The 288,358-nt window shown below is 41.8% G+C and overlaps 2 long non-coding RNA genes across 3 annotated transcripts; both read left to right on the forward strand.

Annotated features, from left to right (window-relative positions):
- Positions 1 to 8,474: 8,474 nt before the first annotated feature.
- Positions 8,475 to 242,032, forward strand: LOC145541754 (uncharacterized). Of its 2 annotated transcripts, none has more exons than XR_014079257.1 (9): positions 8,475 to 8,643; positions 16,983 to 17,040; positions 27,546 to 27,696; positions 90,131 to 90,218; positions 131,240 to 131,275; positions 232,081 to 232,197; positions 237,471 to 237,639; positions 239,023 to 239,152; positions 241,092 to 242,032. It is a non-coding gene; the product is annotated as an uncharacterized LOC145541754 (long non-coding RNA). The 2 variants fall into 2 exon arrangements; XR_014079256.1 differs by having other exon boundaries at positions 237,471 to 237,635.
- Positions 135,505 to 142,685, forward strand: LOC145541755 (uncharacterized). Its single transcript, XR_014079258.1, has 5 exons — positions 135,505 to 135,636; positions 140,140 to 140,228; positions 141,167 to 141,300; positions 141,740 to 141,930; positions 142,390 to 142,685. It is a non-coding gene; the product is annotated as an uncharacterized LOC145541755 (long non-coding RNA).
- Positions 242,033 to 288,358: the final 46,326 nt, after the last annotated feature.

Genomic DNA, 288,358 nt, shown 5'->3' on the forward strand with positions numbered 1-288,358 from the left:
TTGAAGAACTGTTGCTTTTAAACAGTGGTATTGAAGAAGACTCTTGAGAGCCCCTTGTCTTGCAAGGAGATCAAACCAGTCAATCCTAAAGGAAATATTCATTGGAAACACTGATGCTGAAGCTGAAGGTCCAATACTTTAACCACCTGATGAGAAGAACCAACTCATTAGAAAAGACCCTGATGCTGGGAAATATTGAAGGCAGGAGGAGAAGGGGACAACAGAGACAATTGGATGGCATCACTGACTCAATGGACATGAATCTGAGCAAGCTCCAGGAGATGGTGAAAGACAGGGAAGCCTGGTGTGCTGCAGTCCATGGGTCCGTAAAGAGTCGGACATGACTGAGTGACTGAACAACAACAAAGGCTCCTTCCAGCTGACATTGTCTGATTCCTTGTAAAGTACACTTGGAACACACAAGGTGGCTTTTTCACTAGGTGGAAAGGCTTGCCATTGTGTGGTCAGTCCATGTTAACTAGCCCATGAGCAGCAGGGATCTAGAATTATTTGCTGTGCTTGTTCTCTGGGGCATGCTAATGAGCTCCGGCAAATTGGAGCTGCTGAATCTTTCAGGCAAGCCTTGCTCCCCCAGTGATATGTTCTGAGATAGCACATTACTGAAATGAAGATGTGTTTTCATGGACTTTATGCTATCAAATATTTATGCCCTGCCTTTGGTTATAGAAGTATTTTGCAGTGTAGGTCATCTTCTCAGAAAAATGTTCCACTACAAGAACAGCTTCTAGAGCCCCAGTGGATCCTTAGGGCAGGTGCATAAGATGGCCCTACAGAACCAGGCACTGTCAGGGTGAATGCCTGAATATAAATGGATCATGCATGACTTAACTCTAAAAGAAGATTTGGAGTGAATAGAATTTCCAAGATGTACAATTAACTCTTTTATATTAATGAGAAATATAACCTCCGATGGTGTTATCTGTCTCAGGGTATAGTCTACTAAAATTTAACTCTTTCCTTCCTCCATATGGAGCAATGTTTCATTATTCAAATCTATCAAGGTGCACAGGGGAGAAGGAATGATCAGACCTGCTGCTTCCTTTGTCTTGTCCATCTTCTCCCTTCTTTATGTGCTTTTCTTGATATCATAATTCTTTATTAGGTCTCTACTCCAATATTCCAGCCATGCTGCAGGAGGTCTGCAGAAATGCATAATATGATTTCTGCACCAAAAAGCCCAGTCATTCTTTCTTATCTTAAAGAAGGAAACAAGTTAAAACAGCATACAATGAGATGTGTTACACGCAACCTGATTGGATTCTAATTTATATGATGATGATAGTCAGCATGGCTTTGATTACAAAGAGTAAGAATTAAGGCCAGGCTGGGGAAGTTAAGGAAAACATTTTGGGTGTGTGGAATTTCACCTGGCCTGTGAAAGATGGAAAGGTTTGGGGCAAGTAGGAAAAGGGAGGAAGTCGTGTGACTCATTGGGTGAGACTTACCAGCTGCTAAAGGTAGGAGAAGGGTGTTTGATGGCTATGCTGGCCAGGATAGACTGGGTTATGCTGCAATAACAAACATGCCCAATTCTTGGTGGCTTAATTAGTCAAAGCTTACTCTTTCCTTGAGTTACAAGTCCGTTGTGGATGGACTGAGATCTCCATTCTGAGTTGTCCTTCTTCAGGGATGCAGGCCGACAGAGGCACCACCACCTAGAATGTCTCTGGTCACCTTGGAAGGGAGGAGGGAGGGCAGATCACACACTGGCTCTTACAGGCTTTTGACTGGAAACGACCCGTGGCATGTCTTATATTTCACTGACCAAAGTAAATCATGCATGTGTGTTCAACTTTGAGGAGAAATACATTTCTCCTATGTGTCTGGAAGGAGGAGAACAGGCAATGTCAGAGAGTAGCTCTGAGAATACCAGCTGCATGCTGAGGAGGAGAGAGGCTGTGTAGAGCAGCGAACGGCACAAGGACATCGCAGACACAGGCCTAGATTTGAAAGTTCTCTCAGCGGCCAGCTGAGTGACCTTTGGCAAGACACTGTGTCTACAGAATGAGATGAATTATTACGATATAGCAAGGAGGTTATGGGGACTACATGTGCAGGTAAATATTGATATATTTAGTTATTACCTTTCCCTCTTGACAGCTTTCGATTGGGTTGGTCGAAAAGTTAGTTCAAATTTTTCTAAGAGATGTTATGGAAAAACCCAAATGAACTTTTTGGCCAACCTAATATATATATATATATATATATATATATACATATATATATATATATATGTATGTATGTATGTATATTTGTAATTCCACATGATATCTACTGTACATCTTGCTCTTGAGTCCTAAGAAATAAACTTGCAACCTTGCAATAAATTTCCATTCTTTGCTTAGCTTAGTTGCTAAGTTGTGTCTGACTCTTGCAACCCTATAAACTGTAGCCTGCCAGGCTCCTCTGTCCATGGGATTTTCTTTGCTTAAGCTAGGCCAAACGGATTTCAGCCAAGACCTCTGCTGGTCCATGGGGTGCGTTTGCAAAGTAGAAAAAGATGTCTCCTCTTCAGTGGGACTGCATGGGTTCATGGGCATTCAGTCACTTTAGGTGGTGCTGGTGGTAAAGAACGTGCCTGCCAACGCAGGAGGCACATGTTTAATCCCCAAGAGACTCATGTTTAATCCCCAAGTCTGGAATATCCCCTGGAGGAGGACATGGCAACCCACTCCAATATTCTTGCCTGGAGAATTCCATGGACAGAGAAGCCTGGTGGGCTACAGTCCGTAGGGTCACAAAGTGTCAGACATGGCTGAGGTGACTTAGCATGCACACACAGTCACTTTATGTGAATTAAGAAAAGATCCCTGATTGTTTTGATAGCCCTATGCTAGGATGTATGGTTTGGTAGCAGAACACAGGCCATATTTCAGCCTCAGTTCATTTTGGTGGTTGCCTTTGTGCAGTGAACAACCTGTACAACTGTATGTGGTAGTCTTGGCTTTAGCTCCTTTTAACAGATTCTGAGAAAGACAGTAGTCCTTTTATGGTCCAGCTTCCCTTCACAAGAGAAGACAGGATTTCTAAAAAGGTGTGTCATCCATTCTTGGGAAAGTGTGCTGTAAAAAGATTCCCAATATATGAATTCCCAAGAAAATTACTAAGAAGCATTATGCTCTTACAATCTGAGAATATCCTCACTTATCTGCAATATTTCAAGTCAATATTATCGTTATTTATAAGCAATTCCCACTGATCTTAATGAGTTTAATGAATAAAGAATGAGCATAATAAGTGAGCTTAACTTCACCAAAAAATCATTTCTTATACAAAAGAAGTTTGCTATTAAACTACCACCAAATATAATACAATTAAATCACATTAATTCTCTTAGGTATAATGCAATTGTCTGTGTGGAACATAGATAAGCTGAAGGCAAATTTCTGGTATGCCTTTGAGTAAAATTTGTGTAACTTTAAAAATAATTCAGGGGAAAACAAGGTCAATATTGAAATGGTTTTCTAAGGTAGAGAGTTATTTTCATTTGCATAACTTCCTCAGAGCAATGTCTAATTTGCTGATCATGATTCATAGGAAAAGGTTAGAGAGGTGAGGTTGGGAAAATGTTGACCTCAGCATTCTCCTCGGTCTGTGGGGGAAGCAAAGGAAGGCAAGTGACCCTTTGTGTGGATACAGGTCCACGTGCTGCGTGGTGGCCCCTTCTCTTGGAGGCACTGACTCTGTGAAAGCCTGATAGTGTGGTTGGCTGAATAAAAGCATCCCCCCTGAGCACCGAAGAATTGATGCTTTTGAACTGTGGTGTTGGAGAAGACTCTTGAGAGTCCCTTGGACTGCAAGGAGATCAAACTGGTCAATCCTAAAGGAAGCCAGTCCTGAATATTCACTGGAAGGACTGATGTCGAAGCTGAAACTCCAATACTTGGCCGCCTGATGTGAAGAACTGACTCACTGGAAAAGACCCTGATTCTGGGAAAGAGTGAAGGCAAGAGGAGAAGGGGATGACAGAGGATGAGATGGTTGGATGGTATCACCGACTCGATGGACATGAGTTTGAGCAAGCTCTGGGAGTTGGTAATGAACAGGGAAGCCTGGTGTGCTGCAGTCCATGGGGTCACAAAGAGTCGGACATGACTGAGCGACTGAACTGAACTGACCCCCAAGAAGTTTACATTCAGATCCCAAGAACCTGTGGATATGTTCCTTTACATGGCAAAAGGGACTTTGCAGATGTGATTAAATCATGGCTTTTGGGATGGAGAGATTACTTTGGATTATCCAGTGGGACCCAATGTAGTTATAAAGGTCTTAAGAGGCAGGAGGACTCTTCAGGATCAGAGTAGGAGATGTGGCCATGGAAAAGAAATTGTAGCAATGTGGCCACAGATGCTGCTGCCTCTGGAAGTCAGAAGAAACAAGGAAAGTATACTTCACTGGAGTTTTCAGATAGAGCTGTACCTACTGACACCTTGATTTTAGCCCAGTTAGAGTCAGGTTCCACTTCTGACCTCTGGAACCATAAGAGGATACATTCGTGTTGTTTAAACCACCGTGTGTTTGTGGTGATTTATTACAGCAGCATAGGAAGCTCTTACAGGAGCAAGGATGGGGCTTTTGGAAGATTCACCTGAACAGAGGGTGAGTTAACAGACACGGTGTCCTTGGGTCAGTTCACTAGCCCAGGAGTTGGAAAGAACTATGACCTGTGAGTCAAATCCAGCCTGCCACTTGTTTTTGTGCAGCCCTGAGCTAAGAATTGTTTATGCATTTTTAATGATTGAAAAAAAAGTATATCATCTTTTTGTGACATGAAAATATTACATTCAAAATTCAGTGTCTATAAGTGAACACAGCTGCACTCACTCACGTACATATAGTCCATGGGCACTTTCACTCTGCAGTGGCAGAGCTGAGTAATTATAACAGAGATCGGATAGCTTCTAAAAGTGAAAATATTATCTGGCCTTTTTCAGAAAAGAGTTGCTGATCTCTGTACTAGAGTCAGGGAATCAGCTTTAAACCTCGGGTTCTAATGTTTTTCTGTGTCTTTCATGAGACTGAATTTACCCTCCCCTCTCCTGCCCACCAGGTTCGCTTGGTCAAATCCTCCACTTCACTTAATTTTTCTCTGACCCAGACTCTGGCCTCCTCTATGAGGCCTGCTTGCCACATTCCGTACTCTCTGATACATGTTGGACATACAAAGGTGACTAAGATGTGATTTATTCCCTCAAGGACTGTACACCCACACACCACAATCAACAGCAAGAAACTCTATTGTGTATCAAATGCATTTGATAGCTGTTAACACTCCCAAAAGTCAAGTGAGGTAAACATTACTAGATCAGTTTTCCAGATGACAAAGTGAGGCTCAGAGATGCTAAATAACTACCCATAGTTAGCTGAGCATTTCTATTTAATGCCTAAACCCAGTCTCTTTCTATAGTATCACATGGGGATCCCAGAGTAACCTGGTCCCGCCCCCATTCGTCCCACCTCCTCCCATCAGCTGAAAGCTCTTGTGACTTCTTCTCTCCATCGCTCAAAATCTGTACCTGTTTATGGGACTCACGGTTTCCAGGCACCTAGATGAATTTGGAAAGACCCCTCAGAGTTTTGTTATCAAAAAATCCTAAGAGCCAACAAATTAGGAAGTTGAGAGCAGGTATTAGATTAAAATTTAAAACTGCAGGCACAGTGGTCACTGGCCTTACTGGGCAGTGGGCAGTGGCGTAGATTCATTTTTGCCCATGTGCCTTGAGTCCTGTAAGGCAGGGTTGTGCTTACAGTTTTGACTTTCTTCTTAGATTTCCTTTGGTATTAGACCCTTGACTGACCAGCTGTGTGTCTAGTGTAGAAAGGGCAGAAAACTATATGTTGGTTGTTTTAGTTTCTCTCCAGGCTCAGACAATAAAGAATCCATCTGCAGTGTGGGAGAGCTGGGTTCAGTCCTTGGGTTGGGAAGATCCCCTGGAGGAGGGCATGGCAACCTACTCAAGTATGCTTGCCTGGAGAATCCCCATGGAGAGCAACCTAGGGGGCTGCTGTCCATGGGGTTGTAAAGAGTCAGACACGACTGAATAAATCACCATCGCCACCAGGCATATGTGGTAACATCAAATGTTGGCCACCTTCTTATGCCCAAGTATGGAGCCAGAAAGGACAAAGGACTAAGGATCATTCAGGTGCCGTGAAGAAAATCAGTTTTTTGACTTATTTTTGACCCAAGTGCTTCTCTTACCCTTCCTCATAGGATTGTGGTGATCATCTAATGAAAGTGTGCATGCTGATTTGCTTTAGTCGTGTCTAACTTTTTGTGACCCCATGGGCTATAGCCTGCCACACTTCTCTGTCTATGGGATTCTCCAGGCAAGAATACTAGAGTGGGTTGTCATGCCCTCCTCCAGGGGATCTTCCTGACCCAGGGTTTGAACCTATGTCTCCTGCATTGGCAAGTGGGTTCTTTACCACTAGCGCCACCTGGGAAGCCCAATGAAAGTATACAGGTGAAGTATTTTATATGTCAGAAAATGTTTTCACCAGTGTAAGACTTGATATTAGATTACACCGAACAAGATGTATTCTTATTTTCAACAAAATTTATTTTGTGCTTTCTGTGTTCTTAGTTCTGTTTCATGGATTCCTAGAGGACTATTAAGAAGCATTGGCAGGTACTACAAATTCTTTTTCTTATTATTAGTGTTTTTGTTTTCCTTGTATGGCTGCTAAGTACGGAGAAGGCACGAGAAATCATATTTTATGTCACTTTGACCCTACTTCACTGCTGCCAACTGTGGTTCATACATTTATGAAATGTAATCTAGTAAAGGGTAAAAACAGACATTTTTCTTCCTGGAAAATCTAGTAGGTTTGTCACACTGCTCTGAGCAACAGTGGTAGAATTTCCAAACTCCTATCAGTGAGAGAACAACTTATTCTTGGTGGGAAGAGGGGGCTAGAGGGAGGAAATCTTGGCCAAAAATATATAAAACAAGAGACAAAACACAGAATCCCAGTTCTGAAGGCCTTTTGTTACAACCCTGCTAATTTGTGCTTGAGCAGGGTATTAGAAAGATTGTAGGGGACTGTCATAGTAACCCAGCTTTGAATCCCAGCACATCAGATAATCCTCCCAAAGCAATGGTGTCAGGCTTGACCCAGGAACTGAGGCATATAAAAATAGTTATGGGAAGCTTTAAAGAAGAAAATGGATGTAGTTTTGAAACTGGGATGAGATCTATTTTGCCAATGACTGTTTGTATAGGTGTGGTCAAATCAGACATGCTTTTTATAACTCACCACAACTTATTACAAATGGCAGAATTGCATCAGTAGTGGTATGGCTTTCTTTAAGAAAATTCAATATTTATAACCCCACAGATTTATAAACAGATGAATTAGCGGGTGGGTATTTCCATTGTAAAAGTATACACTTACAGGATTCTCTTCCAGAATATTTAAACTATAACTTGACTTACAAATATGGTTTGCCCATGTGTTTTCAGAAATGCATCTGAGAAAAGTATGAATACACATGCACACACTCTACTGGGTGTAGATGATGGCACCTTATGTCTCAAAGTGACTATACCTTCTACAGGCTTGTTCCTACTGCAAATAGCTTACTTGGCTGTTGAGAACTACTTATTGTTGGGAGATACAATCTGCCATAGGCTTTGAATGTCCCTGTAGTTTTTGCTGGATATGCAAATCTCTGACTATTCTTTACCTGGACCATTTCTCAGGGTTGTGTTGACTGTGAATATACTTGAGGGACATGATAATGTCTCTTGCTTACTGCTTACCAGCAAATATCACAGTCCCTAAGCTCACTGTTCCTCATCTGTGTTGCAAATCTACTGTGTGCACAGCATTGATCTGGGCCCCTAACTTTACTCCAATGGGACTTGAGGGCCAGGGGAACTGACACACGCTGATGTTCAAATTCCTTGCTGGGCCAAGAGTAAAAAGGTCTTTTGTCTCTAATCCAGAAGTCCCATGTCTTCCACCAGTACCCACGAAACAGCAAGCTGCTAACTTATTAGCTTGTATATAAGGTAAAAATCAAATCCTAGACTAGATAGTTATTTCAATTTGATTTGTTGGATCTATACCTGTGGATTTTGCTGTATCTGGGTACATTGTTAACTTTATATAAAAGGCATCTCCTACTTTGTTTTCCCATCTTTTATTTGGTTAGGACTGCATGCTAAAATAGTAGTTCTTATTTTATTGTCATGGGTCTCAGCTACAGCAGCTGGTGTTTGGCTTAGATTTTCATTGTTGTTTCCTTTTATATTTAGAAAGGCAAAATTCTTAGTACTATTGAAATAACTATTGAATTAACATTATATTTTCCAAGTGAAACTTTCGATTATACACGGAAGGGAGAAACTTATGATTATTAAGGAAACTGTAAATTGGGACTGGGTTTGTATGTGGGATTTATGAACTGATTGCACAAGTAGGATGTATACTTTAAAAGTTATTTTTAGGGAGGCGGGGCTAAGATGGCGGAGGAATAGGACGAGGAGACCACTCTCTCCTCCACAATTTTATCGAAAGAACATCTGAACGCTGACCAAACTTCACAAAACTACTTCTGAAGGCTGGCTGAGGACGTCAGGCTTCCACAAAAACTGCGCATTATCTTCAAAAGAGGTAGGAGAAATTATAAAAGATAAAAAGAGAGACAAAAGAGTTAGGGACGGAGACCCGTCCCGGGGAGGGAGTCGTAAAAGAGGAGGAATTTCCAAGCACCAGGAAACCCTCTCACCGGCGGGTGTGGGGGAGGAGTTTTTATCTCGGAGGGCAACGTAACTGGGAGGAAAAAATAAATAAAATCCACAGATTACGTGCCTAAAGCAACTCCCAGCAAAGAACCCCAGACGCTCGCATCATCCGCCACCAGCAAGTGGGGGCTGAACGGAGAGGAGCGGGCGGCATTGCCTAGGGTAAGGACCGGGCCCGAGTGCCCCGAGGGCAATCTGAGGGAGCTAACGTGAGATAGTAACCTAAACTGTGGGACAGCGAGAGAGAGAGAGAACTATCCCGCGAAAAGCCCAACTCTAAGGCACTGCCGGCCTGCTCACAGAACAAAGGACTGAGCGATACCAGAGGAGAGCTAGCCGGCTGCGGACCGCCCCATCCCCCGCCGGACACAGCGGGCAGGCGGGGCCCGCCAGAGCCGGAAAGGGGCAAACTCGGCTCCAGAGAGGGCACCCCCTACCAAACTGCAAACAGGCTCCCAGTTTCTAAGCAAAGACTGCCTGAGATCCCGGAGGGTCGACAGCCGCCGGGAGGGTCGCAGCCAGAGACCAGCTCCCCAGAACCGACACAAAGCACACCGGAGCCGGGCGCGCCGGTAAACCGAGGCGGGGACCAGGGAGGTGATAAGCCGCACCGCCCCAACAGGGGACAGCGCCCTCGCCAAACTCCTGGCCGCCTGGGCAGCTCCGACCGGGAACGGCACAAGCCGCGGGCGAAACCGAGTCTGCGCCTTTGTGGAGTAACCGGGAGCCTGAACCTGAGCGGCTTAGACCTGGGAAGTGCACGCAGCTCAAGGCCCGCTCCCCGGCCGAGTAACCTGAAGCCTGAGCAGGGTAGACGGGGAAAGCACACACGCCGTGAGCGGGGGCGAACCCAGTGCGGCCGAGACACTGCGAGCTTACCACACACACGCCAGATTTGCAGTGTTCCTTCCTCCCCACAGCACGATTGAACAAGCGAACCTAAAGAGATCACCTCCACCGCTTTGTTGCAGGGCGGAAATTAGATACTGAAGAGATCTCCAAACAGAAGCCAGATAAACAGAGGGAAGCGCTTTGGAAGGGACAGGCCAACAGATTAAGATCCCTGTAGTTAATACCGACGGCATTGAAAAGGACCTATAGATCTTGAAAAGTATAAGCAGGAATAAGGATCTATCTAAAACTGAGCAGATCCCACACTGCTCACAACAGCTCCAGAGAAAGTCCGGGATATATATATTTTTTACTATTATTATTATTTTTTTTTTTAATTTTTTTTAATTAAAAAAAAATTTTTTTTTCTCTTCTTTCCTTTTTCTTCAAGTCCTCTATTACACCTTTAACTTTCATTTTCATAACCCACTATTAACTTGCAAAAAAAAAAAAACCCTATTTTTGAAGCAAACTACATACATATATCTTATACCTTTTGTGTTTTCTTTTTTTTAATGTTTTTTCCTGTTCTACATTTTTTTACTGTTTCTTTTTTTACTGTTTTTTTTTCTTTTTACACTGTTTCCTTTTTTTCTTTCTTTTTTTTTTTTTTAGATTGTAAGTTTTATAAGAGTCTAACCTCTACTCTAGATTTTTAATCTTTGTTTTACGTATTTGATATCAACTTTGTACATTTAAGAACCCAATCTTTAGGACCCATTTTTACTCAGGAGTGTGATCACTGGCCTGATCACTCTCTCCCCCTATTGATGCTCTTTCTTCTCCCCCAGGGAACCTCTATCTCCCACCCTCCTCCTTCTCTTCTCAACCCAATTCTGTGAATCTCTGAGGGTGTTCTGGGTACCGGAGAACACTTCAGGAACAGGATACTGCCCAGATCTCTCTCTCCCCTCTTAATTCCTCCCTTTCTACTCATGCTCACCTCTGTTACCTTCCTCCCCCCTCTCTATGTATCTCTGTGAATCACTCTGAGGGTTCCAAACTGTGGAAAGCACAGAGGGAAGTGCTTACTGGCTAGATTGCTCTCCACATTTGAATTCCCCTCTTCCCCTCCTGGTCACCTCAACCCACCCCCCCACCTCATCTCTCCATGTAACTCAGTGAACCTTTCTGGGTATCCCTCACTGTGGAGAATCTTTTCACCATTAACCTAAAAGTTTTATTATTGAGGCTGTATGGAAGGAGAAGTCTTGAGGCTACTGCAAGAATAAGACTGAAAGCCAGGGGAAACATTAATTAATAAGAGACCATCCAATAGCCTCCATAAATTCACTGAAACCAAGCTCCACCCAAGAGACAATAAGTTCCAGAGCAAGACATACCACGCAAATTCTCCAGCAACGCAGGAACATAGACTTGAGCATCAATATACAGGCTGCTCAGAGGCACACCAAATCCATAGACATCTCAAAAATTAATACTGGTCACTCCATTACACTCTAGAGAGCAGAAATCCAGCTCCACCCACCAGAACACCGACACAAGCTCCCCCAACCAGGAAGCCTTGACAAGCCACCTGTCCAACCCCAACCGCAGTGAGGAACCTCCAGAACAAAGAGGAACTTTATACTACCAGAATACAGAAGGGCCACGCCTAACACAGCAATCTAAACAAGATGAAAAGGCAGAGAAATACTCAGCAAGTAAAGGAAAATGAGAAATGCCCACAAAGCCAAACAAAAGAGGAGATAGGGAATCTATCTGAAAAAGAATTTAGAATAAGGATAATAAAAATGATCCAAAATCTTGAAAGCAAAATGGAGTTACAGATAAATAGCCTGGAGACAAAGATTGAGAAGATGCAAGAAATGTTTATCAAGGACTTAGAAGAAATAAAAAGGAATCAATATAGAATGAATAATGAAATAAAGGAGATAAAAGACACTCTGGAGGGAACCAACAGTAGAATAATGGAGGCAGAAGATAGGATAAGTGAGGTAGAAGATAGAATGATGGAAATAAACGAAGCAGAGAGGAAAAAAGAAAAAAGAATCAAAAGAAATGAGGAAAACCTCCGGGACCTCTGGGACAATATGAAACGCCCCAACATTCGAATCATAGGAGTCCCAGAAGAAGAAGATAAAAGGAAAGGCCATGAAAAAATACTCGAGGAGATAATAGTTGAGAATTTCCCTAAATTGAGGAAAGAAATAGTCACAGAAGTCCAAGAAACCCAGAGAGTTCCAAACAGGATAAACCCAAGGCGAAACACCCCAAGACACATATTAATCAAATTAACAAAGATCAAACACAAAGAACAAATATTAAAAGCAGCAAGGGAAAAACAACAAATAACACACAAGGGGATCCCCATAAGGATAACAGCTGATCTTTCAATAGAAACCCTTCAGGCTAGAAGGGAATGGCAGGACATACTTAAAGTAATGAAAGAGAATAATCTACAACCCAGATTACTGTACCCAGCAAGGATCTCATTCAGATATGAAGGAGAATTCAAAAGCTTTACAGACAAGCAAGAGCTGAGGGAATTCAGCACCACCAAACCAGCTCTCCAGCAAATGCTAAAGGATCTTCTCTAAACAGGAAACACAGAAAGGATGTTTCAACACGAACTCAAAACAACAAAGTAAATGGCAACGGGATCATACTTATCAATAATTACCTTAAATGTAAATGGGTTGAATGCCCCAACCAAAAGACAAAGGGTTGCTGAATGGATACAAAAACAAGACCCCTATATATGCTGTCTACAAGAGACCCACCTCAAAACTAGAGACACACACAGGCTGAAAGTGAAAGGATGGAAAAACATATTCCATGCAAACGGAGACCAAAAGAAAGCAGGAGTCGCAATACTCATTTCAGATAAAATAGACTTTAAAATAAAGGATGTGAAAAGGGACAAAGAAGGACACTACGTAAAGATCAAAGGATCAATTCAAGAAGAAGACGTAACAATCATAAATATATATGCACCCAACATAGGAGCACCACAATATATGGAAATACTAACAAGTATGAAAGGGGAAATTAACAATAACACAATAATAGTGGGAGACTTTAATACTCCACTCACGCATATGGATAGATCAACTAAACAGAAAATTAACAAGGAAACACAAACTTTAAATGATACAATAGACAAATTAGATTTAATTGATATTTACAGGAGTTTCCACCCCAAAACAATCAATTTTACCTTTTTCTCAAGTGCACGTGGAACTTTCTCCAGGATAGATCACATCCTGGGCCATAAATCTAGCCTTGGTAAATTCAAAAAAATTGAAATCATCCCAGCCATCTTCTCTGACCACAATGCAGTAAGATTAGACCTCAATTACAGGAAAAAAACTATTAAAAGTTCCAACATATGGAGGCTAAACAACACGCTTCTGAATAACCAACAAATCACAGAAGAAATCAAAAAAGAAATAAAATTATGCATAGAAACGAATGAAAATGAAAACACAACAACCCAAAACCTATGGGACACTGTAAAAGCAATACTAAGGGGAAGGTTCATAGCAATACAGGCGTACCTCAAGAAACAAGAAAAAAATCAAATAAATCAACTAACTCTACACCTAAAGCAACTAGAGAAGGAAGAAATGAAAAACCCCAGGGTCAGCAGAAGGAAAGAAATCTTAAAAATTAGGGCAGAAATAAATGCAAAAGAAACAAAAGAGACCATAGCAAAAATCAACAAAACTAAAAGCTGGTTTTTCGAGAAGATAAACAAAATTGATAAGCCATTAGCCAGACTCATCAAGAAACAAAGGGAGAAGAATCAGATCAACAAAATTAGAAATGAAAATGGAGAGATCACAACAGACTCCACAGAAATACAAAGGATCATAAGAGACTACTACCAACAGCTATATGCCAATAAAATGGACAACTTGGAAGAAATGGACAAATTCTTAGAAAAGTATAACTTTCCAAAACTGAACCAGGAAGAAATAGAAGATCTTAACAGACCCATCACAAGCACGGAAATCGAAACTGTAATCAGAAATCTTCCAGCAAACAAAAGCCCAGGACCAGACGGCTTCACAGCGGAATTCTACCAAAAATTTAGAGAAGAGCTAACACCTATCCTACTCAAACTCTTCCAGAAAATTGCAGAAGATGGTAAACTTCCAAACTCATTCTATGAGGCCACCATCACCCTAATTCCAAAACCAGACAAAGATGTCACAAAAAAGGAAAACTACAGGCCAATATCACTGATGAACATAGATGCAAAAATCCTTAATAAAATTCTAGCAAACAGAATCCAACATCATATTAAAAAGATCATACATCATGACCAAGTGGGCTTTATCCCAGGAATGCAAGGTTTTTTTAACATCCGCAAATCAATCAATGTAATACACCACATTAACAAATTGAAAGAAAAAAACCATATGGTTATCTCAATAGATGCAGAAAAAGCCTTTGACAAAATTCAGCATCCATTTATGATTAAAACCCTCCAGAAAGCAGGAATAGAAGGAACATATCTCAACATAATAAAAGCTATATATGACAAACCCACAGCAAACATTATCCTCAATGGTGAAAAATTGAAAGCATTTCCCCTAAAGTCAGGAACAAGGCAAGGATGCCCACTTTCACCACTACTATTCAACATAGTTTTGGAAGTTTTGGCCACAGCAATCAGAGCAGAAAAAGAAATAAAAGGAATACAGATAGGAAAAGAAGAAGTAAAACTCTCACTGTTTGCAGATGACATGATCCTCTACATAGAAAACCCTAAAGACTCTACTAGAAAATTACTAGAGTTGATCAATGAATATAGTAAAGTTGCAGGATATAAAATTAACACACAGAAATCCCTTGCATTCCTATACTCCAATAATGAGAAAACAGAAAGAGAAATTAAGGAAACAATACCATTCACCATTGCATCAAAAAGAATAAAATACTTAGGAATATATCTACCTAAAGAAACAAAAGACTTATATATAGAAAACTATAAAACACTGATGAAAGAAATCAAAGAGGACACAAACAGATGGAGAAATATACCGTGTTCATGGATTGGAAGAATTAATATAGTGAAAATGAGTATACTACCCAAAGCAATCTGTAGATTCAATGCAATCCCTATCAAGCTACCAATGGTATTTTTCACAGAACTAGAAGAAATCATCTCACAATTTGTATGGAAATATAAGAAACCTCGAATAGCCAAAGCAATCTTGAGGAAGAAGAATGGAACTGGAGGAATCAACCTGCCTGACTTCAGGCTCTACTACAAAGCCACAGTCATCAAGACAGTATGGTACTGGCACAAAGATAGAAATATAGATCAATGGAACAAAATAGAAAGCCCAGAGATAAACCCACGCACATATGGACACCTTATCTTCGACAAAGGAGGCAAGAATATACAATGGAGAAAAGACAATCTCTTTAACAAGTGGTGCTGGGAAAACTGGTCAACCACTTGTAAAAGAATGAAACTAGAACACTTCCTAACACCGTACACAAAAATAAACTCAAAATGGATTAAAGATCTAAACGTAAGACCAGAAACAATAAAACTCCTAGAGGAAAACATAGGCAAAACACTCTCCGACATAAATCACAGCAGGATCCTCCATGACCCACCTCCCAGAATATTGGAAATAAAAGCAAAAATAAACAAATGGGACCTAATTAAAATTAAAAGCTTTTGCACAACAAAGGAAACTATAAACAAGGTGAAAAGACAGCCTTCAGAATGGGAGAAAATAATAGCAAATGAAGCAACAGACAAACAATTAATATCAAAAATATACAAGCAACTTCTGCAACTGAATTCCCGAAAAATAAACGACCCAATCAAAAAATGGGCCAAAGAACTAAACAGACATTTCTCCAAAGAAGACATACAGATGGCTAACAAACACATGAAAAGATGCTCAACATCACTCATTATTAGAGAAATGCAAATCAAAACCACAATGAGGTATCATTTCACACCAGTCAGAATGGCTGCTATCCAAAAGTCTGCAAGCAATAAATGCTGGAGAGGGTGTGGAGAAAAGGGAACCCTCTTACACTGTTGGTGGGAATGCAAACTAGTACAGCCACTATGGAGAACAGTGTGGCGATTCCTTAAAAAACTGGGAATAGAACTGCCATATGACCCAGCAATCCCACTGCTGGGCATATACACCGAGGAAACCAGAATTGAAAGAGATGCGTGTACCCCAATGTTCATCGCAGCACTGTTTACAATAGCCAGGACATGGAAGCAACCTAGATGTCCATCAGCAGACGAATGGATAAGGAAGCGGTGGTACATATACACAATGGAATATTACTCAGCCATTAAAAAAAATACATTTCAATCGGTTCTACTGAGATGGATGAAACTGGAGCCCATTATACAGAGTGAAGTAAGCCAGAAAGAAAAACAACAATACAGTATACTAATGCATATATATGGAATTTGAAAGATGGTAACGATAACCCTATATGCGAGACAGAATAAGAGACACAGATGCATGGAACAATTTTATGGACTCTGAGGGAGAAGGTGAGGGTGGGACGTTCTGGGAGAATAGCATTGAAACATGTATATTATCATATGTGAAACAGAACACCATTCCATGTTCGATGCATGTGACAAGGGCTCAGGGCCGGGGCAATGGGATGATCCAGAAGGATGGGATGGGGAGGGAGGTGGGTGGGGGGTCCAGGAAGGGGAACACATGTAAACCCATGGCTGATTCATGTCAATGTATGGCAAAAACTATTACAATATTGTAAAGTAATTAGCCCCCAACTAAAATAAATAAATTTATTAAAAAAAATAAATAAATAAAAGTTATTTTTAAAATGCTTCATGCGTGGTTACCTGTGCTGTGTGGTTGCTACTAGGGTGTACATATGTATCTGGACCACATGACAAGTGGTACTTTGTGCTCTGAGAATTAAAATTCAGCCCCCAGGTTTCGCTTTTTTTCCTTGAGGTGGGGTCCAGTGCCTCAGCACTTAGATGGATTTCTACCAGATTTTTTGGGAAGTAAAAACCCACTACTTTTGAGGTAGAATATATGTGTGGGTGTACGTGCGGGTTGATCTGTAGATCAGATTTGTTGCATATATTTGTGAATGGACACAGTGATGAGCTGGATTTGTTTTAAGTGAACTCTCAAAATGATCCAAATGAATGTCATCCTCTTCAAATTATCACCTTGGGATATCTATATATTATTCCCAAATTATTGCCAGTATTATGACTCAGACTTTCCTGCAACTTCTTTTATGGGGTGTGTTCAGAGTCTGAGGTCCAGTAGTGATCAATCTTTGTGCTTTCTTCCCCCATCCTCTTACATTTAGTTCCATGGCTGAACCATCTGGCGTGTCAATACCAACGTGACTCTGTGCGGGATACTGGGTGAGTATGTGCTTCAGGGCCAACTGCACACCTGATTAGAATTGGTTCCAAGCAGCTGATCTTTATTATTTAATTCATTGCTGAAAGCTCTGTGAAAAGCCAGGTCCTTTAATACCGATGAGACTATTTTAATGACTGGTGACAAGTTGGTCTCAGAATTCTGCCTTGTCCTTTATTTTCCACTTTTATGATAATAGAGCAGGTGCAGGGATCTTGGACATCACTTGGTTAAGTGTTTCTCAAATTTTCGTTTTTACACATCACGATTTTGCAGTATATATGAGCCAACTACGTAATTATTTACTTACTTTCTTAAAAATAAATCACCTGAAAAAATAATATATTTATTTTGTTTTTTTGATCAAAAGTGTGGAACACTTTTAAAGACTTTATTGAATTTGTTACAATATTGTTTCTGTTTTATGTTTTGGTTTTTGGCCACGAGGCGTGTGGGATCTTAGATCCCTGACTGGGGATCAAAACTGTACCACCTTCATTGAAAGGGAAAGTCTTAACCACTGGACTGCCAGGGAAGACCCATAATATTATTTTAAAAGGAGACCCTCCATTACTACTAGAAATGAAAAGCCACTTGACATGAATATAAGAAAACCATAAAATAAATATGAGGAACATAAAAAATGTTATTAAATTTAAATACTGATTCTTTGAGCCTGAGTTCTAGTTTTTGTTTGCTAACAAGGAGATTAGCAAGTGCTGGATAGATGTTAAAGACATATGAAGCCTGTGATGGATTATTGTGCCTGAATTCCTTTGTGTCTGTTTGTGTCTACACCCTTGGGTAGTCATTCCTACAGTGACTCTGGTTTTGGCCGTGGTTTGTTTTGGCCCTTGAACTCAGTCATTGCTAGCTGTGACTTGAAAAGTGCTTACACACTGGAGCTTTCCCTGTGTTGCTGTTTTGGAACTTTTGACTGGCACATGAACAAGCGTAGACTAGCCTGTTGGATGATGAGAATTACATGTCCCAGTCACCCCACCCCTCAGCCAACAGCCAACCAATGACCAGACGTGTGACAGACTAACCCTGGTCGATCTGGCGCCAGATGCACAGTGAGCCCAGTCAAGATCAGCTGAGCCTGGTCCAGGTCAGCAGGACCAGTAGACCCATAGATGTGAGAGCACTAATAGATCATTGTTGTGCTACCAAAACATGTTGGGGTGGTTTTTTAGTCAACAAAAGTTGACTTAGACCATAGACTGTGGTGCAGCAGAGCAAGTCTCTCAGGCAGGATCTTTCCCAGAGTTCATAAAATATGCAGAAGTTCAGTCTGCATGGGTAGTTAGCGTTCACCAAAGTATTCTATGTAAGTTCACTTTATTTGGGGCGTGATGAACATTTCTATCTCCTGTCAGTGAAACCATCTTCTTAGACTGCAGAGAGATACACCCAGAGTTGGAATTCCCTCTCTTCTTCCTCCTTATTATACTGTGATCCTGGTACTGGTTTTCCTACACAGGAGTTATGTTGACATTCAGTGAATTTCTACCGTCTGCCCTTTCAGCAGTCAGAGCAACACTTTCTTTTCTTGGTCGCAGTCATTATCCATTTACAGTCATTTGCATTTTGAAATACTTATCCTGTCGCATCAAAGTATTAATGAAGGCCGTGGGGCAGATCCACCAAGGCAATTTGCTTGGCTTCTGAAAATTTCCTCCCGATAAGTCCCCCAAATCTGTCACTATGAGGACCCCAATTTGTCTGATCACCTTTTTGCAACAGATGCTAGGGTCATATCCTCAGACTTTTTATTTTTGTTGCTTTCCTTTGGTTAATTCTATGAGTGATTTACTCTGGACATGAAAGTCGTTTGCTATTAAAAACAAATGTCATCTCAAGAAGAAAATCCCGAGGCTGCCTTTCCTTCTGATCTCTACATCAGCAGCAACACTCTGGATGTTCAAATCAAAAGTGCTGCTTTGCATTTATTGTCTTCTCTCCACCCGTACCTCTTCAGTATTTGGGAAATAATGGCTCAGACTGAAGAAAAAAAAGAGGTCATGAATAACTTTGGGGATTGGCTGAATTAGAAGCTGTTCCTTAGACTGTATCTGGATGGCACACTAAACATGATGCCAACCTTGAAAATTTTTGGTGAATTTGTCAATGACTGTCCCCCCCCCCGCCCCAAGCCCCAACATGGAATAACATTTGGAATAACACTTGGAATAACAATGGAATAACATTTCACTCCTCCTTCCTCAAGTGCCAATTTATTGGGGCTACCAATGTGCTCATCTACAAAACCACATTTTCCAGCTTCCCTGCAGCTAGGTGGCCCTATGGCACAGGTCTGGCCAATGGCATATAAGTGGCAATCTGCTGGGGATTTCTGGGAAAATCTTTGCTTTCTTAATATAGGCTTTGTTCTTCCTTTCTTCTAGACCCATTTCCCCTCCCTCTTGTCTGGAATGCCTATGAAATGTCTGGAACTGGAGTATCCATCTTGTGACAATAATGTTAAGAACAAGGGAATTGCAGAAACTTTTCTCTGATGTGCTTAGTGACAAACCAGTGCCAGGAACCTTCTATCTCTGGACTTCTTTCACGAGGAAAATAATTTCCACTTACCCACATCACTGTTAAGTGGCTTCTTATGTGCAGCCAACTTGATCCCTGGGTGATATAGTGTGCTGCTGCATTTTCGGCTAAAGAGTTGTTTGGAGCTGGAAGGAAATATGAGCCAGGGCAGGGAGGGAAGACTAGCACAGCAGAGAGCCCTGTCATTCCTGTGTGTGTGGCAGACTGGGCCTCTCCTCATAGTCTCCCATGGCTTAGCTCTTTATTGGTGTTCTGGATAACTTGTCAGAAGGATTCCCTGCGCTTCCGTGCCCTTTTGGGGAATTGCATTTAATGAACTTCTGCTTTGTTCATTTCCTCTCTAATTTTCCATTTCTTGAGAAAAAAAGGAAGCTCTGACTGAGATGATGATATCCTAGTGCCTATTAGGAGAGAACTGTGTACTTCTAAGTAAGTTGTGGTGGGGGGGGAAGGATACATTTTTGTGAATTGAAAATGTCATTTTGTGCACAAGAAGTCATTCCAAGTGAAGACAGACACACTCACAAAACCTAGAAATGTGGCTGGATGGGATGATATCTTTTCCTGATGTAGTTTTAAAAAAATTGTTTCAGAATGTTCAAGTTATTATTTCCCACTGCACTCTGAAGATTGGAAGTCTACTGTGGTCTCTTGAAATAGTCCTGTCTAGATGAGGGGGTCAGAGTGTCAGTGAATGGGCTACTTGTGCTACTGCAAGCTGGGGAGCCTATGCTTGCTCTTGGCTTTGGGGGAGCCATCTGTGGAATACCCACATGGCTTTGGGTCCAGATGTAGAGAGAGACAGCTGATGTGGACGGGACCTCTGGGGTGCAGAGGGACCAGCTTCCTCGTGAGGAGAGCAGGGGACCCCTCTTTGAATTTGTTTCTAGCATCTCTCTGGCTAGACTCAGGGACTTCTTATTTACTTCCAATTGTTGGCTATTCTCTTCACACAGCTTGACACAAAATGCACCTCCTTAGCGAATGGAAAGTGGGACAGTATAATGATTGAGAACCTGGTCTGGAAGATCTGAGTTCTGCCCTATTTCTGCCATTTATTTGTTAGTTAACCCTCAGGTAAGTTACTTAGCCTCTCTGAACCTTGGTTTCCCCACCTATACAATTAAACATTGATAGTATCTACTACTGATGCATAATAAACACAGTCTCAGTGGCAGGTGACAATAAGCATTTATTTCTTCCTCACATATGGCTCGTTAGCTGGGGCAGTGCTTCTTCAGATTGCTGAAGAATGAGCCTCAAATCCAGGTGGCTCCATGTGGGTTATTCTGGGTCCCAGGCAGGGGAAAGGGGCTACTAGAAGCATGTTCTTCCCATGGTGGAGTCCGGAAGCTCCCACAGTGATGGGCAGGAACTTGTGATCCTCCTTAAGCTTACAGCTCAGGCGTTGTCACTTCTCCTGTTCCATTGGCCAAAGTCAGTTACATGCCAAGCCCAACATCTCTGGAATAAGAAATACATCAGACTGGTTCCAAATAGGAAAAAGGGTACGACGAGGCTGTATATTGTCACCCTGCTTATTTAACTTATATGCAGAGTACGTCATGAGAAATGCTGGACTGGATGAAGCACAAGCTGGAATCAAGATTGCTGGGAGAAACATCAATAACCTCAGATATGCAGATGACACCACCCTTATGGCAGAAAGTGAAGAAGAACTAAAGAGCCTCTTGATGAAAGTGAAAGAGAAGAGTGAAAAAGTTGGCTTAAAACTCAACATTCAGAAAACTAAGATCATGGCATCCGGTCCCATCACTTCATGACAAATAGATGGGGAAACAGTGGCTGACTTTATTTTTTGGGGCTCCCAAATCAGCCATGAAATTAAAAGATGCTTGCTCCTTGGAAGAAAAGTTATGACCAACCTAGACAGCATATTAAAAAACAGAGTCATTACTTTGCCAACAAAAGTCCGTATAGTCAAAGCTATGGTTTTTCTAGTAGTCATGTATGGATGTGAGAGTTGGACTATAAAGAAGGCCGAGCGCCGAAGAATTGATGCTTTTGAACTGTGGTGTTGGAGAAGACTCTTGAGAGTCCCTTGGACTGCAAGGAGATCCAACCAGTCCATCCTAAAGAACATTGGTCCTGAATATTCATTGGAAGGACTGATGCTGAAGCTGAAACTCCAATACTTTGGCCACTTGATGCGAGAAACTGACTCATTTGAAAAGACCCTGATGCTAGGAAAGATTGAAGGCAGGAGAAGAAGGGGATGGCAGAGGATGAGATGGTTGCATGGCATCACTGACTCAATGGACATAAGTTTGAGTAAATTCCAGGAGCTGGTGATGGACAGGGAAGCCTGGCATGCTGCAGTCCATGGGGGTTGCAAAGAGTCGGACATGACTGAGTGATTGAACTGAATAAAGGGAGGTGGGAAATGACTATTTACTGAACAATATTCTAATTACCAGGGCTTCCCAGGTGACACTAGTGGTAAAGAACCCGCCAGCCAATGCAGGAGACAGAAGTGACTTGGGTTCGATCTCTGAGTCAGGAAGATCCCCTGGAGGAGGGCATGGCAACCCACTCCAATATTCTTGCTTGGAGAATCCCATGGACAGAAAGCCTGGTGGGATATTGTCCAGAGGGTCACAGAGAGTCAGAGACAACTGAAGCAACTTAGCACCCACACACACATTCTAGTTACCACTTCCAGCTTAAACAGATGTTTGGAGACTTAGAGAGATGAGGGTGAGAGGCATTTGGCCTGGAGCCATGCACATAGTAAGTACTGATCAAACGATAGTGGCTCTTTCTTCTGCTGCTGTTGTTACCACAATGTCTTGTTACTACTACACTCCTGTCGTCAGCGTGGAGAGTTATATAGACTCTCAAGGAATGCACAGAATAGGCTGTGCACTGTTGAAGACCTTGCTGGCACGAGAATCAAAGCATTATTTCCTCCTCTCCAGCATGTGATGTCCTCCCATTTGACCTCAAATGGGCCTGAGGAAGCTTCTGAAAATTTTTGTGATATTTGAGATTATTGAGATATATTGAGATATTATTTGAGATAAATTGAGATATTTTGAGATAATTGGGATATTTTGAGATCATTGTGATATTCACTTACTATTGTATATCCTACTCCATGTAAAGCACATTCATGTCCATTCTGACTTGAACCCCTCAGTTATCCTGAGGAGTAAATTGAGAAGCCATTGCCACTGCCATTTTGTGGAGAAGGGTGCAGGTTGGGTTGAACCCAAAGTCCCTTGGCCTTTAGACTAGCAATTGGATAACAAAGTGTCATTTTCATGAGAAGGGCATTAGTCAAGGTATATAGGAATCAGCCATAAAGATTTGGAACTTTAGTATTTATTTATTTTTTGGAACTTCAATATTTACTTCTTCATTCATCTATTCACTCATTTAACAAGTTGGCATTTATGGAGCCCCCATTATTTGCTCTATAAACTTTGTGGTGAGTGCCTTACATACATCCTGTAAGGAGAGAAGAGCTCAATAGACCCTGGTAGTTCCAGAGTCCTTCTAGGGTTCAGAGATTGGCAGGGAGCTGGAGATGAGGACCAGAGTCAGGCAGCCTGAGCTTGCTCATGACTCCTGTATCACTCTTTATTCTGTATCTCTATGCACCATAAGAAATCTCCTCCCACATCTCCTTAGAGTGCACATCAGGTCCAATGAAACCACTTCTTCAGGAGCTGCTGGTTCAGCCCAGGGGCCCCAGAGGGGTCCAGACAACTCCTACTCCCCAGGATCACACAGTGACCTGCTCTGAGATGCACACAGCCTGTCACTCTAATAAGCACCCTTAGAGAGTGGGCAGCAAGGTCTGAGGCCTACAGTTGGGAGTCAGGAGTGTGGGTTGTTGTACTGACTCTGGGGCCAACTGGGAGCTTGGGAGGCTATCTAACCACATGCCTTCCCATTTCATTTCCATTTTTCTGGCTCTGAGATGGGACTTGTGGTACACTGGATGGAGAGAGTCTTGATTAATTAATTTCCTATTCTCAAGCCTTAGCTAAAGCTCACAACAATTTATTCCCTTATACAGATGAACATACAGGCTCAGGGTAAGTAAGTGGCTTGTCCACAGTTATGCTAGAATCCCTACTGACCCCACAGATCCTTTCTAGTCTTCAGATTCCATGATGGATTTCAATTCACAAATGCTCACTGTGTGTTGGTCCTTGCAGTGCCCCAAGCTTGTCTGTGCTCCCTGGTCAGTGGTCTTGGGAAGAGGCCTGAGGTAGAGGGGCAGACAGGAATGGGAGTCTTCTGTCTCTCTCTGAGGGAATTCTGATCATCTATTACAACTTCTCTGGCTCCTCACCACTCCTGTAACACTGGATTTTGTAGGGGAAGGAAGGTCCAGTCCAGAACCTGAGCTCATTGGAACCAATCCTGACTGAGGTTGAGCTGGAATCTACAGGCATGGCCACTCTGCTCTGGGTGGGCAGCCTTACTTCTCTGCCAGTGCTGGCCCCTTGGCCTTTGGTCATCTTTGGCCTTAGCCTGCTATGGGCCTGAGATCTTTTGGTTGCTTTGTCAGTCTCCCTCCTACCCTCTTGTTGAAGGTCTTGACTTCAGAACTTTATTTTTGCAAATAATAAAGGTATCACTGCAGTGTGCCCTCTATGCCAATTCTTTACCAAATGCTTTGCATCTGCTGTTTGTATTGAGTGAATTTAATCCCTCCTTCTGTGAGAGAGGTTGTATTCTCTTCATTTTACAGGCAAGGAAACCATGAAGCGCAGAAATGTTATTTGTCTTTCTCAGGATTACACAGCTGGTAAACAAAACTTCCTCTTTCCTTCACATAATTCTACTCTTGGTAACCACTGCTGATAAGGGTTAGGGACTTCTTATATATTGATTTGCAATTCTCATAACAACTGCTTTCTCATCAATTGCATAATTGACTGCTTTCTCATCTCCTTTTTTTGCCAGGTGAGAGAATCGAGGCACAGAGAAGTTAAGTAACTTGCTCTAGTTCACACAGTGAGTAAGTTACAGTTAGGTGGTTCAAGCCTGAGGATCCCAGATTCCCACACTCTTTTTTATTTTCTTTCTTGCTGAGAAAGACCTTAAGGGCTTCCCAATGATCTTGCTGAGCCCTTCTCCCACACCCGTGTGGTAGAGACTAATTAAAATAACATTGAGAAAGAGGTGATGGAGAAAACAGGTCTCATTTAAAGGGGGCACCTGTGTGTGTGGTGTTTGGAGTGAGACAGACGGTGGGAAGAAAAAGCTCATCCTGTTTGTGCTGGTTGGTGGGCCTACTGGAAGACCCTCATACCTTCTTTTTGAGCATCTCCTCTTGGAGCCACCTCCTTTTCTAGCCTTTGACTTTCTGAGTCTCTGTCCAACAGCCATCACTCTAAGGACTGTCTCTCCTCTGGCCGAGCCCCTCTGACCTATGCCCCCAACCTCAAACCATTTGGAGTTTGCATTCGTCTTAGCAAGGTAAGCCAGGCACACACAATAAACCAATAACAACAACACACATGGCTTCTAGCACCAGGAAGTGATTCAGGGTCTTGCCTGGACCCCAGCCCGAGCCCAGAACACACAACAAAAGGAGATCACTTGGAAAGGGTATGAGCTCATGGCAACCTTTAGGAGCTGTGGTTTTGCTCCTGCCCTGGGAAAAACTGCCCATTTTTTCTTACTACTCCCCATTTCTCCCACATAAACCCAGAGGCTCAGGGTCAAAATTTGTCAGGGTGAAGAGCAGGTCACCCTGTGCTATGAGCACCACACGACTCTGCACATCTTCTGATCTGATTACATTTCCAGTCCAAACCATCTTCATTTCTCACCTAGTTGATTTCCCTGCTTCTACTCCTACAATTTATTCTTTACTCAGCAGCTGCCCTGATCCTTCTAAATTGTGAGTCTGGTCATGTCACTCCTCTGCTCCAAGTCCCCTAATGGCTTCTCGTGTTCCTCCGAGAAAAGCCAAGTTCTTGATCATAGTGGCCTCTGTGATTGAGGGCAGGTCCCAGCACGCTTTTTCTGTAAAGGGTCAGATAGTAAATATTTTTGGCTTTTGTGGGTCACCTTCTCTGTGGCAACGAAACTCTGATGTAGCAGGAGAGCAACATGGACAATATGCAAATAAGTGGGCGTGGGCATCCCAGGTAGACTTTATTTACAAAAACAGGCAATAGGTTGGATATGGAGCATGGACTCCAGTCTGCTGAGCTCTGCTCCTGCTGATTTGGCTTCTGGTACCCCTTGGTCCTAATTGCTTTCAGCTCTTGCCCTCTGCTTCAGCTCCAGTGAGCTCTACAAACACTCCAAGCCTTTGCCTGAGCCCTTGCAGTGTCTGTTCTATCCAGAACATTCTTCCCTGATATATAAGAGTGGCTCATTTTTTTAAACTTCTTCCAGGTTTCTGCTTAAATGTAATGACCAGGGAGCCCTCCCTGACCACTCAATCTGAAATAGCTACCCTTCTCATATTCTAAACCCATTTGCTGCTTTATTTTCCTCAATAGCCCTTGCCATCAGCTAGCATATTTATTTATTTATTGAATGATTTAATGATTTCTTCAGCAATTATTACTGAGTGCCTCTTTAATGCCAGGCAGGTGCCAGAATTCCATCAAGAACAAAACAAAGGCCTTACTATCACTGGACTTGAGGTCTACCTGGGAAAGACAGACAATAAAAGTAGTGAAAATAAGTATAAATGTGGCAAGTGGAGATAAGCACCATGGAGGAAATGAGGCTGGGCCAGGGGACAAGTTGTGGGGGCTGCCTCTCTGCTCCTCTGTCGCTGTTTGCTACCAGGCATCACCGCTAAGGTTTTCCAAGTTACAGCTGCGGTGACATTCACTCCCTTAGCTCGGCTTAGAGCCTGTAGCCGAGCTGGCTTATCTGACATAATCCTGGAGCCAATAGGGGGCGCCCCAGACTGTGCAGAACTGGCTGTGCAAAGAGGTGTGATGGAGACAGGGGCAGCCAAGCTTCTGCAGAGGAAGGGACGGGAGGTGAAGGCTGCAGCGGAGGGATGGGGAGGTTGGAAGCTGTGGTCTGTAACAGGATCTGAACACAACAGCTTGCACCACAAGTATTTTTCATGGAGCGCTGCCTAAACTCCGAGGCATTACGGAACAATGCACTTCTGAGTCGGATGCTTAATAAATCAGCCAGGCGTGCATTATTATGCCGCAGTGGAGCTCTTGTTGTGTCTTAATGCTCAATTATACAGCGCAGAATCTGGGTCGGGCTTCCTATCATCTTGGATAGCAATGGCCTAGCTCTAATTGCTCTACATGGGGATGGATTCGTTTGTGTCTTGGAAGAGTGACTCACTCTGATTGACGTTTAGATCGATGGAGCCTTCCGTAGAAACACGGGCTCAGAGAACTCTACAGACCTTAGAGGTGATCTTAGTCCAGTCTGCTCACTATACAGATGGGAAAATCAAGGCTCATGGAGAGGAAGTTACTTGCCCAAGGTCATAAGATAAGTAGCAATTGAGGTTTCAAGTGAGGCTACTGATTCTGAGTGAAATACACACTTTACCACCCCAGGGGCTTCTATTGGTGGCTCAGGCAGTAAAGAATCTGCTGGCAGTATAGGAGACCTGGGTTCGATCCCTGGGTTGGGAAGATCCCCTGGAGGAGGAAATGGCACGCCACTCCAGTATTCTTGCCTGGAGAATTTCATGCACAGAGGAGCTTGGTGGTCACAAAGAGTCAGACACGACTGAACAACTAACACTTTCTAACACCTGACCACCCAGACAGAGTGTCAGGACAGCTACTCTGCCCTTCCCATCTTCGTCAATGTTTGCAGTAAATGCCATGGACTGATATTCCTTCTTGCCATCTGATTCTGAAGTTAAACATCGACCAGAAGAAGCTGTGCCTCATTTATGTGAATAAAAATGGACAACCAGTTAAAAAACCACAGACTTCCATATTTTTTGGATCCCTAGGGACTCATGAACTCATGCTCCCAGATTAAAGGAAGGAGGAAAAACATCCCCTACTTGCTGAACTAGGCTGCCTGCTGGTTCCCCAGAGCCCCAGTGGTCTTCAGGATGGAGACAGTCATATATGACAGCTGGAGAGCATTATCACTTGAAGGTTTGCATTCCAGTTTTTATATTTGATTTACATAGATCTGCATGCTGTATGCTCTGGGCATGGTTTTCTGTTTCATTCCATCTTCACAGCCTCCCTTCTCCAAGCTCAGTTGGTATTTTGGCTTCCTCAGCTGGTGAGATGAGCACTTGGCTATCTAGAGAAACATCTGGAAGTTCCATCTCATAATGAGAGGCTCTGGGGAAGAAAGTGTCTGCTGAGTCAGTGATGTGGGTTTTTGGTCATCAGTTCCCTTAAGGTTATACTGTAAAGATCTGTTAATTGCAGTCCTTATCTGTCTCCCATATGTATGTAAATACCCAGAGGGTGGCCCGTGTGATCATAATAACTCTCTGAGTCAGGGAATGCTGAAGAGGATAATCCACAAAGCACTCTGGTATCAAGAGTCTAGCATAGAGGCTTCTTCTAGGCCAAGTGAGGCAAGGTGGCACCTTCTAGATGCCGTGGAGAAATGACCACCTTTTGGGTACCTAGATCAGTCCTAGATGGGAATTAGTCCTAGGTGAGAAATGCATGCTAAAACCACAGTGGGATACCACTACCCACCCACTAGGATGGCTAAATTGACTAAACTGATGATCCTAAGAGTTGACAAGGTTGTGGGTCAAGTAGAACTCTCATGTAGAACTTCTAGGAGAGTAAACTGGGACAATCACATTAAAGCATCACTTGACAGACCTTCTAGAGGTAAACATGTTTCTCCTGTGACCAAACCATTGCATTCCCAGACCTTTCACCAAGAGAAATGAGTGCATACATCCACCAAAACACACATACATAAATGTTCCTAGCAGCTTCATTCTTAACAGCAAAATACTGCAAACTACTCAGATGGATAAGTAAGTTGGATATGCTCATAGAGTGGGAGAGCAGCCAGAAAGATTAGACGACTTATATGCAATAACATGAATGAGTCTCACCCATGCAATGTGCAGCCGAAGAAAACAGACACAAGAGTCCATGCTGTAGGATTCCATTTACACAAAGTTTGAAAACAACAAAGCTAGCTGATGGTGATAGAAGTCAGAATTATGGTTACTTTTGGGGAAGGGAAGTAGATTAGGAAAGGGCATGGAGAAGACTGCTGGGTGTTGGGAATGTTACCTGTGTGAAAATTAATTCACTCCCTTAAGGTTTGTGCACTTTATTGTGTATCTATTATACCTCAGTGAAACCTCAGAGGCAAAAAGGACTCAGGAGAGAAAGCCTCCAGGGACATTTCAGATAATGTCCCAGGGCTCTGACTTCCAGGATTTGGCCTCTATTCTAGACTCTTGATCTCAGTTTGCTTTGTGGATTGTCCTCTTCAGCATTTCCTGATACCAGCTTTACCACCTGCCTAAAGCCTTTATGTTCAAACATGCCCCAGGCCTGCCACCAGCCTCTGTGTTTGTACAGTATATGCACACTTTCAGGTTTGTCCAGCTTCAAATTGAGTGCATGGTGTCAGAGTTTGCCTGCAGCAAGGTAGCTCTTCTGTGGCCTGCCTTCTCCCACGCCCCAGCCTCCTAATCCCACATTCAGTAGTCAGGGTGAGATGGGAACTCCTCACACCATGCCCTCCATTAACTACCCACTGCTGCCAGAATTTCTAAGAGGCATCTGCAGAGAGAACACCCCAGATCACATGTACTGTCTTCCAAACTGTGTAATAAACCCTGGGTAGTCCCAGTGAGCTGGTCTGTGTAGACCTATCCAGACTTCTTTGGGCTGAGCTAATGGCCAGCTAAAGGCTTAGAACAAAAACAGACTCCATCCTCCTTGGGCCCTTTCCTCTGGGACAGGGGTGGCAAATCCTTTATGTATGGGCCAATCCATCCTCCTCCCGATCATTCATACCCCGTGGCAGACATTAATAATCGATTATAGCACTTTTCTAATGAGCCTAGATGGAATGGCAACCCACTCCAGTACTCTCGCCTGGAGAATCCCATGGACAGAGGAGCCTGGTAGGCTGAAGTCCATGAGGTCGCTAAGAGTCAGATAGGACTGAGCGAATTCACTTTCACTTTTCACTTTTCACTTTCATGCATTGGAGAAGGAAATGGCAACCCACTACAGTATTCTTGCTTGGATAATCCCAGGGATGGGGGAGCCTGGTGGGCTGCTGTCTCTGGGGTTGCACAGAATCAGACAAGACTGAAGTGACTTAGCAGCAGCAGCTGGATGGAAAAGCACAAGAGACAAAGTGTGGGCTCAAGTTTCTGGAGAGGAGCTGCCCTTTTAAGTCCTAGCCAGGGCAGCACCTCCTCCCAAACAAAAGGCCACCCTAGGCCCCTCTTACCACACCAGCTGCAGATAAGAGAGATGCAAAGTTCTAGGGTATTTGAGGCATATGCTGAAAGAAGGATTTGCCTGTAAGAGACTTATTAAGGAAGTGCTCCCAGGTTACAGAAAGGGATAAAAGTAAATAAAGGTGCAGTCTCAGGCAGAAGGCCCCCAGAATTGTCTTCACTTTGGTTGGTAGGGGTGTTCTGGATCATCAGTTTCTCCAGGAGTTATCCAAGGGAGCTGGGCTTGCACATTTTCTCACCCTCTGTTGGTCAAGGGCCTCTGGGAAAGGGAGGTTCCTAAACACTCCTGGCCATCTGCATGCAGGGGTGCTCCAGTGGCCCGAGGGCAGTCCTCTGAAGATGAGCCTCAGGGTGGGTGAGTGATGCATCCAAACTGGGGCATGCAGAAAGAGTAAAACACAAACACTCTCTACTACTGTGTTAGTCACTCAGTTGTATCCAACTCTGTATGACCCCATGCACTGTAGCCCGCCAGACTCCTCTGTCCATAGAATTCTCCAGGCAAGAATACTGGAGTGGGTTGCCATTCCCTTCTCCAGGGGATCTTCCTGACCCAAGGATCCAACCTGGGGCTCCTGAATTGAAGGCAGATTCTTTACCATCTGAGTCACCAGGGAAGCTGAGACAAGTCAAAAGGACAAAACCAATGAGAAAGGCTTTGTGATGAGCAGCAGAGTGGTCTTTAATCCTTCCTGACTCCTGGAAGGGGTGAGGCAGGAGGAAGGTGGTTGAGTTCCTTATGGTCAGTCCCATTCTGACCCCCAGCCTAGTTGTCCCTAATGGCTGAAGATGGTTAGAAGGGGCAGGGACAATGCCTCTAGATGCCACTGTTGCAAAGACACAAAGGGATCTTCTTGGGAGAGGCTGCTGGCTCCTAACCCTTGTGTGAAATCCATGTGAATCACGATCACTTCTGTTTTTACAGCAACATACGGTTTCAGAGCTTTCATGTGCAGGGCTGTATTTTCATGCTCTGCGAGGTGGCAGGGGCTTTGATTTCCATCAGTCACATAATATAAAGGGTTGGTGCTCTCTCTCTCCAACATACTTCTGTGTGCTGTTTCTCCAATTAGTTTGTATTTTTGTCTGGAGCTGACCCTAACTGTACATATCTACCGCTGAACTGGGTGGCGGTGCGGGGTCAAGGGCTGGTGTTATATGCTCAGAGGCGGGTGCTGGTGTTACTTGCCCACCTTTAAACAGTCCTCTCCCTACTCTAAATAATAGAATCATTTTTTTTTTTCCTTTTGTGCAAAAAAGATGAGGACTCTGAACATCTGGCCCGAGTGTGGCTCAGCCCACCTGCTGGCTGTTAAAATTCTTTAACCTCTCTGGGCCTCAGTTTCCTTATTTGTAGTATAAAGAGGTTGGCCTAGATTACAGCTGCAGTCCTTGTTCTGAAATGGTGCGCACACATAGCTCCCGGTTATGGGAATTGTGTTTCTTTGTTCATTAGGAACAAAGAGCAGGACTCAGATTTTAAAGGTTGCTACTATTTTTTTTGGCTCCAGTACCTTAAATTTTAGGTAACACGTTTCTTTAAAAGGAGGGAGCTGACGGGTGTAAGGGATCCTGTTTTTTCTTTTCTTTTTTTAAAGACGTTAAAGCCGCTGTCTTCAGGGAAGAAGAGGCTGTTGGATGTGTTTTGAATGTTTCAAATCAAAGCCTGCCAAGGAATGGAGAGCTATAGGTTTCAATAAGCACCTTCTTTCCGTAATTTTAAGAATTTCACTTATGAGGATAATGAAGTCTTCAGAAACCCTAGGAGACATACCAGAAAAAAGTATGATTCGCCGGTGGAATTTTCCTAAATACTCTCTCTCCCTACTCCACGTGCCCATCAGGAGAGGTCTCCTCTGCGAATTCTGATGTTTTCTACATCCTAACTTAGGGATCTTTGGAAGCTTGAGACCTTGAGAGTTTTGACCCTCTACTCCTCTTTCTAGTCCCCTTTCCCCACTCCCCCTGCAGTATCCAGGCCCACGGTTGAGCACCTTTTCCCCGGGGCCCGAGTTGCCATCATGGGTGACTGTGTCTGCCCGTGGCAAATGTTTCCACCAGAAGCCCAGCCTGTTCATAGCAAATGTTTGTTGCTTTGCCTCCTGCCTCTCACAGTGCTGCTTTAATAAAAACAAAGGTGAAAGTGCATTCTTTCTGTGACAAGATGTATAGATTTCTTGTAGATGTAGAATCTGCACCCACCCTGGGGTTTGTGGGCCCCAGCTGAGTGATAAATGCCCCAAGGTCAGTTGGTATGTATAGGTTCTGCCACATAGAGTGTGCCCTGCTCTGAGTTGGGAGAGAAATGGGTATAGAGCTGACTTCTTCCCTTTGATTGCTTTTCTTGAGATTTTGCCGAAGTTTGTTCCTAGCTATTTAAAGATTAAGAAGTACATTTTTGAGAACTTAATTTGATGTAATATCAGGCCCCCAAAAAGGATCCATTTAGAAAAGGCAATGTGAAATCCTTAAAGACCTGGTTGAAAGGACGAGTTGATGTTTAATTAAAAGCAGTGGGCATGGATGGATTCTGTACATTTTTCAAGGATCAAGTTACATGGAAAGAAAGAAAAATTGTGGGATTGGTATAATATAAACAAAAAGCAGAGTTCAAATGAGGACTTTAAGAAATTAAAATCAAAAGAAACCCTTCAAAAAGAGTGTCCATCTTGGGTATTAACCTCCAACATTGAAATGAAAACAATTTTGAAAAGCTTTAAAACAAAAGGCAACCCACATTGGGGCATCCTTCAGATGTCTTGGCCTCCAGCTTTCTGTGGGAAGCTATGGTTTCCCATTGTTTGCTTGCTGGGTCTAGCATTTATTCTCTGCCAGTGCATCTAGAATTTCTTACCAAAGCCATGCTGACTTGAAAGAGGACACTTTATGGCTCTTGTACAGTGTGTGTGAATCCAGTGTAATGGTTGAAACACAGAGCAGAAGCCAGGAGATGTGAGTTCTTGGTCCTGTTTCTGTTTCGCACTTACTGAGTAACTTGGGGGAAATTACTTTCTTCCTCTGAGACTCAGTTCTCTCTCGCTATAAAACCAGACCCTTTTCAGTGCTGCCCAACAGGACTTTCTGTGATAATGGAAATGTTCCATATCCACACCATCCAGTAGAGTAGCTGTAAGACACACATGCTGTGAAGCCCTGGAAATGATGCTAGTGCATCTGAGGAATACACATTGTACTTTTATTTAGTTTTGGCTAATTTAAATTGCCACACATAGCTAGTGGCTAATGTATTGGATGGAGCAATTTTAGGTGGTTGCTGAAATCCCTCCTGGTTGTAAAATTCTGTGTTTCCATCCTCAGTGCTCATTGTTAATCAATCACGAGCAATCCTCAGACCGTTATTTGGGATCTTGCCTGATCCAGGCGCAATTTTAATTCCTAGGAAAACAAAGATGAGTAAGGCAGAGAACTTGTTCTTTAAGAGCTCACAGTCTCGTGGGAGAAAATCATAAACTCTAGAAACCATAGACTGTTAAGGCCTGGGACTCCTGGGAAAATGAAGAGTCAGTGGAGCCAACCTTCGTCAATATCGGTTACACGTGAGTCTATCACGTCCGTGAGCAGGGATGCACTGTAGGCAGTTTGGCCGTCTGAATCTGGCTCACTTTCCCTCAACCTTAGATGCTAAGAGTAAACCTGGACATTTGCCAGCTGCTGAGTCAAAACTTGGTTATTTTTAGTGTCGGGAGCCTTGAAACCTGGTTAGGGTAGAGAACCTAAAAGGATGGACAGAGAGATTCATTCTTTCATTCAATAAATAAGTATGTGTGCGTTTTGAGCATCAGATGATGGGCTGGCATGGGGATGTAGCCACGCAGGAGGCTGAAACCTGCTTTCCTCCTGGGGAGCTGGGTTAGCTTTCTTGGGGAAAAGGTGGGCTCTGCACAAGCAAATAGAGATAATGCTTTTAGATAGTGTTAAGAAAAGAAGGAGATCCAACCAGACCATCCTAAAGGAAATCAGTCCTGAATATTCATTGAAAGGACTGATGATGAAGCTGAAACTCCAATACTTTGGCCACCTGATTCGAAGGACTGATTCATTTAAAAAGACCCTGATACTGGGAAAGATTGAAGGCAGGAGGAGAAAGGGATGACAGAGGATGAGATGATTGGATGGCATCACTGACTCAATGGACATGAGTTTGAGTAAACTCTGGGAGTTGGTGATGGACAGGGAGGCCTGGTGTGCTGCAGTCCATGGGGTCACAGAGTCCGAGATGACTGGTTGACTGAACAGAACTGAAGAAAGGAAGAGGTTGGCAACTAATAAAAAAAAATTATTTAAAAAGTCATTTAGGACAAGCCCACTGAATCTGCTGGCCTCTAGCTTGTGGTCTCTGGGTAGTTGGTGGTGTTGGGATCTTGGTTTTGGAGTAAAACAAAGGAGTTCCAGGCCTGGCTGTGCTGCTCACTTTGGTGGGTATTTGGAGAAGCACAGCTTGTTGTGGGGATGGAATAATGTGTATACTGTGTATGAAAGGGCTTCATAATCAGTTAAGCATTCTACAATGTTAAGGGTCCATTATTGCTGAAGTTCTAAAATCTCCTGTAGATAGTAATTGACTAATTGAGGACCACTCATTCAGCGCACAGGAAGGGGAGACCCAGGAGAGAGATGGAGAACATCATGAGGAGTATCTGAGGGATGCTGCAGGTCAGGGGTCTTCAAATAGTGATCTCCAGAGCTGTTGACTTCTGGCAGAGGGGCTCCTGCTGCTGTACGATGTATAGCCTAAGAGGCCAGTCCAGTAATCTGACCCTACTCTAGCTAGAACTGCCCAATCTTAACTATTTTATATGCTGGATTTATGTGCAAAGTGTTATTAAAAGTAATCTTTTGGCAAAAAAAGTGCTTGGAACTGTTTGGGTGGCTGCTGAGAGTGGATGGGGTCACCAAAGGCTCTGGAGCACTGGAGGAGCTCAGGTCAACTTCCCTCCCTTGGGGACAGAATGGGTATGACCAGTAGGAACCTGGGAGAATCCCTGGGAGATGATGGGAAAGGAGCAGATGGCTTCACCAGGCGTTGAACCATATTTACAGAGCAGCCATGATTTCTACCATTTGTCCACATAGTGTGCAATTCATGTTGTGTCCAGAACAAACTGCTAGTAACGTGAAGTAAGCAGTTGATACAGTATATATTGAACGTGTTCTCCAGACGCTGTTCTATGCTGCCTCATTGAGGTCTTAGTGCTCAGTAATTTCCATTTGTCCCTGCATGTTCGCTCTCTACTTTTCTCCACCCTGCTCGGTGCCCCATGTGGAATATATTAAGGGGCTCCTCTGCCCTCTGATTTCTTTTGGTTTTAGCAATGGAAGGAATGGGGGGAGGAGAGTGAAGTCAATACATTTATTCATGTGGCTCCTTCACTGCGGGGTTGCTACCATCTGGTTGCATCGCTGCCTTGAAGGTCATATCAGGCACCCTCTTCATAGAGATCTTGCTTTCTCTGGGTATAGGTCCCCGTGTTTGTCATCGTGCCCCTTCAGACCTAGGTGGGATGATGACACCCACCGGTGCTGGCCTGGGGTTCCGTACCCTCTATTGCAGTTTTGCTACATTTTTTCACACTCCTGTGTAAATTGGTTTTTCATTAAAACCTCCTTGTATTATCCCATTCTGAGGGTACTGTCTTCTCCTGGGGTTCTAATGGGTGTAGGCACATCAATAAGGTATGTACAGTTATTATACCACCCTGCAGATGAGGAAATGGCGAAACAGAAAGGTTAGGATATGCATCCAAGGTCACACAGTGAATCAGTGAGCCCAGAGGATTAAAAAACCAGGCAGTGTGCCCTTGAGCAATGCATTATAGCACCTCTTCAAGCAATGGGGTGGGTGGGTGGATGAGGGGACAGGCTTTCAGCTTGGTTTCCATTACAGGGAGCTTCCTGCTTGTTGCCCTGAGATCCAGTCTTTCTCATTAGCCCCTCTTATCTAACAGCCCATCCAGCACCATTAAGTGCTTCCAGGTGGGCAGCCTGTAAGAGGTGACAGTGGGGTGAGGCCCGGGAAAGAGCAGACAACAAAGTTGGTTTCCGTGGTTGCAGAAAACACCACCACCCAAAATAGTACAACTCCTAATTAGTTAAAAGAGCAGAAAAGAGCCTCCTAGATGTGGCAGGGGCTGACATCTTCCCCTCCATGATTTCATTTCGGGGTGACAGTTTTGTCAATACAACATACTGCCTGGAACCACACACAGTGTTTGATTCTGTCTGGGAACAATTTTTTTTTCTTCTGACTTGTACAGACTCTGGCTGGGAGTGACAGAAGCCAGCCTGTAACTTCACTGACCTACTTCCTGGCTGCCTCTCCAGCCAGCAGCCCACGCAGCATCCATTTTAACCAGCTTTTCAAGGTCGGGACTCTTCAATGCAGAGGCTGGCTTTTGCTTGACACAAAGCCAGGTACCATCAGTTGTCCTGTTTACTAAATTTCCAGTGTTCCCTTTCTTCAGCTGAGTAAAAAGTATGGATTGGGCTCCTGTTTAGGACAGATAACAAATGCAGCTGCTTTGAGCCGAAATTGGCCACTTGGTCTATACTTTAGGTGCTTTAAAAGGCAGGTTTTCTACTATTATGGAATACCTGGGCCAGACCAAATGCAAACAGTGCGGATTTAGGCTGTCCCAATAGACGGTGAGCTTCCTCTTTTTTTTTGTGACGCAGACCAATGTATGCTCCACATAAACACAATGTCTTATTTTTCACTTTTATGAAAGGATCATATGAAACCAGCTCTTCGCAGATAAAAAGCAAGTGCTTTGTGTATCTATTACTGTACCTTTCATCTCCCAAGGCTTTGTGAGAAACTTCCAGCTGGAGCTACATTCTTTTCTGGTTTGATAAAGATAAATTGTATTCAGTGGGAGAGAAAGGGGAAACCTTTTCTTGATTATTCTCTAAATAAAAAGTCAGGGGAAATGGGATTTTTTTTCTCCAGCCCTCAAAGAAATTAGTCCCCCTTCAAAATGACCCCACATTTTCTGTGCTGCTCAGCATACTAAAACTGTTTGATCTTTAAGAGAAGCTTGTTACATATTGGGTCCTGAGAACTCATTAGAGAATACAGAGGACAGATCTTTTTCTTGACTAGTATCTGTTCATGATCAACACTCAGGTTCAGGCAGTGTGGTGTAGTGGTTTCTGCCATAGGCTCTGGAGTTTAAACCTCAGCTTTTTTACTTGTCAGACTGGTAACTTGCCAGTACCTCAATTTCCTCATTTGGGGCATTAGATATAATATTGTTGTTGTTGACGTTCAGTTGTTAAGCCATGTCCGACTCTTTGTGACCCCAAGGATTGCAGTGTGCCAGGCTCCCCTGTCTTTCACTGTTTCCCGGAGTTTGCTCAGATTCATGTCCATTGAGTTGGTGATGCTATCTAACCATCTCATCCTCTGCTGTTCCCTTCTTCTTCTGCCTTCAATCCTTCCCAGCATCAGGATGTTTTCCAGTGAGTTGGTTCTTTACATCAGGTGGTCAAAGTATTGGAGTTTCAGCTTCAGCATCAGTCCTTCCAATGAATATTTAGGGTTGATTTCCTATTAGGTTTCCCATAAGATATTCTGAGAGGTAAATGGAATATACCATAGAAGGTGTTCTAAATAATGCTTGGCACATTGTTAGATTTTAACAAATGTTCACAATCATTATCCACCATAAGAAAGATAGAAAGGTGGGAAGAAACCCAGTCCAGTGAGTGTGTGTGTAAGTGTGAGTGTGAGTGTTTGTGTGTGTGTGTGTGCGTATGTGTACATAAGCAAGAGCAAGTATGGAATTGAGTTGCTGGGAGAAGGGAACTTGAAGAAGCAGGGAGCAGAGCAAGAGGAAGGTGGTGGGGATTCTAGAAAGACCTAAGTGAGATCCAAGTATCTTCAAGACTGATTCTCATTTTGTGTTTGCTTTCAACACAAGAAGGACGGAGAAGCAGCCAACTGCCTGTCGGGTTGCTGTCCTTGCCCAGGTGGTGCCATGAAGAGCTCTGAGCTTTGCTTTCAGTGGAACTACAAGTGTTGGGGCTTGTAGTCTCCTGAGGCTGGTCAGAAAGGGGCACAGTGGGGTCAACTCTTGATGCTTTGAATGCTGCAGTGACCTTTTGTCTTCCAAGAAGGTCTTCTTTCACCACACCTGGAGCCACTCACAGACCACAGAGCTGCTGGAATGGACCCAGCAGGCTGCAGATGTCTGTGACCTCATGGTTTAGGGATTTGGAATATTTTGACCTTACCATTTTGTTCCAAGGACATTGTGAATATCAGACTTTTAATAGAATTTTGCCAATATTGATTGTTTTATGTTGGAAATGTGTTTTTTTCTTAGGGACTCCCATTAATTCAGTTTCAAATCTTGATTAATATTCTAGCTAGCACAGGAAATACTTTTGGATATTTTTCTATTTTTAATAAGATTATTTTCATTTGGATGTGATTCAAAGAGAAACAGAAAAGAGGGAAGGTTGAAAAAGGGATCAAGAAAGGGAGACAGAGTAGAAGGCAGAGAGAGTGGAAGTAGAGGAACACAGAGGAATACATATACGAGCACATTTACACAAAGACACAAAGGAAAATCCAAAGATGAAGACTTAGAAAAATTGGGGGATTTACAGAGGTTGTCACACAAAGAGAGAGGGAGACAGAAAGACGAGGAGAGAGAGAGCTACATAGGACAAATGTTCAGGTATGCACACATGTGCACACACATGCATGCACAATCACAAAGCAAGAGAATCATAGACAAGACACACACACACACACACACACCCCACAACCAAGGAGGCAGCAGCTGTTCTGGTGCATTGATTGCCAAATTTTGGGGAATAGCAGGATCAGAATACCATTAGGATCAAACGGTGGGGTTGAACTTCATGATTAAAATGGCAGAATTAAGATCAGGTATATAAAGTTCTTCACAGAGTGCTTGATAAATAGAAGTTATTAATTGTAATAGGATCTTAGCCCAGATACTTGCAGCAGAAACCCCTTTCCTGGTTGGAGGACCACTTTCAGGTGATCTTAGAGATTTTTTTCCTTCCATGATTGGGAGCAAGCTGGTTAAGAGCCTCCTCCTCATCCATTGACACATTTCCCACTCCTCTCTTTTACACTCTTGAGATGCATGGTGGGCACAAAATAAAGCTATTATTTGCTCCTCTTTAGTAAGGTGGCAAACCTTGTAAAGACTGGTGGAATGGGGGCTGGTGGGCAATGAAATATGGTAGGAGAACAGACTGAAATAAAATAAAATGTCTGTGACTGGGGGCACCAAATACCGTGAGACTCATTCTAAGCAGTGTTTTTTTATGGCTGTTTCAAGATCTCAAAATCCTTATGGTTTCTTAAATCCCAAGGAAATGGGCCTGAAGACACAGAGAATGTAAACTAGATCTTTGAAATTCCCTCCGGTTATTCTCTGGAAACCTATTTCTGCAGAAGTGCATTCTGATTGACAAAAGCTCACTTTTATATTCACAATCTCACCCTGTCAAGGTCTAGTCTAAAATCACCCTCAGAGAATATTGTGCAGTAACTTCTAAAAAGCCCAAATCCTCTCGATTTATGCATTTAATTTATTGTTTTTCTCTTTCAGAGATTTCCTTTGTACATAACCAAATCCCAATTTTGAGTGTCTATTGCACACCCCTAAACCATGATGTTGGAATTTTAAAATTTGGAACTTGAAATTCCCTTCATTTACTTTCAAGTCCCTTGACCTTTGGAAATTTATATAAAATTTCCCATCCCTCTCAATCTCCTACTTTATGCTCCCTTTGGAAGCAGTTAATTAATTTCATTTCTCAAAGATGCTTTGTTTCCTTAAGTAGTTCAGTCTGGCTAGTCTTCCACTGGGTATCACTTTTCGCCAGCACTTTATGCAGATTCATTCAGAAATGGCTCATTGTGGACCAGTTGTCTGGGTTTGATGGGGCTGTTGCTTATGAGGTCAGGGTCTGTATGCATCACTCCGTTGTTCAACAATCATCCTTGAGTCTCTGATATGGGCCAGGCACTGAGGATACAAAAGCCTGACCTATAGAATCCCTGCCTCCAGGCCCTAAAGCCCCCAGTGACAGAGCTGGGTGGGGTCCTCACAGGTGCTTTGGGGGATTTCATACTGAAAATACAAGATGTAAGAGCTGGTGAGTAAGGCCAGGCCAGTGCCTTTGACGGGGAGTTGAGAAACCAGCAGAGTACACGCATCTGTCAAGCCAGCAGGCCTGTAAATGGGAGATAGAACCAAGAGTCAGTAACCAGACAAACAGCAGATTAGAAGGGGATTAGGGTGAGTCTGTTCCAGGATGACTGCCATAAGCTTAGTGTGGGGTGTTGACAGCTCAGACTGGTGGTCCCAGAGGTACACAGCACATGGGTGTTTCTGCTGGATTAAAGGCACAGGTTCTGGATGGGGTCTATCCACCATCCACCATCACTCAGGCCTTCCATGCAGTGTGGTTTGAAAGAGGGCAACCTCCACTGCACTCAGTCAGAGAGCAGAGGGATGTTCTGGGATGTTCACATGAAAGGCCTGATTAACTTCTCTGAGTCATCTCCTTTGCATGGTTCTAGGTGTTGAAGCTGGAAAAGGTGTCTATGGTAACCTTATGTTTCTTTAATTGCCTTCTCTGGCTTCCTGTCTTGGGCTGGAGGCCAGGATGAGGAAGTGCAGGGAAAGCCCAGGTTCGAACAGGTTAGGCTAGCAGAGGCGGTGGTGGTCGATAAGACGAATATGCAGAGATGGGATAGCTTGGGGCAAAGATCAACATGGTGACTTGCATGACTTAGGGTGAGTCTCAGAAGTGACTGTGAGTTTGGGGGAGGGGCACACGGTAAAGATAGAGATGTAGAAGATGGGTGGACTATAGAGCAGCCAGAGGTCCAGTGTAGAAGTTCAAAATTTTGGTGAGTTTTCCTATTATTGTCAGAAACACACTGTAGCCTTAGAAGCGTGGTAGCTCCATTTATTGTTGCTGTTCAGTCGCTAAGTCATGTCTGACTCTTTGTGACCCCATGGACTGCAGCACGCCAGGCTCCCCTGTCCTTCACTATCTCCTGGAGTTTGCTCAGATTCATGTCCATTGAGTTGGTGATGGTATCTAACCATCTCATCCTTTGTCACCCCCTTCTCCTTTTGGTAGCTCCATTATAAACCTAAAATTATGATTTTTCAAGGAGTTTTCAGGACTGAGAGTGAAGGAGCTATCCCTTGGGAGTGTTACACTGGGGAGAATTGTGCTAGATTTCACATTGCTCATGGACCTCAGAGAACTCGCTACTTCTGCTCACTCCTCCGGCCCCTTGCCTATTCCAAGCCCTGGGACAAAAGTCAGCATGACCACTTGCATGACTTAGGGTGAGTCCAGGCTTCCCACAAGGCCTGGGAAGTAAGACATTTGGGTAGAGCTAGGTCTTTTGGTAGAAGAGACCCACTTACACTCAGTCTATTTAGTCTATCAAATGATGCCAAGACTGTGTCAAGCCATACCAGCCATGATCGGGCATAAGCAATCTCTGTCTTTCACACTAACTGATCCTAATTCTACCAGTGACTGGACTAATTTCTGGGCACAGAAGTTCTTGGAGCAGGATGTGTTACTGTTGTCTTGTAGATTGAGAAATTTGCTTAGCAGTTTGAATCTGAAGCATTAAAAATAATTTCATCTCGTGAAGGTCCAGAAATAAAAAAAAATTGACATTCTGACAATGGCCAACATGGAGCACAAAGAGATGGTCACAGATGATAGATGAGGGGTGAGGAGCCTTACCAGTAGAGTGGGACAGAAATGACAGTGCGGGGCCTAAGCTTTAAAAGACAAATTCATTTCCCCTTGTATTCTGGGGAGTCCTGAATTGCCACATAATAGGAGAAACACAGTAGCTGAGATTTAGACTTTTGTGAGAGCCAGCTGAGCCCAGTTTTCTGGTCAACCCCGGCAAAGTCCCAGATAGGTGAGTGAGCCATCTTGAATGTTCCAGCCCAGCTGATATTACCAGATGCAGCCAGTATCACATAAAGCAGAAGAATCACCAATCTGAGTCCAAGCAATACACAGAAACTTTAGAGATAATAAATTAATTGCTGTTTTAAGCCACTAAGATTTGGAGTGGTGTGTTGTGCAGCCGGAGGTAATCAAAACAAGAGACATATCCTTCATTGTCTTACTTATTGGAGAATTTAGCAGATTATGATCCCTGGACCGAATCTGGCCCACTGTCCATTTTTGTAAATGAAATTTTATTGGAACATAGCTCTGTGTATTTGCCTATGTCTGCTTTGGCAGAGTTGAGTAGTTGCAACAGACAATGTATAGCCTACAAAACTGAAAAAAATTTACTCTCAGATCCTCTATAGACAGTGTTTAATTTACTTGCCCATGATCTATTATAGTAATCTACAAAAAAAGGTAAAAGATAAGCAGAAATGATCTCTTTTAAAACAGTGAGAAAAACCCAGTGTGTAGAAACCGTTGGTATATGGGAAGTGATTTGTCTTTCATGGTCAGAGGTTTTAAATGTGCTTGTGTGGTTTGGCTCAACTTCTTGAGCCAATGCTCTCTGCCATGAGAAAAACATGCTCCAGATAGCTGTAGGTGATTTTACCTAGGTCTCAGAATGAGTGACACATAGAGCAGAACTAAACCTATAGTCTTGTTGGTGAGCTGGTCCAAATACAGCTGAGTCCAGCAGAGTCCAGCAAACCCTGCAGACTTATGAAACATAAATAAATGTTTCTTTCTCCTGCTTCTCCTCTGTAATTGACATTTACAGTCCTACTGTTGTTAGTCACTGAAACTTTTGGAATTGTTTGTTACCTAGCATATTTGCAACTATGCCTAACTAATACAAAGCTCAAGAAGCATAGAAAGAAAGGGAATTTTCTTTACATTGGGATGCTACTAGTTCATACAGTACCACTGAAAATTAGAAAAAGGTGGTCCTCTGTCAAGATACTTTATTTCTCATCTGTCAGAAAGTTTACATATTATGACTATGCTGTAAGAAGACACTTGATTGCTAACATCAGATGTATTATACTGGATAAATGAAGTTATGAGATCTGTGATGTGAAGGTTACCCAATCAGATGTGTTGCCTGTGTGCAGTGAACACATACAAAACCAAAAATGATAAGTCTGTACTGTGAGAGAACTCAGTGAGTTGAGTCCTCCTGAATTAACCCACTATGTAAGAGGCAGATGCAAGGATATCATTGAAGACATTAGCTTGCTGCATAATATTATGTTTCACTGAAAGAAATTGTAAGTTATTTTGCATGTGTCTTTGCATCCTTTCATGGGCGAATTCTATTCTCCCTCCTCACAGATGGTAGCAAAGGTGGGCTAGGACAAAGGTAGTGTACTAAGAGAGATAAAGAAGAAAGCTCATTAAAATGTTAAAATATTACCACAATGACATGTGCCAGTTCCATCTGGGCAAATGTAAAAAAAAAAGTTTCTTCTTTGTCCTCTTTTTCTCCTTTATTTCCCTGTAGGGCAGGGAGGTATAAGTTAAACCTAGTTTACTGACAAGCCAGGACTGAGCTGGGTGTTACTGGATTAATTTTTCCATGTGATTTATCTAAATTAGTTCAGGTTGAGATGTGTAACTTTGCAGACTGCTTCTGTTACTAACTTAAGTTCATGCATCCAGAGCCCTAGGAATCAATCATACCATATGTGCTAATGGAGAAAACCTAGGTTGTTTAGGGGAAAAAAAGTGCTTTGAATTCTGACCCCTCAATTTATTAGTGAGCTGAGTTTCAGTTTTTCATTAATAAAGTGGTGAAAGTACTTCCTGCTTCAAAGGGTTGTTATGAGGATTAAATGAGATATTTCACAGGAATAACTTAGAAAAGTGTGCAACAGAATTGGCATTTATTGTTGATATCCTGTCCATTTCTCTTCAGGCCCAAACAGGGGAAAAAGCAAAGTGGAAATTATGTGTCTTTGGTGACTTCCCATCTCTCTTCTTTCTTATATTTGGTGTCCTTTTATTTATCATTTCTCTATCTCTGACACCCTTGCTTCTATTTTGTGAGCATCCAAGTTTACATTTTTTTCATATAGAGTTGCAGAAGCAAGTACATGATTGTAGCATGTGTGCTCTTGCTCAGTTAGATCCAGGCAAGCGTCAGGCATGTCTGCATCTGTTACTGAACTCAGGTTTGGCTGCTTGCTGCTTGGAAGCCAATCCTCAAGAGACAAGTGCTGGTAGATGGCTTTATTCAGGAGGCTGGCAATCAGAGGAGAAGGTGGACTCATGTCCAAAAACCAACTCTGAAAGTTTTTAAACAGAGTGTCATTCACGGGAGGGTGTCAGAGTCTTTGTTATCTTCCCCAGTGCAGACTTCCTTCTAATTGGATAGAGGTGTAGTAACAGGATGGTGTTCCAGGAATCTTGTTTTCAACCTAAAGTTACCATCCTTCACTTGGGTGGGGACTTTAATTCCTGCAGAAGAACTCAAAGGTATTGTTATCTGTATTGTTATCTATATTCCTTGAGGAGGGTTTTCCAGATGGCTCAGTGGTAAAGAATCCACCTGCCAATGCAGGAGGTGCAGGAGACAGGGGTTCGATCCCTGGGTGGGGAAGATCCCCTGGAGGAAGAAGTGGCAACACACTCCAGTGTTCTTGCCTGGGGAATCCCATGGACAGAGGAACCTGGTGGGCTACACCCATGAGGCCACAAAGAGACAGACATGACTGAAGTGATATCAGTTCAGTTCAGTCACTCAGTCATGTCCAACTCTTTGCGACCCCATGAATTGCAGCATGCCAGGCCTCCCTGTCCATCACCAACTCCCGGAGTCTACCCAAACTCATGTCCATCGAGTCGGTGGTGCCATCCAACCATCTCATCCTCTGTCGTCCCCTTCTCCTCCTGCCCCCAGTCCTACCCAGCATTAGGGTCTTTTCCAATGAGTCAACCCTTCGCATGAGGTGCCCAAAGTATTGGAGTTTCAGCTTCAACATCAGACCTTCCAATGAACACCCAGGATTGATCTCTTTTAGGATGGATTGATTGATCTCCTTGTAGTCCAAGGGACTCTCAAGAGTCTTCTCCAACACCACAGTTCAAAAGCATCAATTCTTCGGCGCTCAGCTTTCTTCACCGTCCAACTCTCACATCCATACATGACCACTGGAAAAACCATAGCCTTGACTAGACGGACTTTTGTTGGCAAAGTAATGTCTCTGCTTTTAAATATGCTATCTAGGTTGGCCAGAGCACACGTGTATTATTTCTTGACCGCTCTTCCTTTGTTTCTGTATTCACTCTTTTCCCTGATGAGCAACTGTTTGAATCTGGCCTGTGGAGCTCAGGGAAGGTCACAGAGGCTGAATGAAGCCTATTTCCTACAGATAAGAAATAAGGGACACAGAAAGGGTTTGTACCTGGGAGGATCCCATAGGGTCCTGTTCCGTTTCTCATCTCTTGAAAGTGAAAGTGAAAGTTGCTCAGTCGTGTCCAACTCTTTGCGACTCCATGGACTATACAGTCCATGGAATCCTCCAGGCCAGAATACTGGAGAGGGTAGCCTTTTCCTTCTCCAGGGGATCTTTCCAACCCAGGGATCGAACACTAGACTGTAAACTCTCTGAAGACAGGGGTTTGTGAATCTTATTCACAGGGTACACACAGGGTCCAGCCAGCACCAAGTACATTGTGAACTAAGCAGTGATGCTTATTGAATTATAATTGTATTGTGAAAATGTGTCTACGTCACATTGTGAAAAATTCTTTCATCTGTCCGTTTAACATTTATTATTTGTTCACTGTTTGTGTGTCTGAATTTTCTGGCTGTGAGTAGAAATGATGATATTGTTGGAGATTTCATTTGGAAAGGAAGAGTTTCTCTAGTGCTCCTTTTTGAGCTTCTGGGTCAGATTAAGACATCCTTGGAAAAAAGATAAATCAAAGTGTAAATTGTATACCAGTGGTGGAATAAGACTACATGACCATGTGAAGCTGCTCAGTCATGTCTGAACGACCCCATGTGTTGTAACCTACCAGGCTCCTCTGTCCATGGGATTTTACAGGCAAGAGTACTGGAGTGGGTTGCCATTTCCTTCTCCAGGGGATCTTCCTGATCCAGGGATTGAACCCGGGTCTCCTGCATTGCAGGCAGACGCTTTACAGTCTGAGCCAGCAAGGAAGCCAATGAGACTACAACTAAGCTCTAAAAACTTCTTACTTTGAAATTTTGTGTTACTCAAAACTAACTTTCAGAAATCATATTGACTGAGTTTCCAATAAGCAAATGTTACATAAGTTTGAATTTCTGAAGTGTAGTTCTAACAGCAGTTGGCTTTTTATCTGTTTTGTATGTATGTTGGGGATCCTGGTAAGATTTAATTTGAGAAAACAACACAACTGCTGAGAAAACTGCTCTGGAGTAGTTGGGCAAACTTTTCCTGCAAAGGGCCAGATATTACATATTTTGGGCTTTGCAGACTCCATGGTCTCTCTTGCAATTACTCAAGTAGGCTGTTATAGCTTAAAAGCAGCCACAGAAGATAAAGGAGGGTACGAGTGTGGCTGTGTTCTAATAATACTTTATTTACAAAAGCAGGCAGGGGGTAAGGTGTAAACTTATAGTTTGCAAACCACTGATCTAGAAGAGAGAGGATGATGGACTTTGTAATTCATAGACTTGTGTGTGTGTGTGTGTGTGTGTCGGGGGGGAGTGTCACTTACTTATTCTCTCTCATCATCAGTGTGTGTGTGTGTGTGTGTGTGTTAGTCACTTAGTCATGTCCAACTCTTTGTGACCCCATGGACTGTAGCTTGCCAGGCTCCTCTGTCCATAGAGTTCTCCAAGCAAGAATACTGGAGTGGGTTGTCATTCCCTTTTCCAGGCATCATCAGTGTCCTCATCTGTAAAAGAGGGTTGATGAAATCTACCTCACTGAGTGTCGAGAAGTTTAAGGAAGATAGGCTACGAAAACACCCAGTATTGCCATCGTTTTCTTTCTTGATTTTCTCTCTTCCCTTTTCTCTTGCCTCAACCAGAACACTTGCATTTCTTTGGTGCAGCTACCTGAGCTAGTCATTGCTTGGGGTTTGATACTCACAATAAAGAGAATTAAGGCCTAAGGGGAATTTGTGTTAGAAACAAGAACTTACCAGCTGAACTGGCACTCCAGAGAGAAGATTCTGAAGCCAAGGCTCTTTTTCTATTCTCCCTTTTAAAATTTTTTCTTTGGTCATGCTGAGCTGCTTGAAGGATCTTAGTTCCCCGACCAGAGGTTGAATTTGTGCACCCTGCAGTGGAAGCGTGGGCCGTCAGGGGAATCCCTCCATACTCGGCTAATATCCTTACTTTGGGGAAGTTATTTCTTCACCTTTGATCACTACCTGCTCACCTCCACTACAATTAGTTCTTCAAATAGTAAAACATGGACTCAGATTTTCTTTGAGCCTGGACAAGTCTAACAGTACTCATTCACTCTCTCCAACAATGCAGGGAGTTTTGTACCACAGAGACTCAGAGAGCATAATTTTGCTGTTCAGTTGAAAAAGAGCTTAGATTGACATAACTAGGCAGTTTTGGAAGTAGACACACCTGGGGTTGAACTGACTCCTGTCCTAAAAAGTGATATGATCTTGGGCAAAAGAATGAACTTCTCTGAGCTTTTGTTCTTTCATAATAATTAAAGGGATGATAATACCTACTTTGAAGGGTTGTTGAAATGAACTATAGGAAATGTGTAGGAAAAAAACGAATGCCTTAGACTTGGACTGGCAAATGGAGAAAGCTAGGATTAAGTTTGATATATAAATACTGTTGAAAAAATAAATGAAAATCAATATCATCATTATGATTTTTATCATGACACATATGGTAACTGAGATGCTGTTGTTCAGTTGCTAAGTCATGTCTGACTCTGTGACCCAGTGGACTGCAGTAAGCCAGGCTCCTCTGTCATCCACTATCTCCCAGAGTTTGCTCAAATTCATGTCCATTGAGTCAGTGATGCATGCTATCTAGACAACTCATATTAATCTCTATCATCACCACCATTTATTATTGTCTTCAATCTCTCCCTTTTTGTATTACCAACAAGTTATACATCATTAAAAACAATGCATCGCCATTTTGAATCTCAGTTACAAATCTCAGGATATTCAGACTGTTTGAAGCTGAGGATTTGGGAAATCACTGAGCCCTGAGCTTAAATGCCTCCTCTTTTCTTTAGCTTCCTTTGTGTAAATTCTTATAGACTAAGTGAAGTGGGGTTAATAGAAATCAACTTACAGGGCAATTGGGAGGATTAAGTACATAGTGCCAATAAGTAAACAGATAGATAGACCGAGGCTTAATAAAAATGAGTAGTCATACTGCTTCATTCTCTTCTAAGCAAAATATACAAACAAGGCTAAGTCTGTTTGGTGCCCCCTGGAAACTCTCTCTCATCTTCCAAACTATGTCTGCTTGGGGTCCTCAGAGTGTAACTCCCATTGTTCATCCACACCAGGTGTGAAGGGCTGTTGACAACTTGAAGTGTGGTCACTCTGGGATGGGGAAGTAAGGTGGATGGGGTGGTGGTGGTCATTGTAGCATGTGTTTAGGCCATTATTGCAAACATAGATGGCTACAGGGACCACAGAGGAAACTCAAACTCGTGGTGCAGCCTGGATGTACATGTCCAGTTTCTTAAAACACATCAGACTGTGATGTCATCTTTTATTTTTCTCTTTTGACTTAGAAACAAGAATAGAGAAATATTTCTCTAGCTGTTCTCCAATGTGATCTGTGGAACTCTGGGATGCCTGAGATAATTTCAGAAGGTCCATGATGTCCAAACTAATTTTATAAAATACAAAGCATTACTTGCCTTTTTCACTGTATTGGTATTTGCTGTGATGGTGCAAAAGCAATAGCGATTCAGCAGGAATAAAGGCAGTGACACCAGACCATTCTAGTAGTTATTGTATTCTCCATGATCATGCATTCAAGTTTAAAAGAGAAATGCCAGCTTCACTTACAGATGTCCTTGGTGAAATAGTAAGCATTATTAATTTTATTAAATCTGTCTCCAGAAAAACATTTGTGCAACTGTTTGAGTTACAAGCTGAACTAGCCATATTCTTTTTTAATTCATGGAACACCATTTTTCAAACTACGGATATTCAGACATGGGTATCTGGCATTCATTCAAAAATGAATGAAATCAGCTTGTTACTTCAAGGTAAATGACTGTCAGAATTTGTTGCCAGTGGTGAAGTTGGAGCTTTCAAGTAATATTAATATTTGGGAAAACCTATATCTGTAAGTGTGAGCTTGATAGCATGCTAATACTTCAAAGACTTTTTCCAACAAGATAACATTAAAAACCAATGTTACTTTTTTGATGCTGTAGAATGGAATGTGTCAACACTTGGAAGCTCTGAACAACTTATTAAACCAATATTTTCCAAATGACTAATACATTGTATTGTAAAATCTTGCATGGGTAGAATATGCTTGCAAAATGTAAGACCAATGGATTTTAATGTAGCAGAGTATGAGTTTGTTGGTATGGTTGCAGATTCCACATTATAACTAACATTTAAGAATATACCACTTGCTGAGTTTTAGTGTAGTATCAAAGAATCATGTTCACAATTATATGAAAAAGCTACAAAAGCATGTTTCCATTTTCCAATTGTGTGAAGCTGGTTTTCTTCATTTGCTTTAGCCAAAATAACATAGCACAGTAGACTAAATGCATAAACTGTTAAGAGAATCCAGTTGATTCTACTGAACCAGACATTAAAGAGATTTTCAAAAATATAAAAACAAAGCCATTCTTTTTGTGATCTTCTTTTGTTTTGGAAAAATAACTTTTCATAAAAATATGTTATTGATGTGAATAGGAAATACCTTTATATTTTATACTTTCTCAGTTTTAATTTTTAATATGGTAAATATTTATAGATCTACACAAAACCCATTTGTAGATTTACACAAAAACAGAACGTCTCTGAGGGCTTAATTATTTTTTTAGAGTGTACGAGGATCCAAAGACAAATATTTGAGCATCTCTACTCTATTATAAGACATATAGGAGCTTAAGAATAGTGATAAAAGCAGCAAAGGCTTGTCTTTGCTGTTGGGAGCTGCAGAATACCTGCTCTGTCTAGTGGGGCTGCAGTTCCTCAGTGCCTACTGATTGTTGCTATGAGGGGAAAGCAAGTCCAGAATTGCCAGAGGTTCTGGTTTTCAAAGAAAAGCCAGAATTCCACACCCTAGTGTCATATCTCTCAGTTTTTATATTGATAGCATATTCAAGAAAATTTTAACACCCTGTGTGGATAGAAGAAAATTCACGTGGGTACAGGACGTTGCCTACGGGACAGCCTCTGGTCCAGGCTTGTATGCTGACAAAGCTCTGTACCAGAGGGGAGGAATGTATGATTGTGATGATGATAATATAGCCAAGATTAAATAATAGTAGGGATTTAAAGAGGAAGGATTTTAGAATTTTGTGTGTATGATAAAAAATTCTTCAAAAAATCACAAATTCCTAGATGATTACCAGATGATTGTGTTCTACATGGTAGACATTGTGTTCAATCCATTGGGGAGCCTGGGAGAAGAAATGAGGGCTTTTCCTTGCATCCTTTTAATTTCTTTTCTGAAAATGAGCGCGTTTGGTCTCTACTCCTCAGTGAACCAACTCCAGACAACATAATAGCTCTCTGTTTTATTATAGTGTGGTTGCGTTCTGTTCTCAACAGTTTGCCTCCTTATAAATTGGCAAAACCCCCCCAAAAAACGAAGCGATGTTGGATTCCTTAAAGTTAAGCAGTTTGTAGCTCTATTTGCAACAGAAGTGAAAAACAACTCAAAAGTAGCACAATTGGGAAATTCATCAGGATTGTGTAAATAAAAATGCTTTTAATTTAGCAGACTAATTTCAAGAGCAAATCAACTCATATAAAATGTGCTTTGATGTTTCTAAATCAAATGATTGTAGATTTGTAAAGGGTATGAAATAACAAGTATTGCATATATTTAAATTTTCTTTAACAATTTTGATTCTGTTTACTTAAATATATAAGCAAACAAATAAACCTTTTCCAACCCAACTATCAATTATTATTTTACTCATGGCAGTTTTTTTTTTTTAAACATCAATATAATCCATCTTTTTCATTTGTGTGAAGTGAGAACAAAATCAATTTTTGAGGTTCGTGGTGTAATGACAAGAAGTAGAATGGAGTCAGATATTCCTGGATTTGAATTTTCCTTCTATCATTCATACTAGCTATGTGATAAGATTTTGTATTAATTTTGAAGCTCTGTTAAACCTGTTTTGTCCTCTTGCAACATGAGAATGGTAAGGCTGGTTATGAGAATTCATTGAGGAGCTAGCAATCAACACAGCTTGGCAGGTAGACAAAACAGCTACAAGAATATAATAAGAGCTAACCTTTACAGAGAGTTTGTCACTATGTACTAGGTATTGATCTAGACATTCTGTATGAATTAACACATTTAATACAGTGGCTTCATGAGAGTGGTGTTATAATTATTCCCAGAGGTTAAGTAAGTTACCCAAGATGACACAGCTAGAAAATTGAGGAGCCAGGACTTGAACCCTGGCAGTAGCAGCTTGCTAAATTCTCCCTTCTTTCTTTTCTTCTACCTCTCGGCTTCAAACATTTCCATGGTAAGACTACTGGGTCTGTGATGCTTATGAGTAACAACAACAACAAAAGAACACAGAGCTGAAGGTGGGTTTGTCTGTGATTCAGGCAGCACCTTGTGGTCCTGCCAAGAGCATCAGGGGTTGGTTGGTACCCCTAGCTCCAGTCACTAAATCAGACTCAAATCCCATTATGATTATCACTCTGCATTTAATAAATCTTTCAAAAATCAATATTCAGGGACTCATTTTAAGAAAGAGAGTACAAAATTTGCTCAAAGCTGAAGAATTATTTAGAATAAGAGAAGTCATCTATTTTTAAAAAGCTGATAAATATCACAAGCACTGCAAAATGCAGAAAAAATCTTGTATTTATTCATATGACAATGATTTTATAAAATCACTTTCCATAATGAAAATATAAAAATAATTCAGTTTGTTGGCATTTTAAAAATACATAAATAGTTTAGAAGAGTTCTTTTGAACTTTGTAATTTGTTCTTGGTAATGTCATTTACATACAGGTTGGCTGTCAGATTTGAGAAAACCTCTAGTGAGTTTCATTTGTAATTGAGCTGTTACAGATGACGCACTCGGTTTGTGGTACTGCTCTGGGTTTTCCCCCAATAGATCCAGGAATTCTGATAAATTTATTTCACATGTTTTCCATCAAAAGGAGAAAAAAACCAATAGTGCATTTATAATTGTATATGCTGCATTATGGAATATACGTCCTCAATAAGAAAGAACTTCTGTTCTTATTAGGCATTAATGAGAACCAAATCTTCTACTTACAGTTTTAAACCTCTGGTGATTGGAAGAATTTTCCTCAGGCTGGCTTCTGTTCCACACATTTCAAATTACATTTCTCATCCAGTACCCACAGACTTCCATGCTGGGTCCCCAGGAGCTGTGAATATCTCCAAATGACCTCTGGCCCTGGTGCTGATGCCAGATGAGTTGGCACAGTATGCAAGAAGTGTGTTCCTAAGAGTGGTCCTACCCTGGGACAGCTAACAATGACTTCACTATCCACAGAAGTGACTGTGAGCCATCGAAATGCCTTCCACTGAACTCAAACTAAATACACTCCAGCTCAACCTACTCTCAGCCAGATCTCTTGAATGCTATGACTCTCTAAAACACCTGGGTTAAGCGGAAAGCTTAATGGAGAGGAAATGAGAACAAAAAGGCATGGTGGTCTTAACACACTGCAGTTAAACTGTCTTACTTTTGCACATTTTCCCCAAATGGTTGACAGTACGAAACATTGCTTGGGCTTCTCAAGTCACCAGGTAATTGGAGAAAGATCAGGTCGCTGTGTGGTAAAGAACAGTTTGAGAAAGACACATTATTATTATTTTTTTAAAAAATAATTTTATTTATTTGTTTAATTTTGCCTTCACTGGGTCTTTGCTGCTTTGCATGGGCTTTCTCTAGTTGCGGTGAAGGGAAACTGCTCTTACGTGTGGTGAGTGGTCTTCTTGTTGCAGTGGCTTTTCTTGCTGTGGAGCACAGGCCCTAGGCATGTGGGTCTCAGCAGTTGTGGGGTGTGGGTTCTAGAAAGTGGGTGTCAGTAGTTGCAGCACATGGGCTCAGTAGTTGTGGCTTATGAGCTTAGCTGTTCTGTGGAACGTGGGATCTTCCCTGATCAGGGATTGAACCCATGTCCACTGCACCACTAGGAAAGTCCCAAGACACATTATCTTGAATTGATCTTCATTAATGCTAGCTAATCATCTGACTCAACAGGTAAACCTTTAAAAAGAGGCAAAATATTGAATACAATTTAGTAATTAATTCTGAATTTTTGGCCTTGTAATTACAAATGTTGGATGTCACTTTAAGCCAGCCTTTTAAAGATTGTTTGAAACAGGTTGTCCAGGCTTCAGATAGCTAATGCGTATGGGGAGGATTCAGAGTCTGTATTTATAATCCTTAAAGAGTGGGTCACTTGATGATTAATACCTGTTATGCAAGCCTTTGAGAAATTACTAATCATTTTACAAAGGAGGAAACATATTTGGAATAATTTTTCTTTATGTTTTGAAATGCCGTACTTGTAAGACATTGCTAATTGGTTCATGAATTTGTCATTAGGTTCATGTATTTTTAAAATTTTTTTTAATTGTGGAAAAATATACATACCATAAAATTTTTATGTGTACCAAAAAAAAAAAATACAATAGGTATGACATTATTGGAATTGCCATGAATGAACAAAACTAAAACAAAAACCAAAAAACGTGTTCTACTATTGCAGGTCTGTGTACTTTTTTATTGGGATGAAATTTTCAGCGCAAAATTGGACAGTTAAGTCCTCACACAACTTAGATGTAAATGAAGATGCTGTATGCTGGAGAACTGTATAGCACTAAGAAGCTGCTGTCCAAGTTACGGAACATTTAATATGATGGTTTTGGGAAGTGTGAGAATGGAAAAACAAAGTGTTCATGTATTATTTTATATAAGTCTCTTAAGTACATGTTCATAACTACATTAATAAATTAAATATTATAACTAGAGCTAATGATTTCAACCATCTGTCCATATAACAAGCAGCCATAAAATCTCAGTGGGATAAGCAACGAGCATGTACTTATCACCCCAGCATGTTGTTCAGGCTGCCTGGGATTGAGCTGAGCTGCTCCCAGCTCTCTGGGCTGAGCTCCAGGCTGTGGGCTCTGTTCAAGTTGGTGCCTGGGGCTTATTCTTCTGAGACCAGCGGGCTGCCCAGGACATGTTTTTCCCTGGCAATGACAGAAGTACAAGTCCAACCTTGCAAGCACATCTCAAGCCTCTGCTTGCATCGTATCTACTAAAATGCCATTGGCCAAAACAAGTCACATGATTGAGTCCAATGTGAACGGGCAGAAATGTACTTTCCATTTACCTAAGAGGTGCCAGGCAGTCTCATGGCCAAGCCCTGCATCAATGGCAGTCACATCTTCCCTTCTCACTGAAGTGAAAGGGAGGAAATGAACAGATGCTGAATTAGTTTCCCATGGCTGTTCTCTTAAATGACCACAAGCTTGGTGGCTTAAAACCACAGAAATTTATACTGTCACAGATACAGAGGCCAGAAGTTCAGGATCACTCATGGGTGGTGATAGGGCTATGCTACCTCCAGAGGCTCTAGTGGAGAATCTTGACTCTTCCAACTGCTGGTGTCTGCCAGCATTCCTTGGCTTGTGGCCACATCATTGTGGTCTTCAAGGCCAGCATCTTCAAATCTCTCTCTACTCCATCATTTTGCCTCCTGCTCTGCATCAAACACCCCTCAGCTTCTCTCTTATATGAACACTCCTGAGGGTATTTAAGGCCCACCTACATAATCCAGATAATCACCCCCATGTTGAGATCCTTAACTTAATCATATCTGTGAAATCTTCACCATGTAATGTAATATTCACAGTTTTTAGGGATTAGAACTTGGCGTCTTTGGTGGCTACTATTCTGCCTGCTACAACCACAGTTCCTGCAAATGTATATACTCATGTTGAATAAGAATTAAAAAAAAATCTTTTTGGAAAAATAGTGGATTACTGTATATTTAGAGTGACTTCAATTGTAATTTAATTGGTTGTATAGGACTAGAAAGACTGGGAATTAGGGCTAACACTTGCACTTAGGTGTTAAAGTCTGAAATTCACATCCTTTAACAGTTCTGCTAAGTCAGAGTCAGAGTCAGGAACCTGCTGTCTTAGTTAGCTCAGGCTGCTACCCATAGACTGGGTAGCTTAAACAGCAGAAATTAATTTTTCACAATTCTGGAGGCTGGAAAGTCCAAGATCAAGATGCCAACCAATTTGATTCCTGGTGAGAGCCCTTTTGCTGGCTTATGGACAGCCACCTTTCTGTTGTGTTCTTACCTGGTGAGTGGGGGGCGGGGGGAGGAGAGAGAGCTCTGGTCTCTCTCTTCTTGCAGTCACTATGTTGTACTTGACTCTTTGCAACCCCATGGACTGTAGCCCTCCAGGCTCCTCTGTCCATGAGATTTTCCAGGCAAGAGTACTGGAGTGGGTTGCCATTTCTTCTTCCAAGGGATCTTCCTGACCCAGTAATTAACTCCTATATCTCCTGCATTGCAGGCAGATTCTTTACCACTGAGCCACCTAGGAAGCCCCTTCCCCTTCTTATAAAGGCACTAATCTCATCATGGGGGAACCCACCTCATGACCTCATCTAAACTCAATTACTTCCCAAAGGTCCCACTTCCTAAAACCATCGCACTGGGGATTAGAACTTCATTGTGAAATTTTAAGGGACACAAATATTCAGTCCATAGCACCTGCACAGCTCAATATCTCCTCCACCCCCAGCTACCTTCAAATCTCTGCTCCCCTTGAACTTTGATATTCTCTTTCTGAAAGGATAGAGGAAAAGGGACGCTGAGAGATTAATTTCAAGATAGCTACTTGGAGCAACAAGATAGAGAGATAATAAAATGTATATTTCATTGATGTCAGGATGGAATCCTGCTTGGCTAGTTCAGCCTTTGGGGAGGAGGCCAAGTGACACATTAGAGGTAATAAATACATAGTGGCTTTCTAAGAGGAGCCCTGAGAACTACAGAAGCCAGGTACCACTGTTCTGACCTCAATGCTGTCTGAATGAAGAAGGCATGGGAATGTCCCAAAAGGTGACAGACTCTTGTGACTGATTTAATAATAATTTTTGGAGGCTTACTTTGGAGGAGAGGAGCTGTGTAACATAAACTTTTCAAGCACCTAGCAGCTGAAAGAGGTGCTGCCTAAGAGGATAACCTATGGTGTTTTTTTTTTTTAATTAAATAAAAAGGAATCTTAAAGGTGGAGAAAATAGGGTAAGTGTAATCTATTAATATTTGCTTAATTTTATAAATGAAGTAACTGAGTTCCAAATTGATTAAGCATTACCAAGTTTATATAATTAGCTCCAGAGCAGGAACTAGGACTAGGTTTTCTGAGACACCAGGTTCAGAGTGTTCTCACTGCAGTAACATAACAGATGCTCTTTAGTTGGGTTTCCAGGCTGCCAGAATTTCTCTTTCTCTGGGGCCAGCTTGGGATATATGGGTATTGTCCTTGTAGACCATGGTCGTATAGCATGGCCCTGTCTCTCTGACCAGGAGAGTGGGTAGGAATGTCTCTCCCATGAACGTGGAATCTAAACAGTAACACATGGAGAGTGGTAATTGATGGTGCTTGGTCACCTGGTGACCATTCTCTAGGAAGAAGGTAGCACGTGGGAGCAGTGTGGAGTCAACTCGGCTACTTATTATCTCTGTGACTTTGGGCAAGTTGCTTCTCTTTACCTATCTTCTTTGTCTTTGAAATCACCTACTTGGTGATACTGTTTTGAGGACTCTATGAGAAAATATCTTTAAAATATATAGAACGGTGCTAGACATATAGCAAATATTCAACATGTATCAGTTACTTATCTCCTGCTGAGGCCAGGAGATGCCCTGGGCAACTTTGCTTTCTGAGTCTTGTTATTTAGTTCTTCTTTTGATTCTAAGTGATAACATGGGATCTTCTCTACAAACATCGTTTCTCTCCTCCTTTATTTAAGCAAGTCAGAGTCAGCTTCTATTTCTTGAAACAAGAATAAATTAAATAATATTGATGTTCATGCATTATGGCTCCTACATTATTAGGAAAATTAAATAAAGTGTTATGACTCTTAAAGCTACTTCTAGATTAATCTGATTAACTTGAGGTACAATTCAATAGGCTTCCAACGTGGCTCAGTGGTAAAGAATCTGCCTGACCAGCAGGAAACACAAGAGACTCGGGTTTGATCTCTGAATCTGGAAGATCCTCTGGAGGAGGAAATGGCAACCCACTCCAGTATTCTTGCCTGGGAAATCTCATGGACAGAGGAGCCTGGTGGGCAACAGTCCTTGGGGTCACAAAGAGTTGGACATGACTGAACATGCACACATGTGATGACTCTCAGCTATAGTGTGCATGTGTGTGTGTGTGTGTGTGTGTGTGTGTGTGTGTACCCTGACAGTACAAAATGAGAGCACATGTTCTGTTTGACAAAAATAATTAAAAATCAATATTTGAGGGAAGCAGTATTAAAAGTAATGTGTACTAATGCTACTTTACATTAGTGAATGAAAGTTGAGCCAGTTAGATCTGTATAAAGAGGGGATAGACAAATTGATCTAGATCATGATGTGTAGTGAAATGGTTCATCATTAATATATTCAAGAGCTGGTTATCAGCTTAAATTACCAAAATATTGACTTTATCTGCCAATACTAGTTGAGAAAATTGTTGCATTCCACCATATTTATTGGATTACATAGATCTTAGTACATATACTATGCAACCGTAAATAAAATACAGCTGATATATTTAGGAGAGAAAGATCATTTTGATAGCCTATATTCCATAACATTAGAGGGAGTGATTCCTAATATTATGCACCAGATACACTTTTGTTTAACGACTTGCTGTCTTTGTACTTTACATAAATTAGATATATAGCAGCAGGTTCAATTAACTCTACAGAATAAAAATAGCAATTTCTAAAAGCAACTTCAGGACATTTCTGTGTGTAATTCTACAGGATGCCTTCATGCCATTCAATGAATGTAATAAAGATGCTGGTAAAAATAGCATTTGCATTGAATTTAGAATGGAAAATAGAATCAGTGGGGATATTAATAAATACTAAATCTCCAAATGAATCTCCAAGTCTATTAAGAGTTTTAATGCTGCATTTGAAGCTCATAACTCCAGGCAATTCCCTATCTAACTTAGCTTTGGCAAATGTTTATTTTGAGAAATGTTCAGTCATCTGTTTTACAAGCTGATTCACTTTATACCTGAAACTTTTCATAAGAAAGTCGGGAAAAAAATTGATTCCATTTTTAGGAAGAGTGGAGCCCATCTGCTTTAGGGTTGGGGACATACACACAAAGGGCTTCCCTAATAGCTCAGTTGGTGAAGAATCTGCCTGCAGGAGACCCTGGTTCAATTCTTAGGTTGGGAAGATCTGCTGGAGAAGGGATAGGCAACCCACTCCAGTATTCTTGGGCTTCCCTTGTGGCTCAGCTGGTAAAGAATCCACCTGCTATGTGGGAGACCTGGGTGCGATCTCTTGGTTGGGAAGATCCCCTGGAGAAGGGAAAGGCTACCCACTCCAGTATTCTGGCCTAGAGAATTCCATGGAATGTATAGACAATGTGGTCGCAAAGAGTCAGACATGACTAAGTGACTTTCACTTCACTTCACACAAAGAATATTGCTTATTTGAACAGGAAGAAACCCAAGAGGCTATCATATCTAATCCTTTATCAATAGATTGTAAATTCCCAGAGTGGTGGAGTACTTGTGTAAGGGTGCACAGGAATTTGGCAGAGCCGGGGTCATGCCCAGTCCCAGTCTAGGACTCCTTCCGCCACATCCATGTTGACTTTCCTTTTACATATGAAGAAATTGAACCCTGAAGAGGTTAAATGACTTACCAAGAAGGTCAAATAGCTAGTTAATGGCTAATGGTGACCAGCAGGCCTCTTGATGCTTTTCTGTGGGTTTTGATCAAAATCTATAAGGATATGATCCAATGGGCCCTGTTCTGTGATTGAGAGGTTATTTCTTTTATGTCCATTCAGGCAGCTGAATACGTTATAAAGAAGAAAGTTATCTCAATAAAGAAGAAACTCCTTTTGTTCTTAATCAGACATTAGAGAGAAAATAAAATTACCCTTGGGAAAAGTATTGGCTCAGATTTATGCCAGAGTACCCTGGATTTGCCCAGGTCTCACCAGCCAGTGAGTACAAATAAAATCCCAATGATACTAGGATCTCTATGTCTGGGGCTCATTCTTCCTCCTAGAAGAGACAGAAGCAGGCTGGGACTCAGTTTAGCCACTAAGGCACCTGTCCACGAAGAGTGTAAATGATGCATAGGAAGGAAGCAAAGGCACTAGAATCAAACTCTGCCTTTCATACTGTGTTCCCTTTAGACAGTCCAACCCACATGAGTTTCAGCAATCTGGCAATTGCTTGATTTATCCCTGTTTCTCGTTAGTATCAATGACTAATTTTTCTTTGTCATTTGAACCTGTCATTTCTCTCCTCCAGTCCATTCATTCAACAAACTTTTATTGACCTCCTACCTACTGGGTTCCAAGAACTGGAAAAAGTGTAATTAATAGACAGATGTGGTTCCTAGCCTCATGGAGCTTATGTTTTAGAGGGAGACACAGGCAATAAATACATAGACAAACATACCAAAGGTTTACAGATTATAATAAGTGCTTTGTTCGTTATTCCCTTGGTTGTGTCCAACTTTGTTACCGCATGGACTGTAGCCCACCAGGCTTCTCTGTCCATGGGATTTCTCAGGCAAGAATCCTGGAGTGGGTTGCCATTTTCTTCTCCAGGGGATCTTCTCGGATCAAACTCAGGTCTTCTGCGTTGTAGGCAGAGTCTTTACCATTTGAGCCAAGGGAAGCTCCATAATAAGTGCTAGGTAGGCAATATTCAAGGTGCTGTAAAAAGAATAATGGTGTGAGAGCAAGCCTATGTTATGTAGGGTGCTCAGGGTGCTATGAAGAAGACTCTACAACGTAGCAGCAATATATTCAGTAGTAATTCCCTCAGTTCTTCTCCCTAAGAACTTTCATCCACTGTGCGTTGGGGAAAAGGAAAATACCAAGCTCTTTCCAGTGCACCATTGTAAGATGGGAGAACACTTGTGAGAAGATTCCTGCAGGACCAGAGGCTACAAGTAAGCTGTAGGAGCAGATGCCGCAGACTCCGAAAGACATAGTCTGTATTGATAATGATACCAGAGATCCAAATTATCACCATAGCCCCATTTTTCAAGTGAAGTTGTGTGGGGCCCTGGTAACAAGGAAAGCCTGGTACAGGCCTGGATCACAGTGGGCCCTCTGGATCCAGACCCACCTGATGGTCATTCTAGTCCTCAAGTGTATAATTGGAACAAACTTACTTGGGACTTGTCAGAATCTTCCTTACCTGAAGGGAAACAGTTATCACTGTGGGGATGTCAAGTAGAAGCCTCTGGCCCTAGGTCTTCCCCAGCCCTAACCCAGATAGTAAATCAAAACCATGACTGCCTGCCAGACGTCCAAGACTTAAAGACAGCAGAGATTGTTGTCCCTTTCATATTCCCACTTTCATTCTTCAGTATAACCTATAAAAACCAGGTGGATCGTGGCTGATGACAGTGGAAGACTACAGACTTTACCAAGTAGCTATCCCAATTGTAGTTCTGAGCCAGAGGTGAGTTTCTTTGCTGGAGCAGATGAGCTCAGCCTTGGGCTATACTATTTGGTTGTTAATCTTGCAAATCTGTTCTTTTCCACCTTTATTAGAAAGGAAGGTCAGAAACAATTTGCTTTCAATGTAATAGAAAAAAGTAACCATTGTTTACTTTGTTCCATGGCCACACTAACTCTGTCCCTGCCCTGTATCATATTCTAGTCTAAAGGGACAAGGGCCATTTGGACATTCCTTAGAACGTTACAATAGTCCACTGTATTGATGATACTGTGTTCATCAGATTAGATTAGCAAGAAATGGCAGCTGTGTTGGAGGTCTTGGTAAGGCACACATGCTCCAGATGGTAGGAAATAAACCCAGTGAAGATTCGGGGCCCTGTCACATTAATGAAGTATATTAGAGTGCAGCGGCCTGAACCATGCTGGGAGATCTATAAGTAAAGGAAAACACCACAAGTTTCATTTCCCATTACCAAGAAAGAGGCACTCTGTGTCAGGTTCTGGAGGAAGCATATTGTACTTTGGAGTGCTGTTCCTGCCCATTAACAGGGCGTCGTGGTAGGCTGCTTTGAAACAGGCCCAAAGAAGGAGAAGGCTCTGCAGCAGGCCCAGGCTGTTATGGAAGCAGCTCTGCTGTTTTGGGTCACATGGCCTGGCAACCTCTATGGCTCTGAAGGCATTGGTGGTAGAAAAAAGCACTGTGTAATGTTTATGGGAAGCAGTGATAGGAAAATCTCATCATAGACTCCTAGGGTTCTAGAACTAGACCATTCCATCTACAGCAGAGAAGTATACATCATTCAAAACAAAGCTTCTGGCACACCTCTGGACCCTGGTAAAGGCTGAGCATCTGACTATGGGACATCAAGTGGCCATGTAGCCAGACGTGGCCATTCTGAGCAGGCTGTGTCCTCAGGCACGGTGGACCCTCCAGCCCTTCATTGTAAGATGGGAGAAGAACACTCATGAAAAGGCTCCCATAGGACCAGAGGCTATAAGTAAGCTGTAGGAGCAGATGCTGCAGAGTCCACAGCACCCATCATTGTTGTACCAGCCCTGGGCTTGCACTTACATCTATGGTCAATTAACCCTCATAACCAACCAGCTGACAAAGAAGGAAGACGCCTTAGTCAGGCTCATGGATTGGTGGATACAAGCCAAAGTCAGAGAGTAGCTGCACTCTAGACCCACTTCAGTGTCTCTGAGAGACACCAGGCAGGGGGAAGTCCTGCAGTGGGTGGATTTCCACGTGGTATAGTAGGTCATCCAGTTCATGTGGAAAGTGAAGTGGTCCTGTGTGGGAATGTATTCAGACTCATGGCCTTGCTGCTTGGTTAGAGGCTTAGAAGGAGAAAGATTAGAAGATCAGGGACAAGGAGGTCAAGATGGATCTATGGGAATAGGCATGAATTTTGTATGGCATGTAAATGATCACAAGAGATTATGAGACTCAAAACATAGTTGTAAAGTGACTCAGCCATGTGACATCAGCCTAGCTGGCATGGACCATCTCAGTGGTGGCACAATGAGTAAAAGGAAAGAATAGCCATGGTGTCAGGATTAGGACAATTCACTAAGGCTGATCTAATTGTATCCACTACCAAATGTCCAACTGGCCAGAAACAGAGACCACTGCTGAGCCTTTAATATGGCACCATCCATTAAGGAAACCAACCAGCCTCTTGGTAGTAAGTTGACTACATTGGATACTTTTTACCTTGAAACAGGCATCAGTTCATCTTGACTGGTGTTGACCCATACTTCCCTTATGAGTTTGCCTATTGCTTGCACACCCTCAGCAAGTACCAGAACTTCAAAACCTACAGAATATTTAATCTACTTACATGAGACTCTGTATAACATTGCTTTGAGCCAAGCGACCCACTGTACAGCAAAAGGACATGTGGCAATGGGCACACAGACATAGGATCCTTTGGTCTTTATTATTTACTATACTACCCAGAAACCACAAGAATGATAGGGTGGTGGAACGGTCTATTAAAGAAGCTGCTCAAAAGCCAGCTTGAAGATGATATATTGCAAAGATGGGACACATCATCTTCCATTTTAGGTATATGCCTTAAATCAATGACCATTCTGTAGTATTCTTTAATAGGTGGAATACATAGGTCTGGAAACCAAAGAGGTAAAGAAGTAGGAATGACCCCTTACCATTTTTTCCAGTGACCTACTTGGAGAATTGCTACTTCCTTTTCCCATAGCTCTGAGTTCTGTGGATCTAAAGATCCTGGTCTCAGAGGAAGAATGCTTCCTCAAGGGGACACAGTAAGTGTCCTATTGACCTGTGGTTGCCACTGAGTTACTTTGACTTTCTTATCTCTAGAGACCAGCAGTTAAGGAAATGAGTTACGTATTGTTATGAGTAATTCACCCTAATTATTAGGCAGATGTGGTAGCACTATTGGTAAAGAACCAGCCTCCCAGTGCAGGAAGCATAAGAGACACGGATTCCATCTTTGGGTGGGGAAGATCTCCTGAAGTAGGAAATGGGAATCTGCTCCAGTATTCTTGCCTGGAGAATCCCATGGACAGAGGAGACTGGCAGGCCTCAGTTCATAGGGTCACAAAGAGTCAGACAGGACTGAAGCGACTTAGCATGCAAGGGCTACTGCTACACAAAGAGAGTGGGAAGAGTTTGACTTTTAGGTGCTGCACTGGGACAACTTACCCAGTTTTAATTGAAAATAGGAAAGTACAACAGCTTCTGCCTGAAACTGACATTGGAATAAGTAGCTCAGAACCCTCAGAAATGAAAGTCTGCTTCATCCTACCAGATATGCTCTTTAGAACAGCAGAGGTTCTAGTCAAGAGTGCAGGGAATCTGGAATACGTGTGGCAGAAGAGCCAAATAATAATTATCAAGTTTCAGCCTTGAGATCAAGTGTAGAAGCCAGATTATTCTTTGTACAAGTCTTTGTCTTATAATTTTATCCCAGAAACAAAGTCAACCATAATCATGCAAAAACTGTTCCTTTCATGGGTAGACTTATTGTAAAAACAAGTGCATAAGAGCTGGGCTATCATGAGCCATAATGTTCCATCTAGATTCCTCTTGAGATCTGATGCATCCCTAGCTGCTGGGGAAACTGGCTGCTCCTGGCTCACAGCATGGTCACTTAGTGGCAATTGCTCTTGACTACGAAGAACTGCTTTCCCCAAGGTATGTAACTGGCTGATAAGGGATTAAAATGCCTGGCCTCTTCTCTCAATTTGGGACAATTCCTACAGGCCCACCCAGTTTTAGGGCTCCCCATCAGATTGCCTGAGTCTCTGTTGCCACCACTTTGTTGGCTGGCTTCTCCCTCTGCCCTGTCCTGTGGTCCTCTCTTCCCTCGATCCTGAGAGCACCCCCCTCCACCCCCCCAGTAAACCATCAGCAGGCAACTTTCCATCTCAGAGTCTGTTTCAAAGATCTCAGTTTCAGACACCATCCGAGTGGAAACATAAACCCAAACCAGTTTTTGATGCTTGTACATGCGGCCAAGGCCTAGAACCATGATTCGATGGAATGTAGCTGGCCCCTTGGGAAAAGGGTATAAAAAGTTTTTGACCATTTTGCTCTGAGCTATTTGCATCTGGAGCACAGGCCTCTGTTGGGGGGTTTAAATTCGTGAGCAATCATAATTATATGCCTAAGGGAAAATGTGATGGTTTGGGGAACAGGGGAGACAGAGCTGGGGAATGGAGGGAGAACTTGAACTGAGCCTTCTTGTAAAGGGGAGTGTGTGTAGTTTGTAACATGGGAGCCATGATGTAAAGATATCAGCATGAAAGACAAGGAGAAAGAGGAAAAGGAGTTCCTTGTCAAAAAATCCTGTCCTGCCTTTATGTTAGGTTTTATTTTTAACAAAGGGTTTCCCCCTATGTATTTATGTAGCTGAGTGGTTGTAGGAGAAATACATCTGGGACAGGACCACTTCCTGAGATTTATAAATCACACTCTCTTCCTTCTGAGCTATAAGGTGTGGTTATTCCGCTCTCCACCAGCTCTGATAGCAGGGTCACCCTTCTCACCTCACTCACAAGACTCTCTGACTGTGGTCAAGTTAGATAAACAGAGGCCTCCGGGGGTGGGGAGCATGAGGGAGTATTCAGGGAAACCTTATTGAACTCGTTTGTGAGCTCTTGGTAGGGGAAGGAGGCTTGTGTGTGAGGCAGGGCCTCAGTGTTGGCTCCATTTCTTGAGAGGCTATGAGTGGTCAGATGTCATGGCCTGGGGCTGGAGCTGCAGCTGGGTCCTCTCATGAGCTTCATTTCAGCCCTCCTGGGTGGTACTCAGCCCCTAAGGCCATGAGGACATGCCACATTGTGCAAGAATGGGTTCCCCTGCTCAGATCTGTAGATGGATTGCCAGGCAGAAAAATGTGGTCTGCAACGGGGTCTGCCAGCTGTAGCTTGTGGGTTGGGGGGAGTGGGGTGGAGGGAGGCCTGCTGGGTAGGCAGGGGGTTGTCATTTTTAGACCATGACTAATAAGAAATCTGGATATTCTCAGTTGTAAAAACTCTTCCTGCTCTTCCCTTTCCCTGTCCACAAGGTAATTGCGAAAGTCTAGAGCTCTGGAGTCATTTTATGTTCTCTTTTGATGGCCTAAAGCGAATTAGAAGCTGGAAAACATTGTACATGGGAAACACTATATGTGTATTGTGTATTACATCTTAAGCTAAATGTTATATGAGAACAAATGGTTTAAGGGAGTTGGAGCACACAAAAGAGGCTGGCAATCATTAAGCCCAACATTTGGCCCAAATTAGCAATTTTCAAATATTCATGTTTATATTTAAATACAAAGATTTCTTATTTCAAACCAATTGCTGCTGATCAGTAGCGTAACTTCAAATTTGTTACAGCCTACAGGAATGGGGAGGAGGGGAGGGCCAGAGTGAAATGGAAAATTTGAACTTGAAGTTAGAAGAACTTTGGGCTCATCTTTTCCATTACAAGCTGTATGACCTTGGGCAACTTACTTAACTTCTCTGTTTAATTGTTAATAAAATTAGAGTAATAATTTTTAACCTTATAGGGATATGGGGAGGATCAAGAGACATTGTGTGTTTAGAGAATAATGTTTTAGAGAAACCATACAATCCACATGGATGCTAGTTCTTATTAGTGGGAATGTGTATGGAGGTGGTGCATCAGCTTAGTAGGATTCACGTGGCTTTGGGGAAAGCATCAGCTATGAGTCACAAATAGAAATACATGTAACTCTAGAAAAGGGGCTTCTCTGGTGGCTCAGATGGTAAAGAATCTGTGTGCAATGCAAGAGACCAGGGTTCAATCCCTGGGGTGGGAAGATCCCCTGGAGAAGAAAGTGGCAACCCATTCCAGTGTTCTTGCCCAGAGAAATCACTGGACAGAGGAGCCTGGTGGGCTACAGTTCATGAAGTCTCAAAGAGTCAGACACGACTGAGTGACTCATACTTTTATAACTCTAGAAAACAAGGCTGTCATTGAATTCAATTCCTCGTTTCAATGAGTGTTTTTCCACGAGTCCTAGACCCCAACAAAATGACATTCTCTTTTCCCCACATTCTATGATTGCTATGTAGTTATTCACCTCTAACCTGCTGACACTGAACAAGAAAGACTTCTGTTCCATGGTCTACTTCCCTTGGAAATCATTACTGTAGCTTCTAGGTTGATCTCTTAGGACTTTTTCAGCCTCTGGGACTTCGATCCATGCCAATTTTTTGCTAAAAAGAAAAAACAGCAAGATTCACCCCTAATTCTACAGCAGGCCAGTTTCATAGAATACTCCACCAAAGACACCAAGCATTGAATATACAGGCATACCTTGTTTTATTATACTTTGCTTTATTGTATTTCACAGATACTGCATTTTTTTACACACTAAAGGTTTGTGGCAACTCTGCAATGAGCAAGTCTAATCAGTGTCATTTTTCCAACAAATTTACTCACTTTGTATCTCTGTGTCACATTTTGGTAATATTCATAATATTTCAAACTTTTTCATCATTATTATATTTGCTCTCATGATCTGTGATCAGTGATCTTTGATGTTGCTATTGCAATTATTTTGGGGTACTGTGAACTGCACCCAGAGGAACCAGAGATCAAATTGCCAATATCCGCTGGATCATCGAAAAAGCAAGAGAGTTCCAGAAAAACATCTATTTCTGCTTTATTGACTACGCCAAAGCCTTTGACTCTGTGGATCACAATAAACTGTGGAAAATTCTGAAAGAGATGGGAATACCAGACCATCTGACCTGTCTCTTGAGAAACCTGTATGCAGGTCAGAAAGCAACAGTTAGAACTGGACATGGAACAACAGACTGGTTCCAAATAGGAAAAGGAGTCTGTCAAGGCTGTATATTGTCACCCTGCTTATTTAACTTATATGCAGAGTGCATCATGAGAAACGCTGGGCTGGAAGAAACACAAGCTGGAATCAAGATTGCTGGAAGAAATATCAATAACCTCAGATATGCGGATGACACCACCCTTATGGCAGAGAGTGAAGAAGAACTAAAGAGCCTCTTGATGAAGGTGAAGGAGGAGAGTGAAAAAGTTGGCTTAAAGCTCAACGTTCAGAAAACTAGGATCATGGCATCTGGTCCCATCACTCCATGGGAAATAGATGGGGAAACAGTGGAAACAGTGTCAGACTTTATTTTTTTGGGCTCCAGAATCACTGCTGATGGTGACTGCAGCCATGAAATTAAAAGACGCTTACTCCTTGGAAGGAAGGTTATGGCCAACCTAGATAGCATATTTAAAAGCAGAGACATTACTTTGCCAACAAAAGTCCGTCTAGTCAAGGCTATGGTTTTTCCAGTGGTCATGTATGGATGTGAGAGTTGGATGGTGAAGAAAGCTGAGCGCCGAAGAATTGATGCTTTTGAACTGTGGTGTTGGAGAAGACTCTTGAGAGTCCCTTGGACTGCAAGGAGATCCAATCAATCCATCCTAAAAGAGATCAATCCTGGGTGTTCATTGGAAGGTCTGATGTTGAAGCTGAAACTCCAATACTTTGGCCACCTCATGTGAAGGGTTGACTCATTGGAAAAGAGCCTGATGCTGGGTAGGATTGGGGGTGGGAGGAGAAGGGGACGACAGAGGATGAGATGGTTGGATGGCATCACCGACTCAATGAACATGGGTTTGGGTAGACTCCGGGAGCTGGTGATGGACAGAGAGGCCTGGCGTGCTGCAATTCATGGGGTCGCAAAGAGTCGGACACGACTGAGCGACTGAACTGAACTGAACTGAACTGAACTGCACCCATATAAGACAGTGAGCTTAATCAATAAATTGTGTGTGCTCTGACTACTCCACTGACAGGCTGTTCTCTCACCTTTCTTTGTCTTTCGAGCCTCTATTTCTTGAGACACAAAAATGTTGAAATTAGGCCAATTAATTACCCTACAATGGTCCTAAGTATTCAAGTGAAAGGAAGAGTCATATATCTCTCACTTTGAATCAAGAGCTAGAAATGATGAAGCTTAGTGAGGAAAGCATGTTGAAAACCAAGTTAGGCTGAAAGTTAGCTCTGTTGTACAAAACAATTAGCTAAGTTGTGAATGCAAACGATGAGTTCTTGAAAGAAATTAAAAGTGTTATTCTAGTGAACAAATGAATAATAAGAAAACAAAACAGCCTTGTTGCTGATATGGAGAGAATTTTAGTGGTCTAGATCAAACCAGCCACAACAACCCCTTGAGCCAAAGTTTAATTCAGAGCAAGGCCTAATTCTCTTCAGTTCTGTGAAGGCTGAGAGGTGAGGAAGCTGCAGAGGAAAAGCCTGAAGTTGGTTCATGGGGTTTAAGGAAAGAAGTCATCTCCATAACAAAACAGTGCAGGGTGAAACAGCAAGTGTTTATCTAGAAGCTACAGCAAATTATCCAGAAGATATAGCTAAGATAATTAATGAACACTAAGCAAGTAGAATTTCAGTATATTAGCCTTATGTTGGAAGAAGAAGCCATGTAGATCTTTCATAGCTAGAGAGGAGAAGTCAATGTCTGGCTTCAAAACTTCCAAGGACAGGCTGACTCTCTTGTTAAGGGCTAGTGCAGCTTGTGTCTTTTAAGTTGAGTCCAGTGTGCTTTTACCATCCCCCAAGTCCTAGGGCCTTAAGACCCATGCTAATAGGTCTCCTGGAATAAATATTGTATTTTTTGTAAATAAACTTATTTTTGTTTGTAAAAAAAAAAAAAAAAAAAAAGAATTATGCTAAATCTACTCTGCCTATGTTCCATCAGTGAGAAAAACAAAGCCCAAATGACAGCACATCTGTTTACAACATAGTTTACTGAATATCTTAAGTCCAATGTTGAGAGCTACTGCTCAGAGAAAAAGATTCCTTTCAAAATACTACTGTTTCTTGACAATGCACCTGGTCACCCAAGAGCTTTGATGGAGATATACAATGAGATTCATGTTGTTTTCATGCCTGCTAACACAACATCCATTCTGTAGCCTATGGATCAAGAAGTAATTTTAGCTTTCAAGTATTATTATCTAAGAAATACATTTTATAAGACTATATATAGTGTGATTTCTGTGATGTATCTGGGCAGAACCAATTGAAAACCTTCTGGAAAGGATTCACCATTCTAGATGCCGTTAAGAATGTTTGCAATTCATAGGAAAAGGTAAAAACACCAGCATCATCAGGAATTTGGAGGAAATTGATTCCCACCCTTGGATGACTTTGAGGGCTTCAGGACTTCAGTGGAGGAAGTAATTGCAGATATGGTGGAAATAGAAAGAGGAGTAGAAAGCTTGGTAGAGACTTATGACATAACTTTCTTGGTTCCTTTTCACTTAAGCTATACAGAAGAAAAGTAGAGCTCTGAGAAAATCTGGTTGCAAGTTGTGAGAAGTTATTTCAAAATTAAGTTGTAAAAGAGGTAAATCACAATTTCCAAGGCTGAAACAACCACATCTGGCAGTTGGGGAAAGCAGTATAAAGTTTTGATTCTAAGTTGGCTTTAAGTCCAAATCAATCTCAAGGAGGCTTTGACTTGCAATAATTGTAAATCTGGGTGATTTGGGAAAGAACTCTAAACAAATTCCAAGAATAAGGCTAAATTTTTAAAAAGCTATAATTGATGAAATGTTATTTACTCTTTTGATATGGACTTAAATGTGGCTTCCATAAAAGCTTGATCCATAAAAATCGCTGACTTTATTGGTTTCTATTGTTTAGGTGGAGAACTAATGTTATACTTTTCAAAAAAACACTTTGGTAAAAGGATCCCAATTGCAGTAGCATCTGAGAGATAGAGACCCTTCTGTCTAGTATTGGCACAGTAATTCTACAGTTGGGAAGTGAGGCAGGCTTCACAGTGGTAGGGTGATGCCACAGGCTTCTCAGTTCCTGTTGGGGTTCCTATCTCTTGATTTGGGTCTCTGATACTTCTGCAGCACAGGTTATCTTAAAAAGGGTCACCTCCTCACCAATACTCCCTGGCTTGATTTCTGTCTGCTTCTGGCTAATCTACTTCACTGACAATGATGTCCATGGAAATTTAAAGCACCTCTTCTTACCTCCAAGCACTGTTACTCCATAAACTGGCCATTTGTTAACTTATTGGGAAAGACTCTAGGATCCCTCTATGGGGATATGTCATTCTAGGCAAGGTCTTTTTCCTACTTAACCTTATTTCGTTTCTGTCTATAAGACAGATTTCTTTCCAGGACCTATTGTTTTGAACTAGTCTCATCACACCTTGTCATCAGGCCTTCTTCATAAAACTTGTCAAGAAAACAAATGAGCCAGTCATATTCGGCCGTGGACTGGCAGAGGAGGGAGCCATTATACGGTGTGTTCTGAGGGTTCCCAAAGGACTTTGTGTCCCCAGAACTATCAGGTGATTCTCAGATTTGAATACTGCAGATAAACTCTAGCAGTCCCTAAGAAGGGTCTCTGTGAAAATTTTAGATATGCCTGCTTTTGTTCTAAGACGCAGAGTCCTGTTTCTAACCAGCTGTTGGTTAAAATAAAGTGCCTTGACAGTGCTGCAGGCTATAGAGTGGAGAGTGCTAGGGAGAGGGTCAAAGTTCAAGACACAGTTGTGGGGATCCATAAGGAGCCTTGGGCCAGCCATTTGACGATGCCACACACAACGGCGTGGAGGAGTCAGATGAGTTTTAATAAGGTGGTACTGAAGGAGAACGTGGCTGAATGTAAGCTTTGCTGGTAGCAACCAGCAGGACTGTGTCTTGTTGTGGGTATTTAGACAGAGTCTCTGGAGGTCTTTAGAGAGGCATACTGATGGAGGCTGCACATTTTTCATCTGTCTCCTAATGATGATATAGGGATTTGTACATTAGTTCATTTTCTTATTCTCAGTGATTCTACAGATTTCACATTAGTTTAATGTGAGATTTTCTTATGGATATTATTTGTACCACAACCCAGCTCTTCCATAAGTTTTGAATATCATTACTCTCTTAGCTGGGTCTTCTTTTACTTCTGATAATAGCAGCAATAGTATCACTAATTGATTTTCTTCTATTTTGGGTGAAGTGTACTTTATACATGCCTATATTTTTTTAACCTGTACAGAAACACTACTTATAATTCCCATTTAATAAGTGAGGAAATTGAGGCTTAGAGACTTGACTAAGGTCACACAGTGAATGGTGAAAGAGGGGGCAGGAACTCAGATCTGTGACTCTCCAAAGCCCCAATGTACCCAAAGCACCTTGCCATTCCTCCTAAACCATGAGGAAAATTGTAGCTTTGCTTCTTTGCAACTCTCCTCCAAGCTGAGTTAAAGGATAGTGGATGGTGATTATGTAAATTGGTCCTTCACAATTTAAGAATTCCCACATAACCTCATAAATGGCTCATGAGTGCTAAGTCACTTCAGTCATGTCCCACTCTGTGTGACTCTATGGACTGTAGCCCTCTAGGTTCCTGTCCATGGAATTCTCCAGGTAAGAATACTGGAGTGGGTTGCCATTTCCTTCTCCAGGGGACCTTCCCAACTCAGGGATCGAACCTGTGTCTCTTACTCTTATGTCTCCTGCATTGGCAGGCGGGTTCTTTACCACTAGTGCCACCTAATAATTTGATTTATTTTCATGGAAGACTATTCTATCACTTTAAGACATTAACATTTCTGTTTGAGAAAAATTATTTCTCTCCAATCTTGTGGCCGAGAGGCAGGCAAATCAATATATCCTAAATTCTATTTTAAAGTTGTGATTAGATCCGACCCTGTATAGAACAAAAGGAAGTGAATTTAGAGTTAGTATTGATGGGTACCATATGGCCTGAAAAGAAATTTTAAAAAAAAGGAACTTTCAACAGGAGAGTTAAACTTGAGTGTCATCCAACCTCATGCAAACCAAAATTTCAGTCTTGACCGCTGCTCTCAGGCAGATTTCTCTCTTCCTCCCATCCTGTAATTAATTAGGGTTTGGGCTAAAAGAATGAGGGGGCAGGGATCAACAGAGTGGAGGCCTTGTTGAGGTTTGAGTGAAAATTTGGCTCATAGTTTCCTTACGTTGTTTGTGTTTTTTTTCAGCCTTCATGGTACTGGAATTAAAAAATCTGTCTGTGTGTGGTGTTAATGTATTTAGCAGCATGATTGATTTAACAGAGCCTCGGTGAGGCGGACCAGAAGAGCACTCTCTCAAAAGGCCAGCCTGGAGGAGCGCGTTCCACTTCTAGTAGCCAGCGGGTGAGTAAAACCACGACTTCCATGGCCTTGCCCCTGCCCCTCCCCCGATCCGCTGATGAGCTGTGTCTGATGCCTGGCAACGGCGCCATCGCCAGAGGGGGTGGCTGGAGAACCGGCAGCACCATTACAACTATTACTCTAAATTGAAGTATTGGAAATATAAATAAAAGATTGTCATGGCTTTCTTGGTTTTGGAAGAAAAAAGCTTTTCAACAGCGATGTTATTCAATTCAGCTCCTGCTTTCTTTGCCAGCAGCTCAGTTGAGGAGAATGGGACCTGAAATGGAGTAGGGTGGCAAGGATGCCGCCAGCGGAGGCTCTTTTGTCAGCAGCTGAAATCATCTGGGGTCAATATGCAGCGTCCACCCTCCATACCCTTCCATATCTCCATTGCAACAGGAACAGATGAGGCCCCCCCAAACATATCGAACCCTCAGACATATCCAGAGGGAGGCCTTGAAGAGCCAACGGTCAGTGCACAGAAAAACCCTTTTCTCTCCTTTGGCGCAAAGATGATGTGTCTTTCATTCAGGAAGACCCATGGGTATAGCTTCCCATATTGGAAGTGAGATTATCAGACTCACACAGCTAAATCTCCTGAAATCAAAATTATATTTCTTGAGGCCTTGGCTGGGGAGTTCAGTCACTCAGTTATGTCTGACTCTTTGCGACCCCATGGACTGCAGCACTCCAGGCTTCCCTGTCCTTTTCCAACTCCTAGAGCTTGCTCAAACTCATGTTCATCGTGTCAGTGATACCATCCAACCATCTCATCCTCTGTTGTCCCCTTCTCCTACTGCCCTCAATCTTTCCCAGCATCAGGGTCTTTTCCAGTGAGTTGTTCTTCACATTAGGTGGCCAAAGTATTGGAGTTTCAGCTTTAGCATCAGTCCTTCCAATGAATATTCAGGACTCATTTCCTTTAGGATGGACTGGTTTGATCTCCTTGTAGTCCAAGGGACTCTCAAGAGTCTTCTCCAACACCACAGTTCAAAAGCATCAATTCTTCGGCGCTCAGCTTTCTCTATAGTCCAACTCTCATATCCATGCTTGACTAGTGGTAAAACCATAGCTTTGACTAGACGGACCTTTGTTGGCAAAGTAATGTCTGCTTTTAAATATGCTGTCTAGGTTTGTCATAGCTTTTCTTCCAGGGGGCAAGCATCTTTTACTTTCATGGCTGCAATCACCATCTGCAGTGATTTTGGAGCCCCCCAAATAGTCTGTCCTGAGAAGGTGATGGCAACCCACTCCAGTACTCTTGCCTGGAGAATCCCAGGGACAGAGGAGCCTGGTGGGCTGCCGTCAATGGGGTCGCACAGAGTCGGACACGACTGAAGCGACTTAGCAGCAAATAGTTTGTCATTGTTTCCATTGTTTCCCCATCTATTTGCCATGAAGTGATGGGATAGGATGCTTTGATCTTAGCTTTCTAAATGTTGAGTTTTGAGCCAACTTTTTCACTCTCCTCTTTCACTTTCATCAAGAGGCTCTTTTGTTCTTCACTTTCTGCCATAAGGGTGGTGTCATCTGCATATCTGAGGTTATTGATATTTCTCCCTGCAATCTTGATTCCTGCTTGTACTTCATGCAGCCTAGCATTTTGCACAATGTACTCTGCATAGAAGTTAAATAAGCAGGGTGACAATATACAGCCTTGATGTACTCCTTTCCCGATTTGGCTGGGGAGGAACAATTTCAATCCTGTAGTACACTTAACTTCCACTTGGCTTCTGCTCCACACCAGTCTGGAGCATCCTCAGCAATGTGGTCAGAAGCTGGGCTGGGACTGAGTGTTTGGCATCAGATTGGACATCATAGAAAGAGCTGATGTCTCCCAGGGGTCTGAGCCAGTCTCAGCATTACCAGCTGGTGGGGAGGCTGGAGTCATCATCCATACTACTGGCAGAGCTGTGCCCACTAGCAAATCCTTGAGATAGGAAAGGTAGAAAGGACTTTGGAGATTATTTGAGATTGTTCATTTCGCCTCGTAGTCAGGGTAGCAGGCCAGAGAAGACGAATGACCAGTCTGAGGCCATAGAGCCCTTGGTACAGAAGTGGGGACTGGCCTCGGCTCTCCTGGTCTCGGTTCCTTGGCTGGCTCACTGCACCACTTCTTCTGGAGTCCGATGGGTCCTTGGGGTTTGCTGAGTCCTGACTGAGCCACATCAGGGCCTGGCTGGGGGTGAGGAGCACTCAAGGAACAGCTGTCTTAGAAGGAGCCCCACCCCCTCTGAACAGGGGACATGCTTGCTTAGCACCTTCTAGGAGGTAAAAGAGAATGAAGCTAATTACCCATCCAGAATGCTGGAACCTTCTTTTTCACACTCGATTCTCTGGTCTCCCATGGTGTATGAGTTGCTTGTTAAATTAATGTTTGCCTGTCTGGAGTGCCAGAGGAATAGACATTATAGACCAATTAGAGATAAAAATCAAACCAACCAGAATTGTCCTTTTAAAAATTAAAGGTCCTTTTTATGTGCTGTGGAGGTGTCGGCATTATCATAAAGACTAATTAGGACATTTTACAACATCCTGGTAACGGGAGGAAACAATCTTGTTGGTAACTTTAAAGATTATTAAGCATCTTTAGCACTTGAGGTCAGATATTTAAGAAGCTTTCTGTGCTCACCTGCTGTTGCTGCAGGAAGTATTTTATTGTCTCATAAGAAGAAAGGAGCATTTGAAAGCATAAATGCCCAGCTGTAATGGACGGTCCTGCACTTTGCAAAGCCCTAAAACAGGGTCTCCAGGAAGAGCTGGCTGTGACTTGAGATGAGATTTGTCATGCTGTGTTCCGTCGGGCTGTGCTGAAGGCAGTTTCCATCTTGGCCTCCTGGAGAAAAGAAAGCATTATGAGAAGGGTGTGTTCTGGCATTGGCAGCAGAAATAAGGAAAGCGAACCGTGCAACTTCCTATTAAAAATGCTGTTTTTCACTTATGGGCAAATGTGTCTCCTATATTCTAGCAAACAGGTACAAAAGCACTGAAGGAAATAAGGGTAGGGGAGGCATGGGGGTCCCCGGAGCATTCTGGGGGGACATTTGCTCTTTCCCTCTAGAAATCACTATGAGTTGGAACACACTCTTTGGAACTTGACTGAAGACAAAAGGTGCCTGGAAGATGTGGGTTGGATGCTTAAATTGTATGTCATTGTTATTTAAAGAACTGCATATTGTCTTGAAATTCAAATGTCCTTTAACAAATAGGGAAATTGTATCAAGGTCAAAGCAGAAGGGTAAATTTAAATGTCACAGAAGTATCGAAAACTCACACAATCTCTGCAGAGATTTCTAGAAAGCTAAGGAAATCTTGAAGAATTCCCAATCGAAGGCTGTGTGTTTAAAGTGTCATTTGTCTGTGAGTCTGTTGGAAAGGCTTTCAGGTTTTCAGTAATTTTAATTGAGACTAAAACCACACAATTAGGCTTCACTTAGTTATCAGTGAGAACACTAGCTATTTACTTTATAGTCTTAATGATATAACAAGTGTAAAGAAAACATAGGGCACAGTTAAAAGTTAATTCTCAGCTTTATGCTCTGGGATTTAGCCACATGAACTATTCACATGAATTGGGGTTTTTAGAGTAAAATCTCAGAATATGGTTCCGAAACTTGACTGTTTCCTGCTGACCCGTCTGCCACGCTGCAGTTTTCAAACAACAATTTCTCTTTTTAAAAGGTCATTTCTCACTGTAAATATAATGCAGTCTTATTAAGCAGAATCTGAAAAAAAGTCACCAACATACACCACCCACACAAACATAGTTCCTGTCTTGGTGGATTTCTTTTAACCTTTTCCCTGTTATTAATCAGTTTATTTAAGATTTATGTCATTGTAACTACAGTATTTACACAATTTTATATCCTGTCCTTTTCACCTAATATATTGTAACCTTTATCCATGTTAGTTTATGGTATTTGTAAACATAATGTTTAATGACCTCATAATCTGTTATTAAGTGAATATATTATAGTTTGCTGAGCCAGTTCTCTTTAAGACCTCTCGGTTGTTTCCAGTGTTTTGGAGAGGTTACACAGTTAGCCATAGGAGAAATCTGGCTTGAAGTCCTTCTCTAAATTTGTGCTTTTCTGCCATTGCAGACTGCAGATATGCAATATATGAGTGTGTTTCATACACTCTGGCCACCATGAGTCTTGCTTCATGTTTGAAAAGTGAAAGTCACTCAGTCGTGTCTGGCTCTTTGTGACCCCATGAACTATATAGTCCATGGAATTCTCCAGGCCAGAATACTGGAATGGGTAGCCTTTCCCTTCTCCAGGGGATCTTCCAACCCAGGGATTGAACCCAGGTCTCCTGCATTGCAGGTGGATTCTTTACCAGCTGAGCCACCAGGGAAGCCCTTAGATAATTTGATAGATCACAAAGGGGATTTTCGATTAACTTGTTTTTTTTTTTTCATATTTTATCAACTATTTGTAATTCCTTAATTATGCAAATTTGTTTCTCAGTTTAATATCTTTATTTCAGTTATTTTATCTTATTGTATACAGAAGGTTGAAATTTGTATGCAGTTTATCTATGTAGTTTCTCTTTTCAGCTTTTCTAAGCTTTTAAGCTTAGAAATTTCTTTTCATTCCAGAAATTTGACCAATATCTATTTTTTTTGTTTCTTTCTATGGCTTTATCCATTTATATTTTACTTTTTAGTGCACCTGCCATATGTTTTGCTGTATGGTGTGAGAAATGGATATGAATTGTTCTTATTTCCAAATTGTGAATCTATTTTGTTGACTGAACTCCTCTTCTTTTCTGATTTGTGATGTCTTCTTTATTATATATAAAAATTTTTAAATTGCATGTTTTCATAAAACTATACCAAAAGCCTTTGGCATTAGTTACTTTTATTTGTGTATTTATTTTTGCATTATGGCAGGTTATCATGACTAGACAATTATATGACTTGCTTTGGAGTAAAATAAATGGAATAACTGTGAATAATAGCTTGGTGTATGTAGGGAGCCCCAGAAAAGTCTAGAAAGAGCAAAAATCTGGAGCACACTGTCTAAATTAGGGGTGCTTATCAGAATCATTTGCAGATGGTGACAGCAGCCATGAAATTAAAAAACACTTGCTCCTTGGAAGAAAAGCTATGACCAACTTAGACAGCATATTAAGAAGCAGAGACATTACTTTACCAACAAAGGTCCGCCTAGTCAAAGCTATGGTTTTTCCGGTAGTCATGTATGGATGTGAGAGTTGGACTATAAAGAAAGCTGAGCACTGAAGAATTGATGCTTTTGAACTGTGGTGTTGGAGAAGACTCTTGAGAGTCCATTGGACTGCAAGGAGATCCAACCAGTCCATCCTAAAGGAGATCAGTCCTGGGTGTTCATTGAAAGGACTGATGCTAAAGCTGAAACTCCAATACTTTGGCCACCTGATGCGAAGAGCTGATTCATTGGAAAAGACCCTGATGCTGGGAAAGATTGAGGGCAGGAGGAGAAGGGGACGACAGAGGATGAGATGGTTGGATGGCATCACCGACTCAATGGACATGAGTTTGAGTAAGCTCCGGGAGTTGGTGATGGACAGGGAAGCCTGGCATGCTGCAGTCCATGGGATTGCAAAGTGTTGGACACAACTGAGCGACTGAACTGAACTGACTGATCAGAATCATCTATGGAACTTAAAATTTATAGTCTTGGATTTTGCCCCCAGAATTTTTCATTCTGTTGGTTTTAAGAGATGTTTGAACATCCTTGTTTTAAAAATGTTGCACAGATGGTTCTGATGTATACCCCAATTGAGAACTATGGTCTAGATCTGGGGTCAGTAAACTGTGGACCACATACCAAATCCAGCCTGCCGTTTACTTTTATATGGCTCATGAACCAACCATTTAAATTTTTAAATGGTTGAAAATACATTTTTAAGAATAGTATTTAATGACATATGAAAATAATATGAAATTCAGACTCCAGTGTCCAGAAGTGAAGTTTTATTGGAATCCACCCATGCTCATGGGTGTATGTATTGTCTATGACTGTTGTTCCCCTACAGCAGCAAGACTGAGCAGTTACAGTAGAGTGTAGGGCCCACAAAGCTAAAAATACTTACCATCTAGCATGTTAGAGGAAAGGTTTGTGACCCTTGGCCTAGGGTAGTGAAATGAGACTCAGAGATCCTTGGTTTTAGCATATTACTGAAGTGCTATCCCAGAATGTTTAGTTGTCCATTTCAGAAGCAAGATTACTATAGTTATATCAAGATTCTAAAGGCAAGAAACAGAGCTGAAAGTGATTATAAATTGTAGCTCTTCCGTTTGTGGCAATAAAGTGAATTCTATATCCTGAAATCCTGCTCCAACATAACCAGAATAGCTGTGTGAAAGATAGATAAACCAGGCTTTAAATGCATAGCTGTATTGGAAGGAAAGTAAGGGTAAATTTCAGATGCATCAAACAAGAAAAACAAACTATATATATGTATAACTGAGTCACTTTGCAGAAGAAATTAACACAACATTGTAAATCAACTATACTTCAATAAAAGTTTTTTGTTTTTTTTTTAAATGAAAAAGAAGAAGAAAAACAAACCCAGGTGGCTGAGAGAGCTCTGAAGCTGGCAGCTGCCCTGAGGGAATCTTCTGGTCTGTGGTCACTGCTGAAGGGATAGGACACAAAGCCTTGGGCCAATGCAAAGTAGAGAGTTAATTGTCCCATTCCCCACACATCTTACGCCTCATAACACTGGAACTCTTGAGGACAACATTGTTACTGAGAGAGTGGCCTAGAAAAACAAGGTACACAAAGGAAGACAACAGAGAAAATTGCTGTTTCAGTCTTTGGTTCAGGGTAAGGAAAAAAATATTCTGCCCTAAAGATTCATAACACAAATCTAACTCCCATGCAGACCTGGGGCCTGGATTCACACATTGTGCAAGATATGAAGATTCCAAGAATTTAGTTTCAAGTAGTTTCAAATTGGTAGTGCCCCAGGTACCTGGCAGCAGCAAATCTATATTTTCTCTGGAAGAAAAAACATGTAACACATGCCTCATATAACTGCTAAGTATAAAGTTCCAAAAGACACAAACTCACAACAGTAGACAAACAAATGACAAAATACATGAGAGACTAAGGCACCATGGGTGAGAGTCAGAACAAACAACAAATAGCAGATGCAGTCCCAGAAGAACTTCAGACAAAGAAACTACTGGGTACAGGATGTAAAGTAGATATGATCGATCAGTTTAAAGAATTAAAAGTTTAAATCAAAAGTATGAGTAAGCAAGAGACCATTCAAAATGACCAACAGATTGGAAGGAGAATGAGGTAGAACATCTAGAAATAAAAAACAAAGCTTAAAATAGTGTGTTGTTGTTCAGTTGCTAAGTTTTATCATACTCTTTGCGACCCCATGGATTGCAGCACGCCAGTCTTTGCTGTCCTTCACTGTCTCCTGAAATTTGCTCAAACTCATATCCATTGAGTCAATGATGCCATCTAACCATCTCATCCTCTGTCATCCCCTGCTCCTCCTGCCTTCAATCTTTCCCAGCATCAGGGTCTTTTCCAATGAGTCAGCTCTTTGCATCAGGTAGTTAAAGTATTGGAGTTTCAGCTTCAGCATCAGTCCTTCCAATGAATGCTGCTACTGCTAAGTCGCTTCAGTCGTGTCCGACTCTATGCGACCTCATAGACGGCAGCCCATCAGGCTCCGCCATCCCTGGGATTCTCCAGGCAAGAACACTAGAGTGGGTTGCCATTTCCTTCTCCAATGCGTGAAAGTGAAGTCGCTCAGTTGTGTCTGACTCTTCGCGACCCCATGGACTGCAGCCTACCACGCTCCTCCGTCCATGGGATTTTCCAGGCAAGAGTACTGGAGTGTGTTGCCATTGCTTTCTTCGTTCCAATGAATATTCAGGGTTAATTTCCTTTAGGATTGGCTTGTTTGTATATACTGTCCATTTAATCCACTGCCCCACCTTTCAGGAGAATAATTGACCACCCCAAATGGGTGGTGGTTGTTCAGTCACCAAGTTGTGTCCAACTCTGTGACCCCACAGACTACTGCACCATGCCAGGCTTCCCTGTCCTTCACTATGTGTGGTGTGGGTGGAGATAAGATAGGTTTGGAAGGAACTGTAGAGAGATCTGAAAGACAGACCGAAGAGTTTGGAACTTATTCTGTGCCTCATGAGGAACTGGTAACATTTTTTGAGCAGGAGTGGTGGCAGTGGTCATGTGGGAATTCAGAGTCCCCTCCTATTTAACCCCAAGCCTATCGTCTTTCAGAGTATGCAGATAAGACCCTTCTTAAGAGACTTAGAAACCTTAAATATTGCAACTAAGTTTCAGAGTGAAAATAAGGGTCCATGTGGGGCAAGTGGTAAGTTGGTGAAAGTGAAAGTCGTTTAGTTGTGTCTCTTTGCGACCCCATGGACTATACAGTCCATGGAATTCTCCAGGCCAGAATACTGGAATGGGGAGCCTTTCCCTTCTCCAGGGGATCTTTCCAACCCAGGTATCAAACCCAAGTCTTCCGCGTTGGAGGTGGATTCTTTACTAGTTGAGCCACAAGGGAAGCCCATGAATACTGGAGTGGGTAGCCTATCCCTTCTCCAGTGGATCTTCCGAACCCAGGAATCGAACCGGGGTCTCCTGCATTGCAGGTGGGTTCTTTACCAACTGAGCTATCAGAGAAGCCCTGGTAAGTTGGTAAGTCTAGCCTGTCTCCAAAGGGCTGGAACAACAAATCGATGTATATAAGCTTGACCATGGAGAAGTAGGGAAAGGAAGAGCAAAAACCCAAGAGAAACATGATTGGCTAAGAGGGTAGAGAAGTTTTATAGGCAAAGGGGGATTGTAGCAGAGTGAACAGGGAGGTTAATAATGTTGATTTTGATTCAAGGTGAAGGTGGGAGGGAAAATAGTTGAGGACACATAGCATCAGCATCAGGAAGTTACCAGTAAAGCAATGCTTTGTGGTTCTGGGAATCTAATTGGCTAGGAGAGGAGACAGTTTCCCATTCTTTCTATTTGTTCAGAAGATCAAAGCCTTGATTTTATGATCATTTCTAAACTTTGTGTTATTTCTCTAGCATTTCTTATTTTTCAATGTTCTTCATGAGCCTCTTTTTGTACATTCATTGCTCTAACGGATGTTGTTACAATTATGACACTGCCACTCCCCTGCCCCTAAGTCTCTGCCCACACCTTCTGAAGGCTAATTTTTTGAAAATTTGCCCAGGCAGCTCCAGAGAGATTCTCTGATTCTGCTTACATCCTATGTTTCCTGTCTGATCTCTGTAGGTTAATTTCGTTGTGAGGCGGCATGCCATTAATGAGACTTATTATGTTAATGAGCACAGAAGTTTATTATTTAATAATTATGTTAGCAATGAAAACAGTTATAGGTTAATTGTTACAATTACTATTAAAATAACAAGCTGAGGGATGAATTTATATCTATAGTTCAATTGAAAAGAAATTTAAACAGAATTGTGAGCAAGTGACTGGTATGTAGGAGACAAAGAATGTGTTTATACATGTAGAAGTTAACAGCTATCAACCTCACCAGTAAATGTGGAACAAGAAAGATTTTGACATAAATAGACTTTGCACAGAGAAATCTTAGGTATTTTTTTTAAGAAAAGTAAAACTGAGAGAAAACCACTCCAGTTTGGAAGGTCAAAAATGGATAAAATATTGGGACCTTATGTAGATTCTAATGTCAAGGTCAAAAAAGTATCAACAGAACAAAAGCCATAACCAGATCAGAAGACTTGCTTTCTTGGTCACTAAATAGCCATTGACTTTCGACAGTTCATTTTACCCTCTTGGTATCTCAATTTCCTCATCTGTCAAAAAAGGCATTAAAATTCTTTGTAAATGAATATTTATGGAGGCATTGACTTCCACACACCAGAGCAACGAAGGCTGTTCCCTAGAGTGGGCCTAAATATCGATGAAGTGTGTGTGTGTGTGTGTGTGTGTATGCATGCTTGCTCATAGACACATGCAGACATGAGACTAGGCAAAATTCTATAATTAGTCTTTTTGCAATGAGAAAGCTTTGTCTGTAAATGATTTGTCTTAAAAATCTCCTTCTTAAGACATTTGCGTTGTACGTTCCAAAACCTATTCGTTGTTACCAGCTACCCAGGATATAAGGGCATGTCTCAGTTCTCAGAGGGAGTGTCATGATCAATAAACCATGTCTGCCCTGGCCAGCCCTTTACAGTAACTTCTGATTTTTTACATTTTCTTTATTAATATTATTTTAAAATTTAGTCTAAAAATTTTTTTGGACACATATCCATTTTATATCCATTTTATTCTCCTTGTTTTGCTTTGACTCATAGACTGTTGATTTGAGAGGGACCCTAGAACTCATCTAATTTAACTGTGTCATTTATAGATGACAAAACTGAGGACCAGAGAGGGGAACATATTTGTTTGAACTTACAGAAAATCCCATGGACAGCAGAGCCTGGTGGGCTGCAGTCCATGGGGTCACAAAGAACAGGATATGACTGGTATGACTTAGCATGCAGCATGCACAGGGTGAGCTGTAGCAGATTTGGAACTAGAACTCCAGTCTTTGACTCCTTGTTAAATATTTGGTATATTCTAACCTTGCCAAGACTCATTATAAGGTATGTCATGATTGTATATCATTTTATATTGGTAAAGCATTTTATAATTTTTAAAACAAATGTATCATTTCATTACTTCCTTATAACATCCGATAAGGAAGATTCAGCAGATTTGTCTATATTTTAGCTGCATGAGAACCCTGAAATTCCCTTGTTCAAGGTCACGTGATAAGTAAGAGTTATCAGGGCTACTAGAAACCAGTCTTTCCAGTTCTTTCTGGCTTATTGCTCTTGCATTGCTCCATGGTATAGAAAAATAGGGGATGAAATGATTAGGATTTATTTCAAAAATTCTAAAGCTGCTTTAAATTTACCTTGTAAATAATTTTTCAAAATATCAATTCATCACATCTAAGAATTTCCCTTTGGCATATTTTGCCTTGACCCTAGGCAATCTCTGCAGTAGCAGAAAGAAACAGACTAACACTTGGGCTATGAATAGCACCACTCTATAAGAACTGTTTTGTGCACTGTTCATGGATCAGGAATCTCAGCCATGTGATACTGTCAATGCTGTCAATGCTGCTAATGAAACCCTAAGGCCTGGCTTCCCAGATGGCTCAGTGGTAAAGAACCTGTGTGCCAATGTAGGAGACGTAGGAGAGGTGGATTCGATTCCTGGGTTGGGAAGATTCCCTGGAGGAGAAAATGGCAACCCACTCTAGTATTCTTGCCTGGAGAATCCCATCGACAGAGGAACCTGGCAGGCTCATGAGGTCACAAAGAGTCAGACACAACTGAGCAACTAAGCATGCAAGGCCTGTAGAGGTGTTAAAGTGAAAGTGAAAGAGAAAGTGAAGTCGCTCAGTCGTGTCCCACTGTTTGCGACCCCATGGATTGTAGCCTACTACGCTCCTCCATCCATGGGATTTTCCAGGCAAGAACACTGGAGTGGGTTGCCATTTCCTTCTCCAGAGGATCTTCCTGACCCAGGAATTGAACCCGGGTCTCCTGCATTGTAGGCAGATGCTTTACCGTCTGAGCCACGGGGAAAAGAATGCAAATAAATGTAAGAATTTGGAAGAATAAGAATGGAGAAAGTGACCTAGGACAAGGAGGTTGAAGAAGAGGACCCCAACGTGGGGATGGGTGTAGTACCACAGTTAGTGCTGCAAGGGCTCAAGGAGCATGGGGGCGGGAGGTGGCTGGTATCAGAGGCTCAGAATTTGAATTTAAAATTGTTCTTTTCCCCAGGTCTTTGGGCTTCCCTGGTGACTCAGTGGTAAAGAATGCACCTGCAAGGCAGGAGATGCGGCTTCCATTCCAGGGAGATCCCTTGGAGAAGGAAATGACAACCCACTCCAGTATTCTTGTCCAGGAAATCCCCTGGACAGAGAAGTCTGATAGGCTGCAGTCCATGGGGTCATACAGAGTTGGACATGACTTAGTGACTAAACCACCACTGCTACACCAGGTCTTTAATTGACCTATTTCTGGCTCCAGTTGATAGGATGCAGGGTAGCAGCCAAAACGGACGAAACTACATTTAGGTTTTCCCAGGTCCTGGTGGACATGGCCAGAATTAATAAAAAGGGCTAGTAGGTATGAAGATAAGCTTATAATGACAAAACTAACATTTATTGAGTTAATAGTTATTAAAATTAGTTTCCAATAATAAATACTACATATTGAATGCCAGCCCTGTTCTAAATACTCTGGGGGTAGGTGCTGAGATGTTGAATTCTCACAACTCTATGAAATAGTTCCCTTTTACAGATGAGAAAATTGATGTTCAAAGAGGTGACATATCTTGCTCATGATCACACAGCTAGTAAGTGGCAGTTAGGATTCAAAGCATAGTCTTTGGGACTAATAACCAGCCTACCCAAGTCAATGTTGAGTAAATAGTGATACCAGAAAGGATTGATTGCTTGGGTCCTCTAATGCCATCACTGCTTGCTAGGCAGGCAGTAAGTTGAGGTGCAAACTGTGGGCTCAAGTGTAAAGTCAGCCACTGAGGATGACTGTGTGCAAACTGTGTGCAGACATTCCACACTCAATGTGTCAGTTTCGTGTGTGACTGTGAAAACCACTTAGCTGAAAGATGTGCAAACCACCGCCTCACCAGTGAGTGGTTCTCTGCCTGAATTAGAATATGCCAGTGTCAACGGAAGTGTGCAGAAAAGTGTGTTGTAGCATTTTCCAGCCCTCCTTCACTGCTAGGTTCTGGGAGTATACAGTATCATGCCCTTTCAAGGGCAGAGGGAGAATCAGTCATGATAGGTGTTAGAATCAGGTCAGGGCTATTGGCAGCTTGCTGTGAAGGAGGAAAAAGGGATTAGGAACAGGAGCAATTCTCTGTCCGCCTTGATTTCAGAGGCTGTTTACCTGCAAGTGTTTCTGCAACTTTCTTTCTCCTTTTGAACAGATTCGCAGTGGAAGGAAAAGATTTGCTCAATGGTGGCTCTGAGAGAGGCCTGCAGAGCTTAGAGCTGCCAAGGTCAGGAAATGGAGCTCATGCTTTTTGCCAAGGCAATTTTTTTTCCTCATCAGATTAGTGGTCATGCAAGGAAAAGGGCCATTGATAGATCCAGAGGCAAGTATAGGGGGAAAGAAATAGCCACAGCCTCCCGTGTGTTAAGAGCTTAGGATCAGAGCAGCTTGAAATTGTCTGTTCAGTTAAAACAGGGACCTGTCTCAGAAGTGTTGGCTTCTGAGTGCTGGTTTGAGGAAGGTCAAATAGAATCTATGCCATTGCTTTTGCTGTAGCTGTTATAAGTCATCAGAGGAATCATGAATTCAGTTAAAGCAGAGCCATAGGATTTAAAATAAGTAGAAATGATCTACTTTCTGAGTGGGGACATGCAAGATTCCGTTTGTTCTCCCAAGATGATTTGGCATTTTGTAGATTACAGTTCTGTGATGACGCTGAGTGTTTTTTGAAATTGTCTAGCTTCCTGGCTCTTTTAGGAGACAACTGAGGAGGAAATACTCTTTTATTTATCCTTGTGAAACATTTCCCAATTAAAAACCTAGCAAGCAAATAACCCTGTAAACCTACATTTAAAGAATCTGAATATCTCTACCAGCAAAATCTTAATTTGTGAGAGCATGAGTTTGGAAATACAGTTCTCCCTCAGTGTCTGCAGGGGGTTGACTCCAGGATCTCCCCCGGCACTCAATGGATACAAATATCTGCAGATGCTAAGTCTCTTAAATAATGTAGTTTAGCATTTGCATATAAACTATGCATATTCTCCCATATACTTTAAAATCTCTAGATTACTTATAATACTGAATACAATGTAAATGCTATGTAAGTAGCTGTAAATACAATGTAAATACTAGCCAGTAAATTCAAGTCTTTGTTTATTGGAACTTTCTGGAATTTCTTTTTTCCTGAATATTTCTGATCCCAGGTTGTTTGAATCTCAGGATATGGAACCCATGGATAGAGGGCTGGGTGTACTTGTTTTCCAAATCCAAAGAGAGTAGATGGTGTGAACATTATCTGGCAAATCCAGGGCATTGCTATTAGCTGTTAATATGAAAAATGTTTAATAAGGTTACTTTCTCCTTTGAGTATAGCTAGGCACACAGCGGGAGAGCACGCTGCCCCCAGGGTGCTATTTACAAGTAACTTCAGCGAAGCAGGGGCTCCTTGCTGCTAAAGCCTAATGGGCTGCTGGGGTGGGGCTTGGCTCTGCTGCTTTCAGGTCAGTGAGGCAGAAGGACATAACACAGCTGGATGGCGGCTCATGGTGGGGCTGGGTCTCCATCCACTCATAGCCCCTGGGTCTTCCTTTGAAGTGTCACCTTTGGGAAGTGCTAATAAGAGCTGTTACAATCACTGTGGTGAGGGTTTGTGTTGTGCATAAAGGGGCTATGTGGCAGCTCCCTGCTTAAAAAGAAATGGAAACACAACTGACCCTGGACAAGGACCAGTCCTTGCTGATGTTGAGACTCCAGAGTGAGATGCATTCCTACTTGAATCAAGTTCTGTGTGCCAGCCTGGAGGTGGCTAGCTCCCTCCACTAGAGGAAGAGCAGGAGTCTGCAGGGTAAACTCTTTGTGATAGATCCAATGGAAGGAGGATTTCTCTAGGAGGATTGTGGAACATAATGTCTTGGAGTTACTGCTATTTGGAGAGCGTCTCCATGGAGAGATTGGCTTTCTGCAACACTGGAGCCTGGAGTCTTGTTCAGGGACAGCTGGGCATCAACATAGCTTTGTCTGCTCTGACAAGGATAAGGCAGAAAGCCTTGACTGACAGTTCATTTGATTTAAGATCTGGAAGGACTTGAGGCATTCTCCAAAGGGAAACTCACAGAATGGTAGAGTCACGGTGATGTGAGCCTGAGCACAAATGGGCTGGAATCTGTGTTCTCTCTAAACTCTGGCGGAGAAAGAAGCTGAGGCAGAGTCTTTGCACCTGCTCCTGGGCCAGGAAACCTCCCTGCTGGCTTCTCTGCATCCCTGGTTACACAGGATGGGAAACTGCATGGATGTGGCCTCACAATTTGTAATAATGCTGCAAATAATTTCTCCATTTTAGCTTTGTTTATTTTAAAGTGTGTGTGTGTGTGCGCGCGAGCAGTAAGGGAAAGTAGGTTTGAGCTAAACCAAATATGAAAATTACGAGTACTAAATTTCTGAAATTTGAGTTTGACCAAGGGGTTACCTAATGGCTAAACTGTAAATAAATCACATTTAAAAGAATCTGATGAATTAATTTGAGCCAGAACTAAAGTCGTACTGTTTTTAACTTTTAATTTTTTTGCATAATTTCAGACCTATAGCAAAACTGCAAGACTAGTACCAATGCCTTTCATGTAGATTCCCCCAATATTAACATTTTACTGTTTTTGTTTTTATCTCTCTCTGCTTCTCTCACTTCTTGACTGTTTAAGATGAAGTTGCAGACATGACGCCTCTTTGCCTATAAACTCTTCAGTGGGTGTGTCATAAAAATAAGGAAATTCCTTTACATAGCCAGAGAACAGTTATCAAAATCAGAAAGTTAATATTAACACAATTCTATAAACCTCACTCAGATTTTGCCAGTTGTTCTAATAATGTCTTTTATAGCAGAATAACCCCCCAAATCATATATTCCTTTAGTTGTTGTGTCCCCTTAGCTCTCTTTGTTTTGGAAAGGTATCCTAGTCTTTCTTCAAAGCAATGCATATTTAAAAGTATCGAGAGTAGATTAAAGGAGGGAATCAAAATATTGTGGAGCCTGCCAATATTCCTTTCATCTTTGTAATAGAATTACCCAGTCTTAGAATTTTAGTTGGATACCTGATCACCTACTTAAAGGCTATCTTTCCCAGGTGACCTCTAGTTGTGACCCTGTGACTAAAATAGGAAGCAAGTAGAAGTAATGTGTATAACTTCTAGATCAAGCCCTTAATGGGAATGATTGTGTCTTATTTACATATTTTTTCAAGGGAGAATAAAGATATGATAGCAAGATAACTCCCTTGGACCATGAGGCTCATCAACAACCGAATAATGTGGAGCAGCCATGCCAGCCCTTGTCTGTCTAGATAATTATCCCTACCTCCTGTTCCTCTAAAAAAATTAAGGACTTGAAACCCACTCCCCCACAGCATTTTATTTTGTATGAGTCATTCTTATTTTGGGTCTTTTCTTAGAGCATTTGTACAAGTATGCAGTTGTCTGAAACACTATTTATGGAATTGTTCAAATCTCTGGAATAGTTCTGCCAAAGGAGAAAAAAAAAAAGCACAAAATTTTACAAACTACTAACCATATAACAATGAGGTGAACTTGTATTGCAATTTTTTATTGGTAATTTTATCAAGACTGGAAAAATGTTGTCCCCTTTATGCTTTTATTAATTCTTTTAGTAATTGCATTTACTCATTTGCATTGGTGCCAGTCAAAGTTGTATTCTTTGTGAAATTACAAAACTGTCTTTGTTCTGCAAATGTAAAGTCTTAGAGGAATTTTGGGTTGAAAGATCTGCACCTGCAATTTCCATATGTTGGCATCAGGTGGCAGTAGAGCTATATATGTTCTGATCAGCCTTGTGTAATGGCTTTCACTGATGACATAAGCATGAGTTTCTGAGCTACAACATTGGATAAAATATGATTTAGTTATTTTAAAAATGCAATACAAAGTAAAGAAAAATTATTTCACAGAAAATACAAACAGAAATCTCATATACATTTTTCATGTGTTCTTTAGCATAACCAAGCTAAAACATGGTCTTAATATTAAACCTGCAAAAGGCTTTATTTCCTATTTCTCCTAGAACCACTATTATGAACACTCCTTTCTCTTTATTGTTTTTTTCAAGAGAGATAGTACTCTCTATCATAATCTAGACAAAAGGGTAGCCTTTCTGGCCAACTAAAAGGGCATAAATTAAACTTTTCTCTTTAGCTTCCTGCTAAAATCCTTTCTTATTTCTACAAATTCAGCAAGAGTGAGGAAATTGTAAATGATTGCTCTTTAAGCATATTAAAATCTTGTGTTCATCACGGGTTAAACTACATGTGGTATTTTACCACTTAGAAGTCTTTCCAAAAATTTCCCTCCCAAGTCAACATAACTTGGGAACCTACTTGACCAAGTATGCCTACATACGTGGGTGTTTACTCAGTTACGTCTGACTCTTCATGGCCCCATGGACTGTAGTCCACCAGGCTCCTCTGTCTATGGAATTTTCCAAACAAGAATACTGGAGTGGGTTGCTATTTCCAATCCTAGGGGAACTTCCCAACCTAGGGATTGAAACCCCTTCTCTTGTGTCTCCTGCAGTGACAGGTGAATTTTTACCACTAGCGCCCCCTAGGAGCCAGGCTTTAAAAAACTTAATAGCCTTGTTTAGTACCTGGATTACCAAATGTAACACCTAGAAGAAAAAAGGGAAGTTGAACCAAAGTGAACAGTATCTGGACTAGTTTAATTATCTCAGGTAATTTCCGCTTTCCCACCAACAGGGGCTCCGGGAGAGAATGGGAGAGGAATCTTCTATGTCTCCAAGCAAAGATGTGAAGAAGAAAGAAGCTGCTTTGGTCATAAGTGATGGTAAGGCTGGTGTAAGGGTGTCACTTGATCTCTGTCCTGGGGCTGTTACAACATTGTACATGGGATTGGGACATCTGCTTCCTGATGCATTTTATTTGGAATTTTCAGTGTCAGTTGGGCTAGAAATAATATAAATGTCAGGCACACAATTCATAAGTTTGGGTTCTGAAATCCTTGCAGGAAGGTAGAAAATAAAATATGCAACTCTTTGTCCTACCCAGGGGCAAAAACATCCCTGGAAAGTTTCTTTTGTAGATGGATTTGGGCCTACAGCTCTGTCCACAGCCTCAATTATGGTCCCTTTTGAGTCTTTTTCTTTCTTTTCATATGGGCTTCCATAAAATGGAGAGAAATTACACACACATACATGCATACACATGCACACACACATGCATGTGTGTATATGTATTAATATAATTCATAGCTTCATTTATTTCAAGGAACAATATAAAATATGTGAGCCAAAACAAAATGAGCTGTTCATTGATGAAATATTTACTGAGTACCTGCTATGTGTCTGATACTGTATGAGGTGATGTGATGTCAAAGATAAAAATATATGGTTTTTACTTCCACAGTGTCCTCCATGCAATACTTCTGTTCTAAAAAAGTGTAAAGAGTAGTCCTATAAGAGACTCACAATATTATTGAGGCTGTCAGTTTTTCTTTAATTCCTATTTTTTAAATATATGAATCACTGACATATAACAAGTGCTTAGTCTTTCTTAGTGTTTCCCTTTAATACATAAAAGTCCAGGGAAAAACTTTAGAAGCATGAAACTCAGAATTAGCTACTATGTGACTCAGACCCCAAAGTGGGCAGTATTCTGGAAATGGTAAATCCACTTATAACAGGGAGAAGTTTTCCTAGGACATTTTCACCCCTGAAAAGGACAAATTGGGCAGAATTCCCTCACTCTCAGTTGTTTTTCTAAATTCTTTTCTATATACCGAATATATTTAGACCTCACAATAATGCTAGGAAGTATTATTTCTGTTCTCATTTTATAGATGAGAAAACTGGTGCAGAGTGTGGATTTGTAACTTGTCCCAAGGTTACATGTTATGTGTTAGCCAGGATCCAAACAAAGATGGCCAGGCTCCAGGATCTGCACTGTTAGTCAATTCTCTGTACATTTGTGGTCTTCAGTGAGGCAGAAGGGGAGTCCATAACAAGAAACACAATTTTGGAATTGTGGAATTTCCCCAAAATCTCCATTTTGGAGTTTTATTTCCATTCAACTACCAGTAATTGAGAAATCAGCATAACCAGTCCATGGTTTAGACACCAGGGACCCAGAATTCTCAAGAACTTACTATGGAGTAAGGGAGATGGACATATCTGCAGATAGCTATGGTGAAGGGCAGAAAGCAACCAGTGCTGTGAGAGGCTAAGAGAATACTCCATCAGTACAAAGGAGGAAGCCCAAGAGGAAGCAACCTGTTCTGATTTTAGTGGTTGGAATATCTCACCAGAAATGACTGTTAGCTCTATGTTAAATAGAATTTTCGTAGCCCATCTTATTGGGAATGGGCCATTCTTGATTCTTTCCTCTTTGGATAGACTTTCTTTTTTGGCTCATTATTTGGGGCTAACTAATGTCTATCAACCATCAGCAGATATTTAGACATGTGCATGGGTGGATGTTTCTGTCCTCAACCTAATGGCCCCCACTTTATTCAGTCATCTTCATTCAACTTTCAGAGTCTCAAGATACTCATCTCATTGTTGGGTAACTATGAACTGATTTCTTTGACTTACCCACTGACCTTGAGCTCTTTTGGGGTAGAGGGAAAGCCTTCTGGCTGGCAGCCTTAGACCTATCCTGGAGTCAGGCACTCACATAATGAAAAATAAATGTATGTGAAATGAATGAAATGCAAACAACTGACCCTAGGAATAGAGGGAAAAAACCCACCATCGGTTTATCATAGTTCAGTTCAGTTCAGTTGCTCAGTCATGCCCAGCTCTTTGTGACCCCATGGACTGTAGCATGCCAGGCTTCCCTGTCCATCACCAACTCCCGGAGCTCCCTCAAACTCATGTCCATCGAGTCGGTGATGCCATCCAACCATCTCATCCTCTGTCGTCACTTCTCTTCCTGCCTTCAATCTTTATCATATTGCCCCATCCAATACACTTTTGACCCTCTTAATGAGGACAGAAGCTGTTCATTAAATAAATTAAGCATTAAGTTGAGAACACGAATGTCAATATAGACACAGGCTGTTAATTTACTGGTCACTGATGCATCCAGTGCTCAGAGGACCTCAGCGACTGTACCTCCATTAAACAGAGGATGATTGAAACATGGCTAAAAGGGACGAGGCCAACATGGAGCTCACACAATTTGACAGAATTATCCAAAATGAGATCCTCTTCCCCTTTGAAAAATGGATGCTCCTTGGCATCAAACTTTGAAACTATCTAAGTGATTAGGCCTATCTGTTCCCTTTTGACTGTTTTATTTCCATTTTAAAATAGATTGTACCATTTCTTACTTGTAATTTGGCCTAATGTTGCCTTGAAATAAGAGGGTGATAAAGAAAGGGAGAAGAAATCTTTGATCATTTGTCATGCTATGGAAAATCTGACAGTGGCTTCAATTAACAGATGGGACCCCAGAGGATTTCTCAGGCTGATCTTCCCCCAGTGCTCTGTCTAATTGAGTAGAGGAAAATAGCCTTAGCAGCGACCTGGATAGCTGCCGAATGAAGCCATCGCCATTTCATTGAGGCTAAAATCTCTGTCACGCTTCGGGCTTTTTTTTTTTTCATGCTGATCTGGCAGGCTACTGAAGCATAGCAGTCAAAGGATGATGGCATTAGTGAGATGCAGTGGAAAAAGTGCTGGAATGGAACCTGAGAGACTCAGCCAGCCTTGAGACCTTAGAGGGAGCGCCGTCCCTCCTTTCCCTATCTGGCCTCAGTTTCCACATTTATAACATCATCGGTTGGAGTAGATGATTTCCTGGGTCTTTCTTAATTCTAACATTTATTAAGTACTTCTCGCCTTTTCTTCAAAAGGATCTTAAAAGGATAGGTTTGGAAAAGGCTTGCTTGGGGCATACACAACTGCTATTCTATAAATGGAATTTTCATAAGTGTGTTTGACATATGGAGGCAGGGTGAGACCAGTGGGGAGGACAGACTATGAGAATATCTTTGCAAAGACATTTGGGAAACTCTTCATCCTCCTTCCCCCTCCCATGCCTATCCATCCCCTGCAACTGCTGCAGGGATCTACCTAAAACACAAAGTCTTAACACCTGTTTTTCTTCTGATTAATGCATGCCACAAGAGTAGGGACCACATTGGTCTTGTCCAATGACGTATCTTGTAGCTCTGTCCTAGCACAATGCCTGGCCTAAAATAGATGCTCTATTAATGTTTGTTGACTGAATAGAATGTATACATGTTTAAAACTTTTCAATGGTTAACCATATGTTTTAGTTTCTGGGTTAAAGCTTAATAATTTAATTCATGAGTTCCTTCATGATTTTCGCCCTAGTTATCTATTCTCCTCTTATACAGCCCTTCTGGATATAGTCTTCTCTCCAAGTATACCATAATCTCTGCAGATCTCTGAGGATGTCACAATGTTGGGCATTTTTGTGCCTTGTAGCTGTTACGTTTCCCACGGGTGCTTTTCTCCTAGTGCTCTGGTAGTTAACTAGTTCATCAAAACTCATATCAAATCCCAATTGTTCTGGAGAGTCTTTTCTGATCTTCCCCCTCCATTATGATTTATGATATCTCTTTCTGGGTTTTCTCATGGCATCCAATGTATCATGCTATAGTTATTACCATCCATAGCACACTCTCTAGAATATGTTAATGCTCATTTAATGGTTTTTAAAAGGAATGATTCAGTGAGTTAAGCTCTATGCCTCCATTTCAGACCCATACCATGTCTGTATTTTCTCCTTTTCAGTCATTCGTGAGGTCTCAAAACCTCAATCTTCTCCCTGGCCTTGGGGTTCTTCCACCCCTCAAAACTTGGCTAAGATGTAGAAGTCCATTTTCTCAGTTCAGTCCTTTATGTTGTCTTAGTGAAAAGTCCACAGGCCCTTTTTGTTTCATGTGTTGATTGCTTCATGGAAATGCGTGATAAAAATAACAAGCTGATTCTAGAAGCTTAGGAAGTTTTTGCAGTCACTTTCTCTTCCTGCCTTCTTCATCCTTTCTGTGATGATACTGGAATCTCAGCTAGACTTCTGCCCTCTGATTTATGCTCAGAGTTGGAGTTCCCTAATCATTTTAATTCCTTTGATTTAATCTTCAGATTTCTTCTTCTTGTCATTGTTCAGTTGCTAAGTTGTGTCTGACTCTTTGTGACCCCTGAACTGCAGCACATCAGGCTCTCCTGTCCTCTACTAGCTCCTGGAGTTTGCTCAAACGCATGTCCATTGAGTTGGTGATGCCATCCAGTCATTTCGTCCTCTGTCTCGCCCTTCTCCTTTTGCCTTCAATCTTTCGTATCATTAGGGTCTTTTCTGATGAGCTGGCCCTTCGAATCAGGTGACCAAAGAATTGGAGCTTCAGCATCAGATATCTTATGAACCCCATTTTTTTATGATTGAACCCCTCTTGGGTCTGAGGATATGGTTAAGGCAATCTATTGCTGCATAGCAAATTAACTGTAAACTTAGCAACTGAAAATAAAAAAAAATATTTATTATCTCACATTAATAATGGCAAATAATAAATATTCATTATTTCTGAAGGCTATTCATTCAGAAGTGGCTTGGTTGTGTGGTTTTGGTTCAGGGTATCTCATAGGCTCTCTAGCTATTGTCTGGGCCATAGTCTCAACTGAAGCCTTGACTGAAGGAGGGTCTTCATTCCCAATGTCATTCCCATGGTTGTTGGAAAGCCTCCTAGGCTTTGGGTCTTGCAGGCTCCTAGGCTGAGGGTCTCACTTCCTCACTGGCTGTTGACTGGAGGCCTCCTCCATCCCCTTCCTTGCGGACCTTTCCATTGGGCAGCTCAAAACATAGCAGCTAGCTTTCTTGGAACTGACAAATCATCACTTCTGCCATATGCTGCTGGTCAAAAAGACCAAGTCCTGGTAGAATGTGGGAGGGGACAGCAGAAGAGTGAATAACAAGAGGTTAGGGCTTTTTGTCTGTAATGGAAAACAGCATTTTTGAGAACTTCCAAGCTGGCTGGGGCTCAGTCCAGATGGCCTCTGGTCTATTTGGGAATGATTTTCTCTATGCATTTCTTTATTGATGTTTTGGGATTTTAATCCAAATACTTTCTACCATTTTAGATACATCATTTCAGCTGATGTAGCTTTTGACTCTTTGGAAGAAATATGAGCATCCCATACAATTAAGAGTGTAGAATGTAGTCTTGGCCTTAAGCCATCATATTTCCTAGGCTCCAAATGGCAAATTAGAATAAAAGTTTCTAATTTTTGCTTTATAAGCATGGCATTATTTTCAGCACATTGACGGTGGGTGTCAGGAGGGCACAGGAGTGCCTAAGGCATGCTGACATGATAGATTTAAAAAATAAAATCACCTGCTTTGTGGTTATTTCCACTGCTTATATATTATACTTCTGTATTATTCACATAAGTGAGTTTCTAATTAGTTAGAAGTCATTAAGAAAAGACAATCAATGCTGTTGTTCTCAGAACTTAGTAGATAAATTGACATGACAGAAACGTTTCCAAGGGAATGTATTTTGAGTTCAAAGGATCAGATTATGTTGTCATGAAGTGAGCATACAAACATGCAAGGTCTCCTGGTCCGTGTAGTCCTGCACATTTCACAGCTCAGCTACTGGACAGTGGTTTTCAAAATAACATGTGTAGAGTTCAGGGGGGTAGATAGGGTAGTGGGGAGAGGTCATGGTTAAGGCCAGCCCTGCACAAGGAAGTTTTCAACCCCTCCTTTCTTCCCTTTCTGCAAGTAGAGTAGCTCTATAATTTTTTTTTAATTGGGTTTCACATAGCAACAATTTCATTTTGAGAAAAGATTTAGCAGCTTGAAAAAGAAAGGAAGCTACAAACTTCCAGCCTGGGAGATAATAATTGTAGCATCTTGGGAGGATATCTTTGAGTAGGTGAGACTTTTGTTGGTAACCAAGAGAGTGATCAGAGAGGGAAAATGGGTGGTTCTTCAAAATTCTCCTTCGAGAAAACTGAATCTTTTTCTTATTATGTTGCTTCTTTCAAAATGCTGGCACAGCAAAGGAAACCATAACCAAAGTGAAAAGACAACCTAAGGAATGGGAGGAAATATTTGCAAATGGTGTGACTGACAAGGACTTAATTTGCAAAATGTACAAAGAGCTTATACCAACAAAAAACAAATAGTTCAATTGAGAAATGAGCAGAAGACCTAAATAGACATTTCTCCAGAGAAGACATACAGATGGCCAATGGGCACATGTAAACATGCTCAACATCACTAATTATAAGGGAAATGTAAACCAAGAGTACAATGAGGTATGACCTCACACCAGTCAGAATGGCCACCATTAAAAAGCCTACAAATAAGAAATGCTGGAGAAGGTGTGAAGAAAAAGGAACCCTGCTACACTGTAGTGGGAATGTAAGTTGGCACTACTAACACAATTTTGCAAATCAACTATGTGTTAGTTTCTTAGTCATGTCCAGCTGTTTGTGATCCCATGGACTGTAGCCTCCCAGGCTCCTCTGCCCATGGAATTCTCCAGGCAAGAATATTGGAATGGGTTGTCATTCCCTTCTCTAGGGGCAGACCCAGGGACAGAATCTAGGTCTGTCCTGACCCAGGGACAGAATCCAGGTCTCTGTCATTGCAGGCAGATTTTTTACCATCTGAGCCATCAGGGAAGCCCAAAAATAAACTATGTTTCAATTTAAAAAATGCTGTTAACTGTTAAAATTACCATCAAAAGGCTCAGGATATTCTTCCAAATAATAAGTCAATTTTCCAAGGGGTCCTTTGGCATTCTGAAGTCACTCAGGGCTTAGTCAGGTGTGGGCTTCTCAATGGCGGTGCTGTTGACGTTCTTGGCTGGATAATTGTTTGCTGGGGGAACCACCCTATGCATTGTGCAGTGTTTAGCAGCATCCCTGGCTCTTAGCCACAGGATGGCAATAGCATCTTCCCTCCCCCAAGTTCAATTCAGTTCAATCGCTCAGTCGTGCCTGACTCTTTGCGAACCCATGGACTGCAGTACTCCAGGCTTCCCTGTTCACCACAAACTCTTGAAGCTTGCTCAAACTCATGTCCATTGAGTCAATGATGCCATCCTACCATCTCATCCTCTGTTGTCCCCTTCTCCTCCCGCCTTCAATCTTTCCCAGCATCAGGGTCTTTTCCAATGAGTTAGTTCTTTGAATCAGGTAGCCAAAGTATTGGAGTTTCAGCTTCAGCATCAGTCTTTCCAATGAATATTGAGGACTAATTTCCTTCAGGATAGAATGGTTGGATCTCCTTGCTGTCCAAGGGATGCTCAAGAGTTTTCTCCGACACCACAATTCAAAAGCCTCAATTCTTTGGTGCTCAACTTTCTTTATAGTCCAACTCTCACATCCATACATGACTACTAGAAAAACCATAACTTTGAGTAGATGGACCTTTGTTGGCAAAGTAATGCCTCTGCTTTTTAATATGCTGTTTAGGTTGGTCATAGCTTTTCCTCCAAGGAGAAAGCATCTTTTAATTTCATGGCTGCAGTCATCATCTGCAGTGATTTTGGAGCCCCCCAAAATGTATCTCACTGTTTCCATTGTTTTCCCATCTATTTGTCATGAAGTGATGGGACCAGATGCCATGATCTTAGTTTTCTGAATGTTGAGTTTTAAGGCAACTTTTTCACTCTCCTCTTTCACTTTCATCAAGAGGCTCTTTAGTTCTTCTTCATTTTCTGCCATAAGGATGGTGTCATCTGTATATCTGAGGTTATTGATGTTTTTCCTGGCAGTCTTGATTCCAGCTTGTGCTTCATCCAGCCTGGCATTTTGCATGATGTACTCTGCATATAAGTTAAAAAAGCAGGGTGACAATATACAGCCTTGACCTATTCCTTTCCCAATTTAGAACAAATCTGTTGTTCCATGTCTGGTTCTAACTGTTACTTCTTGACCTGCATACAGATTTCTCAGGAGGCAGGTAAGGTGGTCTGGTATCCCATCTCTTTAAGAACTTTGCACATTTTGTTGTGATCCACATAGTCAAAGGCTTTGGCATAGTCAATAAAGCAGAAGTAGATGTTTTTCTGGAATTCTCTTGCTTTTTCAATGATCCAATGGATGTTGGCAATTTGATCTCTGGTTCCTCTGCCTTTTCTAAATCCAGCTTGAGGATGTAGAAGTTCTTGGTTCATGTACTGTTGAATCCTGGCTTGAAGAATTTTGAGTATTACTTTGCTAGCAAGTGAGATGAGTGCAATTGTGCAGTAGTTTTAACATTCTTTGGCATTGCCTTTCTTTGGGAATGGAATGAAAACTGACCTTTTCCAGTTCTGTGGCCACTGCTGAGTTTTCCAAATTTGCTGACATATTGAGTGCAGCACTTTCATGGCATCATCTTTTAGGATTTGGAATAGCTTGACTGGAATTCCATCAGCTCCACTAGCTTTGTCCACAGTGATGCTTCCTAAGCCCACTTGACTTCTCATTCTAGGATGTCTGGCTCTAGGTGGGTGATCACACCATCATGGTTATCTGGGTCATGAAGATCTTATTTTGTATAGTTCTTCTGTGTGTTCTTGTCAGCTCTTCTTAATCTCTTCTGCTTCTGTTAGGTCCATACCCTTTCTGTCCTTTTTTGTGCCCATCTTTGCATGAAATGTTCCCTTGGTATCTCCCTGCCCCAAGAGTACAATCAAATCTATCTCCAAACTTTGGCTAATGTCCTTGGGAAAGGGGCAAAGTCACTCCTAGCTGAGAACCACTGATCTGGTGAGTACAGTGAATGACCAAGGTGACAGTTCCATTTTGGGCCCCAGTTGAGGTTGAGTGTGAAGCACTGTCACTGCTTTTCATGTGGACTCTGAAGGTATTCTCCAAAGAGAAGTGCCAAGATATTTGGAATCAAGTTCTGGCATCGAGGGAAGAGGTCTTTCATCTCCCCAAATGATTTCTTTGAAGGTAGCAGGCTCCTTCAATTGTACCAGTTCTGAAATTTTGTTATAAACCAAGCCTGGTTCATTACAGCTTTGTTTTGTTCTCAATCCAGTTGTATCTCTCACTCAAGGAGAAGCCAAAATGAAAAAAGAAAGGTATAGTGGCTTCAGAGTCCTCCTGAAAAGCAGTGACAGGGCTTCACACTTAACCTCAAATGGGGGCCCCAAATGGCATTGTCACCTTGGCCATTCATTGTACTTACCAGATCAGTGGTTCTCAGCTAGGAGTGATTTTTGCTCCCTCCCCAGGACGTTAGCCAAAGTCTGGAGACGTATTTGATCTGCCTGATAGTTCTTTTAGTAAAAGTTGGGAAGGAAGAGTTGTGGAGAAATTCTGTTTTGAAGTCAGGCTTTGGAGGTCTCAGCAAGTATTTGTGGTGGAGTAGAGATTCCTACCTTGAGCTTCCTCCTGGACATTCCTAGATACAATCACTGCATTCTCTTCTTGTCAGTTAATCATAATATGTATTTTGTTTGCTTACCTGACACTTTACAAAATTTGCATTTCCCTCCTGCCTGTCTCCAGGCACGATAAGAGCAGCAAAAAGAATAACAAAACAAAAGCTTTGTTTGAAAAGAATTTGCCCCTAATTGATTGCAGCTGTAGCAGCCAAAGCCACCAAGGAAAAAGCCTGGCCTTTGGCTCTGCCCACGGGAAGCGGCCACGTGCTGACCTGTGATCAGTTACCTCGGGGGCACTGAGGGTCGAGGGGTGTCTGTTTGAAATTTCCTGTCACAACAGTGTCATTTGCAGACATGTCCAGAGAGGAAACAGGGATGGCAAGGGCTTTCTTCATCAGATGCCTCCTCTGATAGTTTTTGCAGAGAGGTTGTAGGAAAGGAGACGATTGCAGGAGTCCAAACAGCATGTGCTTCTGAGGCTGGGCTGTCCTCGGAGGGGAGGCCCCTGTTTCCTCCGTGGGTCCCAAAGGCAAGAGCAGAAACTCCAACAGAAAGATGCAGCCTAAGAGACCTTTTGGAGCCCTCACTTGTACTGAGGTGACAAATAAATAGAAAAGTAGGTTTGTATTGGTTGGATGCTGCCAGAGGAAAGGGTTGTATAAATGTCTAGAAGAATAAACTGAAACGTATTTTCGGGTGATCTTTGTTATGAGTTAATGTCTTCAGAAATAGGGTTGATAATGATGGAAACTGGTATGCCTGATGGGAAATAGAATGAGACAACCTATGGAAGTAAGCAGAACTTGGCACCTAATAAATAGTGGATAAAATGATAAAAGGGCTACCCTGGTGACTCAGTGTTAAGGAATCTGCCTGCCAGTGCAGGAAATGCAGGCTTGATCCCTGGGTTGGGAAGATCCCCTGGAGAAGGAAATGGCAACCCACTCTGGTATTCTTGCCTGGGAAATCCCATGAATAGAGGAGCTTGGCTGGCTACCACGTCCATAGGTCACAAAGAACTGGACATGACTTAGTGACTAAAACAACAAAAAAGATAAAAATAATGGTTTTCATTGCTATTAATTGCAGAGGGGCTATTACTTATCCCTATAACGATCCGAAGAAAAGGAGAGAACTGAGAGAAAGATGGAGATAATTTAGGCTTTCAGGCTAATTGTGGCCTCAGTTACTTGCTTTAGGCAAGCTTTTGATTATCTGGGTAATTCTCTGCCCTTGTATTAGTTTCTTTTGGCGGCTGTAACAAACTACCACAGACTGAGTGGCTTAGAACAACAGAAATTTATTCCCTCAATTCTGGAAGCCAGAAGTAAAAAATCAAGGTGTCAGCAAAGACCATGTTCCCTCTCATTTACCCCCAGAGTAAATCCTGTTGTAATAGAAGTGTCCTCAAGAGCAGAAGAGAAGCCTGTTGGAGGGAGGGAAGGCTGGGATCAGGGTGGTGCTACTGGGCGAGATGTCCTAACAACAGCATTAACTTGCAGTTATGAGACTTAAAAAAATTTATTCCCTGTAGAAGAGACGGCGAGAATTGAGAGACTGTGAGTAGAGATAATGGGGCTTATTCACAGATCATGTACAGGGGCTGAAGGCCAGAGAGGGGCTGGTGATGACTGAGGCTTGAGAGACGGGTGGTGGGACTGACAGCTATGAGGGACCTGGGATGGTAACCATGCTGGGAGGGCAGTTGGTGAATTTGCTTTTAAAGAGTGGATTCTGGTCTCATTCAACTGAAGGAAGCTCCTCCCTCATCTGTAGAATTACCACGACTTACCACCATCAGTGTCAATTTTACATGTGGCTTCACCATTTCATGTGTGTATGTGTGTGTGTGTGTGTAGTTGGCTCATGTGTCAGAGTTTCACGTCTCTAAAATGTCAGTGGTTAGAAAAGAAAAACTCCTTGTAGTCAGTTTTTGGTGGTTCTGTAGAGCAATTTGTACCAATCATTTAGAGTGATGTGTGGAATTCCAAATGATTTATTATTTGCAAAGGTAGGAAAATATACAACTTCGTATGCTTAGTCAATAATTAGTGAATAATCAACTCCACCAAAGAACTTCTGTAAATTTTCAAGCACCAAATGTTTTACTTCTCAAATATCTGTTTTTCTCAGTCATTGACTGCTGTTCAACCATTTAACTGGTTAATATGAGCGCCCAAGATAAATAAATGGAGACCTTTTAACCCTCAGACTTCAAGTGACAGCTTGGACTAAACCATCAGCTTTCCACCCAAAGAAAACACAAATACGACCCTTAATGAAGTTAGACACAGACATGTTTTGAAGGTCAGGTAATTTATTTTTTTGAGGGAGAGGAAGGGTAAAGAATTAAATTTTATTAATTATATGTATATTTTCAGTCCCATTTAGTTTTGCAATACTAAAGAATTGCACAGAGTGACTCAAATTATTATAAATTGCAGAAGAGATCCAGACATGGTGAGTTTTCTAAATTCAAGTTGTTTCTTTCTATGTTTTGGGTCTTTGTGTTCTGTCTCAAAAATGCTTTTCTTTACAATAATTTTGTACAATTTCAGTTTTTCTGATCAGATGTAATTACCTAAACTATGTATATAGTTTTTTCCTTCTCTTACCATAATTTGGAAACACTGTCATATGAATTCATGGTTTGCACAGTCCAGGAAAATGAAATATTGAAATAGCCTCTTGGTGGTTCAGTTTTGCGAACTACAAATACTGTCTCCTGTGCATGTGTGTCTATGCACACACATGCACATCTATGCTATCTGAGAGAGAAAATTTCAGCAGGAAGACGGAAGAGTAGAAATGGAATAAAAACAACAGTCGAGCTGAAGTAAGCTCCCAGAAACAGCTTGCCTCATCAGGGAGATGTGTTCTTGTCATTCCTCAGTTCAATATTGAATTGCTCCATTGTTCTCGTGGGATTGAATTTTAACTGAACAGACACTTTGGTTGGAAATAGTTCTCCCCGAGTCATGCAGATTTGTCTTCTCTCAGCATCATCACTCCTCCTTTCTCCAAGTGAGTCATGAGAATTGTAGGGTACGAGTCCACACTTGGTTGAGTGGAAGAGTCTCTTGGTTGAGTGAAAGCCTCTTCAGCAGAGTCAGTCAGAAAGTGATGTGATGGGCTCTTTATCCCGAAAGGAGAAGCATTTCCAGGTAGGAAAGAGGGGTGATGAGTTAAAATGAGGGAGTGTGCGTGGTTTGTATTTGCTTCCTGGCATTACCTCAAAGAGAATATCACTCTGAAGAGCCCAAAGAGGGGGCAGGCCCACTGGGTGATTGCTCAGGATGTTAAGACATCACCAGACACACTAGAAATAGCGGTCCAGTTAACAGGTCATTATAAAGGGCCAGAGAAACAGACAGCGTCCCCAGTGGAACTTGGAGAATAAAACATCCTACAGTGTTTGCTCTACTCCTCTAAATAGATACAAGACTAAAGAATATCAGCCTGAAGTAACTCCAGACTGTTAGGCTGTCTGGTGTTGCTCACATGACCGGGCGCCACTCTGGCCAGAGCCACTCAGTGTCTTCATGTGCTTCTCTGACCACTGCCCATCACAGGCCACAGCAGCCCAGGTGTTTCCAGAGCAGGAGACGTGGCAGGGAAGCCCATCTTGGTTATGCAGCAAACAAACTCTTGGCCCTAGCCCCCACCTCCGAGATATTAATAATTTAAGATGATTTTCCCATTAAATATCAATGATTAATATGGTATTTTCTCCAAGTCTGTTTCATTTTTTCTGCCTAGAATCACTGACCATCTTTTCCTTCTTTCTATGGTCACATTCTGGGTTCGTGATGGTGCTCTCGTCCCTAGCTTTTCTCTCACCCATTTCTCTTAACTCCATCCTTCTATCCTCCAGCACCACCCTCTCAGCCTTTTCCTCCTCTAGACACCCTACTGCACTGCTGCACCTATGTCCCGCCCATGTGGAGGATAAGCTCGGCTATGGAGTGGAGCTTGGCTGGCAGACTGTAATCAGGGTTACATTTTAAAAGAACTATTTCCACATTTTGATAAGAAGCTGCTAGAGTAAAAGGGTGAGTTGTAACTGTAAAATTTTATCTCTCTGGCTGTTGAGCTCTATGGAATCTTACATAAATTATGAACAAATATTTCCATCGTAACAGCTTAGAAATAGTCTCAAATTGGTCACAGTAAGAAAAGCAAGATGCATATGAGTGATTAGAGAACTTCCACTAAATTCCAGGTAAGTTTGACCTGCTTTGGGACACTGGAAAGGGCCTGCCATCCACTGAGTGAGGTCTCTGTTCCACAGACCTCTGTCTTTCTCAGCTTCAAGTTAGATTTCAAAGCAAGCATCACATTCTAGGTCAGACTGATTTAAAGATGCAGATGATCAGAACCCTCCCCAAAATGTTACATGATGATAAGCTTAAGGGTTTGCTCTGGTCTGTACACTTAAATATTCCTGGAAAACTCTTACAGGTGTGTATCAGACCCATGAATGAAAAGAAATGAACAATTACCGAGTTTTTATGACTTAGGGGTTTTGTACGTGTTATTTTGTGTTGTTGTTTGGTCGCTAAGCTGTGTCCGACTCTTTGGGACTCCATGGACTGGAGCACGCTAGGCTTTCCTGTCCTTCACCATCTCCTGGAGTTTTCTCAAACTCATGTCCACTGAGTCAGTGATGCCATCCAACGATCTCATCCTCTGTTGCCCCCTTCTCCTCTTGCCCTCAATCTTTCCCACCATCAGGGTCTTTACCAAAAGCCTATGTACACGGACAAGTGTTGTTAGTATCGGGATTAAACTGCCATAGCAAATAACTGCTATGCAGATGAAAGGGACGTAAAATAGATTATCCTTTCTTTATAAGAATAGTCCAGTGTGATTCCAGGACGATGGTATAAAAAATGGGGGTGAGTGAAGGGGGTGGGACCTCTGCTCTATGCAGAGACTCAGGACCCAGGCTAATGGAAGCTCCGCCTTTTACAATGTGGGACTTCCAGGTTTCCTTTACTGCCAACACTGGGGGGAGGGAGTAAACAGCATGAAGAATAGTGTGTGCGTGGGGTAAAGGGTTATGATTCTGGCTTAGAAATTCCACCTTATTATTTCTATACCCATTTCAATGACCAAGACCGAGTCTCAGGGACATCCTTGACATTAACGTTGGCTGGCAAATGTAGCCTAGCTGAGTACCCAGGAAGCAGAGGAAATGGAACATCTGATGAATGGCTGGTAATCTTTGTCACAGGCTCTAAGTGGAAGAAATGATTATTCCCCATTTTACAGGTGAAGAAGTTTTAACTTATCCTGGATAACTCAGCTAGTCAGTGGCTGAGAAACAATTTGGGGGTGCAGGGTATCCTAGAACTTCCAAAAATTCCTGTTTAAAGCCCTGTAGTAATTATAGTTGCCACTTGTTGAGCCCTTTCCCTTCACGATGATACTAAGATGTAGATTTATTATCCCACAAGCACCAGTCTAGGTAATTGAGTCTCAGAGCTGTTCTGTAACATGTCTAACTAGAGCAAGGTAGGACTCAGGAGCAGACTCCTTTTTTTCAGACTCCATAGCCTATCTCTGGGCTTCCCCCATGGCTCAGCAGTAAAGAATCTTCCTGCAATGCAGGAGATGTGATCCTTGGGTGGGGGAGATCCCCTGGAGGAGGGCATGGCAACCCACTCCAGTATTCCTGCCTGGGGAATCCCACAGACAGAGAAACCTGGCAAGCTACAGTCCATAGGGTTACAAAGAGTCGGATCCAATTGAATCAACTGAGCACATATAGCCTATCTCTGTCCATAGTTCTATAATACTTCCTATGCCGGCCCCGTAGAGATTCAGCTTTGAACTCATATGGGCAACCTGATGGAGTTTGGAGAGGGTTGGGTCTACTAAGTTAGTAGTAGTTAAACTTTCCTTGAGTGCATTTTGTCCTCTCCTAAGCAGAAGTTTGTTCCACTCCTGCTGTTTTAAAAATCAATTTTTTCCATCTATTCATACAGCTTTGATTGGATGTGTAAATGGCAAAACAGACCTTTACATGGAAAACTATTACAGTACTACTTTCCCTCACATATTCACAGATTTATTCTGCAAAAAATATTGGATGGGAATTATCACATAAACAAGTGTTTCCTGAGCACCTTATTACAGAGGAATGCATGATGCTGGGAAAAGTAGAAATATACTAGTGAGTCCCTGTCCTTCCTAGGCTTACAGATGATTTGGAGAGAGGGAAATGACTGTATAAAAAGATAAATGATAACACACGGTGGAGATTGGTGGGAGCCACAGGACCAGTGCCAATAATAAGTACTACAAGATGGCTACGAGATGGTTTTTGAGCAGTGGCTAATGTGCTGGCCTCAGTCCTGGGTGATTTCATATGTTATCACATTAATCCTATAGGAATTCAATGGTGGGGAGTAATCATTTGGGACTGGGATAGTCAAGAAAGTCTTGAGAGAGGAGGTAAGACTTGAGCTGGGTTGAATTATATGGTGCTATTTCACAACAGTAATGAAAGCTGGCTGAGCTGAAACCCAGAGCATAATTTCTCACTGGCTGGCTGCTCCAGATAGTAATAGCTTCAGTGCCCTTCAGAATGGAATTTTCTGAGTCTGTGAAGATGTGTGACGTGTGCCTGGCGGGTAAGCATTCTTCCGTTTGCCTTCCACCCATTGCTTTAATTAAATATACTGTTCTCTTGGTTACCTCTTCGGATCCTCCAGAAGTTCTGGATCATCACTTGCAGCAGCTGAAGTGGAAATTATGCAGAGAGGGAAAAATGTCTCCCCACTCGCAGTTTTACTGAGAAGTAATTAACATACATCACTGTATAAGTTAAAAGCAAACACTCTGATGGTTTGATTTACATATATTGTAAATTGATGACCACAGTAGGTTCAGCTAACATCCATCTACTTGTGAATAAAAGAAAAGATTTGCACTTCTTCAGTAAAAAGAAAAGACAAAAAAGAAAATATATTTTCCTTGCTATTAGAACTCTTGAAAAGTGAAAATGAGTCACTCAGTCGTGTCCGATTCTTTGCAGTCCCTCAGACTATATAGTCCATGGAATTCTCCAGGCCAGAATACTGGAGTGGGTAGCCTTCTCCAGGGGATCTTCCCAACTCAGGGATTGAACCCAGGTCTCCTGCATTGCAGGCAGATTCTTTACCAGCTGAGCCACAAGGGAAGCCCTTAGAACTCTTTCTTAGGACTCTCTTAACAACTTTCTTGTATATCATACAGCAGTGTTAGCTGTATTCATCGTGTTGTATATTACATCCCTAATACTTATTTATATTGTAACTGGAAGTTTGCACATTTTTATCACCTTGCTCCAATTAGCCTTCCTGCCTCCCTCTGCCTCTGCTGATCATACGACTTGTCTCTTTTTCTATGAGTTTGGGTTTTTTTAAAATTTGTTTGTTACTTTAGATTCCACATATAAGTGAGATCATACAGTATTTGACTTTCTCTGGCTTATTTCATTTAACATAATGCCTTGAATGTCCATCCATATTTTCGCAAATGGTGGGATTTCCTTGCTTTTTATGGCTGAATAATATTCATTTATCCATTCACCCATCTATGGACACTTAGGTTGCTTCCATTTCTTGGCTATTGTAAATGATGCTGCCATGAGCATGGAAGTCCTGGCGTATTTTTGAGTTAATGCTTTCTGTTCCTTTGGTTGTATTTCCAGAAGTGGAATTACTGGGTATATGGTAGTTCTATTTTTAATTTTTTGAGGACCCTCCTTACATTCTTTTCCTTAGTGTCTGCACCAATTTATAAGAGCTCCCTCTACTCCATACCCATGCCGGCATTTCTTATCTCTTGTCTTTTTTGATGACAGCCATTCTAACAGTCATGAGATGATATCTCATTGTGGTTTTAATTCGCATTTCTCTGATAATTGGTGGTATTGAGCATGTTTTCATGTACTTGTTGACCTTTCATATATCTTCTTTGGAGAAATATCTATTCAGTTCCGCTGCCCATTTTTAAACCAGGTTGCTTGTTGTTTTGCTATTGAGTTGTATAAGTTTTTCATATATTATGGATATTAGCCCCTTATCAAGTATATGTGCTGTTCAGTTGTGTCCGACTCTTTGTAACCTCATGGACTGTAGCCCACAAGGCTCCTCTGTCCTTGGGGATTCTCCAGGCAAGAATATGGAGTGGGTTGCCATGCTCTCCTCCAGGGGATCTTCCTGACCCAGGGATTGAACCCAGGTCTCCCACATTGCAGGCATATTCTTTACTGTCTGAGTCACCAGGGAAACCCAAACTATATTTTATACATATAGTTTGAAAATATCTTTTCCAACTCCATAGGTTGTCTTTTAACTTTGTTGGTGAAAAATACCTTTAAATCCTTTTTCACATTGTTGGTGGGGGACTGAAGGCAAGGAGAGAGTGAGTGGAGTCTGGCTGGACTACAGATCTTCCCCAGATGAGTTCATCTCATTTCTGAATCCCTTTTCTGATGCTATGTCTACCACTCCACAAAATTCAGTTGCATTTGTGGCAGGTGGATCCCAAATTTACACTCTTCCTCTAGGAGTGAGGAAATGACAATATATATATATACCTAACATATTGAGAGCTTAAGTCCTCCATACGGATTATTTTATTTAATCCTTATAATAATGCAGGTCCATTTGACAGATGAGGAAACTGAGGCTTAGAGAGGTTAAGCTGCTCAAGACTACACAGCTAGTAAGAGGTATGCAGAGGGATCAGAACACTTGATTTTCTCTCTTTAAACTTTTTAAAAGGCAGCAGTTTTATTGAGGTATAATTCACATACTTTGTAATTCACCCATTTAAAGTGTACAGTCCATTGAGTTTATTCAGATGTGAATAAACTCAAGTTTATTCAGTTTATTCAGATGTGAAACTGTCACTGCAATTGATATTTAGAACATTTTCATCTCTCAACAAAGAAACCCTAATACCCTTTGGCAATCACTTCCTATTTCTCCTCAACCTCTTTCTCCCCCTCAGCCCTAGGCAACTTCTAGTATACTTTCTGTCTTTAAAGACTTATCTGTTTCATAGAAATGGGACCATATACCATGCAGTCATTTGTGACTGGCTTCTTTCACTTAGCAGAGTGTTTTCAGGAGTCATCCACATGTGTTAGCACTTCATTCCTTTTCATGACTGAATAACGTTCCTTTGTATGGATATACCATGTTTTATTGATTGATTCATCAATTGGTGAACATTTGGGTTGTTTCCACTTTTTGGCTATTGTGAATATTGCTTCTGTGAATATTTATGTACAAGTTTCTGTGTTGACATGTGATATACCTATGAGGGGACTTTCTGGGTCATGTGTTAACTATGGTTGACCTTTTGAAGAACTGCTAGACTATTTTCCAAAATGATGTACCATTTACATTTTTATCAGCTTGAAATCTTCAGTGAGAACAACTAACAACATAATTTATACCTTCGTCACTTATTTGCACAAAAAGTATCCATACAATCTAGTAAATCTCTAACAAAACCAATTAGAAACCAAAGAATTTTCTTAATGAGTAACCAAACTGAACTCTAGGATTTGGAAGCTTTGGTGCTTTTTGATTTGAAGACATCAATTGAGGGAAACGCTAAAGAGGTAAATGATGAGAACTGCCGTATTTTTATTTCCCTTTATTCCCTGAGGTATTACGGGGATTTTCTGCTTATTTTCTAAGACTGAGTGATTTCTAGCAATACATGTGCAGGTTCTGTGATAGCTCAGGATTGTCTATTATTCTGAAAAGCCATTGGCGTTCACTGAAAGACAGCAGACGAAAGAAGACATGCTTAATGTCTATGCATATGTCATTCTGGTCTCCTGAAAAGTTGAGTATTATGGGCATCAAGTTCACTGCCACTTGATTGTAAGTGACATAAACCTTAAGACTATTTTTTTTTAATGAAGTAGGAAAAAAAGGGAGAAATACAGAAAGTAATTCTCCCCCTGCCTTTTTCCTTTCACTTGCAGCAGATTTTTGAAAGGGGCCCAAAATGTGATCGGAGAAGGCAATGGCACCCCACTCCAGTATTCTTGCCTGGAGAATCCCGGGACGTGGAGCCTGGTGGGCTGCCGTCTATAGGGTCGCACAGAGTTGGACACGACTGAAGCGACTTGGCAGCGGCAGCAGCAGCAAAAGGTGATTTTCAACAAGGTATATACTTGAAGAAATCTGGAGGTTTTCTCTCTGGGAATGGAAGAGCCTTTGTCAAATTCTTACTCTGAGTGCACTGGGTGGATATGAGAAGAACATAAGCCATAGTCTCTGCCCTCTGGGAGTTTCTATCCTCTGTTATTACAGAATAACTCAATGCTAAACTGTGACAGTGGAAAGGAAGGAGAGATGGTGTGTACTAGAAAGAGACTGGAAAGCTTATGCAGGAAGTGGAAACAGTCTAAAAAGTAGCCAAGCCAGGACTTAGTTAAATTGGAAAAAATGGCATAGCTATTCCAGGTGGGGTTAGCGATACCAACCTGACACAAGCCAGAATGAATTTAGGGGTCAGCAGACAGAGGGTTGGCTGGAGGAGAAGGTGTAAATGAAATTCGGGTGAGAAAAGTTTAGAAAGCAGTAGAGCATCATGGGAGAAGCCTTGGACATGGATTCTGCTTCCCGTTCTGCCACTAATGAGTCTTTGGTGCTGGTTCTGTGATGCAGCAACTTGGGCCTTCTGTTTCTTTCTTTTCCTTTCTCTTTGTTTTGGCCACACAACATGAGGGATCTTAGTTCCCTGACCAGGTGTCAAACCCATGCCCTTTGCATTGGAAGCATGGAGCCCTAACCACTGGATCGCCAGGGAAATCCTGGGCTTCTCTTTCTTAATTTCTGGACTATGGAAGTTGGACTAGTTCCTCAAACTTGGTTTTGCATTACAAGGTCCTGTAAAGTAAAGTAAAGTAAAGTCGCTCAGTCATGTCCGACTCTTCGCGACCCCATGGACTGCAGCCCACCAGGCTCCTCTGTCCATGGGATTTTCCAGGCAAGAGTACTGGACTGGGGTGCCATTGCCTTCTCCAAGGTCCTGTGTGTCTGTTTAAAATACAGATTCCAGGATCCCACCCCTGGAGATCATGTTTCCATGGATACATCTGTGGCCCAGGAGTAGTGATTCTCTTAGCTGAGTCTGAGTTTTAAAACCTAGTAATGCCTTGGTTCCTCCTACAGAGATTCTGATTCAGTGGGTATGGGGGGGAGTGAGGGTAGGCTTTGTGAGTTTTCAGAGTTCCTCGGTTGATCTAATGAGCAGCTAGGCTGAGAACCATGATCTCTGGTTGAGTCTGAAGTTTTACTGGAGGGCTGGCTAGACACTCCATCCGAATGGAAGGACTCTAAATCCTTCCTAACTCCCAAGGACTTTGATTCTGTGAAAAGTATGTTGGGATCAGGCAGTAGAGGGCCTTAAGTGCTGGATCAAGGGATTTGTACTTTGTTTTATAGGTGGCGAGAGACATGTTAGATGTTCTAGCAGAGGAATAATTTAAGACCTCTCACCTGGGACATTTCATTGCTTTGGAGCCTGACAGCCACCATCAGGCAAGGAAGGGAAAGGAGCAAATTGTCCCTTCATTCATACTTTTAGCTGGAAAGGGGTGACCATTGCCAAGTCCACTGTGACAGGGTCTAAGGTCTCTACATAGCACAGACAGAAACAGTCAAGGGGGAGAAGTGGCAAGAGTAGAGAACACAGCCCGGGGCAGCAGAAGAGTGGAGCATGGCCTTCGTCAGAGAACAGGCCCCGCTGGTGGGCTGCAGAGAGGGGTGCATTGAGTGTGTGCTCAGTCGCTTCAGTCATGCCTGACCCTTTGTGACCCCGTGGACTGCAGCCCGTCAGCCTCCTTGGTCCATGGGACTCTTCAGGCAAGAATACTGGAGTGGGTTGCCAAGGCCTCCTCCAGAGACAGTGGTAGATAGGGTGAATTTCAAATTATATTTCAAATTACCACCCCTTCCCACTTCCAGTTTTCCTTTTAATCCTTGGTTGAATCAGATTGCCTCTCAGTTGACCAGGAGTATGGCTGTGACAGTCCTCTGACCCTTGCCAATCTCTCCTTTTGACAAAGAGAGAGCAGGCTCCAGGCTTACAGTCCTGGGAAGGTCTCTAGCTAGAATTTAGAAGCACATCCCTTTTTATTTAAGGGATGGACACTTAGTCCTGGTCCCTGGTCCCTCAGTTTCAGTGAGTTCAGACAAGCAGGAATGGGATCTGCATTTATAGTAGTGACTCAAAGTTTGCTTCTTAAATAACCTTGAGTAAATACATGAGTTGGTTGAAAGAGAAATGTTAATAGTAGCCTGGATAGAAAGGTGAGCCTGAAAGGAGACAAAATTGTGAAGGATTATGCAAATCAATGACCTTCAGGAAACACAGGTGGGTTCTTTGAAGAATGTGGCCTGGTAGGAGGAAGCCTGGGTTCTTAGTACTGGCCAATCTCCTGCTGTCTCTAGTCTGTAACTGTGGAGGACTCCACTGGATAATCGTTGAAGTTCTTTCCAGGTCTGAAACTCTGTGTTTCCATGACAGTAATTTCTAAACACAGTCTCTTCCCAGGAGACAGATCGTGCCTGGAGATTCTCCAGTGGTCATGGCCCCATCCTGTGTCCTGATGGGTGCTGAGAGCTTGTGGACAGCTCCCTGGCTTGAACCCTGACATCATTTCTGTGGGACCACCATCTCCAGATCTCCTTGGAAACTGCAGGGCAATTGTAAGGAATGTTGGTGCTGCTGGCTAAAACATCAAAATCTTTCAAGAAGAAAAAACTAAATCAAAACAAATGAAACAAAACAAAAGACGAATGAAAGCAAATTAAGTAACCTCATAGTTAACAACTGAATTTTCCTCCACTTTCAATTTTTGGGGGGATGGGTGTGTTTCTTTTCTTTTCCTAAAAATATCTTGTTGGGGAACAGATAATGAATCTTATTTCAAATGTGGTTTCTGCCACTATACCTATGCTTCACTGGGGCAACATGAAGAGTATTCCTCCAATTCCCCCTCAACTCCCCCCGCCATTAGTGCCAACAGATATTGTCCCACAGATCATTTGAGAGCAGTTTTGTGGTTCTCTAAGTTAGTGGTTCTTTAATATTAGTGTAAGAAGCACTTAGAGAATGTATTGAAATTGCAGGTTTTGGGGCCCCAGCCTCAGCAATCTGACAGAGCAGGTGTGGATTAGTGCCCAGAAGCAAGAATCTTTAACAAGCTTCCCAGATGATTTTGACACTGATGGTCTGCAGTCTACCCAGCCAGAAGTCTGGCATTAAGGAAAGGTAACCATGTATGTAGGAATCTCCTTAAGCATCATGGTGTGAACCAACAGTTCCTTCCACCCCCCTCCTTTTTACTCAGCCCTTCCTTAAATGAATATCAAGGGTAACCGTGATGTGATCAATATCTCAACAACAGGGGAAGGATAATGTAATGGTAGCAGGGCATAAGTTCAGGCAATTCAAAGTCTGCCTTCAAATCCTTACTTTCTAGCTTTGTGATCTTGGGCAGGTTGCTAACCCTCCAGTCTCAATTTCCTCCTCATTAAAATGGGGGGATCACAACAGGGTTAATTGAGTTAACCCATAGAAAGTCCCTGGCACGAGGTAAGCATTCAGTGAGGGTTAGCTGTTATCAGTATGGTAGGAGCTGGGAGAAAAGAAAAGGAAAAGGGGCAGAAGGGCAGGATATGGGAGGTGCAAAAGAGGAGTTGGATCCCCAGGGCTGACCAGCACCAGGAGAAAGGTGCAGTTCCTTCCAGCGAGGGATGTGCACCTGTCACCTCTCATCCCGACCCAGGTGAGCTTCTGTGTCTCCCTGGGTGGCAGCGACCACCAAGCATAATGTGACGATGGAGTCCAAAGTGCAGAGTCCAGGGCTGGAGAGAGCACGACTGTCTCCAAGATGCCACACGGGGCTCTCAGCTTGGTATTCACACCACAGAGAGGACTCCATGGCCAGTTTCTGAGCAATAGAGGGTATTTAGTGACATCATGGAGCTCACAGCCAAGCACCCCATTAAGCCCAATCTCCCAGGACTGTGTCCTGGGCTGTTCTCAATGTACCATCCCCTGGAAAGCCCCCAGTGCTCTGGGGACATTGGCTCATGCTTCCTAGAAATGACTTTACAGGAGAGACTCAGCAAATAAGAGGCATTTGCCCCTGGAAAGCTGGGTGGAGCACTTGCTCAGGGTATTGACACACACTCTCTGGTTTATTTTTCAGGGGCCTAGCAAAAGTTTGTGTGCAAAATAGCACAGGCATGAGATGTGTGAAACACGCCCCCACCCCCACCCCTTATCATTTTCCAGTATGCCAAAGTATGGTACCTTTGGCAGAGAATGCAAACCTTTCTCCCCAAGGTGTATCTGGAGTCTCAGAGCCTGGACTGAGCCTGTTTGAGCTCTTACAAGGTTTTGTTTGAGCTATAAATCTGCTGACAAGGAAATGTGGATACATTTAAAGGGTAAAATGAGGGGAATTTCATACACAGAGGATAGAAAGTTCAAGGTTGCCAGTCCAGCTGCTGATGCCTCTTGGGGTGTTGGTGATGGCAAGGAGGAAGAATATTGGTTCTCTTGACCTACCTCCCCTCTCTTTCTCGGGATCTTTTCCTTCCTTTTCGCCAACCCTCAGTTTCAGGAAAGGGTAAAGAGAAAGTACCCAAACACAAGAAAAGAGCAAGCAGTTACTGTTTTGTATCTGATTTTTATCCCACTTGGAATTTCTAAAGTCACCTTCCAGTCTTGGCATCCAATTTTTTGAGTATAGCCTAAATAATAAGGAAATGATTATTCTGGCTTCTAGTTGTTGTTTTGTGTAGTCATTAAGTCATCTCTGACTCTTTGCGATCCTATGGACTGTACCCACCAGGCTCCTCTGTCCATGGGATTTTTCTAGGCAAGAATACTGGAGTAGGTGGCTATTTCCTTTTCCAGGGGATCTTCCCCACCCAGGGATCGAACCTGCAGTGTCTCCTGCATTGCAGGCAGATTCTTTACTGCTGAGCCATGGGTGAAGCCCAATATGGGATGTTAATTTAAATACTAAGAATGATGACTTTTGCCGAAGGTACAAGTTCTTTTAAGGGTGGATAAACCAGAAAGTACCACCTTCGGAAGCCCTGAGCCACGCCCTCCTCTCTTTGCAGCGTTCCTATCTGGCCACCAGGATCCACTCTTTCCCTGTCTTGTAGCAGCTCCAGCAGTCTTTTTTTCTCCCACTGTCAGCCTAGTATGAATCCAATCAGGGGCCTCCCTCTGTGTCGCCAAACAAACCCCAACTCCTGATGCGGGGGTGGTGGTGGGGAGATGCAGAGTCCTGACCCCAGCCAATAATAACAATGTTATAACATGTTCTAGATTTGCCTCTTAGGCGCTCAGCTTGCTTTTCCCCACCTGCCTTTAATTTTTACCCTTACCACAAGCCGATAGAGATATACATCAAAGACTTATCAGATGTGTGCGCTCAACAGAACTGAAATGCTCAGTCCATCTAATTTCGAAAATTCTAAATAGCTACCTTCAATGAAGTTCAAAGAATATCATTGTTCATATGTGTCTTAAAAGAAAAAAACAACAAAAACTCCTTTGGCTAACCGAATCGAGACATGTCACTAGGAGAATGTAGCAAGGTATGAAAAAAAAAATAAAGGAAAATACCAGTAAATTGAAAGTTAACAGAACATTTTCAAGCAGTAATTTCAGTTTGTACAAAGGCTCAGGGTTGGTCTGTATTCTGATGTCACTGAAATATCTCCGATTTAAACCTAAGTACTTTAATAACTAGTTAGGGAAAGAAAAACTTTCTTTCCCAGGCAAGGGGCAATAGAAACCTTTCTGTTAGATTCCTTTGATTACAATAGTCCTTTGTTAACAGATTGTAACTTTGCCCCAGGAGTGGTGATAAGCTCCTAAAATCCAGAAGACCTGTCTTTCCCGTGAAGAGACTGGTTCACCTTGAAGATGGATTGAAAAGAAAATAAACGTCTAATGTTTAAGCTTTATTCTTGTCTTCTCACTTCTCTTTGCCTGAGAAGACTGACAAAGTCAACATTAGTGTGGAAAAAATGTAAAGCCAAAGCACACAGAAGGGAAATGATTATTCACATTTGTTGCTTGGAAACCCTTCTCAAATTAGCAAGTATCATCTTTAGGTGTGTCCCTGCTACTTGAAGCAGAAGTTAGGCAGTTATTGGATTTGTTTGATAAGTGCGCTATTGAGAGACAAAAAATACCCACTTTGGAAGGTCGAGATTATCTCAGCTGATTTTACAATGATCATTTGTTAAACAAGAACCGGATGAGTAATTAGATGGAGGAGGGTAGTGAAGAGTCTTTGGGTCTCACCTAAGAGCTACCGCATCAGAGAGTGGACCAATTATTTCGTAACGGGTAAAAGGCCAATAATTATTTTGCAATTGTAAAAAGTCCAATAATAATTTTGGACTTCCCAGGTGGCACAGTGGTAAAGGATCTGCCTGCCAAAGCAGGAGATGCAGGAGACTCAGGTTTGATCTCTGGATTGGGAAGAACCCCTGGAGGAGGAAATGGCAACCCACTCCAGTATTCTTGCCTGAAAAATTCCATGGACAGAGAAGCCTGGTAAACTGTAGTCCGTGGGGTCGCCAAGAGTTGGACACAACTGAGCGACTGAGTGCACACACGCAATAACAATATTAATAATAGTAATATAATTATTACTTTGTAACACTAATTATTTTGTAATACTCTTTCCAAGCTACAGCAATTTGAGGGTTCAAAAATGAGAAGAAACTTGAAAGATGGTTCTGTTGTCTCCTACTTTATAGTCAAAGAAATAGAGGCTCAGGGTCATACACCTACTTGGTCAAGATTAGATTCCTGGGCTACTAATTCCTAGGCCACTGGATTTTCTGTCCGCTCTCAATGCCCTTATTTGATTAGCAGAGTCATTCACTGGAGGAGCAAAGGAATAAGAGGCAGTGTAATCTGACACTGTGCATTTTATGCATTTTATTCTCCCTCCTCTAGGTACCATTCTGTGTGTATCTTGTTCCAATCCATTAATTATGGTGGTCAGAGAGAAAAGAGGATAGGAGAAAGAAGAAAGACAGAGAAGGATGAAAGTTTGGGCCAAAATGTTAGAGAAGGGTCCCAGGGCAATGGCCAAGTCAGATGGGATGGGTCCCACTCCACCCTAAACACGAGAGGAGGGGCTCAGCTCCCCCTTGCTCTTTTGTCCATACCAGCACTGCTTGCTAAGCGTTTCTTCCTCATTTCATCTCCATTTCCCTCTTTGGTAGATGAGTGTTTTCATTCCTGTTATGCCTAAGAAAGTTCCAAAAATACACAGAGAAAGTCTGGTTATATGGTATTTACAATTGGCCCCAGAACAGAAAGTAGTACTTTGAGAAGGAGCTTGTGTGTAGTGTCTGTTTGTTCAGGATCCAGCACCATTGTGTAGGTTTGGAGTTTGAAATAAGCACTCACATATTTGTGTTTCTTTCCAGCCAATCTTAAGCTTTTGAGCTTTTCTCATTGCCTAGGCCTGTCTTAATAATACTGCAAAAAAGTTCCTGAACTTTTCATCAGACAAACAGGAGTTGAATTCTGGCTGGACCTGTATTTAACCATGGGCAAATTTCTTAATCACCATAGGCCTTGGTTTTCTCACCTAACATGGGAATAATAATATATGTACATCTGGATAATGAGGAGTAAAAAGATAATGTTAATAAGGGGATTTCCACAGTGTGTGGCATAGAGTCAAAGCCCAGGAAGTGGTGATTAGCATCGTCATCATTGTCAGTTGCAGACATGGACCAGGGCTTGGCATGTATCTGTACTACATAAAACATTAATGTAAATCAGAGGCTTTCATGGAGTAATCTAGAATATTCTCTCTATTTTGTTGAGAGTGTATATTTAAATATCAGATGAAATTTAATTTCCATTGCATGTGTGGGTGCTGTCACTTCAGTCGTGCCAGACTCTTTGTGTCCCTATGGACTGTAGTAGCCCGCCAGGCTTCTCTGTCCATGGGATTCTCCAGGCAAGAATACTGGAGTGGGGTGCCACGCCCTCCTCCAGGGGATCTTCCCGACCCAGGGATTGAACCCGTATCTCCTGCGACTCCTGTATTGCAGGCAGATTCTTTACTGCTGAGCCACAAGGGAAGCCCCTGATTTCCCTTAGATGTGTATTATGAAGGATTTGGACAGAAACAGGGTGTAGAGGCATGCCAGAACTGTCCCTGCTGGAATGAACAGGCTTCAGATTTAATCCATCTTCTGAGAGGCAGGGTAGTAGGTATGAGAAGAGAGGGGGTCAGTCACTGGCTTCACACTGAGGTTCTGAGATCTGTTTTGGGCAAAGACAGGACCTGGAGGGCTCTATGGAACCTGGTGGCAATTGGAAAGGATGTCCCCATGCCCTGGGACAGGGTGTTCCAAGAGCAAAACTACTTCTGTATGGGGGATCCTTAAAAGCTTTCCTTCTGACAGCCATGCTTGGCAATTGTAAAGTTCATAAATCTTACTGCTGATAATTCTCAACTCTAGTGTGATGTATACAGGAAACATAACTTCCCAAGTGGTGTCATCAGGGATTTCTGGGAATGCTTACTTCACCATGCCTATGATAAGACCTGGAACATACCTGTTTGGGGTTCAAGTCCTGGTGCTACCACTAACTAACTATGGATGTTGGCAAAGTACTTGGTCTTCTTGGGTTCCACTGAACAGGCTTTAGCAAGAGTTGATTTATCAGGTTACTTGCTCATCTGTAGGCTGGCTGAAGAGGTGGGTTGAGAGAGCATAATCAGATACTCCTGATAGGTGTTGATGGTGTTGAGGTTGACACTGGGTAGGCAAGGAATCAAAGGCAGGAGAAGGACACAGCCGGGGGAACTGGTCAGAGTCTCCAATTTTGCAAGCAAGCCAGAGCTAGCCAGGTCTTCTAGTAGCTCTTCAAAAGAGTGACAGGTGGCACCCAATGCAGGCTGGACTATGCATTTGGGCCTGTGAGTCATCAGGACATAGGGCAAATTCCTTGACTCCTCTGACCCTCAGTCTTCTTATGTGTAAAATGGGAATGATGGCTACTTCCCTGCTTGTCCTGCAGTGTGTGTGAGATTCAAGGTCATTGTATAAACACACTTTCTAAAGCTGATAGGCAACCGAGACATGTCCATCATTTTTCTTAGCAAAGGAGATGGCTGAGTAATGATACCCCTATTTCTACTCTCCTTTTCAATGCTCCCCCTTTTACTTTCTTTATCTCCTCTTGCTTGAGGAAGGGGCATTGTATGCCTCAGTGCAAAGTAAGAAAACTGGTCGAAATGGTCTAATCTTTAGAGGACTTATCAGCATGCAAAGAAAAATCGTTATTATTTTAATTATAATATTCAAAGGTTGATAAATGATTGAGTTTTGACATTTGCGATCCAAAGAGGGCTTTATTCTTTCTTAATAACTTTAATACAAAAGACTTGAAAAAATTGCCTGACTTTATAGGTTTATAGAACAGTTTTGAGGGTTAGGGAGTGGAGTGACAATGGAGAGCTGAAAGCTTGAAAAATCAACTAGAGAAATTCATGTCTGGAAAATGCCTAGAGAACCCATTCAGTTCTGCAAAAGAAATTTCCATATCAGAACAGCTCACTTGACCACGTGCATTGTAGCTCTACCTAGCCCTGGTTTTAACTTTTATTAGGTTATTCCATCTGGCTCCTGATCGCCATCAGAAAGTATTATATGTGAGGAATCTCTGCAGCCTGAGGTCTTAGTTCACAGAATTTTGATACTTCCACTTATCTTTATTGGGCAGCTTGTAAAGAGATTGAAGTTCTTTACTCCAACACTGTCTCTAAATCCATATGGAGAGATGATGGGTAAGTGATTAAGTTGTTAAAATGGAGAAAATGCAGGCTCCATTAATGGTCAGAGGGATGACTCCAGGTGGTACACTGAGCTATTTGGCTGCTTGTCTGGGCTACTTAATGAGTGTTGTGATGTGTGTATGCATGTGCGTGCGCATGTGTGTGTGTACCATATTCACCTTGGGTAAAATTGTGATGGAGGCTAAGACAGTTCTTGTCATTCCTCCCTCTTTTGTTTGTGTTTGTTCTTACTGCTTCTCCCTGCTGGCCCAACACCTTATTATTCTCTCCTTCTCTGCTTTAGCTTTTCTTTGCAAAGTCTGCAATAGGGGCTCTGCTCTCCTACATCCCAAGGGTAATTGATCATTAACAGCTTAGAGTGGTATTAAAGGGGATATGGGAGGCAATTGCTTTTTCAAGTTTGTGCTTCAAAGAAACTCTTGGGCTAAAAAGGGTGGAAGTGTTGACCAGGATATGAGGCACAGGGGTCTAGCGCTTAGAAAAATCACTTCATCCGAGGACCGGATGATATTCTGCCTGGGGGAGAGTTTGAGAAGGGACACTAAAAGCTGTTTTAAAAAGGAGTAGCAGGACCAGGGTGGCAGGGGATGGGGGAGACTTTGGCCCTGGTTCACTGCAGGACTGTGGGCAGTGGCAGCCTCTTAGGAGAGGGATTTCATCTCGGCTATTGGGGTGGGAGGCCCTCGATCGGAGAAAGTGAGCTCTGGAGCTCTGGCAGGGCTGGTGGGCATTCTTGTGGTGACTGGGAAGCAGGGAGGTGACACGCTAAGGCCCCATCCAACTTTAAGCACTATGATTCTGCCATCACCTTTGACTGGTTCTGAGGGGAGTTCAGCCCCTGGTCTGCATCAACCTGTGTTTTTGCTGGAAAATGCAGTTTTCACTCTGCTCTTCTGTAGTGGGAAAGCAATATTAGGCTTTTAAGAGAGTTCAGTCCATGTTCCCCTTTCCAGCAAAATGTTAGTCTTTGCTTCTTCCACCGTGCTTAGTTCTGTATTTTTCAAGGGGCGCTCGGGTAGCTCCAGTGTGCTAATTCAGACATTCACAATTTCCTGGAGACTGAATACATTCCTGTCTTGCCATTCTCAAAGCAAGGTCACTCAGATGACACGAGATACAGCAGAAAATGGCGTTGTTCTCGTTTTCAGTAAACATCTCTGATTAGCATTCATTTGAGATATTAACAGTGCTGAGAGTAAACACCAGGGTTTTATCCCCTCATCTAAACGGGCATTTAACTCAAGGTACGTCCCTTCTGTTTTGTCGTGATTCATAAATCACCGGCCTGTAAAAATCAAAGGCTGAGAAGATTTGGTTACCTGTGGCCATGAAGGACTTTCTATCAGTGACATTTGCCTTCCTGCCTTGGGTTCTTCTTAAGTACTGGAGCCTTTCTCCCGCCACCTTTGACCTGGACTTCCTGTCCCAGCATAAACATCTCCTCTCTTTTATTCTGACAGATGTCTGTAGAAGCGCAGTGAAACATTATGAGACGAGGGTTTGTTTGTGTTTGTTTGGTTCCTTCGCAAAGTGGTCTGGCTGGATGTAATCAGCGTGGTCCTTCTGCTCTGTTCAGCGGGCTTCAGTAATGATGTGCAGATGCCAAATGTGACGTGTTTGGACACAAGGTAGTTTAACTCTAGTCTTATTTGCACCTCATGACTTCATGTCACTGGGCGCTTTGTCTCCAATAAGCCAGCCCAGAAAGAGAAGCAGCCGCCATAAATGTGAACACACACTATAAAAAAGGCTAGAGTGCTTACTTTGCTATAGGTTCTGAGGAGGAGCATTTGAAAACTGAGCTAAACCATTGTGGCCTTTCTTTCCTTTGCTTTTTTTTTTGTTTCTTTTCTTCAATGACAGTTATGAGTCTGTCCCTCAGTCACACCATTTGGCGTTGGGAGGTTACAAGGCTGGGTCGTTTAAGAAGTCCATTTCAAAGGGTCTTGAGGTTGGGAGCTTGGACTGAAGTTCGGCCTGTAAATACCTTGTTAAAATTCCTGTGACAGAGTCTGGTGACTGGGAGGTCGATACATTCCTCCCTTGGTGACTTCCTGCATTAACTGCCATTCCTCCAACAAGAGTCTTCTTTTGTCTTCAGATGTTCCACATTGGAAATGAATCCTGATGGCATCAATCATATTATTCAATTTTTAAAAATTGTGGCAAAATATGTTGCTGTTTGGTTGCTTCAGTTGTGTCTGACTCTTTGTGACCCCATGGCTTCTCTGTCCATGGGATTCTCCAGGCAAGAAGACTGGAGACGGTTGCCATTTCCTTCCCCAGGGGATCTTCCCAAACCAGGGATTGAACCCATGTCTCCTGCGTTGCAGGTGGATTCTTTACCACTGAGCTACCAGGGAAGTCTGTGGCAAAATACACATAATATAAAATTTACCATTTTAACTATTTTTAAGTAAACAGTTCTGTGACATTAAGTACACTCTCATTGTTCTGCAACTCTCACCACCATCCATCTCTAGAACTTCTTCGCTGTCCCAGACAGAAACCCTGTGCCCATTAAACATAAACTCCCCTCCCCTCCTCACTGCAGCCCTTAGTAAGCATTATCTACTTTCTGTTTCTATGAATTTGACTCTTCTAGGGACCCCATAGAAGGAAACCATGAACTTGACCATGATTCTTCTAGGAGACCATGAACGCTTGTCTATCACCTCCACGTAATCACCACTTCTCTCCCTAGAGATGTCCTCTGCCAGTGGTGAGATGCTTCCTTCTGTTTCCTTTCTCTGTATTTGCATGCCTGGATACCTCTACATACACGTTTCTTTAAAAATATCAATGGGTACACAGTGTTCTAAGTGTTCTGCAACTTAGTCTTTTCATGTAACAACACTTCTTGTAAATTATTAGGGTTTAATTCTTTGCTTTACTGGCTTCATCCTATTTTGTAATATGATGATGGTTTCATCACTAAGTCGTGTCTGATTCTTGTGACCCCATGGACTGTAGCCTGTCAGGTTCCTCTGTCCATGGGATTCTCCAGGCAAGAATATTGGAGTGGGTCGGCATTTCCTTCTCTAGGGGATCTTCCCGACCCAGGAATTGAACCCAGGTCTCCTGCACTGTGGACAGATTCTTTTACCAACTGAGCTATGAGGGAAGCCTTTTTATGGATCTGTCATAATTTATTTATTGCTCCCCAACCAATGCACATTTGTTTTCAGTTTTCCTTGTCATTCCTGATGAATAGCTGTACATAGCTTTTAACATCCTCCTTTTGTGCATGCGAGCAAGTATTTTTTTAAAGCATGATTCCTGGAAGTAGAATTGCTTAGTTCAAAGACATGTGTACTTACAATGTTTACATGTGCTGCCAAATTGTTTTTCAAAAAAGCATCGCTAAGTTACATACTCTCTGAGTGACTGATGATGTTGCTTTTCCTGGAATCCCCTCCAGCATTTGATAGTATTAGTCTTTTAAACTTCTTCCAAATCTTAAAATTTGCTATTCACATTGATCTACTAAGATAACAGAAGAACTCAAAGAAGGAGTAGGAAAGAGAAGATCAGAGTAGAAAAAGGGAAGGGAAGATGAGAGGATTTGTCCTGGGATGCTAGTACTCCTTTGAAGACTGTGCAGGGCTGAATTAAGGCCATCAAGAACAGATGTTCCTGAAGACATTGGACAGGGTCTCTAATGCTGAGTCCACAATCCATGTGTCCTCTTGTTGTGTGGCTGGGGCTAAGGGATGACCTAGGACTGTCTGCCCCCCAGGAGTTGGCCACAGTTGCCTTTGTTCAAGGGAGAAGCCAACACTTGTGTGGTCTCAGAAGCAGCAAAGCTGTAGGTGACCTGAGATTTATCTTGAATCTGCTTCACCCATGGGGCTCCCTCTGCCTGGAGCACTCTTCACCCAACTCGTCTGCCCAACTTGCTTGTCTTTAAGTCAATTTGAACATCGCTTCCTCAGAAAGACCTTCCTAAGCTCACACTGGTCCAGTCCTTTCCCTTCAAAAGCACTTGTAACAGTTATAGTAAAATGTTTGTGTGGTGATTGCCTCTGACTGTTGATAAAGTCTATCTCTTCCTTTAAAGCCTAACCTTAGTGAAGATCAGAAATGGGTACATTGTAGGCACTCAATAAAGATTGGTGGATGAATCAAGGAAAGCAAGGCACATATAGGGTAGGGCAATTTACTTTTCCTTCACAAATGAAAACACTGAGGTCAGAAGCGGGTCTAAGGGTTACACAATAGACCATCCTTGTGGACCCAACCGATTTCCAGCACTCTGATTAGTGCTCAAAACAGTGTCTAGTGCTTGCTTGAATCATTTCATGTCAAAGCTACCCTATGAGGTAGTTGTTATCTTGACCCCATTTTACAGATGGGAACATTAAGACACAGAGTTCTTCCTGGGAGCTAAGTGAGGCTCATGGTTCACATCATAGCTGAGGTTGGCCCTGACAATTTTGTAAAAGAAGGGAGAGAAGGTTGGTTACTCTTCTGCTCCCTCCTCTGGGAAGGAGTCCCTGAACTTGCTTGTCTTGGTTTACTTTCTTTAAGGATGCTAGGGGATTGCCTCCCAGCTTTTGAGTAAACCAAATAAGCCAAGGTATTGATGACTCAGTTATCCTACAAGAGAGGGTCCTATGCATTTTAAAAGAGGATACCTGGGGTTAACAGCTTGATCACAAGGGATGGCTCTTGTCTAGTGGAGACTGCAGGCTGGGGAAAGATCTGCAGTGTTTCCTCACCCTTCCTAACAGCACATCAGAGAGGGCTCAGTCCCAGCTCTCCTGGGTGGAAAAGTCTAGTCTTGAGTGTGACTGTATTTGTAACACTTCCTGCCGAAGCTAAAAATGCTCTTACAAGGGAAATTCGATTGCTTCATCAGGATGGATGAAAGGCCTTAGGACTTTTCTTTTCTCTCTCCTGAGCTCCAGAAGGCACTTAGGAATCATATTCCCAGTCTCAAAATAGAAACCAAAACCTACTTTAATTTATCTAATTTACTTATTTATACCTCAAATTTTCCACGAAGGGAGTCAGCCAGAACTATTCTTGACAGCTTTGAGGCAGCATGGGAGAATGCGAAGGGAATGGACTCTGAGATCAGGCTGACTGGAGTCTAAACCCCAGCTTTTTCTGCTTATTAATTGTGTGTTAAGTTTCCTGTTCTGAAGTATTCCCTTCTGGGAAAGGGAACGATGATGTCTGCCCTTGTAATGATGGGAGGGTTTGTCAGGCACTTAACAGGGAGCAGATCTTGGGCAAACATCGATTGATTGCTACAACTTTCACATTTAAACGAATTTACAAAGTCAAGTTTTGGGGCCAGTAAAATCCCCTCATGTCTGACTCTTTGCTACCCCATAGACTGTGGCCTGCTAGGCTCCTCTGTCCATGGAATTCTCCAGGCAAGAATACTGGAGTTGGGTAGCTAATCCCTTCTCCAGGGGATCTTCCTGACTCAGGGACTGAACCTGGGTCTCTTGCATTGCAGGTGGATTCTATACCATCTGAGCTACCAGTGAAGCCCTAAATCCTGACCTTATTAAATTTATTAGGTTTTTAGGACTTTCAGAAGCATTGATATGGATATGATATATGTACTTCTACTTCCTTTTAATTCGGTGTGTATTACAATGTTATGAAAAAATGTGTGACTCATCTAATAGTCACATTAGTCCTGGGGAATGATTTTTAAAATTAGTATGTGTCTTTCAATTATTTATATATCTTAAAATTCTTACCTGAAATTTCTCTCTTTAGCTATCCATAAAGACATAAAGAATTTATTGAGAGTCATTTCCCTGGGACCCTAATCAGGATACATCTCTGAAGCCATGACAATTGCCTTTTAAACTTTTAATGATGTAGAATGATTTTTATTTCTAACATTGCAGTTTTCAAATAATGTATGTGCAATGAATGTAAATAGCGATGCTAAGTAAGTATCACATAGTTGGAAAAATCTCAGTGGCTGATCATACTTGGGCCAAAGTAGATTGAAGATTGAATATAATGGGAACAGGGAATATGGTTCAATTAGAAAACTCTGCCTGTGCATGGATTGGTTTAACATCTATCTTATCTTGCCTATCTTATTTATTCTTTGTGTTCTTAGAATCTAACATACAGTATGTTCTGAATAAATGTTTATTGTGTGAACACATGAATAGTTAGGAATTATTTCCATATCTATCAGTTATATTGACCTGTGTGTTTACCATAAATCTTAGAGCCTTTGCTAAATTTTCCATTCATTCTGCAAACTTACCGGTGCCTACTCTGCCAAACACTGAGCAGAAGTAGGCATAATTCTTCCCTGCTCTCTTGGCGCTTACATCCTTAGGATGGCAAGACATCACCTTGATAAAAATAAAATCACAATTGCTGAGACTGGTGCAGTCCAGAAAGGGAGAAAACCAGAGAGAGGGGCTGGAAGGTAGAGGTAAGTGGCATGTGAAGGGTCTGGAGAGGTAAACAGAGAACAGGCTAAGCTGGGCCATTGTTATAGACTAAATTGTGTTCCCTCCAATGCAAACTAGTACAGCCACTATGGAGAACAGTGTGGAGATGCCTTAAAAAACTGGGAATAGAACTGCCATATGACCCAACAATCCCACTGCTGGGCATACACACCGAAGAAACCAGAATTGAAAGAGACGCGTGTACCCCAATGTTCATCGCAGCACTGTTTACAATAGCCAGAACATGGAAGCAACCTTGATGTCCATCAGCAGACGAATGGATAAGGAAGCTGTGGTACATATACACAATGGAATATTACTCAGCCATTAAAAAAAATACATTTGAATCGGTTCTACTGAGATGGATGAAACTGGAGCCCATTATACAGAGTGAAGTAAGCCAGAAAGAAAAACACCAATACAGTATACTAATGCATATATATGGAATTTGAAAGATGGTAATGATAACCCTATATGCGAGACAGAATAAGAGACACAGATGCATAGAACAATTTTATGGACTCTGAGGGAGAAGGTGAGGGTGGGACGTTCTGGGAGAATAGCATTGAAACATGTATATTATCATATGTGAAACAGAACACCATTCCATGTTCGATGCATGAGACAAGGGCTCAGGGCCGGGGCAATGGGATGAGCCGGAGGGATGGGATGGGGAGGGAGGTGGGTGGGGGGTCCAGGAAGGGGAACACATGTAAACCCATGGCTGATTCATGTCAATGTATGGCAAAAACTATTACAATATTGTAAAGTAATTAGCCCCCAACTAAAATAAATAAATTTATTAAAAATAAATAAATAAATAAATTGTGTTCCCTCCAAATTTATATTGGAAGCCCTAACCCCCAGTGTGACAGTACTGGGAGATAGGGCCTTTAGGGAGATAACTAAGATTAAATGAGCCCATAGAGGTGGGGCCCTAATCCAATAGTACTGGTGCCCTTATAAGAAGAGAGAGGCACCAGGGACGTGCTTTCACAGAGGAAAGGCCATGTGAGGACACATGGAGAAGTCAGCTATCTGCAAGCCAAGGTGAAACTGACATTGTTGGTACCTTGATCTTAGACATCCACCCTCCAGAATGATGGGAGAAAAAGTTCTTTTGTTTACAGCACCCAGTTGGTAGTATTTTCTTATGGCATCCCAAGCAGACTAATATAGCCATAGAGGCCATATTAGGGAATCTGGTTGTTACTCCAAGAGTAATGAAAAGCAGTGGAAGGTTTTAAAACAGGGGTCAGCTTTGAATTTTGGAATGATTACTCTGATTGCAATGAGGAAACAGAATGGGGAGAAGTACAGGCAGATGTGGATTCCTTGGGGAAAAAAATCCCTGCAATCATGGTTTAGAACATAATTCTCTTTCCATAATTCTGTTCAAAGTTGTTCTCAAACAGCATTCCATCCAGAGAAGATTCTGCAAAGAGTGATCATAAAGTCGCACAGTTAGGTCACCAAAAATGGCTTGTTACAGTTTCTGGAAACCTCTTCTTTGACTCTCTGAAGCCAGCTGACGAGAAATTGTCCTGTAGGAAGACAGGGGCCATTGACGGGGACCTGATTCATCTGTTGTGCTCTTGTTAGGTATGGCTTCTTTCTCTCTGCTGCTAAGGTTCTTTTTGATTGAATGCACAGGCCAGCGAGAGAAGGGGAGGAAAGTCGATGAACTTCAACCTAGAATGCTATGAGTTACCTTTCCCATCCAGCCCTCCCACCCTCTTCCAGATTATCTCCGTGTTTGTTTCAGCCCTGAACCAGTGAAGAACAACTCTGATGGGGAAAAAGAAAACAGAAAATTCGGGAAACTATTGTAATCACCAGTCAAAATAAGCAGAAAATTAACAAAAATGGTTAGTGTGTTAGTCGCTCAGTTGTGTCTGACTCTTTGAGATCCCATGTGGCTCCTCTGTCTGTGGAATTCTCCAAGCAAGAATATTGGAGTGGGTAACCATTCCCTTCTCCAGGGGATCTTCCTGACTCAGGGATCGAACTCAAGTCTCCTGTGCTGCAGGCAGATTCTTTACTGTCTGAGCCACCAGGGAAGACCAACATTTAAGCGGTAGCTTAAAAACAGCAACCATTTATTTTTCTAGCTCACAATTCTGTATGTTGGCAATTTGAAATCGGGTTCAGTGGGGTGGCTTGGCTGATCTAAGCATGAGGATTGGCCAGCCTTGTCTGGGGATTAAGTCACGGCCTGCCGTCAGCAGCTGGTTAGCTTAGGGGCTGGCTGACCATCAGCTGATGTCCTATTCTACTTCCTGTGGTCTCTCATCTTTCAGCAGAGCAGCCTGGGCAAGAGGGTGAGCCCCTGTGGACATGTACTTCTCAAGCTTCTGCTTGGGGCATACTGGCTAATGTCAAATTGGCCAAAGGAAACCCCAATGCCAGTCAGATCCAAGGGGTAGAGAAACAGACTCTACCTCTTGATGGGAATTGCTGCAAGGATGCACTCTGTAGGGACATGGCAACAGGGAGGGAAAGAATTTGTGGCCAATTTTATAATCACACCCTTCCAACATCAGTCATGTGCTGTACAATGCTTTCAACTTTGCAATGTTCGCCTACTATCCTTCTTAATTTTCTTTAGCTTGGCTTAAACAAAATGCCTGTTTTAGCGTCCTCTTATGCAATCTTATCCTTGAAATCACAGTATGTTGGTTACTGTTATGGGTTGAATTGTGTCTCTCCAAAATTCATATATTAAAGTCCTAACCCCCAGCCCCTCAGAAGATGGGCTTGTTTAGAAATAATGCCACTGTGGATGTCATTAGTTAAGGTGAAGTGATACTGGGGTAGAGTCAGCCACTAATCCAGTATGACTTTTGCCCTTATAAGAAGGTGGCCATGTGAAGATGGGGAGACTAGGAGAACACCAAGGGATGTCAAGGGCAGCTGCAAACCAAGGGATGCTAAAGATTGCCAGCAAACGCCAGAAGGTAGGAAGAAGCAAATGCTTCCCATTGGCCTATGGGGGATCACAGCCCTACTGTTGCCATTTCGAATTTATAGCATCCAGAAGTGTGAGACAATACATTTTGTTATTTTAAGCCAGATAATTTGTGGTATTTTCCTATGGTAGCCTGAGGAAACTAACACAGTTATTTATTTTTTTTTAATAAGATAATAGCTTAAATCATATGAAATTTCAACCTTTGTATTTCTCAGATACAAAATGGTTGAGTAACAGCAATTTCACATTAAATAAATATCTGACTATTGAAAAAACTTGTGGGCTACCTAAAATTATGTGTATTCAATCTTTGGTACATTGCTACACTATGGAAGAAGTCAATTTAAAGTTGTCTATTAAAAAATAAAGCATTTCAATTTAGGTGGAAAGGTCAGGCTCAGTTAATGCTTCTCCCCCACAATATCATCTTTCTTGCTTCTACATCCTTGTAGAGGCATTAGAATAAAAAGCTGTATAATTAATTTGCAAATTTTCCAAAAATATTTTTAGTATTGAACTTGATTTAAAAAAAATCATTAATTAGTCTCTGACCTTGGGATCATAAAAAATCAAGGAGTGGATTTTTTAGGCCAGACAAAATGTGCCTTTTGGCTTCTAAATAAGATATGTGGATTGCATCAAATTTCCTTCATCGAGACAGTCCAGATTAGCTTGTAACTATTTCAGTAGAATTGAATTTCAGTTACGTTTGCATGGAAATCAAATAATAAAAAAGTCATGAAATCTAAAATTACTGAATCTTGCAAATACCAGCTAATTAAGAGACTTTATCTGTCATGATTATTTTGAGCAACTGATTATTTCCATCAATCAACCAAGCAACCCTGATAAGCCAATCATTTTTTAATCGATGTTGAGCCACTGAAAAGTTACCATAGATACCAAATTCTACAGCCATCACAACACAAAGTCAGGTTAGAATTGGAAGTGACAGGTGTATTCATCACATAGTTAACCAGCCTTTGAAGGGAAAGAGAGTTTGTCAGAGTCCTTAGGCTGGGTATAAAAGATTGCAGAGAACACTCAAACAATTCCCAAAGAGCACTTCAAAAGCAGGAGAAAGGATCCGTTTTTCATTAGAAATGCAGGAAGATGTTTGCTTGAAATTCAAGCTCTAAGTAACAAGTTCCTTGAAGTTTTGCTTGCCTGTCATTTACCAGGGGTCACCAGTAAGTTATCTTTAGAGCAAAGTTTCCGTTTTTTCTTTTTTCTGCATCAGAAGTAATAAGGATGATTGAGAGCATGGAGCAATGATTACTGTAAAAAGCAGTCCTGATTGCACTGTTTATACATGTGGAAATGTGAATATATATGTGTTTATATATACGTGTATATATATTTACCTGTGGTCAATGCTGTCAGAATAAAGGCACAGAAACAAAAAAATATATTTTGAGATCCATTGGACATAAGCCAGTGTCTATTACAAGTAAGAATATTGCATGCTCAGAGCTTCAGAGAATAGGTGGGGAGAAAAAGAGGGTTTGGAGTGAAATAAATGGATGCATTTCAAAGGTATAGCATGTATCTTCCAGTTTTTTTTGGGGGTAGCTGAGGCAAACCCAGGTCCATGTCCAACGAGCTGTCCTCCTCATACATACCAGCACTGGACTGGGTGGAGACACAGTGTGGACCTCAGGCCCTGGAATGAGCCCTGGCAAGGGAGTCAGGAGAGCACAGCCCTACCCGGCTCTGTCATTTACGCTGTATGAAAATGAAGCTCTCCAGGCCTCTACGATCCAGGAGGGGAGCTTGGTCTGCCTCGATTGGTATAAGTTTCATCAGGTGCTAATATGCTTTAAGTGTTGGGGGTCATTTGTGTCTACAACCAGCAGTGGCTTCTGGGGGCTTGTCCATCCTGCCTAATTATCAGCTCTCATCTGTCCCCTAATGTGTGTCATGGGGAGCCCTGAGCGCCATTTTGGTTTCATACTCCTAAAATGCTGGGTTTGGGAGTTGTATAAGCACACCGGTTCAAAGAGTTTGATAAGTAGATGAAAGGGGATTTGAGGAAGTTTCTGAGGCATGGAACCAAGGGTGGGAACTCGGGTATGTGTGTCTCTATGCAGAAAGGACTCTACTCATCCGGAAGGAAGGTGGCTTCCCTGGGCACCAGAATCTTGCACCAACTGATCCAAGCTTTTTGTATCTCTCTCCTTTATAGTTTCTGAAGGAGGAGCTTCATCATAACAACCAAAAGGTCAGTAGAGAAGCTCTGAATCCGTATCAGACGATATACAATTTACTAGATGGTAATATGATTTATTTTTAGTTATATTATCTATTTGATGTCAATCTGTACCCATATTTATATCTGTCAATGAAAAATAAAAACCCAGTGTGGGTCTGGTATTAGGTACCTCTAACTTTCCCTTTTTTCCCCATCTCAGTTCATGGTTGTGATTATAATTGGTCCATGGTGGCTTCTTTCTTATTTGCTTATATGAATGAGGTTCCTTTTATTCTAACATCTTGATTCTTTGCCTCCCTCAATATAGTCCAGGATTTTAATGCTGTGCGAAATGTTAATGCCTTGTATGCTTATGTTTCTAATCACAATAGCAACATAAATGGAATTTTGTTATAGATCCCATTCTGTTTCTTGTACTTTTTTCACCAAACATTATACTTTTCAGAACTATTCCTATTGCTCTCTGTCCTCATTGCTTTGATATTCATTCAGCAAAATATTTACTGAGAACATATTATGTGTCAGGACCTGTTAGCCAGAAGCTGTAGTGATGAAGTCTGCAGACAAGACCTTTGCTCTCTTGCTACCTTTGTTCCTTTGCTACATTTTACTGGGTGGCAATAGACAATAAACAAGTAAAGACATAAACAAACAAGATAATTTGGGACAGTGATCAGCACTTTAAAAAGAATAAAATGAGGAGAAGTGATGGTGTCTGGAGGTCAATGGTACATGAGGGGTTGGCCAAAGTCATTCTAAGGGGTCAGATTTAGTTGTGACCTGGAGGGAGATCACTACAGGCAGAGGGGAGAGCAGTGATGCTACCAAAAATTACTTGTTCTGAAGCAGAACTATGTAACCCATTGAGTGACTGGTGAAACCTTTAGGCAGGACTGAGTAAGGACTCTTGGATGCACTTTGAGCTTCTTCAGTTCTCTTTCTCTTTCCTGTGTCTTGTTCCCCTCCCTGATCAGGAGGATGAGTGGACAGAGGCCACCTGCTGTGGGACAGAGTCACTGGGTTCCCGTGTGCTTTTCCTTGATAACAGCAAACTCTTCCTTCATCCCTTCCCCTTCCCTCCCTTCCACCCTCCTTCCCTCCCTCCCAGCGAATATTTGTGGCATACCTACAACATACTAAGCACTAGAGGGTACAGAGGTCATCAGTTAGTCAGTTCAGTCACTCAGTCGTGTCTGACTCTTTGCGACCCCATAAACCGCAGCATGCCAGACCTCCCTGTCCTTCACCAACCACCGTAAGCAGGGTCTTTATGCTCACAGAGCCTATACTCTAAGCATTTTCCTTGTTGAGTTGTATCTTAGGATGCCTTCCTTCCTCCCTATCCAAAAAGTTTAAATCTAATGGGAGAAATGGTTGACTCCCTTCTTCTCTGTGCTTCCCATCAGGGAAACTTCCCACCACTGCCTTCTCTTCTTATGGTCACTTCTCCTGGTTTGCAATCTGTCAAAGGTGATTAGGAAGGGTTTTATTTAGTTTTTTTTTTTTATTAAAACAATCAGAAATAAATCAATTAAAATTACATTTGCTAAAAAACAAAATTGAAAATCCAGCTGTGTTTCATGACATTAAGATGTGCTAATCGTAATGCCAATAAACAAAATTGTTTGTTGGAAGAAATACATGTTTTGTTGCACCAGATGTGTGCAAACAGTACCTTCTCTGAGGATGGGCCAGGTCCAAATGTTCATTTGTAAGGAAATTGTTTAGAAGGCTGTGTACTTTCCCGTGGACACAGGGTTATTACAGAGTTAGGCCTCTAACCCTAACTGCAAAACATTGGTTAACCTGTAATATACTTAATGCATGTATGCGTCTGCATGTTCAGCTGCTCTGTCATGTCTGACTCTTTGCAACCCTGTGGAAGGTAGCCTGCCAGGATCCTCTGTCCCTGGGATTTTCTAAGCAAGAATACTGAAGTGTGTTGGTGTTTCCTTCTCCAGGGATCTTCCTGACCCAGGGATCAATCTCTTGCATCCATTCTGCCTCTTTGGCAGGCAAATTCTTTACCACTGTGCCACCAGGGAAGCCCTATATACTTGGTAAGTTGTCCAAATTGTCTAGCTGCACTATAAAAACTAACCAGTTCTTAACAATGTCAAAGGCATTCTCCCACCTCTGTTCCCCCAGCCATTGTTCTGATTCAGTCTCTTGTCACTCACCTGAATCACCCTGATAACTTCCTCCCTGGTCTGCTTCTCTTGTCCCCATGTTCGTCATCCATATTGCAAGGATGAGATTTCTAAAATGCAAATTTGCTTGCAGCCCTCCCCTGTAACTCAGCAGTGGTTCCACTGCTTGCAGAATAGAGACTGGACTCCTAACCAGAGGGTGAAGGCTCACATGGCCTCTCTTTCTCTTACCTTTGAGCTCATCTTTCAATGCTTCCCTTCTGGATCTCCCCAAGTGCACCTCACTGTATCAGGCCTTTGCTCATTGACTCCTCTGCTTGGATGTCTTCCCTCTCCTTATCTACATGGAAAGTTCCTCCTCCTTTTTCCCGATTTAGATCAGGAGTTCTCTCATCCCTGATCATTCTCTTCCCAGCCCTGGGAGTCATCTATTCCTCTTCTATAACATAATATCACACAGCTTTGTAATTATTTGTTTACACATTTCTCCCGTTGGATGCTGAGCTCCTTGAGGTCAGGAACTATTTCTTGTTCATTTGTATCTAGAACTTGGTGCAAAGGTAGTCAATAAGTATTTACATAGATGAAAGTTTACAGCCACGAGTCTGGGAGAGGAAGTAAGGGCTAGAGAAACAGGGCTTCTCACACTCATCTTGGGGGTAAAGACCTGAGGTTGGTTCTGGGACAAGGAACATGGTGATGACTTAGGGTGGGCTGGACTCTAAGTGGTCAGTCATATATATGTGTCTCTTAGCTTTTATAAGGTTGAACCATAGGGTTTAGGTAGGGCTGTTAAGGGAAATAAGTCTGGAGAGTCAGGTTAAGATCTGGAATGCCAAATGAAGGCATTTCTATTGCTTTCTCCGAAATAGTGGATGCCAAGTGTTATTTGAACTTGCAAACGACATAATCCAAAGGTGCTTTGGAATACTCATTGGGGGGTTGTGGCTGGGCTGATTTGGGAGAGAGTGTAGCTGGAGAGACCAATGTGAGGTTGGCTGGGATAAATGGGATATGAACAGATAGGAATCAGCAGAAATGTCAGCAGGAATGGAAGGTGAGATCTGATGAAATTTGTCCTAATTATGAGGCTATATTTAATATTGACTCTGTAAGATGAACTTTGAACTATTTTGCTCATGACCTTGGCTGCTTTAGAGCTCCTCTGGAGTGAGTCTGTGGCTGCTGGCTCTCCAAGGCCAAGAAGAGTCAAGAGTGTGGAGGATGGAGCTGAAGTCTGCACCAGAGAATACCAAGATCCACCTGAGGAGGGTGACCGTTCCTTCTGATTTGAAGTGGAGAATTGTGTTTCCTTTTGTAGGTAATAACAATTTCAGGATCAGCGATGGTTCTCTCAAATTCAGTTCTCGTTGTTCTTGAAGACAATAGCTACAGTCGGGCTTGACTTATAGGCATCAATTGTTCACATGTGTATGGTGCACCCCATATAAGATTCTGATGTCATATCCCCCCTAACTGGGTGGTTCTTGGGGTTCTACCTCTCAACCTGATGGCTCCAAAATCTTGATGATATGTTGATGTCAAATATACACCCAAAGGTAGAGTAGGGGCAACTTGATGTTGGGAACTCTGAGAGGTCTCCATTACCTGTTAAATACATTCAGGACCCAGTTTCTGATGGTTATATTCACCTCGGTAATTGACAAAAAGGCGAAAATGTTTAGGAGAAGTAACATGATGACTTACATTTCCACTGAGGTGTGCAAACGAGTATTGGGCCCCTCTCCTGCCCTGGGCTCTCATCCTCTCTGCCCACTTGGTATTTCTGCATCATCAAATTCATGCAGATGTGTCCTAATAGGACTGTGCCCAGCTATACAGTGTATTCCTCTCCTGGTTCTCTGATAATGTGGGACACTGAAGGAGCTCACCCAGCACTCAGACTCATATTATCTGGAAGTGCAGCAGGTTATTGTCTGCTGTGGTCTGAATGCTTGTATCCCTTCTGAAATTCATATATTGAAATGCTACCCCTCCAGGTGATGATATTAGGAGGTGGGGCCTTTGAGGGGTGATGAGGTCATAAGGTGGGATCCTCATGAATGGGATTAGTCACACAGACAGGGTGAGCTGGACCTCAAGTGATTAGGAAGTGGACCAGGGCCAATGATTGGGATACTCTTAGTTATTAGTGGAGATAATAACATCAGCCTTGGTAGAAGATAATGCTAGTAATCTTTGGTGGTGGAGATAAGACAGGTATAAAACAATTTTATGGTCAAGTAGGTAGAGATTCCACAAGTAAGGACTCCCAGGCCTCAAGCAACCAAGGCCTCCTCATCTACTGCCCAAGAGCCATGCCTCCAGTGCCAGGATTTCTTCTCATGACTTCTCCTAATGCATAGGCCATTACTTTTGAATATAAGAACTCTAGAATCCATCCTGCTCATTGGCTCAGGTTGAAGACCTTCAGTAATGACACTGGGTGTGGCAAGGGCAGGTGGAAATATTGATTCCCTTTGTCCTTCTATTCCTTTACTAACTCCTTAAGGAATATCCAATGAATTTATGGGTTGTTACTGTTTTCTTTCTTTCTAATTATGCCCTTGATGGGGATATAGGTTAACTAGACCATTTCTCAGATGTCTTTGACTTAGTTTTCATAGACTGAGTGGGCCCACCAGGGTTAACTGTTCTGACTCTACCAGCTAAGGACTTCCTATTTTACCTATTTATTGCATTGTGCAATCTTCATTGAGTATGATATTCTCCAGAGGCAAATCTCTCTCCTTTGGCTCACTCAAAAATGGGGAAAGCACTCAACAGAGCCCAACCCAAAGAGTCTCTTCTCTCCCTAGACACACCTGGATCTTGAATCCTGAAAGTTGCCTGTAGCCATAGGCCTGACTTGGACACAGCTGAATGGTTTGGGAGAAGATCAAGGGTAGAGGAGATGAATTGTGTGAAAAGTGCTCATATTATTATGAACCAAAGAGACAGATTAGAACAGTAGTTCTTAAAGTGTGGGCCCCAAACCATCAGTATCAGCATCACCTGGGAAAGGCCTCACCCCATAGCTACTTAGAAACTCTGGGGATGAGATTCAGCAATCATGTTCTCCCAAGTCCTCCAGGTTGCTCTGATCCATGGTCCAGTTTAAGAACCACTGCATTAAGAGACTAGAGCAATGATTCTCAAAGTTGGCAGCTCTGTTGAAATATCCTGAGAAGGGTTGATTTTAGGGCTCCCAGTGCCCATGTGGCATTCCATAACAATTAGATCAAAATCTCCAAGGATAAGATCCAGGCATCGGTATTATTTTTAGAGCTCCCTGGATGATTCCAATGTGCAGCCCAAGTTGAGCTAGGTCCCTGGGAAAAGGAAGATAAAAACTGAAGTGTCTGTGCTGATCACGTCCTTTCCTCTTTCTCTTCCTCTTCCATCTATCCAAACTCAGGGATTATTAAAAAGAGGGCTTCCCTGGTGGCTCAGACAGTAAAGAAACTGCCTGCAATGCAGGAGACCGAAGTTCAGTCCTTGGGTTTGGAAGATCCCCTGGAAGAGGAAATGGCAACCCACTCCAGTATTCTTGCCTGAAGAATCCCATGGACAGAGGAACCTGGCAGGCTACAGTCCATGGGACACAAATCATCAATATTTGATATTTACAAATATATATATATTTGTAAAGCTCCCTGTGTGATTCTAATGTGCAGACCAAGTTGAACATCACTGAACTAGGTCCTTGGGAAAAGGAAGATAAATCAGCTGAAGTGTCTGTACTGACCACATCCTTTTTTCCTCCTCTTCCTCCTCCATCTCTCCAAACTCAGGGACTGCTGAAAAGAACTTAAAAACTGCCCCTGTTGTTGAGTAATTTATTTCCTGTGTATCTGTTTTTATCACAGTCTAAATATGCATAAGTTAATAGCTTGTTATAACTTCTTTTCTGGAAGTGTATATTTCTGGCTACTAGACACAAGCTGGGAGAAGGCAATGGCACCCCACTCCAGTACTCTTGCCTGGAAAATCCCATGGACGGAGGAGCCTGGTGGGCTGCCATCTATGGGGTCGCACAGAGTAGGACACGACTGAAGTGACTTCGCAGCAGCAGCAGCAGCAGCAGACACAAGCTGACTGGTGTATTTCTCATCTAGCCGTTGTCTGGCTCTTGGAAGCTGATCAGGTACTGCAGGGTCTTTGGGTTCAAGCACCTCCATCCTATGAACTACGGAATTCCCCACATCCTCTGCCAGGGTGCTCGGAAGTTCTCTGAAAATATCTTTGGACTTAATCTGAGATGGTCCTGGGAGTGACTTTATAAAACTGGTTCTGCCAGGAGAATGTGTGTTAGTCGCCCAGTCGTCTCTGGGACCTTGTGGACTGTAGCCCACCAGGCTCCTCTGCCCATGGAATTCTCCAGGCAAGAATATTGGAGATTCTTGCCATTCTGTTCTCCAGGAGATCTTCCCAACCTGGGTCTCCTGCATTGCAGGCAGATTCTTGGCCATCTGAGCCAGTGGGCTAAACGGAGGCCAGGAGAAATATCAACATATTATGTGGCCCTCATTTGAACTCTTCTCAATTCTGTAACTGGGTGTATAGACAAAAAATGGGGAGAAGTTAAAACTGTTTTTGTTTCTAAATTTGAAAATCACTAGTTCATGAGCACGTGTTCTAGAAGGGTCTCCCCTTGAGGAAGCTTTTAGCATCACAGTCTGTCAGTGCAAGCAGGGGTCTTGAGAGCATCCTTTCAAATGCCTTCATTTCAGAGATCTGGCAACCAAAGCCCAAGGAGGGTTAACACTGGCCCCAAATCACACAGCAAATTAGCGACAGAATTAATACCAGAAACCAGATTGCTTCACTCCCACTTGGTTGTCCCCACCCTGCTATATTATGCAGCCTCTTATATTTAATTTTTTTTTTTTTTTTTTTTTTTGGCCAACATGGGCCTCCTTCCATTCCCCCCTTACCTCAAGGATTTTTATTAAGGAAATATCTGTTTTATTTTAAGTGGCTGATAGAACTCATCAGTTAGATCATTGAGATGGTTTTGAGGATGCATTAAGTCATTTTTATATGTGCTGGAAAATGAGTCTGTGAAAGTATGATGCAGGGTAATGAGATGTCAAAAGTCATGGAACTAAGAGGATCTGAGTATAATCATAAAGACTCTGAAATAGGCTTTGGAATTTTCCAGGGTTTTTGGAGCCCTTTCGTTGTTTATGTTTTATTGGTTGTATAGTAATGTGAAAAATCCAAATAGTCACATTTTTCCATTTGGACCCTTGACTCAGAACACTGAAGATCTTTGTCAAGCATTTTAACCATTTGCCACACCTTTAAGGGGGGAAAAAAGGTTCAGAAATTCCTTTATCTACTTTTTCACATGTTTTATATTTTCTGGGTTTCTTAGTGGCAGCTGTAAAAAGGGCTTTTCATGTGATCATTTCATTCAGTAATTTGTCTAAACCAAGGCCTTTTCCCTTTTTTCTAATGCCTGCCCAGCTGTCACTGTTGCCTGCTAAAGTGATTTTTCTCTATTATGTTGTCACTTTACACTCCCACAGGGTCCAATCCTGCAGGCCTTACATGCATGGAACTCACATTAAAGTCACTGGAAGCTTTAACATGTAAGAATGTGGGTTTGAGGCCCAGAGAAAGAGCCTGGTTTGAAACCTCAGGCTTTTGAGTATAGATGCAGGTTGCAGTTAAAATGCAAGGATCCTGCTTTACCTCTGATCCTGCTGGACTGCTGATATGCAGTTGACTGGTATGGTCAATTGCGGGAGGAATTTGGGGACAGAAATTCATCCATCTGAAGATGAGGCTTTCAAGAGTGTAATATTCCAAGGCATTTTGCCTCCACTTCAACCCTACCATTCAAAGTTGGTATAAAAGCAGGAAAATTTTGGGGTGGGGAGGGGTGGGTCCACAAGCGGGAGGAGAATGTATTCCATCAGATTTAGTGTTTTCTCTGGTGCTTTCCTAGAGGAGAGGCCATGCCTGGTCAGAAAATAGAATCAACAAGTGTGAGGAGAAACTGAACTGTACTTACGAAAGGAAAATACCCTGGGCGAGGGGGTAGAAAGCTGGTCAACATGGGCAGCATCCGATAGTTAAGTTTTATTTTGTTTTGTTTTTCTTCTGAGTTGGATGGTTTGGTTCTGCCCTTTCACATATGGGATGGCTTTAGGATATGGGTGTCATTTTCTCCTGTGATCAGGATCAAGTGATTTGGGGGCCTGAGATGTTCTATTTCATCTTTTCGTCTGAATGTTACTTCTTTAGGAATCGAAAGTGCTACCTCTCAACAGATGCACACCACTATACATAAAACAGAAACAACAAGGACCTACTGTGTAGCACAGTAGGGAACTATATTCAATATCTAATAATGACCTATAGTGGAAGGAATATGAAACTGGATCAGTGTTGTACACTTGTGTGTTTATGCATGTGTGTTAGTCTCTCAGTTGTGTCCAACTCTGTACGACCCCATGGACTGTAGCTTGTCAAGCTTCTCAGTTCATGGAATTCTCCAAGCAGGGATACTGGAGTGGGTTTCCTTTCTCTTCTCCAGATCTTCCCAATCCAGGAATCAGACCTGGGTCTCCTGCATTGCAGGCAGATTTTTACTGTCTGAGCCACCAGTGTAAATCAACTATGCTTCAATTAAAAAAAGAAGTTGTACCTCTTCCAGAAAGCCCTCCAGGAGTCCTCCAGACTCACCTATGTTGGTTTTCTCCCACTTCTCAGAGTGTGTGTGAAGGGAAGAGGTGGCTTCACCTGACCCACTTTTGGCTGTAGAATTGGTGTCTCAGAGATGCTTGTGCATGTCCACTAACGTAAGTCATCATTGGTATGGGGTTGGGAGGGGGTGGCATTGGGCTGAAGGGGAAGGAGAAATTTTCTCATCGAGAGAAAGTTCTCTGAGAAAAGAGGACTGACTATCTCTCTACATAGCCTGAATTTCAGGGGAAAGAGTTGGGTTCCTGAGGACTTTGTGAGATCCCAGGCACACACAGGGTCAATTGAGCTCCTAGGTGACAGAGAGACACAGTGCCAGGGACACGACTCCTTTTCTCATCTCCTCACAGGTCTCCATGTGGCTTTGGTACTGAGAGTCCCCCAGTGGGTTCCAGCTGGGCCTCTGGGGAGGTGGCTGAGCCCAGTGGGACTTCACTGAGGGTCCTGGATCACTGGGGGAGGTCTGAGCCTTGCTGAGGGGCTGGAGAACAAGAGACTCCACAGACTTGTCTGGGAGCATGGGGGACACCCCACGGCCTCCCTGAAGTAACCAAGGGAGGTTTTGAGGGGAGGCTGCAGATCTGTGAGGACAGATGTGAGCTCAGAGCTCTACTCATGGCATGGGGATGACTCTGGCATGACATTCCCTTCAGAGAAGGCTCCAGAGAAGGAAATGGCAACTTACTCCAGTATTCTTACCTGGGAAATCCGATGAACAGAGGAGCCTGGCAGGCTACCGTCCATGGGGTCGCAGAAGAGTTGCACGTGACCTAGCGACTAAATCACTAGAGTCACACGGCTTCTCTAGAATAAAGGGTGGGAATACCTGGGAAGGGTGAGGGGCTCAAAAGGAAGCCCCCCCCCCCAACCTTCCCTCACCCTCCAGTCAGATTGCTTCCCAAGGTCCCTCCTGGGCTGGGGCTGAGTCTCTAGCCTTAGACACTCATGCATGTTTCTAACCACCTTGGAAGCTAATTAAGCACCTTCCCACAGGGAAAATTCCTCTGTTGTTTTAAATATTTATCTGTGTTTCCAGAGCTACAGACCCTGAACTTCCTGCTCCCGGGGGATCTATACCAGCCTGGAGTTTGTTTGTATGTGGTTTCGTCGTAGACATTTTGTTGTGGGCTGTCCAGTGATGCCCAGGAACAAGGCTACCCATGCATTGAGGTACCGTGTCTCATTTAGATGAGTCATGGTATAATTTTTTGAGACTTCTGAGTTTATCTTGAGTTAGTACCTGAAAACAGAAAGAATCATGAAGAAGAGAGCACTGGTCGTGAAGTCAGAAAATCAAGTTTAATGGCTTTGCCATTTCTAGCTATATGTCTTGAATGAGTCACTTAGACTCTCTGTTTCATCCATATGCCTCCTAGAGTTTATGTGAAGTTCAAGTATAATACATATATAAACAGTATTTTACTATATAGTATTCATGTATATTATGTAGTATATTATATAATATTTTTATATTATGTACATGTATATAATATTTATGTATATATGTTAAAGTATTATATATATCAATTTGGGAAAAGTACTGAACTGCATGTGTATTTGGGATTCTTATTTTTGAGATAATGTAGTTTTCATATCCCGTTATATTTAGTTCTGTTGGAGCATGTTCCCAATGACGTTTGTATTTTAAACAAGAAGCACTGTGATATAATAGCTCAGTTGTTTTAAATGGACTGTCTCTTCTCCTCTTGGGGAAAATGAAAGTCATACCAGAAAATCATCTAGTATGCTCCTCTTGCTTCCAACTGCAATTTACTGTGGAGGCAAGGAACAAAGAGAGAGGTAAGTCGATCAGCTGTAAAGGGGATGGTGACCTTCATTCACTTCTACTCTCTCTCTTTTTTTGTGTGATCGAGGGACAATAATAATAAATTCTCTTCTCTTGCCTATTTCAAGACAGAGAGATTTTAGGGGTGTTTTATGACTTTGGCTTATCTCAAGCCAATCCGCTCCACTAGTGGTGATGAACAAACCCTTGATGCCCATTAGCATAAATGAATATTACTGTGTTAAATCTGATGGGGTCCTAATCAGCACTGATTCTCTCTTTGGCATGGCCTTTGGGAGTGTGCAGCCAGGTGCTCCCCCAGATGTGAAAAGGAGAGAGCCCTGCCTCCCTCCCTCTCTGCCACCACCCCAGAACCTTCAGCTGCATACTCGTTCATGCCTGACTGAGAATCACTCAAGTGTTTCTTGAGCCATGCTCCCTGCTGCATCTAATAAAACATCTCTCTCCCCTAGTCCTGCTCTAGGAAAACAGACATGACTGGGAGCTGGGAGAGTGGAAGACTCAGGCGATCATATCCCCAGGCCTTTCTGCCAAGAGAGCAGGTCCTGCAGCCTGGGGATCCATCACCATCAACAAAGCTCAGCGGATCCATCCTCTTCTCCTTTCCCTACAGAGGGGCTCCTTGTGCCCTGTAGCTTGGCCCTTTTCCTGGCAGAATGTGGGCTAATGAATGAGTGTGTTTGCCAGCGCGCAGGAGGATGTTGTGTGGGGACAGGGGGAAGGGAGGAATAAAGACCTGAGATACTAAGCTGTGGAGGGAGAAAAACCACCTTAAGTCTCTGGTCCCATCACTTCATGGCAAATACATGGGGAAAAAATGGAAACAGATAGATTTCACTTTCTTGGGCTCCAAAATCACTGCAGATGGTGATTGTAGCCAAGAAATTAAAGATGCTTTCTGTTTGGAAGAAAAGCTATGACAAACCTAGACAGAGTTTTACAAAACAGAGACATCACTTTGCTGACAAAAGTCCATCTAGTCAAAGCCGTGGTTTTTTCCAGTAGTCATGTATGGATGTGGGAGTTGGACAATAAAGAAAGCTGAATGCTGAAGAATTGATGCTTTTGAACTGTGGTGTTGGAGAATGCTCTTGAGCATCCCTTGGACAGCAAGATGAAACCAGTCAATCCTAAAGGAAATCAGTCCTGAATATTCATTGGAAGGACTGATGCTGAAGCTGAAACTCCAATACTTTGACCACCTGATGCGAAGAGCCAACTCATTGGAAAAGACCCTGATGATGGGAAAGACTGAGGGCAGGAGGAGAAGGGGACGACAGAGGATGAGATGGTTGGATAATTACTGACTCAATGGACATGAGATTGAGCAAACTCTGGGAGATGGTGATGGGCAGGGAAGCCTGGCGTGCTGCAGTCCATTGGATCTCAAAGAGTCAGACACAACTGAGCGACTGAACTGAACTGAAGTCTACACTTAGATCTCCAGGGGACCATGTGGAGTGGAAAGTAAGTCCAGGATTTAGAAGACCTGAGATGCAACTCAGCTAGAATGTTCCCCAGACATTATATAGGCTTTCCAGTCTTGATCTGTAGAAAGGAAAATGATTCTTATCTTCCATCTCTTCCAGGATTCTTGGAAACTTTCAGTGGCAGCTAGCCTTTGTATGGAATTAAAAAATGCATTTAGGGACTTCCCTGGCAGTCCCTTCTAATGCAGAGGGCAAGGGTTTGATCCCTGGTCAGGGAAGTAAGATGCCACATGCCATGAGGCATGGCCAAAAAGTGGGGGAAAAAAAAGCATGTATAGGTAGCAAGTGAGCTGTAGTGGTCTTTCAAAGCATGTGCCACTCAATCCCCTGAGTCAGAATTCCCTGTGATGCTCCTCTAGTAGACCCTGAGCTTGGGTACATGACTCAGGCTAAGCCCACAAGACACCACTGGTACATGAGCCATGTGAGGGCAGATTGCAGTGAAAGCCTGGATGTCCCCATGGATCTGCCCCAAAGAGACCATCTCTGAGCTCCTGTTCTTCGTGCAGCCTGGGTCTCCAACTGCCTTCAGTTCTGTTAAATCTCTTGATATTCTTCTAATAAATGTCCTGTTTGGCTTAACACCGCAGATTCCAACTGATAGAACTTCCAAGCTTTTTTAGTAAGAAAGACCCTCTACTGTGAGGACTTGTAACTTGACCTGTGTGGGGGAAGTTTTCCCTGTGATTAGAGTCACATGATTTGGTCTCATGTTGAACTTAAGGAGAATGATGCCTCCCAATTTGAGCAAAGTAGAGGAGTCACATTGGCAGTTTCTTGGAGTGGAGGAGGGGGGTGTCCTTAGTGTCAGGTTGTAACATTTCTGGGATGTTTAGAAAAGAGTCACATAATGATGGAGTCACCATCTTGAAACTTCTTGACTGACAGGACAAAGGTGTGGTTGAAGTGGCAGGTTCTGGAAGCCATTTACCTGGCTTCACATACTGGTTTTGTTGCTTGCTAGCTATGGGACCTCTAGGGCCACTGTAGCTCAGTCTCTCCATCTGTAAAATGGGGACAATTATAGTACTACCTCATAGGCTGTTACAAAGATTGTATGAGTTAAGATTCCTGTAACATACTTGGAATGGTACTTGGCACAAGATAAATATTTGCTGTTGTTGTTATTTTCTTGAGACTGATTGCTACTGCTGCTGCTGCTGCTGCTGCTGCTGCTGCTGCTGCTAAGTCGCTTTAGTCGTGTCCAACTCTGTGCGACCCCATAGACAGCAGCCCACCAGGCTCCGCCGTCCCTGAGTTCTCCAGGCAAGAATACTGGAGTGGATTGCCATTTCCTTCTCCAGTGCATGAAAGGGAAAAGTGAAAGTGAAGTCACTCAGTCGTGTCTGACTCTTAGCGACCCCATGGACTGTAGCCTACCAGGCTCCTCCGTCCATGGGATTTTCCAGGCAAGAGTACTGGAGTGGGGTGCCATTGCCTTCTCCGTGAGACTGATTACTCTTCAGTTATTACCAAAGGAGCCAATCCTTAGGAGAAAACCTAAAGTTGGGTTTACAGAGAAATAAAAGCCTTTTTAATGAACTAAAGGGTGAAAAGAAAAAACTTCTGCTTTCTGGTGTCTAGAGAGATGGAAGGATTTCTTCATAACATTGATCCCTATCTGGACTCTTGCATCCAGTGGAGGAGAAGCTTCTAGCTAAGCTTTCCATCAGCTATCAGGGAAGCAGCTACAGCAGCACAAATATGGCTGGATGCAGAGATTGCAATATGGAATTTTTGCTCACCTGGGGTGTGCAGAGCAGGCTTTGAACACATGGACTCTCCGTTTTGGGAGAGAAATGGGCTAACTAATGCGAATGGCTTTAGGACATCTTGGAGGGCATGGGGATTGATGACAGATGGCGTGTGTGCACTACAACATCTATGTAAAACATGTCTGCGGGCCCAACAATGACAAACTACTCACCTTGGCAAAACAGGCATGATATTCATTTGGAGGCTTTCTTCTAAGAAAGATAAATCCTGCTGTCATTGCACAAAGAGATAAGAAAGACCAGATGACAGTTTTCCATTGATAAAAGATTCTGTCTGTATTTTAAAAGAATTTACTTTCTTCCCCTCTACTGATACCCACATGAGTTAAGGCAGAGATACGCTATCTTTCATGTTTTTGTCAGAATGTGTTATTACTGCGGGTGGCAGTGACTGAATTGCTTCATTTAGTGATTGGAAGCAAGTAGAATGTCGCCTGCACAGGGGCTGTGGGACCCGAAGAGAGTACAACCCCCAGAATTAAGAAGCAAGCTCGTGTGCATTCCTGGCTGGAAGGGAGACTAACAAGAGTTAACCTAACATGAGGGAGGTTAAACATGTGTGAAAATCTCCCTTAAGAGAAGTTTTAAAAATTTGCTGCTGACTAGGGTATTTCTCAGAACCTCATTGAGAAGACACTATTGTACAATACTTACTGTAAGATAAGCAATAAACTGGGGCTCAGATGATGAAGAATCCACCTGCAGTTCAGGAAACCCAGGTTCGATCCCAGGGTCAGGAAGATCCCCTGGAGAAGGAAGTGGCAACCCACTCAAGGAGAGTTCTTTAGACAGAGGAGCCTGGCAGGCTACAGTCTATGGGGTCCCAAAGAGTCCCACACCACTGGGTGAATAATTAATCACCAGTTGAGGCAATGTTGCCAAACATGGTTGAAAGAAAAAAAGGGAAGGAGAGAGTATCCATTTGTCAATGTCCTGGTTGGGGCAAAGATGACAGTCCTGTTTCTCCTGGTTGGTCTAAATCTGGGTGAATAGGCACAGTGCTAAGCAAAGAAATTTCTTATCTTAGTTTGGTTTGCCAGGTAGACTTCTGTCGGGAAGACAATGTACTGACCAGCTGGCATGAATGTTCCAGTCTGCCTATCACTTTCACTTATTAACAATAGTCAGTCTTCACAATAACATAAAGAAGTAGGAGCTTCTATAAATCCCATTTCATTCATTTATTTATTTTTATTGCAGTACAGTTAATTTACAATGTTGTATTAGTTTCAGGTGTACAGCAAGGACATTCAGTTATCCATGTACATGTATATATCTTTTCTTTTTCAGCTGCTTATACCTTGTAGGTTATTACAAAATATTGAGTATAGTTCCTTGTGCCATACAGTAGGTCTTTATTGGTTATCTATTTTATATATAGAATTGTGATAAATATTAAAAAATTAATATTTTAATTTTAACTAAATATTAAAAAAACTAAGATGATGGCCTCTGGTTCCATTACTTCATGGAAAATAGAACGGGAAAAGATAGAAGTAGTGACAGACTTCCTCTTCTTGGGCTCTAAAATCACTGCAGATAGTGATTGCAGGCATGAAATCAGAAGACAATTTCTTCTTGGCAGGAAAGCTCTGACAAACCTAGTCAGTGTGTTGTAAAGCAAAGACATTACTCTTCTGACAAAGGTCTGTATAGTCAAGGCTATGGTCTTCCCAGTGGTCACATATGGTTGTGAGAGCTGGACTGTAAAGAAGGCAGAATGCTGAAGAATTGATGCCTTCAAACTGTGGTGTTGGAGAAGACTCCTGAAAGTCCCTTGGACAGCAAGGAGATCAAACCAGTCAATCTTAAGGGAAATCAACCCTGAATACTCATTGGAAGGACTGACACTGAAGCTGAAGCTCCAGTATTTTGGCCACCTGAGGTGAAGAGTTAACTCATTGGAAAAGTCCCTGATGCTGGGAAAGATTGAGGGGAGAAGGAGAAGAGGACGTCAGAGGATGAGATGGCTGGATGGCATCACCAATGCGATGGACATCAAATTAGGCAAACTTTGGGAGATGGTGAGGGACAGAGAGGCCTGATGTGCTGCAGTCCATGGGGTCGAAAAGAGATGTATACAACTGGGCGACTAAACAACAACAATACAACAATGTGTATATATTAATCCCAGGCTCCTAATTTATTTCTGCCCTCCTACCCCACTTACTCCTTTGGTAATCATACATTTGTTTTCTTTGTGAGTCTATTTCTGTTTTGTATATAAGTTCATTTGTATCGTTTTTTTTTTAAACATTCCACATATAAACCCCATTTTAAAGATTAGGAAACTAAGGCCCCAATATGTTAACTTATCTTTAAAACTAGCTAGAGTAAAAGATTTTATTGTCTCTATTTGGCAGATGAAAACACTGCAGATCGGCATGCAGTGGATAAGAACTGGGCTCCAGAATGAGAATCTGGAATCCAAAGCTCCATCTCTGATAGCATAGGTGGCTGTAGGAAGGTACTGTAGTGGATTGCATTGTCCAATAATAGCAGTGAAGCTATTACGCACGTGATCTTCTAGATCTTGTCGTTACCTGTGAAGGGGTGGAGTCTGGGTAAGACTTTAGGACTCTTCTGTGACTCCAGTGTGGTGGGAGTGATGCTGCATGGCTTCTGATGGTGGATTGGCCCACTCTCCCCAGAGAGAGAGGGCCATATGGAACTGAGGGTCCCAGCTGATGGCCGGCATCAGATGATTCCGGCCCCTAGCCTCCGAGGCTTCCAGTGAGGCACCAGACCTTGTGAGGCACAGGCAAATAGTCCTTGCTGCGTTCTTTCCAAACCTCTGAGCAACAGAATCCTCAGGCTAAAAAAATGGCTTCTTTACATCACAAGTTTAGGGTAGTTTTCTACAAAGCCACAGCATTTGGAGCATCACTTTAACTCTGCAAATGTTAATTTCCCTCATCTGCAAAATGGGAGTAAGAGCAGTACCTATTTCATGGTTGGTTGTGAGGACTTAATGGGTGTGAATTACTCAGCATACTTTCTGGAATAAAATAATAGCTAATGCTTACATGATACTGTGGGCTAGATACTGTCCTAGGAACTTTACATTATATCAATATTAAATCCTTATAACAACCTCATGATGCAGGCATTATTTTAAAAGAAATTTTATTTTTATTGAGTTTAAATTGACATAGTATAAAATGGATCATTTTCAAGGGAACAATTTAATGGCATTTCATATACTCACAATGCTGGGCAACCATCACCTCTATCTAGTTCCAAAACATTTTCATCACCCCAAAAGGAAATATGGGCAAATCTTTAAATCCATTTTGCAGATGAGGGAACTCAGGCAAAGACAGGTTATGTGACTTACCTGTGGTCAGATGGATAGTAGTGGCAGATCTGGGTTTAGGACACACTTGGGCTTCAGGGTCTGTGGTCTTTGCTGCCACTCCACAACACCTGGAACTCACGGATGTGAACTGCTCCAGCGATGTGTCCTGACCAAGGCAGCCTGACTATCAGGTGGCTTAGCCCTGTCTCCCCTGCAATCCAATTGTGTACTTTTTCTGCTGAGGTAAAACTTGCCTTATCAATCAAGTCCCACAAATAGCAGCCATATGGACACATGGTGTCAACATCCACTGCCTGATCACCCTATAAACTCATTGTGCTGAGGGTCAGACCGCAGCCTTCTGACACATCACCCCTTCCCCAACAAGGTGTAGATGCCCTTGAAACGGCCCACTTTGCTAAACGTCTTAATTGCAACATCGATCTATCTGAAGCGGAAAGTATGTGCTACCACTTCAGGAAAACCCTTGTTTGGCAGAGAAAAGAATCACCAGTCCCAGAGTCATAATTCTTTTCTGTGGCCTACCAAAATATTTGGATAATGGCTCGGGCTAGGGCCATCCAATCTGAGGCGACCCGAGCCGCTGTGGTTTTTCTGTAGCTGCCCTCACCCTGTGTGCATAGAGAGAAATTTATGATCCTTGGCCCTGGAAGCGGAGAAGTGTGCTGTCCTCATAAGAATAGAGCTCTCTGCTCTATGGGCTTGGTGTCAGTCTGATTGCCTTTCCTTTCTTTAGCCACATCCACACTCTGGAACATCCCAGAGTTCTATATGCAGTTGCTGTGGAGGTGGGGGTTCAGGTATTGGGTAGAATTGAGGAACCGTGAAATGCTATGGGTGCAGCCAGGGAACCCAGTTAGGAGACAGGAGGCATACCAGTTACAGAACAGAGTTGAGAGCCAATTCTGGCTGGTATGGGTCTGGTGGGTGGAGGCCTGGAAGCTCACTAAAGCCCGCCGAGAAATAAAGGGGCTTTTGCAACTAGGTACTGATGTGACGTGTCAACTAATGGAAGACAATGGACTTTGCTGATGTTGGGGCCTGACGGGGCAGCAGAGTGGAAGCTGTGCCTCTTTGAACCTTGGGCCTTGAACCTGGACTGTCTATACCCCACGTGACAGGGAGAAGGACGCCTGAGGTCCTAAGGGCAGGCACTCTGTGTGCTAAGAATAACCATGATGTATGTTCTGCAGGGAGATGCCACTATTCATCCATCACCAGCAAAGCATGAACTCTGAGTGGGTTTACTTTCTCCAGCAGTTGTGGATTACTCTGCGCCAGCCCACACTTGCTTGGCAAAGGGGAAGGGACAGAGATTTGGGATTCACTCAGCTCCTAGCCCAAGTCCTGACCATGTCACTTATTAGCTGTGTCAGCAGGTCACAGTTTTCAAGTTGGGTCTCAATATCCTTATTGGTATCCTGTGGCTCATGACACTGAGGTTGACTTTTTTGGAAACTGATGCATTGAATGCCTATGAAGTGCACAGTCTGTAGGAAGGATTTAACAGGTGTCAGCATGGTGTTCATGTGCGGGGAAGCGGAGACTCCGAGACCATGAGCTGAGCAGAGTAATTGGGCCACACATTGCAAGCTACTCATGGCCTTTATAGCACTTTACTGTAACCAGCTGAGTCAGGGGTATGCTTACCTGTGGTGCTGGGTTGATACAAACTTTTGGTTCTGAGATATGAATCAACATCAGTGTTTTAGTCTGGTGGCAATTTGCAAGCTTTGTGGTCCTGTTGTAGATCCAGTTTGCATTTGCCGTTTTGAACCAGGCTGGCGTCCTCAGGCTTTATTCTGGCAGGTGACCCTTGTGGTCACCCGGTGGAGTTGCGATTTAGTAATGGAAAAGTGTTTCATTTTAACTATGAAATTTAACACAAATAATACAGCTGCTCAAGCGGGCAGTGACAGTGTATGTTAATTTGATTTATATACATGCGATGTACCATGCCTAATGCTGAATGCTGAAAGACTCCAGTGAGGCTGGTACCAGCATCGTAAATGAGCGCGTACCGCCGTGGGCCCCCTTTACGTGTGTCAGCAGACAGAGCTGTGAGAGCTGGTCTGTGTGAGAAACGGGAGCAAAGGTTCTCCTGCAGGGCCTGGGGGTGGGCCAGGCCTTCCCAAACCCGGAATGTGGCTTTCCTGGAGGCATCCATCAGAACTCTCTCCATGCATGATATCCATTGACAGGTCCAGGGTATTGCTCTCGAGGAAACCAAGAGTCTCTGGTATGGAGGCTGGTTTCCAGCTCTCTATCAGCTCAGGGGGTCTTCTGCCTAGAGAGCAAACTTCAGTTCTGTGAGAGCAAAGAGAGAGCTTTCCTGGTTCCCCAGCTCACCCTAGAATCCCTGAGAGCAAACGCTTCCTGAGACTGACGCCTGTTAAAATGCACATGGAAATAAAAGCACATGAGCTCTCCTTTGTGTGTGTGTGAGATGTGTGGTGTATAGGTGTGGACTGTGTGTGTGTGTTTGGTATATATATGAGTTGTGTGCATAGTATGCATGTGTTGTGTGTATATGGTATATGTTGTATGTTTATTCTATGTGCGTATTGTGTATTGTGTGTGATAGATGTATGTGGTATATACGGTATATGTGTGTGTTGTGTGCATGGTGTGTGTGTTATATGTGTATGGTGTATGTTGTGTGCATGCTATGTGTGTATCATGTAGTGTGTATTGTGTGTGTTGTATGAGAGATGTGTGTAGTGTATATGGTATATGTCTGTGTTGTGTGCATAGTATGTCTGTGTTAAGTGTGTATGGTGTGTGCTGTGTGTGCATGCTATGTGTGTATCATGTAGTGTGTATTGTGTGTGTTGTGTGAGAGATGTGTGTGGTGTATATGGTATATGCATGTGTTGTGTGCATAGTATGTATGTGTTGTGTGTAAGGTGTGTGTTGTGTATGCATGCTATGTATCATGGATTGTGTATTGTGTGTTATGTGTATTGTGTATGTGTGGTGTATATAGTATGCATGTGTGCTGTGGTGTATGTGTTGCGTGTGTATGTGGGGGTCTGGTTCTCACACTCACTTGGACACTGTATAGTCACCCAGGTTCATCCCAGGCACCTCAGGTCACAGCCAGACCACTTTCTTTCCTCACCTTCCTGCATCATGGTAAAACCAGCCTACCAGCTGGTAGAAAATGTAGAAAGTGGAGGGGGAAGAACCCATAATCCCACAACCCCCTCACACTGCCATTTGGAGGTCTTCTCTTCCAGTGTTTATCCACCTGGATAAAAGGCACATTCATGATCACTGGTGATGCTGCACATCATGATAACTTTCCACATTGCTACTTAGTCTTCACGGGCTTCCCTGGTGGCTCCAATGGTAAAGAATCTACCTGCAATGCAGGAGACCCAGTTTGATCCCTGGGTCAGGAAGATCCCCTGGAAAGGAGAACGGCAACCCACTCAAGTCTTCTTGCCTGGAGAATCCCATGGACAGAGGAGCTTGGTGGGCTATGGTCCATGGGGTCGCGAAGAGTCAAACACGACCGAGTGACTAACATACAGTCTTCATAACTATCGTGCTTGATGCATGTATGATATTCTGTCCTGTGATGGACCTGGTTTTCCAGCTTTTGGTCTAAAAAAAGCAGTGGCCTGCATGTTCTCCTTTCCATCGGGCCTGGCCCCCATCGCTGCCTTGAACGCTGACCTTAGCTGTGGCTGGAGGGGCTCACCTCTCAGCACTGACAGTCTCTGCAGGGACCAGAGACTGTCTTCAGCACACCCAGCCCATCTTCATCAGGCCTCTGCTGGGGCCTGAGGTGGACAGCAATGGGACAGGCCCCCAACCACCTTCATGGCCTCCCAGAAAGTGTGCAGCTGTGCCCACCCTGCCATGCCCCACAGTGCACTGGTGCTCCTGCTGGGTCCTTCCAGGCAAGCACTCTGTGTTGCTGTGTTTACCTTTTGTTCTCTTCTCTTTCCATCATCACAGGTTCCCAGAGGCATGTTTCCTTTTCATCCGGAGATGGGCAGGACTTCGAAGAGTTGTGAGAGCATGCTGAAATGATGCGTTTTTCAGGCTGAGCTGCAAGGGTAAACTTTATAAAGGATGGTTGCATGATCTGTGTTTGGGGCCTGGGCCCCTCGTGGACCCCTGGTTCTCAGGAGTTTGTGCAGTTTTCCATGTCACCGGGAGCTTGCTGCCCCAGCCCTCTTGTTGGATCTGCACCTGTGTGCTGCCTTTTCCCCGACACTTCTGAATGCATCCTTTGTACTTTCCAGGAAACCACTCTTCCACGTTGTCACTTTTCCAGCACTAGTCTCTCTGACAATCCTGCAACCTGCCCTGGCCCCGAGCTTGCACCTCATCACTCGCATCCCCTCTGTTCCTTCTCTGCATCCTTATTCCAAGATCGTTGGTCCCTGAAATTATCTAATTGTGGGGATTAAATTATAGTCTGAAGTCACTTGTCACAGCACAGGCTCCTATACTTTAGGAGGAGGGAGATCATGGAACTGACACCTTCCCACCACTTCCAGTGTCTTCCCAGACTCTCAACACCACAGTCAAGAGGTACCTCGACCAGGGAAGCTGCCCTCCCTCCTCTGGTCATCTTCCATGTTTCTTGTTGAGCTAATCTAGTTGATTCCTTGTCATTGGCCCAGGAAGTACAAGACTCTTGAATTTATGCTCTCAAGATCTTTTTCCTTAACCTACTTTCTAACTGGTCTTTTCCTATAACCAGTGCCCATTCCTCTAGAAAAGCCACTCTCAGAAACAAGTGCAGCAGTAGTCCACACCCTTCTGTGAAGTGAAGGGACACTGTTACCTCCCATGGGACAGGCAGTGGTTGTCTGGTCACACAGAGACCTGAGTTCACATCCTTGATGTGCAACACACTAGTTGTCTGGCTTCACTCTGCTGAACCTTACTTTTCTCTTATGTAACATGGAAATAATGCCTACCTCCAATGACACAAGACATGTTTGACTCTTTTGTGACCCCACTGACTGTAACCTGCCAGGCTCCTCTGTCCATGGGATTCTCCAGGCAATAATACTGGAGTGGGTTGCCATTTAATTCTCCAAGAGACTTTCCAGACCCATAGACCGAACCTGTGTCTCCCACATTGACAGGCAGGTTCTTTACTACTGAGCTAGCAGTGAAGCCCCATATGAAATGGATAGGTTGAGATTAACACCAAGAGAAGAAGACTCTCCTTTGTATGAACATTTAGCAAAGTTCTTTACATCTAAGTATACTGTTTATTGATAGGGATCATTTCATTTGGACCTTTGCACTATTGGAGGAAGAAAATATTTAAAGAGATTTTAAGCTTGAGTAGCAGAATCTCAAGTGTGTGTGTGTGTGTGTGTGTGTGTGTGTGTACTTGTATGTCCATGGATGCAGGCATGGGCAGTAATTTGGATGGGGTTGGGGAATCTCTGAAATCATACAAAGGAAAGAATTTCCTTTGCTTGGTATTAATGTCAACCTACCCATATCATGTGGGGCTTCCCTGGTGTGAAGAAACTGCCTGTCAATGCAGGAGATGTCAGTTTGATCCCTGGGTTGGGAAGATTCATTGGAGAAGGGAATGGCAACCCACTCCAGTATTCTTGCCTGGATAATACGCATGGACAGAGGAGCCTGGCAGGCTGTATTTCATAGGGTCACAAAAGAGTCGGGCACAACTTAGTGACTAAACAAAAACAACCCATTTCACATGGATGCCACTTCTCATTGTTTGCCTTTATGTCTCAGTTCAGTTCAGTTGCTCAGTCATGTCTGACTCTTTGCGACCCCATGGACTACACCACACAAGGCCTCCCTGTCCATCACCAACTCCCGGAGCTTACTCAAACTCATGTCCATCGAGTCAGTGATGCTATCCAACCATCTCATCCTCTGTTGTCCCCTTCTCCTTCTGCCTTCAGTCTTTCCCAGCATCAGGGTTTTTTCCAATGAGTCAGCTTGTTGCATCAGGTGGCCAAAGTATTGGAGTTTCAGCTTCAGCATCCGTCCTTCCAATGAATATTGAGGACTAATTTCCTTTAGGATTGACTGGCTGGATCTCCTTGCAGTCCAAGGGACTCTCAAGAGTCTTCTCCAACACCACAGTCCAAAAGCATCAATTCTTCAGTGCTCAGCTTTCTTTATAGTCCAACTCTCACATCCATACATCACTATTGGAAAAACCATAGCTTTGACTAGATGGACCTTTTTTGGTAAAGAAATGTCTCTGTTTTTTAATTTGCTATCTAGGTTGGTCATAGCTATTCTTCCAGGGAGCAAGTGTCTTTTAATTTCATGGCTGCAGTCATCATTTGCAGTGATTTTGGAGCCCCCAAAATAAAGTCTCTCATTATTTCCATTATTTCCCCATTGATTTGCCATGAAGTGATGGGACCAGATGCCATGATCTTAGTTTTCTGAATGTTGAACTTTAAGCCAACTTTTTCACTCTCCTCTTTCACCTTCATCAAGAGGCTCTCCAGTTCCTCTTCGCTTTCTGCCATAAGGGTGGTGTCATCTGCATATCTGAGGTTATTGATATTTCTCCTGGCAATCTTGATTCCAGCTTGTGCTTCACCCAGTCTGGCATGTCACATGATATAATCTGCATATAAGTTAAATAAGCACGGTGACAATATACAGCCTTGACACACTCCTTTACTGATTTGGAACCAGTCTGTTGTTCCATGTCCAATTCTAAGTGTTGCCTCTTGACCTGCATACAGATTTCTCAGGAGGCAGGTCAGGTGGTCTGATTTTCCCATCTGTTTAAGAATTTTCCACAGTTTGTTGTGATCCACACAGTCAAAGGCTTTGGCGTAGTCAATAAAGCAAAAGTAGATGTTTTTCTGGAACTCTCTTGCTTTTTCAATGATCCAGCAGATGTTGGCAATTTGATCTCTGTAACCAGGAGACCTTTTCTATGTAGCCATGAGATCTTTTTGTCTATAAGCAGCTAATTGTATGTTTCTTCTGAGCAAGATGCTCTCCATGCATTTACCTGTGCTTTCTCTATGTCCACGTGTCTGCTTCAAATACCCACTGCCTTCCAGGCAGAGCACTCTAGGCTACGCATCTGCAGGGAATCCATGGTGCCGGGCCCTGCTTAGCAAACAAGGACAAAGCTGCCTGCAGGGCAAGAGCATTCTAGAGAAAGAAGCCTTTTGAAAGGCAATTAGGTCATAACTGTAGAAATTAAAAATATATTCACCTGCTTGTTCCAGCTTTAGAAATCTGCCTGATAGAAGATTTGCATGTTAGGCATAAAGAAGGATATATAAAAATGCCCCTGCAGCATTTTTTGTCACGGTGGAAAACTAGACACAACTTAAATATTTGCCAATATGGGAATACATAAATAAATCTCACATATAGAATTCTATGTAACCGTGAAAAAGAAGGAGGTTAATTTCTATGTGTTGCCCCAGAAATCTCACTGAGATGGTTACATTTAGGGAAAAGGGAGGAAAAAAAGCAGAGATGTGTGTGGTTATGTACCTTTATATAGAAAAGGAATGGAATGATCGTGCACTGTTGACAGCTGTGTCAGACAGTTAATCAGGGAAGCAGAAATAGGAAGAGGCTTTGAATAAGGAATTTATTGTAGGAATGAGTCCTGACATAGCTGTGGGAGGAGCTGAGTAGGAAAGGGTCTGTGAAGGGGAGGTGAAGGATCTGGAAGCCATCTCTTCCAGCTGCTGGAGTGGGATTGCAGAAGGGGCCCTTGGCAGGTGGCTGAATGTGTGTGCTGCCATCTCTGGATTTTCAATGAAGCGTCTAGAGGTTACCTGGTGTTGCTGCTGCTTGACAGGGCAGGCTGATGGTTGGAAGGTGAGCTGTAGATGGAGAAGAAAAGAAGAGTGACAAACTGGACCCACCAGCACCTCTGCCCTTTCTCTCATCACCTTTGACCCACATGACCTTCAGAGCATTGTGGCTGCTCCACTTTCGACTCCAAAATCTCACGCAAGGTTTTGACTGACTCTAACCATGGGGCTTCCCTGGTTACTCAGTGGTAAAGAATCTGCCTGCCAATGTAGGAGATGCAGGTTTGATCCCTGGTTTGGGAAGATCCCCTGGAGTAGGAAGTGGCAACCCACTCCAGTATCCTTGCCTGGGAAATCCCGTGGGCAGAGGAGCCTGGTGGGCTGCATTTCATGGGATTTCAAAGAGTCGAACAAGACTTAGCGACTGAACAACAACGGCAACTTACAACCATACAAGGAAGGGAGATTCTGAGATAAAGGGTTCCCAGAGAAACCAAGTTGACAATAGAATAATCCAGCACAATTGTGTTCCCCTCTGAGGAAGGGAGCAGGAACCAGGAGGTCAGAAGTTATGTGTCTGTCATGCTCTGTTCATAACATACTGTCCTGAATCTTTCACGACAAAAATGTGAGCATGGAGTGCTTGTGTATGAAAACAAAGCAAAACAAACAATAGAGATGAAAAGGGAACCAGAGGCTCTTAACTCTTTGGCAAACCCTTAAAGGGTAATTTTTTTTTCTATAAGTAGCTCCTTTCTGCTGTTCTGATGGTGTAATCTCCCCCACCATGAAATTACCAATGAGTTCTCTTGCTAAAAAGAGAAATCGAAAAGGTGCATGTCTATAAAATGTGTGTGTACCTGTATAAGTGTGCATGTGTATGTAGATCTGGCTGAGCCATGTGTGTGCATGTGCATGTGTGTGTTGGGTGTGTGTGAACCCCTGTCTGATTTACTCCTTTTCCCTTTCCGTTTAATGATGAGCCCCAGATTATGTCAAAGACACTCAGGGTATGGGAGAACCCAGAGGAGGGCTTGGGAAGAGCACGGGGGAGGTGAAAGCTCCCCGGGAGAGGCAGTTCATGCAGCACGCAGGGGGTTTTTGTTCCATTAATTTTTATTGGGAGAGGCACATCCCCTGCTGCTTTAGACTGCCTCTCCCTCGGGCGCAAAGCCAACTGTACATGCTCCTGCAGCAGCCTCTTTGGCAAATAACTTGGGGAGGAAAGAGACAAAGTTGAGATGGCTGCATCCAGCATGGAAGTGACAGCCCGAGATGCTTGACTTGCTCCTGGCAGTCTAGGAGAGTGAGGAGAAATGAGGGGGCCTGGGGCGAGCTTCTGGAACCCCCATTAGTGGGAAGCACAGGCTCTTCAGATCCTGGCTAGGGGTGGGTAGGAGTGAGTGAACTGGCACCAGAAGGTGAACTGGTGTGATGGCCTCTGGTTCTCCTTGAGCCAGACCCTGTGGCTGTGCATCTACCAAAGAATGGGGAAAGTTCGAGATGGACATTCCCTCTTCATACTGGATTCCCGGGGAGTGCCATGTGCAGGAAGATTCAATGTTATCTGATGGTGATGGAGAAGGAGGCTTTGGCACAGTAACTCTGATGCCTGCACAATCCATAGGTGAAAGAAGAACTTGGTCACGGACTGCTGACCCCGTCGTCCCGTCCAAACTAGTCCTGAATAAGGAAGGCCAAGGACTTGGTCAAGCTCTCTGAGAAGAGAAGAGAAGTTGCTCAGTCGTGTTCGACTCCTTGCAACCCCACGGACTGTAGCCTACCAGGCTCCTCTGTCCATGGGATTTTCCAGGCAAGAGTACTGGAGTGGGTTGCCATTTCCTTCTCCAGGGAATCTTCCCAACCCAGGGATCGTTAACACAGAGACAGGGCACTGTGATAACCAGAGCCCTCATAGGTAATAGTAAGCATGTGATTCCTGACCATTGTACAGAGCTCCATAGATGTCCCATGTCTTGTATTTGAGCTTCATGATGATGAATGGAGAAAAGCAAGGCAGATAGCATTACTTTCATTTTGCACTTGAGTAAACAGCCTCAGAAAGCTTAAGTGATGCACTCCAGGTCACACAGCTAGTGAATGATGTAGGTGGAGCTCCAAGCTGGGTATTCTGATCACTAGCCTCTTCTTTTCTCTATTACAAGGCTGATTTCAACATACAGCCTGTTCTTTGCAGCCACTTGGAAAGTTCCAGTCTGTGTGGCTAGAGTGAAGACCAGAGGCAGGAAATTTAAGATTGACATTGTACCATGGGTTCACCCAAGGCTAGGCTATTAGCTGGAACTTTCAATATCTAGATGCAGGATTTCAGAATGCAGCAGGGTGGAGTTGTCTGCAGAGGTCTGGTTAGATTTTAAATTGCTTTGTTGTTATTGTTCAGTCGCTAAGTCGTGTCTGACTCTTTGCGACACCATGGAATGCAGCACATCAGGCTCCTCTGTGCCTCACTGTCTCCCAGAGTGTGCCCAGATTCATGTCCATTGAGTCAGTGATGCTATCCACCTCATCCTCTGCTGTCTCCTCTATTTGCGTTCAGTCTTCCCCAGCATCAGGGTGTTTTCCAAAGAGTCAGTTGTTCTCATCAGATGGCCAAAGTATTGGAGCTTCAGCTTTAGCATTAGTCCTTCCAATGATTATTCAGGACTGATTTCCTTTAGGATGGACTGGTTGGATCTCCTTGCAGTCCAAGGGACTCTCAAGAGTCTTCTCCAGCACCACTGTTCAAAAGCATCAGTTCTTTGGCACTCAGCCTTCTTTATGGTCCATCTGTCACATCCATACATAACTACTCTTTCAAATTGCTTAAATAGTATAATTCATGGTGGAAGTTTTGATTAAAGCATCAGTGCAGAGGGTGGACAGTGTTCCCTACAGCGACCTTTGTGGGCAGACTATTCTTTGAGTGATTTTAAGTGGGAGAAACTTGGGGGATCTTTGGGCATGTATGGAATCATTTTTGATTGTCACACCCCTGCAGGAGGTACCACTGGCATCTTGTGGGGAGAGGCCAGGGATGCTATTAAATATCCCATAGCCCACCAAGCAGCCCCACACAGAGAATTATCCAGCTGCCAGTGTCAATGGTGCCATGGTGGAGAAATTTTGCTTCAGAGTGAGATGGGAATGACTGTCCCTGGTCCCCATCTTGCCCTTGTTTTTCTGACTCTCTAATTCTTTTCCTCCAGAAGGAATGAGATGAGGGCTGGAAACCTCTCTTCAAAATGATGCCTCTTGGGCTGAGTCAAGTAAGTCGTACAGACAAATACCATATGATAGCACTTATATGTGGAATTTTAAAAATGACACAAATGAACTTATTTATGAAGCGGAAACAGACTCACAGACATAGAAAACAAACTTATGCTTCCCAAAAGGGAAAGAGGGTGGGAGAGGGATAAATTAGGAGTTTGGGATTAGCAGATACAAACTACTATATATAAAATAGATTAACAACAAGGTCCTACTGTATAGCAGAGGGAGCTATATTCAATATCCTGTAATAAACCATAATGGTAAAGAATGTGAAAAAGAACATACATATAACTGAATCACTTTGCTGTACACTAGAAACTAACATTTTAAATCAACTATACTTCAATTAAAAAAAAAAAAGACTCCTCCTTGGGAATTAATTGGCCAAGGGAACAAGTAGTTACAACCTCCCACGGCCTCCAGCTTGCCATCTGTTGCAGCATCCATCATATTCTGCCTACACCAAGTTGGAAGGTGAGGAGCTACTGTGTTGGAGGGTTGGTGTGGGTCTGTGGCCTTCAGACGCCCTCCCTGAACCAGGACAAGCTGGTAAACAACTGGCTGGGAGGGTAAAGGCTTTGTGTTGTCAGTCGTCTAGAAGCTCAGGGCATTGCATAACCCAGCTGAGCTCTGAGCTTAATCTGGGGCTCTGACAGTTTTCTGGTACTGCTGGAATGCCTGGGGATGTTTGTTCTAACTTGTCCAATTGGTATTGAAATACTTTCCAAATGAAGGATAACACTGTCAACTACTGCTCTGGAAATTAGCATAAGCCAGACAGTGTTTACTTCCCTTACCAGTAAAGTCAAGTTACAATCTTCTTCCTATACACAGTGAGTCTTCCTTTTCTTGGAGAACAGTATTGGGTAATGGATTGTTACATATACAAAATTGCATATTCACATACATAATTTTTAATAGAATGTTAGTGTTAAAGAAAACTTTAAAAATTACTTATTCTCACACTATTACTTAATGGATGAGGAAACAGAAGCCCTTCAAATGTATTGACAAATTATTTTCTGAGACTCATGGGACTTGAGACTCTCTGCTTTCCTCTTAGCTTTAGGGAACCTGCTCTGTAGTCTGCTTTGCAAGCTCTTCTCCCCTTGGCAGTCCTTAAGTTCTGGAGTTGCTTGGGTTAGTTTGTATCTCCTCCTCTTTCCACTTTACATGTTCTTTGCAGATGATTTCAGCCCTTCCTTGCCATCCGTTGCTGCCCATTTTGTGTCTCTCTGATGATGTCTGATTAAGCTATCTCCAGCCCAAGGCATGTGGGTGGGGTGAGTCCAAGCTCTGTTGCAAAGTTAGGGATGAGGATTTCTGGGTTGGATGTCTCCTTGGGTGAGAGTCTGATCTCCCTCACCAGACCCTGAGCTCTACCAGCCTCTTCATTTCCCCAGAGTCTAGCACAGTGCCAACATCTTTATAAATACTTAATAAGTGAGTAAGTGAATGCAGAAGGAAAATTCAGAGTTGCTGAACTGATCGGAAGAGCTTCCAGAACTAGTAGTATAGCCCAGTATAGTAGACTATATATGTGCTTACCTTCTCTAATTACTTACCAACCAGTGAAGGAGTCCTCAGTCTTGGATATATTATATATCAGAATAATCTAGAAGAATGTATTTGTAGCTGAAGACACTGTCTTTGTCTGTTTGGGCCATTACAACAAAATACCATAGACTGAGTAGCTTATAAACAACAGAAATTTATTTCTCTATTTATCGAAACCTGGGAAGTCCAGGATTAAGGTGCAGGCAGAGTCAGTATCTAGTTAGAGCCTCCCTTTCTATTCACAGATGGCCAGGTTTTCACTGTATCCTCACATGGTGGAAGCGATGAGGGGATTCTCTGGGATTTCTTTAATAAGGGCACTAATCCCATTTATGAAAGCTCCATCTTCACGACCTAATCACCTCCCAAAACCCTGTCTCTGAATACCATCACACTGGGGATTAGGTTTCAGCATACGAGTATTCAGGGGACACAAGTGTGCTGTCTGTAGCAGAAGCCATTAATCGGAGTTTTTAGGTGTGGAATCTGGGCATTTGTTGTTGTAGGATGTCTGCTGATGATTTTGCTGTCTGTCTGGATTAAGAACCAACAACTCACAAATGATCTAGTGGGTAATTTGTTTTTATTTGAGAACACATCTTTAGTATTCAGCAGGAAATTAGGAGCCTCTTTGTGGTCATTATCCTGCAATACATCTGTAGTAGAATCTGCTCTATGACTAAGTGTAATCATCCTTTACCCAAGTGATAGCAATTCTTGCTACCACTGTAAGTTGTGTTGGAATGTTGCATTTTTGCTGATCCACTAATGTATGGGAGCCTTGGATACCCATCTTATTCATTATTAAAAATGAAAGATTAATTTAGTTCACATAGACTAATATCTCTGCCCTCACAGAAAATACATTCATGAGGGGAAGACAGTCAATAAATAAGGTAATAAAATATAGTTAGATGGTGATAAGGGCTGTATTAGCTGTCTATTTCTGTATAACAAATTACCCCAAAACCTAGAGGCTTAAAATAACAAAATTTTTTTCTTCACAGCTTTTGTGGGTCAGAAACCTAGAGCAGCTTCACCGGCTAAAGTTGAAGACCTTCTCACTAAAGGTCTTCCATGAGATTGCAGTCAAAATGTTGGCCAGGGCTGTAGTTAAGTTGAAGGATTGACTAGGGCTGGAGGATCCACTTGCATGATGGTTCAGTTCCAAGGCTGTTGGCAAGAGGCCTTAGTTCCTCTCCATGAAGGCTTCTCAATAGAGTTGCTTGAGTATACTTCCAACATGGCAGCTGCCTTCCAAACCCGATGCAAGTGAACTGAGAGCACACGAAATGGTGTGTAAGGAGAAAGCCACAAGGACTTTACATGACCTGGTCTTGGGAACAGCATCCTGTCACTTCCTTCATGTTCTGTTTGTCAGAAGCGTCATTAAGAAAAGCCCAGACTCAAGAGGAGGGGAATTAGGCTCCACCTTTTGAAGAGATAACTATCATAGAATTTGTGGATATATCTTAAAACCACCACAAAGTCTAAGGGAAAAAAATAAAGAAGAAAGATATGGAGTGCTGGTGAATGGGGGGTTGTCATTTTAGATGGGATGACTGGGGAAGGACTCACTAAGAAGGTGAGACGAGAGTCAGTGTCTGGAAAAGGCCGGGGGATTGGAGCAAGGGGTGCGGGGGTGGGGAGGGTCACAGGAGATAAAACCAGGGAGGTAAAGGGGTGTAATGGGACAGGTGGGGGAGAGCTTTTACATAAAGTTAAGACCTTGGCTTTCACTTTGACTGAAATGAGGAGTTAATGGAGGCTTTTGAGGGTGATGATTTTTCTGTTCTATGGAGACTACGGTGTAGGGAGGCAAAGACAGAAACAAGGAGAACCTTTAGAAGCTCTTGCAGTTATCTGGATGAGAGAAGATACTGGCTTGGCCTTGGAGGAGCTTGGAGCTGAGTGTGAGGGGAACTTGAAGAAGATATGGTGAGGAGTGGCTGTATCCTGGGTACCTTCTGCAGGTAGTGCTTTGAGATTTGCTGTTAGATTGGCTACAGGGTGTGAGTGAAATAAAAAACAAAATTAAGGCTCACTGCAAGGGTTTTGGCTGATGTAACTGATAGAATGGAGTTGGCTGGTGTGAAGATGTTAAGGAATTAACATATGTCTCGACAAGTTTGATGAACAAAACTGATTCAAACATCTTTAATGGAGATGAACATTTTTCCTTAAGCTTTTTAAAACCAGCACAAAGACTCGAAAGCAAACAATAGTCATTGAATCCTCTGGTATCAACTTTCTAAATTAATATCAAAAGAGTTTAGAAAAAACCTTCATTATTGGTAATCCAAAAAAGTAGAAAAGATGATTATTCACACTGTCTACAAATGCTCACAGTCCCTAAGGAGTGTAACTTCAGTGATGGACTAAAAAGTTGTCAAGGTAGATGGGAGAAAGAAATTAACATGAAAGACTGCTCCGAAAGAGACAAAGAAACTAACACAAAAGATATATAACCACCCAGAAAACTCTTACTCATTCAGTTAAACATTCTCACTTTAACTATTTGAAAATTCATTTCATGATTTATCAATCCTCAGAGTGAATATTTGTGGATTGTCTAGGATCCATTAGGTATTAGGTATATGTAATGTATACATATAGGATATATTAGGTATTGTTCAAGGTTCTCACCTAAGACAGAAGTATTAATATTAGGTTGAACCATTTGAGGTAGCTGATATTTGACCACTTTTTGGTCTATAAAAATGACCATTTCATATTGTTCAAGGTAGTATTTTATAAAAAAATTTTGATGTAGAGGCTGATTGCTCTAATCAACCTGTCACTCTCCCATGTATATGTGTGTTGATATTCAATATTGTAATGTCCGTTTCCTTTTTACTCTCTTTCACCACCTAACAATGTTTCCCTTTGCTAACAACTTTAGTTGTCCTCATTTCTGTCTTTTTACACCTGTCACACCTGCCTGTTGTAATTTAAATTTCATTCCCTCTTTCCTGTCCTCTGTGTAAATGGAGCACAGCTGTTTCCTGTCACCTGTTTAGTCCAGTGTCCTTTCATGTACTTGAACCTATCTGTAAGGCCATATTATGAGCTATTAGCAGGCCTGAGGATGTATTTTATAACTAAGCACATCACATCTCAGTTGTTTTTGGCATTAGTTTAGAGTATTAAAGACCAGTCTCAGCCAGTTACAGCCTGACTCTAAGCCCCAGCTGTGTGGACCTTGCACGGTGATGCTGTCTGGCATGTAACATTTGTGACAAGCTCAAGCTGCTGGAAATAGTGTTCCAGCCTTGAGGGTGGGTTTAGCCATGGCTAGTTTATGGTGATGATCATCCTCTGATAATGTTCTTCCATTTCTTATTTCAGAGCTGAATGTCTGTGAACCAAACCAGAACTGTCACTAGGCACACAGGCAATTTTATTTAAGATTGCAATAAGAAGTGGTTGTGTTTCTCAGTTCCCTTGGATTCACCTGCATTTTTTATTCCAATACAACATATGCTCAGCTCTGCACATCGCAGAAACCCATCTTATCACTCTGTTGGGAAGGTCCTCGCTTCCTATTATGTGGCTTCTCTGACGCTCCCACAACTTCATTTTGCATCGTCTCTTACTAGAAAACAACATTCTCCCTGCGTTAAGTAATACAATTACATTGAAATAGCTGCAGGATGTGTCCAGACTGGGATGGGATGATTGTAGTATGTGAAACGGGGAAGCCATTATTTTTGCCTGTCTTCCTTAATTAGTATTACACACAGCATGACTTGAGTCCTATCCATACCCGTTTATTGGAGAGTAACACTATGAGGTGGAAAGAATGTCAGTAGATATTGAGAAAAGGAATTTTTCTGTGGCCCATAAACTGGGGGATGGATGGAGAGCGTGTTACCCAGCACCTGCATTCTCAGAGCCTCATCTGATTGCCTTGAAACTCATTCTACTGTTTTTTTCCCCTTTCTTTATCACATTTGGCTATAGGCACAGTGGCTGTCATTTATCTATTGTTTGATTGCATCCGTTGCCTTTAAGCATCCAGGTCTGTGAGCCCAGTTTTGACTTCAGATGGCATTGGTGCAGAGGGATGGAGAGTGGAGGCAGCAGAGCCTTGCCAGGCATGGAATGATGACTCCATTCCAATCACATTTCCCTTTAATGAGGGTCCTGATGCGGCTCTCATCCCTCTGCGAGTGCCATGCTGCATCCGGTGTAATGGCTGCACTTGATGGATAATTTATGCAAACAGAACACAAACAAGAAGTCATTAAGCCACCCAACGAGGGTCCTTGACTTTTGCAAAACCAAACAGTTATTCTGATCCTGATGAGTTTAATTTTACTTTTGGTTGAGTACCGATGAATACATTATATTTAAAATAAATATTATATTATCAATATTCATGATCAAACTGAATGTCACTTGGTGTTTTATATTCTTTTTTTAAAGAGTGATATACAGAGCTTGATTTTCATCAAGTTGCAAAGTGCTCCTTTAATCCTATCTTAAGTCTGTTTTTAATGGACTCCAACAGAGCTAGAGGTAAAAAGCAGGAGGAGGGGAATCTATTATTTGGGTATTTGTAAACTCTTGTACTTTTCATTTGAATAGTTCTTGTTTTGTATTTGCAACTCTAGACTGTATGTAAATGTGAATTTGAGAATTCGACACAAAGAAACAGTGAACCACTGGACAACATAAGGGAAATTGGTATTGAATATGATTTGGTTACCTAGTGATTAAAATCCACTTACAAGGAAATTAAAATTTTAAAAATAAAGCTTTAGCATGCATCATGCCTTTGTTGTAAGTCAAGGGCCGTGTAGGTGTACAATATTGGGATGTCAGTTTACATAATATATTGTGTTCTCATTGCTTTCCAGATGCCCGGCAGTTTATTTTAGTAATTTTAATTTTATTAGAACAGCATCCTATGACTTGGTTGCTGCATGGTGTTTCTGGGGGCACTCACATGAAGATCATTAAAGCCTAAATGGTCCTGGCAGGTAATCTCACCATCTTTTCATCTTTTATCTCTAGGAAGGTGGCCCCTGTAGATTTAAAGGAAAAGAAGCACCGTTATACCAGGCACAAGTAACAGTGCTGCATCCACATCCCTCCCCTACAGAGGGGAAGAAAGGGAGGCTCTAAATCTCAGAGTGGAATCCTGCAGGCTTTATTACCTGTGGGGGGACCTGGGAGAATATTCACCTTCCAGGAGTAGGTGCAACATGGCACCCACCCTCCAGGCTCTTCATCCACAGTCAAACCCAAAGGGGACGGAGCCCAACCGCATCTGTAATGGGCGGGCCTCCCAGACCCACAGCTGGGGCAGCTGTACCTATGACAGCCACTTGCTCTGCTATTTCAGAGTAAGAAGGCAAACAAGAGGAGCTGGTAGCTTGAGGGCTGCTAGCTTCAGGGGAGGGGCTCTCCAAGGGAGGCATTGTGAGGCCCAAATGAGAAAGAACTGGTGAGAATTGCGGTGGAGAAGAGAAGCAAGATTTTACCCAGGAAAAGGAGAAAAATAAAAGAGAACTAAAAATACACAGTCCAGAGATGGAACAGATCTCAAGAAATCAAGGTCTGGGCAGTGGGTAGACCTTCTTGTGGGTTGCCAGGCAGAGCAAAACACTCTTGGAAGCTACAGAGGACATGGGTCATTAAAACTATCAGTAGCTCATCTGGGAAGGAATACAGAGGGTCACATCTTGAATTTCTTGTTGTTGCCAAGGATTTCTTGTCCAGGAACTCTTATTTCCCAAATATCTTGGAGACTCTACCAAAACGCAATGTTCAAGTTCTGTCTCTAGATTTGCTGCTTCTATGGGTCTGGTGTAATGTCTTGAGTTTAGACCTTTCCCAAGAGTCTCAGAGCAGTTCTGATGTAGATAACCAGGACCATCTTTTGGGAGTCATTGTCTTAGACTTTGAGGTCAGGGATCCTGAGGCTACAGAACTATCTCTAGTCTTTACCTTTGAAGTCCCCTTTTATTTAACTTAGCAGCCTCTGAGGAGAGCTAATTTTCCTGGACCTCCTACTCTGGTAATTTCTCCTTCATCTCAAAGTCTTAAACCTTCATATATGAGTTGGAGTGACCTGGATAGGAGGTTGCTTTTAGTTTGGCTTCAGTGCAAACTTCCATCAAGATTTCTATAAACTAATTTCTGCCCATTGACTATGAGTCTAGAATCAATAGACGAATGTCAGAAAGATTTTTTTTCCTGCCCCATCTGGGAAAGGGGAGATATTTTTGTATATTAATAGGAATAAGTTGGGCTTCCCTTGTGGCTTAGCTGGTAAAGAATCCGCCTGCAATGCAGGAGACCTGGGCTCGATCCCTGGGTTGGGAAGATCCTCTGGAGAAGGAAACGGCTACCCACTCCAGTATTCTGGGCTGGAGAATTCCATGGACTGTATAGTCCATGGGGTCGCAAAGAGTTGGACATGACTGCGTGACTTTCATTTTCACTTTCAGGAATAAGTTAATGGATTAGGTAGAAAAAATTGGGCATTAGGTAGAAAAAATTGGGCATACCCTTAGGATATGGATGTAGCTTTTGGTTTGGCCTTATGTTCTGAAATCAGATCTGTTATCTATTATCTATCTATATATTATTTTATGTGTGCTTGTCATTGCTTACGATTCTGCAACTAGGTTTCTCAGGCTCTCTTGCTGACTGGATTCTGAGTAGGGCTGGTCAGTGGAGACACTTACAGAAGACTAGAGGTGGGGGGATGGGGAGAAGCCAGGGTATTTCTCCCTCTCTCTGCCTTCATGCTTCATCACTGGTTGCATTTCTTCCATGGTTGTGGCTCCCCACAGACTCCACCATAGTTTTTTCCAGGTAGCCTTAGAAAGGGTTCTGGAGACATTATCTCCTCCCTGTGTTCTTTCAGTTCAAGGATTTTCTGTTGTTACTAATCCTTGGGTTGCTTCATCTGTTTTGCTTCTTAGCTCTTTAGTTATCTATGTAACTAATTCCCTGATTAAATTTACTCCATTTACAGTCCTTAGAGAGGAAAGATTTCTACTTCCTGGCTGGATCCTGAATGATTCATTGACCACAGGTAAACACCCCCTTGCATAGAGATTGCTAGAATTTAAGAAAGGTGGTATGGTGTAGTCTAATGGATCTGGACTCAGAATACTGGGATTCAGGTTTTAAACACAGGCAAATAATTTCGTCTCTTTGGACTTCTGTTTCCGTTGCTGTGAAGTCCCAATGTGTGGACTCCAAATGTCTCTTTTGTCCTTACAGTGACTCTCCCACAGAGGGAATAGGATTTAGACTTTTAATAGGCTTATTTGAGAGCCATAGAAATATCATGTATGATCTGCCTCATGTTATAACTTATTATAATTACTCATTTTAAATGCTCACTATATATAAATACTCATTATAAATAAAAGTGCTCTTTTATGCTGAGCCCAGGCATAGCTTTGCTGATGCTTTTCAACATAATGATCCTGGCAAAGGATAAGATTTGGCAAGCAAGTCAAAACCCATTTTCCACCCATGATTCCAAGTCTTTACTTTTTTTTTCAGAGTCAGAGACTGAGGCAGAGAGAGGCTAAATGCATGTCAGATGCAAGGGAAAATTCATTTTTATTTTAAAATTATCTTGACATGTTAACATAGATTATATATATGTATATACACAAATGTACATATACATTTATACATAGACACAAATATATTTTAAATTTATATTGCATACATATATGTATTGTATATTTAAAATCATAGAATTTGTTTGAATGGAGAAACAGCTGGGAGACCACCTAATTCAACACTTATATTTTATGGATGAGGAAAATGAAACTCACTCTCTGGAAGCAGAGAGATATGTATGTAAGTTCTTTGGGGAAACTAAAGGAAAATAATTGGGAACTTCTCTGGTAGCTCAGCTTCCCTGGTAGCTCAGAATCTACCTGCAATGCGGGAGACCCTGGTTTGATTCCTGGATTGGGAAGATCCACTGGAGAAGGGATAGGTTACCCACTCCAGTATTCTTGGGCTTCTCTTGTGACTCAGCTGGTAAAGAATCTGCCCGCAATGTGGGAGACCTGGGTTCGATCCCTAAATTAGGAAGATCCCCTGGAGAAAGGAAAGGCTACCCACTCCAGTATTCTGGCCTGGAGAATTCCATGGACTACAGTCTGTGGGGTCTCAAAGAATCAGGCACCACTGAGTGACTTTCACTTTCACTTCACTTTCAAGGAAAACAATTAAAATGGGATGTTTTTACTTTTCATTTTCGGCAGTCAGTAGATCTTTTTTTTGGTTGGCAAGCAGCCCTCCACCACTAGATGTACAACAACTTTTGTACTTTTATTTTGATGATAAACACACAGAACAACCTCATATTTTTTACTTTCAGAATTTAGGGAATGGAAAAGTTCACCTGCCAGTTGTCACAGAAAATAGAGGGAATGAGAAACCCACCAATGGCTTTTAATTTCTCGTAGCATTGCCATGTCTTGAGTCTGGTGAAGTCAGCTTGTGTTAAGCTCCATCAAAGTTCTATCCTTGTGGTTTGACAGAAGGGTTAGAAAACAAAAGGTGGCAGACAAAAGTGTAAAACTTCTGGGATTTACTTTATCAGCTCATTTTTGGCAGAGATGAGATTGCTGAATATATGAGCCTCTGTTTTATTTTCTATAATCTGTCTACCTGCTGATTTTTTAATCGTAAACGATGTAACAGTGATTGCCAGAGATTTCTCATTCATTGTAAAAAGGAAAAGTGTTTGAAAATAAGGAGCAGAGCGGTTGATTTGTTTGGTTACATTTCCCAGGGACAGTCCTTTCCTGGTGTATGTGCTCCAGATGTTGGTGGGCAATAAGTTGGAGCTTTCCAGAATCCCGAGGTCAAGATTTTTCCTTGCAGTTTCGTCCAGTTCATTATTTGTGTGCCATATGTTCTCTTGAATTTACCCCTCTGCTCTATCAATTAAAGCCTTTTACTTTTGTTGGTATTGTCTTTATCTCAAAGCATTTTCATCTGGATGTTTATCGTTCACAGTGCACAGCTCCTGAGGTAAACCCACCGGAGGGAGGTTGGAGAAACAGGACATCAATCTTACCAGCTGGGTTTACAGCTTCATTGTCTGGTCTGATTTTATGAGGAGAAAGCACATGCTGGTGGAAGAGAGAACTTGCTGGGGGGTGAACGTGTCCTTTGAAATGCCACTCTCGGCTTCCTGACAAGGTAGAAAGAAAGAAAGAAAAAAAAACTGTGGAGGATTTGTTAAAACACAGTGATGAAAAAGAAGCCAGGGCAGACTTTCTGGCCAAGAGCCGAATTCTCCCTTGTCACGTAGAGGTCAGCTTTCACAGAGGACACATCTCACACAGGAGCATTGAGGAGCATCTCTGAGTATCTGCTCAGCCAAACAGAGAATTTGATAAGTAGTGGTGCCACCTCAAAGAGGGTTAACTAGACCACAGGGAAAGCCAGAGCAGCTCAGGGGCTTCTGTAGGGTCTCGTGGACGAAGCAGCTTGATTCATTATTAGCTCTGCCACTTGAGTGTTAGCCCAAATTCAAGTGCCCGGTTGGCCCTCTGTTCATTGAGAATGGCCTCAACTGTCAACCGTATTAGTCCTCACTTGCTCAGGGAGGAGAAAAGGGCATGATCCTGTGGTTAAGGAAGATAAGCTCTGGGTTGAGGTTGCCTGTGCTCGAATATTCTCTGTCACCGATCAGCTCTATGAATTGAGCAGCTTTCTTCATTTCATTAAACCTCAGTTTTTCCCATCTGTAAAATGGGGATTAAAATGGCACTTCAAGAAGATCATTTATCTACAGATAATTGCACATTGTTTGACCTGTATGAAGAATTCAATGAATGTTGACTTTCAGTATTTTTAAAGAGATTTTGCCACACCTTAATGGTATTATCTATGCACAGAAGCCATGACCAGGCAACTCAGGCTATTCCCCCAACTTCCAGGCTTGAGGAAAGTTATACCGTAAAGATGAAGGGGACATCTCTGATGGGCTGCTGGAGGTTTGCTCTACCTGGATACTCTGACTCCTTTATGAAACAGGACGTGTGCACTCTCTATTCACAATGATGAGAGGGGGTCTGGGGTCTTCTGCTTGAGAGGCACATTTGGCTCTGGAAGGCTGAGCAAGCCCAGGCTCTGCACACAGGAGGAGATGCCTCCACGTTTGAGAGATTGAACCATTTGAGTATAGCTGAAGCTCAGAGTACTCGTTAGTTGAGGTGGGTCAAATCTCTCTTAACAGATCTTTTCTCTTCTGCCATCTTCCATCTCTTCTCTCTGTATCCCCAAGAACCCAGCCCTCTGTGCATAGCTTGGGTTGCATACACTTCTCTCCCTGCCTTCTGAGGCAGTGAACCCAGTTCCTAAGCACTTCTGTCTCCCTTGCTTTCCCCAGACTTACCTGTCCTGGGCTTTCCCTACTCCACACAATAACTAATCTTACAAACTAGTAGTGTGAGTGAAGGTGAACATCACTGGAAACAGAATCAGAAAGATTTCCCATCTGTATGGAAGGATATCAACTGCTAATGGGATCAGCATTTTTGTTTTTTCCACTGGCCCACCCTAGTCCAGGTTCTCACCATGCTCTTCCATCTGTGTCATTATAACACAGGTCCCAGTAGGTTATCTACTTTTGCTCACTCTCTTGGCCCTGGAATACTACTCATTGCTTTCTGATGAGTGTCCATAGAAGGTTCTGGTCATTTTTGCTCATCTGGAATCTCTATGACCCTCCACTGGCTATAGGCTGCATTTCAAACTTTTCCATCTATTTAAAGTCCTTCGAATTCAAACTCCCAGCAAAAAAAATCATCTCTGCACTTTGGATGACTTTGATCTTTCTCTACATCTCTTTTTGGCAATTAATCACACTGGCTTGAGACATTCTTGTACAACATTGATCTGTTATTTATCTTCTGTATATTCTTTCACCTTCTTTGTCTTATCTCTTCAAGTTCCCTGAGAGCACAAAGCACTATTTATTTTTGGCTGCATTGAATCTCGGTTGCTGCAAATGGGCTTTCTCTGGTTGTAGTGAGTGGGCTTCTCTAGCAGTGGTTTCTCTTGTTGCAGAGCCTGAGCTCTAGAGTGCTGCCTTCAGTAGTTGCAGCACGGGGCTCAGTAGTCATGGTGCACCAGCTTAGTTGCCCTGCAGCCTGTGGAATCTTCCTGGATCAGGGATCGAACCTGTGTCCCCTGCATTGGCAGGTGGATTCTTAAACATAGGACCACCATGGAAGTCTGATCTTTGACATTCTCTTTTATACTCAGCACCTTGCTTGCTTGTCATAGCTTCTCTGTATTTCTGGAACTTCAAGGTTTAACCTTCCTCTGGTGTGTTCTACATTTCTTTTCTAACAGTGATCTCCAAGGCCTTAAGCCAGATAGTAGCTATCGTGAGACTTTCTCTGACTAGTGGGGAGGGCATGGGGGTTATGTTTTGGCACCTGGGGACCTTTGGGTGCCCTTTTAGTCATCCTATAATAACAGTGAATGACTCATCCTAAGGGCCACCCATGCCAGGCTCTGTGCTAAGCCTCTAATACATTATTTTATTTAATCCTTACAGTAGTCATAGGTGTAATTATTATTATGATTCCAGTTTTCCATATTAGAAAGTTGAGGTGCAGAGAAATTAAATAATTTTCCTGACTCTCAAAGCTTGTTTGTGTGGTGTACCAGGATGGTCTGACTTCAGAATGTGAGGTTTTGGCCACTGTTCAGAGCACACCTTGACTACATATGCACCAAAATCAGCCCTTACATTTGTACATTGTTACCCCATTTACAAACTACTTCTATAGGTAGAGTCTTATCTAATTGGCTCAACACCCTCTATGAAGAAATTGGGGCACTTGTATTTTACCCCTTTTCTTATTTATGTTTTAGAGTGCATCCTCTTAGTTTCAGGCATTTTATGTTTGCTGAGAATTTCTCCTCTTTCTTGTAAACTCAACTTCTCTAGTTTGGCTCTGCTCCATACATCATAGGCACTTGTGTTGATTAGAAATGCACTTAGCTGTTAGTAACAAAAAACTCACCTTACACTAGCTTAAATGGATAGCATTTATATTTCTTAATAAAACAAGAATTTTGAAGGTAGGCAGCTGGTGCATTGGTTAGTGACTCAACAGTGTCTGCCCTGACCTCTCATACTTGACACCTCATGTTGGCAACACGGCTGCTGCAGTTCCAGACATCCTGTTTCTTCAAGATTAGGGGAAAGCGTATCACTTCCCTCTCCCCTCCCCAGCATTTCCATCTGTATCTCATTGACTAGAATGTATCCCCCGGCTATTTGAACCTGCAAAAAAGTGGGCAAAGCAAGTGTTCAACTTGGAACTTGGCACCGCTGAAAACCAGGGTCATATTAGCAAGGGGGAAGTGGGGATGGATACTGGAAAAGTGACTAACTTTCTCCCAAAGCACTTGTTGAATCACAGGAGAATAAGTAAATCCACAAATGAATAAATCAAGCATATTTATTTTTGTTATGTAAGGAATATTTACATGCATTCTTATTATTAAAAAAATTCCAGAGTTCCAAAGAACACAAGATAAAGATAGAAAATTCCCCTCTTTACTTCATCACAACCTTACTCCCCTCCCTGGAGATAAGTGGTGTTATCAGGATGATGAGCATCCCTTCAGACACATCTGTAAGCTTGGAGAGGTATGTCACACACATATCGTGTACAGGTATGTATATATACCAACACACATGGGTTCATATATTTGCATTTATTTATTTATTTGGCTCCACTGTGCAGCTTGTGAGATTTTAGTTCCCCGACCAGGGATGACCAGGGATCAAACCCTGCCCTTTGGCAGTAAGAGCAAAGCCCTAACCACTGCCTGCCTGGGAATTCCCTATTCGCATATATTGATACATAAACTTGTGATGAGTTTGTAATTTACTTTAGGACGTGGAATAAGATGTTTTTTCTATAAAATGGAAACATCGTAGGTTTTGGTTCTTTGATTCGTTCTTTTTCTTTCTGCAGTATATCTGTGTGTCTTGGAAATCTTTCCCCGTCAGCACCAGCAGTCTCTTTCATTCTTTAACCTGACTCTGGAGCATCTCTGTGTGGGAAGTGTCATGGCTCACTTAATTTCCCCCCTGTTTTTGAAAGTTTGCATTGTCTGCGCTGGACTGATAACCCCATTTGGGGATAAGAAGAGTGCGGCTCGATAGAAGCTCAGTGACTTTTACTGGTCGCACCCTCAGTTGGTGGAGCAACTCAGAGCAAGGGTTCTCCCACAGTGGCCATTTTTCCATGGCTGCCACGTGGATGAAGAAGGCTGTGGCTGGAGATGCTTTGTGGGGCTCCACAAGGAACCTGGAGTTGGCAGAAGTGATCCCTCTGGCAATACTGATTGATGTCAAGATCACACATCAAAAAACTTCTAACCAAATAGCTGCCAGAGACACAGACATGGTTTTATAAAAAAAAAAAAAAACAACTACCTTAGAAGTTTTTCTTCCTGAAATGATGTATTACAAGCATCCATGATTTCTCAGAAGGAAGTGATTTCCGTTCTGTTCCAGCGTCTGTTTCCTAGGTAAAAGGGTGACAACAAAGCTGAATGCCTTGGGCTTTCATGCTACGTTAGGGCAGTTTCAGAGAATCATCAAAGTATTTTTTCCCCCTTGTCTTGGTGGGTGAGGGTAGATTTGCAAAAGTGCTCATATTTGAAAGTGTAACACATATGTTAACATGTGTAAGATGCAATGGGATCACACAAGGCTTCTGGGTCGTTAAAGCTTCTGGAAGATAAAATAAAAGCTCAGCCTATATGTATTTTCTGGGCGTTGGAAGGGAAAGAGCACTTTGTGGAAATTTCTACTGTGTATCTGCTTAGAATGAATACAGAAGGCTTGACGCCTTGAACAGAAACGTTCTCTGATTGCCTTTAGGAATGGAGTGAGACTTGGATGACCAAAGCATGATTTGTCAGCTGTTCCAGATATTAATCAAGGTCAAGAGAGGTGAGTGTTGGAAGGTAGGAGCAGATACTCTCTTGACCTCCACTGATGCAGATAAGCAAGAAGGAGGAAGTTCCATCGCAGGAAAGGAAAAACATCATTTTCCCTTCGGTTTCTTTCAAAATCATGGGTTATTTACATAGATGGAAATGTTAATTTTCTCAGAAGTCAACGCCACTGGCAAGACTATCAAGTAAGATTCATCTGTGTATGATTATTATCGGATGCCCTCTTGCTCCTGTGGAACCTAATTTTTTCAAATAACATATGGAACTCATTCTTGCTTGCATTACATGTATCTGTGTGTTCATATAGATGTTTGACGCTGGTGTTACAGTGAAATGTCATAATTCTTTTACAACAGATTCAGAAGACAAAATGTTGCTTAGAGCAGAACGTTATAAATGGGAAAGGAAATGAAAGTGTGTGTGAATGAAGGGAGTATCACAAAAGTGACCTGTGTAGCAAGGAAGCACTTTTTGTGTGGGATAGAAAACTTTTAAGTAAAAACTGAAAGGCAAGGGAACAAATTTTAGAAATGGGATTTGGCCATTGATTATATGATGTTCTTTGGATTGGGGTCCTGTTGATGAACATTTGCTTTCATACCAGCATTTGATAGGGCAGTTTCATGTGTTTCGGAACTACCATTCTCATTAATTCATTGGCTTGCAGATGTAATCACAGAGAGTAAGTTTTGTTGAGAATTCAGAATGTGTGTGCTCAATCACGTCCGACTCTTTGTGATCCTGTGGACTGAAGCCTGCCAGGCTCCTCTGTCCGTGGGACTTCCCAGGCAAGATTACTGAAGTGGGCTGCCATTTCCTTCTCCAGAGGATCTTCCCAACCCAGGGATCGGATCCAGAGTCTCTGGTGTCTCCAGCATGGCAAGCAGATTCTTTACTGCTGAGCCACCAGGGAAATTTGGTTTGGGGAGGTGCAAATAGCAGTTCCTCTATTACTCCCAGCAGCGGGTAGTGGGGGTGGGGGTGGGGGAATGAGTTCTCTTACAGAGGATTCTCAAAGGATAATTTTAGGAAATGACGTAGAAAGTATCAGAATTTTTAGAAATTCAATTATTTTCATGACAAATGCCCTGATATTGAAAATAAATAAAATTGTACCTACTCTTAGGGAATTCTCTGGTTACAGAGAGTATGCCATTACATAGTTCAGGCAATTAAACTTTCTTATTCAGTAAAAAAAAAAAAATGTGTTACTGGAATAATTCAGTGACTACCGGTTATGAGCTGCCCTGATAGTTCAGATAGTTACAGTTGTACTGAGGCTGGGCTTTGACCGGCAGTGCTGGGCAGATGGGCCACTGGGGCTGTGAGAACAGGCAGTGTTCTGAGAAGTGAGAGCAGTCTTCCTCTTCCTTCTGGTCTTCATGTTGCTAAAATCAGTGCCCACTGGTGGTTCTCACTTTCTGGTCACTCCTTCTCAGTCTCTTTCATTGATTCCTTCTCAGGTTCCTGACTTCTGAATACTGGAGGGCCCTGTCTGTTGTTCCTGGACCCTTTCTCTTTTCCATTCATGTCCACTTTCTAGATGATCTTATCCAGTCACATAGGTTTAATTCCATCTGTCTGCTGATGGCTTCCAAATATATCCTCCAGCTTGGACCTCTCCCCCGCACTATGCACCTACATAGCCAACTGCCTACTTGATAACTCCAGTTGGTCCAGTGAGCATACCAAACTTGACAGTCCTAAACCTGAACTTGTACTAATGTCTTGTAACCAGATCTACTGGCAATTTCATCTTGGTTAATGCAACTTCATTCTTCTAAAATCTTGGCAGTATCCTTGACTCTCTTTTTCCTGCACACCTTACATCCAGATCGACACATCCCGATGGCTCATTCCCCTCAACTGCCACCAACTTTATCCCAACCACCCTCATCTTTTGCCTCTGAACTGGCCTTCCCCTCTGCAGTCCATTCTCAACCCGGCAGCCTGGATGATATTTTTAAAGCGCAACACTTGGTTTTCCATTTATTTCAGAGTAAAAGTCAGGATCTTTATTGGACTATACATAAACTCCATGCGATCTTGCTTCATGTCACCTCTCAGACTTCATCTCCTACCGTTCTCCCTTTTGCCATTCTCTTCACTCCAGCCACACTGGCCTCTTGGATTTCCAGAACATACCAGACACACTTTTGCTCCAGGGAATTTGTACTTATGGTACCCTCTTCCCAGAGTGCTTTGCCCAAAATAACCACATGGCTTGAGGTCTTTATCTAAAATTTTACCCTTCGTCTTATCAGACTGTCAGTTTAATTCTTTGCCCCTCCAGTTACTAGCTGTGTGACCATTGGTCGTCAAGTAAGATGCCTTGATTTCCCCATCTCTCGAATGGTGATAACAATAGCAGTTTAAACTAAAGGTTGAGCCATGAGATTTCCATGACCAGAGGTCAAAATGATAGAGTATTGGTAAATTTCTTATGGTTCCACCTTATACCTACCTCATGAGGATCTGATAAGGATCAGACAAAATAAATAAAACCCCCAGTGTGTCACAAAAGGCCTTCTAAAATCTGACTCCTGCAGCTTGTTTGTTCTCACCTTCTTTTGTGCTTCACATCTCACACACCACACTTTGACGGTAGAGAACTTCTATTTCCTAAACCCAACTGGCTCTTTCAAGTCCTTTCGGTTTGACTGTACAGCCCTCTTCCTGAAGTCTCTGCACCCTCCCTTACGGTTCTCAGTATTTAGCACATTCACCCCCTTCTCCTCCATCTCTGTGTAGATGTCTCTGTCCCTATCAATTTCACCTTCCTCCTTGCTATTTCTGAGCTTTGAACAAGCTTATTGCATGTATTACAATGACTGATTTACATGTCTGTCTCTTCTGTTTGACTCTGACCTCTTCAAATACAAGGATGTCACTTATGTCTTCAACATCTTGCACAGTCTGACACCTGATTGTTCCCAGTAAATATTTGATGAATGAATGAATGGACAAACTGAGAACATGGAGACCGTGTTTCAAGGTGGCTCTCACATACCAGTTGCCAAGGATAAGCTAACAGTTAAGAAGACAGGTAAATAGGAAGGCATGATGAAAAAGAAACACATTTCAAAGATCAAGGTAAATAGGATTTAGTAATATAACAGGGCAGGGAGAGAGAGCAGTGTTGGGAAGCAGAGATACTAAAATGAAATTGATCTGAGAGGATGGCTGCTTGCCTTTTGGCCTCTTTATGGTTCCTGATGGTGTGGCTGGCTTTTATCCCGTGGATGACTGTAGGAAGCAATTTCCTGCCAGAGGGTGAGGTGGAGGCCTGTGGAGCTGTACCCTCATTCTGAGTGATGTGCCAGGGAAGCCCTGGGATGCTGAGCAGGTTCTTACTGCTGTCCTTTTAGAGGCCCCAGGCTATGCTGGCTTAGGAACAAAATCTCAAATGATTTTTAATTCAAATGAAATGATGGAGGAAAATTCCCTGGCACAATGGGACATTCTGGCCTGGCATCGGTGTCCTTAGATCTTCACACACACTTGGGTTATCAGACAAATAGAGGCTGGTAGCTTGGGGCTGAGGGTAAGTAGAGGGGCCTACTAGGGCTTGTTGAAATGATACAACCTGAGTCCTTTCTCTGTGGGCCATTGACCTTCTATTTGGATATGTAAAGTGGTGGTCTGGAGAGAAACCAGCTTGCATGATAGCGGCATTTTCCTCCAGGCCCTAGGAAATAAGTGAAGTGATAATTACAGGGAAGATAAAGTTAAATGATGCTAATAACCTACTCAGTTAGATTCTTTACCCTGCTAGGATGTTTCATCACCACAATGCATAGGTTTAGATTATGACTAGAATATGTTGTACATCTGTATTTCTTCTGGTGCCTAGTACAACACCTTGCAAATGGACAATATTGACTGAATAATGCTGCTAAAGGTGGATCTTTCCAACTACAGAACTGGCCAAAGAGTGAGGAACTCAGCTAGTCCCATTTTCTGAGATTCATCTAGGATAATAACGCTGAAAGGGCAGAATCTCTTATAATTTCGTTTTATGGCTTGTCTGTTGAAGACGGGACCACCCAAGATTTTCCAGTCTGGTCTGATTTGGTGGCTCTTAAAATATGTGTTGGGGGCTTCTCTGGTGGTTCAGACAGTAAAGAATCTGCCTGCAATGCGGGAGAGAAAATATGTGTTATCACTAGCAAGGGGATGAGAGTGACTTCATAGCAAATTGCCAGTTAGGGGAAATGGTTACTAGTGTGAGGTCAATTGCTCACTCATGTGTGACTCTTGAGGCCCCATGGAACTGTAACCCACCAGGCTCCTCTACCATGGAATTTTACAGGCAAGAATATTGGAATGGGTTGCCATTTCCTACCCCAGGGGATCCTCCCGACCCAGGGATCAAACCCATGTCTCCTGTGTTTTCTGGATCTCCTGCATTGACAGGCAGATTCTTTACCACTGGCACCACCTCAGAAGCCCCAAGGGAAATGATTAAGTGCATAGATTTTGGGAATCAGATTTCCTGCCTTCAAATTTTAGGTCTGATACCTGCTAGTCAAATAACACAGAGTTCTCTTTTGAGCCTTTTTTCCTTGTTTGTTACATGGGAATAATAGAGGTACATGTTGTTCAAGAAAAAAGTTGTTCTAACTCTTATTAACATGGTAACATTTATTCAGTACTATTGCAAGAAGAGTATCACAAAAGGGGAGAGAGATAAGGCTCAATTTTGAATATTGCAAAGACAGCTGGGGATTTAGAGCCAAAGAGGAGAGTGAGGTGTTCAGTGGGTGAAATGTCACGAACAGGACACACTGAGGGAAGGGGATTCTTACTAAGCTAACTTAATAGGACTCTTGTTTAAGACAAGCCAAGGTGATCAGATACCAAGGATGGGAGAGGAGGAAATTGATTGGATATTAAGAGTGATCCGGTACCAAGGATGGGGAATCCTCTCTAAAGTGACTTAGCAAGAGTCTTGCTAAAATTGGATTCTGCAAAGCTGGACATGAGAGCTCAAGGTTGATTCATGGTCGAGAACAGGGCCGAGAGGAGCCTGACTAAAGTTTGGTCAAGGGGAGAGTATTTGCCATTATGTCTTTGGACTAAATAGTTAACATATGTGAAGTGTTTGGCACAGTACAGGGTGATGAATAAATGTTATCTAAAAAAAGTGGCCTTGCTTTCTGTGAACATGAAATGTGAACTGCTAGTGTGAGACCCCTTTTGTCTAGGCACCTCGGAGGCCTCCAATGAGTCAAACTCTAAGAAGAAAATTTTATTCTGGCTCCTACTGGGGAGGAATGAGCCAGGAGTCAGTAGCCTTTTGCCTGACTCCAGCTTCTAGGATGGTTTTTGGTGAGCAGTTTACTGTGGGGAGTGGGTAGGACTTTTCTTCTCTAGAGAGTCTGCTTGGCTTGGTGCGATGGGGTGGGGGGTGGTCCAGCGTGCTTGACCATTTTTTGTGTCCACGAAAAAAGATTTCCTTATATACAAAAACTTACAGCTAAGCAACCCTGTTTGATGAGCTTTCTCAATTGATATTTGGCTCTCCCTTGTCCAGGGAGGAAGGGGACCTTCACTCCAACAGAAATGGGACAGCAGTGAATGCTCTAGAAGCCTGGGAGATACGGGGTCAGGGGTGGGGGATGTCCTTTGGTTTAAGTCTGGGCTCCAGCTGTGCTGTGAACTCCCTAAGCCCTGATTACCGCAGGGGCTGTCCACTGAAAGCTCTGCCCATGCATTGCGCCTGCAGCTAAAGTCATCTCCTAGGGAAAAATGAAGAAAAAAGTCTGCAGGGCATAACAGTCGAGGTCTCCCATTTCAGTGGTGGTATTCAACCCTTGGCTTCTGATATAACATGTCCCTGGGACTTTAGCTCAGTGTTTCTGAATCCAACTACCCTCTGGATGTGTTTTTCTGTTGGGGTCCTGGATATGACTGGGGAGTAAGGATGAGAAGAGAGGAGCTTATCCAGGTTCACCCTATCACTGTCTAAAAGCGGCGAGAGTGAGGAGACGGGGGACTAAGTGTGGGGACTGAGCCGGCATCTAGGGGAGGAGCTACAGGTAGCAGAAACCCACCAGGAAGAACTGGGAGAGGCCTCACCCCTAATTTTCAATCTCATGGAAAGGAATCAAGGGTATCAATAGGCTCACAAAATGTTATTATTTATTGGAGTGACCTTTGTTGCTAAGTAACGGCATGATTTTCAGACTGTATTAAAAATTATAATTGGCATGAGCTTAAAATAATGTGCACCAGCACTGGAGACATTAATCTGCATGGCGGGGATGCAAATTAGCCCGAAAGGTTCACAGGGTGGGGTGGGGGGTCAACGCAATTGTTAGATAATGCTGAACCAAGTCAAATTAATTTCTAATAATTTGTAGAAGGTAGGCAGCCAAGAAGCACCAAGCCCCTGGAATCTGTATGAACCACAAAGCTTGGGTGTCAGGCTAGAGAAATATGGGGCCTCACCCATGCCAAAAAGCATTAAAACCAGTAGTTGGGATTCAAAGAATGACATTTTCCAAGTTCAGACTTAATCTCATTACAGCTCCTATTTTCTTGACTTTGGTGAGCAGAAAATTCAGTAATGATGGAGGGCCAGAGAGGGGCTCCTACCCCTAGGCTGCTGGCCTAAATGCTATCCCAGAATTTTAACCAGGATTAGAACACATTCAAGTGTCAGCCACAGGTTAAGTGCTGAGCTGATCATTAGGCTAGGCACAAGTCCTTCTCAGCAGGCTGAAAATCTAAATAAGGGAGGTAGGCAGAACACCAAGTAAATTAAGATACATCTTATCCTTTCTCCCCACTGTGAAATGGAATCTTAATGTACAGAGGCCCTGGTGGGACGAGAAGGAGACTCTGGCTGTGGAACTGGAGTTAGGGGTGAGAAGGAGAGGAAGGAACAGGAGCTGGGTTGAGTGTGTGTTGCTTTGGTTGCCAAGGATAAAGACGCTGTCATGTTATCACTGGGATGGTTGTTGCTTGTATGTTGTTTCGTTGCTAAGTTATGTCCAACTCTTCTGCGACAACATGGACTGTAGCCTGTCAGGCTCCACTGTCCATGGGATTTCCTAGGCATGAATACTGGAGTGGGTTGCCATTTCCTCCTCCAGGGGATCTTCCGGATCCAAGGATTGAAACTGTGTCTCCTGCATTGGCAGGCAGATTATTTACCACTGAGCCACCAGGGAAGCCCTATCACTGGGATAGTTACTGGTTAATTCTTATGAACTCTTGAAACTAGGAGAGACAGAACAGAGAATTTTGTGGTTGGGGCTCTTTGAGACATTTTAAAGTCTTGTGTTGTAATATGTGGCCCATGGCAACTGGGGATCCACAACTTTGTGGGGTTAGTTTTTAATGGTGCTGGTAATAGAATAGGGGAGGTAAGCAAAGGCTAAAACTGGTCCATCGTTGGACCATTCTACCAGCTTCTTCTGCCACCCAAGGATGAGGTCTGGGACCGAGGACTCAGAGAAAGGGCCAGTTTTCTGTCAGTGGCACAAGATGCTAAGGCTTACAGACACCTGTCCTTTTCTTGGGCACATAGGCTGACCACATTTTCTAGCATCGAGAAGCAGCATCACACCACAAAGGGAGCCACACAATAGGCCGATGTTCTTACGGTAGGATTTTGAGCACCATTAAAGCCCAGTGGGCGATATTTCTATTAAAGATATTAATAAGTCCTACTGATTTATGTTTTTGTGACTTTCTCAAATAAATCTGGGCTATCTCCCCATCTAATTCATAAGCTCCAAGAGACTGGGTTTTTATGGTCAGACAAGTCTGAGTTCACGGAACAGTCTGCTGCTTCCTTCAGTTCAGTTCAGTTGCTCAGTCATGTCCCCATGGACTGCAGCACGCCAGGCCTCCCTGTCCATCATCAACTCCCAGAGTTTACCTCAACTCATGTCCATTGAGTTGGTGATGGCATCCAGCCATCTCGTCCTCTGTCGTCCGCTTCTCCTCCTGCCCCCAATCCTTCCCAGCACCAGGGTCTTTTCCAATGAGTCAACTCTTCGCATGAGGTGGCCAAAGTATTGGAGTTTCAGCTTCAACATCAGTCCTTCCCATGAACACCCAGGACTGATCTCCTTTAGGATGGACTGGTTGGATCTCCTTGCAGTCCAAGGGACTCTCAAGAGTCTTCTCCAACACCACAGTTCAAAAGCATCAATTCTTTGGCACTCAGCTTTCTTCACAGTCCAAGTCTCACATCCATACATGACTATTGGAAAAACCATAGCATTGACTGGACGGACCTTTGTTGACAAAGTAAAGTCTCTGCTTTTTAATATGCTGTCTAGGTTTATCATAACTTTCCTTCAAGGAGTAAGCGTCTTTTAATTTCATGGCTGCAATCACCATCTGCAGTGATTTTGGAGCCCCCAAAAATAAAGTCTGCCACTGTTACCACTGTTTTCCCATCCATTTGATTTTGAGCAAGTGACTTAAATTCTCTGGGACTCAATGTCTTCCTGCATAAGACAAGGGTAGTCATAGACTTGTCCCAGAGTTTGTTTTAAAGATCGTGTGTGCACGTGCTTAGTCTCAGTCATGTCCGACTCTTTGTGATCCCATGGACTGTAGTGTGCCAGGTTCCTTTCTCCTTGGAGTTTCCCAGGCAAGAATAGTGGAGTGGGTAGCTATTCCCTTTTCCAGGGGAGTTTCTCAACCCAGGGATCAAACTTGGGTCTCCTGCATTGTAGGTGGATTCTTTACTGTTGAGCCACCAGGGAAGCCCTGTTTTAAGTGTAGGATGAGTAGAAAAGCATACTGCTCAGTGCTAGGCATGTAACTAGTGTTCAACGAATCTTTTTCTGTATAATCGTTATTATTCATAATGGGAATCCTTTGAGTAGATTCTGAAATCAGCAAACTCCTTGGCCTATAGATGAAGACATTATGTGTGGAAAACCAGACCAGGACTTGTTCTTTTGCACTGCTTGGAACTTCTCAGTCTTTACTGTTAGCTCAGAAGATGCTTAAGAAGTGTCCGCAGTGATGCAGTTCTCTAGAGTTGTGATGATTGAGGGGAGACTGACATGCAGGACAGAGCTCCTGGGAGTGGAGCAGCCCCCACATGGAGCATGGCTCAGCTCCTTGGAATAGCACTGACTTTGGAATCAGACCATCTGGTTCAAACATTGGCTATGTCATTTAGCAGCAGTGTGACCTTGTGAGTCAAGTCTATATCTCTCTGTAGAAGGAGGTGAAGATTCTTTTGTCATAGGATTGTTTTGAAGATTCATTATAAGATGCACAACCTCACTTTCAGCAATCCTGAGACTATCCAACACCTAGTCTGATATCATTACAGGACTGGGTTATTTTTCCCTTCTTGTTTTTTCTTTTATTAAGTGTTAGCTAGTGTCAAGGGTTTCTAACACTTCGTGCTTCATAATATCTAAGTATTTAAGATTATCTGCTTTAAGTCAATATATACACTTTCTAGGTTACAATGATAGTGTGTGTTCCTTATACAACATTTGGGAAAACAGTGAAGCAGAAAATGAAGAAAATGGAAATGACAACAAACTAATTCTACAACCAGAAATAACACCTGGAGATGCTGACCTTTCTGTGTCTTTCCTTCCATCTTTTATCTGAAGCATATTTAGAATCATACTGTCTATGTAGTTCTTCTTTTTTTTTTTTTTTTAAATGTGGCTTCTTAGAGTTTTTATTGTATCATAAGCATACTCTCTGTTGTCATTATTCTTTGAGAATGAAAATGATTTTTATTGCTGTACAAATATTCTATTGTTTGTAGGAACCATATATATTGAACCATTTTCCAAATGTTGAGTATGTAGATTGGTCTTTAATTACAAATATCACTTTGAAGATAATTTTCATTTGACACTCTCCTTACCTTTCCCAACCTACTTTCTGCTCTGGGAGGTTCAGATGCATAGTTAATCCAACTATCATTTTGTCTTCTGATCTCTGGTTGGTTATGGCCGATGTGGAACCCAGGCAATTGGATTATCTATTTCTCTAACTCATTCCCTGCTTGGACTGACAGTCATAGCATCTCTCATACTGGGTTCTCTCCAGGTTCTGCCTCTTCCCCAGGCCTCTGAAGCCTGGGAATTTTGTTGTTGTTCAGTTGCTAAGCTGCATCCAACTCTTTGCAACCCTGTGGATTGCATCATGCCAGCCTCCTCTGTCCTCCACTCTCTCCTGAAGTTTGCTCAAATTCATATCTGTTGAGTCAGTGATGCTATCTAATCATCTCATCTTCTGCTACCCCTTTCTCCTCCTGCCTTCAATCTTTGGTAGCATCAGGGTCTTTTCCAATGAGTCAAGTCTTTGCATCAGATGGCCAAAGTATTGGAGATTCAGCTTCAGCATCAGTCCTTCCAATGAATATTCAGGATTGATTTCCTTTAGAGTTGCCTGGTTTGATCTCCTTGCTGTCTAAGGGACTCTCAAGAATCTTCTCCAGCACCGCAATTAGAAAGCATCAATTTTTTGGCACCCAGCCTTTTTTATAGTCCAACTCTCACATCCATACACGACTACTGTAAAAACCACAACTTTGACTATACAGACCTTTGTTGGCAAAGTGATGTCTCTGTTTTTTAATATGCTATCTAGGTTTGCCACAGCTTTCCTTCTAAGGAAACAAAAATCTTTTAATTTCATGGCTGCAGTCACTCCCCATGGTGATTTTGGAACCCAAGAAGATAAAATCTGTCACTGCTTCCACTTTTTCCCTTCTATCTGCCATGAGTGATGGGACCAGATGCCATGATCTTAGTTTTTTGAATGTTGAGTTTTAAGCCAGATTTTTCACCCTCCTCTTTCACTTTCATCAGGAGTCTCTTTAGTTCTCTTCACTTTCTGCCATTAGTGTGGTGTCATCTGCATATCTGAGGTTGTTGATATTTCTCCTGGCAATGTTGATTTCAGTTTATGATTCATTCAGCCCAGCATTTCACATAATGTATACTGCAAAGAAGTTAAATGAACAGGGTGACAATATATAGCCCTGTCATACTCCGTTCCCAATTTGGAACCAGTCTGTTGTTCCATGTTCAGTTCTAATGTTGCTCTTGACCCACACACAGATTTCTCAGGAGACAGGTAAGGTGGTCTGGTATTTCCATCTCTTTAAGAATTTCCCACAGTTTTCTGTAATCCACACAGACAAAGCTTTAGTGTAGTCAGTGGCTATAACATCCCCCTGTTACTAGTTTTGTTTTGAGTTTGGGATCTGATTCTTGCTAGAATCCTGAACCATGTAATATTTTATTTGTTGTAAGCAAAGTTGTATTTTGTGGCAACCTTTATGTATGTCTGATCATTCTTTCTAGAAAATTGCTACAAGCCAGTTTAACATTTCTGATCCTTAGTTTCCTCACTTGTAAAAGTGTGATTAAGAATAATAATACCCAACTCACAGGGTTGTTGAGAGGATAAATGTGATAGTGTATGAAACCCTATAAATGCTCTACACATACAAGACACAGGTTATTATCACCATCTATTTAAACCTGAGGGAGCCCCGAAGGACTTTGGTCTGGTTGCAAAAGCAATATTCATCTTTTGAAATATTTCAGAAATTCAAAAGGAGCTGTGGCTAACAGGGTCCTTTGCTTTACCATCGTCAACTTCCTATTCTTGGCTTCCATACAAGAAGTGATCTTAGGAACTGCCCTGTTTAGTCCACCCACTTGGCAGCCCATTATTTCTGTGTGGGGTTTAATAAGGAGGCACAGGCAAGGGACTCCTTTGGGTGGCATATCCAACATGTGGTTTGGAGTATAGATGACTCAGGAGAATTCACTCACCTCCCCAAGGTGATCAGTCTCTTCTGAGCTCCTGAGCTGATCTAGTTCACTGCATTCAACATGGATCTGCTTTAAAAAAAAAAAAAAAAAAATCCATTCAAGCATGTAAAGTAAAAATTGCCTTATTGGCTTTTTGTCTGAAATTTTGGCAGAGCATAGACAGATTTCAGCATTTATTGCCTTTTGAGTGATTTCCAGCATTGTTCCAGGAAAAATACAATTAATCTTGTAGCAGCCGCTATATCAATCCTTATGAGGGGCGAGTTGTTTCAGCTATCATGTGGAGTCTCCCACTTCTGTGGTTGTTGCTCATCTTTTTTGGCTGAGGATATGTGTAATGCACAGCAGAGGAAGCCTCTTGCTCCCATTTGTGTGTGTGTGTGTGTGTGTGTGTGCGCGTGCACTTCTCTGGAAAGTCCCAAGGCTTGTAACCAGTGGGGCCTTTGAGCATCCAGCCATGCTCCATAAGCTCAGCAACACATCTTGGGAAGTAGTGCAAGAGGCCCCCATGAGTGGAAGGGAGGGGAGAGTATGTATTCTGAGGGACTGGGAGCCAGGCCCAGTTGACTTGCATTTGTCCCGAACATAATGCTGTTCAGCTCTTGGCTAGAGGAAAGGAGGAGAGCTGGAGTCTTACTGTGTTGAGACAGTGCCATTGGCTCCCTTCTTTGTACCATCTTTGTTCTTGTAGTGGTGCACAGTAATGTGGAGCTTTATCAGGTCCAGGCCCTGGGGACCACTGAATACATTTCTTTTCTTTCCAACAGCCCTGCAGAACCTGGTATTGGCTTTACTGTGACCCTGGTCTCAGCTGGTATAATTCCTTCACTTTGATTAACACCCGAACTGATCCTGGGGTGGGGACTATGCCAGCCTCTCCCTGTCATTGAACTCATATGTGACCTTCAACAAGTTGCTTAGCATATCTGAGTTAGGGTGTCCTTGTATGTATAATAAGCTGACTAGATCACAATTTCTTAAACTTTCTACTGCAAAAACACCTCTGATTATTCCTCCCATCCATTGCCCTGCTCTCCTGCCAAATTGAATATAATAGTTCCCCCTTATCTGTGGTTTCACTTCTGTGGTTTCAGTTATGTGTGGTCCATCATGGTCCGAAAATATTAAGTGGAAAAGTCCAGAAATAAGCAGTTCATGTTTAAATTGTGTGCTATTCTGAGTAGCCTGATAAAATTCCATGCCTTCCCTCTCTGTCCCACCCAGGATGTGAATCATCGTTTTGTCTGGCACATCCCACCTCTTAGTCACTTAGTAACTGTCTCAGTTATCAGATCAACTGTCTTGGTACCACAGTACTGTGTTCAAGTCACCCTTAATTTGCTTACTAATGTCTCCAAGCACAAGGGAAGTGATGCTGGCAATTCAGATCTGTCAAAGAGAAGCCATAAAGCATTTCTTTTTAGTGTGAAGGTGAAAGTTCTTGATTTCATAAAGAAAGAAAAAAAATCATAGTCTGAGGTTGCCAAGATATATGGTAGGAATGTTTTATTTTTGAAATTGTGAGGAAGGAAAAACAAATTCCTAGTTTTGCTCTTGCATCTCAAACTACAAAAGTAACGGCCACAGTGCGTGGTAAGTGCTCAGCTAAGGATGGAAAAGGCATTAAATTTGTACAATATGATATTTTGAGAGAGAGAGAAAGAGAGATCAAATTCACATAACTTTTATTACAGTGTTGTGCTCAGTCGTGTCTGACTCTTTGTTGTCCCATGCATTGTAGCCTGCCAGGCTCTTCTGTGCACAGAATTTTCCAGGCAAGAATATTGGAGTTGGTTTCATTTCCTACTCCAGGTTTTTAACAGTATATAATTGTTCTATTTCTTTATTCATTATTGTTGTTAGTATCTTACTGTGCCTAATTTGTAAATTAAATGTTATCATCGGCACACATGTGTTGGAAAACATATTAGGGTTCAGCACCGTCTGAGGTTTCAGGCATCCCTTGGGGGTCTTGGAATGTATCCCCTGCAGCAGGTAAGTGATTGTGAATTTTTTTTGTTTGTTTCCAAATAAAAATCAAATTCATTCCTTGTTAGTCTTATCCACTGAAATGTCCATTTCTCCCTACCTCCATGGCCACTGCCATGGTCAAGCTACGTGGACTCTCTGAATTGCCTCCTAATTATCTCCTGGTCCCTACTTGCTCCCACCCTGCAGACAGAGTGCCCTTATCAACTCGCTACTCTGCTTGGCTTACAACCCTTTAATGCCTGCCCGTTGCACATGTGATGAAGTCCAAAATGTTAAATAGATGACCCACAGGCATTGATCTTCCCCTCTCACATCCCCTCATGCCACCCAATCTTCCCTCATTCTTCGGGATGGCTTCCTTGGCCTTAGTCCAACAGGACCTCTTTATTGGCTGTTTCCTCTGCTTCGTCTTTATGTCTCATGGGTCAGTTTTCCAGATGGGGTCAGATTCCTCTGTTATGGTTTCTGCAGCTGAGTTCCTTTTCGTTCATAGTATCGTGTCAGGGGGTCATCATATTGGATCTTCCGACAGACCATGAGCAGCACCTTGTCACAGCACCCTTAGTATTTAGCACAGGGCCTGGCACTCATTAGATATCTCATAGTTAAATGGTAAAGGAAAAAAGGGAAGAAAAAAAGAAGAGCGGGATGCCCCCAAGCTTTGTTTTTCTGGATAAAGGTCCAGTTTCCATTTGGATCTTTGAGAGAGTGACCATAACACAAAGTGCCCCATTTCCAGGGTGTTTGTAGTCAGGTTGGAACCAGCTTTGGCCATGCACTCCAATGGCATCGGGGGAGGGATATCTTCCCCCTGTTTCCTCTGGGAACCTTCCTTTTTATCCCTGCTGTGGGTGGAGGGAGGTGATGCTGTGCCAGTGGTGGCCTGTGTAATCTGTCCTTCTGATTGATGGGCACTGGTAGGGACCAGGCAGAACAACATATAGAGTAGAATTGGCCACAGCAATCATTAGTTTTGGTGGAGAGGTTAATGAAGAAGATAATGGGTTTTCTTTTCTCCCTGCTGCAGAAAAGCTTAGACATCATCCAGCCCAGCACGTCCAAAATCTCTACATCTGTCTGCCTCTCCTGCAAGTGCACTAAAATACAGATTCCCTGGTCTAGTGCACAAATTCTAAATCCATAGGTCTACAGCAATTCTGATTCAGTAGGTCTGTGGTGGGTTTTAGAGCCCTTTTTTATTAGCTAGGGATCCTCAGGGATTCACATGCTCAGACAGATTTGGGAACCACTGACTTAGAGTCCAATCCCTTTATTTTATTGCATCTTTATTACAATAGCTTTGAACCATATCAACATGAAACTACAGGTTTTTGTTTTCTTTTCTTTTCTTTTCTTTCATTAAGAAAGTTTGCATCTTTGATTTTTCATGTCACATTTAGATTTTCAAAGTGTTCTTCTCCCTGCTATTCTCTCCTGTGATTCTCACAAAAGCTCTTGAAAGCCAGTGAAACTGTCACCATCACCCTCTGTAGACAACATGGATAGCAAGGTGCCCAGTTGCTGGAAGTGGCACCACGCAACCCTCTCTGCGAGATGCCCACGTTTAATTCTATAAAGCCACACACCTTATGTCATATTTTGTGATATTCAATTTCTGTATTAAACGTTTGCAATTCACCTTACAAGAAATGATTGATGGCCTTTCCTCATTTTTAAAAAGGGTGCTTTACAGATACATAAAGGTAAGACGCTGTTAGAGGAGGTTTTATGGCAGATGGTTCTTGGCAGCAAACCCGTTCCTTTTTATGGTAGTCTGGAAATTTTCCTGGGTAATAACTTTCTTTTCTTTTAGCAGGCATAAAATAAAGAGGTTCTAGATAGTTGGATCATTATCAAGTGATTTTCCAAAGACAAAATCAAATGACTTTCCAACAATTGTCAACACCATTTAGGCAAAAACAAGAGTTGTCCACATCTGGAAATCTAATGCATAAATTTTTGAGTGTTCCCTTTTTGTGGGGAAAGATATTTGGCTACTCAAACTGTTATTCCTTAAGTGGCAATTAGAAGGGGGAGCTGGGAGAAAGAAGTTTGGGGAAAGGTATTCATGGAACTTCCCCAAATATTACCCAAATGGTAATATTTCTATAGTGAACAGAGAGCAATTTATTCTTGCTCTCTCCAAAGATTGAGCACAAAGCAAGCTTCGGTATAAGCTGAAGGGGAAGAAAATTTTAGCTGTGAAATTTAACACTGGGAGAAATTGATGGGACTGAAAACAAAGCAAGCTACTTGTGTTCATTGGTTCACTGAAACAGTATTTTGAACCTAAGTTATGTGGTTAAATGGTGGGCTTTATGTGAGGCATTGGAAATTCAGCTAGTAAAGAAGCAATTGTGAATTACAGCTTAACAGAAGAATGACATTGGATAAACACCTTGTACTGTGTGATGTGAAGAAATCATCATGAAGATCATCATTGCTAACTTACGAAGTGCTTGCTCTATGCCAGGCACTGTGCTTTACCGACATTAACTGAAGCCTTACAAGAGCATTGAGTTGTAGATTTCATTTGATCACTGATGCAAGTGAGGCAGAGGGAGGCTAAGAGACTGTCTCAAGGACACACAGAGGGTAAGCAGTGGCACTGGGATTTATACCTGATGGTCCAACTCCTAAACCCATGCTCTCATCAAGGTAGACGCCCCCCCAAAAATACTTACTGCATGAATGTATGAATGAAGTAATTGCAAGTGTGATGAAACTTTTCAAAGGGGGAGTACAATATAACAGAGACTTAAATTAGTCCATGAATGAGGGTCTGAAAGTGGCATTTCAGCTGAGTTCTAAGATAGATCAAGTGGATGGACAGTGGGAAGAAGTTGTAGGATGTGAAGGTCAGGAAGTCAGTGGAGATCTTCATCCAGAAGTCTTAGAGACCATCAGGCACAGCCCTCTAATTTTATAGGTGAGAATATGGGAATCCAGTTGGGAGTGTAGAGAACTGGGATGACTAATCAGGTTGTCTGGCTTCAGGAAACATTCAAAAGTGGTTGAGCCTAATAAAAGTAGAGATCTTTTAAAAGAATCACTTGCTCCATTACATCATTAAGCTGTACCAGGGCTTTCTAACATTTCCTCCATCATGACGCACATAGAAAATAATATTTGGGTAGTAGAAGTAGGTTAAATGAAGGCAGCTGCAAGGGTTCTGGATGCTTCAGGCTCCATCTGGACAGGTGAGCACATCTATGACCATTACAGCACTTAGCTTTTGGGAGAAGACCTGGGCTCTAAGACTCACCATGGAGGTGTATGAATGATTCTTGCTGGAACCCCCCATTCCATGCTTCCCAATCAGGCTTTGACATCCCTCACCCCCACCCCTTTCAGTCCTGTCCCTTGTACCATCCGTATTGAGGTCCACACAAGTTCAATTTCACAGATGCCTCTGAAAGTCTGGAGTCCATACTTGGAGGGGGCTTCCCCCCAAAACTTCCCCTGCCCCCAAACATTGGTTAAAACTCCAAACTGACCTTTTTCGCCAATGCAACCTAATGATCATTCTTTCACCATCAATGCTTTTCTGTTGGACAGAAGTAATCTAATCAAATTCATATTAAGTTGTGAATGACTACTATGCTACCTGGGCTTCCCAGGTGGTGCAGTGGGGTAAAAAAATCTGCCTGCCAAGCAGGAGACAGGAGATCGATCCCTGGGTCAGGAAGATCCCCAGGGGAAAGAAATGGCAACCCACTCCAATATTCTTGTTTTGAGAATCCCATGGACAGGGAAGCCTGGTGGGGTACAGTCCATAGGGTCATAAAGAGTCGGGCATGACTGAGCACACGTGTGTACACACACACACACACACACACACACAGCACTATGCTATTTACTTTCCTAAGAGGATAGAGGATATACCTTGTAAAAGAAGATTTACTTACATAAAAGGAGTGAATCTAGAGATCCAAGAGCAACAGTGATGTTGCCTGGAAAGGATCGAGCCTCCCTCCACCAATGACGTGAGAATATCTGGAAAACAGAGGCCCTTTCCCCAGCATTGTCAGCAACACATAGCCTCTCTTTTCAGCTCCAAAGTAGATGCATGTCCATTCACCCAGATTAGATAAGTATCCTAGGATTATGGCTTGCCTTTTCTTTCTGGGAATCTGTGCTATTAGTGGCAACTCCGTTCTCTTAATTGCTAAATTGTTGCATAGGGAATGCTTGATGGGACAAAGGGAAAAAGACGTTGACAATGTGAAATCCATCTGATACCCTAGGTCTGTTTACATATGGATGAGCGTCTGATTGCAGGCATAGCCTGTTTGTTTCTTTTGATTAGTTCCAGGCTGGGCAGACTATTAGGGAATACAGTCACATCCCAGGCCTGGGAGCCCCTTGCCATGCTGTGCTGCTGTACTCAGTCGCTTCAGTCGTGTCCTACTCTGTGCGACCCTATGGACTGTAGCCCAGCAGGCTGGCTGCTCTGTCCATGGGATTCTCCAGGTACGAATACTGGAGTGGGTTGCTGTGCCCTCCTCGTCCCTTGCCATACCCAACTCAAACTTCTCATCTCTCCCAATTCACAGCTCTGCTGTCTTGATGCCAATTTCTGATTGATAAAGACACATCTGACCTTGTCTCTGTCTGTGCTTGATTTGCTGAATGGAGCACACACAACTCTTCCTGATGGAGCTTTCTCTAGGCAATTAGATGTTCAGGTGACGGCCGCTTAGTAGAAGCGCAATTTCTCTTTGTAGTGTGGACCTGGCCAACAGTTATCTCATCACAGTTTGGGTGGTAAGGCCTTAGGTGGAGGGCAGGGCAGGTTAGTAATTAGTCAACCATTCAGCCCGACTGCACTTGCATAATGTAAAGTGTGAGCGGTCCCTGACGTGTCTGTCACACCTGAACAAGGAGGGCACCACAGCCTCCGCAATTAATTGGGCTTGCAGTCTAGGGCTTTTATACAAATTCTGGGGCAGGAATCCTATGGGAGATTTCTCAGCTACTATTCCTTTAAGCAGACTTCCATGAGAGCCTGGAAGAAAGGAATAAACTGGGCTTCATTTAGCAGATGTCACTGTTTTAGTTTCTAGGATAGCACTTCATTGGGACATCCAAATACTTCTTTAGCCTGTATCTTCTCATGCAAATGGATTGTTTGGATTATTTAAAATAGGTCATCTCCATCCATTTAAACAAATGCCTCAGTTATCTCCCTGAAAATGAAAGTCGCTCAATCGTTTGTCTGACTCTTTGCGACCCCATACAGTCCATGGAATTCTCCAGGCCAGGATACTCGAGTGGGTAGCCTTGCCCTTCTCCAGGGGATCTTTGCAACCCAGGTCTCCCGCATTGCAGGTGGATTCTTTACCAGCTGAGCCACAAGGGAAGCCTAAGAATACTGGAGTGGGTAACCTATCCCTTCTCCAGTGGATCTTCCCAACCCAGGAATTGAACCAGAGTCTCCTGTATTGCAGGCGGATTCTCTTATCTCCCTGAATATGTATATTTAGTCACTGCTTAAATGTGTGTCCTTTAAAGTCACGCAAAGACCTCTAGAGATGAGGATTTTTCTTGCTCCTTTGTCCCTCTCTTTTTCTTTCTTTCTTCTTTTTTTCCTTCCTCTCTTTTTCTTTCTATTTCTTTCATCTTTTGATATAGCATAATTGTTTGTAGTCAGCTATGTGTTTCCTAGAATAAGAAACCTATGGGCGTTGATTGTTGCAGTGCCTGGAAGACTGAAACAGCTAGTACTAGATCCCATTTACAAATGTGAGAAGTAAAGCATTGACAGGGAAATGTCTTCTTTATTACTCAAAATATGTTAGAATGAAACCTTTTGCTTGTTAAATTTCTGAGCAAATCTAGTATAACTTGTGGCTATTGCTGTGTAATAAGCTATCCTAAAACCAAAAGCTATATAATAATAGCATAATAGTTATTATCATAGCTATAATATTTTAGATTTATTATTACTATAGTAGTAGTATTGTTATCCAAGGCCATATAGATTAGTTGTGGATCAGCTCCTCTTGGCTAGGCTTCCCTGGGTGGCTCTGCTGATATTGGTTGACTTGCTTGACTGATCTAAGATGGGCATGACCAGACTTGGTTTCGCTGTATGTAACCGTCATCCTCCTCTTGGACATGCAGGCTGGCCTGGGCAAGTCTTCACATGGTGGCAGCAGAGGTACAAGAGGGCAAGCCGAAACTTGCAAGACATCTCAAGGTTTGAGCTTGGAAATGGGACACTTCCATGTCTATTTCACTCTATCGGCCAACTGGTCACATGGCTAAACATAAATCAGGGATGCAAGGAGGAAGGAAGAATTGGGCTAATAATGCAACTCACCAGGGCTAATGGACAAGAGATTCACAAACTGGAGTTCATTTTTTTCTTGACAGAATGTTAAGGAATAAATATGGAGGGTGCAGGCAGAGACATAAGCAAAAGAGATGTGATTCCAAGGCTTGAATTACACTTTCTTTTGTGTACACCATGCACACACACATGTGCAGGCACAATGTTAAATAAAAAGTAGATAGAAAAAAATTTAAAAAGCAAACAGATAAATCTGCTTACCCTTTGACTGAACATTCTTGTTCTCCATTCTCCTATATACTGTCTTCACTTTTATGCTGTAATTTTATGCTTTCATTCTTACCTTCTCTTATTTACTGAAAAAGCTTCAATCATGGAAAACTCTATCACTCATCATTTAGTAAGACTTGCTCTGGGAGGGGGTGCATATAATTTGACAGACTCATTAGTCATTCATTTTTTTAAACTGCACACCTTGGATGTTGTTGGTTTATGCAAATATTTCTTTGGTATTAAGGATGACATTGTTTATCACCTCCTGTGTACATGTTAGTCACTCAGTCATGTCCAATTCTTTGTGACCCCATGGACTATAGCCTGCCAGGCTCCTCTGTCCATGAAATTCTCCAGGCAAGAATACTGGAGTGGGTTGCCATTTCCTCCTTCAGGGGAATCTTCCCAACTCATGGACTGAACTCGGGTCTCATGTATTGTAGGCAGATTCTTTACTGTCTGTGCCACCAGGGAAGCTCTTATAATCTCCTAGTCTTTCATTTTCTTGGGCTTGAAAATCACTGTGGATGGTGACTGCAACCATGAAATTAAAAGATGCTTGCTCCTTGGAAGAAAAGCTATGACAAACCTAGACAGTGTATTAAAAAGCAGAGACATTACTTTGCTGACAAATGTCCATATAGTCAAAGTTATAATTTTTCCAGCAGTCATGTATGAAAGTGAGAGTTGGACCATAAAGAAAGCTGAGCACCAACGAATTGATGCTTTCGAACTGTGGTGCTGGAAAAGTGTCTTGAGAGTCCCTTAGACAGCAAGGAGATCAAACCAGTCAATCCTAAAGGAAATTGACCCTGCATATTCATTGGAAGGACTGGTGCTGAAGGTCTAATACTTTGGCTACTTTATGGGGAAAAGCCAACTCATTGGAAAAAAAACCTTATGCTGGGAAAGATTGAGGGCAGGAGGAGAAGAGGGTGACAGAGGATGAGATAGTTGGATGGCATCACTGACTCAGTGGACGTGAGTTTGAGCAAACTCAGGGAGATAGTGAAGGACAGTGAAGCCTGGTATGCTGCAGTTCATAGGGTCACAGAGAGTTGGACATGACTGATCAACAAGTTTATAAGAAACTACTACTTATGAGAAAATGAGAAGACAAGTCACCTCTGCCTTAAGAGGTTTTCAGAAAGGTTTGTTCCTAGATGAACTAGAAAGTTATGATTCAATACCAACTGGTCCTTTTAGGTTGTGGAAGGAACATTTACTTAAATAAGTGTTTGCAGGGATAGAGCTTTACTCTAAATATAATGATGTAAGTATTGCCTTACAGGCAAACTTGAAAATAAAAAACAAACCAAGTCTACTTAGGGGAGAATTAAGTGAAATTCCTTAAACAGATTTTTAAGACTGCACTGAACTCCTTTTGTCTGTCTTGAGTAAGTGTATTTCTCTTTAATGAGATTATTTTGATGTTTTCACCAGGTTTGAGTGCGTTTAACAAAGCTTTCTTTCTATTCCCCTCCTCCTAAGGAAATGTCTTTCTGTTGGGCTAACAGTTGATAGCCAAATTATTATACCCAATTGTTCTGATTTATATTTTCCAGGTCTGCCCACAGGATTTTATATTCCAACGGCCTCTATAGGCTATGTTGAACACTAGATAACCAGATCAACCAACTTTTTTCCTTTTCCATCTCTAGCAAATCAGTTGTGGTGACTCTGCTGCTACTTGACATCTTTCCCTGACACGTGCGCCATTCTTGTCACTGAGATGCAGTAAAGATGCCCACTGTGCTCCAGAGAATAGTTCTGGCTCCCCATAACAGCCTATTATCTTGGGACAGGCGATCTCACTCCCATGGTCCCAGTTTACTTATTGCAAAACTGAGATGAAGTAGATGAGATCCTCTCCCTTCCAGCTGCAACACTCTTGGATTGTAAGAGTCCTCCAGCCTCTCCTCTGACCTGGTGATGCCAACTGAGTGTTTCAGGAAGGTTAGGAGATGGAAGAATATCTAAAGCACTAGAGCTGGAAGCACTGTAGGAGTGTTCCCCGTACCTCCACAGTCCAGAGGCCCTCTGCTCTCTCTTCTTGCCTCCAGTTCAGGGCCTCCCTCTTCCTTCCTTCTTCTAGACTCCCAGTTAACAAGGTATCTGTCCCGCATATTTAGGCACACTTCTCCTTTCTTAACTTCAGTCATCGTTTCCTGAAGTGCATGTGAGCTCCTTGTTTCTCTTCCTATTTTTACCTGACAGTAGTTTATAAACACTGAGTGCTGAACATGCACCATGCACTCTGCGCTGCGAACACAACGGTGATCGGGAAAGACACCGACCTACGTCACAGCTGACCTGGAGGCAGGTTTGGGCTTGAGGATGGATGGAAATTTTGCCTTAGGACCTGATTCAATGTTACTTTTGCTTTGATTTCCTTTTGAATAGACACATTAGAATAGAAGAGATAAATGAGACAAAGATAGAGGATGGTGATGACACTCCCAGGGTTTCTCATATTATATGGACAAGTGTCTCAGCTTTGGTGGTCTTGGCAATCTGTATGAAGGGGATGCTGTTTGTGTTTTATAACTCCAGATACTTTAACATCCACAAACTATTTATCTGTATGTATGTATGTATGTACATGTTGTTGTTTAGTTGCTAAGATGTCTCTGACTCTTTGTGACCCTATAGACTGTAGCCCCCCAGGCTCCTCTGTCCAAGGGATTTCCCAGGCAAGAATACTGGAGAGGGTTGCCATTTCCTTCTCCAGGGAATCTTCCCAAACCAGGGATTGAACCCACATCTCCAGTATTGGCAGGAGTATTTTTTACCACTGAGAAGCTGCCTGGGAAGCCCCATGTGTGTATGTGTACATGTATACAAATTGACCCTTGAACCATGTGGGGGTTAGGGGTACCTCAGAGGTTAAAGCATCTGCCTGCAATGTGGGAGACCCAGGTTCGATTCCTGGGTCGGGAAGATTCCCTGGAGAAGGAAATGGCAACCCACTCTAGTATTCTTGCCTGGAGAATCTCATGGACGGAGAAGCCTGGTAGGCTACAGTCCACAGGGTCGCGAAGAGTCGGACACGACTGAGCGGCTTCTCTCTCTCTCTCTTATCTCTGTATCAATGGTTCTGCATCTGCTGATTCAACCAACTGAGGATCTTACAGTAGTATTGTAGTATTTACTATGAAAAAAAATCTGTGTATAAGTGGACCCTTGCAGTTCAAACCCATGTTGCTCAAAGGTCAGCTCTACCTATATACCCATGTATATATGTGCATGTATACATATTAATAATTTTGCCACTCAGTGAAACCTGCCATCCAGGCATAATGCCCAGATGCTAAGCCAGGAAAATCTTGCTGAGTCAGCACTAAGACAATCTTTCTAAACTCAAATGGATTTCAAGGCCAAAGGTGTTTTCATTCATATCCTCAAAGAATATTTCCATAGTTCTGCCCTCAGGGTGCTCCCATTTTTCATCATCTATGAGCCTTTGGTATACTGATTCACAATAACTACAAGAAAAGCCTGATTCCCAATTAATCATTTGTTGCCCTTTCTCTGTAAATAGCCATTTTATAACCTTTAGATAACCTTACTGATATTACTTAGTTTTATGCTCTATGTTCCTTTCTACAATTTGGCCAAATTCCAGCTTAAAGTCGGCGTCCTTTGTCATGTTTCCAACATCCTGCTTCACACAGGTGGGTTGTCTCACAGGAGGAGGTCCTTGACTTTGCTCCTGTTTGAGGGGGTTTTCTCTGTGTTGTTTCTACTTCTCATGCAGATTTATGGAAGGTTGCAGGGTTTGCTTTCTTTTGTTTGTACTTGAAGTTTTTATAATTAATTGGCCAACATAACTGTTAGTTTTAATCTCTAAAATAAACATTAATAGTTCCAAAGGCTTAAGATTCTCACAAACATCACAAACATTTAGTGAAATGATGTCTGTGAAAGAACTTAGCTCTACACAAGAGATATAAAGGATGCCTTATCTGATGTCATATTAAATATTTGTCATATCTGACTTAGTTATAAAGATATTAGAAAATTTCCCATACAAAGATGAAAAAACAATAGTCCCACTCCCTCATTTGATTCATATTTTCACAGTAATGGGTTTAGTCCTAAGGACTTAGAGGTCAAATACTTGAGCTCTGAAACTTACTAATTGGACAGTTTTCTTTAGCTCTTTGTGGTTTGGTTTCCTCATCTATAAAATGGAGTTCAAAATACTCCTAACCTCCTAAATGGTTGTGAGGATGTGTTCTTTTGTATAAAACACTGAGAACAATATTGTGTAGTGAGCATGTAATGTTAGCTATTCTTATTCCTTTTGAGCTTTTGTCCACCTCTAAATGCATGTTTATTTCACTGTAATCTTAATGTCTGTCCAATCTTGTCTCCTGAGACTTTAATTTACACAAGTTTTTACAGAAGCTTAATTTTAATTAGTTTTAATGATTTTATAAGTCTCAATCAAACTTATACACTCTCTGCTACTGTTGGACATTTAGGTTGTCCTCAACTTTTCTTTTAAAGCAATATAGATATACTTACAACGTACAAATCAATACATTTGATCTTCTTTTTTCTTTGTTAAATGATAGTTTTACAAATTCTCAGAAGTGGATTATTGGATTAAGAGATATAAGTGCCTTATGGATCATCATCTATTCCTATGTGTGTGTGCATGCTCAGTTGTGTACAGCTCTTTGAGACCCCATGGACTGTAGCCAGCTAGGCTCCTCTGTCCATGGGATTTTCCGGGCAAGAATACTGGAGTGGGTTGCCATTTCCTACTCCAGGGGATCTTCCCAACCCAGGGATCAAACCCAATCTCTTGCTTTGGCAGGTGGTTTCGTTACCACTGAACCACCAGGGAAACCCATCTATTGCTATATTGCTTCCCAAATGGATGGCACCAATAGATATGGATGTTTAAAGGTTTGACAACGTAGAGAAGGGTTTTGGTAATTCAACCACCAGGTCTGGTCTTTTAAGCAATCACCTTGAGAAAGTAGTAAGTCAAGAAACTAGAGTGCTGTCAGCTTTATCCCTTTCCTTACTTGCTACTCACCCACCCACTACCACACTGCAGAGAACAGAGATGAGGCAGGTTTGGGTGGAGTGTGACTGCCCTAGACTCATGTATTGCCCTACTTCCTTCCCACTGGTCATTCTGTAGTTCCCTATGACTTGTTCACTCTTCATTTGTTCTTGAGGACCCACCTAGTATGTTCCTATGAATCAAAGACCTGTTTTTGGATTTTGTGTCCTAGTGTCCTGATCTGACTCTCTTTACCCCACTCCTCCCATTCTTTTTCTCTGATCACATCCTCACTCACTTGTCTCCATGAGGCTCCTGAAGCCCAGGATAAACTATACTTTCAGCCCTGAGGACTCCTACCAGCTTTCCAGGGGAGTGCATGGACTCTTTACTTGATGCTGGCCTTGTGAGCCTGCCTAGTATGTAATAAAAATGGTCTCCCCTGAGCACAAAGAGCAAACACAGAGAAGGGAGCTTTGAGTACAAGTCCTAAAATCAGCTTCTTAGATCCCACAGAGTCTGGCCTCTACAAATGAACTGCTGTTTCTCTAGAAGGTGACATCTTCTTTAAAAACACATGCAGAAGAGAAAAACCATTTAGAAATATCTATTAAAATTGAATGTGTGTGTGTGCTCTGATGTAGCAATTCCACTCCTAGGTATAAACTCAACAGAGAAGAGGGTATAGGTGAATCAAAAGATATGTGTTAGGACAGGAGAGCATGGCAAACCTTTTGTTCCTTGTTCTTTTTCCTTTTCCCACGGGAGAACTTCTGCCCTATTTCCCAGAAATAAACATTGCTGACCTGTCCCAATATGTGAGTTCTTTCTTAACTCTTGAGCTTAATGCAAATTGTAAGTCAGTTAAGATTCTCCTCCCAGTGGAGACCATCTGGGTGACAGGATAGTCCTTATAGTAAAATATATATATATATATATATATATATATATATATATATATATATGGGTTAGGATGTTTATAGCAACACTATTCATATTACTACAAACTGGAAATAAAAGAGATGTTCATGTAGGGAAAATGGATAAAGTGTAAACTATTTCCCAAAACAATACTATTCAAAAATGAGAATGAAAAAATTGAAGCGACAAGCAGCCTTGTTGATGAATCTCACAGCTTCAGTGATGAGTGAAAGAAGCCAATCAAGTGTGCCTATTGCATAAATCCATGCAAGCTCCACCACCAGGTCAGTGGTTCCCAGTGACGGAGAGTGGTTGAGAAGGAGCAAGGGAGGGCTACTGATGTTCTACCAATGTTCTATTTCTTAATCTGGGCACTGGATGTGAAAAATCATTGAAATCTACTCTTAAAATTGTTGTTCTCTGCAAATGTCATTGCCAAAGAGCATTCTAAAATCCTACCTAAGTTGTATCTTTAGTATTCACTGATAAGATATTATTATTATTATTTTTTAGAATATTGACATCATCATTGCTTGCTAGTTAAAATGGAAGGAGATGAAGAGCAATGGTGTCTCTGTGATTCCTCTGGCTTGGGGTCCTCTTTCCATAGGAATAGCATTGTGTCTTAAGCATCTCTACCTCCAGCCTCCAGTGCAGTGCTGGAGAAGACTCTTCAGAGTCCCTTGGACAACAAGTAGATCAGATCAGTCAATCCTAAAGGAAATCAACCCTGAATATTCACTGGAAGGACTGATGCTGAAGCTGAAGCTGCAAAACTTTGGCCACCTGATGCGAAAAGCCAGCTCTTTAGAAAAGATGCTGATGCTGGAAAAGATTGAGGGCAAAAGGAAAAGGGGGGTGACAGAGGATGAGATGGTTGGATGGCATCACTGACTAAATAGACATGAGTTTGAGGAAGCTCCAGGAGATAGTAAAGGAGAGGGAAGGCTGGCGTGCTGCAGTCCGTGGGGTCGCAGAGTCAGACGTGACTGAGCGATTGAACAACAACTCTAGTGCTTGGCATGTAGACATTGATCTATGTGTTTAGATAAACTATTTGCTGACGAGGGCAAAAGGCCTTCTCTAAGTTTAAGTAACTAAGGATTTATTCCAATAATTACAGCAAAAAAAAAAAAATCAGAAATTGCCCTGCAATTTGGTGAGTATTGAGCAGCCCTGGGAGAGTTGGTTCTCTGGAAGCAGACCAAACTGTTTTCACAACAGTTGTAATGAGGATGAGTAAATCTGAAGGGCCAAGTCCCTTGGTCATGCCTGTCAGGCTGCGAGGAGGGAGAGGGCTGAGAAAGATTTGAGCCTGAGCCTGTGAAGTTGCAGGGGAGGGAACTTGGTTGTTTGAAAGGAATGAGCTTGGCCATGGGGATTCGGTGCTGGCAGGGCAGCCACAGCCCATTGTAAGGAGTCTGGATATCACTTGCTGGGGCCAATCCATACCATAGGAGGCGGAAAATTGAATCATGGGAGTAGTCAAGAGTTGGAGGTGCATATAAACAGGGGGTTTGAAATCCAAAGAGTCAATAGCACCAATATGACATTAACACGTAAAATTATGAAATGTTTAGTTGGAAGATCAAAGGTGATTTATTAAATATTTTACTAGGCCAGGCGCTGTGCTAAGTAATGTTTAAATAACTAATCTCATTTAATCTCCATAACAACCTAAGGAGGTAAATATTATTGTACCCATTTTAAGGAGCTGCAGTTTAGCAAGGTATAATTTATTCAAGATCACATAGTAAGTGAAAGAATCTGGGTTTAACTCAACCTTTTCTGACTCAACAGGGCTGCTTCTTAACCACCCAGTTTTGCTGCCCATATTCAAGTGCAGAATTCCAATTTTTAGGAGGAAATAAAGAGGGAAGTCAGGTTGGGGAGACAAGACCCTAGTTTGATAGGGATTAAAATGTTTGGACAGGTTATTAGGGCAGTGGTGGCAATGCAAAGAAGACAGGACCCAGTGCTGAAAATGCATCAACCATCAGGCAGTTCCTAAGTACTCCTTCAGCAGGTCCTGCTCTGGGCACCAGGGATGCCAAGATGATGGATGCTAGGTCCCTGACACTCAGGTTTTCAGCACCAATGTAGAGCCCAGTTATCAGAGTCAAGTACAAGGACTGAGTGGGACTTGAGGCAAGACTGAATTACTACTGATTTTCTGAACTGTTGGACTGGGCCTCTTTCAAAGCCTAAGGCAAGTCAGCCCTCAGGTAGGGTATTAAGTGGCTTTCACAATGGAAAAAGCACACTTTGGAATATGGGAGGAATAAAGGTTTAGGCAGGGCTATTCTACTTGCCCAGAGTCTGCTCTGTTCTAGAAAGGGCACTTGAATTTGCTTTGGGAAAACTGCTTTCCTTTGTTGGAGATAATCTTGGTGAGTCTGTCACTCAATGTAACTCACCCTTACCTCATATGTGATACAATATAAGTTAATTAGAATCCAAAGTGGTGTGACAGATTGAAAATAGAGAACATTCACTTAAAATGCAGGAACCTGAAAACTTGCTCTACTTTTTCTTATAATGTAGAAAATCATAAAGCATCTGGCTCTTGTCCTTTCTGAGGCTTATTTTTGCCCTGTTCTCAGACGTAAGTAAGCAAGAGAAGGTTTCTATTGCTTATAACTTAAAAACCATGACTGATACAAAGGCAATACATATGAAGTTAGAGAAGTTTTTTACAAGATTATGATTCCCTTGTAAGAAGGAGTATTTTCTTCTTCATCTTTGAATTCAGAGGTCTTAGGTCAATGCTTTGCATATGATAAGTGCTCACTAAGTGTTGGTGAACTGAATGATTAAATGAATGAATGTATTATCAAGGTCATCTTACATTGTTCAGTCCACCAAAGTCAGGTAGACATGGCTTAGAACTGTGACAAATCAGTTGGTGAGGCAGCATCTTCAAGCCTTCATGGCAATCATTTTGATCCAGCCAAGAACACTTTCTGTTATGAAAATAAAACAAAGCACATCTTAATTTTAGCGGCAACCACCAAGAGAGATGAGGTTGTTGTAGTTTCAACTTAGTTGAAATATGTAAGGCTTACTCATCCTGTGCATACGATTGATAACTTGTGCATCTGGGACTGTCTCTTTCTTTCCTATTATTCCATTTTAGACTTTTATAAGTTAACGGAGGCTTCGGCTTTTGAAAAGTTATTCTGGAAAATTATTTTGCATAAGTCCTAGTAAACACTGGCACGTGTTTTTGGCAGAGGATGGAAATGTTTCACTTAGTCTCTGGTGGCCCCATAAGCCAAGGAGTGGCTGGAGAATTGTCTGGATTGGATGGAAGCAGAAATGTGCTGGTCAGTTGTACTTTCTGAGTTTCTTTCCACCCAAATGAGGATGATTTATTTTAAAACGTCATAAGGGAGGGCCAGGCAGACTGGAGACATGCAGATATCAATAACTAGAATGACTAATAGTGGGAAGATTGTTGATTTTCTTCTTTGAGGTCATGTATGTGACCAATTGGAAGACTCAAATGATGTCATTAAGTTGTATTTGTGGACCATAAGCATGGCTAAGCTGATAATCTTTTTATAAACTGTAAGCAACAGGATTTTTACAGCTGAAAGATGACATGGCTCTTGGCAATGTCAGTGTTTAATTTTATCATTGGTCATCTCTCTGCACTGAAGGAATGGAAATTGTGGCTGTTTAAAATGTGCTTGACTTTTGTGGACTTGAGAGATAATCAAATCTTTCTAAATTAAGCTGGCACTATTGTTTAGAAAGAGAGTGGTGAGCTAATGGACTAGCTGTGTTTGCTCCTGTATGTGGGTCTAGTTTTAGACCCTGTTTATACCAAAATGATAAATGGAAGATTAATACAGTTGATCAAGTAATTAAAGTTAAAAAATTTCCTTCAAATATTTTGTGGCTAAGATTTATTTAAAGAAACAGAATTTGGAAAATTGCTACAGCTTTCCATTTATGTTTTCATTGATGTAAACCTTAAAAGATTTAATTATTTGATCTTTGAAGAAATTACATAATTTTTTTCCTCATAATTGGCTTCTCCATTTGTCTAAACTATTTGCTGCCTTGCCATAAAGTTAGCTAATTTTTCCTACCTCTCAAAATGAGTTTGAGAAACTATGGTAAATATTTATAGATACCTAAAGCTGTATGAGAATAACATGAGGCAGGGGTTACCATTGTAAACATTGTGAACATAATCCTAATTTGAGATGTATAAAAAGCAAATTAGAAAATGTTGCTCTAGTTGGAATGCCCTTGTTGGATTGTGCCAGGCCTGGCAGGTGGTAGAATCCAGTTTGGGATCTAGGAAAGGGAAGTGTAAGAGGACTGCGGAGGTGGTGAGTCAGGGGAGGGGCTGGATCTGGGGTTGGGCTTAGACACAGTGGCTATCACAGAGCTATGGACCTGGTGCTGGAAACAGGCCTGGGTTATTCCCTGAAATCACAAATCTTAGCTTCAAAGTCTGGGTAGTCAGACAAATGCCACAGGATCAATATGTTTTTCAAGTGCAGGACAGTAAATAGAAGTCAGATTTGTCAACCAGAACAGCAATACAGAAAGAAGAGACTGGTAATAGAGAATTACAGTCTTGGAGAAGGAGTTTGGAACAAACAAGTCAAAGTGATGACAAGTAGGCTGAGTTCTCAGTGAAGAAAGAGTTTTGAGGTTGAAGTCTCTTATGGTCTGAATTGTGTCCCCTTTAATATATGTTGAAGTCTTAACCCTCAGAAGCAGTGTGACCTTATTTGGAAATGAAGTGTTTACAGATGTGATCAAGCTAAAATGAGGTCATTAGGGTGAAACCTAACCCTGTATGACTGATGTCCTTTAAAGAAGAGGAAAATGCTGTATGAAGAGAGAGACATGTGGAGAAGTCCAGGTGGCCACAGAGGTAGATATTGAAATGATGTAACTGCAAGTCAAGGGATGCCAAGGGTGGGTGACCGCCACTGTAAACTAAGGAGGGATGGAAAGGGGTCTACCCAGAATCTCAGAGGGAGCATGCTGCCAGCCCTCAAGTGTGGATTTTGGATTTCTAGCTTACAGAGCTGTGAGAGGATGAATTCCTGTTGTTTAAAACCAACCAGTTCATGGTACTTCATTATGGCAGCCCAAGGAAACTCATGCAAATCTCCTTGTCCATTTCCTATTGTACTGGTCTTAAACCATGGTTAGATCTTGTCCCCGGCAAGTCGGTGGGATAGATAACAGCAAGTTGGGACCCCTGACAGAAGTGAGAAGTGGGGAGAAGGGTGAAACGCAGGGCAGTTCTTATCTACATTAACTGACCCAAATCTGAGGATTGATGCATTTTCCCTCCGCCCATGTAGTGAATCTCCGATGAGCAAAGCACTTCTCTCAAAGTGTGAATGGGAGCAGCACGATGTAATAACTGATTATGTGAATCAGCTCTGTTTTCCCTTTGTTAAATTCTTGCCCTTACAACTTATGTTATCTGTATGGCAAAGGAGAGAGGCAGAGAGATCGATATTTGAGTTGAGAAATACAAAGGGATATCCCTAAAGCTCAACTCCAAGACCAACGGGAGTCCACCTAGCACCAGCGAAATCCACAGACTCCGACCTTGATTGTTTTAGTTGAGGAAGAAAAAACGGATGAAAACTGTCTGAGTACCACGTGATTAGCAGTATTGGTGGTAGTGGTTTAGTTGCTAGCTTGTGTTCGACTCTTGTGACTCCACGGACTGTAGCCTTCCAGGCTCCTCGTCCATGGGATTTCCCCAGCAAGATTACTGGAGTGAGTTGCCATTTCCTTCTCCAGGGGATCTTTCTGACCCAAGGATCGAACCTCAGTCTCCTGCATTGCAGGCAGTTTCTTTACCAACTGAGCCATCAGGGACAGAAGTGCTGGGGGCTGTGGTAAATTGGGAAGAATTCAAGTAGGATCTTTCTATTTAAAAACTGCTTCTTCCTCCCATTTCTCCTCCTCCTTTCACTCTCTGTCTTTCTCTCTTTCTGTCTCTCTCCGTCTCTCTCTGTTTCTGTCTCTCCCCTGCCCCTCTCTCTCACACACACACCTGTTGGCTAAATTCTGTAAGACCATCGATGTCCTATTGCAGATATTCCAGGCAGACACTGGAAAAGGGTCATCTCTTGGTTCTAAATGTTCATCCATAGAGGCACTAGAGGAAGCCCCAGTGCTCTGACTTCTCCCAGAGGAGCCCATGGCCATGCTAATGAGAGCACAAGAGCTGTCCCCAGACTGACCAGGGACTGACAGAGGTGTTTTTCAGGTCACCCCAAAGGGCTTTGCTTTCATTCCTGGCCACGTCTTTCTTGGAATCTGTAAGCCACCTTCTTGCGTCTCTTCTCCTTAGCTGCCAATTTGTAACTGTCCGTCCGGGTTCTCATTTTTTCAGATCAGCTGCAGAAAGAAATGGACACACTAGGCTCCCTCCTTCCTTGCTTCTTCACGAGTTCTTAACTCCATTACACATCCTGTTTCTTTTTCTCTCCATTTTTCCATCACTGGGAAAAGGCTGCAAGACAAGGTAACAGAGGTAAAACTCACAAACAAAGTTCTAAAAACTTACAAAAAGCTGTCAGACTAAGAATTCTTATTTCTTTTGGTCCCTTTCCACAGTGACTGTGACCATAGATACTGACTTTCTAGGCTGTTCTGTAAGATGATTTGGGTCAATTGCTAATTTTCCATCAAGAGTGGAGTTTATTAACTCCTCTCCCTACTTTTTCTTTAATGAAGGAAAGACCAAATGATATAGTCTTGGTAATTTGACAAAATATTGCAGATTGATTAGCATTATTACTACTGAGTGGATAAACCAGGCATTAAAAAAAATATAACCTTTTCAGTGTCACCTGTGGGTCATGCTGCAAATACTATAACCTCATTGTGGACCCTGGCAAATGTCCCTCATTTTGAAGGCAATAAAAGTCAAGTGTACCAAGAATATGGGGTGGCAAAAGGACAAATATTGTATGATTTCACTTATATAAGGCACTTGAATAGTCAAAAATTTTTTAGTAGTTAAATTCATAGAGACAAAAAGTAGAACAGTGGTTCCCAGGGAATGGGGAAGGGTGGGGTTATGGAGAGTTACTGTTTGATGGGTTTTGATGAGTTTCAGTTTGGGATGAACTGTAGCCCACCAGGCTCTTGTGTCCATGGGATTCTCCAGGCAAGAATACTGGAGTGGTTGCTGTGCCCTCCTCCAGGTGATCTTCCCCACCCAGGGATGAAAGATCGAACCCATGTCTCTTAAATCTCCTGCATTGGCGCGCGCACATACACACACACAGAATGTGTATCACATTCTCTAAAGTAAAAATGGAAGTTGGAGTGTAAGTCCTGCAAGGCAGCCATTCCTGGACCTGGTATTGGCAGCCATCTTTTCTCACTGAAGTCATCTGAAAAACAGACAACTCGGAGATAGTGTGTCTTGGTGAAACTGATATTCCATAGACCTCTTAATGAGTGTTCTGTAGTTGCGAATCTGTACTATGAAACCTGTGGGCTTCTCATTTTAAAGGAAAAAAAATGGTAACATAATACCACTCATCAAATAATGCAAAACGAACATTCTTGTTTTCTCTGGCTTCTCACAGTCAGCCCCAATATTCTTTATTTGTAATGCAAATACAAGAAAACAGAATTCTTGAGTTCCTTTTGAAATTTTCTTTTGAAACTAACTTTTTTCCTAGAGAGATTTATTAAATTCTTAGAAATTGCCAAGCAGCTACTTCTCATATAATAGAATTTTGCCTCAATGAAGGTTCTTAAGCACTTTGGCTTTCAAGAATTATCTGTGAAAAAAATATGAATATACTTTCTCCCATTAACAGTGAGGTCCATGTCACCTGAGAGTACTTTCTGAGAATATTAACATTATAATATCATCCTGAAATTTTTCATTAAGAGAAAGTCATTCTTCATATACCTACAGCAATTAATTATTAAACACTACAATAAGCTATTCCAATCTTATTCAAATAAGCTCTGAAAATACCAACCTAACGTTAGTTAACTTATTCTGGAAAGAGTTCCCTGAGATTTCAGTGGATGTGCAGGCTCCTTAGAATCCTGGTTTAGAAAGTTAGCACCAGACAGAATTGGTTTACAACCTTGTTCTATGACTTCTTAGCTTATTTAATCTTGGACAAGTGAACTTGGACTTAATTTTCCTGAACCTCAGTTTTCAAATCTATAGAATGGGACTGATGATAATTCACATCTAACAGTGTTGGTAAAAAATAATTAAATAAGATATAAGACTCTGAATAGGCAGAAGTGGCTGGTCACCTACCACTGTTTCTTTTGACTTTTTGTGTATGTTTTGTTGTCTGGGTCATATATAGTGTTTTCTATTAAGTTTTGCTTGAATAAAAAAGATATTTTTGAAAATCACTGTGATAATGTATGAAAAGTGTTATGTACAGTGCTTGGCATGTATAAGAGTACCTGCTGTGACGTATTCACTCATTTATAGCCAGATCATCCATCCATCCAGCCGTCCATTCATCCATCCATTCATTTACTAAAACAATACCTGCTGTGATGTATTCACTCATTTATAGCCAGATCATCCATCCATCCAGCCGTCCATTCATCCATCCATTCATTTACTAAAACAAACATTTATCGCAAACCTTCTCTATGCCTGGAGCTCTTTTAGAGTCTATGAATGAAATAGACAAAGGTTTATCCCCATGGAGCTCCCATCCTAGTCAAGGGAGATAGCTGCCATTCTAGGCAAGGCAGCTAGATAGTAAAGAGAGAATAAAAAATCAATGAGTTATCAGCGCTGGGAAGCAAAAGATCACAGCAATGGGATAGGGAATGATGGAGGGAGATGTGAGGTTTATTCTTCAGGGGTTATTCAGAGTGGGTAGAGGATTCCTCTCTGAGGACTTAACATTTGAGTGGAGACCAGAGCAATGTGAAGTCAGGTATGTGGGAAAATGGTGGTGCAGGTACTTAAAAGTCCAACTAAATTAATCTGGAGGTCCAGAATCGTAGGGAAATCTTTATGAATTAAAGTGTGGCAAATTCTGGGGCTTCCCAAGTGGTGCTAGTGGTAAAGACTCTGTCTGCCAATGCAGGACACTTAAGAGATGCAGATTCAATCCCTTGGTTGGGAAGATTCCTTGGAGAAGGAAAAGGCAATCCACTCCAGTATTCTTACCTGAAGAATTCCATGGACAGAAGAGCCTGGCAGGCTACAGTCTATGAGGTTGCAAAGAGTCGGACATGATTGAAGCAACTTAGCACACACGCACACCCCAGGCCTGATTCAGAGGCTGCAGGTGCTGGACATGGGCTGTGTGCTCAGGAGCCCACGATCACTTAAGTATCTGTCTACCAAGTTGCCAGCCCCTAGCTCAACTCTTGCACCCACAGAAGGCTCTATAGAAGCATCCATTTTGGGGGCAGCTGGAATTAATCTTTGAGCTTTGGGAGGTATGTAGTCATGAATATTGAAATAAGAACACTAATGATACTGTGGTTGATGGCAGCAGACAGCCCTGCTTTTTCTATGTCTCCTTCTAGCCAAATAGGATACCTGGCTGTGGCGTGCCAGAGACAACAGTCAGGGTAGTGACCAAAATCAATGAATGAGCATACTGTGTTGGCAAAGCCAAGGCAGAATGGGAGGATTTGGCAGCAGATCAGAAACATGAAAGACTGAGCAACTAAGCACAGCACAGCACAGACACAGGAAAAGTAGGTAACACTGGGGTTGAGAGCTATGATGAGGGAAGGTTAAGGGACTAGATGAATTCTCTGAGCCGCAGTGACATAACCATACATCTTCTAAACAGGGCATCTGCTGCCTTTGTCTTGGGTTGGAAATTTGCTGGTTTAGTCTCTGAATGGAGCTGTTTGTGTGGGAAGTCTTGGGACTCTACCAAGCTAGATGCTGAATTATCACAGGGAAGACGGAGGATGGGTGAAACTGTTTACATATTGGATGTGTGAAAAAGAAAAGGAAAGGAAAGGAAATTTAGTCATACAGTCATGTCTGACTCTGCAATCCCATGGACTGTAGGCTGCCAGGTCCTCTGTCCATGGAATTTTCCAGGCAAGAGTACTGAAGTGGGTTGCCATTCCCTTCTCCTGGGGATCTTCCCGGCCCAGGGATCCAACCCGGGTCTCCTGCGTTGCAGGCAGTGTGTGAAGGTGCTAGCAAATAGTCCAAGTGATTCAGAAGGTATTAACTAAATGTGGGTTATTTGCTCCAGATTACAGTAGACGTTATTGTGGGACACATTTTGGGGTCCTCTAAAGAAGCAATGTAATACCCTAATTTTAGAGACCTAGAAGGCCTTGTGGTCTGACCAATTCATGGAATCCCTCTCTACAAGGATTCTAGATTAGGTTCTACCACTTACTTGTAATGGAAAGCATGAAGCTATTAATTGACTCTTTAGAAATTATTTCTTCCTCTGAAAATTATGAATAATCCCTTCCCTGTGTGATAATGTGTCTGTGGGTGTAGGGGTATTATAAACCTTCAAAGATTTTACAAGTGCAAGCTTTGTTTCTTATGAGTAAGAGAGGAGTAAAAGACACCATGGGATAATAGGTAGGAGTGGATGGTACAGCATGAATGTGGCTATGAAAGTAGGGTCTTTGCCAATTACAAGACCTTGATTTTTTAATTTTTTATTAAAGTTTTTTTTGTAAGATTTTTTTTAAATGTGGACCATTTTTAAAGTCTTTACTTTGTTACAGTATTATCTCTGTTTTATGTTTTGATTTTTTGGCCATGAGGCATGTGGGATCTTAGCTCCCCAACCAGGGATTAAACTCACACACCCTGCATTGGAAGGAGAAGTCCTAACCACTGGATGGCCAGAGGAGTCCCCCGACAACAGGACCTTGATAAGGCTGAAACTTCACTCACATTTCGAAATTTGGAATCCTCAGATTTGAGGGTATTCAGAGTGAGTCTTGCCATTAAATTCAGGAAGGTCAGGCCTTGGAAGACTGACCCAAGGTACTCAAATTCTAGAGAGACTGATGTAACCAGACCACCAATGGTTTATTCAAATACTGCCCCCCACCCCCACCCCCACAAACACACACACCACTGCTCAGCACTAAATGTTAAAATCCTTTGATTCTATGATAATCTTCATCCTGTGATCTAATGTGTTTTGCTTATACCCTGGTTTTGGATTAAAACAAGCAACTCATCATTTGCATTTTTTAAGTCTGAGAATTTAAGCTCAGTCCCCCTTTTTGATTTTATAGAGAAAAGAGACAAACACAGGTTAAACAGCTCCTCACAGGTTACATTGGAGAAGGCAATGGCACCCCACTCCAGTACTCTTGCCTGGAAAATCCCATGGACGGAGGAGCCTGGTAGGCTGCAGTCCATGGGGTTGTGAAGAGTCGGACACGACTGAGCGACTTCACTTTCACTTTTCACTTTCATGCATTGGAGAAGGAAATGGCAACCCACTCCAGTATTCTTGCCTGGAGAATCCCAGGGACGGGGGAGCCTGGTGGGCTGCCATCTATGGGGTCGCACAGAGTCGGACACAACTGGAGCGACTTAGCAGCAGCAGCAGCAGCACAGGTTACATAAGGTTTCAGGGAGAAGAGAGCAGGGTAAGACCTCCCATGTACTCAGTTTTACCACTTCTTGGGGAGGCCTGGTATGAGAAACTAATTTTAGACCTCTTTTACTAGTCATTGTTCTCCCATTAAGTGGTTTCAAAAAAATACCCTTACATAGGCTTGATTCAGACATTTATAAGGTGTTGGTACATTTCTTTTAAGAATACAATTGGAGGAATAAATTTGGCTTGCCCATTAATACTAATATTAAACTCTTGGCATACTAATTTGTATAAACTCCCTCATGTATCTGCATGGCCATTTGGATGCCTACCTGCCCACCATACTCACATTTCTCTATCGATCAAGAGGGAAAAATAAAATCTTAAAAATTTACCAATTACCACTTTACTGTAGAAAATGTGCATAAGAATCCCCAGAGAAAAAGAAATGAATGACTTAAGTGTTATAAACATGAAGCTGGATTTTCCCTCATTTGCCCCAGGAAACACAAGGGACTCCTTCTAGTGCTAATTTAATAATATGCCAAGGTTCTGCATCTATGTGCATATCCAAAGACTAATTGCATTTTCAGAGGGTGTCTCCAGTTAAATTGGGTTTTGATAAGACATTTAAATATCCCAGGTGGCGCTAATGGTAAAAACTCACCTCCCAATGTAGGAGACAAGATCCGATCTCTGATTTGGGAAGATCCCCTGGAGGAGGGCATGGCAACTCACTCCAGTATACTTGCCTGGAGAATCTCATGGACAGAGAAGCCTGGTGGGCTATAGTCCATAGGGTTGCATAGAGTTGGACACAACTAAAGTGACTTAACATGCAGGCATGCACATGTATGTATTTGGCGGTGCCAGGTCTTAGTTGCAGCATGTGAGATCTTTGATCTAATTGTACTATAAGAACTCTTAGTTGCAGCATGTGGGATCTAGTCCCCTGACCAGGGATTGAACCCTGGCCCCCTTCCATTGGGAGCCTGGTGTCTTAGCCATTAGACCACCAGTGAAGTCCCTTGTGAGGACATTTTAATGGGATCAGGAGAATGACCTTCACAGATCTCTTCAAACCAAGAATACCATTCCCAGGGGGGGTTTGAAGGGTCAGGTTGGGAATGTGCGTGCCCCTATAGTTTCACCGTTGACCACCCAACACCATTCCCTTTCACACTCTGACCATAATTATTATTAATAACAACTATACTGCATGGCACTAATTGTCTATTACAGTCTACAAATACCTTCATCTTTTAAAAAGACTCTTATTTCTTTGAAGACTGTGGAAAGTAGAAATGATCCTCCTTTCACTAATGAGGAAACTGAGGTCCAGAGAGGTTCAGCAAGGTTTCTAAGGTTACCTGGCAGGTCAGAAAAAGAGTTGGACTAAGGCCCAGTTCTTGAGACCATGGACCTGCTTTTCTTAATTATACCTCACCGATTGGAGGAGGTAAAAACACACTTTCCAAATTCACAGAAAATTCACTTTGCAAAAAGTTTCACAACAAAGTTCTTTGAATTATCAAGTTCTCCAGTGTACTTAAAATCTGATCTAATTTACAAGCCATTGTTTATATTACTTTAGGAGAAACAGCTCCAGCATGAATATCTGTTCATACAAGGGGACATTGTATGGGATGGGAGGGAAGCCATTTTGTTTGCTTTAATGGCAGAAAAACCCGGTAGATCTCTAAATTACCTTTGGATGGCACCATTTGACTAATCCCCTTCTTGTGAGGGTGTGGTCTCCATTCAAGACATAAAATATTTCACTGCTCAGATTCTGAGAACTTCAGTACTCTGAGAGTTATTTATCTTGTTTTAGGAATGATGGGAAAATTCAGTAAGGATTTGAGTCTTTTATTGTTGCTATTACTAATGCTACCTTTTGAATGCTGATGAAAGAAAGCATTTCAACTGCTCAAGTTGGATTGGATCAGAGAAGACATTTTAAAAAATCAGACAGAACCATTCTGTTAACAAGATTAGTCCAGAGGTTGATGACTAACGAAAACAGAGAAAAGCTAAAAGGAAAGACCAAAAGAACTTTCATTAGAATAAGCCCATCTTATTAAAAGCTCAACTTTGTGGTCTTACTTATACAGTCACATCAGTGAAATTGACTGCTTGCAGCGTGTGATTAAAGCTATGTCTATACAACAGCAAAATGCCAAGTTGAAAAGTGAAAGATTCAATTAACAAACTTTTGTTTTTTTCCCTAAAAGATGCTGTACAACTGGTTTTGTAGCATTTTCCTCATTAAACTGACAGAACCAACCACTTGGTCTGGTATCACAAAGACAGGGTCCATGAAATCTTTCTGAAGATTTCTTCTCTTTCCTCTTACACGTTCATTGACAGATTTTTTTCCCCCCTTCCTGGCCTTTTCCTGGAGTTTTACAACAATCGCTATGACTTAGGAAAAACACTGTCCCAAAGTTGTTCATGGATTTCAGGGCAGCTTAATTAAGTGCACCTCAAGTGTTCTGAAAGAAATAGCTTTATTCAGTGATTATCACGATTTCTTCATTTCCCAGTTTTTGCTTAAACGGATCTCATCTGTGTGTTTGAGGATCAGTGTGGGTGGGAAATCCAATTACATCAATATTTTAGTTTTAGAAAAATAGCCGGCAGGAGGGTCCACCGAGACCTATTACATTTTTCAGAGTTCAGTACAATTGAGTGCTGTTAAATAAACCACTGGCATATAATCAACTGCCATTTATTTCCGTGCGGAATGATCTGTTACAGTGGGTAGAAACCATTCAGTACCATCGACAAACAGATAGTTCACAGCCTTAAATTAGTTAGCCTATTTTTGTAATGAATAGAGACTTAATTCGAGTTTCCTCATCCTGGGAACATGAAACAAAATTATATCATACAGTGAGTAACGGTTTGAGAAACTTTTAATTTAGTTTGGCACTGCGGGTTCTTCTAATTACTGCTGACTCTTCACACAGCAGAGACAGTGACCTCAAGCCCAGGAGCAAAACAGCTGCTTCTCACCTGCAGACTCATTATCGAACTAATTATTCTTCGAATAATTTTATAATATTCACACTGAACACCATTGTGGACCTATAAATACACGCTGAAGTCACTTAGGGCGCGCGGTCCTGCTCGCTCCTGCACCCTACCTCCACCCCACCTACTTAGACACTGAGCATGCCCCAACCACCTGGGGGCGAAAATGTCTTTGGCTTTGAAAAAAAGTTGGTTTTGTTTTGAATTAGCATTCTGAATTCATGTTTCCAAACCCAGTGTGGCTAGTTTTTGCTTGTGGGCCAAAGAGTGTTTATAAAAACCATCAATTAGTCGTCAACATTTGGAAATTGGAGATTTTACATAGGAATCTACATTTCTGGCTTTTCTTAGAGATTGGACAATCTGGCAACGCTGAACCTACTTTTCCAAGAGACACCAGTTATCTAGGGCTAAGTCATCAGGTCCCCTTTCAGGAAGGGCATGTGCTTGCCAAACTCTATAGCCCATGTGGATTCCCGGATTCAGTTACTGGTCATCATTCTATACCTCTCTCCATTTTATTTCCTACCTGGTTCTAAGGATTTGAATTTCATGGGCTCTAGGCATTCTTACTCTTAGAGGTCCTGTTTCACATCATATGAAATATATTTAAACCACATGCCACATTTAATAGAGATTTTTGGGGAAGAGAGGAGCCAAAAAAGATTTGGTAAGGATTATAAATTTTCTCTTTGGAAAAAAATTTCAATTTTTCCATTTTCATATTTTGGAGTATATGTCTATATTTGGATATAGATACAAAATATATACTATACATATGTTTATAAACATATATAATATGTACATGCATGTATAATATGTATATGTAATATATAATATTATATATGTTATATAAATAATAATACACTTAATTCATATACAAGTTTTCAGACAGTATCATAGATCCTTTAAAAGTGCAACTGCATAAGGCACTTCTTGAATTGCTTCAGGAATCAAAGGGGCCTACAGATCTCCATAGGTGTTTGAAGTTGACCCCTGGCTTGGCACAAAAATGGCATTTTAGAGATTAGAGATTAAAGGATGAGGGAGGAGTTCACTGACACTGGAGCGGGAGGAAGAGTGTGGCCTCCCATATCTTTCTGAGGTTTCAAGTTTGGAGATTTCATTCAATAAGAGCCCTGGGTCTTGCTGGGATACTGCTTCCAGGCTTGCAGTGGGATGTTGCTGGGGTGAGGGGATGGTTCTGGGTACCAGACACATTTTAAGACCTTGTTACCTTGAGCACATTCACTTTGGAAGCATCATTACATTCAACTTAATTAATCTATTTTTAGTTACAATTGGATTTGACATTTGTAGACTTTTAATTGAACCGTGAATTAATTTTAGATTTTTGTGGCTTTCTTTCTGCAGTTCGGAGCCAATGTGTTTATTTTATTCAGAGACTCCAGCTCTTTAATTTGCCCTTGACAATCTTTTAGGCCTGAAGCATGAACCTTTGTTGACTTACAAGGATGACACCTCTTCAGTACACAGGCTCATGTTGTCTCTGGGGTCTGTAGGATTTCTGGCCAGATGGTCAGTGTCTCTCTGACTGTCTATGGCTTGGCTTCTCTTCCCAGTTTTTAGCAGAAGATGCCCAGAGAGAGCTGTTTTTTAATATGGCTCTCCTCAAAAGCCCCTGAACCCAAATGCATAATAGCATTGTAGGTCCCCTGATGGGGTGAGAGGAACTTAGCCCAAGGAACGTGGCTTCTTAATACAGCTCATGCAATACCCATAAGTTTCTATCTCTCCCAGTGTTGAGCAAAAAGTAGAATCAACTGGGAGTTTATTAAAAAGTGGATTCCCAAGTTCCTCCCCATAATTACTGAAGTTTTAAGCTGGGAAAGAATTCAGGGTACCTTTTAAATTGATGGTTAAAAAAATCTTTATTTTCTGTAATCTCTAATAAAAGATAGCATTTTTATTATAATGGTAGGCAACAAAACATAATTACCGTTAACTATGCCTGTGACTTGTCACAAGTGGAAATCACAGATATTTTCATATTACATTGCAGTTTTGGTGGATATCTTGAATTGTCTTTTATGCTCCTTTCTACTTCAGAATGATGATAGTTATGAGAAGAACAACTAGGTCTTACTACTTATTATAGTAATAGAGAAGCTTATGTATTTTGATATTTCTCATTTATTTCTTTATTATAGTATTTTTATAACTGCATCCTGATATTGGTGTTCTTTGTTATTTCATGCATTTTATTTTAGGCATTAAAGCATTCTTCTGAGAAGTTGTCCATAGACTTTACTAGACTGTCAAAGGGATCAATGTCACAAACAAAGGAAGGCTGGACTAGAACTGAGATCTGGCTGGTAAGCAGATCCACCCTTCAACATTAGGAGGAAGATTCCAGGCTAAGGAAGGAGGTGGAGCAAAAGGCTTTGTGTGGGAAAGAACATGGGGATTTTAAGATCAGAAAGAAGCCAGAGAGGTTAGAAGCAAGGGGCATCGAAAAAGTGGAAATATATGTGGTTAGTGAAGTAAATGGTGAGAGAAGAGGGGAGTGGACTTTACTCTGTGTTATTGGAAGTAGTTGGATGGTTTTGGCAGGGAGTGATATGATTAAGGCTGTGGAGTAAAAAGGTTTTTTTTGAGGAAAAGTATTAAGTACAAAAAAATCCCACAGAATTCTAGGCATAAGTGGAATTGCAAAAGATAAAACTATCAGAATACAATTATCAAAACATCTCTTAAAATTGTTACATAAAATATGTGTATTTTATTAACACATTAAATAACAAGATCTAAGGTGGAGGTAACCATTAACTACTGTGTATCAAGAGTAGAAGTAGAAAAATGAGAAAATTGGAAGACTCACATTTTCCAACTTCAAAACTTTATCGCAAGGCTACAATAGTGAAGATACTGTAGTTTTGGAACAAGCGTAGACATATAGATTAGTGAATAGAATTTACAGTCCAGAAGTAAACATTTATGTTTGTTGTCCACTGGTTTTCAAAAAGGGTGCTAAATAATTCAGTGGGGAAAGAATGTCTGTATTCACAAATACTGGGATAATGGTGTATCTATATGTTCAATTCAATATCAATATCACAGTAATCCAAGTCTATGCCCCAACCAGTAATGCTGAAGAAGCTGAGGTTGAACAGTTCTATGAATACCTACAAGACCTTTTAGAACTAACACCCCCAAAAGATGTCCTTTTCACTATAGAGGACTGGAATGCAAAAGTAGGAAGTCAAGAAACACCTGGAGTAACAGGCAAATTTGGCCTTGGAGTACAGAATGAAGCAGGGCAAAGGCTAATAGAGTTTTGCCAAAAGAACGTACTGGTCATAGTAAACACCCTCTTCCAATAACACAAGAGAAGACTACATACACATGGACATCACCAGATGGTCAACACCGAAATCAGATTGATTATATTCTTTGCAGCCAAAGATGGAGAAGCTTTATACAGTCAGCAAAAACAAGACCGGGAGCTGACTGTGGCTCATTTCATGAACTCCTTATTGCCAAATTCAGCCTTAAATTGAAGAAAGTGGAGAAAACCACTAGACCATTCAGGTGTGACCTAAATCATATCCCTTCTAATTATACAGTGGAAGTGAGAAATAGATTTAAGGGACTAGATCTGATAGAGTGCCTGATGAACTATGACAGAGGTTCATGACATTGTACAGGAGACAGGGATCAAGTCCATCCCCAAGAAAAAGGAATGCAAAAAAGCAAAATGGCTCTCTGAGGAGGCCTTACAAATAGCTGTGAGAAGAAGAGAAGTGAAAAGCAAAGGAGAAAAGGAAAGCTATACCCATTTGAATGGAGAGTTCCAAAGAATAGCAAGGAGAGATAAGAAAGCCTTCCTCAGTGATGAATGCAAAGAAATAGAGGAAAACAATAGAATGGAAAAGACTAGAGATCTCTTCAAGAAAATTAGAGATACCAAGGGAACATTTCATGCAAAGATGGGCTCGATAAAGAACAGAAATGGTATGGACCTAACAGAAGCAGAAGATATTAAGAAGAGGTGGCAAGAATACACAGAAGAACTGTACAAAAAAGATCTACATGACCCAGATAATCACGATGGTGTGGTCACTCAACTAGAGCCAGACATCCTGGAATGTGAAGTCCAGTGGGCCTTAGGAAGTATCACTACGAACAAAGCTAGCGGAGGTGATGGAATGCCAGTTCAGCTGTTTCAAATCCTAAAAGATGATGCTGTGAAAGTGATGCGCTCAATATGTCAGCAAATTCGGAAAACTCAGCAGTGGCCACAGGACTGGAAAAGGTCAGTTTTCATTCCAATCCCAAAGAAAGGCAATGCCAAAGAATGCTCAAACTACCGCACAATTGCACTCATCTCACATGCTAGTAAAGTAATGCTCAAAATTCTCCAAGCCAGGCTTCAGCAATATGTGAACCATGAACTTCCAGATGTTCAAGCTGGTTTTAGAAAAGGCAGAGGAAGCAGAGATCAAATTGCTAACATCCGCTGAATCATTGAAAGAGCAACAGATTTCCAGAAAAGCATCTATTTCTGCTTTATTGACTATGCCAAAGCCTTTGACTGTGTGGATCACAATAAACTGTGGAAAATTCTGAATGAGATGGGAATACCAGACCACCAGACCTGCCTCTTAAGAAACCTGTATACAGGTCAGGAAGCAACAGTTAGAATTGGACATGGAACAATAGACTGGTTTCAAATAGGAAAAGAAGGACGTCAAGGCTGTATATTGTCACCTTGCTTATTTAACTTATATGCAGAGTATATCAGGAGAAACACTGGGCTGGAGGTAGTACAAGCTGGAATCAAGATTGCTGGGAGAAATATCACTATAGGGGACTGTCATAAGCAGATGACACCACCCTTATGGCAGAAAGTGAAGAACTAAAGAGCCTCTTGACGAAAGTGAAAGAGGAGAGTGAAAAAGTTGGCTTAAAACTCAACATTCAGAAAACTAAGATCATCCGGTCCCGTCACTTCATGGCAAATAGATGGGGAAACAGTGGCTGCCTTTATTTTTTTGGGCTCCAAAATCACTGCAGATGGTGATTGCAGCCATGAAATTAAAAGGCGTTTACTCCTTGGAAGGAAAGTTATGACCTACCGAGACAGCATATTAAAAAGCAGAGATATTACTTTGTCAACAAAGCTGGTCTGTTCAAGGCTATGGTTTTTCCAGTGGTCATGTACAGATGTGAGAGTTGGACTGTAAAGAAAGCTGAGCACAGAAGAATTGATGCTTTTGAACTGTGGTGTTGGAGAAGACTCTTGAGAGTCCCTTGGACTGCAAGAAGATCCAACCAGTCCATCCTAAAGGAGATCAATCCTGGGTGTTCATTGGAAGGACTGATGCTGAAGCTGAAACTTCAAACTTTGGCCACCTGATGCAATGAGCTGACTCATTTGAAAAGACCCTGATGCTGGGAAAGATTGAGGGCAGGAGGAGAAGAGGATGACAGAGGATGAGATGGTTGGATGGCATCACCGACTCAATGGATATGAGTTTGGGTAAACTCTGGGAGTTGGTGATGGACAGGGAGGCCTGGTGTGCTGCTGTCCATGGGGTCACAAAGAGTCGGACATGACTCACCGACTGAACTGATATGTTAAACAACAAAAAAAAAGAAGGTAGATACCTTCCTTGCACCATACATGAAACTTAAGGGCCATGGATCTCAGACTTAAGCAGAAGTGCTAACACTATGAAAACTGTTAGAAGGAAATGTAGGAGTAAATCTTTGTGACTTTTAATTAGGCAGGGATTTCTTAAATATGATGCCAAAAGCAAATGTGACAAAAGAAAATGATAAATAACTTAGATTTCATTGAAATTAAGAGCTTTGTGTTACAAATGAAGCCATCAAGAAAGTGAAACAGCAGCCGGCAGAATGGGAGATGATATTTGCAAATAATATATGTGATAAGGTATGTGCATCCATAGATAGTAGTCTTACAACTCAATATCAAAAAGTTAAATCAATTAAAAAATGGGTGAAGAATTTGAATAGCTACATTACTCCAAGAGGGTATGAAAGTGTTAGTCACTCAGTCTTGTCTGACGTTTTGTGACACCATGGACTGCAGCCCACCAGACTCCTCTGTCCATGGAATTCTCCAGACAAAAAAATTGGAGTAGGATGCCATTTCATTCTCCAGGCCATCTTCCCCATCCAAGGATCGAACCTGGGTCTCCCACATTGAAGGCAGGTTCTTTACCAATTGAGCCACCAGGAAAGAAGGTATACTAATGACTAGTAAACACATGAAAAGATGCTCGTATCAATAGCCATAAGGAAAATGCACATCAAAATCACAATAAGATACCACTTCACACTAGGAAGGTTATAATCAAAATGACAGAGAATAACGCATGTTTGTGAGAATGTGGAGAAATTGGAACACTGTATGCATTTCTGATTGGAAATGCAAAATGGTGCAGTCACTTTGAAAAAGATATGGTAGTTTCTCAAAATGTTAGTGGAGAGTTAGAGTTGCATGTGATCTAGCAATTCAGTTTCTAGGTGTCTACCCAAGATAAATGAAAGCATATGTCTATATAAAAACTTGCATTCAGATATTTACAGCAACATTATTCATAATAGCCAAAAAGTGGAAATAACCCAAATGTCCATCACCTTCTGAATTGAAAAAGGAACTGTGGCACAGCCATATCATCAAATGCCACTGGACAGTAAAAAGGAATGAAATACTGATGCAAACTGCAACTTAGATGAACCTAAAAACATTATGCTGTGTTTAAAAATCCAGTCACAGAATAGCATGTATTGTATAATTCCACAAATAGGCAGAGGCAGAACATAGACAAGGAGTTACCTGGGGCTGGGAAGGTGGGATTAAAGTTGGAAAGTGACTTTTAATGAGTTTAGGATTTCCTTTTATGGTGATATAAATGTTCAGAAATTAGAGAGTGGTGATTTGAGTGTAAATTGAGTTTTACAGTTTAAATGGGTGAATTCCTGGAATGTAAATGAAATCTCAGTAGAGCTGCTAAAAAGGAAAAGAACAGAACCAGAGAAGCAATAGTTAGATGTTTCTAAATAGGAGAGAGGTGTCAATGGCTTGGATTGGAGGGCAGTTGTGTTGACGGAGAGAAGTGGATAAATTTGGGACCTCTATGTTTTTGTAGTAGAGCTATAAAATTTGCTAGAGGAGTGGATATAGTGTGGGGAAGAGAAACCTTAGAGGTGGAACAGGTGTGAATCTTGTGGCATGGTCCTGTCCTGTTCTACATATCTATCATTCTATAGCTGAGTGATCTATGAACATATCCAGTCAGGTTATTTGGGGTCTAGCTGGCTCGCTATTGCATGGGGAGCTGATGAGACCAAACTACAGTTATATGCCTGATGACGTAGTGTCTATTTCACTAGAAAACAGAGGAAGTGTCCAGGATTCAGTGAGAATGTCTCTGAATTTTCTCTTCAATTCTGGAAAAGTTGGCTATTTGCAGGGCTCTTGAAGAGTAATAACCATTTTAGCCCCAAATGTTTCTATACAGGTCAAAATCGTTTTTCTTCCTCATAAGCATTTTCTCTGAGCGTCGAGGGTCTGCTTTCAAGTTTAAAGCAGCTTTTTAGTGGTATCGTCTCTTTCAAACCTGGATCAGAAGGTGAATGTTCTGGAGAGACTAAAATCACCTGGGTAACCATTATAAAAGGGACATGTGCATTTAAAGACCACAGCACTACTGAGATAGGACACTTTCAGGGTAAATTCAGCCAAAGTTGAAAACATTTGTTTCTTTCCCCCTCTGTTTTTCTTCATGAGAAATAGGAACAGATATTTGAAGGAGGGGGTGAGTTTCACAGCCAAAGCGATTTTTTAAATAAGAATCCAGCTCAAACATAATCACTGAGAGATTTGTGAAATACATGGTCACCCTGAAAGAAGATGCTGGCTTTGCTAAAAGTGACAAATTGCCACCCAGCATCCTTGTTTTATTTCTGAAAACACATGAGCACTGAGTATAGTCAGGGGATCTGGAGACAGTGAACTGCAGGTTCATGCAAGAGAAAGCGAAGCTGCCTAGGCTACTGAAGTCTTTTTACTCCCAAGATGGAGAACCACTGGCAAAACATGAGAGTAAAATTCCTTTGAAGAAGGACCATTACCTGAATGGAATGCAGTATTTGATTCATGTGAGGTAGGCTAAAAGGGAGAAAGGATGTACAGTGTCCCCTTATAGACCTGAGTTCCCAGTCACTTAATCAGTGGAAGGCAGTGTAACTTCATGGTCATGAGCACCAGCTCCTTGACCAGACCACCTGGATTCAAATCTCACATTTTTTGCTTATGATCTGCATGTCAATAGGAAAACTGCATAACTGTTCTGTGCTATAGATTCTATATCTTATAATGCAGACATGCGTGCTAAATTACTTTAGTCGTGCCCGACTCTTTGTGATGCCACCAGCCTCCTCTGTCCATGGGATTCTCCAGCAAGAATACTGCAGTGGGTTGCCATGCCCTCCTCCTGGGGATCTTCCCAACCCAGGGATTGAACCCAAGTCTCTTACATCTCCTGCATTGACAGGCAGGTTCTTTACCACTAGTGCCACCTGGGAAGCTCATAAATGCAGATAACACTACCTAACTCATAGGGTTGCTTTGAGGATTAAATGGGTTTGTGCCTCGGAATGTTTATAACAGTGCCTTGGCACACAGTACATGTTTAATAAATATTAGCTATTATCATCTATTGAGTATCTCTCATGTCCCAACAAATGTATGATACTAGATTCTGGGATTACAGTAGTAGACAAGATAGAAAAGATCTGTGTGCTTATAGAGCTTATAGGTGATTAGAGTTTTACTTGCACAAACATCCTCAAGGCATATGTGATCCAGAGGCAAGAGATACAATTCAGAGCTGCCCAGCTTCCAGTTCTTCTGTGATGATAGAGAGTTTATTTATGACAAAGATGTGGAGCCTGGATGCATGCACATAAAAGTCAAAAAGTGATTCTCAAATGTGGGCAGAATCGTGGCTGCCTGAATGAATCACTGTTACTCATGGGAGTTGTTAGGGGTGGAAATAAGTCTGTAAATCTCTGGCTCCAACCTCAGGAGGTGCTGAGTGTGCCAAGGTTTGTGTGTTCCCGGTTTGGGGGTCACTATCCTAGGAAAGTGAAAGTGTTAGTCTCTCAGTCGTGTCTGACTCTGTGCGACCCCATGGACTGTAGCCTGCCAGGCTCCTCTGTCCATGGAATTCTCCAGGCAAGATTACTGGAGTGGGTAGCTATTCTCTTCTCTAGGGGATCTTCCCAAACCAGTGATTGAACTCAGGGCTCCTGCCTTGTAGGCAGATTCTTTACCATCTGAGCCTAGGGCTTCCCTGTTAGCTCAGTGGTAAAGAATCTACTTGCAAATTAGGAGAAAAAAGAAAGAGAGAAAGAAAGTTGCAGGCAGATGCTTTACTGCCTGAGCCATCAGGGAAGCCCTGCAATGTAGGGGATGTGGGTTCAATCTCATCTGGAGGGGTGGGGGTGGGGAAAATCTCTTGGAGAAGGAAATGGCAACTCACTCCAATATTTTTGCCTGGGAAATCCCAAGGACTGAGGAGGCTGGTAGGCTACAGTCCAAAGGGGGGGGTTGCGAAGGAGTCGGACATGACTTAGTGACTAAACAACAGAAACAATTCTAGGAAAGGGAAAGAGTGAATTGAGAGGCAGGTTTTCTACAGGGAATTATAGTTGTGGCGGTTTCGTATTTTCTGTCTCCTTACAGGGTCATTGCTTCTTTCTCATTTAACTCCTACTGGGAATGGAGAGCTAGCATCATGATGCACTATTAATATTTGTTAGGAGAAGGGATCAGTATTAGCCAGGTTTAATGATTGAGGAAAACCAGGAAGACCTCAGTCTTCTCCTCTGAAGGGCAGAGTTACTACCAGCGGTGGCAAATCCATTATCACTGTCCCAGGATGAAACCTGGACTGAGTTTCCAGGATCTTGACTGATAGGCCTCTGGTAAAGGGACTGAAAGGTCATTCAATTATATATATATGTGTGTGTATATATATATGTGTGTGTGTATATATATATATATATATATATATAATTATTTTCTGCCATCCTCTGGTGTCCATGTATACTCTTCATCAAATACCTGTTGGATTACTTTCTTTAGAGTAATATCGTCTATCTTCTCACCTCTGTTATGTTGGGGGAAGGATAACTAAAGTCTTCCTTGAACTTCGACTGGTTATATCCTACTGTCTTCTGCCAGTCCCAATCCAGAGAAGCTGAGTCAATTACCTCTGGTGATTCTCAATTCCCAAAGGAAATAGAATCTGCCATGAGATGAGTAATTAAACAACAACAACAACAAGCCCATGCCTGGTAGAGGTTATGCACTGATTACAAAATAGTCCAGTGTGTGTGTTTATGAGAGTCCCCATATTATTTCTCTAACTAGTGAAAACTCAACTTTCTGATAAGTCAATTAATCCTATCACATACTGGGGAGCAGAAAAATATTAAGTTCAGCAGTCAGGAAACACAATCTATTACCTTCTAAGGCTCAGTTTCCTCATCTGAAAAATAGGAATTCTAATACCAAACTCATGGAATTTTTATGAGAATCATGAGAGGTATTTAAAATTACTGAGTAAACTTTGAAAGGCCACACAAATATAAGGGATCATTGTATGAGATGTCCTCACAATTTCACCCTTCTCTTGGTGGTTGCCACCCAGGGTCTTGATGCTGGTAGGCTGAACTGAATTACTAGAACGATCTGGCTCAAGTAATGTTTTCTGTTCTTTTCTCTATCTTAGCTTTTGTAGAGCTATTGCTTACTACAACTGTGTGGCCCAAGTGATCCATCTAAATTATAAATTGTAAATGTGACCATGTTGTCGCATTATTTAAAAAATCATCAATTACTCCCAAATGTACATTGAAGGGAATTTAAGCTCCTTAGTTGCCTTCTATCTCTGACTGCCTTTTCTATCCTCTGGCTTCATACCTAAGGTCTAGTGATACCACCTTCCAGTCTATATCTGCCCCATCTTTCCCCACCCTGACCCCAGCCCCAGAAACACAGGGCATTTGATTTAATGCTTTGGTGCAGTTATTCATGCTGTTCCCTCTGTCTGAAAGATCTTTCCAACATCTTCCCCCTGGCTGGTTCTCATCCCACAATGTTCAATCCAACCATCATCTCCTCTAGGAAGCTTTCCCCAAGCCCCGGATCCAGCTAAGTAAAGAACCAGACTCAGTGTTTCCAGAGCCCCAGGGCCTCTGCCTTGTTGTCATGCTTGCCATATAATCTTGAAATGATCTGTTCACTATAACCAGACCTCCTTTGAGGCAGACATGATATCTTCTGTAGCATAATTTCCCTGGTATGTAGCACAATGCCTGGGACAGGAGGTACTCAGTATAAACTGAACTGAATTCTTCTTACAAACTCTTGGTATCAATTACTGTCCAAACAAGAACAGCAAAGTGCTCTTATTATTGAAAACAGAGGCATTCCAATACAGCTAATTCTTTGTACAGAGGACGGCAGGCCTGACAAGCTGGATAGGGAATAATGAGGCCAATCAGAGAGTAGCAACAGCAGGGATTACTACCACCCTAGGGGGAGGTGGGTTTCCCTGGTGGCTCAGGCAATAAAGATTCTGCTTGCAGTGCAGGAGACCCAGGTTCAATCCCTGGGTTGGGTAGATCTCCTGGAGAAGGGAATGGTAACCCACTCCAGTATTCTTGCCTGGAGAATTCCATGGGCTAGAGGAGCTACAGTCCATGAGATCACAAAGAGTCGGACACGACTGAGCAACTAACACAATACAACACAGGGGGAAGTGGGGTTGCTACAGGGTTGAGGCCTCCAGGTAGAAGCTGGAGCCAAGGAGGGTCACCTGGAGGGAGTGAATGTTTTTCAGCTGTGATGCATATGCACAATGATGGTGACTTGCAGATTACATCCCCACGAATGTTACCAACGTGCCAAGGGTTATTAGCCGTTGCCAAGTGCCTGCCTCTTCTCCTTTCCCGTGACTCAAGAAGGACACTGGTATTCATAGAAGAGTGGGATTGTTATGGGAGACAGAGAAGAGTAAATCACCACAGATAAATCACCTATGACAGAGACACATTTCATAACCAACCCAACTGTCCCAGTTTCCTGCCACCAAGGGGCTGAGAACCAGCAGTTGTGGTTAAAATATTCTTACTTCCTGCATAAATGAAGCAAGCTGATGTGTAAAATTAGAGTGGACAATTGAAGGAGGATTTCAGAGAATTCATGTGAGAAGGATTTTTGCCTCACCTCTTTATGTATTTCAGCTGAAAGGATTATATTTTTTATGGACAATCGCCCTAAATATGAACTTCAACATGTCTCTCTCTATATATATCATCTATATTGTATTACAGAGAGAAAACATTTCAAGAGAACAAAATTTGTGCATAACTTATGGTCCATGCATGGTTCAACCCTCAGGGATACAGTATATTATTCCTGTGATTCTGACACATCCTAGCACTATTTGTTTTCACATTACAACTAGTTTTTAAAAATATAGAATGATCTCTATTTTTGTTGTTGTTGTTTTTAGCATTAGGAGATCCTTGTGTTTTTTGGTTACTCTGGGCTATTGTGAAAGATCTCATTACTTTAAAGGAGTTAAATCTTTTCAGTGATCAAGTTACAAACAATGCCCATTCCTCTTCAGAACTGGTATTGTATTTTTAGAACTCAGGGAAAAAAGTAAAATAGCATAAAAATAAATGAATCTTGCTTATGTTCGTGATTCTTTAATCACATGAATGCTGAATACATAAAATATCTCCTATTGTTAAAATCTGTTTGCCACTTAAAAATACATAGACTCAAGAGCACCCTATTTTATCTTCAGCATGTTACACATCAGAACTTATAAACAAATTTATTTATTTGCTTACGTGCTTGTTATCATTCTCCACCCCCAGTGGTGAGGGCAGAGGTCCTTCTGTCTCATTCTTTTCTCTGTACTCTGTGCTTTGGAACATTTCCTGGCACACAGAAGTGGGTTAATAGATACATTTCAGTGACTCACCACATTCCTTTTTGCATCACTCCTGAATGAACTATGAGAAAGATGAAGAGATTGACCTTACTGGAAAATTCTTTCCAAGGTCTAAAATGTGTTGTCTAGACCTTGCTCCACTCCACTGAGCTGGGCCAAACCTTGAACAACCACTTGTACGTGCAGGAACTCCAAGGAGAGGGAGCCTGTAAGCCTGTTAATTGCAAGCTATTTCTCAGTGTTGCCAAAAGGTCACCACTATCAATTATGACATATATTTGAAGAAAAGGAAGTCCTGTCTATATGGCAATATATTCTGCATTGTCTAATTTGTTTGCTGTAATAAGGCCAGGCTTAGTTATTGATGAATCAATCATCCATGCCTTGTATGCTGATGACACCACCTAAGTCTCTCTCTCAAGATAATGGTATTGCATATGGAGATTGGTGCTGGGCCGTATATTATTAAACTCCATAAACATGTTGAACATTAATTGCTACTGCTGTGCAAGAAAACATTTTTTTTTCCTTTTTGTGGTGGAGAGTTAAGTAATTTATACAGGATGACTCAAGCCGTGTCTCTAGGCAGCCAGTGAAATGCTGCTAAATCAATCCATATGGCCGTGTCTGCGAGAGAATCAATTGGATGACCTGCATGGGTGAATGATACAGGGCGTCTGAGCCATGCTGAGTTCTTTCTTGCTATAAATGGACAAGCCCTGGAGGTTATGTCTCTGCATACCTCATGGGAAAGAAAGTAGAAACAATTACAAGGTCAATTGAAACAAAAAATAAATGCTCATCTCAATTAATTCACATGAAGAGAACTTTTCCTAGATTTTCTTTTTTGTGTGTGTTCTCCCTCCTGCAACCAGATAATGGTCTGAATGCTCCATTTCACTTTTTTGTGACCAAATTAGGCTTGGTTCAGAGGAAATAAACAGCTTACTAGAAAGATAGGGTGTGAGGCCTGAGGCCGGGCCTGGGACAGGGGATCTGAGCTGTGAGTTCTCCGGAGAACCATATACCAAGTCAATGGTGTCCTTTGATTACTTTCTTTCTGTTTCTTACAGTCTTGCTTTAACTTGCTTTAACTCTTTGACTTTATTTTTATTATTGTCTTATAACTCATTTATTACCTTTAAAATTGTTTCAGAGAACAGCTAGTGAAAAATGTGGTCAAGGAAAGCAATTGCTTTCCCCCTTTCTCTCTGTCTCCCCCAAATTTTGGCTTTACTTCTGGCTTGGTTGGTCTGTACTGCACTGGGGAGTGAGAACACTTCCTTAATTATTAATATGTATAGAATGAGATGGTTGGATGGCATCACCGATTCAATGGAAATGAACTTGGGTGAACTCCAAGAGATGGCGAGGGACAGGGAGGGCTGGTGTGTTGCAGTCCATGGGGTTGCAAAGAGTCGGACATGACTGAGCAACAGCAACATATTATATATAATAATATTAATATACTAATAAGATTATATATATTAATATGATTATAATAAAGGCTCACCTACATTTTATAAACAAAAATATGCATGACAGAGTTTTGCCTTCCTTTTGTATCCACATATGATGTTTATGTAGAGTGGTAGACTGAAGAATAATCTGATTTACATGGATTTATCCAACTTTGGTAACGCTTAGTTCTTAACAGAAGCCTACTCGGACAATGTCTTAAATTTTCTTTAATGAGTGGTAAAGAAAATGGATTCATACTGAATGCAGGGCAGACTCAATCCACAGGAGTCTTTTGGTCCTTGACTTTCCATTGGGAAGCATGAATTGGAAAATCTGGAAGACTCATGTTTTAGCTATGTTTTGTAAAAGATACTTATTGTTTTCCTCTGAGTTTCTTCATCCAACCCTAATTCTGGTATCATTATTTCCTCTTTTAACTGGAAAGTAAGGGAAGTTGTCCTATCACTTTTATTTAATTCTGATCAGGGAGACTACTGCACTAACCCTAAGGGCATAGAGGCGATTATGTGACCTAGATCTGTTTTGTCATAGTACCCCATCCCCTGGGTTAGGATTAGGGTTATGGTTATAGTGATTGGCCCAAGGATGGGTTTGAGACTCAAACCAAGTCACTGAGAACTTTTGCATGGAGTTTTCTACATGGAAACACTTTTTATCCCATCTTAGTTTACTAGCTGAGCTGATACAAGCCTGGAGTTGTCTGTGCCTTCCCCAGCACTTGCTTGGCCCAACTTTGCTAATAGAGAAAATGTACTGTAGGGAGGGAGTGAGGGCAACACATGATGAGAAGAAGAGGTGGGAGGGGAGAGAGAGACAGAGAAGGAGAGAGAGACAGAGACACAGAGAGACAGAGTACAAACAGGGGAGTGAGCTAATGAAAGTGTGTAAATGCCCACAGTCCATCATTCCTTGAAGCCAGATCCTCTCCTGCACTCTCCTTGTTTTGTGTGCTCATCACATTTCATCTGGCTTTAAGTTAGTTTTCTGTCCCTTTTAATCAGACAGCTTCAGACTAACAGGTAACATCCGATATCAAGCACTGATCACTGCTTTACTTTCCTATGGATTGCCATCAAGTCCCGGGTTTTGACAAGAGCTGGGACTCAGAGAAAATAGAATGACTCTGGGGTTTACCCTGCCTGTGGAGAAGTCTAGGCAGCTCTGTAGCAGACAGTGAGGAGAAGGTGACAGAAAGTTGCATTTACACCTCAACCTTAGATACAAGTAACTCGTCATCTCAAGTGATATTCTGATATTCTTCTGTCATCCCCTCAGTCTTTTAGGACATGACTTTCCTTTCCCTCAATTCCTTTTTATTTTTCGTTTTTCATATACAGCTGTCAACAGATGCTTCTTTATTTTCTTGCTCATGCCTCTGATTTCTGTGTCCTATATTTTGAAAGATATATGCACAAATGGTAATTATTATCAAGCCAGGGAGACTATTACTTTTGAGATATTGGGTAACGTGCAGGGAAAAATATATTTCTCCTGGTTTCCTAGGAGTGGAAGAAGATCCTCAGACATGATTATTTGATAATTCAGTGACTAAAACATTTGTTTTTGTCCCTTATCTCTGACTTCTACAGATTTATGATTACGCTTTGGGAAAGTTAGCCTGCCTTCTCTGCAGAAGGCTCCAGGTCTGACCTCAGTCTTGTCTTGTGGCCTTGGAAATGTGAATCACGGCTGCGAGGATTCAAGAGGTGAGGATTCAAGAGGTGAGGATGAGGGGAGTGTCTCTTCTGTTCACCTCCTCAAACTCTGTCATCTTCTTTCAGATGGTTCACGGTGCTGCTGTGTTGTGTGTTGGCTCATTTCTTGGTTATGGGACCACTTCTGATAGCTAGTGAGAAGGAATGCAGAGGAGAGAGCCCTTCAAGGTGATTTGAAGGCTGAGGTCTCCTACTTATCACCCTTGTTGCCAGAAGCACAGTTTCATTATAACATTTACTTGGGAGGAGACTGGTGAGGGGTGGAAGGAGAGCTGGATTCAGAGAGACTGGGATGGAGCGTCAGCTTTGCTCTAATTCACTCTGAGGCTCTGAGTATGTTCCTTACTTTTTCCAACTGGCAGATTAACCTTTTTTGTAATGAAGAAGATGGCAGTACCTGCTTCATGAAGTTATTGTATGAACTGAAATGAAGATGAGGCAGTAAATATGAAAGTAGTCTGTGGATGGACGCAGGTGGCTCAACACAAAGTCGTGTTCTCATTAAGATGCTGTACTTTAGAAACAGCACCATTTAGCGGAGCAACACAACCAAAATCAACTCTGCTCAGTGGAAGATGTTAATTTGAAAAAAAAATTTTTTTACTAGGAAACAGCCAGTTGAGGAGGTAGAAGATGCTGCATTCAACATCTTTGCATGGTTTTAAATCGAAAAACTATGTCTAGAAAAACTATGTCTATACCAGTAAAGTGAAAGTGAAAGTGTTAGTTGCTCAGTCATGTCCGAATCTTTGCAACCCCATGGACTGTAGCCCCCAGGCTCCTCTGTTCATGGGATTCTCCAGGCAAGAATACTGGAATGGGTAGCCATTCCCTTCTCCAAGGGATCTTCCCCACCCAAGGATCAAACCTGGGTTTCTTGCATTGCAGGCAGATTCTTTACCATCTGAGCGACCAGGGTGGGATGGGTAAAAACTGTACTGAGCTAACAAGCGCATTCATTGTAAGAAGTAATCTCTCTACTTAAAATTTATCCATATGTATCCACTAGTTTGGTGTATTCTGAATTATTGAGTCACAGCACATAATTTCAGAAAACTCAGTGTTGACGTGTAGACACTTGCAGTTGTACTGATTAGTGTGGCCATTGCTGTTTTCTCTAGGGAGAAATTGGGATATTAATCTCCTTCTTTGCAACATGTGGACCTTTATACCACACACATATGTGCACACGTACACACATGTACACACACCCACACTCTTGACAGAGGACTGAAGTACTGAAGTTTCTGTGATAAGAATTAGAGTTACACTCAGAATTTGCATACCTTGAAATCTGACTTTTCCTGCACTGTGAAAATTGCTGCTGGCCTCAGCTATTAAGTCAGATGATGTTCCCTGTGAAGGGCGTTATAAATGGACATATGCAAACCCTGGGGGATGATGAGGAGAGGAAAGTATTGCAGTGTTCAGTTTCAAAACTTCATGTGACAAAGGCGTGCTGTCTCTCACAGTCCTACTGACCTATCACAGAACTGCTCAGACGTCATGGACTCATAATGAAATGACCATTGTCAGGCACCACAGTTCTTTGGTTTTTCTCAAGGATAATTTTGAAAGACAGGCCCAGAGCAGTTAGTTTAAAAAACAGCAATGGCAACAACAACAACAACAACTTCATGTCAGAAGAGTTCTGGAAATAAAAATAATATCCTTTTTCCTCAGCTTCCTCTCCAGGTAAGCCAAAAACCAAGAGATAACTGTCTGAGAGTAGATTATAAGGGGTAGTCAGAAGACATTTAAGAAATAGAGTTTCTAAACTCTATTTACATGTGTACACAATGCTTCTATCAACACAGGAGGGCCTGGATGTTTATTAATGCAGAAGAATGTTAACTAACCAATTCCTGAGAATTGGGACTATTTGGCAGAAATAAGCAGATGAATACAGGGCGGACAACAACAAATAATTACATGTGCACGGCATCATGTGATCCTTTCAATACTTCTCCAGGAAAGGAAAACAGCAAAACAAATAGAACCTCCTCTAGCTGAGTGTGGTTAAGGAGCAATAAACAAGAGAATTCCATGGAAGGCAATGTTCCTGTTGCAAATGATTTTGTTTTTCAAGTGTTTAATGTCATCTAAGTTCAAAACACTGGCTTATCAGCTCCTTGGAGGAGGAAAGGGAAGGAAGAAGGAGCCACAGGAAGACCTAGAGAAAATGCAATAGAAGGAGATGGAGAAAGAAGTAAAGGTGAAGGGGATAGTGAGGAGATGGGGAAGGGAGTGATGGGAGCTGCAGGAGCCTACCTGGAAAGGATGGGGCTCCACTGGGGAACCCATGTTTTACCTCAGATAAAATGCAAAACCCTCCCTTTGGGGGCTGGGGTTGTTGGGAATCTGATGTCCCAATGGTTTTAGTTATGTTTCTTTTCAGAGTATCCATCTCTCTTAAGCGTCTAAGAGATGCCCAGGTCTCAGGTGGGAATAGATAAACTCCCTCGCAATACAGACTTCTCTCTAATACCTGCTTTGCACTCATTAGGAAGGTTTTGCTCAGGGAGAATCCCTCCCTGCCTTTCTAATGTTGAAGATGGGGAGACTGTGAAGGGCAAGGTTTCATGTTGAGCCTGTCTGGTATGAATCCCTTTGCAACTTTCTCTGTGTGTGAGAAAAACCAGAGCTCCAGATTATAGGTCTGAGGTCTGAGCCCAGTAGAAACCTTGAGTAGATGCAGAAACACCATCTTTATCACAAAGACCTTCTGTAAAGCACACTGGAGGTATGTCCTACTAGAAGATATCTAGACTATTGATGCAATTCTTTGAATTACTGACCACCTGTCTTAGTCAAGAATGAGTAGCCTGTGTTGGTGAAATAAATGAACCCTGAGGTCTTGATGACTGAATACATTTATTTCCTGCTCATGCAACTGGTTGGAACAACTTTCCAGGCACCTATCTTGTTTTCTTCTTGTGGCTCTGCCATCTCAACATGAAGCCTCCACAGTCAACAAAGCAGAGAAGAAAAAGACAAGACTCTTTCATTGCCTCAGCCTAGAAGTGATCCATGTCCCTTTTGTTCATCTCGTTGACAGGGTCTAGTGTCATGACCCTGTCTACCTGAGAAGGGCTAAATGACTTCCCAAGCCCAGACTTTACACAGGTCTCTTGACTCTCTGCCAGTTTTTTCCCTCCATTATACCATTGTCTGCTTCACAGTGATGATCAGGTGCCTAGGACTCAGCACTTTGAGATGCTCACCCCGATACCCCATCTCTGCTCTGTCATGGTCTTTGGCATGGGTCGCAAATGAATTGCTCATTTTGAACCATTTAGTGTTCTCTCTGAGAGGGCCTACTCTTTCCCGAGGGATTTGAGAAAATGAGTTGAGACAACTTCTGCTGTGCTGTACTTAGTTGCTCAGTCATGTCCGACTCTTTGCAACTCCATGAACTGTAACCCATCAGGCTCCTCTGTCCATAGGGATTCTCCAGGCAAGAATACTGGAGTGGGTTGCCATGCCCTCTTCCAGGGGATCTTCCCAACCCACAGATCGAACCCAGGTCTCCCGCACTGCAGGCAGATTCTTTACCGTCTGAGCCACCAGGGAAGCCCAACATCTACGTGAATCCAAAGAGTTAAGGTCCAACTGCAAGGCAGGTGTTGAGGTCACTGGCAGTGTCCACAGGCAGGTGGCTGCAAAGGGGAGCTCTAGATAGCCCAGAGGGAGTGCAGAGCTGGGGGCTACTTCTGTGCCCATGGAAGTGAGACAGTTCCTAAAAGTCATATAATTAGGAATGTGGAGGAATGTTCCATGGAGAGATGGAAAACCAGGAAAGGAGCCTAATAAAGGCTGGACATTGAGCCTGGAGGAACTTGGAGCAGCTGCAGGTGTCTTGAGTCCCCATGGTATTCAAACTTCCAGACAGAGAGGGAAGGAGGTTTTCTGAGCCTTTGTGGGCAAGGTCCCTGACATGCACAAAGCTTCTGGAGCTGCTTAAGGACCACAGGCAACAACAGTGTGGCTGCCAGTCAAAGAGCTGCAATTCTTCCTCAGCCTGCCCTGGCCAGTGCTCTCCTTTGAGAGGCAGCTTTTCCAGCTAGAACCTTGAGGCTAGTTGAGTGAGAAAGAATGTACCTTACCAGCCTCATTTAAAAGGTCCTGAGTAATAAGAGAGAGAGAAAGAATTTACTTTATGGAAACCACCACAATATTTCCTGGGAAGATTACGTAGAGAGACTAGAATTGTAATCTTTTGGACATCGCCCCAGGTCACTCAGTGTCACTAGCAAGGGGGCAGGGGGCTGTCTTAGTCTCTTGCTGCATCTTATATGCTGTGTTCTCCTCTCTCTTCTGTCAAGTTCTGCAAAAGAAAGACACTTGCTACCAGTCATCTCAGTCTCACTGAGGACATTGGTCTTTGGGACACTGGCTATCAGTTCTGTTTCTGTGGACAGCAATCTGCAGTCTAGACCCATAACATCTCCTGTGGCCTCAGAAGCACAGTGTGGCCCATTACCAGCATTCTTCCTGAGTGCTTCCACACTAGTTACTGAGTCTGTGTCTCCCTCTTCAATGCATGCTTGTTCTTAGTAGATATAGCACTTTTTTTTTTTTTCTGGCCATTTTCTACTATTTTACCATTCTCTTTATTCTAAACTTTTTTCTTGAAGAAAAAATTAAAGTTAGCTATTATCCCTAGAAACAAAAAGTTCTCCTGGTTCTTTGGGGATCTTCTCATTCTAGGATGTGAAATATAATATCCAGCTGAAGGCTCAGAACATGAGAAAGGCACTTTTTTAGGATTCCCCATAACTACTCAGAAACAGACTTAAAACTAGGAGGGGAAGTCTAGGACTCCCTGTCTTCTATTTATAGTCTCAACCTATTTATATGTAGATGGTTCCTTTTCATTTTGATTGGGTAGTTTGCTTGGAACTTTGCCTTGGGGATTTCTTCTTCTCACTTCTTTATAACCTTTCATAAGGCCCTTCCTTGCATATGTCTCTTGATGACATGAGAGTGATCTCTGAAACTTTAAGTTGGCTCCTAAGGTGTCCCAGACACATTCCATGAGCCAATTCTCTTTCAAGTTTACTGTCCTTCACAGATTGTGAAGTTTGCTGATATTTTAAATAGGAGGACATTTAATAGGGAGAATAAGGTGCCTATAAAGTTCCCTGAACAGGAACTACTAGGCTGGATTCTCAAGGATGACTCCTAGACCCAGGAGAGAGTTCTCACCTCTATGCCTATCACCGTTGGTGTATTTAAGAGCACATCTTCAATTTATGATCCAGGAATCAGGAAGCTGGAATCAAGAAGCTGCCATCACTGCTGCTACTTTGTGATTGCCTCCTGATGATACCCAGGAAGCTGGGAGATGGACTCTGGAACTCGGCTATAAGAAAGCCTCACATGTCCTGGAACAGGCTTGCAAAGAGGAAAGCAGACAAAAGGAGCAGGCAAGTGGCCACCACCTCCCTCCTGCCTTTGAGATCTTATAGGAATGCATCTATGCTACTTGCAGAACTCTTGCTGCAGCAGAGTCTGGAAACATAGTTCTCAGTTTTCATCCTCTTTCACTACAAGGATGGTGCATAGAGGTCTAGGGAATGAATTCACAGCATCCACTTCAGCCGTTGATGGGCTTTTACCATCTGGTGTATAAATGCTCAGTGACGCTGTCATTACAGAGACGTATATTGCAGAAAGAGACTTTGACAAGGGTATATCTAACCATCTCATTTTACAGGTGGGCAAACTGAGATGCAGAGAAGTAAAGTGACTCCTCTAAAAGCCACACAGCTCATTTCTGGCAGATCTTTGTTCTAGGTTGTCGCCATTTCATTGCTTTACACATGAGAGACTATGGGTCTGCAGGGAGCACACCAGGTTGTGATAAGAGTACAAGAAATCATGGCAATATGATTATAATAGTGTTAATTTTGCTTTGAGATTATGGAAGAAAGGGTATTATTTGTATTAAAACAAAGAGCTCTGCTATATTCACAAATTTTTGCTATAGACACAGGTTTCAGTGAGAGGGTGAGATGGGGGAAGGCAGCTTCAGGATTTTTTTTTCCAGTGCCTCTGCATTCTCTCTGCTGCTGGGAACTTTCTGGGAAAGAGTTTGGTGGGCTCTGCAGCACCACATGCTGTCTTTCTTCTCTCAGATATCACCCTAATATACTTTTTTTGAGTGACATGTAAAAATTAGTTTCATTCCCACTCAAATGCTACTTCTTCCGTTAAATCTTGTCTTAAAACTACTGCTGTAATTAATTGTTCCTTTATCTGCACTCTTTATTGCTGGATTAGATACAATTCACAGTGTGTTTTGCTTTATGGTAAACTCTGTCATGGGCTTCCCTAGTGGCTTACACCTGGGAGACCTGGATTCTATCCCTGTTTTGGAAAGATCCCCTGGAAAAGAGAATGGCTACCCATTCCAGTATTCTTGCCTGGAGAATTCCATGGACAGAGGACTCTGGCGAGCTACAGTCCATGGGGTTGCAAAGAGTCAGATATAACTGAGTGCCTAACACACACACACACACACACATGAACTGTCATTCCTGTTTCTTCTATCAGGATGGGAGCCCTTCATGGGCAGGGACTGGTCTAGTTTATTCTTGAATTCCAGCCCCCAGCACAGTGCCTTTGCATATGGGATAATATGAGAGATGCTACTTCTGGCTCCTCTTCCTCCGTGGGTAGCTTAAGATGAGACTTCTCTGCCCCTTGCAAGTAGGCAGGGCCATGTGACGAGGTCCTGACAATGCAATGAACAAAAGTAACACGGGTCTTGAAAAGGTCTTGTCTTTTTCTTTTCTGGTTTGTTGATTCTAGGAGGCTTGAGATGATGTTGAGATGGCAGAGCCACAAGAATAAAACAGGACGGCTGCTTTGGAGAGTTCCATCAACCGGTTGCATGAGCAGAAAATAAACTTTTGCTGTATTCAGCCACCAAGACCTCAGGGTTTGTTTGTCTCCTCAACACAGGCTGATCATTCTTGACCAAGACAGATGGTCAGAAATTAATAGAATTGCATGAAGAGTCTAGATAGCTACAGATACATCTTCTAGTATGATACAGTTTATTTGTATCTTCCATTTTCTTTCTTGCTATCACCTGGCATAGACCTTGAGAATTCTGAAGGAGAAAGTATAACAAGTTGTTTAAACTCGGTAGAGGACATGGAAACAATTGGGCAGAAGTTATCACCCAATTCAATTGTGCTGTTACCTAGCCTAGAAAAGACTAAGGCCATTTGGAAAGCAATGAATATCCCCAGCAGATGGCAAGGTACCATATCTCACCCAGGAGTTGCTGTCCTTTTGACACCTTAGGGAAATTTATAACCCCAGTGACTCACCTTATCCACCTTGGCACATGCTAATTTTACTTAATTGGGCTCCACAAGACTCTAAGGAGTTCAGGCACTCCTGGGAGACACTGTGGGTTTGGTTCCAGATCACTGCAATAAAGTGAGTATCATAATAACATGAGTCACATGAAGTTTTTGGTTTCCCAGTGCATATGAAAGTTTTGATTACACTATACTATAGTCTACTATGTGTGCAATAGCATTATATCTAAAAACAATCTAAAAATCTCAATTAAAAAATATGGATTGCTAAAAATGCTATCATTTGCATCTTCAGTGAGTTGTAATTTTTGGCAATAGTCCCTCAAAACTCATGGATCACAGATCACAGTAACAAATATAATAATTATGAGAAAGTTTGAAATATTGTAAGAATTGTCAAACATGACACAGTAACATGGAGTGAGCAAATGTGTTGGGAAAATGACACTGACAGACTTGCAGGGAGCAGGGTTGCCATAAACCTTCAATTTGTAAAAAATACTATCTGCGAAGCATGATAAAACTAGGTATGCCTGTACAGGGAAATGCTAATTTACTTACTGATTTTTCATTCCCTCTGCATCAGTTTCACCTTGTTTATGTGTGATTGGCAGCTTAACGTATTTTTAAAATTTATCTCATTGCAGTATAGTAGATTTACAATGTGGTGTTAATTTTTGCCATTCAGCAAAGTGATTCAGTTATACACACACACACACATTCTTTTTCATATTCTTTTCCATTATGGTTTTCACAGGATCTTGAATATAGTCCCCTGTACTATACAGTAGGACCTTGCTGTTTATCTGTTCTGTATATAATGGTTTGCATCTGCTAATTCAGAACTCTCAATCCATCCCTCTCCCACCCCTTCCCCTTGGCAACCACAAGTCTGTTCTCTATGTCTGTGAGTCTGTTTCTATTTTGTAGATAAGTTAATTTGTGTCATATTTTAGATTCCACATCTAAGTGATATCATATGGTATTCGGCTTTTTCTTTCTGAATTACTTCACTTAGGTTGATAACCTCTAAGTCCATCCATGTTGCTGCAAATGGCATTAGTTCATTCTTTCTTTATGGCTGAGTAGTATTCCATTGTCAACACTTTATCCATTCCTCTGTTTGTGGACATTTAGATTGTCTCCATGTATTGGCACTGTAAATAGCAGGAAACTTAATGTACTTGTTAAAGATGTGACTTTCTTTTGTATATACATATTGTGATCACATATATGCAATATTTGCATATTATTTCCAAGAACTTATAAAACTGTGGAAGACAATAGGTATTTCTAAATGAACTTAGCTTTTGCTGGTATAATCTCTGAGAATGTTTTGCCATCATTAATAGAAAACTTTCACTCCAACTAAATTTCAGGCAAGATATTTCTCCTCTCTGTACATCCATTTCTTTCTCTGGAAAATGTGCATAATACTTACTCTTCAGGTTGTGTGGGGGTTGGAGAAAATATTTGTAAAGGATCTAGCTCACTGTTTGGAAATTTGTGGGTATTTATTGTTATCCTGCTTATTTAACTTATATGCAGAGTACATCATGAGAAACGCTGGGCTGGAAGAAGCACAAGCTGGAATCAAGATTGCTGGGAGAAATATCAATAACCTCAGATATGCAAATGACACTACCCTTGTGGCAGAAAGTGAGGAAGAACTAAAGAGCCTCTTGATGAAAGTGAAAGAGGAGAGTGAAAAAGTTGGCTTAAAGCTCAACGTTCAGAAAACTAAGATCATGGCATCCAGTCCCATCACTTCATGGCAAATATATGGGGAGACAGTGGAAACAGTTGCTGACTTTGTTTTTCTGGTCTCCAAAATCACTGCAGATGGTGACTGCAGCCATGAAATTAAAAGACACTTACTCCTTGGCAGAAAAGTTATGACCAACCTAGATAGCAGAGACATTACTTTGTCAGCAAAGGTCCATCTAGTCAAGGCTATGGTTTTTCCAGTAGTCATGTGTGGATGTGAGAGTTGGACTATAAAGAAAGCTGAGCGCCGAAGAATTGATGCTTTTGAACTGTGGTGTTGGAGAAGACTCTTGAGAGTCCCTTGGACTGCAAGGAGATCCAACCAGTCCATTCTAAAGGAGATCAGTCCTGGGTGTTCATTGGAAGGACTGATGCTGAAGCTGAAACTCCAATACTTTGGCCACCTGATGTGAAGAGCTGACTCATTGGAGAAGACCCTGATGCTGGGAAAGACTGAAGGCAGGAGGAGAAGGGGATGACAGAGGATGAGATGGTTGGATGACATCACTGACTCAATGGATATGAGTTTGGGTAAACTCTGGGAATTGGTGATGGACAGGGAGGCCTGGTGTACTGAGGTTCATGGGGTTGCAAAGGGTCGGACACAACTGAGCGACTGAACTGAACTGAACAAATAATAATTGATACCAATTATGTACTATATTCATGTAGAACATCGCTGTTAAAAATATTTTATACTTAAAATTTTTAATTCATCCCCACAGTGGTTTTTTGGAGTAAGTTTTATTATCTCCATTTTGTAGCAGAAGAAAGTAATAATCATAGAGGGCATTGTGCAAGGTCACAGACTAAAAAGTGGCAGAGCTCAAATAAAAAACTAGATTCTTGACTGTTATCATAGCGCTGTAACTTGGGGTGGGAGGGGGTCCCACCTGAGGCAGCGGCAAAGAGACGAGCTCAGAGGAAAGCAGTCTGGGGTCAATAGCACAGTTCCTGGCAGAAAGTAGGAGTTCAACAAGTGACCGCTTTTGTTGTATTATAGGTACCAATGACCAGTAGTTATATGTCCATGTTTATCTACATCTAGGTGATCCCTCAAGGACCTTAGCCTCATCCAAGAGACTTCTGTAAATAAGACTGTTATGTTGTTTGGATTACACTATGTAAACTACTATGGATAATCAAAGCATTGAAACAAGAGGACAAATTACTGTAAACTATCCTGTTGTATGGGCTTGCCTGGTGGCTCAGATAGTAAAGAATCTGCCTGCAATGCAAGAGACCTGGGTTTGATCCCTGGGTTAGAAAGATTCCCCTGGAGGAGCAAACGGCAACCCACTCCAGTATTCTTGCCTGGAGAACCCCCACAGACAGAGGAGCCTGGTGGGCTACAGTCCATGGGGCTGCAAAGAGTCAGACACAACTGAGCGACTAAGCACAGAACATCTTGTTGTATATGTTTGGTTTGTATACGGTCATCCACTGGAACAGAAGGCTGTTCTCTGTATATTAAAATTTTAGGAATAAAATATATGTTTTCTCTAGAGTATAATAAGAGAACTAGAGCTTTATCCCTTAAGATGCATTACCTCTCATATACCCCTATTCTTCCAAGATGCCAGAGCACCAAGATGCTGGCTTAGTTCCAGGTGGAGAACAACTGTGCATGTCAGTACTTATCCCTTCCCAAGACTCAGATTTGCTCCTCTAATAATCAAGTTGAAAAACACACCCTCCTTGCAGCTGGCACTCCTATATACAGCATTCTTCTGATATAGTTATTCATTTCAAATCATGCAAAAGCAGAGGGGTTTGAACTGCCCATCCATTTGGCAAGAGATTTGGGAATAGGATCAAAGTTGTTTTTATTTCAATAGGGTCCCTAGTGAGCTGTTAATTACTTGGGTTTCAAATCAGATGGCATTTGAAATAGAATATTGAATTACACCTGTGTTTGGGGGTCAGTTTATCTTCTGATATGAAGGTAGATTTGTGGCAGGAAGGAACAGGAGGAAATGAAGTTAGTTTTCTTCCTGTGTTTGATGGGAAAAGGCCTTTGTTGCTGAAATATTCCTCAGGGCTTTGCATACTGGGTTAGACCGGTAGGGAAAATTATGTTTCAGGAACTCTGAGCAAGAGCAGATCTCCAATTATTTCTCAAGCAGATTAAAAAAAGTAACCCTAGATTGTTAATATGAAATATGGCATTTGTATATATATATATATATATATATATATATATACACACATACATATGTATATATATACTGAATTGAAAACCAGTTTGATGGAAAACTAAATAGTGGAAATAATGTTTCTGACCTCAGTATTCCAATATTTATCTCAAACATTTAGATTTTAATTTTATTTAAAATAAACCTTTTGTTTACATTTATGACTATCATTCAATGATTTTCAAAATCCAAGAGACATAGATTTACAATGATAATTATAGGTGTTGACCCCCCCGAGGTAGGAAATGGCAACCCACTCCAGTATTCTTGCCTGGAAAATTCCATGGATGGAGGAGCCTGATGGCCTAGAGTCCATGGGGTTGGAAAGAGCTGGATGTAATTGAGTGACTGAGCAAACACACACAAAGTAAGATAAAAATATACAATTGCAATATGTTAATTTTGATAAATTCAACATGAATATAATAGAATGTAACTTCCTTGATTAGGTTATGATATACGGCTTCAAAAGAGATCACTCAAGTGGGCCAAGTTAATAACAAATTTTTAAAATCTCCATGAAGGAGTCAGAAAGAATACTGAGGTCCAGTATACTAGGAATAATCACTGTACCGTTGCTGGCTTAAAAATGGAAAGAGCCACGTGGCAAATAATTCAGGTGGCCTCTAGGAGCTGACAGCCAGCAAGCAAATAGGGATCTGTCATACACTCACAAAAGACGACTTCCTCCAACAAGATTGAAGATGGAATTCATCCTTATACTTCCGTGTCTTCAGTACTGAGCACTGTAACTGGCACATTATGGGCTGAGCATCTCATTTATTTAGTGAATGAATGAATGAGCAAATGGATGACTGAACAAACTGTGGCCAAACCTTTCCTTTTCACAGAGCACTGATAAAACCCTTAGGAGACTACCATGTTCATATTCAGTCCTTATAACTTAAAATACAATTTCATGAAACTGGAAAACTGTAACAAAGCTGTGTGCATAGATTCCACCACACTGGATAAAGAGCATTTTGACAATGCCATACATTTGGGGGCTGAGTTGTTAATGCAATAAAAATGCTGTAGCTTCTCTCTTGGCTTCATTCACTGTAGATCTTTGTTTCTCCCTCCTTGGGAATCTCTCTGCTTGTCTTCTGTCTCCCTCTTATTTATATTCTGCTTTTTACCTTTATTTCTATCTCACAAAAACTGCTGACAGTTTTCTCATGGGTTAGCTAAGAAATAAATACAAGCTATCTTTCTCTTATCAAATTCATAATGGCTATTACTTGTAGAACTGATGGCAACAAAATAGAACTGACAGTGACAAAAACAGCTTATAGTTGAATTTGTTCTTGGCTAGAAAATTGATGGCAAAATTAAATCTTCTTGACAAAATTTAGATGTGCAAAATTTGATCTGGGAAAATTGAACTTCGTAGAAAGAAAAAACTCAAAATGGCAGAAGCCATAACTGTTAAAATTGGATATGGCCAAAAAAAAAAAAAAAAACCTGATTTAAAAAATATTTTAATAAAATTTCTAAAGAAAAGGATTGATGCTGACCCAGTAATATCAGTAAAATAAAAACAATGACAAAATAAAAGCATTTACATTATTTGATCAAGGGAGGATATGGCTGGAGGAACTCAATAAATCTTAAAGTATAGGAAAGGTGATTTATTGTACCAAAGAATGGACAGATGTTCTCTTTTTCCACTGATATAAAATGGGGAGTTTAGAAAGAACTTCCTGTGGAAAGCGGACTGGGAGGCCCTGGGAGGCCCTGAAATGCATTACCAGGAGGCAGAATGGTGAGGGAGAGAAGGTTGGGAGGGTAGAGTATAGGGGTGTGTGTGTGTTGGGGGGTAGTGCTGGGGAGCCCTCTCTGAAGCTTCTGGAAGAAAGTATTGTAGAGAATTATCATTCTGAGGTGGTTTAAGTACATTTCTTTCTGACTGAAGACATAAAGATGAATTGGGAATTTTGGTGCTCTGGAATATTCCTTTAGGCTCATATTTCTATGGTTCTATGTCTTTAAAAAATTCTATTTTACTCTTTGGTGAGAAAGTAAAATTATGCTATTTAGGAAACAGAACAATATAGCCTTATTGAGAGGTCGCTTTATATCTTAGTACTCAAAATTTTTAGTTTTATTTAAATGTTTTTAAAATTGTCATATTCTTGTGACCTAGGTCTTGCAATGCTACTATCTTTTAGGAATTAGTTTTATGTATGTGGAATTTTGTGAATAAATTGATCATTGTGATGACTATTAAGGATATTGGCTTAAATTTAGGAACAATAGAAGTTTTCCTCCAAAGGGGAAAGAATGTAAGGATTAAGGAAGTGAAAATGATTCATTGTGATAGCAAAAATGTAACCGCTGGTTTTATGAGAGAAAACATATAGAGTATGCAGGTGAAGAATCTTTGATGAGAGCCTTATACAGGGTAAAAAAAGGATGAAAATTATATGACTTGTTGTTGCACTGATTTCTAGGGCAATAACCTGTAATAAAGGATTGTACCATAAAGATGGAGAGGGAAACTGAGTAGAAAGGAAGTTCCCCTGGAGCGCACCGGAGGATTGAAAGTGGCTCTCATTGGGACAGGAAGTTGTTAGTGTGAATGAAGACAAGATGGCAGCTGTCAACAATAGGCTGAGACTGCCCTCCCCTGAAGAATGGGAGAGCTACTCTAACTTTGCTGGTAGTGTGTATGCATCCTGTGGGATGCAGTCATTGTAATGAAGGGGCCATGACATGCAAGAAAAAAGAAGCAAAGAAATCTAGTAAGTGGAGGGAAGCTGTAGATTAAAGAGAACTTGAAAGTGAATTCTAGGTTGTTTCCAAGTCACTGAATTCATTGAAATCCTGGGAAATGCTAGGAGATTGAATATAGCAGTGAGTGTGGCTGCACAGTGCTGGAGTGGTGGCTGTGCGGCGCTGAAGTGACTGTGAGGAGATACCCCATGTCCAAGGGCAGATAAGCCCCAGCAAGATGGTAGGAGGGGCAAAATTGCATTTAGAATCAAACCCCATACCTGCCAGAGATGCTCAGAGGGCTCAAACAAACCTTGTGCCCACCAGGACCCAGAGACCACACAGAGACTGAGACAGAACTGAGTTTGAGCATCTCCTGTGGAGGTACAGGTTAGCAATGGACTGCCACAGGGGCAGGGGCTCTGGGTGCAGCAGACTTGGGTATGGCATAAGCCCTCTTGGAGGAGGTCGCCATTAACTCCACCATAGAGGTGCCAGAAGTTACACAGGATTGGGAAATAGACTTTTGGAGGGTACAAACAGAAACTTGTGTGCACTGGGACCCAGGAGAAAGGAGCAGTGACCACACAAGAGACTGACCCAGACTTGCCTGTGAGTGTCCAGGAGTCTCCGGTGGAGGTGTGGGTCAGAGGTGGCCTGCTGCAGGGTTGGGGGCATTGAGTGCAGCAGTGTGTGTATGGGACCTTTTGAAGGAGATCGCCATTATCTTCATTACCTCCACCATAGTTTGGCCCCAGGTAAATAACAGGGTAAATAAACTATAAACAGGTAAATAAACTATAACCATTCAAGTACTGTACAGTCACCCAAGATGGATGGATCATGGTGGAGAGTTCTGACAAAATGTGGTCCACTGGAGAAGGGAATGGCAAACCACTTCAGTATTCTTGCCTTGAGAACCCCATGAACAGTATGAAAAGGCAAAAAGATAGGACACTGAAAGATGAACTCCCCAGGTCAGTAGGTGCCCAATATACTATTGGAGATCAGTGGAGAAATAACTGCAGAAAGACTGAAGAGACGGAGCCAAAGCAAAAACAACACCAAGTTGTGGATGTGACTGGTGATAGAAGTAAAGTTTGAGCAGGTAAGAACAATATTGCATAGGAACCTGGAATGTTAGGTCCATGAATCAAGGCAAATTGTAAGTGGTCAAATAGGAGATGGCAAGAGTGAACGTCAACATTTTAGGAATCAGCGAACTAAAATGGACTGGAATGGGTGAATTTAACTCAGATGGCCATTATATCTACTGCTGTGGGCAGGAATCCCTTAGAAGAAATGGAGTAGCCATCATAGTCAACAAAAGAGTCTGAAATGCAGTACTTGGATACAATCTCAAAAACAACAGAATGCTCTCTCTTCATTTCCATGGCAAACCACTCAATATCACAGTAATCCAAGTCTATGCCCTGACCAATAAAGCTGAAGAAGCTGAAGTTGAACAGTTTTATGAAGACCTACAAGACCTTCTAGAACTAACACCCAAAAAAGATGTCCTTTTCATTATAGGGGACTGGAATGCAAAAGTAGGAAGTCAAGAAACACCTGGCATAACAGGCAAATTTGGCCTTGGAGTACAGAATGAAGCAGGCAAAGGCTAATAGAGTTTTGCCAAGAGAATGCACTAGTCATAGCAAACACCCTCTTCCAACAACACAAGAGAAGACTGTAGACACAGACATCACCAGATGATCAATATCGAAATCAGACTGATTATATTCTTTGCAGCCAAAGATGGAGAACCTCTATAGAGTCAGCAAAAACAAGACCAGGAGCTGACTGGCTCATATCATGTACTCCTTATTGAAGAAAGTAGGGAAAACCACTAGACCATTCAGATATGACCTAAATCAAATCCCTTATGATTATACAGTGGAAGGGAGAAATAAATTCAAGGGACTAGATCTGATAGACAGAGTTCCTGAAGAACTATGGATGGCAGTTCGTGACATTGTGCAGGAGACAGGGATCAAGACCATCCCCAAGTAAAAGAAATGCAAAAAGGCAAAATGGTTGTCTGAGGAGGGTTTACAAATACCTGTGAAAAGAAGAGACTCTAAAGGCGAAGGAGATAAAGAAAGATATACCTATTTGAATGCAGAGTTCCAAAGAACAACATGGAAAGTTAAGAAAGCCTTCCTCAGTGATCAGTGTAAAAAAATAGAGGAAAACAATAGAAAGGGAAAGACTATAGATCTCTTCAAGAGAATTGGAGATACCAAGGGAACATTTCATGAAAAGGTGGGCTCAATAAAGGACAGAAATGGTATGAACCTAACAAAAGCAGAAGATATTAAGAAGAGGTGGCAAGAATACACAGACGAACTATACAAAAAAGATCTTCACGACCCAGATAATCACAATGGTGTGATCACTCGCCTAGAGCCTGGAATGCAAAGTCAAGTGGACATTAGGAAGCATCACTGTGAATAAAGCTAGTGGAGGTGATGGAATTCCAGTTGAGCTATTTCAAATCTTAAAAGATGATGCTGTGGAAGTGCTGCACTCAATATGCCAGAAAATTTGGAAAACTCAGCAGTGGCCACAGGACTGGAAAAGTCACTTTTCATTCCAATCCCAAAGAAAAACTATGCCAAAGAATGCTCAAACTACCGCACAATTGCACTCATCTCACATGCTAGTAAAGTAATGCTCAAAATTCTCCAAGCCAGACTTTAACAGCATGTGAACTGAGAAGTTCCAGATGTTCAAGCTGGATTTAGAAAAGGCAGAGGAACTAGAGATCAAATTGCCAACATCCGTTGGATCATCAAAAAAGCAAGAGAGTTCCAGAAAAACATCTACTTCTGCTTTATTGACTATGCCAAAGCCTTTGACTGTGTGGATCACAACAAACTGTGGAAAATTCTGAAAGAGATGGGAATACCAGACCACCTGACCTGCCTCTTGAGGAATCTGTAAGCAGGTCAGGAAGCAATAGTTAGAACTGGACATGGAACAACAGACTGGTTCCAAATCAGGAAAGGAGTATATCAAGGCTGTATATTGTCACCCTGTTTATTTAAGTTATATGCAGAGTACATCATGAGAAATGCTTGGCTGGGTGAAGCACAAGGTGGAATCAAGATTTCCAGGAGAAATATCAATAACCTCAGATACGCAGATGATAACACCCTTATGGCAGAAAACAGAGAAGAACCAAAGAGCCTCTTAATGAAAGCGAAAGAGGAGAGTGAAAAATTTTGCTTAAAACTCAACATTTAGAAAACTAAGATCATGGCATCCGGTCCCATCACTTCATGGCAAATAAATGGGGAAACAGTGGAAAAAGTGAGAGACATTTTTCTGGGCTCCAAAATCACTGCAGATGGTGACCGCAGCCATGAAATTGAAAGACGCTTACTCCTTGGAAGAAAAGTTATGGTTAACCTAGACAACATACTAAAAAGCAGAGACGTTACTTTGCAAACAAAGGTCTGTCTAGTTAAAGCTATGGTTTTTCCGGTAGTCATGTATGGATGTGAGAATTGGACTATAAAGAAAGCTGAGTGCCGAAGAATTGATGCTTTTGAACTGTGGTGTTGGAGAAGACTCTTGAGAGTCCCTTGGACTGCAAGGAGATCCAACCAGTCCATCCTAAAGGAAATAGTCCTGAATATTCATTGGACGGACTGATGTTGAAGCTGAAACTCTAATACTTTGGCCACCTGATGGGAAGAGCTGACTCATTTGAAAAGGCCCTAATGCTGGGAGGGATTGGGGGCAGGAGGAGAAGGGGACGACAGAGGATGAGATGGTTGGGTGGCATCACTGAGTCAATGGACATGAGTTTGAATAAACTCCGGGAGTTGATGATGGATAGGGAGGCCTGGTGTGCTGCAGTCCATGGGGTTGCAAAGAGTCGGACACGACTGATCGACTGAACTGACTGATTGCACCCTAAACAAACCCCTCAGAAAAGTAATGATAAGCCATCATTGTTATGGGTGATGTTAATGGATTTTTCATATGAAAGCGTCAGAAATTCTAAGCTACTGTTGGCCATTTCTTGGCCTAATGTTAAGTACAGACGATTAATTTCTTCACTATAACTTTGTGGTAAGAGTATTGGTCTTGAATTTCAACTGATGCAAAAGAATGGAATATGTGCCACCTGTTCATATTCTGTGAAACAAATTACTTGAGGGAAAATGACTAAACTTTGCACAAGCTGTGCTACCATACCAGTGAGGTAATGAATATTTTTCTCTTTGTTTAACTCAAAAAATAATTACTTAAAAAAAAACAACCAACTATTGTGATGATGCTGCTGGTAGACAGGAAGTTTCCCAGGAATAGATTAAATTAATAGCTCTATTTGTTGAGAATTCTGAATTATTATAAAGGCAATATGAATATATATAGCATTGTACATGTATGTATAATTTTTTGTTTCCACATGGTTCTACTTAGTTTCTTATTAGTAAAGAGGATGAATGTTATTTTTCTGTTTTTACAAATTAAAGGATGGTGATGATGATTTTATTTTTAAAGACAAAATTGGGTCAGACTTTTTATTTGATAAAAGTGATATTTAAACCTCAAGATCATAACCACGACCTTGTCTGTCTGGTGGTGATACCCTTTTTCCAGGTAAAGTATCAGCATTGCAAATTCAAGCTCCTATTTGACAGTTTGTGCCATGGCATCTCTTTTCTTCAGTCGTCTTTGACTAATTAGAGTTTGATCTGGAGGAAAAAATAGAGAATTGACCTTAAACAAGGTGGTTTAGTACTATATATTCATGTAATCATGCATCGAGCAGAAGCCTGTCACAGTAAGCTAGTTTTGCACATTTGGACAGTAGTCTGCTAAAAGGTTAGATTATGGACACCTTAACTAGAGGTGAATTTCCAAACTATTTATATTGGTCAGATTAAATTGCCTTATTTTACTTCTTGCTGAACAGACTTTTTCCTTATCTGTAGATAGTTTGAAGACAGAGTGTCTTTTTGCATATGAAAAACAGTGTTGAAAGCCAATTTAATATTAATAGGGTTATGGCCTCTGAATATTTTTAACACCTACAAAACCTTATATGGATTCCCTGTTGTCTTTCTTGAAACACTATTCTTGGGATATTTCAGCTCGAATGAAAGTTTTGCCACCAATTTTGCTCCTGAAACACAAGAAAAGATGAACAGACGTCTGCTGCATTAAAAAAGGACACAGGCATGCATTAAATCCCTTATGTCTTACTTTTTAATGATGCAATTGTGAATTATGTTCTTGTTGCATTTGTAATTAGAGGCTGCAGCAGATGGTGAAGACTTATTTTAAAGTGATGTGTCTATTAAAATAAGCCACACTGCCGAATGATTGTTCACTGTAACAGCATCTTTACGCCCCTAAAACACTCCGATTCTTTGTTGATGTGCAGTTGATTACCACAGCTGATTACATATGTGCACATATTTGCTCAGAAATGTATCAGGTATATTTGATATGTGCAATACTTTATTTGAAAGTGTGTGTTATCACAATTATAGATAATGAAGCTTTCAATGAATTATTCAGTCACTGTCTACAAAAGGAATGTACTGATTTCCCTTTTCAATAAAATTAGGCATGAATCTCTCAAACTATTGAGGCCAATTCTCTCTACGCAGTGAGAGAAGCCTTGAATGGGAGTTTCTGAGTGTTGTAAGATTCTCTATGAACATTCTTATAGAAAACAGTTTTGTTTGGGATGAACTCAGTCCCTGGATAGTGGCGGTATCTCAGGCTAAGAGTAGGAATGGAGAGAGCTAAGTACAAGGTGAGGGCCAGGTGGAAATGGAGTAAAGTAAGTAGTCAACTGGATGATATGTATTAGAATACGTTAGGCTGTGATAACAAAAAACACCTAAATCTTAACTGCCTGACAACAACAAAGATTCATTTCTCTTTCTGGTTGTGTGTCTATCATGGATCATAAAAGGGATTCTACTTATCATAGTGCATAGGGATCAGACTGATGGAAGCTACATCTCAACACAGGCTTCCACAATCACCTTGCTAATGGTAAAACGATGTGGTGGCTTACACACTAGCTTTTAAGACTTTGTTCTGGGAGAGTCAGATGATACTTCCACTCATATTTAATTGGCCAGAGCAAGTCATAACAGTAAACCTAATATTAAGAGAACAGAGACATGACATCTTACTGTGTGCCTGAAGTGCTTGGTCAATAACAATCATGATCACCTCCTGGTGTACATTTCCAAAGCCTTCTGTAAGGCTGTGTGCCCCTGAGATAGTTCCTCTATCTGGCTACTGTGACTACTCCGTTCCTCATTCTGGTCCAGAAATATCATCAGTTTGACTCTTTTGTTTTCAGTAATATGTATAAAGACTTTTTGAAAAGAGTGTGTGTTACCTGGAGGGGCAGAGAAGTCCTCCAGTTTAACATTTCCTAACCTTTGTTCTCTTGAGAGATGTTAGTGTAGAAATAAGCATTCTGTGGTCAACTGAGTCTGGAAATTTTGGGGTAATCGATGGCTCAGTGGGTAAAGAATTTGCCCACAGTGCAGGAGACACAGGAGACCCAGGTTCAGTCCCTGGGTTGGGAATATCCCCTGGAGGAGGAAAATGGCAATCCACTCTACTATTCTTGCCTAAAAAATCCCATGGACAGAGGAGTCTGACAGGCTACAGTCCATAGGGTTGCAAAGAGTCAGACATGACTCAGTGATTAAGCACCAACACACATGCACACACACACATACAACCTGTGTTCTCTTGAGAGATGTTAATGCAGAAATAAGCATTCCATAGTCAATTAATTGAGTCTGGAAATTTGGGGGTAAGTTATATAAATTTCTTTACTTCTCAGAGCCCTTCATATGCTAATATGAATATCTGTGAGGCCAATACAGGATGTGGTATTTCTCAATTCTATAGGATCTCTTTTTTTGTGGCTTTTCCCATGGGATGGTATTTTGTGGGAACACATCTTGAGCAATGCTGTTCACGTCTCTCCATTGGTACTGGGTATCATGTTTGGTCATCATTTTAGCTCTGGGTTGGTGAACACATCAAGATGCTGTAGGATGGTGCACCTGAAAAGGGCATGGAAGCTCCACATTGTCCCACTCCCATATCTTTCTTTATTCAATTCTTCCACTTGATTATTTCTGACCTGTACCTTTTATAAAGTCAGCAAACATAGGTATTTTCCTGGTTTTCTAAGCTGTTTCAGCGAATTATCAAATCCAAGGTGGGGGTTGTGGGAACCCTAAATTTATTGCAATTGGCCCAGAGTACTAGTGGTCAAGGGCTTCTCTGGTGGCTCAGCTGGTAAAGAATTCACCTACAATGTGGGAGATCTGGGTTTGATCCCTGGGTTCGGAAGATTCCCCTGGAGAAGAGAACAGCTACTCACTCTGGTATTCTGGCCTGGAGAATTCCACGGACTATCTATGGGGTCACAAAGAGTCACACAACTAATCGACTTTCACTTTCACTGGTGGTCAAGGATTTGTGATTGGCATCTGAAGTGAGGGGCATACTGTGGAACTGAGCTCCTTTAACTCATGGGATCTGCTGTTAACTCCAGGAAGATAGTGTCAGAATTGATTACATTGTAGGACACCTGGTTGATGTCTGGAGAATTGTTGATGGTTATCACCTGGAGGTTATAGAGAGCTGCCATAGTCTTATCTCCTTCTCCAGTCCTTACCTTCTCTCTAGCCTGGAAAGGAAGGCTTGTGACTTTGAAGGATGTAGGGCAGAGGGGAAATTTTGTGATAGGAAAATACGTGTCTCACATGAAAACATAAATCAACGTGAGAGGACTGAGCTAGGACTGGCAGTCCTAGGGTGAAGAGACCTCACGAGCCATGATTCCATACCCAAGAGGCAATTATCATCTTTTTCTGCCATTAAGCAATATATATATATATATGTGTGTGTGTATGTGTATAATACTACATGTATAATATATATATGTAAACTGAAATAAAACATATATAGTGATATATATACTATCTAGAACAGGCTTAATATTATTAGTATTAATATTATTATTAATATTAAAATTATTATCATTATTAAGCTTAATATTATTATGCTATTATAATAATAACAATGATAAAAATAGCTAACAGTTTGAATACTTTATAAGTATTTTTATCTCTGCATTAGGTATATGGCATGGATTGCCTCATTTTTTTCTTTAAAAAAACCCTATGAGAAGTGGCTAATATAATTATGCCATTTTATAGATTAAGGTAATCAGATTCAGATAGATTAACATATTTGTCCAAGACATACAATAATAAGAAGCAAGGTTAGGATTAGATGAACCTAGGCAGCTTCACCATATTTTCAACCATTGGACCAGTATAACAAATATTGCTTAAGTTTGTTAGTGTTTTATAGTATATAAAGCCATTTTGTGTAGACTATATCATTTTTCCTCCACACCAACACTGTTAGTCAGATGCCATATCTCCATTTTTAGAGAAAAGGAAATTGAATCTCAAAGATTAGTCAAATCTTATATTGAAAACAAGCAACTTGAATTCTGGTCCATTCTTTTCCTATTATATATTTTGTTTCTTCCCACTTTTATTTTCTCTAGCTCTACCCCTTTTACTTGGATTTTCCTCTTCCTTCTCCCTTTATGTTACGATATGGATTTGCAGCATGTGAACAACTGGAAGTCGTTTCTTGAGTTAGTTACAAAAAAGTCCAGAGAAATATGAATATTAACTGGAAAGGATGTATCTGGTCACCTTAGCCCAAAATAAATGAATGAAAATCCTACTGCATTCCACTCAGCTTAATAATTCTTCACCCAACACATTGACTGTGTCAAGTCTTTGAGACAGTCAAAGAATGTGTAAAACACACACACATACATGGGTGCACACACACACCAGTATGTTTAAACAATCCAGAGGTCACAAATCCTGTCCAATGAGTGTTACAGAGAACTTGAACAGCCAAGCTCACTGTACTCATGTACCATATGTTGTCCTTTGTAACTTCCTTTTCATTACTCTTTTTTCGAGAAATAAAAACAGAGAGGCAGATAGGGCTACAGGGAAATGGGATTGAGAGAAGGAAACCATGGAAAAGTGTGAGGATGGTGGGCTGTTGACCTGCAAGACCATGGTTCATGGAGTGGAATTTTAGCTTGCTCTAACCATTGCAGGCCAAGTGCTGGTGTGTGCTGGAGGGAACTGCGGGGAGCCATAGATAATGGCTGTCTTGAGTGCAACAGTGAGCAGCTGTCTTTTTGCTCAAATAACAACATAAGAGGGAGAGCCTTGGAATTTCAGCATTTACCACCAGTGTTTAATGCAGGGTTAAGTGGCAGCTAGTTGTCGTACAGGCTCAGGAAATGTGTGTGGGTGACAAGGTAGCACTGGTGAGCACAGAAAAGCTGGGATGTTCAAGAAACTGAAGAGCCTGAATGCCTTACAGCTATGGTTCATCCTTTCCTTTAAGTAATGAAATTGTCCTTTTATAATAAACTGAATTACTTAAACGTTGAAAAATTATCTTAGAAATGACATACTCAGGATCGTAAACCACTAGATGATTTTGAAGATGTGTTTTGTCTAAGTTGATCAATATTTGTAAAAAATTGATTTCGAATGCTTAATTTAGTACGCATGCATTCTCTAGGAAATTTTTTTTTTTTTTGTCCTAGAGATACTTGGCGTAAGCTGATGGCTTTCTAGAAGTTTGTAACGCTTTTCTTGGTGGTAGGGGGGGCTCCAAAGGTGAGTTCTTTCATAATATTAGTGTTAAGAAAAATAATGAATCTGTTTTTATTTGAGGCTGAAATGAATAACTTCAGATATTAAAGATACCTGTATCTTCAGTTGTCAAACTGCTAATTTAACTGGGAATGCTTTGGTTGGTGGGACTTTTGTAAGAGTGAAGTAGCTGTCAACCAGCCTGTGTTCTTCAAGACAATGGCCACTGAGATTTCCTTAGAGATGATTTGTCAGGATGGCCTGTCAGCTAACAGGAAGAAGGTAACCAGATATAGCTAAATCTGTATGTTGAGTCTGGAGATCTTTATTTTAGTTTTGGCTTTGTCAGAAACACTATGTCACCTTGTGAAAGTCGCTGATGATCTCTGATTTTGGTTCCTCATCTGGAAAATGTGGAAATGGGTAAGATGATCTCCAATGCCCTGTCTAGCTTTAAAATTCTCTGATGCCAGGAATATGGTTTGTCCATCAGTGAAAAGTCAGTGAGCTGACCTTGGAAATTGCTTCATGCCAATTAATCTCTTTCATCCTCATACTAGAAAATGATCAGTAAAATGGTTTCATATTGTAAGTCATGATGGGGTTTTCTCAGAACCCGTCCTCCACTGCCTTATAAAAACCAAATGCATTTGTGTCTGAGACAAGACAAAAAACAAATACTTCCATCAAGCTAACTCTTGAGATTGAGGTTGCTATGTGAGTAACCTGTTTGGTAACTTATTTCTAAGAGGTTGGGGAGCAAAAAGAGGAAGTGGGATTGAGAACCTTTTTCACTTTTGTGGTGGTTTGAAAAGCAGTTCTACTGGGGAATCACATTGATTGGCATGCACAAACAAAAAAAATGATCCACTTTGGCTATTGTATTTTAAAGCCCCTGGTGGTATTCTGACATCTGTGATGAGGAGAGCCACTAGCTGAGCTTAATCTTTGTCTGAATTAACCTTGATGTCTTTTTGGCCCCCTCCTATACCTCCCCCAACACCTTTGCTTATTTCCCATTCGCTGAAGTTCTGAATTTGTTTCTAGTTGTCTCCTCAGCTGGCTCTGGTTCACTCTCAGACAGTCAGGAAGTCTCAAGCCTCCTTGGTGTTTGGGTTAGTTTTGATGAGGTGCCAAGAATTCATTCCAAAAGACACACACTTTCATGTTTTCCTTCTGTGGCAAATGGGTCAGGTCAGAGACTCAGAATAAACAAATCTATGAGTGCCTCATTTGCTAATCCTAGAATCTTATTTCCCATTCACTGGACATATTTTCTAGGTGGCAATGCCTTCTAGTGCTGAAACAATTACTGGAATTAAACAGGATTTCTTTGTTCTATGTGGTGACCACATGCCATTGATTTTCCTAAATTTTCAAATTAATATACTTTTTATTCTTGCTTAAAAAGATGACCAATGATTTGCTTAATGTAAAAATAAAGAGAACTTAATTGTACATCATGGGGATACTTCTCATGTCTGATGGGAAAAATTCCCCTGTTAGGTGATGTCACTGCATTCTGGTTTGAGAGACTGAGATTCCTATACTTACAGGCCCATGTCTTTTTTTTTTTTTAATTGGAGGCTAATTACTTTACAATATTGTGGTGGTTTTTGCCATACATTCACATGAATCAGCCATGGGTGTACATGTGTTCCCCATCCTGAACCCCCCTCCTACCTCCCTCCCCATCCAATTCCACAGGGTTATCCCAGTGCACCAGCCCTGAGGACTCTGTCTCATGCATTGAACCTGGACTGGTGATCTATTTCACATGTGATAGTATACATGTTTCAATGCTATTCTCTCAAATCATCCCACCCTCGCCTGATCCCACAGAGTCCAAAAGTCTGTTCTTTACATCTGTGCCTCTTTTGCTGTCTCACATATAGGGTCATTGTTACCATCTTTCTAAATTCCATATATACGCGTTAATATACTATATTGGTGTTTTTCTTTCTGACTTACTTCGCTCTGTATAATAGGCTCCAGTTTCATCCACCTCATTAGAACTGATTCAAATGCATTCTTTTTAATAGTTGAGTAATATTCCATTGTGTATATGTACCACAGCTTTCTTATGCATTTGTCTGCCAATGGACATGTAGGTTGCTTCCATGTCCTGGCTATCGTAAACAGTGTTGTGATGAACATTGTGGTACACGTGTCTCTTTCAATTCAGGTTTCCTCAGTGTGTATGCCCAGCAGTGGGATTGCTGGGTCGTATGGCAGTTCTGTTTCCAGTTTTTTGAGGAATCTCCACACTGTTCTCTATAGTGGCTGTACTAGTTTGCATTCCCACCAACAGTGTAAGAGGGTTCTCTGCACCCTCTTCAGCATTTATTGTTTGTAGACTTCTTGGTAGCAGCCATTCTGATCGGCGTGAGATGGTACCTTATTGTGGTTTTGATGTGCATTTCTCTGATAATGAGTGATGTTGAGCATCTTTTCATGTGTTTGTTAGCCATCCATATGTCTTCTTTGGAGAAATGTCTGTTTAGTTCTTTGGCCCATTTTTTGATTGGGTCGCTTATTTTTCTGGAATTGAGCTGCAGGAGCTTCTTGTATATTTTTGAGATTAATTCTTTGTCAGTTGCTTCATTTGCTATTATTTTCTCCCATTCTGAAGGCTGTCTTTTCACCTTGCTTATAGTTTCCTTCATTGTGCAAAAGCTTTTAAGTTTAATTAGGTCCCATTTGTTTATTTTTGCTTTTATTTCCATTATTCTGGGAGGTGGGTCATAGAGGATCCTAATATGATTTACATCAGAGAGTGTTTTCCTCTAGGAGTTTTATTGTTTCTGGTCTTACATTAGATCTTTAATACATTTTGAGTTTATTTTTGTGTATGGTGTTAGAAAGTGTTCTAGTTTCATTCTTTTACAAGTGGCTGACCAGTTTTCACAGCACCACTTGTTAAAGAGATTGTCTTTTGTCCATTGTATATTCTTGCCTCCTTTGTCAAAGATAAGGTGTCCATAGATGCATGGGTTTATCTCTGGGCTTTTTATTTTGTTCCATTGATCTATATTTCTATCTTTGTGCCAGTACCATACTGTAGGCCCATGTCTTGAAAGCACAAAAGACGATTCAAGTGGGATTAAAAAAAAAAATTAGGAAAAGGCGTGGTATAACAATGTGGTTTGCATGTGTGCATCAGAACTAAACCAAGGACAACAGCAAAAACTCAGTGAGTTGTGTTCACTTCATACATGTGGATTAGTGGCTGAAAGTAGGTGATGAATTCGATTGTATTGAGCATGTTGTTAACTGAATTTCTATGTCTCTGGGTGTCCCTGATCTACCCACTTAGGCCCAGACAGACTGGCTGGTGCTATAAGTTTATAGCCCTTCAGTGCTCAGTGCTGGAGGCTGAGGAAGTTCAGAGCACAGTAAGGGGCCCTGTATGAGGAGTGTATGGTGGACACTCTATGATGAGGCACTCGACACTCGTACTCACAACACGAGACTCATACAAAATACTCACTCATAAAGACACAGTAAAACAACCCAACCTAACCCAGAGTCAGATGAATGCACAGCTGCTCAGGAGGGCTGCTAAGTAACTGCAGTAGAGTCAGGTAGAAATTTCTGGAAAGGTTTCTCCATAGAAGTGACCCCGAGGAAGGCTTTGGGGGATGAAGGCTACATGGCAGAGTCGTGGGGGTGGGTTCTGGGAAAGAACGGGGAAGCACAGGCAGGACCAACCAGCTTGGAGTAGCTAAGTGGAGAATGAGAACTTGACTTCTGAAGGAAGTGAGGGCACTGGGGGAAGGCTTGGAAGGGCAGAGAAGGATGAAATCCTGTGAAGGAGATCTTCTTGAGGAGCCAATTTAAATCAATTGGGTTTCCCTGGTGGCTCAGATGGTGAATAATCTACCTGCAGTGTGGGAGACTTGAGTTCGATTCCTGGGTTGGGAAGAGCCCCTGGAGAAGAGATTGGTAACCCACTCCAGTACTCTTGCCTGGAGAATTCCATGGACAGAGGAGCCCAGTAGGCTACACACTCCATGGGGTCCCAAAGAGCCGGACACTTCAAGGACTGGCTAACTTACTCTCTTGTCTGAGAAGATGGAGGAAGAGAGGGGAATGGGTAAAACAGTTCCTACCCCAGAGGCAAGTCAGGCACACCTGATAAAATCAGATTCCTGCTTTCCCTTTGTTTGCTTCTGGGAATGCTTTTTTAGCATCCAGTCATACTCTCCGATATTAAAATCCTAATTCCTTGTTTGTTTTCTCACCTCCTTTACTAAACCCTGCCCAGGGATTAGAACCTGCAGCCAGAGGTCAGTCCTCACATGGTGGAATTAGTGGCAGGTCAGGAGTCGTGAGGGTGTGTTCTCTCCAGTCCTTACATCTTGGTATGAGGACTCTCAGGCTTTGGCAGACAGATTAGCCTGAAGCTGGCTGCCTGTTCCCAGGGGCACGTCTGCCTGCAGTGACTTGCTCCAGAAGACTCTTTTGGGACCAACACACCAGTTCCCATACCTAAACCCAGTCATCTAACCCTCCGGGAGAGGGGGAGGGTGTGTTTCCCTTGTACTGACACAGAGAATGGGATTCTTGTCCTTCTGAGTAAACAGTTCTGCACTGCAGAGGGTGGGGACAGATTAAAACCAGGCAAGCCTGGGATTAGGTTGTTTGTCTAGCATCTGCCTCCCCAGGGTGAGCTCACAGCTCTTAATGACACCCTTCCAGCCCAGTCTGGCTCACCTTCTTTGGAACCCTGGGTAACGCCTGACATCCTCTCTGCTCTGTTGCAGCTGGGAATTCACCCTTTTTTGTTTTTCCTGACAGTTAAAATCAGACAGAATCTCTTTAATGTCCCTAGATAAGACCTGTGTAGATCTGTCAGTCATTAATCTGCATGAGATTGATGCATGCTTCTCATTTCTAATTAGACCTGTTTGTTGGAGAAGAACAGATAAACCCAACTCGCACTTTTTAACGCTGTGGGAGCTAGTGACAAGGTAGACTCCATTTTCTACTTTATAGTTAGTTTTAACATTCAGACTATAAATATGAATTACTTTTCTGTCTGACTCCTCAGATGTAGGTTATTGTTATGCTAATTCAGGTGTATGTCTTCCTGGACCTTATAAGTATATAAATCTTGTGTTCTTTTGAACAAATTGGCTGGTTAATCCTTTAATCAGTTATTGAGAGATTGCTACAAGCAGAGAGCAAAGGCCAGAGCTCTAAGCTTAGCAATTTGAAGGTCATCATTGTTATGCATTTGGTGTTTCTGCTTTGTTTTTCCTTTTTTCTTCTATTAAATAGGAAAGTTAGCCTAATCCTACAGCAAGCATTTTCCTTTAAAGTGGAAAGATGGAACCAGGGGAGGAGAAGGAGATTCCAGTGATTTAAACCATAGGTAATGCTGCTGATGGGAGCCATCTCTTATCTTCTCTTTTTCTTCCCCAGCTGCCCCGACCATCCCTTTTCTCAGGTATTTTCTGAGAATGAATAACTGTCTCAGCAGGTTGGCTGTATTTGTCATCTAGCTTTTCTGTTTTCTCAACAAATTGTTTATATGTATTCTGTAGATAAACATAAGTAAGATGTTTTTCCTTGATCTGTCCCTGGAAATATTTCTTGAGATTCCATCAATTGCTGAGAAATAATAGGTTAAATTCAAACACATCATTCATTGACAGCTGTTTTGGTTTCAATCGGGGGAGGTTAAATTTGTGTGGACAATTAATGTTGCCAGTAGAAGCATGAGAAGATGATTTACCACCAGATTCTTTGTGTGTGGAGGTCTTGGCTTGAACCCTGGGCTACCTGGCTTGATAATGGACCTATAGCCCAGTCATGCCCCAGACACTGGTCCTAGCTCATTTCCATAGGATGCATTCTGAATTGATTTATACAAACTGTGTCCACATTTTTGATCCCCTAGCTGACCAAGATGACGCCAAAGATGATGATCTTGGCAGCTGCTAGGATTGTCCTTCTATCCTCCATTCCCTCCTTGGAGTTCTTCTGCCAGGATGCTGGACTGGGTGTGACTGGGGCTCGGCCTTCCCAGGCAAAAACCACAGGTGTTCTGGCCTCTAAAGGAATTCATCAACCCTTTGCTCTCTTGAAAGGAGCTGGCATGGGGAAAACCTCAGAGCCTCTGATTGAGTCAGGAGATCCCTGTGAGGTCATCCCCAAGTCAGTGCCACATTGGACGCCAAAACTTGGCCTCTGTGCACTGGTGCCAAATGGAACCTGAGACTGATTTTTGGGTGAAATAGAAAAGAAGAGATTTATTGTTTTCCAGGCTAAGGGGGACACAGTGGGTTAATGCCCTCAAAAGTGTTTGCCCCAACCCAGAAGGATTTGGTGAAGTGTTTTATAGCAGTGCTTCAAGGGTGGGGTTGCTGACAAGGATCAGAGTGTGTACATGGAGTGCACTCCTTTAATCTGATCTCAGATGTTCTCCTGATAAGCTTCTATGGTTCTCAAGGTTATCAAACTGTGACCTTCTCTCTGGAATGAAGAATGCTTCATCAAGTAGTTAACATCTTCCATTTGCTGGGGGTTTTGTTCTACAGAAGAGTTCGATGATATTGCTAAGTATATCCCTTGAAGTGGAATGAGGATGCTGCTCCAAGGCCACACTATTGTTTTTTGACTGTGATTCCTTTGTTCCTGCATCCTGTCCTTTCTTTGCTTAGCAACTATTTGAACCTGTTGTGAAAGTGCTGCACTTAATATGCCAGCAAATTTGGAAAACTCAGCAGTGGCCACAGGACTGGAAAAGGTCAGTTTTCATTCCAATCCCAAAGAAAGGCAATGCCAAGGAATGCTCAAACTACTGTACAATTGCACTCGTCTCATATGCTAGTAAAGTAAAGTTCAAAATTCTCCAAGCCAGGCTTAAGCAATACGTGAACTGTGAACTTCCAGATGTTCAAGCTGGTTTTAGAAAAGGCAGGGGAACCAGAGATCAAATTGCCAACATCCGATGAATCATCGAAAAAGCAAGAGAGTACCAGAAAACATCTATTTCTTCTTTATTGACTATGCCAAAGCCTTTGACTGTGTGGATCACAATCAACTGTGGAAAATCCTGAAAGAGATGGGAATGCCAGACCATCTGACCTGTCTCTTGAGAAACCTGTATGCAGGTCAGGAAGCAACAGTTAGAACTGAACAGGAGCAACAGACTGGTTCCAAATAGGAAAAGGAGTACGTCAAGGCTGTATATTGTCACCCTGCTTATTTAACTAATATGCAGAGTACATCATGAGAAACACTGGGCTGGATGAAGTATAAGCAGGAATCAAGATTGCTGGGAGAAATATCAATAACCTCAGATATGCAGATGATAACACCCTTATGGCAGGAAATGGAGAAGAACCAAAGAGCCTCTTGATGAAAGCGAAAGAGGAGAGTGAAAAGTTTGCTTAAAACTCAACATTTAGAAAACTAAGATCATGGCATCCGGTCCCATCACTTCATGGCAAATAAATGAGGAAACAGTGGAAACAGTGAGAGACATTTTTCTGGGCTCCAAAATCACTGCAGATGGTGACCGCAGCCATGAAATTGAAAGACGCTTACTCCTTGGAAGGAAAGTTATGACCAACCTAGATAGCATATTAAAAAGCAGAGACATTACTTTGCCAGCAAAGGTCCGTTTAGTCAAGGCTATGGTTTTTCCAGTAGTCATGTATGGATGTGAGAGTTGGACTATAAAGAAAGCTGAGCACTGAAGAATTGATGCTTTTGAACTGTGGTGTTGGAGAAGACTCGTGAGAGTCCCTGGACTGCAAGGAGATCCAGCCAGTCCATCCTAAGGGAGATCAGTCCTGGGTGTTCATTGGAAGGACTGATTTTGAAGCTGAAACTCTAATACTTTGGCCACCTGATGTGAAGAGCTGACTCATTGGAAAGACCCTAATGCTGGGAAAGATTGAGGGCAGGAGGAGAAGGGGACGATAGAGGATGAGATGGTTGTATGGCATCACCGACTCAATGAACATGGGTTTGGGTGGACTCAGGGAGTTTGTGATGGACAGGGAGGCCTGGCATCCTGTGGTTCATGGAGTCACACAGAGTTGGACATGACTGAGCAACTGAACTGACTGACTGACTAAAGTTTGTCATACCCCCAAACTTTGACAATATTTTTACTTGACATTATAGAACAAGAACAGGAAAAGATTCTGGAACTCATCATCCGTTCACACCTTGACATGAATTAGTTAACTCTGCTTTCCTTTCTCTTATCCTAAAGAGATCCACCAAATAAGGAATGGGGATTTTGTTCTGGTGGCCAAGCCAATCCTTGAGAAAGGGGGATAATTGTAGAGGAAGACAGTGGGGATTCCTGTAGGGTAGTGTTCTCTTTACTAGAATTTCCTAAAAGGCTTCTGTGTATGACCCAAAGCCAACTCTATTGCTCAGGAGAAATGGCACCAAAAATAAGATGAAGTCTACTTATACTGAAGTTTTACATCTGGACCATAAGCATCATTGAATATTAATGACTGCAGGGAACTGAGTGATGGCTTGGTCCAATCCTCTCACTTAATAAAGAAGGAAGCTAGAATCCCTAGTGGAGTTTGGCTTGCTCAAACACACTTCTCATGCAGTGTGGGGCCCGTTCCTCCCAGTTGGGGTTCTTTTTACAGCATGAGGGGTAGTGAAGCAGGGGGAGGCTAAGCACCCAGGCTCTTCTCTGTAGTCAGCCTGTTTGGCTTTAACTCCTACTTCTTCAGTTACTAGTGGGCTTTGAGTGAGTTTTTGTCTGTGTCTCAGTTTCCTCATTTATAAAAAGGTGTTAATGATGGTAACTACCTCTGCGGGGTGTGGTGAAGATTAAATGAGTTGATACAAGTAAAGTAATGAGTACAGTGTGGGTCCATACTTTGTTCTGGACAAAAATCTACTGGGGGCTCAATTTATCTGCTATAGCCACTCCCCTGTAGTAGGAGAAGAGTGTTTTTTCCTAGCTGAGGACCCAGCATGCTATCCTAAGTTGAAGGACAGGCTGATCTCTTAAGTCCAGTACCCTAGTTGTCAGCTGAGGGGCACTCAGATTTTGACAACGAGATAAGATCCCCTCAATCTCATACTTCCCCAGACAGGGCAAGTCCTCTTCCCACAAATGTCTGAACCCCACCTCACCCTGTATTTCTGCAAATTCTCAGACCCTTCATCTTTGCTCTGGGGTCCAATGTTCAAGAAGGCTTCCCTAGGGGTGCACAGACCAGGCCACAAAAGTTAGTATCTTTTTTGATCCCCTGCCCAAGAATTCCCTTGTATGACCACATTCATTTCTGAAACTTTCTCAGGGAAGACAGAAGAATGGTTTATATAACAAATCCCTCTTAAAAGCTAAAAACAAACAAACAAAAACAACCCTTAAAAACATCGATTAGATATATCTCTTCCCCAAACTCCCTCAGCTTTTCTACCACTTGCTTGGGGCTGGAATGGCAGTGGGGTTGAGGGTTGGGGGGGTGAGTATGTTTTCTCTTAGGACCTTCCACCAGATTCTGTTAGTCGTGATCATTCCAGATTTTTCACTCAAACAGGTTGTTTTTCTTTTGTTGCTTTAAAGTAACAATTCTCAAAGTGTTGTCTCAGAAACACCCTGGTCCCTAAGATCCCTTTATGGGGTCTGTGAGGTCAGACCATAATAATACTAAGTGACTACTTGCTTTTTTCACTCCCTCTCTCTCTCTCTCAAGTGTACATTGGAGTATCCCAGGAGTTACATGATGTGTGATGACATTCTATAATGAAATGTGTCAACATTCATTTGAACAAATATTTTCCAAGTGACCAACACATGATACAAAATCATGCTTAAATGAAAGACCCATTCAAAGTGCAAGAGACTTCAAGAAGTAAGTTTATTTATATAGTTTTAGGTTCTTCACTGCAACAGGCCTCTAAAAAACCACCACTTATAGAACTTTGGTGCTGCATCAAAGAAGATTATCCACAATTATATGAAAAGGCTAGAAATGCTCCCCTCTATTTTCCAACCACACATCTCTCTGAGGCTGGATTTTCTTCATATACTTTATGAAAGTGATATAAAACAACTTATCAAATGCAGAAGCAGATACGAGAATCCAGCAGATTCTATTAAGGCAGATAATAAAGAGCTTTGTTAAAGTGTAAAACAATGTCATTATTCTCACTAAATTATATTCAGAAAATATAGTTATTTTTCATAAAAACATTTTATAAACATATACTGGATTTATTATTTTTAAGTATTAGTTTATAAATACTTCAGTATTTTCAGTTTTAATTTCTACTAGGGCAAATGTTGACAGATACAATCTATGTAAACAAAGGCTCTTTGGGGTTCTCAATAATTTTTAAGTGTATAAAGTCATCCTGGGACTCAAACTTTTGAGTACTGTCATTTTAGAGCAACTCATGTCTTTGATTCCTACCTCAAATCTGCTGTACAGATACATGAAGTCACCTAGGCATTGATCACGTTCCAGGTACTTTAAGTATTTTAAGTGCAGCTTACTTATTGTTAACCTTGGGAAGTAGGTATAATTATTATTCACATTTATACTCAAGGAAACTGAGTTTTAGAGAGGATTAGAAACTTGCCCAGCATCACACAACTAAAAAGTAGTAAAGGAAAAAAATTAAATTTAGGTAGGTCTCCATCTTATTTTACAATTTAACTCAGCTGAAAAAAACAAATTCCTTTTCATGAACAGACTCCACTTTGCTTAGAGAGCAGTGGATGTTGCATGTTCATTTGACAAATATTGTTGTTTTGGTTATGCTCTTTTCTGTGCTCACTTGGTAGATGTCTGGGAGCTGAAATTGACTCCATCCACCTTGAGCTGTCATTTGGGAAATGAAGACCTCAAGTGTGCTTTAATTCTCAATCCACAGCATGGATTGGCTGTCTTCCCCATTGCCTGGCAGCCTTTCTCTGCACTCCTTTTAAAGTACAGTCTCCAAGTCTTTTCCAAATGTGGACTTCTCCATTCTCCAGATGATGCTCAGCTATCCCTCAGTGGCTGAACCTGAATATTTGATAGAGTGTGCGTTTAGCGGCAAGGTCAGATTTCAAGTGGGCTCCTAATAGGTTACCTCTCATAGTCCAGAAACTCAAGCAGGAGTTTCTGCCTCTCTCTCTAGGCCTTTCCAGACCCCACAGTCATGCCCACATGGGCACCTGGACCAGGAGTTCCTGGTGTCATGTGATGATCAGTGATCTCATCACAACTATTTTCGGTTGCAAAAATAAAGTCTGAGATGCTGTCACTGGGGGTCTCAGTGTGAAGGCAAGCGGCATTTCAAGACACACCATCTGGAAAATTGTCTCTTAATGTGAATATTCTAAATATTTATTTAAGCTTCCTCCTGCCTCTGGGGCTTTCCAGGTGGCTCAGTGGGGAAGGAATCCACCTGCAATGCAGGAGATGCAGGAGATGTGGGTTTGATCCCTCAGTTGGGAAGATCCCCTGGAGGAGGGCATGGCAACACACTCAAGTATTTTTGCCTGGAGAATCCCAGGGACAGAGGAACCTGGCGGATACAGTCCATAAGATCTCAAAGAGTCAGCCAGTACTGAAGTGACTGCACATAGCAGCCTCCACTGCCCTTTCAGAAGCAAGAAAACTGTTCAAAAATCCAGACTTCTACACATAGTATTCCTAAAGTATACTGTGGGCAATGAGTAGAAACATCTCTGCCCCACCAACTCTCTGCAGAAACTTCTCTGTGACTGAGATGGCATTTCAGATTCGAAATGGAGAGTTATGGCATTTAACTAATTTGCCCAAAAGCACACAGTTAGTAAATGACTTTGGAATCACAACATGGTTTAAACCTCAACTCTGATAGTAGATATTTGTGCTATTTCAACATATCTTTTAAAGTCTCTAATCCTTGATTTCTCTATCTGTAATATGAGGGTAGGGTACTGTGATGATTAAATAAGGAATTCCAAGTTCTGAGCAGAGCATTTGGCATGTATTCAGTAAATTCAGCTATGATGGTTATTATCATACTGTTACTTTGATTGTTGTTTTACAACTCTTATCTGTTTTCGCAACCATTCCTTCACTTTCTGGTAGCTGTGTGTGTCCAGCCAATGCCGAAGATAATTCTTGGTATTTGGGGTATTGGATACGAGTTTGAATGAATGACAAATGAAAAAAAAAAATATGATGAGGTCTTGACACAGGAGACTTCTATTGATTAGTGCATTTCTAAATTGAAATGCTAGGAAAGCTCATTGGAAAAAAATCAGAGTCTCAGAAGTGACTACTGAGAGTAAACAGTGATGGACTAGGTTGAAGAAAGTCCTTGGGCAGGAGGGCAGCCCGAAAGCAGAGTCTCTAAATGACCCATGTGGGCCTCCATACACAAGTGACTGAAGTGTGGCAAGTCCTTGCTGGAGGTCTATCAAAATGGTTCTATATGTAGGTAATTTGTAAACTAGGTGAAGCACAGGGAATTGGTAAGTTTCTTCCACCTTCCAAAATTTGTCATTGACTAATAAGCCCTTTGGATTAAGTAGTATTCATGGTATTATGACTGCAGTTTAAAAAAGAGAAAGAGAGGCCCACACGTGCGTATTTAACCACATTGAGAGGGTATGTATGTACATAACACGTGCATGCGTATTCAGTTGTGTCGACTCTGCAACCCCGTGAACTGTTGCCTACCAGGCTCCTCTGTCCATGGGATTTCCTAGGCAAGAATACTGGAGTGGGTTGCCATTTCCTTCTCCAGGGGACCTTCCCACCCCCGAGGTCAAACCCAGGTCTCTTGCATCTCCTGCACTGGCAGGCAGATTTTTTACCACTAGTGCCATCTGGTAAGCCCGTGTATGTACATGGGATGGCCCTATTCCATGAGTTCATTCAGGAAACCAGGTTAATGGATGTTTATCAAATCACCCTGGGGATTGTCTCCTTTGTAGTCAGCTTAATGAGGAAAAGTTTGTAGACAATTGCTGGCTGGAAGGTGTTCATGGGCCAGACTTCAGGTATCACTTTCATTGGCCAGAACTATCCACACCTGACCAGGGTGTGTCTGAAAGTCTAGGGAATGGAGTGACTGGCTGACCAACCACTTTTCAATTACAACTGTGCAATAAGGAAGAGGAACAAACTTTTGGTGAACTGTGGACTGTCTTTGCCATACCTTGTAAGGAGCCAATATCTCTGGGAAGGGTGGTTTAGTGTAGATAAAACTGCCCCCACCAGATTAATGTCCCCACATCAGTCAGAAGGTTTTACCCCAGAAAAATTACCGAGTTATAAAGCTGAGTGGTGTAGGCTGTGGGAAAGATAACTGGTCCTAGAGTCCTAGACTCTGGGTGTGAGAAGTGGGGCTTTAGGAGAGGATGGGAGAAGTGTAAGACAGAGACAGAATGGCTGTAAAGTCACAAATTTGTTGAAGCTAAAACATGGCTGCCCTGCAGAGAGGTAACTTGGTGCTTGCGGGCGGCCTTTGCAGTAAAGCACTTATATAAGCCATCTGGGGGCTCCACTCAGGTGCCCTGAGCCGTGGGCGGAGAATAAGGACCTACCTCCCCCCTCACTGCTTTTACTCCTCCAAGAAGGCGAGTCAGGCTCATTATGTCTCTAGGTGGATTTTATAGTTCTGGATTTGAGCCTAAAAGTTGCATGTGGTTTTCAAATACTTATTTTATCACACTCCACGATTACTTCCATTATGTGTGGCTAACATTTGAGTCTTTTCAGATTTAGGAGGGATATAAAAGGTTTAAATAAGCCCAATATCAGATGTCTTGGATTCTGTTTCTTGCATGCACACTGTAAATAAACGCTGATGAAAAATATTTTAGTTCCAAATTCTGCCACCCCAAATCCTACAAATATGCACATTAAAGCCCCATAATCCCATAAAAGCCTTTTTACTTGTAAATAACACTATCTTGTTTTCCATCTCAAATTTCTTCTCCTGTAATTACACAATATTTGGTTTCCCCTTTTTAGGCAATTCAAATTAAAACTTATTTCATTTCATAATTACAAACATTCATTTTGAGTAAAGAGTAATCTGACGGGAATTTGGTTCCAGTGATATTGTAACCCAGACTTGCAATAGGAAAGCAATCCATCTCCTGACTAATGTCTTAGAATCTTTTAAAATTCTACTCCAACTAAACATTTGCATTTGGAAAGTTTTATCCTCTTCCCTGAAATAATAATGCTTTATTAAGAGTGCTGTGTAATTTTATTTTTTTTAATAATGATTTCAATCAAAGACCTTAAGATATACAGAATCTAAAGGGTGAGCCATTTCACCCTCCTACTTTGGGGTGATTTTATAACTCCTTTGAGTTCTGAAGTAGAACGTTTCTTGGAGAATGTTCATTATTAAGTTCGTTTTCAACCATTTCCTGAAAAAGGAGAAAGAAAATATTCTTTGTCTGGATATCATGAGAGGTGGTAATTTTGCAATATTAGATAAAGTATATGTTATTACTATTTTCAGTATGGATAGAGGAGAAAAAAAGAGCACGCTGACTGCACTTTAGAAATGGATAGTTACTATCTAGGGAAACACAGCGTTTATTAACCAAAAAACACATTGAGAAAAAGCCAAATGGAGTACTTGCATAATCATTGTTTATGCATTGCAGTGTAAAAACCAGTCCAAAACTGAGTGGCTTACAACAGTGATTTATCATGGTCTCTCTCCATTCTATGGGTTGATGGGCTCAGCTGGGTAATTTTTTTTGTTTTTGAGGTCCTCTAGGTGGTTGCAGGCAGACGGATACTGAGGCTGGGGGCATCCGAAGGCTTCATAGCCCACATGTTTGGCTCTGAGCTGGAACACCTGAGGGCTGGTTACGCGTCTCTCTCTCCAGCAGCTTCAGCACATGGCCAGCTCTGCTTCCACACAATGTGATGGTCTCTGGGTAGTCCCATTTTTTACTTGGCAGCTTACTTCCCCCACAGCGAGTGCTCCAACAGACCAAAGCAGAATTTGCAAGGCTTTTTTCTAATTTGGCTTTCAAAGACCTGTGAGTGAGTCCCAGGAGGGCCAAGTTCAACAGGAGGTGATTACCTAAGGTTGTGAATAGAAGAATATGTGGTTTATAGGGAGACATCTTTGTGGACTGCCTACCACCATCACCAAGATGTTGATGAGGTTGCCTGCTCAGCTGTTTTAATGGGTGAAATTGATGAGTGTTTATATACTGCAGGGATGTGAACTGGTAAGAGCTGGGAGGGAAGGGACCAGATGGAGGCTCTATATTAGAAACATGTCACATTGCTTGAATGTTGTGTGTGTGTGTGTGTGTGTGTGTCTGTCTGTCTGTCTGTCTGTCTGTGTATCTGTGTGTGTTGGGTGGTATTTTGAATTACTCTGATTACCCTTGCACTTTGATTTAGGCTGGGGTCAGGATGAGAGAGATATTAAGTGCCCATTCTATGCCAATTCTGTTCTACACAGTTTTAGCATTCAGTATCATTGTTATAAAGTTAGTAATGTAAAGGTCATGTTCAAATCGTTGGTGGCTTTGCCACTTACAGGCCATGGAACTTAGAAGAGGGTAGGTTACTTCCCTAGGCTTTGGTTTTCTCCTGTGTGATGTGTTTGAGGGGCTTTTGCTCTTGGAGGGAACGACTCAGTTCTTGTTATGCTTTTTTAGTGCTCAACTTGTTAATCTTATGAATTTATTAATCAATGAGTATTTAAAAATATATGAAAGTTTAAACATTTCTCTCTTTTGTGTACTGTTTGTACAACGAATACATAAAAAGTTCATTAATTTAACAAGTGGCATTTTTGAAAACATATAAACAATGATTACTAATTAAATCTAAAATTTCTAAATATTTAATTAAAATTAAAAATCTAATTTATCATATTCTTGTAAATGTTTTAAACACTTAGAAGACAGACAACACTCATACAATATTAATATATCTGCAGTACTTATCAGGGCCCTAACACAAAAACATGGTATAAAAATGGTAATATACCATTTGTTTCTTCGTTATCTCTAGTCTTATTCTGTTTATTTTTTCTATGACAGAGTGACATGGTGCATTTACTCACCTGGAGATTCAGAATGGCTTTTCCTGACCTATTGAGGTCATAGATAGAGGGTTATAGATAGAAGGTCGTAGATAGAGGTTGACTTTTTTCACTTCCCTGCTCCCTCCCCTCCATCAGATCTCCTAATTCCCTACCCTTGTTTTATTTTTCTGCGTAGCACTTTTCATCAACTGTTATGCCTGCTGTACTCATTTGTTTATATGCATTTTTAGGTATTTGTTTGTTTGTAAGTTAAGGTAACAAGGCAAGGTAAGTTAAGGTCCCAGGGCAAGAAAGAGTTTAGCACATTGGTAATGAATCTGCCTGCAATACAGGAGATCCAGGTTCAATCCCTGAGTCAGGAAGATCCCCTGGAGAAGGAAATGGAAACCCCACTTCAATATTCTTTCCTGGAGAATGCTATGGACAGAGGAGCCTAGCAGGCTACAGTCCATGGGGTTACAAAAGAGTCAGACAAGACTTAGAGACTAAGCAACTGAACAAGAGCAGAACAAGTTGGGAGAGGTGTCCCTGGGGCAGAAAGTGCCTTGAGCTCAGGATGGAGAGACAGCATGTTGTTGGATCCTGGAGGGCTCTCTAGGTCACACTAAGGAGTTTGGACTTTGTTCTGAGTGCAATGCAAAAGCTCTGGAGCCTTTTAAACCAGATAATTTCCAAATGTTGAGAAGATCATTTTACTGAGAATGGATAGGAGCAAGTGAAAATAGAGGTGGGGAAACCACTAAAGAGGCTGTTGGATTAATCAAGGGAGAAAGAATCTTTACTTAATTAAGACCAATGGGGTTTGTTAGACCAGAGCAGACACTAAACTCTTCACCCACCTAACTTCATGTTGTCTATCAGCAGAGCTCAGAGGAGGAGATGTGGTTTCACCCAGTTCTAGGACAGCAAGGCTCTTTGTTTCAGTGGGTTTGAGAGGTGAGTGGAAACGATCATGGCAAGCAAGTGATTGTATTGCAGATTTATTTCAGCTGAACTGCCTTAGATTTATCCATATTGAACATCTACAGTTTTGGATTCTGTATTAATTTGCTAGGGATATCACAGCCAAGTACCATAGACTGGTGGCTTGACAACAGAAATTCATTTTCTTATAACTCTGGAAGCTAGAAGTCTGAGTTCAAAATGTCCACAGGGTAGCTTTCATCTGGAGGTCTCTTCCCTGGGCTTGTAGATGGCCACCTTCTCTTTCTTCACATGGTCCTCCTTCCACTTGTGCCTATGTCCTAATCTCCTCTTCTTATAAGGATTCCAATCATATGGGATTATGTCCACCCTAACCTAATGACCTTACTTTTATTTATTTACTTTGTTAAAGGTCCTATCTCCAAGTACAGTCACATTCTCAGGTGCTAGTGATTGGGACTTCAACATATAAATTTCTAAATGGGCATAATTGAGCCCATAACAGATTTGAAGATGAAATCTGTGTTTGGAGAATCAGGCGTGGTAATGAAAATCAAGATCTAGTTAACTTATTTCTGGTGTGTGCTGAAATAGTTGCATTTCTCCTAAGTCTTAAAGAAAAAGACATGGTTTCCTTTTATAATTAGTGCCCAGCACTGTGATGACTTAAATACCTCCTCAAAGGATTGTTTAGCACATTCACTAAGACTTCATTAGACCACCGGGTTACCTCTTGTTAATATTCATGCGATATGTGCTCTTTCTTTAAGGATAATGTTTTAACTTCTCTTCACCTAGGTAGATTTTGAGGAAAAATGCAATGAAAACAAACATGAGCTATTGTTGATACTCAGCATTTGGCAATTATGAGCTTTTCCTACTCTCTCTGTGATACCTAATTGTGAGTCAACTTCTGTGCACATTTGTAGCTGTGCTGGTTAGAGGCACCACATCCTTGGCTGAAGCATCCAGGGACCAAGCTGCAAGTTGCTTGAAAGGGATTAGCACTGCTGTCCCTGGACACAGCTTAAGCTTATGAAAAGATGGAGTCATGAGGAAGAGGTGGTCAACGTGAGAAGTGGCTCAAGTTGGTGAAGGATAGGGAAAGTTTAGCAGTCTTCTGTGGATACTCTCTGACCCATGGGTACATGCTCACTCACATTTAGCTGTTTGAGCTTTCCTTTCTCTTGCTTGGGGGAGAGAATTATTGTTATATGGAGTTCAGTTGATATTTTGATATTAAAGTGCCTCATGCAAATTTTGCATGAGTTTATTACGAAGCTTTGAGACTGACATGGTACATGAACATTTTCCATTCTGTGCGTAATATTGAATCCTAACCCGTGAAAAATCTCTCTTTCTCCCATATGAATTACCATGATCAGAACCAGGAATGACTATTGGCAGCTTCAGAAATCAAATTCTGAAGCCAGAGGGTTCTTTTTGGGTCTTGCTGTTGGACCAAGACCTGTGGTGTTGGGAATACGCACAGATGAAATGGTTTGACGTTTTCATCAGAGAATTTCATCTGGTTACTTATGAAGTCCCTTGGGCTGGGCCTTTGGCTTCCACTGCCCTAGGCTAAGCAGAAAGAAAACTGGCTTTAGACTCAGACGTGGGTTGTATCACTGTTAATTGTGTGACCTCTCTGAGCCTCAGTTTTCATACTTGAAAATAGTAATAATAACTCTTAGATGGCTTGGATCATAGAAGAGCTTAATAAATAGTTGTGGGGTGAAGTACTGTTTTCTTTCTTACCTTAGATCAACCTACTTCTATTCCTTCATCCTCTTGTCTTTATGAAATGCATTTCTTAGAGGTGGTTTCTGATAGTTTAATATACCTGCTTCTCTGGTAGCTCAGATGATAAAGAATCCACCTGTATTACATGAGACCCCAATTTGATTCCTGGGTCAGGAAGATCCCCTGGAGAAGGGACAGGCTACCCACTCCAGCATTCTTGGGCTTCCCTGGTGGCTTAGCTGGTAAAGAATCTGCCTGCAATGTGGGAGACCTGGGTTCGATCTCTGGGTTGGGAAGAGTCCCTGGAGAAGGGAACATCTACCCACTCCAGTATTCTGGCCTGGAGAATTCTATGGACTAGTCCATTGGGGTTGCAAAGAGTTGGACATGACTGAGCGACTTTCACTTTCACTTTTTTCACACTTAGGACACTGTTACCTGTCTTGGGACAATCTTTAAACTTTGTCTCTAACCACAGAGAATTCTATGACCTCTTAAAGGGATTCTAAGTATTAAGTTTCAGAAGTAGGTGGAAGGGTTCCCTGGTGGCTCAGTTGGTAAAGGACCCGCCTGTTAATGCAGCAGACATAAGAGACATGGGTTTGATCCCTGGGTCAGGACGATCCCCTGGAGAAGGAAATGGCAAACTGTTCCAGTATTCTTGCTTGGAAAATTCCATAGACAGAGTAACCTGGTGGGCTATGGTCCACGGGATCAAAACGAGTCAGACACACTTGAACATGCACACACACACAGGTGGAAGGCATTAGTAATATCATCCTAGGTTTGCCCCATGGGTAATCACACAGCTCTGCTGGAACATGGGGATGGTTTGGGCTGCTGCAATCACTGGCATCATTATAGTTATCATCATCATCACCATCACCATCATCTCCTCTTCCTCTTCTTTGTTCTTGATCATGATCATCATTTGCAATCACAAGTGTCCAAGTGGTTATTCTGTTGGGTCATTTGGAACAAGTGAATTAGTGATAAGGGTAACTGCTTTCATAACCTCCAAACCATTGAGGTTAACACTTAACAGATTGTCCTTGGCACATTCCATACCATACCTATCAATCTTCCTGTCTCTATTGCCTACACTGTCACTTAACCTTCAGAAATAACTTGGTTATTGTATTCAGACAAAAACTCTATTCAGATGCTGGTTCTGCTACTATAAGCTGTGTGAACTTGGACAAATTCCTAAACTTCTCTGAGCCTCAGTTTTCTCATCTGTAAAATAAAAATATTAAATGAATGACAACATTGCAGAAGTACTGGATTAAATAAAACGAATATGTTTAGAGCTCTTAGTACAGATCTGAGCATATATAGGTGCTCAATTAATGGTAGCTATTATTATTGTTCCTATTAATATTGATTTTAACGTAATGTAAATAAGAGCCTGAAATGGCAACCCACACCAGTATTCTTGCCTGAGAAATCCCATGGACAGAGGAGCCTGATGAGCTACAGTCCATGGGGTTGCAAGAGTTGGACATGACTTAGCTACTAAATTAAGATAATAACTAGCATAGAGTAATGCTCAGTAAGTGGTAGTAATGGTTATTAGGTTTTTTTTTTTTAATATTTGTTGGAACAGGAGCCCTTCAAAACTTGACCTATATCTTCCACTCATCCCTGTACCTTTAAAGGAACCCAACTTAACTCAGCCTAAGCTGCTGACACTGAATAAAATTGAGCCTTTAACCCACAACTCCAATGTCAGCAGCTGCCATGGACTCATTTTCATCTTCCATTTTGCTCCTCTGTATCTGTTCTGGTCTTTGTCTTCTGGATTCTGGTTTCTCAATTTGGACTTGCTCACCCAACTCTGTGCTCATCCCTGAAAGCTGGTGGCTTAGCAATCCTGTGGTTTAACTTGTAGACTTCCTGAAAAAGGCTTACTTTGTCTTCTGCCTCCCCTGTACCACCCCCAAGGTTTCTGCTTTTCCTTGGCTTCTGTTGATGTTTGGCATTTCCAAGAGGGCCTTTGACAAAATTTACCATGGCCAGGTTTGGTCATTAGGAAGTCTTTGATCAATGGTCTTATTTACTATCTCAGAATGTCCATTTGATATGAAATTCCATCATGGATCCTAAAATCTGCTGCATAGATATTGTCCTTTCTTTTCTTTTCATTTACTTGGCTTGTAAGAGGATGCTAAGATGAATTCATCTTTTGCCCACGGGGAGAAAACTGCCAGCAATCTCCTGTTCTGATAGTATTGACAGTATTTTGTCCATTCTGACTCTGTCACTCTCTGGTCCCTGTTTTTATGAAGGTTGCTTACAGGGCCTGAGCTAATGGTTAGATGGATCATTGGTCCAATGGTTAGGGCACCCTGAAACACATTTGGTAGAGCTGCTCTGGGTCTGTGCCAGAACGTCTAGAGCAGAGACCACAATTTCTTGCCAAAACCCTGACTCCCACCACTGGCCCATGAATCCTGCTAGTTAAAGGGGTTAGCCAGTCCTACTTTTAATTTAAAAAGTTTGGTCATACAGTTGCTTGATGATGATGTTATTTCTTACCAGAATTTAGCAGACTTCCACAACCTATTCCTAGGATTCTTTGAAATATTCACTTTAGCCAGTTCTTATCAAAATATGCTCAATAGCTAAACAAGCAGGTTTAGTTTTCTAAACTGTGACCCTCCTCTCTGGCAGAGGCTTCCTGATAGTAATTAGTAAACTGTGGTCATGCTGTTTGTGCCTCATGGGATCTGATTTTTGTTCTATTCAGAGAAGTGGACAGGTAGAAAGCTTAAAAAGAAAAAACAAAACAAAACAAAACACACATACTTCAGTAAAAACAACCTAACATTTATTTCAGGGTCATTTCATCAGGCAAAAAGGCTGCCTTTTAGCTGCTTCGATGCTTTCTGAAACCTTTCAAGCTACAAGGAGAGTGATTCTGGTTTGTGTGGCTAAAATGCGAGAGAAGATGATTGGTTTCATTAGCCAGGGAGTGGTGATAATATGCTGCTATACTTCTCCATTTATTGGGCACTTTATATTAATAACTCATGATGGCTGGAGTGTTTAGGTGTATATTTCAAGCTCAGTGTAAAATACCATGCCATTAAGAATTTAAACACATTCTAATTTAATTATGGCCAAGAGCTGGTTCCAAGTGATCCCGTGTTTTTGTTGGCTGGTTTCAACACTGCAAATTTCAAATATGGAAAGATTTATTTTCTTTTACTCTTTGTCCCTTTTATTCTGGATTGTTAAGAACCTTAATCATTTTAAAGAGTGCACATTTGGAAAATGAAGTGCAATTGAAGTTATGGAAAATTCTAGTTTTTTTCAATACTGTTTTGCTTTCCATTTTGAAATGTGCCAAATTTTTTCTTGCCTGTGATATATTGATTACTCACAAGTTCTCTTTACCTCCTTTTTGGTCCTTAAATGACTTGTCCGTTTCTCAAATAGCTACACTCTTGTCACATGCTTTTTCTGTCATGGCCCAAAATGATACCATCAAAGTCAACTTGGGCTAAGACAAATAAAGATAATTTCTTAGGAGTTCCGATAAGATGGCGGAGGAATAGGACGGGGAGACCACTCTCTCCTCCACAAATGTATCGAAAGAACATCTAAACGCTGACCAAACTTCACAAAACTACTTCTGAAGGCTGGCTGAGGACTTCAGGCTTCCACAAAAACTGCGCATTATCTTCAAAAGAGGTAGGAGAAATTATAAAAGATAAAAAGAGAGACAAAAGAGTTAGGGACGGAGACCCGTCCCGGGGAGGGAGTCGTAAAAGAGGAGGAATTTCCAAGCACCAGGAAACCCTCTCACCGGCGGGTGTAGGGGAGGATTTTTTATCTCGGAGGGCAACGTAACTGGGAGGAAAAAATAAATAAAATCCACAGATTACGTGCCTAAAGCAACTCCCAGCAAAGAACCCCAGACGCTCGCATCATCCGCCACCAGCAAGTGGGGGCTGAACGGAGAGGAGCGGGCGGCATTGCCTAGGGTAAGGACCGGGCCCGAGTGCCCCGAGGGCAATCTGAGGGAGCTAACGTGAGATAGTAACCTAAACTGTGGGACAGCGAGAGAGAAAGAACTATCCCGCGAAAAGCCCAACTCTAAGGCACTGCCGGCCCGCTCACAGAACAAAGGACTGAGCGATACCAGAGGAGAGCTAGCCGGCTGCGGACCGCCCCATCCCCTGCCGGACACAGCGGGCAGGCGGGGCCCGCCAGAGCCGGAAAGGGGCAAACTCGGCTCCAGAGAGGGCACCCCCTACCAAACTGCAAACAGGCTCCCAGTTTCTAAGCAAAGACTGCCTGAGATCCCGGAGGGTCGACAGCCGCCGGGAGGGTCGCAGCCAGAGACCAGCTCCCCAGAACCGACACAAAGCACACCGGAGCCGGGCGCGCCCGTAAACCGAGGCGGGGACCAGGGAGGTGATAAGCCGCACCGCCCCAACAGGGAAGAGCGCCCTCGCCAAACTCCTGGCCGCCTGGGCAGCTCCGACCGGGAACGGCACAAGCCGCGGGCGAAACCGAGTCTGCGCCTTTGTGGAGTAACCGGGAGCCTGAACCTGAGCGGCTTAGACCTGGGAAGTGCACGCAGCTCAGGGCCCGCTCCCCGGCCGAGTAACCTGAAGCCTGAGCAGGGTAGACGGGGAAAGCACACACGCCGTGAGCGGGGGCGAACCCAGTGCGGCCGAGACACTGCGAGCTTACCACACGCACGCCAGAATTGCAGTGTTCCTTCCTCCCCACAGCACGAGTGAACAAGCGAACCTAAAGAGATCACCTCCACCGCTTTGTTGCAGGGCGGAAATTAGATACTGAAGAGATCTCCAAACAGAAGCCAAATAAACAGAGGGAAGCGCTTTGGAAGGGACAGGCCAACAGATTAAGATCCCTGTAGTTAATACCGACTGCATTGAAAAGGACCTATAGATCTTGAAAAGTATAAGCAGGAATAAGGATCTATCTAAAACTGAGCAGATCCCACACTGCTCACAACAGCTCCAGAGAAAGTCCGGGATATATATATTTTTTACTTTTTTTTTTTTTTTTTTTTAATTAAAAAAAAATTTTTTTTTTTTTCTCTTCTTTCCTTTTTCTTCAAGTCCTCTATTACACCTTTAACTTTCATTTTCATAACCCACTATTAACTTGCAAAAAAAAAAAACCCTATTTTTGAAGCAAACTACATACATATATCTTATACCTTTTGTGTTTTCTTTTTTTAATGTTTTTTTCCTGTTCTACATTTTTTTACTGTTTCTTTTTTTACTGTTTTACTGTTTTTTTTTTCTTTTTACACTGTTTCCTTTTTTCTTTTTTTTTTTTTTTAAGATTGTAAGTTTTATAAGAGTCTAACCTCTACTCTAGATTTTTAATCTTTGTTTTACATATTTGATATCAACTTTGTACATTTAAGAACCCAATCTTTAGGACCCACTTTTACTCAGGAGTGTGATCACTGGCCTGATCACTCTCTCCCCCTATTGATGCTCTTTCTTCTCCCTCAGGGAACCTCTATCTCCCACCCTCCTCCTTCTCTTCTCAACCCAATTCTGTGAATCTCTGAGGGTGTTCTGGGTACCGGAGAACACTTCAGGAACAGGATACTGCCCAGATCTCTCTCTCCCCTCTTAATTCCTCCCTTTCTACTCATGCTCACCTCTGTTACCTTCCTCCCCCCTCTCTATGTATCTCTTTGAATCACTCTGAGGGTTCCAAACTGTGGAAAGCACAGAGGGAAGTGCTTACTGGCTAGATTGCTCTCTCCACATTTGAATTCCCCTCTTCCCCTCCTGGTCACCTCAACCCACCCCCCCCACCTCATCTCTCCATGTAACTCAGTGAACCTTTCTGGGTATCCCTCACTGTGGAGAATCTTTTCACCATTAACCTAAAAGTTTTATTATTGAGGCTGTATGGAAGGAGAAGTCTTGAGGCTACTGCAAGAATAAGACTGAAAGCCAGGGGAAACATTAATTAATAAGAGACCATCCAATAGCCTCCATAAATTCACTGAAACCAAGCTCCACCCAAGAGACAATAAGTTCCAGAGCAAGACATACCACGCAAATTCTCCAGCAACGCAGGAACATAGAACTGAGCATCAATATACAGGCTGCCCAGAGGCACACCAAATCCATAGACATCTCAAAAATTAATACTGGTCACTCCATTACACTCTAGAGAGCAGAAATCCAGCTCCACCCACCAGAACACCGACACAAGCTCCTCCAACCAGGAAGCCTTGACAAGCCACCTGTCCAACCCCAACCGCAGTGAGGAACCTCCACAACAAAGAGGAACTTCATACTACCAGAATACAGAAGGGCCACGCCTAACACAGCAATCTAAACAAGATGAAAAGACAGAGAAATACTCAGCAAGTAAAGGACAATGAGAAATGCCCACAAAGCCAAACAAAAGAGGAGGAGATAGGGAATCTATCTGAAAAAGAATTTAGAATAAGGATAATAAAAATGATCCAAAATCTTGAAAGCAAAATGGAGTTACAGATAAATAGCCTGGAGACAAAGATTGAGAAGATGCAAGAAATGTTTATCAAGGACTTAGAAGAAATAAAAAGGAATCAATATAGAATGAATAATGAAATAAAGGAGATAAAAGACACTCTGGAGGGAACCAACAGTAGAATAACGGAGGCAGAAGATAGGATAAGTGAGGTAGAAGATAGAATGATGGAAATAAACGAAGCAGAGAGGAAAAAAGAAAAAAGAATCAAAAGAAATGAGGAAAACCTCCGGGACCTCTGGGACAATGTGAAACGCCCCAACATTCGAATCATAGGAGTCCCAGAAGAAGAAGATAAAAGGAAAGGCCATGAAAAAATACTCGAGGAGATAATAGTTGAGAATTTCCCTAAATTGAGGAAAGAAATAGTCACAGAAGTCCAAGAAACCCAGAGAGTTCCAAACAGGATAAACCCAAGGCGAAACACCCCAAGACACATATTAATCAAATTAACAAAGATCAAACACAAAGAACAAATATTAAAAGCAGCAAGGGAAAAACAACAAATAACACACAAGGGGATCCCCATAAGGATAACAGCTGATCTTTCAATAGAAACCCTTCAGGCTAGAAGGGAATGGCAGGACATACTTAAAGTAATGAAAGAGAATAATCTACAACCCAGATTACTGTACCCAGCAAGGATTTCATTCAGATATGAAGGAGAATTCAAAAGCTTTACAGACAAGCAAGAGCTGAGGGAATTCAGCACCACCAAACCAGCTCTCCAGCAAATGCTAAAGGATCTTCTCTAAACAGGAAACACAGAAAGGATGTTTCAACACGAACTCAAAACAACAAAGTAAATGGCAACGGGATCATACTTATCAATAATTACCTTAAATGTAAATGGGTTGAATGCCCCAACCAAAAGACAAAGGGTTGCTGAATGGATACAAAAACAAGACCCCTATATATGCTGTCTACAAGAGACCCACCTCAAAACTAGAGACACACACAGGCTGAAAGTGAAAGGATGGAAAAACATATTCCATGCAAACGGAGACCAAAAGAAAGCAGGAGTCGCAATACTCATTTCAGATAAAATAGACTTTAAAATAAAGGATGTGAAAAGGGACAAAGAAGGGCACTACATAAAGATCAAAGGATCAATTCAAGAAGAAGACGTAACAATCATAAATATATATGCACCCAACATAGGAGCACCACAATATATAAGGCAAATACTAACAAGTATGAAAGGGGAAATTAACAATAACACAATAATAGTGGGAGACTTTAATACTCCACTCACGCATATGGATAGATCAACTAAACAGAAAATTAACAAGGAAACACAAACTTTAAATGATACAATAGACAAATTAGATTTAATTGATATTTACAGGAGTTTCCACCCCAAAACAATCAATTTTACCTTTTTCTCAAGTGCACATGGAACTTTCTCCAGGATAGATCACATCCTGGGCCATAAATCTAGCCTTGGTAAATTCAAAAAAATTGAAATCATCCCAGCCATCTTCTCTGACCACAATGCAGTAAGATTAGACCTCAATTACAGGAAAAAAACTATTAAAAGTTCCAACATATGGAGGCTAAACAACACGCTTCTGAATAACCAACAAATCACAGAAGAAATCAAAAAAGAAATAAAATTATGCATGGAAACGAATGAAAATGAAAACACAACAACCCAAAACCTATGGGACACTGTAAAAGCAATACTAAGGGGAAGGTTCATAGCAATACAGGCGTACCTCAAGAAACAAGAAAAAAATCAAATAAATCAACTAACTCTACACCTAAAGCAACTAGAGAAGGAAGAAATGAAAAACCCCAGGGTCAGTAGAAGGAAAGAAATCTTAAAAATTAGGGCAGAAATAAATGCAAAAGAAACAAAAGAGACCATAGCAAAAATCAACAAAACTAAAAGCTGGTTTTTCGAGAAGATAAACAAAATTGATAAGCCATTAGCCAGACTCATCAAGAAACAAAGGGAGAAGAATCAGATCAACAAAATTAGAAATGAAAATGGAGAGATCACAACAGACTCCACAGAAATACAAAGAATCATAAGAGACTACTACCAACAGCTCTATGCCAATAAAATGGACAACTTGGAAGAAATGGACAAATTCTTAGAAAAGTATAACTTTCCAAAACTGAACCATGAAGAAATAGAAGATCTTAACAGACCCATCACAAGCACGGAAATTGAAACTGTAATCAGAAATCTTCCAGCAAACAAAAGCCCAGGACCAGACGGCTTCACAGCGGAATTCTACCAAAAATTTAGAGAAGAGCTAACACCTATCCTACTCAAACTCTTCCAGAAAATTGCAGAAGATGGTAAACTTCCAAACTCATTCTATGAGGCCACCATCACCCTAATTCCAAAACCAGACAAAGATGTCACAAAAAAGGAAAACTACAGGCCAATATCACTGATGAACATAGATGCAAAAATCCTTAATAAAATTCTAGCAAACAGAATCCAACATCATATTAAAAAGATCATACATCATGACCAAGTGGGCTTTATCCCAGGAATGCAAGGTTTTTTTAACATCCGCAAATCAATCAATGTAATACACCACATTAACAAATTGAAAGAAAAAAACCATATGGTTATCTCAATAGATGCAGAAAAAGCCTTTGACAAAATTCAGCATCCATTTATGATTAAAACCCTCCAGAAAGCAGGAATAGAAGGAACATATCTCAACATAATAAAAGCTATATATGACAAACCCACAGCAAACATTATCCTCAATGGTGAAAAATTGAAAGCATTTCCCCTAAAGTCAGGAACAAGGCAAGGATGCCCACTTTCACCACTACTATTCAACATAGTTTTGGAAGTTTTGGCCACAGCAATCAGAGCTGAAAAAGAAATAAAAGGAATACAGATAGGAAAAGAAGAAGTAAAACTCTCACTGTTTGCAGACGACATGATTCTCTACATAGAAAACCCTAAAGACTCTACTAGTAAATTACTAGAGTTGATCAATGAATATAGTAAAGTTGCAGGATATAAAATTAACACACAGAAATCCCTTGCATTCCTATACTCCAATAATGAGAAAACAGAAAGAGAAATTAAGGAAACAATACCATTCACCATTGCATCAAAAAGAATAAAATACTTAGGAATATATCTACCTAAAGAAACAAAAGACTTATATATAGAAAACTATAAAACACTGATGAAAGAAATCAAAGAGGACACAAACAGATGGAGAAATATACCGTGTTCATGGATTGGAAGAATTAATATAGTGAAAATGAGTATACTACCCAAAGCAATCTATAGATTCAATGCAATCCCTATCAAGCTACCAATGGTATTTTTCACAGAACTAGAACAAATCATCTCACAATTTGTATGGAAATATAAGAAACCTCGAATAGCCAAAGCAATCTTGAGGAAGAAGAATGGAACTGGAGGAATCAACCTGCCTGACTTCAGGCTCTACTACAAAGCCACAGTCATCAAGACAGTATGGTACTGGCACAAAGATAGAAATATAGATCAATGGAACAAAATAGAAAGCCCAGAGATAAACCCACGCACCTATGGACACCTTATCTTCGACAAAGGAGGCAAGAATATTCAATGGAGAAAAGACAATCTCTTTAACAAGTGGTGCTGGGAAAACTGGTCAACCACTTGTAAAAGAATGAAACTAGAACATTTCCTAACACCGTACACAAAAATAAACTCAAAATGGATTAAAGATCTAAATGTAAGACCAGAAACAATAAAACTCCTAGAGGAAAACATAGGCAAAACACTCTCCGACATAAATCACAGCAGGATCCTCCATGACCCACCTCCTAGAATATTGGAAATAAAAGCAAAAATAAACAAATGGGACCTAATTAAAATTAAAAGCTTTTGCACAACAAAGGAAACTATAAACAAGGTGAAAAGACAGCCTTCAGAATGGGAGAAAATAATAGCAAATGAAGCAACAGACAAACAATTAATATCAAAAATATACAAGCAACTTCTGCAGCTGAATTCCCGAAAAATAAACGACCCAATCAAAAAATGGGCCAAAGAACTAAACAGACATTTCTCCAAAGAAGACATACAGATGGCTAACAAACACATGAAAAGATGCTCAACATCACTCATTATTAGAGAAATGCAAATCAAAACCACAATGAGGTATCATTTCACACCAGTCAGAATGGCTGCTATCCAAAAGTCTACAAGCAATAAATGCTGGAGAGGGTGTGGAGAAAAGGGAACCCTCTTACACTGTTGGTGGGAATGCAAACTAGTACAGCCACTATGGAGAACAGTGTGGAGATTCCTTAAAAAACTGGGAATACAACTGCCATATGACCCAGCAATCCCACTGCTGGGCATATACACCGAGGAAACCAGAATTGAAAGAGACGCGTGTACCCCAATGTTCATCGCAGCACTGTTTACAATAGCCAGGACATGGAAGCAACCTAGATGTCCATCAGCAGACGAATGGATAAGGAAGCTGTGGTACATATACACAATGGAATATTACTCAGCCATTAAAAAAAATACATTTGAATCGGTTCTATTGAGATGGATGAAACTGGAGCCCATAATACAGAGTGAAGTAAGCCAGAAAGAAAAACACCAATACAGTATACTAATGCATATATATGGAATTTGAAAGATGGTAACGATAACCCTATATGCGAGACAGAATAAGAGACACAGATGCATGGAACAATTTTATGGACTCTGAGGGAGAAGGTGAGGGTGGGACGTTCTGGGAGAATAGCATTGAAACATGTATATTATCATATGTGAAACAGAACACCATTCCATGTTCGATGCATGAGACAAGGGCTCAGGGCCGGGGCAATGGGATGATCCAGAAGGATGGGATGGGGAGGGAGGTGGGTGGGGGGTCCAGGAGGGGGAACACATGTAAACCCATGGCTGATTCATGTCAATATATGGCAAAAACTAAAAAAAAAAAAAAAAAAAAAAAAATTAATTAAAAAAAAATTGAAAAAAAAAAAAAAAAGATAATTTCTTGAGTCCTGTTTTTTGGGGGTCCCTGTGTAGTGATTTAGCCAGGCAACTATGAGGGAGGGTGAAGGAATTAGCACAGGACAACTGGTAGTAAATAATATTTGGGCTCATGGGGTAAACTAAATCACATAAGACCCTGTCCTATAGCTCCAATATTCTTTCACATACTCGTCAAGCTAATGTCTTTTGGTGGCCTTTGATGAACAATTTAAGTAGACTTAAGCTTATATAAAAGTGTTTAAAAAAATAAGGTGGCAGCACTACTTACAATAGCTAAGACATGGAAATAATCTAAATGTCCATTGACTGAAGAAAGAATAAAGAAGAGGTGGTACATACACACACATACACACACAATGGAATGTTATTCACCCATAAAAAGAATGAAATAATGCCATTTGCAACAACATGGATGGACCTAGAGATTATTATACTAAGCAAAGTAAGTTAGAAAGAGAAAGACAAATACCATCTGATGTCACTCATATGTGGAATCTAAAACATGACACAAATGAACTTATCTATGAAACAGACTCACAGCCATAGAGAACAAACTTGTGGTTGCCAGGGGGAGGTTGCTTATGGTGGGGGAGGGATGGATTGAGGGTTTTGGACTAGCAGATGCAAACTATTACATATATATAGGATGGATAAGCCAAAAGGTCCTATTGTATGACACAGGGAACTATATTCAATATCTTGTAGTAAACTATAAGGGAAAAGAATGAAAAAATTAAGATAGAGGAGATCAGGCTCCTCACTGGGGAATTTTCCCGGAATCTGCCTGAATCTGTTGGTGATGACTCTTTAACTTTTAGGAATGAGCTTAGTAATCAGTGACCTCTGGGGAGCTGGTGGAAGATGTGAATCTAATGCCTATGCTCAGTTTACAGACCTGACAATCCCTTTCATAGCTGTCACTGGATCCCCTAGCATCTCCAGCCATAGGGACCTTGCAATCTCCAAACGTGGTAGACTGTAGACTCCGTAAATATAAATCTGGGTCTCTGAGTCCTTTAAAACTTTCAGTTCGTAGGTAACACAGGATGATAGACACCACACACCCCACGTCAGGGTGGGGCAGTGTGTCCTAATGACTTTGTGTTACAAAATTTAATTAGGTAATTTTTTGTGGTTCAGTCTGACTCTTCATGACCCCATGGACTGCAACAAGCCAGGCTTCCCTGTCCCTCATTATCTCCCAGAGTTTGCCCAAGTTCATATCCATTGCATATTTAGAGAATGTATATATTTCATTTGGAAAGGAACAAGCACACCAATCAATTTTTCTTATATAAACTACAGAATGAAAAAAAATTTGGTTGATATAGGATGATGAAAGAAGCCAAGGGATTCAGATATGATTTTGGCGGGACAATAGAATTAGATTTTTGGATTTATAGATTATTTAAATATATATGTCAAAAGCTGCATAATTTGAAGGAATCTCTTGCATTGATGGCTTTCAGGGTCAAGGAATCATTTTCAGGGAGTGTATAACCAAAAAGACTGTCCCTTAGAAAACAAGGACTCCTATCTCTTTAGTTCTTTGCTGCCCTCTCATTTCAGATGTTCTTCTTTGTCTGGCCCACCCTAAGGGATGAAATCTGGCCACTGCACATATAGTAGGCCACCCAAGAATGCTGAAAAAATCTATAACATTTTTGCCAAATTATTTTTCAAAAATCCAAAAATAGTAAGATGAAAATATTAAATTTATATTTAAGACATTTATTGGCATGGCTCCCCATTAGGAGGCTGTGAGAGCCCTTCAAAGACAGACATTATGAACTAGTGCCTGGCTTGAAGGAAGTCACAATCAATATTGAATAAATTAATAAATGACTTGGATTTAAATGAGAGATACATGAACCATATGAAACTGTCCACATGTGAAGTTAGGATGTTGGTGGACAGAGGTCAGTACCTGAGCCATGCAGCATAGAATTGGATCAGGTGTATTCCTATAGGATGCTACTCATTTCTCATCTGTATTTTTGCTATTTGTATCCTTAATGTATAGGGTATTTTATCTTCTGATCTCCTAGTTAACCATTTATTATAAATATTTTTCCACATGGCTTCAAAGCCCTCATATTGTATTTTTAATAGATGAGTATTGTTCCATTGAGTTGCTATAGGATGCTTTTCTTAAATTTTATGTCCTATTGAATTACTGGTGTGAAATTGTTGACTAAAGGGAAATGGACATTATGGTGACCA

This window comes from Giraffa tippelskirchi, chromosome 3 (genome assembly GCF_054371585.1).
Source record: "Giraffa tippelskirchi isolate mGirTip1 chromosome 3, T2T-mGirTip1v1.2.pri, whole genome shotgun sequence".
NCBI classification, from domain to species: Eukaryota; Metazoa; Chordata; class Mammalia; order Artiodactyla; family Giraffidae; genus Giraffa; species Giraffa tippelskirchi.